The 285,262-nt window shown below is 39.1% G+C and overlaps 18 protein-coding genes, 1 non-coding gene and 3 pseudogenes across 47 annotated transcripts in view; 13 read left to right on the forward strand and 9 right to left on the reverse strand.

Moving 5' to 3' along the window:
• The first annotated feature begins 5,010 nt into the window (after nt 1-5,010).
• LOC110069074 (PHD finger protein 10-like) lies at nt 5,011-18,168 on the forward strand. The gene is made up of 16 exons (XM_020776527.2): nt 5,011-5,129; nt 6,417-6,711; nt 7,322-7,399; nt 7,847-7,914; nt 8,522-8,587; nt 9,014-9,142; nt 9,546-9,655; nt 10,368-10,500; nt 10,898-10,984; nt 12,124-12,232; nt 12,801-12,913; nt 13,468-13,543; nt 14,423-14,511; nt 15,682-15,746; nt 16,166-16,275; nt 16,725-18,168. The coding sequence occupies exons 1-16, from the start codon at nt 5,118-5,120 to the stop codon at nt 16,859-16,861; spliced, it is 1,677 nt and encodes a 558-aa protein (XP_020632186.2). The 5' UTR covers nt 5,011-5,117; the 3' UTR covers nt 16,862-18,168.
• Nucleotides 18,169-19,031: 863 nt separating this feature from the next.
• LOC110069076 (uncharacterized) lies at nt 19,032-50,463 on the reverse strand. 5 transcript variants are annotated; one of them, XM_020776532.2, is made up of 5 exons: nt 38,898-38,995; nt 38,600-38,719; nt 31,355-31,498; nt 26,156-26,307; nt 19,032-20,590 (listed from the first exon to the last, which is right to left on the reverse strand). In XM_020776532.2, the coding sequence occupies exons 3-5, from the start codon at nt 31,473-31,475 to the stop codon at nt 20,186-20,188; spliced, it is 678 nt and encodes a 225-aa protein (XP_020632191.1). In that variant the 5' UTR covers nt 31,476-31,498; nt 38,600-38,719; nt 38,898-38,995; the 3' UTR covers nt 19,032-20,185. The 5 variants fall into 5 exon arrangements, with proteins under 5 accessions (XP_020632191.1, XP_020632193.1, XP_089143904.1 ...); XM_020776534.2 differs by lacking the exon at nt 38,898-38,995 and adding an exon at nt 38,803-38,839; XM_089287778.1 differs by lacking the exons at nt 38,600-38,719; nt 38,898-38,995 and adding an exon at nt 49,886-50,463.
• LOC110069077 (homeobox protein otx5-B-like) lies at nt 46,841-61,298 on the forward strand. 2 transcript variants are annotated; one of them, XM_020776537.2, is made up of 5 exons: nt 46,841-47,015; nt 49,219-49,341; nt 55,280-55,427; nt 56,766-56,917; nt 59,100-61,298. In XM_020776537.2, the coding sequence occupies exons 3-5, from the start codon at nt 55,325-55,327 to the stop codon at nt 59,448-59,450; spliced, it is 606 nt and encodes a 201-aa protein (XP_020632196.1). In that variant the 5' UTR covers nt 46,841-47,015; nt 49,219-49,341; nt 55,280-55,324; the 3' UTR covers nt 59,451-61,298. The 2 variants fall into 2 exon arrangements, with proteins under 2 accessions (XP_020632196.1, XP_089143903.1); XM_089287777.1 differs by lacking the exons at nt 46,841-47,015; nt 49,219-49,341 and adding an exon at nt 52,920-53,045.
• An 8,992-nt stretch (nt 61,299-70,290) lies between these two features.
• On the forward strand, nt 70,291-85,023 carry LOC110069040 (homeobox protein OTX2-like). Of its 5 annotated transcripts, none has more exons than XM_020776484.2 (4): nt 70,291-70,552; nt 80,072-80,206; nt 82,300-82,451; nt 83,858-85,023. In XM_020776484.2, the coding sequence occupies exons 2-4, from the start codon at nt 80,101-80,103 to the stop codon at nt 84,293-84,295; spliced, it is 696 nt and encodes a 231-aa protein (XP_020632143.1). In that variant the 5' UTR covers nt 70,291-70,552; nt 80,072-80,100; the 3' UTR covers nt 84,296-85,023. The 5 variants fall into 5 exon arrangements, with proteins under 5 accessions (XP_020632143.1, XP_020632145.1, XP_020632140.1 ...); XM_020776486.2 differs by lacking the exon at nt 70,291-70,552 and adding an exon at nt 71,301-71,498; XM_020776481.2 differs by lacking the exon at nt 70,291-70,552 and adding an exon at nt 74,364-74,703.
• Nucleotides 85,024-90,801: 5,778 nt separating this feature from the next.
• On the forward strand, nt 90,802-97,068 carry LOC110069022 (homeobox protein otx5-B-like). 3 transcript variants are annotated; one of them, XM_020776453.2, is made up of 4 exons: nt 90,802-90,954; nt 92,007-92,129; nt 93,710-93,861; nt 95,988-97,068. In XM_020776453.2, the coding sequence occupies exons 2-4, from the start codon at nt 92,036-92,038 to the stop codon at nt 96,399-96,401; spliced, it is 660 nt and encodes a 219-aa protein (XP_020632112.1). In that variant the 5' UTR covers nt 90,802-90,954; nt 92,007-92,035; the 3' UTR covers nt 96,402-97,068. The 3 variants fall into 3 exon arrangements, with proteins under 3 accessions (XP_020632112.1, XP_020632111.1, XP_020632113.1); XM_020776452.2 differs by lacking the exon at nt 90,802-90,954 and having other exon boundaries at nt 91,945-92,129; XM_020776454.2 differs by lacking the exons at nt 90,802-90,954; nt 92,007-92,129 and adding an exon at nt 92,641-93,107.
• Nucleotides 97,069-99,551: 2,483 nt separating this feature from the next.
• Nucleotides 99,552-108,705, forward strand: LOC110069023 (uncharacterized). 6 transcript variants are annotated; one of them, XM_020776457.2, is made up of 4 exons: nt 99,552-99,659; nt 102,541-102,679; nt 106,100-106,251; nt 107,115-108,705. In XM_020776457.2, exons 2-4 carry the CDS (start codon nt 102,577-102,579, stop codon nt 107,571-107,573), a joined length of 714 nt encoding a protein of 237 aa, XP_020632116.2. In that variant the 5' UTR covers nt 99,552-99,659; nt 102,541-102,576; the 3' UTR covers nt 107,574-108,705. The 6 variants fall into 6 exon arrangements, with proteins under 6 accessions (XP_020632116.2, XP_020632115.2, XP_020632114.2 ...); XM_020776456.2 differs by having other exon boundaries at nt 99,555-99,737; XM_020776455.2 differs by having other exon boundaries at nt 99,556-99,741.
• Nucleotides 108,706-114,815: 6,110 nt separating this feature from the next.
• On the reverse strand, nt 114,816-125,118 carry LOC149113056 (uncharacterized; annotated as a pseudogene).
• On the reverse strand, nt 124,435-144,627 carry LOC149113057 (uncharacterized). Of its 7 annotated transcripts, none has more exons than XM_089287780.1 (10): nt 144,540-144,627; nt 144,371-144,428; nt 138,904-139,025; nt 136,923-137,047; nt 136,718-136,782; nt 134,257-134,337; nt 133,073-133,184; nt 132,019-132,090; nt 125,105-125,202; nt 124,435-124,545 (listed from the first exon to the last, which is right to left on the reverse strand). In XM_089287780.1, exons 4-7 carry the CDS (start codon nt 137,007-137,009, stop codon nt 133,118-133,120), a joined length of 300 nt encoding a protein of 99 aa, XP_089143906.1. In that variant the 5' UTR covers nt 137,010-137,047; nt 138,904-139,025; nt 144,371-144,428; nt 144,540-144,627; the 3' UTR covers nt 124,435-124,545; nt 125,105-125,202; nt 132,019-132,090; nt 133,073-133,117. The 7 variants fall into 7 exon arrangements, with proteins under 7 accessions (XP_089143906.1, XP_089143907.1, XP_089143912.1 ...); XM_089287781.1 differs by having other exon boundaries at nt 144,371-144,425; nt 144,540-144,617; XM_089287786.1 differs by lacking the exon at nt 132,019-132,090.
• A 2,584-nt stretch (nt 144,628-147,211) lies between these two features.
• On the forward strand, nt 147,212-147,284 carry Trnas-aga (transfer RNA serine (anticodon AGA)). The gene has a single exon. It is a non-coding gene; the product is annotated as a tRNA-Ser (tRNA).
• A 1,249-nt stretch (nt 147,285-148,533) lies between these two features.
• Nucleotides 148,534-149,704, reverse strand: LOC149113059 (uncharacterized). The gene has a single exon (XM_089287787.1). It carries the CDS (start codon nt 149,679-149,681, stop codon nt 148,989-148,991), a length of 693 nt encoding a protein of 230 aa, XP_089143913.1. The 5' UTR covers nt 149,682-149,704; the 3' UTR covers nt 148,534-148,988.
• An 87-nt stretch (nt 149,705-149,791) lies between these two features.
• Nucleotides 149,792-150,642, reverse strand: LOC149113060 (uncharacterized). Its single transcript, XM_089288482.1, has 2 exons — nt 149,906-150,642; nt 149,792-149,798 (listed from the first exon to the last, which is right to left on the reverse strand). Exons 1-2 carry the CDS (start codon nt 150,640-150,642, stop codon nt 149,792-149,794), a joined length of 744 nt encoding a protein of 247 aa, XP_089144608.1.
• A 1,054-nt stretch (nt 150,643-151,696) lies between these two features.
• On the forward strand, nt 151,697-153,172 carry LOC110068975 (carbohydrate sulfotransferase 3-like). The gene has a single exon (XM_020776387.2). The coding sequence runs from the start codon at nt 151,767-151,769 to the stop codon at nt 152,889-152,891; it is 1,125 nt and encodes a 374-aa protein (XP_020632046.2). The 5' UTR covers nt 151,697-151,766; the 3' UTR covers nt 152,892-153,172.
• Nucleotides 153,173-153,542: 370 nt separating this feature from the next.
• Nucleotides 153,543-169,479, forward strand: LOC110068974 (outer dynein arm-docking complex subunit 2-like). The gene is made up of 25 exons (XM_089287788.1): nt 153,543-153,724; nt 155,071-155,122; nt 156,007-156,075; nt 156,896-156,964; nt 157,151-157,213; nt 157,566-157,654; nt 158,023-158,142; nt 158,582-158,647; nt 159,719-159,836; nt 160,559-160,618; nt 160,711-160,857; nt 161,703-161,778; nt 162,007-162,143; nt 162,522-162,673; nt 162,902-163,013; nt 163,707-163,817; nt 164,819-164,973; nt 165,199-165,277; nt 165,761-165,942; nt 166,168-166,235; nt 166,353-166,399; nt 167,320-167,397; nt 167,633-167,743; nt 168,753-168,974; nt 169,197-169,479. Exons 2-25 carry the CDS (start codon nt 155,084-155,086, stop codon nt 169,344-169,346), a joined length of 2,520 nt encoding a protein of 839 aa, XP_089143914.1. The 5' UTR covers nt 153,543-153,724; nt 155,071-155,083; the 3' UTR covers nt 169,347-169,479.
• Nucleotides 169,480-175,515: 6,036 nt separating this feature from the next.
• LOC110069139 (uncharacterized) lies at nt 175,516-189,618 on the forward strand. Its single transcript, XM_089287789.1, has 5 exons — nt 175,516-176,146; nt 180,534-180,648; nt 181,165-181,488; nt 183,458-183,718; nt 184,073-189,618. Exons 2-5 carry the CDS (start codon nt 180,540-180,542, stop codon nt 188,239-188,241), a joined length of 4,863 nt encoding a protein of 1,620 aa, XP_089143915.1. The 5' UTR covers nt 175,516-176,146; nt 180,534-180,539; the 3' UTR covers nt 188,242-189,618.
• LOC110069141 (uncharacterized) lies at nt 183,018-194,882 on the reverse strand. The gene is made up of 3 exons (XM_020776610.2): nt 194,089-194,882; nt 192,404-193,605; nt 183,018-190,154 (listed from the first exon to the last, which is right to left on the reverse strand). Exons 1-3 carry the CDS (start codon nt 194,851-194,853, stop codon nt 190,070-190,072), a joined length of 2,052 nt encoding a protein of 683 aa, XP_020632269.2. The 5' UTR covers nt 194,854-194,882; the 3' UTR covers nt 183,018-190,069.
• LOC149113061 (uncharacterized) lies at nt 188,250-189,618 on the forward strand (annotated as a pseudogene).
• Nucleotides 194,883-195,050: 168 nt separating the features above from the next.
• LOC110069106 (uncharacterized) lies at nt 195,051-202,394 on the forward strand. Its single transcript, XM_089287792.1, has 5 exons — nt 195,051-195,132; nt 195,844-196,632; nt 196,987-197,076; nt 198,380-198,463; nt 198,958-202,394. Exons 1-5 carry the CDS (start codon nt 195,095-195,097, stop codon nt 200,285-200,287), a joined length of 2,331 nt encoding a protein of 776 aa, XP_089143918.1. The 5' UTR covers nt 195,051-195,094; the 3' UTR covers nt 200,288-202,394.
• Nucleotides 202,395-204,189: 1,795 nt separating this feature from the next.
• LOC110069055 (cap-specific mRNA (nucleoside-2'-O-)-methyltransferase 1-like) lies at nt 204,190-224,051 on the reverse strand. Of its 2 annotated transcripts, none has more exons than XM_089287791.1 (27): nt 224,034-224,051; nt 219,900-220,007; nt 219,151-219,257; nt 218,416-218,586; nt 217,629-217,784; nt 217,285-217,377; nt 216,836-216,907; nt 216,378-216,472; nt 216,215-216,287; nt 215,545-215,671; nt 215,386-215,451; nt 213,845-213,954; nt 213,211-213,307; nt 212,944-213,076; nt 211,849-211,963; nt 211,267-211,334; nt 210,909-210,965; nt 210,411-210,471; nt 210,067-210,135; nt 209,549-209,683; nt 208,865-209,002; nt 208,501-208,592; nt 208,103-208,171; nt 207,349-207,402; nt 206,766-206,878; nt 205,885-205,993; nt 204,190-205,279 (listed from the first exon to the last, which is right to left on the reverse strand). In XM_089287791.1, the coding sequence occupies exons 2-27, from the start codon at nt 219,964-219,966 to the stop codon at nt 205,135-205,137; spliced, it is 2,592 nt and encodes an 863-aa protein (XP_089143917.1). In that variant the 5' UTR covers nt 219,967-220,007; nt 224,034-224,051; the 3' UTR covers nt 204,190-205,134. The 2 variants fall into 2 exon arrangements, with proteins under 2 accessions (XP_089143917.1, XP_020632170.2); XM_020776511.2 differs by lacking the exon at nt 224,034-224,051 and adding an exon at nt 220,174-220,308.
• LOC110069056 (uncharacterized) lies at nt 220,358-223,608 on the forward strand. 2 transcript variants are annotated; one of them, XM_020776512.2, is made up of 4 exons: nt 220,363-220,543; nt 220,795-221,073; nt 221,553-221,621; nt 222,855-223,608. In XM_020776512.2, the coding sequence occupies exons 1-4, from the start codon at nt 220,448-220,450 to the stop codon at nt 222,879-222,881; spliced, it is 471 nt and encodes a 156-aa protein (XP_020632171.2). In that variant the 5' UTR covers nt 220,363-220,447; the 3' UTR covers nt 222,882-223,608. The 2 variants fall into 2 exon arrangements, with proteins under 2 accessions (XP_089143919.1, XP_020632171.2); XM_089287793.1 differs by having other exon boundaries at nt 220,358-220,543; nt 221,553-223,608.
• Nucleotides 224,052-226,468: 2,417 nt separating the features above from the next.
• LOC110069143 (tensin-3-like) lies at nt 226,469-237,967 on the forward strand. 2 transcript variants are annotated; one of them, XM_020776614.2, is made up of 12 exons: nt 226,469-226,676; nt 227,960-228,127; nt 228,217-228,419; nt 228,634-228,729; nt 228,889-229,026; nt 229,505-229,603; nt 229,958-230,035; nt 231,306-231,362; nt 231,628-231,796; nt 235,466-235,534; nt 236,466-236,504; nt 236,858-237,967. In XM_020776614.2, exons 1-12 carry the CDS (start codon nt 226,654-226,656, stop codon nt 236,988-236,990), a joined length of 1,272 nt encoding a protein of 423 aa, XP_020632273.1. In that variant the 5' UTR covers nt 226,469-226,653; the 3' UTR covers nt 236,991-237,967. The 2 variants fall into 2 exon arrangements, with proteins under 2 accessions (XP_020632273.1, XP_020632271.2); XM_020776612.2 differs by having other exon boundaries at nt 226,471-226,676; nt 228,649-228,729.
• Nucleotides 237,968-249,157: 11,190 nt separating this feature from the next.
• The window catches only part of LOC110069105 (tensin-3-like), a 56,259-nt gene continuing 20,154 nt past the window's right edge, over nt 249,158-285,262 (reverse strand). For 3 of the 4 annotated variants that reach the window (XM_089287794.1, XM_089287797.1, XM_089287796.1), the window contains exons 21-35: nt 266,224-266,289; nt 260,797-262,107; nt 259,748-259,874; nt 258,930-259,217; nt 256,318-256,479; nt 256,025-256,227; nt 255,689-255,784; nt 255,394-255,531; nt 254,864-254,962; nt 254,417-254,494; nt 254,197-254,265; nt 253,744-253,912; nt 253,559-253,627; nt 253,156-253,194; nt 249,158-250,984 (exon numbers count right to left, since the gene is read on the reverse strand). In XM_089287794.1, coding sequence (XP_089143920.1) covers nt 250,852-250,984; nt 253,156-253,194; nt 253,559-253,627; nt 253,744-253,912; nt 254,197-254,265; nt 254,417-254,494; nt 254,864-254,962; nt 255,394-255,531; nt 255,689-255,784; nt 256,025-256,227; nt 256,318-256,479; nt 258,930-259,217; nt 259,748-259,874; nt 260,797-262,107; nt 266,224-266,289 — 3,047 coding nt within the window. In that variant the 3' untranslated portion in view covers nt 249,158-250,851. The remainder of the gene's footprint in view (nt 250,985-253,155; nt 253,195-253,558; nt 253,628-253,743; nt 253,913-254,196; nt 254,266-254,416; nt 254,495-254,863; nt 254,963-255,393; nt 255,532-255,688; nt 255,785-256,024; nt 256,228-256,317; nt 256,480-258,929; nt 259,218-259,747; nt 259,875-260,796; nt 262,108-266,223; nt 266,290-285,262) is intronic. The other variant, XM_089287795.1, reaches the window with a different exon arrangement.
• On the reverse strand, nt 251,521-252,817 carry LOC149113062 (uncharacterized; annotated as a pseudogene).

Raw genomic sequence — 285,262 nt, forward strand, 5'->3', positions numbered from 1 at the left:
AACTGTACGTTCCGAAAATCAACTTTTTCCTAACATCCAAATGTTGTTATTGAAAAATCTATGCAAACTTTAATTAGAGACTTCATGAAACAAAATTACCTTACCATTGAGGCGTAGAAGTTTCCTTGTTAGTAAATGACGGCTTTTTATTAAAATCTAAAAGTTCTGTTGTACTTCAACGTGGGGGAACTCAAATGCGTTGTGTTAGTTTAATAACGTTGTTTTGTGTTTCTAATTTCTTGACTCTTTAAGGGGGTATGTTTGCTTGGACCTGTTTACCTGGAGTTAATGAACATTGTTTTTGGGCTTTGTTGGTTTACTCTATTTCCTAATCTTTAATTTGTTTTCCGATCCTTTCGATTCTGTGCTGAGACCTGCTAGCCTTTTCTATTTTTCAATTTTTCCACGTTTCGTGTTAACAATTTTTTTCTACTAAATTTTTCGAGTAACAACGTTGTAATCGTTTTATTTCAGTGCAGTTCCAAGCGGCTTACAGCACGCGTTTGCCCCGCCAGACATTCACCTTTGGAGCAGTAATCCGGTAGGGCAGAACAGCTCTAGTTATGGAAATATGGCGAAAAACTGGTATGAGATAAATTTTTTCTTTCTTCGGCGTCTTTTCTCAGTTCATTCCCAATTCAAGTTAGTCTTGTCGAGTTGTGACGAGAGTTCTTATTTCCATAATATGAGTCAACGAAGGTGAACTGAACTGTTCACCTGAAAATAGGTTTTCGCTTTTGGTGAGCTTGCCATTCGTAAGAAATTGCTGACTCTTTCTTCACGTAGTTTGCATCGTTTTAAATGGTGTTTTTTTCTGTGAAAATAATAACAAAAGCTCTCGTGGGATGACACTTAAATCAGTAAGGAACCGTATATTGGAAGAGTCGCCAGTTTAGTGAGCGAATCGTGCAAGAACCTGCAGCAAATCAAACCGTCTTTCCGTCGTTAAACCGCATAAAATGTCTGATCTTATCTATCTATAAACTCTCGCCAAGCTAGACTCATGTACCCTTTTTCTTCTTTTTACTTTTTTCAATCTGCTTCCGATATATTTAAACAACGCAGAACACTACATATAACGTTACGATCTATAGAGTCGAACTTGTCACAGCACGATGAAAGACATCCGAGAAAATATGCGTTCCGCTTATTAAATTTTTTTGGTTAACACCTTTCTGTGGTTATCGTCAGGTGTCACTAAAACACTGTGGTCTTGATCGAAAAGGACTAACAAAAGAAAGATTACGTGCGGCTATAATATTTTATTTCTGGGTTAGAACTATTAGAACAAGAGATAAAGCACCTTAGTTTTGTAGTCTGGCAGCCTGCAAGTGAAAAACCACAAAGTATAGCGGAAAGAAAACTGTAGCACCCCTGTGAGCGGCTTCACACTGTTCTTTTAAGTGGTGTCGTACGAATGTGTGTACATGTAAATGCATGTATACTTAGGTACATTGTAAAAATATATGTACCTATGGTTTACATTGCCTTGACTCAGTCAATTTGATGGAGTTCCAACCTGCAGAATGACAAAATAGGAAGGTTCAAAGGTAAAACTAAAGCAGACAGAACAAAAGATCCTGTGCTGATCAGTCACAAGACAATATAATGTCATATAGCTTATGACACTCCTTGCCATTTCGCGTTGCCGTGTTGAAGATCCAACTACATGATCTCGCCATTAAGGAAGATCCTCGATCGGGTTGTTATTTTTGATGATCCATTCGACTTTAGATCCAAGCCTCTGTTATTTTAGCTTTGTATTCCGCAAACACTGATCTGCTCAATAATAAATCAACGATATCTACATGCGCATCAGACAGCGATGGTTCATCAGCCAGTCTTGTTTATCAGTCCTAGACAATGAGAGACTGCAGAGGCATTTTAACTAGTAGCAGTGTTATTTCTTAAAGATATGATCCAAATAGCTTGAGAAAAGTGGAAAATGGGAAATGCTGATTTCTACTACAGTCTGTGCTTTGTTCGCTAAATTGCCATTATAATTTTGTCAGCTTGACTAAACGCAATGTAGCCGGCGTAATCTAAAGAAGATCCGAGAAGATCATTCTGCAAAAAGCAGCCGTCCTACACGCCATACAACAAAGCTAGCTTTACTTTCATGCCTTCATAATCGAGATAGAACTTCACTAAGTCAAAGACCTGGTACTTAAACAAGCTTTAAAGTAAGCTTAAACCCTCAGGAAGAGAAGTATTTTACAAGATTTTGCCATAAAGTGTTTCCTTGTCAAGAGAGTTCAAACAAGTTGTGAAACTCTTTGAAACCTCCGCGGCCTCCCACTACCTCTCGCGTGCGATCGGTGTTAACCCCATGAGCGGTAGATAACAGATTAGTAATCGTGTTATAACAGGCTGGGAGGGCAGTGACAGGTTATCTGCGAATGGCGACAAAAGTTATTTTCAAATCAGTACAAGAAAACAACCCTTTCATTTAAACGCGGAAGCTTTGGTGCCTTGGGTGTGAACAGGAGCCATAATCGGGGACGAGACCGAAGCAATAATTCTATAGTAAAGTTAGAAAAGGTTACACTGATCTATTTTTGAACATGCTTTCGTTCAAAGTCTTCTTAGGTTTGTTTAAAACAAAAATTTATGGCCAACCTGCATTTTTAACCTAATTGCCCAAAACGAGCTTTTAATAAAGAGAGAAATTCTGGTCACAAATTCTTATCAATAGGAAACAAATTCTATTGACCAGCAACCTCTGGGCTTTCTTTATAAACTGCTTATAGGAGAAATTTCCGCTAAGAAGTGAGCTTTCTTACTTCCATCCGGGTTGGTGTTGATATTTTGGGGCATACTGGTTTAGCGTTAAAAGTTGTTTCTGTTGCTTTTCAATCAGTACACACCAAAGGAGCTGCAACTATAGAGGAAATACTAAACAATATCATAATTATAAAGTCATCAACTCTACCCCAGCGGAAAAACTGACACTTGTGTAAGGCGTGGTGTCTGTGAGCTTTTAGGACTCGTGCGGGAGGTGAAAACACTGTGTAAAATCACATGGTCTCCTTATGTTATGAAAATGATCATATTCAAGTGCAATCGTTGGTTCTGCATGTCTCAATTAGCTATAGGTGCTAACTTATTGATTTGCAGGTCAAACTTGCGCAATTCTGCATTGAAAACCCTTCATTTTTCGAGTTGAAATCTAACGCTGTGCCTATTTATAATCAAATTAAGACTTCGGGCTTCATAGTGTGATCAAGATTTAATATCCTCTTACAGTGCCAATGCATTGTCTTGCCTTCCGGTAAAGAGAATAACGATAACCATCAACTGGGAGTTACTGCATTTCTCAGAGGTACCACTAAATTCTCATAAATGATATTGAACGACACTGATGAGGGATCATGAACTTTTCAAGCTTGGCCAAGAGTCGGTCAAAACATTGTCTCTCTCTCGTCTACCGAAATATAATAAAAGGAAACAATAATCCAACAGCTTTCTTTGGACGTATAAATGGTAAAGACCAGAACGGACAACAAAAGAGCAGAGAGCGACGGAGCTGGAAAAACGTCGCGTGGGTAAAAATTAAGGGCGCTCCGGGAGTTTTTAGAATTGATTGCTTATGTTTGTTGGCCCAGAATAGCTGGACACTGAGACGAAATCTAGAATGCTTTAGCTCTTGGCAAACAGAATTTTTTTCTGGATAAACAAACTGCTTATTGCTTGTTTATTATAATTAGTTTCGATGATTTGTAAGAGGTAATCTTTCCGTATTTGTTGGGCTCACATTGCAGCATTTACTTTGTTTTCTTTCTACGAGCGACAAAGTGATTGTTTGTAATGTTTGCTTGAAGAGTTAAGAGATTATTTCTCTCGAGGAGGTCATTTGATTCAAGCTGTTGTGGGGGGTCGACGACTGTTCACCATAGAAATTGTGATTTTAGTTATTCATGAAACCATTTTATGCAGTTATACAAATGTAAAACGCCGTAAAAAGTGAGGTTCCTTTAGACAGTCATGTCTTGGTTCAACTCAAACTATTTTCAGATGAATTCAGACGTATACAGCTGAATTCAGAAGGGGTGGTGAATGGTAAATGCGAGACTTTGCGAGATGGCGAGACCAGCGCTTTTCTTTGCGAGTCCGAGACATATTGACTTTTTAGATTGCGAGACCGAAACTTCAAAGTGTTTTGAGTACGAGCGCGAGGGGCTCAGACTCTTAAAATTCGAGCCCCAGATTTAGTTGAGAGCTATAAGAACATGATGAGCGAGAATGAGCTTGTACAGAAGTCTTACAAAGGAGCCTTTTGTCGTAAATACTTGTGCCTTTACACAATCCCTCAATGGACAACAGATAAGTTCATCGACTTCGTGGGTTTCATCATGAGCTACCGTGGGTTACGTGTGGCTTCTTAATTCCCCTTTTAGCCTTTTAGCCAGCCTTTGCGAACAAGCTGGAACTGGAAATTCGACTATAACACACTACGCCGAGGATATCCTAGAACAAAATAATTGTTTTTGGTGCCAAACTGACGTCGCGGTAAGGTTTGTAGCTTTCTGTGGAATTCAGACAATTTGGCAGAAGTTAGGATTAACTTTTTCTCGGAAATTTGAAAGTTGCTTTATTGAAATTCAATATCAGGTGACCAGAGGACGTCATTTATTCTAACAAACAAACGAATCGGAACTTCGAAACCCTTAACCTTGCAAAAAGTCGAGACTCCGAGAGAGCTTCGTATAAAAATCGAAACTGCGAGACGCACATAACCGAAAAAACGAGACTGCGAGACCCGTGAAATTCGACTAAAATTTTGCGAGACCCAGAGCTTTTGAAGGACCATTCGCCACCCCTTTCAGAGTTCACCTCAGTTCCCGGAGTACGACTGAGAATGTATTTTCTAAATTGACCTCTAGTTTAAGTATTTCCTTGATACACGACTGCTCTCCGTAACTCCCTTTAAGGAAAACAACGGAATGGCACTAAAACATGATTCCAATTTGGCAATCTTTTGTACGAATGCCCGTCCTTTCGGCCTCGTTGCAGAGAATACGAGGGAAACTGGTACAGTCTGAATTGGTCACCGCGCCTGCAAATGGCCGCTTTGTCGTGCTGCTTGTTCAAAACGTGGAAGATATTTTCGCTTCAGGATGCCACGAAAGGTTTGTTTTAGCCTTAAAATAGTATCGTAGCTCAGCAAATTTAATTTAACTTGTATTTGTGGATATTTTTCAATCACAAAGTGTGAACAAACGAGCGCTTAGCATGAGTGAATCAATTACCGCGAAGTACCTAGACCGCTCAAAGCAGAGAAATCTCAAAAGTTCTTCAGACTTTTTTATCGTCGTGGAGTCGGTGGTGGTTGCCAAAAAAATCTTAAATCGATCAAATACAGGTCTCAGTTACACTCCACTTCATATTTGACCGAAACACACTTTGAAAAAAAGGAAAAAAAAAACTCATACTGTGCTCACAAAGTTAGTCTCAAGACGAGAAAAATATTGGTGCACAATTTTAGTTTCTTGTATGTATGGATGTCGCGTTCTGCGATCTGCAGTAGAGGAAACCTGTCTAAAAATGTGGTTGGAAGCATACAGTCTTGATCAAATTTTCTAGATTCAAAAATTTTTTTTTCCAACATTTTATTATTATCACAACATTACTTACATCACTTTCACTGCAAAACGTAAGGTTAAAAAAATTACATTACAAGAAGTAAGATTACAACTAACACTTAATACATAATATATCCAGTCTTGCTTTGAAGTTTATCATATATTAAATTATTACCATTTACAGTAAAAATTTTGCCTTTTGGCCTTTAGAATAGAACAAAGCTTGGGGGTTTAAATTCGATCTTTTGTAGGAAGATGTGTCTCTTGCCAAGAAGGATATAATAATTAAAGATATGCATTTTAGGAAAGATAGATATATTCAAAATTATACACGTACTGTGTCTATCAAAACCATCCATAATCTTTCATAATCCTGTCACCTGTTGTCATTTAAGAAATAGAAAACATGTACAGTGTTTCTATCGAGTTATAGAAATATGAGTGGAAGTTTGGGAGAACGAGAAATGCTGTGGGAACACAAGCCACAGGCGAGTGTTTCCACAGCTTTTTCTAGTTCTCCCAAACTTTCATGAGTGTTTCTATAACTCAATAGAAACACGGAAAACATGTTTTCTATTTGTTTTGGAAAACACCGTGACGAAAAAAGGAAAAAAACTTGTTTACTTTGATCATCAAAATGTAAATTCTCTTTGCACGCACGTCAACAGCTCATGCTAATTCTGCGTTTCCATCGAGTTATACAAACATGATTCTTAACCAATCAGTGGGTGTATTTTCTTAGGGCTGTTTTCTAATATAGCATACTGATACATGCACTTGTAGGGAGCGATATAATTGTTCATTTACTCATCAGTCATTTCATTAATTTTGTAGAGAAAGTCAGCAGTATCAAAAGAACCAAAAGCCTCTACAGAAAATGAAACACAAGAGGAAGAGCAAAAGGAGAATTTAACAAATGATCAAAATACATGTAATGCCAAACTCACGAGTGAAACAGTGGACAAACAAGCTCCCCAACCCTCTACCGCAGAAACCGGTCCAGAGTCCTTTTCAGCTGAGAGAATGCTTGAATACCAATGGCCCCCTGACCGAACGGGAGAGTTTTATGTACTCCGACATCAAGTTTGTCAGTTCTTAGAAATTGAAAGTCTTGAAGAGAAATATCCAGGCAAGTGCTCAGTGGTCTTCATTTGCAATGTCCTTGTCCCAACTCTTTCAAGTATTTCATGGGTTTAATTTGAATGCACACACCAGGGGGGGGGGGGGGGGGGGGGAGGGGGAGGGGGTACTAAATAGATATGGGTGGCCCCAAACAGTATGGTTTTTAGCCATTTTGGTCATAAACTAGGGTATGGTTTTTGCACTTAAGTCTTGAATTAAGTATGTTTTTTAGAAGAAGCTACTTTTTCATCATTATTAATGAGACCATCAACAAAAGCCATTCATAAATTATGTTTAGGGCAACTGTGCCATCCACAACAGCCATTCACAGGGTATCAAATTTTTGGTCTGGTCATAAGCAGGGTAGGGGAAATCGCAGATTTTGGTCATAAAATTAATAGGGTAAGGGTTTCTGGAAACAGGCGGGACACTCCCACCCAATTTTTCTGGGAGTACCTCCCCTCCCCTGGGATGCACAAATTGCGCCTTGCTGTACATGTAGAAGAAGGAATGAGAAGCTATGTACAGAATGTTGTGTGTGATTTTTTTAAAATAAGATAATATTATTGTTCCCTGTGACATGGCTCTCGTGAAGTCATTGATATTTTTATGTTCAGATCTGGAAAAGCATATCATAGCAGAAGACGAGAAACTATATGTCAAAGAAAAAGGGATTATCACAGATGAAATTCAAGGTACAATATACAAATAATTCTCGTAAACTATTTGGAATCCTCTTCTTCTGTGTATATGTAGATTGTGCATATTGTGAAACTACTGATATTAAAAACATGGGAAAACCCATGCATTACGTACAATGTACTTTTGCACTAACGCAGAGTTCTCCATAAGTACCAGGGACTAGTTTTAAATCCCTGTCACTACATGCTGTCCTGAGATATGATGTAACAGAACAGTGCCACCAATAAAAATTATTAGCTGGGACGTGCCTTTAGCCTATCAGAATTGAGACAGTGACATCAACATATTTGTACAAAATGATCTTCCAGTTATAATTTTCAATTGAACCCTGCCCTGCCCAATATAGACAAATGTGACCCAAATTTGTTCTCCTTTAAGTTTCATGAACTCAGAGAAGGTGGCTAGTGTTAATATTATTATCATTTGCCTCTTACACATAGAATTAGTGGCATACAAGACAGAGGATATCTGTCAACTTCTGATCGATGGCTTTCCAAAAAAATATCAGGTGAGATATAAAGTGACAATTCCATTAATTTTATTTCTTGTTTGTTTGTTGTTGTTGATATAATAATAATAATAATAATAATAATAATAATAATAATAATAATAATTTTTATTAAGAGGAGTGTTTATTGTGACAAAAACTAGAGCTAAGCTTTACAAAATAATAATAATAATAATAATAATAATAATAATAATAATAAATAATAATAAACAAAAAATAAAAAAATCCTGAAAAGCAATATTGATTAACAGGCAAACAAATAAATATTTAAGTATGTGTGTACAAAACAGCCGTAACAGAAAGTTGTAATTACTGTACATCACCAACTATAGATGAATTGTATTTTGAAACTTGTTTATACATTTCGTTTGTTGTAATGAAACTTTGAAGAAGCAATAGAGACTGCAAAATTACATTTTAGAATACTAATATAAACTATTGTTGTCATGACTAAATCAAAGACAGGAGAGATTGGGAATATTTCCACATGTGAGTTGTTTTCTTGTTACTGTACTTTTATTTGCAGTGCAATAATGAATAATAGAAAGAAAATTGCCAGTACAGTGTAACCACATTTTACATGTAAGTTTATCTCATTTTTTTAAAGGAGTACATTAGAGTTGCTCATATCAGAGAACGTCAAAGGCTCATTCGAAAAGCAGAAGAAGAGAAGGTACTGACAGTGTAAAGAGCTACTAATGTCCTTTTTCTTTGTCTAGACTGTCACATGTTCATGGACATAATAATTTACCATAACAATATTATGATGGTAAATGATGCAGCTCCCTCACAGTTTTCATCCTGATATAGAAAAGCTTGATGTAATTAAATTCATAAATGTTGCACAGAAGCATTTCTATAATTTGGAAACTCAGACTCTCCACCTTTAGACCTGTGTAATGCTGTACATTTATGTACGGTACGTCATTAGCTTAGTATGAAAAATTCCATGTCATTGTATCTCATGAATATGCCTCTATACCACTGTAGATTAGTAATAACCTGCATGATGAGAGGTTGTTGTTTTCTTATACCAACCTACATGTAAGTTTACATTGAGTATAGAACTCAAACTATTTATTTTCATCTTCCATTTTAGAAAGCACTGGAGACGAGGAAAGTGGCAAACTACATTAAGCGAGCCATCAAAGATGCAGCTGAGTTTAATGCACAACTGGCCCAGCAGAGAAGAGAAGAGAGGTGTTCATACTTTGATATGCAGACACAAGTAAGATAAACCTTCTGTAAATCCCTAGAAACCTAGACTTCACAGTTACATTTAAGTATTGCTCATCTATTGCTTTGTTTTTGCTTCATTACAGAGTGTACCATTCAACTACATGTATGTATTTCCTTGCCTTTGTATTAGTTGCCACCCTTCATATAAGTGCCTCCTGTGAACCAGATATTTAAAATATCATTATTGCCACCTTCTTTTTCACATTCAAGTTATCTCTATCCTCACACTCTTATTAACTTGCTCTTGCATACTCTTACATGCAAGTTTGAACATGGCCAAGTTTATTATAATTATTTACTTAAGGTTGTACGTATGTAGACTAGGTGAAACTAGTCTAGTAATTCCCTGAACATCTACATGTATATAAGCGTGAACATTTTTGTCATTGTAGATAATTCATGTCCCATCCAATAAGACGACAAGATTACCAAAGCAATGCACCAAACCAAGTCTATATCCTGTTTCTCTTCTACCAGGACAATTCCAGGAATACTTCAAAAGGTAATTTCTCTCTGCAACTGACTATACATAAATCTGTTTAGCATTAAGGCTGGCCATTGATTTAAAAGTGTCTGCTTCCCTAGGAACATACAATAAAGGTGTGGCAGATCAGTGTAGATTGTTAGAACATGAAGTGTGAAATTCTAGTTGTAAATGCTTCAGACAGCCCTTGTCTTACAATACTTTTTGATGCATTTTCAGTAAGTTCAATTCTGAAATGTGTATAGATAACTAGTTTAGTTTGTTCATTCACCCAAGCCAATTTAAAGGCTGTTTTATTTTTCTTTTTTGCTTTATGTGTACATGTGTAAAAACCAACTCGTTCTGTAAAATCTGTGGTACTTAACAGAGTTTTAAAAATTGTGCTGATTTTTATCCACACTCTCAATTTTTCATCCATTATGGGGAAAATCAAGCCAGCAAGTCATAGCCTGTGAGTTAACCTTTAGTCTGGCAAATTTGCTAAGGGTATTCCAGTCAGGTAAAGGGAAAATAATATTATGAAGCACTTCATGCTATGAAAACTGTAGGTACATGTCAGCATCTGTGTCAATCTGCTTCTCTAATCTACAGGATCAGATTAAGTTTTATCAAATGAATTATCACTCAATGATTCTCAGCATACAAGATATTTTTCATTTCTATTTGTTTTCAACATTTTGAAAGGAAGGCAGAAGAAGATGTTGATTTTTTTTTTCTGTTGATAATACAGGTACAGCCCAGAGGAACTGAACAACTTTCCACTGGGCACTGTGATGGAAATGCCAAAACCACCACTGCCTCCTGCCCCATATGTACCCCCAGAACAAGAAGAATCTGAGGAATCTGATGACATATCTCTGCCAGTAGGTTGAGCTTAACTTTCTCTTTAGTGTAAAGGCTAATCTGAAAAGGTCCAAATCTGTGATTGCAACTCCAAATGGTCCTCTATGGCTTGAGTTAATATCATGCAATTGTTTATACATGTAGCTTAGGAAATATTGCAGACCATATGCTCATACTTACATGTTTATAAATCATTACATTTGTTGCTGATCTATGTATGCAAACTCACTATAATTATGGCATCCACTGCTTCCAGTGTACTGCCAATGTATATTGCTTCATACCTCAGGTAACAGAGCATTCTGTTGAAGCTTACTACGGAAATGCAGTGATCATTTCTTCTCTCCCACTCATTTTAAGAGTAAGAGAACACTTATCTTATGATGTTTTATAATTTCACATTATATTATGAATCAGGAGTCAACAGAAGACGAGGTGAGTGGAAGCAGCTCAGAGGAAGAACCTGAAGAACCTCCAGCAAAGAAAACTCCTGGAAAATATAAAGTAAGTTTATTGACACAAGTGCAAATACAGGGGTACTGCATGTTATAGATGCACATCACACTATTCACTTGACATCACATCAGTTACCAACAACAATTCTTTTATAGAACTACAGGTAGCTCCACCCAGACAATCATACAAGATGAACTAGATGCATACCAGTGTGTTTCCCGCAGATGTTTGTCTTCTTCTGGAGGGGGGGGGGGGGGGGGGGGAACCATATAAAAAGGACAGGGGTGCTTGTTGTACCTTTAAGGGCTTGAAAAAGTAATTTTGGTACCTCTTAGTGTGTTGAGCCTCAAAAGCTCCACAGGGAAAGCTTTTGCGGTACCTTATAGGGTATTTTGCCAAAAAATTATAGCAGGAAATAATGTACTGTTTTAGAATTGGTACCTCTTTAGGGTGAAAAAAAAATGCCACACCCAGAAAACAGGATCTTGGTACCTGTTAGGGGTTCTTTTCAAAATTTCCGATGAGCACCCCCCTCCTTTTTATATTGGAGTCCCCCCCCCCCCCCCCCACCTCTGGGGTCTTCTCACTTAACATCAATTCCTCTCCCTACAGTGTAATTTGTTTGTCTTTGGTCATTGTGCAATCATAATGATACAATGTATGTGCAACATAAATGCTATCAGATGTTTCTGTCTTTGGGTTAGCCCGAGAGAAGCAATGCTTGTATACGAAAAGAGTAAGCTTCTCCTTAGGTGCTGACTGCATAGTGCTGAAATTTTTGTCCAAACCATGGCAGTCCTGATCTAAGCGTTTGTGAGGATTGTTATCTGTCCAAGACAGTCAAGCTATGTTTGAAGCCTTGTCAGCATCCTCAAGTTGAAGTCTTGGGTATACATGTAGCATGTGCAGAGACTCTTAACACACACAATAAAAACAACATTGACATTGCAATTTGTCCATGTGTTATCAAGTAACTTTAGACAGTTTTGTTTCCATCCAGAGAGGAGGATTTGCAGTCCTCAGCAGTATTTTTAAGTACAAGATGGATTTGGTCCATTTTATCGAAACATTTGTAAATGAAAGATTCTAGTAGCCCACAAACTGATGTTCTTTGAAGATAATTAGGTTCCAGTAATAAGTGTGTTTATACAATGTTAATGTATTACTATTTACATGTATCTCCACAGCCACCAAAACGCCCTGATGCTGTTTGTGGTATATGCTTGAAAGGCCCTGATACAAACAAGAAAGGATTGCAGGAGGATCTTATACACTGCTCACAATGCGAAAACAGTGGTATGTCCAATTTTGTACCTAAAATGTCATAGGCACTGTGCCATCATGTGCATATTACGTTATATTTGTCGGTTAGGAGGTTTGTATGGTGAAAAACTGTGCATTTTCAAGTCTGAGGTCACAGTTTTTCACAAAACAGACCAACCCTAAGACAGTAAATAACCAATTCATTTTTTCCTCTCTCTCTCAAATCACTTTTATAATTGTTGACCTTTTCCACACACACATCGTATGCGGCTTACGTGACTGTGGTCAGAGATTGGACTTGAAAATCTGGACCACGCTAACAACCAATCAGATTGCAGGATTTGTTACCGTGCCCTCTTGGAAAACAATAAATGTACTTATGTACATGTAGATGATGGTATTGTGCATGTCCATCTGTGTAGTGTAATGTAATCCTAATGTTCACAAGCACACGTAATAGTCAATAAATAGATCTGCACTTTGCCTCTTGTGGTGTTGTTTATAACTGTTACATTTTTTTCCGTTTTGAAATTTTAAGCTGTGTAAAAACCAACTATACGCTGGCTAGAAACCAAGGTCATTTACTTGTATGTTTGCACAGGTCACCCATCATGTCTGGACATGAACACCCAGCTGGTTGCTGTGATCCAAACTTATCCCTGGCAGTGCATGGAGTGCAAGACTTGCATCATCTGTAGAGATCCATTTGATGAGGTAATTATTATTGTCCTCAAAATATTAATTGAGGAATAAAACCATAGTTGCTACGTACAGTTCCACCCCCATTAAACGGCCACCCTTGGAGAAATGGATAGTGGCCGCTTAAAAGGGGCTGGCGGCCGCTTAATAGAGGTAAAAACAATAGAAAAACCTCATCGGGACTTTGATTACTGGCCGCCTAAAAGGGGTGGCCGTTTAATAGGTGGCTGCTTTATAGGGTTCGACTGTAGTTTGTAATCTGATACAGGGAACTCGAGACACACACATGTACGTAGTTTTCATTTGTTGTTTATTATGTAATTGATTCGGGTATTCGGGTAACCAATGCAGCATCTATGCAAGTCCTTTTTTGCTATACCCCGTCCCTCCCTGGTGTCCCTTCCCCACCCTCCCACGAGCCACTGATGAATCTGTAAAAGATCTCTTTTGTATGAAATCTCCCCTCTGTTTAGTCTGTCCTGACTGTGGGTAGTATACAGTAATCGCAAAGCTGTAATTATCACAGAATTCATTCGTTTGTACTCAAATGAAGAGTTGTTTGTTTACAGGATAAGATGTTATTTTGTGACGAGTGTGATCGTGGATACCACAGTTTCTGTGTAGGATTAAAGCAAATACCTGTAGGTGAGTATCAGTGACATGGTGCACTTGTAAAAATACCTATACTCTTGGATTTGATCTTCTTTGCTTTCTTCTGCAAGGCCACTGAGAAGTAAATAACCTAGCAAGCGTTCCCATACCGGAAGAGCTTTTCCGCGGCATTCTGGCCGCGCGTAAATTGGAGCGAGAGCAAAAACTTCGACGAAGCAGGGGGTGACGTTCCCTCGCTCGCCCCACCACCCCCTCCCTTGTCGATTTTTTTTCTCTAGCTCCAATTTGCGCGCGGCCAGAATGCGGAAAAATCCCTTCGTACCTGAACGCTTGCTATGCAGGCTAAGAAGTAATTCTCTCTCCAGTGTGTTGAAGGTATTGTAATAAATTTCATTTAATTCACTGAATGCAAAAGGTTACAAACTTACATGTAACAATGTTACGAAAACGTCTTTCCTGTTCTGAGAAACTGTTGCGACTTCTGCAAAACAAAATTGGTTTCTAGGACTTTGCTCAGTATCATTCTAACACTTGGGGCAAAATATTCGACGAAAAACTTACCGACTTTTCATACGGTTGAAGTGTGAAATTTCTTTCACCCTATAAGCGAATTAGTACTTTATTCTTCTCTTTAATTTGCTGGTAAATTTTTAATGTTATTGTAAACAAATGAATCGTCGACATTTTGCTTATGTGCACAATCTTTTGACCATGGGAATGAGATACATATAGGCAAAACCATTCACTTCACTCCGAGGTCGATTTCTCAAAAAAATAATACCTTGTGCTTCAATATTGCTCATCAAACGGTTACTTTTGATGGGTATCACTTGTTTGTGAATGATAATTATGTTGTTGTTGTTTTTGTGTGTTGTTTTCTAAATAAAGAGTTTGTGATTTTTCTTGTACCAGGTCGCTGGACCTGTGACATGTGTGGTATGTGCGCCTCGTGCTTAAGAAGATCGCCAGGTGAAGGAAACACTTCCAGATGGAAACACGAGGTTTGTTCATCAACATTAATTTTCTCCTTACACTATCAATACATTATCAACCAGCAGGGTGATGAGAATAAGGAAATGAATCTTCTAGAAAATAACGTTTTCATTTACATTGTGCATCTTAAAGAGCTGTAATTTCAATTTGCTGGATAACAAACAAAGATGATGAGAACTAATTAGAAATTGGCATAGGTGTCCTCCCTACTCAACTTTAAGATTGGTGATCTGTGTTGTCGTGAACCATCATCACCCTTAATTCGGACAACAATTTTGGATCCTTTGCTGCTGCGGAAACATAGCGAAAGTAAATTTACGCCTACAAAACACGAGTTAGACTGAAACAACGTCTGTGAAAATGATAGATTTTTTTAGTGCACCCTCAAGGTTTTACAGATACACCGAAGAGAAAATAACACAAATTCTATTAAGTCGTTACGTATGTCAAGCAATAGGGAGTTTCAGAAAGCCATGACGGCAACGGCAACGGCAACGTTGCTAAACAAAAGGTTTAATGAGCGGAACAATGGCTGTGCGCGTACGTTATAATTCTTGGTACATTTCATTGCCGTCCTCTGCAAAACAGCAAAATGAAATGACCAAATTATGCGCTGTCTGGAGAACGTGAACCACGATGGCTAATTTCAGGAACTTTTATTTCGAATTTATCGATGTGTCCGAGATTCAGTTTCGTGATGGCTTTGACAGTGATAAACAAAGTAAATGACTTTTGGGTACCGCGAGATTCGTAGATAAAATATAAAGTCATTTTTTTAATCGACGTTATCCTCGGCGTCGCCGTCGTGGTTTCTTAAAAAAAGTGTCACAACTGAGAGTTCTCTCCATAAAGTCCGGTATAAAGGAAACTAAGAGCTTTGGAGCTATTTCGAAGTTTTATACTCTACTGTACTGTAAATTTTTCGGACGGTTTTATTTTCGGACACTTTTTTTGTCCGAATGTGAAATCGTCCGAAATTTTTTTTGCAAGTAATGTTCCTTTTGACATTGTCGCATACGCTTTTACGCTTTTGTAGGACAATCTTTCTTGAAACAGCCGTTTGTGTAAGGGAGTGGTTTGTTGCACTCCTTCAAAGCCGTTATCTGGGCCGACCTGCATTGCTTCCTTCTCCCTGACTGCCGTTCCCTTTCTAATTGACTTTACTCTCCCCTCCACAGTACACCAAGCCGCGTGACGGATCCGAGGTGCAGTTTTTACAAACCCTGTGCACTGCGTGTTCAAGGTAAAGCAGAAACAGTTAGAATGCAACTGTTTACAGTATACTATCTGGACTGTGATTATCTGACTGTGCAAGTATTTTCTTAAAAGTCAAACACAGGACCTGGATAGTAAAAAGCACTTGCTCGATGTTTTTTTCTTAATGGCTCCCCTTTCACGATTTATTTCTTCAGCAGTTTTTGCTATGCAGGAATTATTTTTTTTGGAAATTGCCTACTCCTCTCCCCCCCCCCCCCCCCCCCCCGCCCTCTCCTCCAAAAATAATGGTCCGTCCCTCATAGCTCACGTGGATGGAACTTGTCAAGCATTATCACTCACTTGCATGCAGTATTATTTATTATACTGTAGAAAAAGAGTTTAAGCCCTTTTGAGTATATTTGCGAGTAACTGTGAAACTAGATATTTTACACTTTGGTCTCACAGGTTATTCAGAGCTGGGAATTTCTGCCCAGTTTGTTTGAAAGTCTACCGAAACGACGAATCTGACTTGCCTATGGTGTGCTGTGACATGTGTGATCGCTGGGTCCACACAGGTTTGGATAAGTTACCTTTACACAGCTTTTTTAATGACACTGGCTCGTGAAGATCTCCTTTTTACTTCATCTTTTCATATTGCATGTGAACGATTGTTTTTCGTGGCATCTTCCATCGAAGTTGTATGGGTAGAAGACTTATTACTGAACAAAAAATACAACACTGACCAGGTACAAACGCGATGTCTGTCTCGTCCGTCAGCCTTAATAGGGACGTCTTCACCTTCTACAGCCTCATGGTAGGAAGTTTTTCAAAAAAGATGTACTTACGTATTGAACCGTTTTTCCCCTTCGTTAGATGTGTCTACCAGGCCTAACTTGGAATTTCGGCGTTGAATCTTCACACAAAATTGACGATAAATCTGAAAATCGGTCACAAGAAAGTCGCAGCTTTCTTTCCCCAAATCAACTTACTGGTTTCACTCATGCAAACAATTTTACATTTACAGATTGTGATGGCATCGACGAGAAAGCCTATGCACAACTGGCCAGGACTAAGAGCAAGTACAGCTGTGTGCTGTGCCGCGGAGAGAAACAGGAGAGAATGGATTCCTTTCACAGAAAGAACAGAAACAAGACCACCTAAAATTACACATCACTATTTATTACTTGGTGTATCTAACTTTTATCGGTATTCTATTGTTAATAGTCTCATAAATAATCTTGTGCTCGCTTTGGTAAAGTTCAAAGCCTGCTACCGTACTCGTGTCACTTGGTTTTAGCCCGCTCATTTAGAGAAGTATTCCGTTACTGTTTTCATCGCGGTCGTTGATGCTCACTTCAGGTGAAACGCGCGCAAAACCGTCCAAACGTGCCTCTTTTACAAATTGGGGCAAATTTCGCAAACGTGCTGGAGCACCATCGTAATTCAGCCGAGCTGGTAAATTCGGTGTTGAGAAATCTCGAAACGAACACGGCCAAAATGATCATGAAAGAACCATGCCCAGAATTTAAAGATAGAACTAACCATTTTTCATTCCAGATTAGATGGTACACTATTCAAATATTGCAATACTGTGTACTCGGACAGCTTGTATATGTTAATTCCAGAATTGGTCAATATCTAATAGTTCAAGAGCACAACATTCGACTGAAGAGCGTCATGTGCCATTTGTAGGCAGTCACTGTGGGATCCGATAAGAAAACATCGTGTTGCTGGATCTGGTAACCTTTTTGCGCTTCTTGCGGCTTCCGGCTCCTGCGGCGTAATTTTCAACTTCTTGCGTTTCGACAGCTCTTGCGGGTAAACCTCAAAACACGTCAGTTTCACTTTTTTGCTGGCTTGCGTCTTTTTGCGACCAAAGAAGTTCTTGCGCCACTTATTGCGCGTGCATTGTGGGCCTTTTCTGAGAAAAAGGACAGACCTTTGTTGCGTTCCTATTTAGATGGGTCTCTTCTCGAACAAGGAGAACAGCGGAATACTTTTGATGGTTGTCTAGGCACAAGAAAAGAGGGCAATTGTTGTAGTCTTGATCAGATGGACGTCTGGTCAGAAACGCGTACATTATGGCTTATAGTTGAGTCTAATCTGAGATGGGTCTCTGCTTATGACCGAGAAGTACGAGTCTGCCTAGACACAATAAAAGGGGCCTTATATTGTAGTCTAAATTAGATGGGTGTCTACTCTGGGAGACATGAAATATAGCGTATACTGCAGTCTCACCTAGATGGGTTTCTACTCGTACAAACGAAGTGACGGGAAAAAAATCATTTTATTTTAAACCAGATGGTTGTCCGCTCCGAGGGACAATGAAATAAGGCTTATTTGGTTGGCTGTCTAACTTGGGTAAAGGGCCTATTTTGCGGTTTTAATTAGATGGGAGTATCCAAACACAGAGAAAAAAGTAGGGCCTGCGATACACCGCAGATTCCTGACAAAAAAAAAAAAACAAAGTTCTCTAGGTAACAAATTGTTAAATTTGTACCCAGATCTCCCTGCGTTTGACGCTGGGTTCGAGATTAACAAATTGTGACAACGTGGATGGTTGTGGAGGTGGGGTTCGGGCCAAAAAGAAGCTAGTGTTTTTTTTTTAAGATCAAGAGCACTGTTGAAGGGAAGGAGCGAAATCGGATAGTTATTGCAATCTTAAAAGTTTTTTTTTTCAAAATGTTAATTTTACTGCAAAGTTCTGATCAAAATTGGAATCTTAAAATTAGCTTCAGAACAACAACAAACGTATTTCAGTGAATGATGGCCTTCATCGTGTAAATAACTAATATCAGTGAGATATCCGATCCGTCTAGTGACTTCCGTCAGTTATACCTTGACTTTACAATGTGATGTAAGTGCAAAAGCTCTTTGACAATGCCTGACTCTCATTCCGATAGCTGGCGCAATTTCAGTCAGCAGTGATTCCTACGGAGTAACTGGTAAGCAGATGGTGATCATGAGCAATCTTAAAACGCATGCGCTCTAATCAGTAGTTACCAGGCGTCTGATTCATTTAGATTTAAACCGATGGCCTTATTCGCATTTGATTTCTCGGCTTTCACGGGGTAGAGAGTATTTTAATATAATCCCTGTTTAACATGGCGACTTCAACCTATTTTCCCTTACCTACCCAAGCTCCGAGTATAATGGGCCGGGTTAGCGAAACATGTCTTGTTGTTGTAAACGACTGTCATACTACAGCAGGATAGTGAATTTGAGAGGGTGGAAGGGGAGGGTTGGGAATACCTAAAATGGGGAAGGTATACTCTTTTCAGCAATGCTATTGAAAAAACGGGTTGCTACAACGGGCAAAACCAATCCAAAATGTGTTAATAACTGTGTTCCCTCTAATTTGCCAAAATTACAATTCAAAGTCAGGAATGTCGACACAAGAATAACGCTAAGCAATCAAATTCTTCCAACTAGTTACATAACAAAGCGTAGCAAATGCATGCCTACCGGTCAGAAGAAATTGTACGTTGAACAGTGATAAGTGATGAAAATCCGCGTATCCCTTCATTCTAATTTATTACTGGTTCGTTGAGTTCATTATGTGTTAAGGAAATTCGAGAACAAGTTACTATGCGTTGATATGTGTTTATGTGCTTTGATTTATGCAAATGTACTAGCGTCTCTAACTGCATTGGAGGAAAGCCTCCATTTATATAAACATAAGTGAACAAGGATGCACGTGAAAAATTAAGAAAAAAATATATGTCTTGCTGGTCACTTTTGAAACGAGAAGGGTTTGGGAAGGAATCAAAACTTAAAGGGTTGCGTTATAGTTTGCCAGTTGCCATTTCATGTGCCATATCCACCTTCCCGAATCTCAGTTATCTTCCTTTTTTTCCTGCTGTTTCATCGTCACTTTTTCGTGTTTGGTGTAAACAAAGTATTTGGCTAGAAAACAATTTGCCCATTGTATGACAAAGCATTTCTCAGCGTTAGTGACTTTTGAGAGTTTGAACGTGTTTAGATGAAAAGACAACCATTAGAAAAGTCTACTCGTATTTAGGACAATGCTTCCCTGCTAACTTTCTAGCAACCCGTTTCTTGTTACATTTCTTATCACATTCCTCCACTCGCATTCGACGCAACTCTTCAGCCGTTGAGATGCTCTATGACAGATACGCAGCTCCTCGTTTCATAAATGACCAATCTTGCTTTCTTTAGCAATAAAACTCTGTATTAATGAACTCTAACAGCGATCGTTGTTGTTCTAATCTCACGTCTAGTGAGACAGCTGTGCGCTTAAAATCTTATTTACAATACTCCATCTTAAAGTTAGCATGAACTGCCCGTTTGGGAGTTTTGCCGAATCCAAACGTTCGATGTGCTTGTCTAGCGTACTCCTTGTCACGTTCGGACATCTTCGGCAATCTTCGTGAGAAACTCGGTTCTTACTCTTCCCTTCGGCGAAGACGACTCTTGTGCACGACTTCTTAGCAAGATACACAGACGTTTGTTCCTAAACAGTCGTTACATATGTGTTGGGGGGTAAGCCTGCTCGCCAGGCCTGTTCATATGCATGTAAGGTGACGACATGTAAGAACAGTCCGAGTTTGGTCGATAATACGGCGGAGGTGCAGGCGCAGGGGGAGGGTGTGGGGGAGGCATGAACACCGGACCAGAATTGTTTGTCAGCACGGGAGGAGTTGGGAAATTTTGACTGTGTGTTAGTGGCGTCGATGCTGGGCCGTTCTGCCACATGTTATTCATGTTCGCACTGCAGCTTGGCAGCTGGTAAGGCGAAGGACTTGATTTCTTTTGCTCGATTTTTGAAGGAGGAACTGTTCCAGGCGAGGATTTCTTCTCGAGTTTTCGTTTATTTTCGGCGGCTTTGTCCAGTTGACGGCACTTGGCTCTTCTGTTCTTAAACCACACCTAAAACGGTAAAAATACAACAAAAGTCAGTCATGTTGATTGCTGGGATAAGCTTCGAAGGATCTCCGCTAGCGAAGCATAAACTAATTTCACCGTAACCAATCTTTGATTGCTTTATCGATATTATCTTACTGTGCTTAAAATATGACAATTGCTACTTACACAAAGAAATTGCATTTTATTTTAACTGCACTGATAAACGTGTACTTTTAATATTCAACGGTAGACTTCAAAAAAATTGAAGATTCACTTTGTTTTAGTTGTCGTTTTAACAAATTCAATCCAAACCTCAGTTATACAACAAACCGAAAACTGCCTTGAGATAGTCATCTCTATATTGCACCTGTCAACGTAACTTGTCAGTCTCGCGTGAGATATTTCATCAGATCTTGATCGGATTTACTCTGGAATATGTCTTCGTTCCTCTATGGATAATCCTTCTAACAGCCTTCTTTGTTCAGACCGGTGATACAGGATTTATCCCACTGCTTGTATCAACCGTCCGACTGGGATTAAAAGTTTTAAAATTGTTTTTGTCTGGCCATGGGAATGACGATTTACGCAATCTTCTACCGCAATTTATTCGCATTTTTTAAATCATTACACCACCGCGAGCTTGATGTAACAAAGAAGCAGAGAAAAAAAAAACTATAGCGATTTTTATCTTAATCTTCTTTACGTTTTATTTCAAAGTAAAATGGGCAAGATAAGAGATAGGTTTAGCTACTCCTGTTTTGTATACATTAAGTGACGGGTTTTGCGTGGAATACTGGTACATATAAAAGTGAAAAACTAGTCACAGTCGACAATGATTCAAATTATTAACAGAAGTTTTAATAACTAACGGCAAAGGGAAGTGCTGTTCAACGAGTTTTCATTCGTCCACACACGTAAGAGTTAGAACCACCTTGTACAACATGACAAACGGTATCACATGAAAGTGCTGCTCAATAGCTTTCATTTGAATGGTAACACACTAGGGTTTCAACCACAGACTTAGAAGAAAAGATAGAATTACCTTGTACAACATAATAAACAGTACCACATGAAAGTACTGCTCAATAGCTTTCATTTGAATGGTCACATACTAGGGTTTCATCCACAGACTTACAAAAGAAAGATAGAGCCACCTTGCACAGCATAATAAACAGTACCACATGAAAGTACTGCTCAATAGCTTTCATTTGAATGGTCACATACTAGGGTTTCATCCACAGACTTAAAGGTAGAGCTTGTATAACATTTTTATGAAAGTCTGATCAATAGCTTTTACTTGGTCCGTCATGTCACTAACAAGGTAACCTCTATGCACAATTAAGCACAAAAGCCGACTTTTAATACATAAGAAAACGTTAATTTCATAGTGATTTAAATGTAAAGTAGAACATACTCCGGTTTACAACATGAAAATGTCTGCCTCCATTTCAACAGGAAGTTCTTTTTAAAGTAACTTCTCCTTATAGAGTACCCTAAGTGATAAAAAAATAAGAGATTTGGTGTAAAAACAAATCATAATGCTTCTTGCTTCTCTCTCACATTCGCGCGATGAAAAAGATGCGACTTTTATAATTCTGTGCATGTTTTGAGCATGAGAAATATTTCGCAATTTTTACTGAGAATCGAGTTGCAACTTGAACACAAGTTCGTGACTTTGAATTTCCGTGACTGAGAAGACCAGACAGTTTTTATCGCCAAAGTCTTTTGTTGAAACTAATCCACACCAGTCGATCCCTTGATAAAGTTGTCCTTGTTTCTTTTAAGCTTATTTAATGGGGCATAGATCGAGTTCCATTCCTAAATGTCATGAAAATTTCCTGAAACATTCTCTTTGTTTGCACAATATTTAACACTGCCAGACTTTTCGATAACCTGTAATCAACTGATAAATACTTTTAACATTCCGTGTTACATTTTCTAGCAGTTACGTTGTCAGCTCTTTCTGGCATCGTAAGTTGACATTCCACAAAATATAACTTTTATTTCACAAAAACCAGTACAGGGCGATGGTTTCTTTCTCACTTGAAACACTGGACAAATTAAGACCACAAACGACCTATTTTAAGTAAGGTAGCTAAAAATACCGTGGATGAATCGAGCCGCTATAATTTGACATGTTTCTGTGATGGAACTGAGAACATAGATATTGCATCGGCAAGGCGTCGCTCGATGTAATCTCGACTCTTTCAGAGGGCGTGGCAGTTAATCACGTGATGAAAGTTATCTTCAGCGGTCTTTCGGTGATAAGGAATAACTTCGATAAAGTCGTAGATGTCACTGGCAACTGTTAAGTAAATTAAAGATGATCTTAAAAACCATAAGTTATCTGCATGAACGGACATTGTACCCTCTATACACCCATGATTTCGTGGAGTCTGAATAGCAACACTTGAGTTTTCGCTTTGACTTTGCAAATCCTTTCGGTAAACTAGAAAAATACGTATCTTAAAACATCGCTCTTCTTACCCTCTCATTTTCCAAAGTGTTTAGGAATGTCTTCTTAAAACGCTGCAACGTTTTACTCCAGACATGTTAGTTTTAGTTGAATCGGTTCGGAATCTTTATTACTTACTAAAACATCTGAAAACGTTTTAAGTAATGTGTCTTTTGTCGTGAAGCCTAAAATGAAGTAATCAAACAAACAGGAAAAGTAAAAATGTACTCAAGAACCTTTTATCAGACTAGGATTTAAAGAGATTTTTCTCCACCCTTACCCTATAACATTTCAAGAACACGCAAAAACCTAATGATGATTTTACATAAATTCGATCTTTTTTGTTTCTTCCACTTTTCTCTAACTAGTTCGGAGATATATATACTTTAATTTTTTCAGCATTTTCCAGTAATTCCTGCCTCGACAAAGCCTCTGCCTCCTGTAGTAAACATAACTCCAACTTGAAAATGTTTTCGTACAAGAACCGCAACGATATGTTTCGGGTTTTTTTTCCTTTTGTTTTTCCTTCGACCATTCCATAGTGCCTTGAGAAAGGATGCCATAGTTTCTTTATTGTATTGATGAGGTTTTCATAATTTTAGAGTACAAGATATAAAACGCCTTGTCTGCATTAAACGTCGAGAGTTTAATTAAGCCACACTCAGAACATTCTCTGTTGTAGTTGTAACCCGAAGTATTTCGATAGTGTGACTACTATCTGAGGCTTCTTTCACTGTCAAAATGATGCTAGGCTTGTCTCGTTAGGCTATCTGTATTCCATCTCCATTAGCCTTCGCTATTTGTCAGTAAAGACCTTGTAACGCTGATCTTTGAATGATTAATAAGCAAAATGAATTGTTTAAAAACACGAGGATCAGGACAGTTGTGTGCGCAACTTAAGTAGTTGTGAAAATATAGCTTGAATTTTTTCAGACGCAATGTTGATCTTTGCAACTTCCCAAGTCACGTACATACATAACTGCGATTATCTCTCATGTCTTCAAATCTTTCATCCGCAGTTCAAATTTGTGATGTTTCATTTACTCCCTTACTTGGAATGAATTGCATTATTGCAGAACAGAAGTGACTCTGGTCGCCCGAAAATAACCTACTAAAACATACTGTTTACGTTACTTCGCATACTTAAATCAAAAGGCAGAGGTGGACAATGATAGCCGTAAACGACAGAAGAACCGACACTTGAATAGCAACATTTTTCCGACTCTCCTCTGCCGATTGAAAGAAAACTTAATTTTTAGAGAAGAATCGAAATGAATTCACAGATGAACTAAATGGTACTCAAAATGAGAGAGAAACATATTGATCTCTAGGCAAATCAGTTAAAAATAATTGGAGGTAATATCAGAAAAATACGTAGCTAAAAACAGAGAAAATGAAGTAAAAGATGATCTTGTAGTCCGGATGATCCGCAAAGATAATATGCCAGAAACTGAAAACTTATATTTGACTACAGTTCTGCATTTCAACTAATATCAGAAACGAAACGCTTGTATTCGAAGAGGAAGAGTTTACTTAAGAAAACGTAGGGTAGAGAAAAACATTCTCTCGGCTTAAAAGACGATCCAAATTAGTACTTCTTTGACAGTAAGAGATTTTTCTAGATTCACAATCTGTCAACGAAACTTGGCGAAATAGCTAACATGAAAACCTTAAGATAGAACAATTGAATGTTATGTAAGAGGAACAGAAATGTGGTACATCCAATATTCCAAATGTGACCTTTTAACTACCATGTTTCGATTTCAAAGCACGCAATATATAAAAAAAAAACATGGATTGAATTAAAAGAATGATCGTAAGAGTAAAAAGAAAATGCAGCTTATCGGGGAACAAAGATAACACAACAGTACATTGGCAATCTACATTTCAAACTTTGAACGATTCACATCACTGTACTTGTTTTACTAGTGTATATAGTCATTATCTTATAGCGAAGTGTAAATGATAAATTGTAGATGAAATGATTTAGGGGTTTATCAGTCAACGGCTTCCACAAAATCATGATACAATTACGACATGGATATCCCTCGACTGTGGATGTTCTTCTTCAGCTAACTATTTACGTTGTCTGAGTGAAAGGTAAACAAATTCAGATTTTGGACTTCCATTTGAAGTGTTCGACAATCTTTGCTATCGAACTGCTGTCCTCCCATGACTTCACGAATGGAATTTGTGTTTATTTCCAACCATGATAAAACATAAATCATGACCGAGAGGTACCGAAGAAATCTCCTTGTGAATTATCATCTTAGTATCCAAAACATAAAACGTCGTTTAACAGAAATTACAGTGAATAAACTAGGGGAAGTGTTAACAACTAAAACAGGTCGCGATTTCCAATACTCTCTCTCGTTGAGAAGTTTAAGCTCTCACACGCTCACGGTTAACGGAGAAGCAAAACATTATGCTAAGACAATGGTTCCAAAGCAGGAAACCCCATTTATTGAGTCTTTTTTCTTTCCACAAATGTAGCTAGTGTTTGGTTATTACTCTAGAGGAATAAAAGTAAAATTGCGAATTGTTTCTCTCATCTTTACCACACCTGTCTATTTCGAGTAGTGGCATTTTTCAACCTCATCATCTATTGTTTTGAGGTTATCGCTTGTCTGAAGATAATTTTGTGTACAGCAACATGAAATGATGTCTTGCACTTGATTTCTTGCACTTTACATTTCTCCGATATTTCAATGAAAAAACAACGGGAAATAACTTGCAACAACATCTATAGTTTAACGATCTTGTCTAAGGGTGATAATGTAAATCGGGTCCAACAATTACCTTCGATTTATCGAGGCGTCACCTGGAACAACCTCTTGACATCATGTCACATTTTAAAGTCTAGCAGCCTATGCTTGAGAGTCAAAGCCTTATGCCATGTCGTGCTTGTCTTTGCGCGCGAGTCGCGACAACCGCGCGCGTTTGTTGATACTATTCCGCACGTTGTTTATCATAGGTCGGCAACGCGTGCTGAGAACAATATGCAAATCTCGCGCAGCTGGAAGAGTTAAAATGGAGCTCAAATTGTTTTTCTCTCTAATTGCTACATCCCTCTACAGGTTTTCGTTTATCATGACAATTTGAAAGTATCATTAACAGCAGAACGAAATATTTACCTGCACTCTGCTTTCTGGAAGACTGATTTTCATGGCGACCTCCTCTCTCATGAAGATGTCAGGATATTTTGTTTTGGTGAAAAGCTCTTCAAGAATTTCAAGCTGAGCTTTAGTGAAAGTCGTTCGTTCTCGGCGCTGTTTTCGTGGATGAGCTGTGTTGGGAGAAAACAGAAAACACATCTTTAATTCAACTCCCTCATAAGTATTCAGGAAACCATAAACTAGAGAATAGTCTTCAGTGATATGCTATTAAATTCTTAGAACTAGTATATTTAAAACCAAATGTAAGCAAGTACTTAGGAGAATTTATGAAGTGATCTTTGGAGTGCATAAGAGTAGGATAGACTAAGCCTTTGAGAATTAACACCTGATCAGCGTCTTATCAATACAAAGTCAAGCAGTCATGTCATGAGAAGATAAAAAGTGATCGTGAAAGCATAATTGTTCTACCCAATGTGATAGGTAATCAACTTTTTCTGTCTTGTACAGCTCTACAAAAACTAATAATATTTTACGACAAGAGTACATTTTAAGCTGTTTGTTTTAACTGGACATGCTTACTTTAATTTACAGCTCTAAAATGCATCAAAAGTCAGAAAACAGAAAACTGGATTGAAAGAAGCTCTTAGGTATCGTTGTGTAATTTTCCAAGACAGTTAACACTGTAAACAACTGCTATACGCAAAACGAGTTAAGACCAAATATATCTAAGCAGCTAAACAACTGGTTATGCTTTGTAAAACGAGAAACAATTTGCCTTTAAATGGAGACTAACCGCTAGGGCAGTGTCTTTGAGGACCTAAGTGAGATAAAGTCATTTGTCATATAAGTTTGAAATTAGTTATACGTACACATTCTGTGTCATCATATATAAAGACTCCTTTTACACAGCGTGTTGTTGCCGAGCTGTTTTAGGTAGATGAGAAAAAAAAATAATGAAACCGTCCAGCTATGTTTTAATCATCTGTTTACAATGAGTTTGGACTGGAAATGACTCTACGGCCATGATACATCTTCGAGAGAAGACATATTTCCTTGGTATATGAACTTGCGATAGATTAGTATCCATGTAGAGCGGTAAAGATTCTTAGACGCTTAACCATATGGCTTAACCCAAAACCACAAGAAACGTTAAACTCATGGTAACATTGACGACCAGCTGGGATTTGCCTCGAACTTTGCCTCGCCTACCAATTATACCAAAACAGAAAATTTATCAAAAGAATTGGAGAAGACTGCACTGAATTCCTGGTTCAGTTGGAGAAATAGAATTATAAAACGATAGAATGACTTTTCAATTTCATATTTCCTTGGGATTGGTTCCTTGGCTGGACATTTTCAGGGTTATATACTTCAGTGTAATCCTTATTCCCTGCTTCAACTTTATGTTATTTTTCACGTCTGAAATAACGCCATGAATAATTCAATACAAACAGACTGTATTGTGTTTGAGAACTTGTTACCTACTGAGATTTTGTGTTACACTCCCCGTGTTACACTTCACGCATCACGCGATTATACGCCCTATTTCAAACATGCGTAGTAATACATACTTGTTGACTTTCACTGGTAGGCTTGGTTTCTACCGCGCATGCTTGAGCCGCTGGTTAAGTAGAACGAAGTATCTACACGAAGCCAGGCATTATTTACAAACATCTTTCACCCTGGCCAAGGAACACAGGCTAATTGATTATAAAAGTCACCAATTCTGTACCTCTAGGCGTAATTTATTCTACACGCAGTGATCTATAATTTTGTCGATCTGGTTCTTCGTATCAAGTGGACAATCACACACAAAAAAGTTGACGGACTGTTTGGCAATATTCCATCTTCTGTGAGTGTCTGAGAAAATTGCGTCAAAACACACCGTTTGTTAACTCTTCGCCCGCAGGTTTTGCATTTTATTCAAGAAGCGTTCATGGAGCAATAATAATGTTTACGAAAACTAGGGTAGGCTGAAAAGACTTCATGCTAAGTTAAAAAACAGAGAATGTTTTGATAACCACAGAAAAGAGGAAATGATATGATCTTAGTCAATGGTGAAGGGGGGTTTGATAAACTCCGCTAACAATCATAACACGTAATGAACTTGTCTGAAGTCAATTGAGTCACGATAACTTGGGTATATTTACAGTGTGACTTACTGAATTACCAGAAACGAAATCTTTTTCAGTCTGTAAAGCGAGAAATAGAAACTGTCTTTATCTAAGTTAACTCTTGAAATGCTTAGTTTAGCTGAAAACAATCCAGTCGAGTATCACTTTGAAGTAAAATAACGTATCTGAAACATCTTACAGTATGTCACAATAACTTGCAATTGAGATTTGTAAGTCCCCTTTATTTCTGAATTTACTTTGTAATTCCGAGGTGAAAGTGTAAGACTTGTTTTGAAATTTCAGCCCTTCAAATGTAGCTCTAACTTCCGTCAGCTTTATTCAGTAATGCATAACTATTTCTTTAATCTTTGCGTGCATGCTCGTTAAATTCGTGTAACTGTTAGTTCATAAGCTCTTCAAGGAAATAAGGAAATATCATAACAACATATGCCTAATTCCTGCGTAAATGTCGCCAGGTAGACAAGAGCACCAAACAAAACGAAATATCATTGGCGTGGAGGAGTAGAGGAAGTGTCTCTCGTTGCCTTAAAGAGATTAAAACGAAAAAATGTTCTCCTGTAATAAAACAAACCCAAAGTATGCTTTTGAGACCCGTAAACAATGTTAGCAGCAGCCAAATACGTTGACCTCGCCCCTCTTGCCATTCATTCCTTCCGTAAACTCCAACGCCAGATATGTGGTTATTACCCACAACGTCTGATACTTAGCCAAGCAGGACTATATCGCCGAGCTTCCGGACCCTAACGTCCGTTTCCTAGCAGTTTAAACTTTCACAACACTGAAAAATGTATGGATTAGTTAATTCCATACCGAATTTTGTTTAGCACTGAGTTGCTCACATTGCCTTCACCCAAACGAACAGAGACTGTTCTTTGCAACTTTTAAATTTTGAGGAGAGATTTTGGAAATGTAGTTTATAAGCGGCTTCGGAGGCCAAATACTGTCTGTATTCGTTATTATTCCAAGCCAACATTACGGACATAGTTGGACAATGCTACTGAACAAGCAACAAATGTCTTTAATTCTTTTATATAACATACGCTACAGACTACACATCTCCTTGCTGCTAAGAGCGACAGCTGGACCCAAAATACTTACACTTAAACATAAATTGTTAGACGAATTCACGAGGGGCCCAAATTTAGGCATTGTACAGATTTTAGACAATATCACATACGTCCACATGTAACAGTGAGAAATATTTCCACTGGATTAGAACGATCGATCTCTTAGTTGATGTTATTGCCATTAAAGAGTTTAATGGATTAAGGAATTTCTTCATTTTCATACACCGTTAAGTTAGGTTTCTGTTCTAGATTTCTATCCACTGACCGACTTTCACAATTTCGATTGAATTTGTCCAAATCATCAGCAGCTTTCATTTCATAATTTTTACACTGCAGAAGGTAACTTAACAGATTCAAAAGTTACAAGCACATTTAACAAACAACAAACAAAAACAGAACAAACACGAGAACATAGTTGACGACAGCCTTCACCGCATAGTCGTAACTTAGATTTCTTTTTTCGTGGCAAACCAACCAGCCACTACACACAGAGAGCAAAGAAAAACATGCAGAAGACAGAACCACGAGAATTCTCTACGAGCAATTAGATTGAATCGTCATACTTCAGGTTTTTGTCCAAGCAGCATCTACAAGTTTTTGTCCAAATTGTTTTCCCTGTAACTCTCTTGCACCTACATGTACAATACTATTTGAGATGAAAATTATTGCTGCTGTTAAACGTTTTCTGAGACCTTGTACTGCATGGACACCATCCCAGGCTACCAACCCAACAACATCTTGCTCCCATGCAGGGAGAAGTTACGTCCACCATATTGCCACCGCATGGGCGTCTGAACATTTGAAAAGTAAACACATTCGATTTTATGACATGTGAGAGCTTTCACAGAAATAGAGAGGCATCAGAAGTGCATTGCATATGCTGTAACGACTTGTAAAGAAAAAAAAATGTGAGATTTTGTTTGCCCGCATACGATCTCTGAAGTAACCACAAGACTCTAATTAAAGACGGATGTCGCGCCATAACTGGAATGAAGTGTTTTGACAAGGTAATCATTAGAACATAAAGTTTATTCTCGTGTTTAACCGAATAGTTGTTAGAATCGTTATTAAAATGGCTCATTAACGATCCACACATGACCTAAAATGCTGAAGGAAACTACACTTGGCAGTATGATTGAACGAAGGGCAAGAAACTTCGACAGTGTGGTGTCAAAACATCAAAAGTGGATCCTGACGCATGTGGACGTTTGTTTTATCAACAGACCAGACATAATTGCACCCAACGTCATAAATTAGTGGAGCCTTCTTCGACAAATTAGACAAGTGTGTAGACAAAACTAAAACTATTACCGCGTAACTCCTTCTGGTTCAATTCTGTCATCTAGTGTCGTCCATTGCAATTTTATTCACATTACCGCAAACGGAATGATGATTTATTAAGCCTCTAACGATGTGTAATTATATAGCAAACAAGAACTGTTTAAACAATGCTTTTATGTGAAAATCCGTACATGTAAATCGTTGTTTCTATTAGCAAATTGAATTGCTTTTCTTAGGTTACCAAAAGGTTAAAAAGCCTTCAAAATAAGCATGCTACAACGTGCCCCAACGAATGTCGCTGCGCTATTCCCAAGGTTGCGGATTACCTCGAAAACCGCAACCCAGCCCGTCGGACTTCTACAATTTTTGCATGGTCGGTAAATAAGTTTACGTGAATAAGGAATCAAAAAGATCTCAGGGCGCATCTTTTCATGAAATTTGCGCCTCATCTGCAAGGACGTTTTCGATCCCATGACCTTCACGCTTCGGGAACTGGGAATTCTTAATTTGCAAAGCTAAGTTTTCTTACTAACTCTGAATTATTTCAGCAGTTTCAGTGAGCCTAGAAAGATGGAATGTAATATGTCCACTAATATACCGTCCTAGGCGTAGCAAAGTTGCCCGAAGCAACAGTAGACGGCTGTAACTGAAGCAACGGCAACCTCATCATGCCCTCCATTTACCAAACTATAAAGCTCGTAATTGGCTTTAATGTCTACTACAAAACAACTTACCGCATGGTGGAGGTGCCATTTGGCTGAAGAAATCGATATTTGGAGCAGGATGACTCAATCCATGGCCACCTACTGAATAAGGAGGCACATGTCCTCCGACATGACCAAAATAGCCCGCCATTTTGTCGCAGTCAACCGAGTCCGCTGAGAAGAGAGAGAAACAGACAGCGCTTGTGATTATAAAATTACTCCCATTCAGTCTCTGGTCTATAACACTGATACCACCAACAGAGAGACGAGCTGTCAGTTTTCAGCGTACAAAGGAATGCATTCAATTACGTTTTCCCTGTTTCTATTCAAAGTATATATAGCCTTGAATTACTGTGAGTCAAATAATCAACACGCCCATGTGATACCAGGGTCCGATAGCATCAAAATAAATTTAGCTCTGGTTCCGTTCTTGTAAGTGATCACTCAGGTATGGATGATTCGATTAATGTGATTTTTTTGTGTTCGCTGGGACAATACTTTTCTTTGTAAAGATGTGTTGTATTCGCAAGTTATTGTTTTGGCTATGTGTGTGGTAAAGGTGTATTTCTATCTGTTGTAAATCGGCGTCGACGTTTATGAGCAATGATTTAACATACATGTTTCTTATCATGTGGGCAGGTGACAGTGATTTATGTGCTAAAAGCAAATATCTGGTTTTCTCTATCTCTGCATTCTGGGGTGTTTAAGTGGCGCCAAAGTCACATGGTGATAAAAGATACGCTTTAAACCCAAGGTGTCAACGCAATTTCTCATTTCAAAGTTGTTTTGTTCCCTAAAGTTAACCTCCAATTGCCTGATCCAAATGATTATAGGACTTCTACGGTGACAGACATGAAATAATGGCCTGCGAGGCGCCGAGACAACCAGTGTAATGTATATCACCAGAGTCGTGTTTTCAATCAACTAATTGGGGGGGCGGGTTTCATTTCATTTAGAGCAATAAGCGAATTATGATTGTCATCAAGCCTAGCTGTCATGCCTAGTTTGTGGTTTAAAATATTCCACATTTGTACCACATTTCCTCTAAAATAGCTTTTTGTGTTTCTTCAAAGAAACGTACAAGCTTTAGATCCAGATCTAATTAGTATTTTTCTGCGGCTTATCACATCCTTCGTGACGTTCCAAGCAAGTATTGCGTAATGGACGTGTTGGGGCTTTCTTTGCGGTCAGAGAAAATCGGACGTGAATGCTTTCATTCTCTGTGTTTTGAAAGAAATGACACAACCATTACGGCCCAACCATTACCTATTGTTAAGTGTCATTCGTCCACCTCAGGGCCGAAGCGTCGTAGACTTAAATCAGTGAATTTAAGAACTGTACGTAGGTGACTTATTCAAGCCAGACATTGCTACAAGACGATGGAGTTCTATCATATTTGCGATGTTTTTGTAAGATTTTTTTAGAGCTAGAAAAGAGTAAGGATTGTTACATTGACCGTCAGTGATGTATTTTCCCAAGTTAATCTTGATTCGCGGTTTTTCATACGTGGTTGTTTTTGCATTTACTTTGAAGGATTAGTACGCTACTCTGATTACTATTATATTTCTTCTGAATGTCTACATGTGTATTCATACCAAAATCTTCTATCCAGAGGATAATGTTAATGAACTCCATTAAAATAAAACGTTATCTCAATACGTCAATTTCCGCTATGTAGGGATTTTCGATTTTGTAAGTTTTCCGAAAGGTTTCCATTGTTCTGATCAATTGTAAAGTTTTCTCCATCCCTTTAGTTTACCTCTTCAATGATATCACGACTTTGTTATCTAATTCCGGTACTGTCTAAATGGTTTCTGAGGGAATAAGACGAATCTACCCGGCTCTGAGCGAAAATTCGCCAGGGAACATTGATAGCCTGATCTTTTCACTGTGATTTAACAATCGGGTGCACAGAACAGAAGCTATTGCAAGGAATTCTTGATTGAAATGTTTCGTTACTTACCTGTGCTGATCGACTTAGCTGTAAAACTGTTTAAACGAGAAATCTGAAACAGATTTGCTCAGATAAGAATGTCTCACTTTCAAGGTACGCTGTAGATGGGCCCTGGTTGTAAACGTTCCAAAGCATTCTAACGCAACACGATATTTCACGTCTCTTAACCCTTTTAAAGTCGTGTCCTTACTTCAAAAGCACGCAAACTGCTTCCTGATACGCAATTACCTTACTGGTATTTTCTTGTTTAATTTTTCACTAGTAATATTGCACCTTTAACGAAACCCATCCAGAGAAAAGAAATAATAAAAGACAAGACTTGCTTTCCTGCACGATACAATTCACAAATGCTGTTGACTCCCATTTGAAAAGACCCAATGATGAAGTTGCCTAATCAGCAATTCATGGGCAGTAAAGATTCAGTAAAAAGCTTGTTTCTCGTCCATTTCATGATGGAATGGAATAAGGGCGGCAACTAAAACACTTTGAACATCCAAACAACACAGTATAGTATTGTGAGCCAATATCAGCGCACCTAACCCATGTTTACGACATCATATGATTCAAGCTAAATATCAAAAAGGTGCCAGCTATACTGCGACATGACTATGAATTCGAAAACAAAGTTGTTTTTCCTCGCAAGTCTAAGTTAAGTATGGTATATATTCTGACTATAAAATTGCTTTCCGTGATAAATTAGTCATGTTAACTGTTTGCACCCATTTGGCTTCAGTGGAACATTGAGCTTTCACATCAATTCAATGGCCTATCACTATTTTGATCAAAAATACATATGCCCTATTGTATTCATATTTGAACCCCAAATGGAACCTTTTCGGAATAAAAGCTGATATGTAATTCATTCCTACTTTGCTAGAGGTTCACACGGCTCACATTCAGGCCATTTTCGAATTACAATCAGTCTGGTTCAGTGGAACTGTAGGGAATTGGCAAAGATAGATAGACGAGTTACAGCAAATGAGGTACATTAGGTAATTAACTAATGCTGAAATCGCGGATTCGTTGCTTTTGTTTAGTCCAAAAAGCGATCGTCTTCAAAAAGAAAAAACGATATTTATAAAGCTTGAATTGGGTAGCCATGCCTCAAAACGCTTAAAAGATGCTTCTTTACTGATTCATTACGTTTCGTTGAAAACTGCAGGATATTTTGACCAATTCCGACGGTGCATAATACATGAATACTCAATTTCTGTTCAAATACGAGAAAAACTATCCCAAGGGGAAAACATGAGAAGAAAGCAGCTACTCTACTTACTCAATTTTCTCATGATGTCTTTTACCTTTAAAAGTATGTGAATGCTTTGTTTCAAAAGCAGATCTTATAAAGATAAGGCATGTTTGTTCACTTGCGTGGTGTGCTTAACAAAGCATGCCTGTAAAGGTCACCAGAACCGTCGTATCTGGTTGAAAAGACAAAATTAGCTCCCTTTATGTCTGCGGTTTATAGGCTATCGATTTTAGTTATAAAGGGAAATGTGGGGAGGACTTATTTTAACTTTCCACAAAACCATAAATAACTCGACCCTGCAATGTGTTTAAACTTCAGACGCATGCATAGCGTGCTAGCAGAGATGAAAGCAATTTTATTTGACAAGCTGAATTACAACCTTGAAATACAAGTTAACGTTTAATTAAGTTTGGGAAAAAAAAAAAAAGCCGCACACAGCTTTGGTTAAATGTTTTTTTTTTTTTCCATTTATCACCTGTTGAATGAAACATTTACAGCTCCCTAAATAGATTTCAGTCAAGAAATTCATCAAAGGCATGTTTCAAGCTAAGCAGTCCTTGGGGTCTCCATAGCATTGCCAAATGACTGTGTCGTTTTATTTCTAATTTGTGGATTCGGATAAATCATGTTAACCAACTATGGTATTTTTAAAGCAATTTAAATTGTTCTAAAAGACAATTGGTCAGCTCAGTGAGTCTCTATGTCCTAAGAGCTGGGCGTCACCGAAACCACATTCTCTCTTCTGCAGCCGTTTAACTTCTTCGTCAAGGAAGTCTTACAAGCTACTTCAACTGATTTAATCCTTTTTATGTGGTTTCCTGAAGCTACATTAACGTAAATGTGGTTATTGCTTTATATCGAATACGAAGTCACGAAGTCTTGATATCTCAATCTCCAAACATCCACATTTACGAAAAAGTTGATAAGACACCAAGCTTCTTAAACTAATGACCTCGATGCGTGAGAGAGTTTTTCTTACCTATGATTTGCTCGGTAGCTTCATGTTCACGAGCATTAGAGCAGTCTCATTAGTCTAGTAAATCATCGGAGATCCATCTATTTCACAGTATAATTTGATCAAAAATCAGCCAACCTTGAGCTGGTTTGCCAAAATTACATTCGAATGGGTGGGATTGTGAAAATTCACGCAAATACAGCTCCTGCTGGAATTCTTTTTCTTCTCGTTTCCTTTAATAGGAAAACAGAGGACATACAAACTCACAATATCTAAAAATTAAACCAAGGGAAAATATGCTCATCTTTGAACTTATATTTGCAAGAACACGCTTTTATGGAATTGGAACGTTTACAGTCAGTTTTCTTGAATTCATTGTTTCGCAGTTTGACGAGGTGACTGCATGTGGAAATATCATGCCAATGACTTTACGCCGAAGCCAAGTATCGGCTAAAATCAGGGTATTTAATTCTCGGCTTTATTTACCTCCTAATCGTTGCCAAGAAGAATTTATTTTACAGACAAGATTCTCATTCGCCACTGAAAAACGAAGAAGCTCCTGAAACAGCATTCAATTACCTTCCTTTCTATTATGTTGAAAGCCAAAGGCTTTATCGCACTCGATTAATGACCAGTTCAGTTCTTAAAACTCAACGCATGATATCACTAATGTCTCAAAGATCAACAGGCAGCCGAAAACGAGCTTAGATTTCCCAAAATGTCTTTGAAATAGCACTTAGAGGATCTACATTTTAAGCTGTAAGATTCAGCTTTTTTGTCACGACAGAACTGTACTCCAAGTTGTGTATCCGCATGACGAAGTTCCACTGTAGTTTGATTACCCGATTTCCTATACATTCAGTAAAAAGCTGTACTCGATCACAAATTGGCCTTATACACATCGGCTCACAATAATTCAAGAAGGAAGTAATAACCAAAACCGTCACAAAGTTATATTTGGTGCACATTTTCCAAGGGAATTGTCATAGGTCATTTTGGCATACCTTCAGAGGCCCTTCAGTCTACCGAAGGACTGCGACAGTATCGTAGCGAAATTCTCTACAATACACTTTTTGGGCCTGAATCTTATTTCGAGATACGAAACAGTTCAAAAACCCTCACATACCTGTTCTAAAGGAAAAAATAATACAGGCCAGTAAGTTCCGTGTCAGGCTAAAATTTGTCCAAAGGGCTCTTATGTTTGATCCAGGTGATACTGTGCAGCCGAACAACAAGTAGATATGTTGTCAGTGCAGTGAAAGACAATTTACCGTCTGATTGTATCTGCCTTAAACCGCCGGTAGGAAACGACTCAGGAAAAGTAACAGAAGCTTCTGTTAGTTCTTACATGATGGAATGTGATAGCGTTTTTCCACACAGACAATGTTGAGATTTTCTAGTGGCTGTGTCTGAAACGACAAGTTGAACGAAGACATTTGCCATCTGAAGTTCTGGAAGGGTGCCTCAGTGAGAGGATGAATAAAATCAGTCAGTCTCTGACCTAGTCATTCTGCCTAGCAAAGTACACAAGGAACCAAATTTTGTATTTGGATTCTAGAGATTTTAATAGAGCTTCACACGAAAATAGAAACAAATGATAAGATAGCATAGGAAGTAGAATTGATTTTTGCACTAATTATCTGAAACTCTCAAGGTGCTTGTTCTCTGAAATGCCAACAAAGAAAAATACTCGGCACACACATGACACAAATACCACAAAAAATCAATCTGAAGGGGCAACGGAAAGAGTGGTTTGGACTCCTGCCCGTGTGTTGTTTCAAGGAAAACACGCATGGCCTGAATTGCGTTGTCCCGGTGTACCACAGATGAACACAACAACATCCTCCCCAAGAGAGCGTTCCATCACTATCTACACCGCGTCACCAAAACAACGTCGTGCTTTGGAACCGGTCGTTCGACCGTTGATATTCGTCAGCTGCGTCCAATTCTGTGGCTAGGACGTTTTCTGTTCGTTTTAGGTGAGGAAAAGGACGGAGGTTGCTATGAAAGTGCGTCATGTTTTGAAAATGTGGCTCGGTTGAGACAGCAGCATGGAAGTTTCCGGCTTCCTGTCCTCCTGGAAGTCGATTCAAAAGAATAGAGTGATCCAGTAGTCGAGTCGACGGGAGAGGAGAGAAAAAAAATATTTCCACATTCTTCCTTGGGTGTCTAATCACGAAATCGTCTGAGCAATGCCTAGAAGACTCGCTCAACCTCTTCAACCAAGCAGAAACTTTAATGATCGAAAGCCTGTGTTGCCGGATGGAACGACTCTGAAGAACTCGCCGGGGACGAATTTGTGTTGTTGTAGTATGTGGGCGATGTGACCACGAGTTTTTTGTCGGGTGAATCGTATATCTACTGAACCCGTTGTAGATCCTATTATCGGTTTCAAAGCATTAAAGTGTTGGATTTTGTTCTCAAAAGCGTTGCTTTGAATGCAATCCAGTGAAGCTTATCAAAATATCGATTCAGTAGAGCGATTGATTTGACAAGTTAACAGCAGCACGACTCGCTAGTCAACCCAAGAGCGTTATTTTTCTGGAGAATACGAAAATGACTTGGCGCAGTTGGAGTTAGTTTGGAGTTGTGGACTCGATTATTGTGTACTGTTCTTGTACAAACACGAGCCCTGCTAAATTTGAAGCCTTCTAAATACTGGATTTAGCCCTGACATTTACTATCAATTAATTGAATAGCAGTTAAGTCTCGGTAAATAAGCAATTATCCGCACAGACTCGGTGCTGCCAGTTTGACACATACTCGCATGTTGCGAACTCAACATCGCACTTCCAACTGTAAATTTCTATCTCAATTTTTACCCCGAGTCTAATATCAATGTATATGTGCTCTTGAGCAATAATTAAAAAGCTCCTTATAAGTAATATTAGAAGCAATATATGCTATCTCAACACCGTTTAAACGACGAACCAGTGCTCCTAGCCAAGCTAAACAACAATCTTAATAACATTGCGTTAGAGTCGTCCGTAGCATAAATTTATCATAATTATTCATTGTTGTTGGTTAAGACACGCCATTCATTTTCTCGCCAGAACTTTTAATTCCTATTTACCTGAAAGAACGTTTAAAAAACTATTCAAGCGTGTTGAACCATACCTTATCGTCCTAGAATGACTGAGTTGAATTTCGTCTCGACGAACCCGCACCAGCAAAGCCTTTAACAACGGAATTCTCTCACAACCAGCAAAACCTATTTGCCCGAGATGCCACCGCGAGCTGAAAAAATTCAATAATAGAAAACGCTGTCAAAATTCAAAGTGAGTCCGTGGCGTTTGAAACGCAACTCGTGGTAAGTTTACCGCGGTCAGCAAATCCTGTTTGATGACTTAGCCGGTTGCGTGCAGTAAAGTGTCAATTGACTGACAAGTCAAAGAGGCCTGAAACACGCTTTTACCTTATATGTAAAGTAAGCACAGTAGGGTCATTTTACTGTGGCGCGCGAGAAAGAGAGTATTGCCTTTCGGCTCACGCCTCCAAGATACTGAGAGCTTTGTGGACCGTCATTATAGGGAACAATGGAAAACTTCAAATGCAATTGTTCAAGGTGCGAGGCACAACTCTCAACAGCTGCCCTGTGCGCTTGCTCGCTTAATTGAGTTAATTTCGATTCCGCGTAGTTCATTTTGAATATATGGGCAGTGGAAAATATTCATTGCTCGCCTTTTGTTCCTAAATGTCGGCTCGGCCTCATTTCGGCCGTCTGTGAAGCGACAAGAAAAGAACAAATTAGATCACTGATTAGTTTATTGCATAATTTGCATCAGAAAGCATTTCGCTTCTTCTGACTCGCTCTAATATCTCTCGTATCCTTTTCCGGTTAATGCGGCCCTTTTTCAGTGACGTATTTTGACTGTTCTTTGCGAGTCCGCGGTATGTCATCGAGTTAAAAACTTTGAACATTTTACCACCAAACCTACAGTGTTTTCCCGTCTGTTTTCATGGTGAGAAACTCGTGATAATCTTCAATACAGTTCTTGCGTTACGCCTGCGTCACACGGCCAAACTGAAAGAAGTCGACACGGTTAATTCACTTGGGCCCAATGTAAATTTCCCCAATACACACGGTTTCCAACAAAGCGAACCGCCAAGATTGCTGCAAGGATATTAACAATTATTACTGAAACAATATCCTTTCAATCTAAATACTGTACACGGTTGTTGAGTACTTAGAGGCAAAATTAAGCGATCGCTTTTATTTTTTCATGCCACTAATTAAATTAAAACTTTAATAAAATTGTTTCTATTGACACCAAGAAGATATAATTGCGGATTTGATTACCTCAATAAAAGCGAAATTATGGCGGCAAATGAGTTTTCCGTAACAATAAAAAGCTTGCCGAAGGTATCTGAATGTTTTGCCATCTGTACAAGTGCCTCGATTATGAGTTTTGCTCGGAAATTGAGGGTTCTTTTACTTTCTCCATGAAAAATTAACTTCTTAGTTAAATTGCCTTTTTTTCATTTAACAGAAAGATCAAACTGAATTATTTCTAATCCCTTTGAACAAGGCTTGAGGCCTAAAGAAACCTGCTCTTTGCTGGTATAATGGTTTAACTAAACATTTTCAAAGGAAAACAGACATTTCCCGGCCGGAGGAATGACTCATTGGGCGTCATTTTAAACAATTCAAGTTTCGCCGTGTTGATTTGCGGCTCTTTCAAACGCATCAGTCAATGTTCCCCTTGTTTAAACCGATCACTGTTTTCACACGGGAGATAAAAACGGATCACTTAATTACTTTAACTCATTTTTAAACTTCTTTGCGCGAGCGATTTCCCTAAATTTCAGGCGCTGTTGAAGCTACCTTTTTCCAGCGAGTGTCCATGCCCCTTCGTTTTATTTTACCTCGATCATGACTCTAAATTTCCCTTCAGATATCTTACGGAGAGGCAAAGCCATAACTTCGTGAAAAGTTAGAGCGCTCTCCGCTTTGTGGGCACCCACAGACATTGTTTTTATAACAAAATATAACGTTTACCGAGTTAAACTCTTGCGAATTCTTACGTACTTCTCAGCTGAAAATCCGATTTCCTTTAAATTTGCTATCAATATAGAGTACACGCTATTTTGACGGTATAAGCAAAATATTTCATCGCTTTTAGTTTTCGAAAAACTCCACAGCTTATTGCTTTAGAAATTTGTTTACTTGATATATTTCCTTGACCGTTAAAAAAGAAAATAAAATTAAATAGCACACAGTGATCTTCATTTCTACCAACGTTTTACTAAAAGGGTTATTTCTCATTAAATAGCGAGAGTCCTCCACAGCGACTTCGTTGTTTTTAAAAAGTCATCTCTTCTTAAAAGCAAAAGCAAAATAATTTATAATCCCACCAAGCAATCCTCTTTTCTGTTTATCTTAAAAGCGTTGCCATTTAGCGGTTCGAATTTATGGTGCACGATTTTTTTTTTTTTTTTTCTGAAAAAGATCAAATGTGTATTCCGTTTCAAAAACAACCTAACGGTGTAGTTTGTTGGAATGTTCAACTCAAAGTTTGCACAACTGCCGTTTAAATGTTTACCTAAAGGCAACAAAACAACACGAATCCACTTCTGTAATCCTGCCGAGTGAGCATTGATATCTAAGCGCTTTACTGCGTCTTAGACACTTCGTAAAATAAACACACCCTTGCTTGATGCAGACCCTACTTAAATTCTAGTCTAACCGCTTCGTTGAAAGTAATTTCCGTCTTCTTTCGCGCGAGTAAGAAGACACGATATTAAATTCGCTTGTTCGAAGGTTTGGATCTCAAACAGCATGTTGAAGAATGCCATGGCCGTTGTGATTCGTTGGTGTGTGGAATCGGAGGTATTGTTTTCACAGGTGTATTCTATTTGATGCTTACAGGCTTGGTAATGAGATTATACGCCCTCGAGCCGACAATTATAAAGCACAGTTTAGGCAGGAGCACGCGAAGGATAAACCCTGTATATTCCTGCCTTGAATGGCCCGACCAATATGTATACCGTCTCATAAGGTCACGCCAAATTGACAGAAATTTAATTAAAAAGTTTCATCCCTCCATAAGAGACACAAGTGAGCTGAAAATGCATGTTTTATACCAATTCTGGCCAGTTTTCTTTGTATAAATTGTAATTATTCTTCAAATAAGAGACTAGAAGGTAGTGAAAGACAAAATATTTAATAATTAAGGCCAAACCATGCAAACACTGGGTTCGCGGGACATTTTTTAACCCAGTACGGTATAATTAGTGAGTCATGCTGCAAAATCGGTTGCAGCTTTGTACACAACAACTGCAGCGAGTAAACAACAGGGTTTTAAAGTTCTCTGGGCCGATATGATATTTATATTTTCAACTGGTCCGTCTGCAGGTCAATATATATACGAAGTCAAAGTAGCAATGATTGAAAGTTCATTGAAGGAAACAAGCCGAGATCATACAGATACATTTATTGCATGGCCTTGAATTATACGCCAGGAATTGAGAAACTGTCGCTGAAACTTGGACAAAACACGTATCTAAGGGAATGGTGACTGATTTCGACGAATATCTCTTTTGTGTCTGACCTAACTGAGAAGGAATAGAGACAAACTGAATTTATTCTCTCCGCCGTAACTTATTCAAAGCAATTTAATTTATTTTTCGATGTTATGGCGGTTTTATCTTGCAATTCAAAGCCGCCCCGTTTGCCGCGTTACAAACCTTGGTCTGCATGATGAAAAATTCATTATCTCAGGCTTGCGGCAAGCTTTTCCAAATTGGCCAAAGCATCTGAAGAATCGGCCTAATTTTCATTTCAAAGAATATTTCAAAGTTCCGACAAGGTTCACTGGTCCACTCATCCAAAGACTAATTGTCGGTGAGCTTTGACAATCGCCATCCTCGGTATATTTTCGCAAGCCTCGACCTACTTTCAAAAACTTTTACTAAACAGTTATCTTTGGCGAACGTTCTCTACTAAGGTCTCTATATTTTCTTGCTGTTTTTCGCTTGCCAACGTAGAATGGGACTGTGCGTCAATCTGCGCGCGAAATATAAAACGAAACGTTAAACAAACAAGATATACGCCTTTTCTAAGAATATTCCGAGATGCAATCGAAGCGCGGAGAAATTTTCGAGGTTAAACAAGTAGGCTCTTGTCTCTGCCTTTATAATGCAAATTTACAGTCAGCGTTTGGACAAGACTCCCTGTACAGAAACGTCAGGTTTTTAGTACAAAGGCGATCTTTAACTAAACAGGGCATTATTCAAATAATTTTTAAATTTAATTAATCGATTCAAGGAGGTAAATTTTCTTCCTTTTTTTTCTTTTTCTTTTCGCGTTTTTTTAAGTGAAAACAACGATGCATTTTGCTTCACAAGAAGATGTACAACAGGGGTTCATAGTTTATTCAAATGTCTTGCCTTTGACTTCTATGCTGTGTGTGAAGTAAACATTTTGGAAGAGATTTAAACACATTCGTGGTTATTTAAAATATCGTTTACAAGGCTGAGATAGCGAAATGTTTGCCTTAGAGTATTCCTTCGCTTTTTTGTGAAACGTGTTACTTCTAGGAAATACCAAAAGCTACCATTTTTATCATATACATCAAAAGGAATATATTTTATTCTTCCTTTTCGTCTAAAACCCCCTTTGCCCCATGGATCAGCAGTTTCATTCAATAATCCATAATCCAAGAGAAGGATTGAATAAAACTCTCTTCACTGACTCTGCAAAATCATCTTTCCGAATAATATCGAAGTTTTATGTTGTTTTTTCATCTAAAAGAAAAATCGTTGTTTTTGGCACGTACTCGATTCACAAAGGATGATAACGTTTTACACATTTGTTTTCCTTCTTTTCCTCTATAAACTCACTTTACACTGACAAATTACCCGAAACAAAAGATTACTATAGAATGATGAGTTATTCCTGTCGTCTTTTTTGTCAAAAGCAGCATGGCCCGAAACCATTAGCCGTCCTCTGTTTAATAATCTTACGACTTTATGGCCGAACAGATTGTCTTTGAAGCTCCGTGCGGCCTCCAGGGCTAATTTATGACAAATATTTCACGGCTTTCCGATAAGGAAGTGCTAAAAAACTCGTCGCATAAATTTACAAAACGAGCCGTTTAGTCAGTTGTTGACTGATAAATTGAAGTCAAAACACTTAATTATCAGAAGAAGTTTAAAACTCGCTCAGTTGAATTCAAAGGCCAAAGAGATTCGGAGAAGCAAGGTACTCAATTTTTGTATTCAACATTAAGTTAACAAAGCGTTATTTGTATTTTATTCATACCATACATGGGATGGGACGCGTCTCTTGACGCGATATATTTTCATGGCATTATATAAAGCCCACAGGCAATGCGAAATTCGAATCTACCAGGCTTAGACGTATTTCACTGAAATCAAGATTTAAAGCAAGTCAGTCACCTAGTCGATTGTGATTAAATTCGCTAGTTAGATCATAGCTTTGTAAATCTAAATAAAGTTAAGTCTCGAGAACTCTTCAGAGACGACGCTTTAGTAAGAAAAAAAAAATGACTGATTCCCAACTACGAGGGTCTAAATGCTGATTAATTTTGTTGATTTATGTTTAGTTCGTTTCCTCGGATAGCAGGTAATAACTGATGCTTGGTGAAACCGTTGAATGACTCCGGTTATAATATTTAGTGAAAGTTATAAATCACTTAACCATTGAAACAATACGGAATTTTCTTCCTGTCTAGAGTCGATAACACGTGTGGTCATTGAAAAGCGATTGAATTTTGACATTGGGTTTTTTTCAGTCGTTGAGCGGATAACCGTCTCTTTCTTTAGAGAATGTCAACTTCTTAACAGAGTGGATAACGGTTGCATTGAATCCAAAGGTGTTCTGCTGATTATTTGCTTATAATCATGATATACCATGTTGTCTAAGAATAAAACACTGGAAAAACTTCTCAAACGTTTTCGTCGGTAGTTGGGGATAGAAACCTGAGAACCCGCACCAAGTCAGGTGCGGCAATGGAAAACTGTACAAGCTTTGCCAGTCTCGCAAATAGAAAATCTTTCCGCACCAACTTTAATTCCATCACCAGTCGACTACATAGACTCTAAAGCCAGCTCTTGTAATTTAAATGTACAAATTACCAAACTGCAAATACATTGAACAAGTATACTCGTATTCAAAGTTGATATTCTCGTCTGCACGTGTTACTTAGAGGTCCTGTTCTTCGCTCAGAAACGAGCACTTGTCGTACTCTGGGCACGTTTTTCTCTTTCATTTTTCTAATGAGCACTCTGTGTAGGTTTATAAAATAGATTTTTGCGTGCCCCGCGTGTGCATTAAATGTGTTTGAAGTGTGCGGTCGAGATTTCCCACAATTAAAACATGTGCACGAAGGATAGAAGGTTCATCGAACGAGAGACCACTTTCTCCTCACTCAATGGTCTTCCAGTCTATCTTGTGGAAAAATCTCAAGTGAGTATCTAAAAGACTTTGAAATCTTTTACCATTTCAGCTTAACCCACGTGTCAGTTATAGCAACAAAGAGATGCTCGACCTCCTAATACTATTTTGTTTGCCTGCATGGAATCAAGCTCTTGGATTCGAGAGCGTACAATACCAGACGGACCACAGTCTGTAGTGATTAAATTCTGGAATGCTTGAAACACGCAAACTTACTCTCCTGAAATAGATAGTTTACTCACGAAACGACCTGATTACTTTAAAAAACATAAGTCTTTCACTCGGTCGAATTTCGACTTGATATGCATGTATTTTTAACTCTATCTTTTCCAAGAAATGTGTAAATGCTTATTTTTATTAATGTTTATAATGCGGCATTTTTCCAACCCAGCAGTAAGCCCAAAATTATCAAACCTGTTTCCTCTTGACCGCCGATAACAAGAATGGCTTACTAAAAAAAGCGCTAAGCCAGGAAATGGCACTAGAAGTGGGTAAAACAATTTTTTCTATCGTGCTGTCGCAGAAAGTTTAACACATCTAAGGGTTTATTTGTAAACAGTGATTGCACGTATGTAGCAGTGTTTCCATTTCACGTTATATCTACAGAAATTGAAGGCTTAACATTTCCCGTCCAGAGCCAAAATGACACCCTCAATCACATCAGAATGTGGACTAAGTTTTGAGTCCCGCGATTAAATTTGTTAGGAAGTATGAACATTCAAATGAAAGCTGTAGAACAGTGCTTTTATGTGGTGTTTGTTTTCAGTTTTAACCAAATGGAAATTTTACACAATTTGGCCAATTTCTACTGATCTCCTGCTGTACTCTTAGGAGTTCAATGGTTGAGACTAAACATCGAGGAAATTAAAACATGGTGCAAAGAACTTTTATCAGGTCTATATTAAGTAACACATTTCGTCCTGTTAACAAGCCTTATGATGAAGCATGTATTTTTTTAAACTTTATGCGACAGGGCTGCTTCAAAATGTTATTTACCTTTGCTGCAAAAAGGTGAGGGAAGAATCGGCGACGATTTGAGTTAAATAGTCTCACTGTAGCCGGCTAATCTAGTTTCTTATGTCCTATAAGGCTCAAAAAAGCTTCTTGCAAACACGCAATGATGCTACTCATAGTGCGAGAATTATGTCGAAAGCTGGTTTAGCGCGTCTGTAAGCTCAACTAATCCGTATATACTTAAGGGTGGAATACGCATTGTGTGCAGCTGATGAGACGCGTTTGACATGACGTTTCTTTCAAAACACATGATGTTCTGAAACTTGCGGCCCTTCAAAGTTTAGGAGCATTGTTACAAACTCCAAAATTAGAAAATTTAAGCTTTTCAGGGCTGGATCCATTCGTCTCAAGTGAAGTTTTTAAAACGACCCCTCCTGTACGTGTGTTTTCGACCTGGCCGTCAACTGATGATTTACATAAGTTTTGTAAGCGTTGAACTGAGGCGATAGTACCAGCGAAAACCAGTGCATCAGACTCCATGACGTGTCTTGGTTACATGCTCTTGCTCTAGTTAGCTCTGCTGGTTTGCGTCGCTCACAATTTTGAGCCTTGTCAGATTTTAGAGCAATGATGCGAGGCGTTTAAATGCCAAACGCGTAATTCTACTCTCAAAAATGCCTTAATCTTTCACCCCCTAAGCCGGAACTTTGTGGAAAATAACTCTCCCTGAATATACGTTTGTGTCACGGCTTTTATCGCCAAACCACCGTCTTTTCAACTTCTCTGAGTTGGAAAAAATCCAAAATCTCAAAGTAAGTCCTCTTTTGTATACTGTTGTTAAATTGAGGTTAAATCTGTCTGGCGAAATGAGCATTTTCCAGAAATGCCCTTGCGTGTCCCAAGTAAAAATATGCCTATTGACAGAGTACTGGTGTGGTAGTCGTATTGACCTTTAAGTCCATAAGGGCTGGAATATAAATCACGTACATATCACGAGAGCAAGGAAGATATTCGAGGTACTTTTATTTGGTTGACAACTCCGGTTGATATTGACTGCTGTGCACATTACGGTTGTATTCAACGCTGGTTTGTTTAAAATTTCCTGTGTTTGTGTCAGTAAATAACGGTCAACAGAAACCTACACAGAGTTTGAATATAAAGGTAAGCCTACAATTTTAGGAGTCGCGGTAGAGTCCTGTGTATATTTTAATTAATGAAGTTATTTTCGTGCACGCTAGGTTTTTTTGCAAGAAAAATTTCGAGGGAATTTCATTTTCAGGTTGTTTATAAGAGTTGCAAAGTACGCGTGTAAGAACTAATAAAGACCTTACTAATTTTATTTCGTCTTCCGAAAAGCGGTCGCTGCTTTACTCTTCAAAATACCACTGCAATTATCACGGGCGAAGGTTTAAGACGTTGATCCGTTTATGAAAATTTACCGCGATGACAGAACATCGCCAAAATTAGCGAGGGTTAATTGATATGTAGAAGTTTCCATTTCTGTCAATGGTCGATCTTGGTTGGATTGCAATTTATATACGACTCGGCCTTCTTTCCGGTGAGAGGCGCTGTCTTTCACTGACTTGTAGGAAGGGATTTCCGAAAAGATTCTTCTCGAGTACAGCTTTAATATCTAGACAAACCAATAGCTAACCGTTACACGACAATAGAAACTGAGATCGCTCCGCACAAAGGCAGATATGGTAAAAACTGTTTTTTGCTTTTATCAGAATGATCATGTTTATAAAAACAAAATTTATTGGATTCGCAAACGATATGAATTGTCATGACTTTGTTTTAGTTATATAGTCGGTATGTCGATAATTAGTGTGAGCATCTTGTATTCGATGTCTATGGCTGTTGCCTTTACATTACGAATTGTGTTAACTAGTTCTTAGGTTGCTCTAGTAAAAGAACCAAGCGAGCAAACGAAGCGAGGAACTAATAAAATTCGGATTTGATTTAATTTCCGGCGAGACCCTTAGTGGTACAATTCGCGAGGACAGCAAGGTTTAATCCCTCCGATTTCACTTCAGATTTTATGAACCTCCTGTCAATTTTTATTGCAAGAAATTTCAAAACAGTGTCATCTCAAAAGAGTTGGGCGCCAAAAATTAATATACACAACACACTGAGCTGTGTTTATCTTCTTCAAAGAAAAGGCGTCGAAGAAAAAAGTACGCGAAAGATCGAACGCTTTTAACGGTCAACAGAAGTAAAATATTGAAAATTATCAACCCCAGAAGAAACAAAGGAAAAGCTGAAGTGAAATATTGAAAATTATCTGCCTAAGAAAAGAAATTTTCAATTATCAAATTTAAACAAAAATTTCAGAGATCAGAAGTCAATTGCGTCGATTGTGAGAGTCGGAGCCAATGTTTAACTATAATGGAGTAGCAAATATAAATATTGAAATTTATTATTGATAGCAGAGTCATGACCTGTGGTAGAACAAACGTTTTAGTTAATGTTTCCTTTCAACCAGTGAAATCGATCTTGTTAATTACAACTAATTACTTCTCTTCCACCGAGAGTCGGAATCTTGAAAGGCCGAATGACGAACTTCGAGTGATGTAAGCTTTTGTTTTACGGTGATCAATACAATTCAGAATTGCTCTCAAGAGCAGGAAAATAGTCGATTTCGTTGAATATTGGCACAATTGAAACGAATGCTATTGTATCAGTGTGAGTTAATGTGGCTCTAAGATCGTTATTTAGTTCAAGGGGTTTTGGTTTTGGTTCAAGTTCTTTGAAGGGCGCCCAAAGCGCCAGCTATGTTCCCTTTTGAATGCAAATAGACCTGAATGAGATAATTGCCAAAACATTCCCTTTTTACTTTATTACTTTGCTAAAGTGCTGCAAATTAGAATTGATGAGATCCTTCGCAAAATGTTGTGGAAATAAACACTATGGACAATTTGGATTTATTGAACGCGATTTTAATAACAGTTGCCTTTTGAAGAGGTTTAGAACATTGCCGCAAAATATTCGCGCCGCAGCATCTGGAAATGTACCCCGCCTCTCGTGATTAAAATAACAAAACTCTATCTTGTCATGCCCTTCCAAGTTTAATATACAAGGATAAAAACAATTATAAGAGGCAAAGGGTAATGGAAGCTACAAGACAATCACTTTAGAACTGATTGAGGGAAGACAGAAAAGGGGATTGTACTTTATTTTGACTCATCACAGCTTTGAGAGGTAAAAGTTACTCCAGAAGTCACAACGTTGGGCATAGCGCAGGAAATCTCTTGCCGAGGATCTCTAACGATGTTAATGTTATATTAACCTTTTTCTGCGGGGAGCCTCGCACATGATGGTAACACACTCATCGCTGCTCATTCCGTTTTTGTTTTCATTCCAGCACTGACCGAAAGGATTTCTACACAGTCTTCAGTTAGAGCTAAGAGCACAAGTTCTGGTTTGCTCTGTGAGTATACCTCTCGGCCAGTTCAAGAAACGAAATTACTAGTGCGAATCGCAACTGGTAAGTGACAATCGCATCTTCATCTGCCCCCGCCATGTTTTATTCTACCGTGGTAGAGTAATCTTGACTTCTCAATTTAATCCATGCTCCATCTATACGCCATTCTTGTTTTCAGAACATCTTTAAATATTTTTCATTACTGTATTAAACAGGGTTAAAAAATAAGCTACTAAAGCTATTAAAAGCCAGTGAAACAGCAACATTGCAAAACGAAAGCGCAGCAGACAGTCATACTAATCAGAGCATCTCGACTGATTTCGTTCCGCCATTTGACAAGCAGCTCCCGTTAGTCTTTATTAAATCCGTGCTTGGATTACACAGCTCTGTTTCTGGTTTAGATATGTGTTACTTAGAAGGCAGAATAATTTTAACCTTTAAGTCAACGCGACTAAATTGTAGGCAGAGGTTGTCAGAGCCGTAGTTAATGACCCGACCATTGATGCCCGGAAAGTCGAGCGAAATCACTTCCTTACGAAAAACGTGCTAAGTACTTCTCGACCGAGATTTAGCACTGAGCGTATTTTCTAGCTAAGTCGAATTTTACCTGCCTGTTTATCAGCTTGTGGGAGGGACAAGTTCTTCAGCTAGACGAGCACGGAATCCAGGACAATTTACAGAGGCTTATGACCGTGTCGTATTCATCAACACAACAACATGCTGTGTTAAACACCGCCCCAAGGATTGCGAAGAAAAAGCCAACAATAAACTCTTTGTTCCCGATGATTTTAGTTACTGTAGCTTGATAGGAAAATTGCATTGCACACCAATAAGGCGACATTGCCTTTATAAGTTGTCGTATTTGGAAACAGCTATTCCTTTAGGCCCTTTAATAATAGGATAGAAAAGAAATAATCCTTCGAGGTGAAAGAAAGATCACCAAACGCTTTCAAAAACCAATTATTCCGATAATAAGAATCCACGAAATCCCGCAAAGCGCTTGTATCGATATATCTGCCTTCACGTTGTAGTCATTACAGCACTTGTCAAACGGTTCTCGTTGTGTTTTCACTCAGAAATATTTCCCACTTGTCAACCGCAGAGTCTGAGAACTCACACAAGAGGTGAGTTTCCCACACAGATGGTCAACTGTTTCGCGGTTAATAGACAGACAACCTTTTAAGATTAGTATTAAAAGAGACAGGACGACCTACAACAGACATGTGCTATGGGGCTTACCTGTCTTGATCTCTGCTATGACCCGAGAAATTACAAAAAAGCAACAAGCTTTGTACGAATTTAACGACCTTCCTGGATCAATATTTACGTCGATGTTTTTACAGTTCCCTGTTAGATTGAGCGTTTCGTGTTAAAGTTTGTGTTTGCTTGCACTTCATATCGACTTCGAGATCAGCATGTTATAAAGGACAGTTAAAAGTATCTTTATCTCTGAAAGAACTCGGTGCAATCAGTATTTCGAAGTGTCGATCTGTACGTTGTGTGGAGATAATTGCGTAAAAATTGTCTTAGGCCATTTGAACAACGCAAAGGGTGTTTGAGATCGCTTATCGGGTGACCGATCCCTTAGTCATTGAGACCAAAGGAAACACAGTTTGGAGTACTGTTTATATAAGACTGTTTATAGATCACGAACGTAAATTAGATACTTACTAATGGCGCAACTGTTTTCTTGTTCATGTAGGTCTTCACTGACTGAACACAAAAATGCGTGAACAGACAAACATTTGGACTAAGATGAAACTGGGATTCCACTCAAAAGAACAAAATAATGTTCTGCTGACGCGCAGCGGGAGGGTTTTCTAAATAAATGTTTGAATTCCAAGCGGGAGTCCTGGAGTACCCCTCACCATGTGGTTTCTAACGGAAGCCAATGAAATAAGAAATTGTTTTCTTTTTGTCAACGTTTGCATTGAGCTACTCCATGATCGTGTCGCCTTGCTCTCACTTAGTTCCACGTTGTGTGCCTGAAATTGATCGAAAAACCACAGCGTAAATCCTAATCCGGAAACTTGGCGAACAAAGCAAATGTTCGTGCATGAATTCGTCACTCACGAGGGTACAAAAAGAAGATTCGAGTGTTCAATTTTGCAATGCGCAAAAAATGTCCGTGTTCGGGGGAAAAGCAAATTGAATTTTAGGATTTAAAAATTGATTGAAGTAGTGCCAATAAAATGTCACTGAGTATTCGGTTTTATTCCAATCTAATACTCTTTTGCCAAGAAACTTTAGAGTACAATCTCAAAATCTCAGCTTAGCGAAAGCCTTTTTTTTTTTAATTTTTTCAAGGTTGACTGAATCACTCTCTTGTGCTTGAGTATAATAACACTTTATTCTGTAGAATATCAGCCTTTCATTTGAGAAAAGCCACAACAGGCGACTTAATTTGAATTTTGCTTTACTACGAATTTTTCAATAAAACGCATCCTTTTTTGTTGAAAATGAAAGTAAATTTTTTGATTAAAGATTCAGTGTTATATCTTACTTTGTCTTTTAGCATTACGTTTGTTATAAAATGAAACAGGCGAATTAAATTAGGGTTTAAAATTTTTGGCCACAACTTTGGCCAACCTTTTGCCCCATCCGTGATGAATGGTTTAAGTTCTTTCACGATCTTTGAGAAAAACGTTTCAATATCTTGATTACAAACAACTGACCTAAATAATAGGCTCTAACGGCACATTTGGCGCAGAACCTTTTTCTTAATTGGTTAACAAAGGAACTGGGGGTTGAGAGGGGGTGTTCAAAAAAGAATGGCTTTATTGTCAGCTTTGTCTGATCTGTAGAAACAATTTATACGATTGAATAAAACCGAGCAACCCACCCACTCATGAAAAGTCGAGAAGCTTCACTCGAACCCACCAAGATAAGCATTTAAAAGACAGCAGATCTAGATGTTATGTCTGGGAAGCGATATAAAAGGAAGAAGCTGACATTTTCTTGTTTTAAAATTCCAGACCCACTAACTAAAAGATCTTTGCCTCCGTGACATGTCGTTAAATTCAGAAAAAAGAGACAACTGTTTCAAGTAAAACAAAACTTTGACTTGGTGCCGAGAGTTTGAGTGTTAAACCGATGAGGCAGTCGTTCTCTTTGTTTACCAAGGGTGGCGTGTTACAGACTGCCCGCTTTTTCCAATAGCCTGAGCTTATAAGCAAGGCCCAAAAACCTAACAGTCTTAAAATTAAATCGCTAATTAGTTCACCTTTGGTTCTAATTGAAAATCTTTTGAATTCGGGATAGATACGAATCCATCCATCTTGAGTGACATAATAAAAGTTGACTTTTGCCGGCCGTTGTGTGGTGGCGCAAATACAACTATGGAATAAAAGGATCACTACGTTTTTCGTGTCTTTGAGAATTAAGCTTTTCGCTAGGCGGCCCCATTCTTGTGTCATTTCATGCAATACTTTCGTTAAACAAAATGATTAAAGCCTTCAGTAAACTGAAGTTGTCACTGGATTAGTGCGCGCGAATCCATGGAACATCCGTCCTATTCTTTGAAAAATTAAATTAAAGGAGGTTATTCTTTCAACTTAACGGCCATAAGGAGTCACTAGCAATGTCTCGAATCAGGAAGCCATTGGCTTTATTGCATGACGAGCAAGTTGTGACAAAGGACATCAAAGAAAGAAGCAATGTCCTTTTCTGTGTATGAGACACAAGACGGATGCCTGCCCATCCCGAGTTCTTACTTTTCCAAATGTGTTCTCAATTCTTTCCTCAAGGAAACGCGAGCTGTTCAATTAGTGAGTACTCAGTGTTTTTCAGTGCACTCACCCTTCTGTTTAGTCATTAGCTACAACTCACTCGTCGTGAAACAAGGCTATCAATCGCAATCTTTCAATATCTACGACTCTGCGGTTTCCTTTCGTAAATTAACGACAAAAGTAAGTACCAGGTCTGTTTTATTATCTTCTCGCGGATCAGAACGCGACAACATATCCGCAGTGCTTACACTTTTTCAACTCGCTCTTACAACGAGTTTGGTGATTAATTAATCTTGTAAACTGATTCTCCACACGTGTTTTAAGCGAGATTTTGAATTACGACCTTTCATTTCCAATTATTACTTCCATCCAACGACTTCTTCATCACGAAACACTCGCATGCACCAAAGAATTGATTCCTCATCCTGATCGTCTGGTCTTTATTGACCTGTATTTCCTATTTACTAGCAGAAAAATAGCTAGTGAAATTAAGTTAATCCTCAGCCAAAAGAAATGTCTTCACAGAAAGTTTGGACCCGAGTTCAGTAATTGTAAGGTTCCCGGCTTTTACTGTAATATCGGGGACTGCAGTAGCTCAGTCAAGTTTTTGTGGGTGGGATAGGGTCGATCTGAAGTTTCACCTGGGTCGGCTTAATCGCCATATCAGATCATTGAATTAAGAAAATACTATATGACTCCTCTATGTCTCTTTACCTTTTTTCTTAGGGTAAAACAAACACGAAAGCCTATAAATCTTGTGACCTTCTGTCGGACAAAATCATTGATGTGCATGATTTTTTGTTTGTTCGTAACACGATTTTCAGGATTGTTTGACTTGCAATCGGTTGGGTATCTTTTCAAAGCTATGAAAAAAAAAATCTCTGTCTCATATTCTACTTGAATAAATTCCAAGCCAAAAAGAAAAAAAAGTAACTGCTGATTAACTTTTTGTCATCGTTTGGACGGAAAGAGCTCTTTAACGTATTAACTACTTTCAACCACTTTGATGTTCTGAAGTTCTGAGGTTTTTCTTAGCTCAAAAAGGTTGAAAAGTTCGTGGACAATGAAATGAAATTATTCTATAGATCTCTGCTCAGATCGGCGTCAACAGAATTCCTTCACAATACGACTGATGACGTGTTTTCCAATTAACTAACGTCAGCGGTGCGTTAACTAGATGCTAAACGACAGAACGAAAGCGTGATAGCGCAATTGGCTTTTTCGTTTCTTAAACAATACGACTTCTTTTAAACTGGATATATCAGAACGGTTTTAAAACTTAATAGATTGTGTGCGAGTGAGTTCTAAGCAGTCTTTCTAGGTGATTCGCTGCGACAATTGTTAACAATCATTATACTTTTGTTCTCGCTTATTTCAATGACTTCATTGGAGCAAAAATCATACTTATTAATTAACTCAATGGCTCCTATTGGTTCTCGTAATTAATAACAAAAACTAGACCGTGTCAGTTTTATTATGTCTCCTTGCAGATTTTGTTATTTTCTTTTCAAGTGCTATAGATTTGCGGAATCCTCTTCAACAAATGTCACTAATTTCGTAACCCATCATCACGGAATGGACTTCCGCAATGAAAATTAACGGCATTTTTCCGCAGTTAAACTTGAATTTTTCCCTTTTTACGATGGGATTTTATCACGAGAGCCGTCGAACCTTTTGTAGTTATTTTAACGCTAGCTGTTAATGGAAGGGAAATGTTCCAGGATAGATAAGTGTTTGAATGTTTCCGTTTGAGAATATTCACGAAGAGGGTTCTAGCGCGAAAACGTGCATGGTTTCAATTCTCGTGACATCGTGACAGTCTTAATCCAATGTGAATTTTTCATTTTGGAGCAATGCGGCTTCCTTTTTGGCTACCATTGCAAATTGTTCGACCTCCCACATAGCCTTAAATTAGAAAAAGAGCAATGAATATTCTTGTTTTGATGTACGACAAATAAAAACGCTAGCCTCGTTCACTGGCGTGGAACGGCGGGCTGCAAAATTCGCTAAGGTTTGGTCACCTAATCGCACGCATAGTTTCCTTGACCTGGATCCAAATAATCTGGCAAGTTGGGTGTAGCTTTCAGGGGCTTGTTTTTATTATGTTGAATTTCAGGAAGGTCCTTTAACAAGCGGATTTTCTGTCCCGTCTTTTGTATTAATACCTTGACAGGTATGATCTGCAGGGGGGGCCTTCAGGGGCCAAGCCGGTAAAGAAGGTCGCGCGACTAAGCCGCGAGCTCATCATTTCGTGTTTTCATTTGATTCCATAGCACGCGGCCTACAACTCACTCTCTAGTTTACACCAAGAATCCAAAATGGCGGGCTTTCTGAACCATTATCCACCGTACCCGGTCAATGGACTTAACATGCCTCCAAGAACCGCCGACATGTTTTCCCCAATGGTTGCTCCACCTTATGGTAAGAGTCAAGATTTCAACTTTATTTTTAGACATGAAAGAACACATGCATAATGCCTCGTCAGAGTCGGCATTGTACTAACACATTATGGTTATGACAATTCGAATGAGTTCGCGGTGACCAGAAGAATAGTCTTTTCAGAAGAAGGAAGTTTTTTCCTATTTTCGGGCTGTGTTAGATACTTCGAGAGGTCTTTGAAACCACCATTGGTTAGCTCGATTCTTGTCTATTTAGTGCGTTTTCTAGTTAAGCGAGACCTCCCAGATGCGTGGATTTAGAATTCGTGAAAGGCATTTCGATGAGTGCAAGCTTCGACAAAGCCTATTTAAGAGCCCTCACCGGGGACAAAACGCGAGATAAATTAGTACTTTTTCCCAAATATTGGCAATCACACTAGATTCGTTAACATCTGTTTCGTATTTGTCTCAACGGATTTTTGCCTATTGCACATAAATATAATCATCAAGTTTGATTCTTGTTAAGTTGGTCACAAATCGTTCAAATCTGCTGCAGCGTGGAACGTGCCTGATTTTCATCTAGGATTTGTGGGCGCGAAAACTATTTAAGTTAGGCCGATTTTCAAACGACTACGTATTTTTAGACAAGCGTCCATTAAGGGGCATAGATACATTCTTCCTGTTGAAATATCCTAACTACTCGTTTGCGGCTAGGAAAGCCGCTGCTGTGAAGCCTGACATTAATGATAACATTATTACTGAAAATATACATTTGGCCGCTTCTGTGGTTAATGACTGTAGCTTTGATTTGACGGCATTTACAGTTATCTTTCCAATGACAACGGAAATATCGTCAGTGTTCTTCTTAGTGAGATCAGTAAAACAATAAAAAACATGATAAAGAGACCGCAATTTAAACAGTGCAATGTTATTTCCAGTTTATTATTGGCATTGCAAATGATAAATGGGCGCCTGCTGAAGAAACAGATCAACTCAAATATTTATTCTTTCAATTTTACCAAACTGAATACCTCTGAAAATATCGCACCTGGTCTCTTTAAAGATCACAGCCGAGCATACCATTGTTTGAAATTCAGAAAGCACCAAAGTAAATATTTTTATACAATGTTTAACATATCAAGACTTCACTGATTGTTGTATTTAAGTTTAGGAGAAAGGACATTTAGAGAAAGAAAATTTAGAGAATTGTCCACGATTCCTATAACTCAAATTTAATTGGTTTGGTGAAGGTTCCACTGCTTGCAGTAGGATAACGAAATGCCGATGTTCTAAGGCTGAGATATTGCTGTATGAGGTATCCAACCAATGCAGAAGAAGTTTCAAAGAATTTTCTCGTGATTCCATGCAACTATATTTTCAGGCTACCCAAGAAAACAAAGACGTGAGAGGACAACTTTCACCAAAGCACAACTAGAAATATTGGAGGAGCTATTCTCCAAGACAAAGTATCCTGATATCTTTATGAGAGAAGAAGTTGCCATGAAAATCAATCTACCAGAATCCAGGGTTCAGGTAAAAAAGATCTCAGTTTTTTCTGAGTTAATGAATACTCTTATTCTCTAGACGTGCAACATTGCAGTGAAGGCGGAGAGCTAGAGGATGGCGACAACGGTGTCAAGTGAGTCCCTAATCGGGGGGCATGCGACAAGTTATAAAATATGCCCATCGGAATGCCTGAAGCTTGCCTACTGGCAATTATTGTAAAACCTGTCTTTTCTATAACTCGATTTTGACTGTAAAAAGACAACTGAGAACGTTAGGAAACTTTGTATTTCAAAAGAGTCGAAGGTAGCGAGGTGGGGCCGGGAATGTTGGCACTGCTTAACTCCAAACGTTTGATATGAATACACTAGGTATTTTCACAAAGATCAGAGAGTTTGTTCTCTTTTCTCTCTTCTTCTTCTCTCTTTTTCCCAGTCGAGTCACTCAGGTGGAATTACAACTCCCTAAATACAAAGTTAAAGATTTTGCACGCCATTCCTCTCTGTTTCCTTGAATTCCACAAATTGATGGAGTTACAACAAGCTAAGCATCTTCAAATTCTTTTCTCGCAAATTTGTCAATATGTCTTTGTTTTGGTTCTTGAACTGATGTTTGGCCCCAAATGTAAACGTGTGTTAAGCATGCAAAACTTTTTCCTGTTACATCGGGGTTACTCTATAGCATAGTTTCACGTTTTGTTGGTGGCTTCAGAACAATAAACCTGTGTCAATTCTTGGCAAAATCCTGCTGGAACTACTCTGAACTCAGTTAGGACAGAGATAATCGGTTGTCTTTTTGGCCTCCAGCAAACACATTTTCTATACGTGCTTTGGACCAAACTTGACAACATTTAAAGAAGACAAGACGGTTTTTTGTTAACCGCAAATTGGCTGCGCAATGAAGAAAAGTTTTCCCATTTTTTCCGGCACGTTTACATGATTTGCCAATTTTGGGGTCAATTCTTCAACGTCTCCCAATTCATTTGGTTCGTGTGTTAAGAGATGATTCCTTCTCGTCAAAAGTATCAAATATGGAGGAAGACAAAGGGAATAACCTGTCCATATTAACAAGAAAACTACGTAGAAGCCGTGATAGTGAAAAACGGTCAACATAATCCCAACTTAAGAATTGTACAACTGAAACTCACAGTCGTAGTCGGTCGTTTGTGGAAAATTGTTCCATTTAGTTCGTGTTTTAAACAATAAAATGTGATAAATCTTAATACTTGAGCACCCATTTTTTTTACTAAATGATGAATTTACCCTAAAATGACCAGGTTAAGGTACTTTCAAACAGGACACATCCAAACTGAAAAACATGTTATTGAGTCTTCATACGTCATTCCTACAGGACGTTTTGTTGTCGAGAATTTAACTGAATGAAAATTGAGTGGGATGCAAAACAGTAAAGCATCATTTTAATTTTTCAGTTTTAATTGCCAATTTCAGATAGAAAAAATTCGTATGCAGTTTGGCCCCAGCCTAGCCCCAAGTCAGGTGTAATTCAGTTAATTAAATTAAAATATTTCAACTTCCGAGCATTTAGCCTTTTAAGGGTGCCTGTGTTGTGTACGTACACACAATTGTAGTGTCAAACATTTCACGCCCTCAGACAACCCATCTGTTCTCACGTAATGTCTTTAAGGTTAATTTTTCTTTCATTCGAACCTTTTAGGCTAATAAAGAACCTATATTTCGCGATATTATCAAACAAATTTGATTTTACTCCAAGAAGAATGTCTCTTTATGTTATACATGCGCGTGTTTTATGATCGCGTGTGCAGGCTTGTCTCGACAGTGAGCTTGACCTCCGTTTTGCGTGCGTTGTTATATTACGTGTCTAGCTCTATATTGTATTTATTTCAAAATGAAACTTTCCAGAAAAAACTACTTAAGGCCTTTCCCAAAAGTCACGCTCACTTAAACCGGCGAAAAGTTGTATAAAACCGCGATAAAAAACATCACTGTAACCTTCCTAACTTGTTAACTGAGTTTTATTGAGTTGTTAGATCAACTTTTCCTGGTAAAGCTTCTAATCAAGCTTTCGTTAGTTTTTCCCGTCTTATCTGTTCAAACCGCTATTACTACTCAGTATAAACCGCCACTAGATACAAAATAAACAAACCACTAGACAACAATTGAATTCCACTTGTTTCGCAGGCGCCATTTGCAATTAAACGGAGTATTTTTTGTTTATTTTGATCATACAACAGGTGTGGTTCAAAAATCGACGCGCCAAAGTACGGCAACAGAGTAAGGGAGAGCCCAAACCCAAACCCAAGCCAAAGACACCCGCCGCCAACAAGGACACCAGTCAAGCAGGACCTTCTCCCTGCAGATACGCCAGCTGCAGCGCCAATATCTGGAGCCCCGCTCACGATTCAGTTCGGCCTATGCCCACATATCCATCACACGCCGTTATCAACAACAGTATGGCTATGTCCAGTGCAAATCCTTCATTTATGCCACCACCACCTCCCCCTCCGTATTACTGCTCAAGTCCAAACGGTGGATCTTATATGCCTTTAGAGCATGCGCACATGCATCCGATGGCACCCAGATAAATTGTGTGTTGTCATGGAGATTCTAAAAAGAGACAAAAAGCCCTTTTAAAAATGTAAGAAAACTATGTTAATATATGCGGGGTTTTTCACAAAACCAGTTAGTTTAGTAAATAGCTTATTCTGCAAATACAGTTCTTTGACAGTAATCCTTATATAGTCTACAAGCCAGCTGAAGAAACCTTGTTTAGTGTCTAATACGATAGAAGTATCGCTTCCTCCGAAACGCATTTAAGGGATCAACGTTCTAGACTTATTCTTAGAATCCTCTAAAACGTGACTTTCAAGAAACAAAACCTGTTTTTCTTTGGCATTAGCGGGCAAAACCTTTTAGAGTTTTATCAATATCTTTCTGTGAGGTAAGGTCGACTTTGGAATAACGCGTCCGTTCGTTGGGGACCACAAGAATGCAGACTCCTGGCTCTCTCGGCACGAAAGCTGGGAAATCAGATGCGTTGTAACTTGATGTGGGTAAATAAGGTATATTGACTCCTTGTTGGATTATGAACGAGTAAATGTTAGCGTGGATGACTGCTTTTCTTAGTTGTTTAGTTTGCAAGTGTTGGTGTCCTCTTACATGCGTTTTTGAATAGACCCGACCGTTCGACGCTGGCAACTTCCGGATTTAGCATGAAGCTATTAAGTGTTATTGTGTCCTTTTATCACTCAGGAGAAGAATTGGTTTGGTTTTTTAGCCCTTGATTTCCAGGATTGGACCAATTAACTCTTCCTCGCAGATCACCATGCATATCTTGTACTGCTAGCTGTTGCCAGCTGTGATTTTTCGTAATATTTTCCACCTGCCCGCTTCAAAAAGTATTCAAATTGTTCCAAGAAATAACAAGAGGAATTACCTTTTAGCTCCTACATGTGCAAAGGTACAAACTTGACAATTCAGTGGAGCAATCACTTAGGAAAGTAAATTACTTAACAGTATCAACGAGAAGTATTTCTCATTAGCTCTCATATGAATGGTCACACTTTAGGATTTCATCCACAAGGTAGAATCTTCTTTCATGACCCAGACAAATGGAAAGGGGGCGTTTGATCTGTATCCATAGCGATCTTTCAACTGCAGCGTGCACTGTGTTTGAAGCGCTTTTTTTGTTTGTTCTGCTGCCCATCAAGTTAATGTAGCTTCCACTTGTTTCTAATGTCAACAACATGCATATATTTAGTTGAAAGCTACCTGATCGATATTTTAAAAAATGTTACAAATTCAGTATACTAAAATACTTTTCCATGAAGAATGAAAGTATTATCGTATAATTTTGTCTTATATTTTTGCCATTAGCTCTTACTGGCTTACGTTTCGATAGGTTAAACGAAGCCCCTATCAATTATAGCATATGTGCCATCACATCATACGACATACTGTCATAGTAAACTAACTGTTGTTTGATTCGACGGAGCCAACCTGTATAATGTAAATAAGGAGAAGGAGAAAGGTTTTAGACATATAGTGTTATAAATAGGTATATAAACGGGCCGATGGGCCAACCATTTAATGAAATGATCATATGCTTAAATATAATTATATATTTTTGTTAATGAAGCTAAATGGACATACTCTTTCAGTTCTGATACCAAAAAGCAAGCTATCTTTGCTGGTCTTCTTGCAGTTCATATGATCAGTAATTTTGATTTTGCATGGATCTGCAAGGATGACCAATGAATCAAAGGGCTGAATGGGTTCATGAAGGAAAGTGTTTCTTTATATTATTTTGAATTGGTTTAATATACGAAATGATTGCATAAGTTAAGCTTCATTGTAAAAAATGTTAAACAGCCATAAATCGAATTTACGCAAAAAAAAATTATACATGGAATAAAATACGTCAAAAAATTTGATTTGTCGTTTGTATGACAATGATGTGCATATATAACAGGGCAATGTTTTTTCCTCTTGTTGACGGCAGCGCGGTCGACAGGTCCCGGTATATTTGCGAAAATTTCTTGCAAGGGCTTGAAACCTGCACTCTATACATTCTAAGCTTTTGGGGAGCAGAGTTGGCGCAGTGGTGAGAGCGCTCGCCTCGATTCCTGCCCCGTGCTGTATGTGGCTTGAGTTTGTTGTTGGTACACGCCTTGATTGGAGGGTTTTTCTTCGTGTTCTTCGGTTTTCCTCCGTCTACAAGAACCAACATTTCCAAATTCGAATTCGACCACGATAGAGGGCCCGCATGAAAATCACTGAGCTAAAGCTGATGTAACTTCCTCTCTAAATATTTTAATTGATTTATTTAGCAAGGGTTGTAACTTAATGATCCTAAGTTCAAAGCTCTTCTTAGTTGAGATTCTTAACATGACCATTGCCAGTTTGCTATACGCCCTTTATATTTTTCTCCGTTATTTATCATGATTTATGTGTATGCATCATTCATATGCATACACATTTCGAGGAACAGTTGGACCCCGTTAATTCGAACTCCGTTAGTTTCGAACTCCCCGTTATTTCGAACTCAAAACAATTGTCCTTGGATACAATTGCCCTTCAGTCATTTACTATCGGTTATTTCCAATTCCCGCTATTTCGAATTAGTTTTCGTTTCCTCTGTGGTTCAGCTGTATTCATAAACCTTTCTTTTCGCGTCATCGATGCACGGGTAGCGTTATAAGGGCTTTGCTCGAGGTCAACCAATCCACTCACAAAAGGACTGTAGGGTAAAAAATATATGATAAACGTATTTTAAAGCAAACGTCTTTATCAAAATTTCTATCCCTTTATTTGTTGATAGCTATCCAAAAATGTTCCATGCCCTCTGGGTAATTCGTTGCATTCCATATCGAAACGATTTCAGATAATTGTTTTCTTTCGAAAGAACAACTTCAATTGAAACTTCAACTGGGTTTATCAGCTGCTAATTTATTGATGTAGTTTCTATCTGCGTGGAAAACGAAAAAGTTAAAAAAAAAGTCAGAGATATAATGGGATGATACAATGGACAGTTTATTTGCCCTTCGGCGCAATACAATTTAAAATGATTTGTCATAAATACACTTATTTAAAAAGGAACGCTGTTTTATTTCTAACACAGATATGCACGTTCCGCTGCTCAATGTCAGCAGAAAAATTCCAAGCTCTCCTCAGAGTTTCTACAGACACCCTGAAGGATCACTAGGGAGAATCTGTTCAAACATCAAGTCAGATTTCATTATACTGTTTTAAATTCTCCTTACCAATTTTCTTAAGATGCAGGCGATTTGTACAAGGCGAAAATAGAGTTTAATCACCCTTGTGTAAGCGTCAAATGCTACTTTCATGGAACCCTAGTAATGGTCTACATTGTTTGTTGTTGCATAACTACCATAGATTTTGAAACTTATTCTGGCGAAAGATTTTCAAGAGATGGGAATAGAGGAGAATCGGTGAATCTTTAAGGCCTAAAGGAGACAATTGAACGTTTTAATGAGATTTCAGATTAATTTGACTGAAATGCTGAGTTAATTCTCAATTAGACGCGATTTAAAACTAGCAGAGTATAAACACAGTGGAGGCTCTCCCAAAGTGATAAGAGACGAGTTGTTCTCACGTACTAACAGTGAGTGGTTTAGATAAAATAACTTATTTTTATTTGGTCTGAGACCGTAAAGAAGTTGGAAGTTAGAGCCGAAAAGATTAAGCTGTTGTTTTTTAAAGTAATAAGATCTATGCAGAAATCTGAGATATTTATGAAAATAAGTTTAGTCTTCATTTTGGTCACCTCTGTACACATTGCTAATAATTTAAATTTGTGGAATATTGTTTAATAAGGGCAAGTGGCGAGTATTAAATATTATATTCGACAAGTCTGTTAACATACGTCTGTTAACATAAGTCTGTTACCTTTGTTACTGAGGAGTAGAGTTTTTTTAAACATCGTTAATTACCTACAGATAAGTTGCATTTGTCGCTATATATGCCTGCTGTGATTTGAGTTTTCTCACAGCAAAGAGAAGTGTTCAGAAGTGTGCGCGAGGAAAGATTTGACACTGTTAAGTTCAATACCGGTAAATAAATAAAAAAATCCTATTGAATTGTCAAACTGAGAAGCCGTTTCCCACTAAATAAGGGTACGTTAAAACGAAATCAAACCAAAATCATAAATCTTAGGCTTATTGTCCTCCGGTCCCCTCCTAGGACTAAACTGAACTCAATGTAAAAATATATATTTACTGTGGCTCTCTCTCTTTCTCGGAGTTCTCACGATGTTACCAGAAGAGACAGGACTAAATTGTAAACAGATATTTTTGTAGATCATCTATAGATCAGGATCAGCCTTTGTGTAACAAGCAAACTCTTAAAACAAAGGCTTGTCAAATGTCTGAAAAGTATAAGTGAGGATGGAAAACACGGCATGTAGTGAACCTGAATTTTCGTTTTCTTCTGGAATAAGTATGTACATTAATTAAGGAATGTAAATTTGAAATGGTAGAACCAGGAGCCCGGTAATGGGCTCCTGGTAGAACCCAAAGAGCAAACCGCCGTCTCTTACTCTTTCTGGACTTGATAAGCAAGTGAGACGCTACAATTGTCTAAGAAATAAATTATTATTAATTATTAGTCGTGATCGTCATCATCGTCATCATCATCATCATCATCCACGTGATCATAGTCGTCATCGTCATCAGTTTTATTTTTCGGGCCACTGGATACATGATATACCAACTTACTAACTTTGACATTAATTCTGCACACTGATTGTCAGACGTTTGGTCTGAAGTTTATTTTGATCTTTGAAAGCTTGTTCGCACAGAAAACTAGCATACTCAAGTTGACGAATTTCTTCGCTTTCGTGACTTGTCTGGACGTCTGCTTGGCAACATACTGATACTGAGAATAAAAAGGAGAATAAAATAAAAAGGAAAATTATCCGACTAACAAAGTATAAGCTGCCGCACTGTTTTTGTAGACAGCTCAGGGGAAGATTTTAGCTTAACCTGACAAAGAATCGTTTCTCTATAATCAGGTTATCTAAACATTTAAAAAACCGTGTTGTTTATCGTCCCGAAGTCGGAAAAGTCTTCCCACGTTTCTTATAATGTTCGGTATTTACAGACTCGTGCTTTCTCACCGTGATAACTATATATGCTGAAAATGCGCAGATCCGCGCTGATTGGAAAGTTAGAAAGACCGCAAATAACTGACAGATGAGTAAAAGATTAGACTGGATAAAGCTCGCTGGAGTCTTAACGTTATTTATTTTGCCTGATTAATGAGAAAAAACACTGAAAGGCGGCTAAATTTACAGGCTAGTTGATTATCGACAGATTTGTAAACTTTCAAGCGTTTTTTAAAGAAGAAGTGAGAAGACAGAATCTGTTATTATTTTTGTCTCAAAACAGATCTAGAGATCAAAGCTGAAAAGAATATGCCTCTAGAGCGGCGAATCAGTATAGTATATGAAAACTGGCCGACTCTCGAATAGTCATAACATCTCGCGGTTACCACATCCCGATTTATCACAGTTTTGGAACACCAGCACGTGCTAAACCTTATGGGACGGCTTTAACAATACCTTAGTATCGTCTGTGAATAGACGGATCAGAACTAGTACAGATCAATGTTTGCATTTTTCAATTAGAAATCCAACCGATTATTTCATAAATAAGCTAATTAGAAAAAAGCGTGGGAAATTTTCATTAATATTATACCACGTTTGTAGAGTTATAGAAACTTGTCAAATCTGAGAACTTCGATGTCTATGAATTTCAAAATTCTGCAGTTCACTGGAAATGTGGAATTCGCACAGTATTCATCTTCTCCACACACTCTCCACGGTTTCTGAATGTGTCTGCTCATCTCTCTCTCTGCCGATTTTCAGACTGTGTGTGTTAGCTGGCTGAATTAACTTTTTGCGGCTTATGAGGAAATCACATCAATTCAGTTGAAAGATTATAACTAAAGACTATAAGTGATATCTTGTTTGCGATTGTTTTCATTTGAGGTGCTTCTCAATTAACTATCCGGATTATGCAGAGACAGGCCTAACAGAGGACAATCTTGCCTACAGGTCGCTGTTTGAGCTGATAAACAGACAAAAAAATCGCTATGATTATATTAGTGGGATAATCTACCCTTTACTCTCTTATAAGAATTCATTTAAAAGCAAAGAAATACCCATTTCTTATGACACTTAACTAAACCCAGTTTATCTCGAAGGCAAAGAAGCTTAACTTTTTTCTTTAAACCATAAGTCAGAGTAACGTTGTGTTTTTCATTAATGGCCTTTTGAGCTCAATCAACACGTTTTTCACAACTGACTTTTACTTTGGAGTCAATTATTGTGCTAAAATATTGATTGTGGACCTTACCAGCGAACATGTTAACGGAGTGACTGTTAAATAAGAAATGGAAACTAATGTCTTCTTTTGTGATCGATCTGTAGCGTTTTGTTGTACGACTAATATAATGCTAAACAGAAATTTTATAAGACCAAAGAAAATTCGCAACTGCATGAGAGATCAGATTTAAACCGTGGGGTGTCAAAGAGAACAGCTGAGCACTCCAATAAGCCTCTTGTGTATTCCAATAAGCAACTTGTGAAGTAGCAGTGTATTTCAACAATATCCAACATACTCTAGGTGATTTTTCATTTCAATGTATTGATCAGGTGCAGGCCCCAAACAATTCTTCTGAGATCGATAAGTTTTTAATTACAAGAGGCTTATTGGAGTGCTCAGCTGTTCTCTTTGGCATCCCACGGTTTAAATAAAAGAAGGGAATTTGATTCAAAAAACAGAATTTGTTTTAATTAATTTCCGCTCCCATAGCTTACGTTCCTGATTAATCGTTGAAATACCCTTTTCTTGTATTTTGACAGCCTTTTAGGTGTTAGGTGGTTTCAAAAGCCCTGCCCAGGGAACTTATTATGCATGATTAATATTGTTTAAGGGCCCCTCCAGGGATTTTGTTGTTTATCAGCCCTTTCAGGCTCCAAAGGCCTTGTTTTGGGATTTTGGTTCGGTTGATGTTTACGTTAAGTGAGGGTGAGTTCACCTGTTTCTAGTACTTGCCGCTTGTTTCTTCAGTCATCCTATTCGTTTTAGCCGGTTTGGTTTTTAATTTTTTTTTTTTTTTTCATTTTTGGGTTTTATCTCTCATCTTTTGTTAATTATTTTCAGAGTAGCTTTTTGTCGCCTTATTCAGTATTTTTTGCTTCGTTGATTTTGTTTTGTTTTGTTTTGTTTTTTGTCGTCAATTAATTAGCACCACTTTCTGTTCTTTTATGTAATCTTGTACCTTATTTGATAGTTGTCACTTATTACATAATCACTAGCATTTCAATCTTAATTACGTAATCACTAGCACTTTAATCTCATTTAAAGCTCGTTTTTATTCAAAAGTTGTAGTAACCGAAGGTCTCTGACCGAAACGTTTTTATTAAATGTTTTGACCCTTTTTACCGTCAGTAGTTGTCCGTCCTCCCTTTCCTTTAACAGTTTTTATGTAACAATGGTTTATGTAAAAGGGCAAAAAGTTCAAAAAAGAAGAAAAGAGATTCATTCCCAAAAGAGAAAGCGCGAGGGTACCCATTCGAGGTGCTTCCCAGAATGTTATAGATATAATAAGATTAGCTATTTACAAGGTATACAACAATAATAATGGTAGTAATAATAATAATAATAATAATAATAATAGTAATAATAATCATGATAATAATAATAATAATTATAATAATAATAATAGCTTTTTACAAGAACGTTTAAGCTATAAGAAAAATGCAAAATACTGACACTTGAAAGGAATAAATAACAAAAAAGAATTTTAAAAAAGAGAAAAAAAAATAGTTTCCATGACAACCGAGAACAGTCTTTAACCGACGACTAGGTACAGGGAGAGTCTTTATCAAAGGTAGAACTTAACAACTCAGGTAACAACCACGCCCGATTGAATTGTTTCCTTGTGCCTTAAGTTTCTCCTTATCTTGAAATATCTGGGGGGTTTTTGTTGTTGTTGTTTTTTTAAAGCAAACTTGGAAACGTTTCCTTTTTACCTACTATAAATATATTGTTCTCTTCCTTCTACACCTCCGGTCAATCCGTATGCTTCTCATTCCATTCTCACCCACCGCGTTGTTTTTATTAATGAGTTGTCACATTACTTTCCTTGTCTTCAGCCCTCGTCGTACTGTCTAAGTTCCTTAAAACTCAGTAACAATAATCTGTTATTATATAAATTGTTCTCAGTTCACGTCTCATATAAATCAAGTGTCTTTCCTTCCACCTTTGTCTCAATCTTGTTAATTTATCATTTTTCAGGAAAGGCCTCCGTCGCGACTTTTAACAATCTTGAGTGCAAGTTAGCAAATGTGACAATTACAACGTTTCAATCAATTAAAGATAATTTAAATCTGAAGAATTGCCAGACCGATTTCCTTGATAGGGTTAAATGCTCTACGATTTTGAGGTGAGGATTTGAGCTGGACCTATTTCATTTCGCTGTGATCGTGAGCAAGACCAAGAGACTATGGTCTTAGCAGGACACCCTGATGAAAATGCCGAATGTCTCTCTCGCCCAGGGCCAAGTTATTCAAAGCAAGGATTTTTTCTTTAATTTCATTCGTTTTTTTCCTTTACGTTAACTTAGCTCAAGGCTAAAATCGAAAATTAGGAGATAAATGGACACTTTTCAAACAAGGGGAAATAAGCCAGAGCACCCAGATTAGCAAAAATTGGATTTCGATCAACCCAGAGTTTTGTGTAAATGGGTGTCGGCGAATTTCAAGTAGCGAAAGTCGCCCCTCTGATTTATGCCATTTATGTCGCAGAATTTAGATTGATAAAGACAATGCTTCAGTGGCAATCTCACTTACACGTTGTCAATAAAATTAAATGCAGCAAGACATCAGGATTGCTGTGAATGTTTTGAAAACGGCATGAAGTACCAAAAGGTACTAACTTATTATTAAGCGAAGGCTGAACTTGTAAAATCAGGTATGTCTTGGTGAAATAAATTCTAATATCTAAGTCTGTTCTGGCGAAGTAAGTTGGAATTGACAAAAGTCAGTTTTGTTACGGATTCAAATTATTGATTTTTTTCATACTTTCTTTGAAGAGTGAGCCCTAAACCTTTCTGGCCAAGGGTTGGAAACGCATTCTTTACTACATTATTTTCAAAACTTTCCTACGATTTTAATTTCGGACAAAAAAAAAGTGTCTGCCATACATCCGTCCGAAAGTTTTAAGCGTCCGAAATATTTACAGTAAAGTATACAACTTAAAGTAGCTCCAAAGCACTTCGTTTCCTTTATGCTGGGCTTAATGGAGGGAACTCTAGTTGAGACACTACTTAACATATGTAACGGCTTGCTAGGATTTGTGTTATTTTCTCGTCGTTGTATTCGTAAAACCCTCAGGTTGAAGTAAAACTACCATTTCGTGATGTTGTTTCAGCCTAATTCGGGTTTTTTTAGCTAGATAAATTTACTTTACAAGTTGTGTTTCAGCAAAGCGTCCGAAATTGTTGTCCGAAATTTGTTCGAAATGAGATAAAAAGTGTTCGTCCAAAAATAGAACGTCCGAAATTTTTCGCAAATAATGTACGTTTTGTTGTTGGTTTCTTTTTGAAATGTTACCTCTATGGAAGTCAGTGGTACAACAAAAAGATATCACAACCTGATGATATTCTTTATTCTCAACTCTGGTCTACTTCAAAATCAGTGGCGGATCCGGGGTGCTGCTCCCCTTATTTTGGGTAAAAAAGGAAAAACCGGCAGGACAAGCAAAAAAAACCGCCCCACCCCCCTTAGCTCAAGGTCTGGATCCGCCACTGAAAATGAATTGATATTGTTAGGAGAATTCAGATGTTGATCAGTCTTGGAAATAGAGATCGTTTCAAGCATAGGTTTCAGTTAAAAAGCCGCGTTTCAGTCATTCTAAGAAATTGTTACAACAGTTACCAGGTTTTCTCGACTTTTATTCTGTGGGAAATCTAACACTGACTGCACGCATCGATAAACCCTATTTTTAAAAGTTGATCCGCTTTCAGCCTACTCTCAATTTTCTGTTCATCTAAAGTTTCCATTCCTTGACCTACATGCCTGAGAAATTTCAAAACTCCGCTGGCTCAATTTGTCATTTAGACCGCTGTTAGTTCCTAGCTCGTACATTGCATTCCTAAATAAGTCTGTTGAGCAATTCTTCTTCCCTCCGACCGATAAGAAAAGGTGTTCTAAGACTGCCGTGAGCCTATAAAAAGAGAATTATCCGAGTCCAGATAATTACACTTGAGTAAATCCTGCCTATTATAAATTTCTGCTAATCCCCTGCATTGAAAAATGCCTGTTAATTTGTTGTTTTGTGAACTGTTGTCAAAATATTACGTAGGGGTAGAGATTCCTTCCCTCCCTAGCTAATTAATTCCCTGCTAATTATAAATCTGATCTGGGAATAAAGGTTTTTCCCAAACGAAAAATGTAAAGGTGGACAAGGAAATTCAAAAACAAAAACAAAAAACATTTTTTATTTATTTAATGTATTCAACGGAAATGAATTTTAGACAGCCCTTTCTATTGTCTGCCAAAAGTGCCAAATGCCGAAATTGTCCAAGTCATGCAAAACCAGAGCTGACAAAGGAAGAAATTAAAAATCCTTAACAAAGGTTGGAGGAGTGTAATTGCTTTAGAGTTGAAACACGTACATCCTAGATCTTTGTACTCTAAAATTCTAGAAACAATTCTAGAAAAAATGGCAATTTGAGCAAGGAAACAGAAAGAAATGTCTAGACTCTGGCGCCTTTGATATTTTACTAGTGTCCATTACGATACAAAGACAACACCTTCGCTAATAAGCCAATACCTCAACCACCAGGGGTCATACGGGTCTTCACCGAGCCACGCCAGCTAAATTTGGAGGCATTATATTTTGACACAGAGCAGAAATTCTTTAGACCCTGTTCTATCTCAAGACACCCCGTATGTGTAGCAGAGCTTTCAGTTAGAGCTCCAAAGTGCCAGACAGCCCCGGAAAAGATTTGGAAGCAACGACACTGGATTAGAAAGGAGATAAATTAGCCCCAAGCAAGAGTTTTTGGCCCTTATCAATTAATTTTAGGAAATTACAGCGTTGTGATACCTATAACACAATTTCAGTGAAGTAGGCTAAAGAAATCTTGGGAACTTTAGGTAAGTCTGGCTATAGAACAATGGCTTAATATATCGTAAATGTGCTTTAATTTATAACATCTTGAGTCCTATATCCTCTTGCCTTCGAGAACACAAGTTCGTTTACTTCAATGTCGTCCGGTCTTTCGACGAAAGTCGGCGTCAGTGTTTTGTTGCAGTGTAGGTCACTAAACCGTGGCGAAATACCGAGCTATGCATGCAGTCATAACATACACCGTGTTGTGAAGCAAATATGCATAAACGTAAATTCTCGTCTCGCCTTCTCCACTCCTCCTCCTCCTCTGTTACACCGCAGTTGATTTCTACCCGGGATTTCTACCACATATTACAATGGGAAGCACAAGGAGCTCAAACGATAAGAAGTGTTTAATATATAATAACGCTGGGTACAGCACAAAATTGACATCCTTTGCTTTTCTTTCGCGTGCGGCACACGTGCCTGTGTCGATTTCTTGCGCGTCTTACAACCTAAATGCTCTAAAAGGCCTTTGCAAATGAACAATGTACTGCGCGCTATGAACAATTCGGATACATACTCTAGCAGAGCCTACGCGACCGGACATTTTTTGGCGAGTGATTGCTAGCTGGGTGTTGTGTTCTGCTAATGAACTGTACTAGTTGCAGTGTTAACCACAAAGCGGACAGTGTATCTAATCTTCAATTCTTCGACTATACACCATGGTCGAATTGTGATTTCATCTGCTAGCGGAAACATGTCCAGTCCACACTTTGTAAGAGAAATCCAAAATTTTAACACATTGTCCTGGTAACTGTCAAAGCAAAATCCAATTTGATAACGCCAAATACAACGAGCATACTGTTCATCTTTCAATACTCTGCTCTGAAAAACATGCTCATATTGTCTCCCGCGTTCTAACTGAAAGCATGTAGTGCACTTCATTTGCAAGACACTTACGATTAGGCTCAATTCTCTCATAGGAAAAAGGTTAGTGATCTAAATCCAAGCGTGCAGATACAATGTTTTGTTATCCTCGGGGAAGTGACGGGAAAGTACAAATCGCTTGCTATCATATCAGTTGTTTGAAGAAATGATATGTTAGCGCTAGCTAGAAATTGAGATAAAGTTTGTATATTAATCAGTGCGGTGAACAGTTGCAGAGTTAGTGTTTCAACGCAGGTCGCAAATGAAAAAAAAAATTGCTCATCTCGAATGTTTAAGTGATTGGCAAAGTCCAATGCATACAACCGTTTTGTGCGAAATTAAGTGTAAATGAGGGGGCGTTGCTGTAATCAATATTTGACAAACCCACAGCGTCAAACCAATTTGACAATTTCCTGTTCTTGGAGAAAGGAAAAGTGTGCTTTTACGTGCATACGAAAGCAACCAACAACTAACGCAGTAGTTTCCCACTCGCCTACAAATCCCAGCTCTTTGTCTGTCAAAGTGCCAATGCCGAGACAACAATGGTGACACAGAAACACCTTTCAGCGAAAATATAATTGCAATTACTTAAACGTTGATGGGGAATGTCGTTTTATACGTTGATAATGGGATAATGCTAATCCGTGATAAACAGTATTTCGTGTGTGCGAAAAAAGGTTTGTGATTTTTGGTCGGAATTAATTCAAATTAACGTCCAACTTTCCTCCTGTGGCTTGAAAATTAACAATAGAGATGATTTATTGCTGTCTCCGGTAGAAAAACAGGTCACTGTCTATTTCATTCATCAAGAAACGGATGTTACACAATCAGTGGCGTTCCGCGCGTGACATTTCCCGCCAAGTTCACATCTGTGGGGGACGTGTTTTATTGACACGCGGATAAGAAACATAACCACGAAACACGCAATGTCAACTAAAACGCTTCGATTTGTTTTTTCTATGGACATTGAAATATGTTTATATGGGGAAAATGTTTGCCAAGGATGCGTCAAAACGGCGTTTAAATAAACTGCCACAATTTTCCTCGAAAGTTTATTTTCGCGTTTTTTTCCAAAGTAAACCGGCTCGTTAATGTTGTCAAACATATGACTCATGTTATATTTACCGTTTTCAGTAGCGTTTTCTGATAATGAACATGTGTATTGGTAAGAACGGGGGAAAATGGGAAAATCAGCTCCTTTATTTGCTTAAATCGACGCGTTGTAAAAGCTATTGGACAAGTTGAAATCAATTGAAGAAATTCCTCGAAGATTTCCATCCTTTGCAAAATTCAGCTTACACGAGAAATTTCATTTTCATTTGACGTCTCAGCTAAGGGTTCCCTCACATTTCGTTGAGCGCTTCGGAATTAAACGTGTTGTTAATATTTCCATTCTTCTTGATGAAATGAAAACATGATTCAATTTCTGCTTATTTTCGTGACAGATATTCATTCGAACTGACAATTTGAAAGGGTCACGAAAGAAATAATCATTGAAAGAATAAAAGCAAATGGATTTTATCTTCGTGGTCGCTTACACGTTTTGGTGTTGACCACAACAAAGGACAGAAAACGTACATGTACTAGTTGCTACTGAACAAACAAAGCATATGAAGTCCATATGGGACTATTGACGTAAAAGGATAATCTTCTTGATTCATAAAATACGTTTCATACGGTGCGAATTCTAAGGTACAAGTGTTTTGGTCCGAAGTTCAGGTTTTGAGTCAAAACGTTACACAATGGATGGAACCACATGTCGTATTTTTGGTCCAAAACGTTGGCTCATAAAGCAGAAAAAAACAATCGTTCATTTAAATAAAAGAGCTATGAGAAGTGTCTGTTTCCTTGGATAACATTGTAAGTTCCTGTCGAGTGAATATCAAAGTTTAACTAATTGCGTTTCTTTACATCTGACTGAAAGAACTGCAATCTCAGGATCTTAGACCAAGAGAAAATAAGGAGACTGTCCCCCAGTCATTTTCTCTTCTCTCCAATCTATACAACTACTGGCTAAATCAATTTGGACACCAGAATTTTTACCCTCGTAAACCACAGTTATAAAGATATATGGTGAGGTACATATAGTTAACTCCTTGTAGCCATTCAGGAATGCTTTGGCTGGTTTTTTTTTTCTTTCTTTTTTCTTAAGGAGATTCTTTTAGGATCTTTAAGTGTTCTCCTCTAAAGCAAGCATGGTTTGCAAAACCACATGTTTTACCAAATAGCTAACTTAAACCGTCGTGTACTATAAAGTGAATCTTGCATGCATCGCCAAATTTGACCCTACAGCACACGGATCCCAGCACACTACTTAGACAGCATTAACCCTGGTCTTAATAGACTCAAGCCTTTAGTTGTGTGCTTTTTATTTTGTGTATGAAATTCTTGAATGTAACCATTGAAGTGCTAAAAGCTACTAAGCATTTTGATGTGGTACTGCCGTGTCAACATCAATGCTCTATAACATGGCTCTAACTTTTAATTTTGTGGAGAAACCCTAGCTTGCTGGTGTGTGACTGCAACTAAAAAGTGTTTAGCACTGAGTAATATTCTTTCACGTGGAATTGCGAGGCCTTACAAGGTGGTTGATTTTTGTGGACAAAATTCGATTCTAGTGAGTATTTTGCTGCTTAATTTGTTTCTCAATAAATTGATCAAATTGATTCTATGGGTTTACTATACACAGATCTCTGTCAAACTGTTTTCCCAAAACTTGACTGTGCACGTCCATAAATACATAGACGTGACTCCGTGAGTGTCTTATTATATTAGAAAGGACTTTGATCGATCACAATTAGGCAAACTACATGCCCTGAAATACGACAAAAAATAGCAAAATTCCAGGCCATCACATACGCATGCTAGATTGTCTTATTTGTCGATGAAATAAAGATATTTCAGTTAAGTGGGACGTGTAATTCCAGTTTCGGATTTTCTATCCACTCTTTTCGTATTTCGTGTTTCTGGCCTTGGCAAAAAGCACAAGAACTTGTCAAATACTCTTCACAAGATGAGATCTGTAGGACAGCAAAGACATTATATAACTCCAATATTTTCACCATCAACACGATAACTATGTTAAGACTTTCTTCCTCCTTTCATGCCACTTGAAGTGTCTCCAAGTCAATCTTACTGCACGGAAGGGAAATATGCCAACTATTCTAAAATCTACAGGCTATGTTATTGTTCTATGGGAAAGTAAACTTCGCTTTGAAGACTTGTAAAACGCCGCATAGAGACGAAACAGGAAAGATAAACGACAAAGGTAAAGTAAATTTAGAATAAAGCGTCTTATTTTTCGGTCTGTATTGTCCAGAATCTTGGCAGCTCATTTGTAAAAATTGCTCATTGAAGAAACAACGTCAGTTGTTCCATCCCCAATCTGCAACGTTTATGGATATGTTTTTCGTCTCAGCTTGTTTGCCTATATGGACCTCAGATTGTCGTCGTATTGTAAAATACATGTAGTTGTACATGTGAAGGAACCCTTCGCTGTTGAGATTAATTCGATTTAAACTTACCTTAGCTAAGCTTTGTTTAAACGTATTAATATTATACACAGTAGCGACCAAACTAGATCTTGATCTAGCAGCACAACTGCGTTTAACATTGTTTATTTCTTTGTTTACTCTGTACTTTCGAAATAAATAAATAATTATATAATGGGTCCATCTTAGAACAATTTGAAGTGAAATCAGCCTTTGTTTACATCAAACCAAATTAAGGAGCTGTCGTGAGGATTCAACCGGCCAATGGGCAGATTGACACCATGTTAGCCAATCAGAGCTTGTCCTTTGTTTACAGCAGGGTGTGTTTTGAACGACGACATTTCTGCCCGGGAGGGGGGGGGGGACTCCTATATGGAATGCACGGGGACGCTCGTCGTCTCGCTTAGGGGTGTAAATTTCGGATTTTGGTCTCGCTTAGGGTGTTCTGGGCAAAATGTCATTATTTTTAGCCGTCAAGGTCTCGTTAAGGGTTGCACGCGAAGAAATAACAAAACAGAAAGAATTTTGATTCTTTATATTTACTCAATTCATATAAACAAATTCGCCATCATTTAAAGTCACTGTACTTTTTATTTGTCTGTTTTATAAACTGGTCTCTTTTAGGGGTCTGCATAAGCTTCGGCCACGCCCAGATTGGTCTCTTTTAGGGGTTAAATTCAAAATTTCCGACGAGCATCCCCGTCCGCTCCATATAGGAGTCCTCCCTCCCCCCGGGCATTTCTGCTGCAGAATTTCTTTTTCAATCCAGATTTTCGCACACAGGTATAATCGAGCAAGTGTAAAATTGATGCTTACCGATTGCTTTATAATATATTAAGCTTGTACAATGATCTGTTTTCCATACTTAGCAATAAGATTGAAACCTAGATTTTAACTACGCTGATGATAATGATATTACTTCTACCAGGAACTTTACGTGAATTCGCTTTAAATTGCTATAAACTAATTGTACACGATGGAGTTAAAAAGATCACGAAAACCTCCGAGATTCTCTGATGTTTTGACCCAGTGAATACTTAAAAGAGGAAATGTTGTGGACCAGAAACAAGCTTTCGTGGTTGCATGAAGTAAGGTATGAGCGGATTAGCCTCTACAAACCGATGAAGCTTTCCTTTCATTGCTAAAATATCGTCTTATTCTTTGTCAGCGGGTGTTAATCAAGACCACACAGTAATATACAATGTTTATTACATACATACATACATACGTATACATACAACCTTTATTTATACAAAACTTAAGGTAAAGATAAGGTAAATTAAACTAAATTAAGGTAAAGATATTTCTTAGGTCATCCATTTGGACCTCGAGAGAATTGATCTTTCATGATTGAGGTCTCCCCGGACATCTTTCTTTAGTTTGGTGGTTCTCAAGCATCTACTAAAAACGATGGGCTAGTTTATAAAAACTGTTCGTGGAAGAAGTGCTGCTCAGAGAGTGTTTCTTTACAGTAACGATAGCAGTGTTCTAAACTCACAGCTAGATTTTAATTGGGGTGACTGTAAGGTTGCATTGACAATCATGGGACAAGCCATTTGCTTGTGACAGGTTTGCTCGCGAAATTAAAACCATTTAGCTAGACCCCTGCCGCTTAACCTTGGCAATGGCCCTCAGTCCTCAGATGGTTTCGTTTTAATCCATTTGTCGCTTCTTTCCGTTGACAAAGAGTGTTTCCTCGATTATGTTTAAAACTCTGAGTCAAACCGCGAGTCGGTATTTAAGTGTTCTGACGTTTCTTCTAACAGTAAACCGCAGGTGTGTGACCATTCAAGTAAAGCTATTGAGCAGTATTTTAATGAAGAATTCATAAGCCAACGCCTATAGTTGGAAGAAGGAAGTAATAAGGATTTCGATAAATGAGGTTATAATCATTGAGATCAAGATAATAAACTTTGCCTGGCAATCTGTCACATACGACTTGCTTTGTGTTTACAACCGGCCGGCACGGGTCATGAGAAGCACTCCTATACCGCGTGATTTCGGTTCAAAAATGTGATAAACGCCTGGAAAACGTTTTTGACTAAGCACTGTCAAAGGAAAATAATTTGCAAGAATGAAGGTCATTTTAATGGTGAAAACAACTTGAATTAATTCCAGCAACCTCGACTGGAATTTATGGTCATGTCGTCAGTTGTAGAGTTGCGCTAAAACTTCCTGAGTTTTCTGACGTAGTGCAGTAAGTTCGAAGTGGGTGCTAAATATAGCCTTGATTCACACCTTAAATGCTGAACACGCGGTTTACCTGTAAGCACGAATACTCATTATTGAAACCCATCGGCAAAGAAAACAAAGAAACGCCATAGCTATAACCTGAGCAGATATAAAACTACCAAAGTCTCGTCTTTAAGGCTTCAGGCAGAGACTGATTCAAGAGCCCGTTTGAGAAGGCAAAGGATTGCTTTAGGTAGGTCAAGCTAAGGCTTAATTTGAACACTGATCCTTACATAAACGCCAATTAGCATGTTGAGAGGCAGCCCTATTCTGGTGTACTAGGAGTGTTCTTTAAGTGTTTCACTTTAAATAATATCCAAGAGTGTGTGATGTTATTTAACAAATATTAAACATGATAGAGACACGAGTAGAAGTTTGCGAGAACGAAAGCACGAGCCGAAAGAGAGTGTTACAAAACTTTTTCGAGTTCTCCCAAACCTCATGAGCGTTAATGTTTCCAAGACTCGATGGAAATAGGGAGGAATGGTTTTCTTTTACTTCTTAAAAACACCTCGAGAAAAACGATGGAAATCAGTCCGGCACTAATATGATTGTAAATTCTTCAATTTTCTTTGCCATTGCTAGGTCATTTGGCTCTGCGTTTAATTTGTATAAAATTATATCACAGTAACCATTTTAACAAGCTCCAACTTTTAGGGTGTTTTTTTCAGTTTTATTAGGAATAGATACGTGTTTTTACCACAGCTTACAGCCAACAAGACACTTCCTTCAGGAAAATGACCATGATAATGGGTACCGTGAGACAATTCATTTGTGATCTACTTTTACTACTAAGATTATCCTAAATAATAAACATGACAGAAACATAGGTAGACGTTTGGGAAAACAAGAAATAGCATGGGAACACGAGCCACAGCCTTTTTCGAGTGCTCCCAAACTTTCACGGGAGTTAATGTTTCGCAGACCAGAAAAGCTTACAGTCAAGACATTTTTCTTCAAGAAAATGAACAGACAATTACGTAAAGAAAATTCATTTGTGAACTACATTTACTACTAAGATGACCCTCAGTCAAATTCTCATAATCTCTGAGTTGCTGACCATGTCAAAACTATTTTGGTAACGATTTTTTTTCAATATGTAAAAAAAAACATTAAGGAGGAATATTTGCAATGCGGAATGCACCGTCATTCCGCATACCGCTGTACGTGATGTGCAATGTAGAACAGGATATTTTATGACGTACAAGTAGACGTCAAGTTAGTTCGTGTATGTGTCTACACTGGCACCTCTCCAACCTTGAAGACTCGAGAATTTCGTTGTTTTATTTCTGTTACTATTTGTTTTGACGCTCAGCTTAAGGGAGTGTTCACCCCGCCTTACTGAAGCACTTTCCAATAGATAAATTGACGTTAGCAATTTCGTGAAATTTGTTGACAGATCAGAAACTAGTTTGTTCACAACTCTTTCCGCTTTTATATACTTTTGATCATGATGTATTCAGAATGTAAAGTTCACACATATGATGTTGACCCAGTTTATCGTAGCCAGATCATTTCATTAAACAATACTTTGCAATGAAGAGTGCCCCAGTTATCATGAAAATATCAAAGTGTCACCGCCTTCCGGGCATTCCTTTACAAAACATTAATTAGGACAAAGGTGAGGAAAAGTGACAAGAATTGTCAAGTAAAACGTGTACTTTTACGATTTCCTAAGCATTTTAAAAAACATCTACGTGGTCATTGTCATCTCAGTGTCGGCATTGCGCGATAAATCTAGATTTGGTCAGAATTATCCGGAAGGGGTGTTAATGCGCTATAAATAACCAGTCAGAATAAAAATATGCTCTTCGCCCACATCTAAATTTGCCGGTGAATTTTCAACAACACATTCATATTGATAAGATTGTTAAATAAAAGGTCTGTTGCAAGTGAAACAGATTAACACTTCACTGACCGCGATTTAAATTTAGTGAACGTCTGTTTCAAGATTTAACCAACGTGAAGCAACTACGACACATCAAAAATTGGTTGTGCAATCAATGGCTCTTTCCTCGGGTTATGTCCCAACTTCCCTGAGGGCATCTATTGTTTTCTCTCAATTATCTGATGACCAGCAACTGTCGGAAACCCTGAAAGTGACTCTCAAGCAGATTACAACAACTGCTTGGCGTTTTACCAAAAGGCGACTCCAGAAAGAACGTGAAGCTCAATTCTTTGTCAAAATAATTTTTTATTCGTAATTATTACATAAAGAATTCACTGCGTCTCAAACGATTGGTTGAAAACCGTTTTACCATAACTCTAGATCTATGGGAGGCAATACTTTTCGTGTTTGTGTTATCAAAGATTGAGGAAATTGTGTTTTCTTGTTTCCACGGCGTAGAGCTAGAGTTAGGGAGGCGCTTATGACCATTCGAGACAGCTGTAGAAACGCAATCTAACAGCTGGCGATTTCACGGTTTTTCACTGAAAACACCAAAAAGCGTAAAATAAGTTTATTTATTTTTTAAGCAAACAAATAAATTGTGATTTATTTACAGAGGGAAGCCAGTTCTTTCCGCTGTTAGTTTTCTTATGCATGTCCGCGTGGAATTTAGAACCTTTTGTTATGTCAAAGGTGCGTTACCACGTGCAGCGGTAGTCACATGCTATATCAGGTGTCGCGCAAGAGACAAGGCAGAAACTTTACCGTGTTCAGTTTTGCGTGATCTCTATGAAATTATCTCTCTTCAGCAGACCGATTAAGCGTATTTATCTCTTCTTAGCGAAAGATAACGCCGTTATTTAAATGTCCAAATTGAACGGGAAATGGAATGTCAGCTTTCAAAGCTGTCACTTGATCACGGTGACAGTTCTGAAGCATCGAACCTGCGTGCAGGTCACATGCGAATCTGATGTCTGGGTCAAATGTTTCACGCTAACAGTCTGTATCCCATGCTAACTTGTTAGACACTGCCGGACAAGACAAGCAAGCAGAAATGAATGGTATTTTCGGACGCCTGCCACCTTGTGCAATGAATGGGTACAACTATGGACCTCCACCTGGCATGGATTTCTACGATCCTGCTGAAGCCTCGATGTATGGTAAGAAGTAAAACACAAGTGTTTGCGTGCTCAGACATCATTAGTTCTGCCTGAATCTCGATAATCTTTCCTATATGGCTAAGTGGTTTTAGAGTTAGTCGTTCTTACCTTTTTCCTGTGTAAGGATTGTTTAGTCTTTGTTTAAAATGCTAAGTCACTGGGACAAAACCTCTAACAACATTGCTTCGTCCGGTCTTAACTTTGGGATTAATCACTGAATAATTCCAATATTTTATACTCAAATGTATGGCTCAATTAACGTTTACTTATTTTAAGTATTTTGAGACATTTCCAGTTTCTTTCCATCTGCTAGGGAATCAGTGCAAAATTGATGATACACTGTAAATTCAAACTGAAAAGCTGCAAAATCAAAAACCTGCAAATCTTTCCATTCTGTGTTTCGTTTTCGTTATGCGTCAACCATGCGGATTATTTTCCTCATTAATGTCATCGTAAAATGCTTTAGAATATAATTTTTTGATTCGTTTCCTGTTCACGACTCTAATCTGACAGCGCCCAGTTAAACCAAGAGATAATCTGAAGCAATGCCAAGCAAATCTGTTCCGATTTGGGAAGAAGTACAGTACCCAGTGCTTAATTCAGTCAGGAGTTCAACTTAGCTTCCTATAAGCATGTCCTTGGCCTTTGGATTTTCACTTAGGTGTAGCTGTTATACTTCTATAAATCTCTGTTGATAAAAAGAATGTCTCTCCCAGCTAACCGTTACATTTCTTTAACCGCTGCTGTACTCATTTAATTACAGTTGCACCCCGCCAATTCGAACTCGGTTATTTCGAAATCCTCGTTATTTCGAACTCAAAATCATTTCCCTTAGATTTGCCCTTCAGTCATTTACCATCGGTTATTTCGAGCTCCCGCTATTTCGAACTATTTTTCGTTTCCCCTTAGAGTTCGAAAAAGCGGGGTTCAATTGTACTTAGGGGTTTCGGGAAGGTCTTGCATTTTACTGAAAATTTAGGGTTCTTTGGTATGACGATTTTTCCCTTCACGCATTATAATCCTTACAGCTGGGTGAGTCTGACACAAAACCCCCGGATAATCCGTCTTATTTGACAATTTCCTTATAAGAGATGGTTTACTAGTTTCTTAATTGATATGAAGATTAATGCTGAAAAAGCGATATATAGAGCCGCATATCCAAACCCGGCACTCAATTTGTGTTTTTCTCGGTATAAGAGGACGAATTGTGGAAAGAAATTTTGAGAATAAGCTCGACTTAAATGGGCTCACATGCGATGGAGTTCGCTTGGTCCGGCTATTTACCATGCTTGGGCTGCCCTCAGTGTCTAACGTCAAGATTTTTGGAAGGTAAACATTTTCCCATCGGTTTTATCAGTTAGTTTGCTTGAAATGTTTGCCTAATGTCATCGTGGTTTACTTGAAAAGAGAGCAGTATTCACAGAAGGCCACAAACATAAAGTCAGCCCTTTCACTCGGTTATCAGGACCGGATAAAGGGTAAATAATCTCCCCTAATGAATCGTCAGAATGGGAATATCCCGATTTGTAATTATGCCCCTGGTAAAATCACAAAGAAACTAAATGCTTGATAACCATTGCCGAGGATTTTGAGTTTAGTCGAGATAGATGAAAAGCTCAAAAGGTCGAGCTGCTGTCTTTCTGGGGTTTATCTTCATAAAAATCCACCTTCTGAACTCAGAAGCCAAACAAAGGAATTCACTTTAGTTTTCAGTGCAAAACTCAGTTGACTTTAACTGGTCTAAACTGAGCCATCAAATTTATATAGAGGCTACAAATAGCAGGAACCTGCTAATCGCTAAAAATTGAACTGTTTCCTCTATGGTACCTTAGAGGATTTCAACTGACTAGAAATTTGAGACAAGCCGGGCAAGATACAAAGATGTACATGCGAACAAATTCACATCCCTGTGCTTTCGTCAATAAATAAATGTCGTATTTCAATTCAGGCTAACATTACTTCATTAATAGTTACACCAGTCTTTATTTTTGATGTAATTCACCTCCTTGTGCTCTGGTTAACAAATGTCGTATTTCAATTCAGGCAAGCATTTCTTCATTAATAGTTATACCATTCTTTCTTAATTTGCCAAGGTCCTCCAAGAAAACAGCGCCGAGAGCGAACAACATACACCAAAGCTCAGCTTGAAATTTTGGACGAGCTCTTCACCAAGACAAAATATCCTGACATCTTCATGAGAGAGGAGGTTGCCATGAAAATCAATCTACCAGAAAGCAGAGTGCAGGTGAGAGCGATTACTTCTTTGAGGTCAATAGTATTTTAACGTCTTCCAACTCTAATGGAGCATAATTCTCAGTTGATCTGACCCGCGCAAATCTTTATTTTCTGAGGCACTGGTCTCAGGCAACATGCCATGCAGAAAATATGCGCTGTATTTATCACAGTTTCATCACCTGAGTGCCTCATCTGGTTCATTTTTGTGTAGTCCTAAAATGTTCGGTATGTCTTCTATAAAAAGCGATCTGCCTGTACGCAGATGTCAGAAGAAATACTAGTATCAATGAGCGAATTAACCATATTTTATTGACATGCTGATTGCCAAAAAGTATCGGCGTTGCCCAAAGCTCACTTAGAGGAAGTGATGAACTTACAATTTAATTCGCCGCTGATGTGTTTTGTAATCGAACGGGGATCGTCGCCGCCCAGCAATTGAAATTATCTTTCAAAATATTTCGAGCTATTCTTGGGGCATTCTTGTCATTGCATGGCCCACGGAAACAATTATCGTTTAATAAAGATGATAGATATGTCCAAAATCGTCTTGATTTTGTTGCGTTTAAAAGGGGGCGTAACTCAGGTGATAGCGGATTATAGGTACTTAATTACCCACAAATTACTCTGCTATCAGTGTTATTATATTTAACTCCTTTGTTTACAAAGAACTGTTATCTTATAACAGAACGCCCGCGACGGCGACAGATAAGGCGAACTTTGAACACGTGTTGAAAATGCGCACGAAATCTCTTCCAGCGCTTAACTTCGGCCTGAGTTTTTAAAGTCACCCGGAACTAAGCAAATTGGTTGAGAATAATTAAATTAAGGCCATAATTTACTACTTGGCTTAAAAAAGTGGAGGAAAACAGGCTGAAACCGTAATATTTGTTAGCGTGAGCTGTCTCATTTTTTTCTGATTGTCTGTTTTTGAATTTCGTGCCCTTTCAAGTGTTGGGTAACAGTAATCACACTCTATACTCACGCGATGTCTTGCCATCAAAACGCTTTTGCTAAAAATATTCCTTTCTATTTGTCATCTTATCTAATGTTCTTCTATCTCGGTAATCAATTTGCTCAGGAACTTGCAACGAAATAAAACGCTGAAGCTTGAGAAAAAGCGAAAGAGAAGTTTTAAATTCAAATCCACAGAGGCCCCACTCATTATAAACCAGGCACTGTGATTGTTAGACACCAGGTTAAATTTTTGACATTTTATTGAAATTGTCCTGTTCAGTTTGCAGTTATTTTCTTTGTGACTGATTTACATTAATTTGTGTTTTGGAACTGGACTTTTATTCAGTTTACTTTTGAAACATATTCAAAACGTTTTGCTTGCCTTTATAGTTTATCAGTTCTCGTTTGCAGTCAAGTCTTTACCTAAGATTTATTAACATGATTTCTCCTTTAATTGCCTAGGTGTGGTTTAAAAACAGAAGAGCGAAGTTTCGACAGCAGAACAAGCAACAACAAGGCACTCAAAGCAAGCCCAAGCCAGCAGTAGCCAAGAGAAAATCGCCAGCACCGGCCATACAACAGGCACAAGAACCTGCAGCTAAGAGTACTGTCCAAGTTCCTCCGCAACAATTCAGCAACTTCAGCTTGAATGGAACCACTTGGCCGCCAAATAAACACAACATTCAAGAAATGGCAAACTTCCACAGACAAGCCAACTACCAGAAGTTTATCAATAACGGTATAAATGGATTTTCGTCGAATAACTTTAACACAACGTCTTCGCAGCCTCACTTTCACCCCAGTCATGAACAATATTTTTCTTACATGGCAAACAATGGTCCGGTAACAAACGAGTTGTCGAGGAACAGAATAGTCGACTCATCCGTTATGATGTGTTAAAGATACGTTCAGATGAACTTACCGATACATCTGTAACTATAGAAATCTTTTACAAAGTTGAGGATAAGTCTACGAAGTATTAACTGTATATATGACATAGTTACAAACTGAAAAAGAATAGCATCGCTTTTAATGTATTTTTAACCGGCTAGAAAAACAGGTTCCACTTTTGCCAAAATTTGTCAAAGAAACCAGACAGGTTTTCCATTTCGCTTTTGACCAGTTAAGAAGTACATATAAATAGAGGTAAATATTTTTGACGAAAACCGTAACTTTCATCAATTATCGAACAGGTTTTTATATTAATCGAACAAAAGCTCTTGTTTACGCTACAATTCGCGCTAGTATTGCATGTGGTTGCAGACAGCTTTAGAGGACTGATTCCAAGTACGGTAATTCATCATATGAACTCTCTCATCGTGAATTAAACTGACTCTTTCGGGATTGACAGTATTATTCGGGACATTGACTCCTGTATGAGATTGGCGTTATATCTAGTCGTAGCTATAAGTGAAGGAACAATTTAAGCCATTAGCTTGTCCAGTGTAAACACTTTCTACCTTTTCACGATCGACGTCACATACTGTAAATAGCTCACTTCATAATTAACAGCAAAAACGTATGTAAAGAACAAACTTAGACCATCACTGGACTATATGTTTTATTGAGGATAGGTATTTGATATTATTTGAGGCTTGGAAAACAAATAAAGGGTTGTGTTTTTCCTACCACGTGCACATACTTGAGTCAGTGGCCACGGTGTCAGACAGGGGACTAAAGCTGATTTAAGGGAGACTTGTAGGCTCTACTTGAGAAAAAAAAACGCCAATGTAATCTGTCATTTTCATGATTTAGAGAAGCCGATAGACTACTCTCCTGGATCACAGGATTCAATTTTTAGACATGTTCTCGACAATTTCTAGGAATCCATGATTAACTGTCTGGAAGTAGCTCGTAACTGTCTGGGAGTAACTGTCGGCTCGTGTTCCCACAGCATTTCTCGTTCTCCCAAACTTCCACTCGTGTTTCTATTTAACAATTAGATTATGAGCTCGAGATTTCTATCGCGTGATAGTTGACGAGGGCGCAGTCCGAGTCAACTATCACGCATAGAAATCGAGAGTGAACAATCTAATTGTTTTAGTGTAAAACTCTAGTTCAAAACTTTATCTAAACCCTCTTCACGGACACTTCGAAAACGCCAAGAAGCGGCCGTCATTTTGTTAACAAGGGTACACTGCAACGCTATTCACTATTTACAGCATAATAGATAGTGAGTAGCGTAGCCAATCAGAGAACGGCTTTCGTGGTAGAACGCTAGTTGATTTATACTAAAACTCGATAGAAACAGCGCGGCACATGTTTTCTATTTCTTAAATAAAGATTGACATTCCTTTAATCATGATAATTTTTCATTCCATTTTTTTCTACAGTCAGTTATTCTCAGAATTAACCCCAAGTATGGTGTAGTAAAGAGATTAAATAAAAATGTAACATTTTGAGAAGTGGTTACCCTGGCCCAAGTCTGAAACAGCTCGACGATAACAGAGCAGTTCACATCTACTGTAAATAACTTAAAAGGCAGATAATTTAACTTGTCTCCGCTTCACCAGGTCCTGATAAAGGCGTTGTCTGGTTTCCTGCTTTCAGTACCACTCTCCTCTCACGCTGGACAGAAGGGAATTAAAGGGTAAATATGCAATGCATAGCACAAGAAGCGTCAACCCTCATATTTTCCCATGGCAACTTATTTACTATATGAACAAGTTCAGGTATTTCCCGTAAGTTAGTCACTGTGAATGCCTGTACTCAAATTTGATGATAAATCTATCATTTATCCAGCTGAAATTTCCGTTTTCTGCTGTTAGAAAGGTCAGGGCAAACGTTATTTTAGTAAAATTAAAGAAAGAAAGAATGAAGGGAACGAAACGAATAGTGAATCAGAAGGGAAAGAACAGAAAAAGAAAGGGAGAAAAAAATGAAAGAAAAATGAAGAAGCCAGGCAAAGTGAAGATTTGGGCAATGGAAAATTTCAATGCCGAGGGGGGACTCCAATATGATAGGACGTGGGTGCTCCTCGTACCTTTTTATATTGGAGTCTGCCTCCCGCGGGTACAATGTCGCAATTCTGATTGGCATCGTCAAACATAAAAAGCACCCACCCACCCCTCCCCTCTCTCCACCAAGCCTTATTCGTAAGTTAGTAAGCGTAATTCATTGGTTTCCTTGCAAAATCATTGTTTAATTAACTCCCTGCAGGGTGTGTCTGTTCAAGGTATTTATGTGACAAATATGTACATCTCTGTACAACTGGAATGTACATGTTTTTGCGTGAAAATTAGAACTGTTTGTTTGTTGTTATCGTTTCGAAAATCTGACTTTGAATAGGTCATTAGCGAGTCATCTTGTGCCTCTGTTTCAAAACGAGGCCTCGTGCAAAACTTTTCATATGAAAGTGAGTTTGATCTGCATGAAAATGAACATGTAGGGGGAACACATTTTCATATGAATGGTTTTTGCATGCATGAAGACTCGTTTTAACACAGAGGCGAGAGGCAACTCGGGAATGGCCTATTGAAAATTGAACAACATATTAGATAGGGCAGAATATATTATAGGTCGTGTTATTCATTTTAAAGACGTGGATAAACAAACGTAACAAAGATTAGGAACTCTTCAGCAGTCTGAGCAGTGGAGAAACTAAATTAAGCACAAGGAAAGTCAAGAGGTAAGTGAAGGGAAGAAACCGTAGTAAACTCGGAGAGTTCAAAAATACACTGAGGCATTTTTGCACTTCACTTGTTATTAATTTATCTAAATGACTGGCCTTCCAATATTTCCATTGTCTGATATGAAAATATTGAAGAGTCAATCAAACGGCTCTTAAACAAAACTGGATACAATAGCCGAAGATCCTTGCTTGTCAAAAATATGTTAGCATGTTTGCAGGCTGCAGTTGTGAAATTTGTAATTTTGTGACGGAAGTATTACAAATTTTGCAATTTGCAGTCGGAAATATATAAATAAAGCAGTATAGCATGCTTCAATATCAAAGTTATTGCAGTGAAGAGCTTGCAATAATTGTAGTGTAGTGTGCGTATTGAATTCAATGTCAAAAATACATCAAAGAGAGCACGGAAAACTTGTAATCTGTACTACAGAGTTCGGCTGCAAAATTAAATTATTCATACATTGTAAACTGTATTGCACGGGATGAAATGAAAGTTGAGCAGAAGTATACAGGCTGTAATACAAAAAAAAATATTGCACCACGCCTACTGGCTGTAACATAATTGGTTCAGAGGGGAACTAATAATTGGTCTCACGGCGGGGGGACAAGAAAGTATGTTAATTTGTTAAATAGCTCATCAAAAGCTATCAAAGACATGAGTTGATTGAAAACAACAATAACGCTGACCTTATTGCTGTCTTTTAACAAATATTTGTAAACGCAATGAAAAAGGATGGGAACTACATGGTAAAACTTTACCAGACAAAAAAATAACTTGAGGGTGAAAGAGCGCGCTAAATTTAATGTAATAAAGCGTCAAAAATTACGAAAAAGAAAAAAAGAGGGAAAGGCACAGTTCACTTTTACTCGCTGACGTCACAGACTTTTTGACGTCATAGACTCTACAATACTGTACACGCTCAGAAACTTTTGGCGGGAAACAGTTTCATTGTAATATGTCCCGAGACCTCGAAGAAGCCAATCAGAGAGCGCGTTGAACATTGTGGTAAGAAAACCAGCTATAACAAATTACATATTATCATCACTGTTGCAGTGTGGGGACTTAATTAAATTATGAAAAATAATATTAAAAAAGTTCAAGCCCTACAATATTACTCATGTTACAATATGGAGGTTGTACTCTTACACTTTTGAAGATATTGCAGTAGCAGACCGACTTAAAGGTCAATTTGCAGTACGTGTACAAATGGAAGCTATTGTGTTTAAAACTATTGCAGTCATTTTAAGAGATTTTAATATCATCAGTTTTGCTGTAGTAGGTTTTTCAACCGGCTTTCACTGCTTGCTTGCCATTAGACTCACGCAACGTGGAGTACTGTCGAGAACGAGTTTCCCTGCCGCAAAAATGACTGCACCCATATTGTTACAAGCTTGACCGGCTTGTTAATACAAAGATAGAATATTAGAATTTGACGAGCCACTTTTTACATAACATTAAAGAGCGAAAAAACTATGCGCCACAAATCCACTTGAACAACAAAGTAACTTAAAACCACACCGATCCTTAAACTTGCTTTCGATTTTCTAGTCTTTGACGTAAAATACATAGCCCTGTTCGCCGACTCGCGCCCACTCCGTTCCACGTCGGTCATGAACACTGCACACACAAGTTACTGAATGTATCTTTCTGCTGGACTTATTAAAAGGAGCTAAGCCATGAGTAAACTTGTCTTACAAACCTCCATTTTGTATCAGTGCGTGCCTATAGCGTGTTTTTCATAGTAAGGCAATCGTACTGAAAGCAGGTGGAAAACACTGCGCGGAGCAAGCCATCTGTCGTATACAGTCAGGTTAACAGTGGTTTTCCAGTTTTTTTGTGAAAATAAAAAAAAAATGAAAAAAATGCAGTGCCACCATCATTTATATGTCCTTCTGCAAACTTTACGTACTGTACTAAGTTCTAACTTGGTGCAAGAAATTCGTATGAGATTGTGCTCAAGTGCTTTTAAGCTGTTGTGTCATCAGCTTTTTTTATTCTTCCCAATTTTTTGTTTTATTTTTCTTTCTAAGTAAAAAATGTACCAAGCCGACCACACGGACGTGACATAGCCGATGATTTTAAAGCAGATGTTAGACATAGTTTTCATAATGCGACGTATTTTTTCCGGCCCCAAGTATACGTCCGTGGGGCAGAAGTGTTTCAATATGTTGACAGACAACGTTCTTTCGAACATGCAATTGTAAAGGCAAAAAAAAATGTTTCTTGAACCATCTGTTTACAGTTTAATTATTCGTTTTGAAAAATATCTGGCGTTTAAAGTTGTGAATTATTTCAACTGTCGGTAAGAATTCAAGAAAAATTGGATTATTTCCCCTTTTTTATTTCAGGACTTAATTAGCTGCTTTTTAACACTCGGCTTCCTTTCAAACGACCAGAAATCAACCGTATTTTGATTCTTGTGGTTAACATTAAAACCATGATTATCCGAACAATATCACGCAGCATAAAGATAAACAGGAAAGAAACATCCTCTCCTACAAAGTTTTATGAGGCTGATTTATTCGAGAAATGTTGAAAACAAAACAAAAGGCAGAAGTTTATTATTTATATTTACATTTTAAGTTTGACATTTCGCAGTGATCCCACTTTTTGAAACTCGCTGGGTAAATTGTCAAAAAGGGAATCTGAACAACTTAAAATTTATAGATGAGTTTGTTAATTTTGATTTTTAGTCTTATTTAATCTCATCATGTAAGCAGCAAGGAGATTTGTGTTATCCTATTGTTTCAACTGGAAAAACAGAAAGATATTTGCGGTATTAGTTCATTTCTCTTTTCGATTGAGGACTGGTGTAATTGCGGTTAATTAATTTAATTAACGGCTTGATATTTTTCCTTCCTGGCCTGATATCGTTATTTATGCCATCAATGTTGTTTTTTGGCCAAATAAAGGCTTTGTGACACTAGCGCTCCTCTTGCAACAGCTATCTTTGTAGCATAGCATCTAAAAGATCCAGCTTTTATTTTTCTTTGTTTCAACGAGATTATTTTGCGACGAAAACAGCAACTGACTCTGGTTCAGTAATTCGTTGTTATGCAAACACATCGTGCATCTGAATTTTCTTGCCTTGCCTTCCTGAAAACACCCCTTTTCCATGACCTCTGCTCTTGCGTGATGAAGGCCTAGAGACAGACAATTTGCTCAATAGCACGGAGAGCAGGGGTTGGCCACTGACTGATATGCCAGTCATAAAATGGCGAGGACCTTGTCTCGTTCAACCCCGGTTTCCCCCTAGGATCCTATTTTCCTTCCTCTACAAAACCCAACATTTCGAAACCTGATTGTATTCTCAGATTTTTCCCTTGCGTGATAGTTCTCGACAGGGAAACTGCTTTTAGAAATTAAAACATAATAGTAATCTGTTGGAGTGTCTCAGTGCAAACACCTCATCTACTTGCCTTTTGTGTTCATGTAGTTGGTGATCACCAAAAATAATATATTTTCTCTTGCCCGCGATCATCTTAAATTTGATCTTTCTAGGCTTCAGTTCGGGTACGTCTTTCATCGTTATTTTAATTAAATATTTCAACGATGAATGACTATAAAGACATAAAAACTAAATAAAATAAAATTACGTAATTACATCACTGTGAAACTGTCAGAACGACTGAAAAAGACGGACGTGACTATAAATATGACATAGGGGCTTTCATTTGTTCACAACTCATCACAAAGTTCCTGAGGGTCGTCTTAATTAGTGATGTTGCTGTGGCTTTTCAAAGTTCCACAAAGTTTTGTGATTGTTCTAGAATTTCCAACAAAAGAATCCATGTTCGACTCGAGAGGGTGGCAAACCGCACGACATGAAAATCGTGATGCTTGTAGAGTAGAAGGAACATTCCGAAGTGATTTTCAAAGACAGGAGGACAAGAACTGAAAGCTAGAGGGGAGAGAAGTGTTTATCTGGTACGTAAAATATTTATTTTTTGAAATTTTTAAGTTCATTCCGTTGCTTTTTTAAGTAGAAAATAAGCCAGATTTCAAGTTTTATTGGCCTCAACCTTTGTGCTGCAATGAAAGCTAAATCAGTAAAAAAAAAAACAAGCAAAGAGAACAAACGACCTAACCTGCAATGTGAAAGCGCGCGAAGCATTAGTTATCATCGATTTCAATGCTCGATTTTTTATATGTTCAGAGTTCAGTTAAACTGACTCTGATACTCAGCTGCACAAAGCCAACGAAGTTGCCGTCTTCCATCGATTTTGATTATGGTCTAAAAGCCTAGAGTTGTTATTCTGCTATTGATTGTATTATTGCATGAATATTGCGTTTTTAGTGACAGCAACGTAACCCAAGGCGACGTCGCAGAAGATTTTCCTTTTAGAGATAGTTTAGAGTACAATTCATGTGTTTGATATATCAGTTATGGGCCGGGTGACATGTCGATTGGCAGATTGGCAGAGCTATGTTACAGAATGTTCCGGAAAGGTTTTACGAAACCCAGAAGCGGATCCTTGTAAGAAGTCGCCTTTCTTTAGTCAAGTTAGCTATGAATTGCTTTCACACATAAAATTTTTGTATTTTAAAATAGTTCCAGCGTGAAAAAATTTTTACTTTCCATCCCTCCCTAAGCAGCTTGCTACTCGTTTCCATTCTCTCTCCACTACATGTCCAATAAACAGCAAATGAGAACAAAAGCCTATAAGTGATGAGGACGATGATGGCTGTCAATCAAACAGTTTACAGAAAGCATAGTGATGCAGCTTTTTTTGCGTGATCTCAAATGAAATAATCATTCATCGGAAGAAACCGATGTATAGAGCTGATTAGCCACAACTTAAAAGATAATGACGTGACCTTTTAAGATGGCCAAGACAAAAATGGAATCTTGGGTTTGTTATTGATAGCGTTTTCGTGATTTCTCGCAAGACAACCCTAGCCACAAGATCTTGCACGTGTGAAGGGCTTCCCTTGCAGGTCAAAGTTTATGATAACACTTTTCATGGCTTGCACGCTAGGTCCTGAAAGACAAAAGAAAAGAGCAATAATGGACACTCGCCTACCATCTTGTGCAATGAGTAGCTTTAACTTCGAGGCTCCCAACACAGAGTTCTTCTACCCGGACTTGGTCCCAATGTACGGTAAGGCTTTCGATTCAGCTTAATTGGGGTGGTCTACTTAGCTTGCATGTCTGGATGTCGTTTGTAACCATTTAATATCTTTGATATTTCTCAACCGGGATAATCTTTCCTCGGTAATGCCTAAAGCGCTAAGTGGGTTTTGGGATTAGCCAATTTTTCTTAGTTCCTGTCAGGAGGCAGTTCTATTAATATTTAGACTGTGTGCTCACAAATGTAGCTATAGCTGTAAACATGCGTGGAAACATAATAGCATTCGTCCTTCGGTTTCACGATATTCATTTGTCTGTTTTAATGTACAATGCATTTAAAAGGCCATAATTTCCTTTAGTTAATCTGAGTGACCGTCCATTAAGTTGCAAGTTGTACTAGCACTGCTTGGGGGACCTAAAATATCTTTATTTGATCGAAGGGTTTGACATTATTTAGTCTAATTGACTTCCTTTCCTTCCCCTCGGTCCGGACAGTTTATATGAGGTGATATAGCCTGTGCCAAAACCTGTTATTTTTCTGTTGTTATCTCTGGCCTGGCGTAGTATTAATTTTCCAGTGAATGGAGTTCTGCCTAGTCGTTTTAACGCACGTTAAGCACAGCTGTTACCATTCAGCAGTTATAAAAGCTTGTAATCCACGCCTGGTGCGTAGATACGACTTTTTTAAAACTTGTTATTATCTTCAACTTGCAAAATATGTCACGGAATATCGATATTTAAAGACTGGCTTAATTCTTGTCGGCTTAGCATTATCCTCCCAGCTAAGCCACAAATAGTGGTATAATCCGTTATCAAAGGCTGGGGCAAGGTTTATGATTGTTAACCAAACTGTTCACATCATCGTATCAACCGATCATAAACGTTTTGCCTGGGAAAGAGGAAGGAACCTTTTGATACGTCTTTCTGATATTCATGGAGTTCTTTTGGCCAGGATATTCACTACCCTGTGTAGGGTGTTCCCAGTGTTTAATGTCAAGGTTTTTTGAAGGTAAATTAGCTTTCAAACTTGAGATCCCATTCTGAATTTTTATTTCTTAACCAAACATTCACATTACTCCCTGAGGGCTAAATTGTTTGAACCTCGTTGGCCGAGAAGGCATGTCTTCGCTCATCTTTATCCAAAACTTTATTAAAGTAAGGAAGGTTACTGTAGTTATACCATTCCAGCATATACTGAACTTTTAGCAGTGTTCACATCTTCCGCTGAGCTGTCTTGGATTTATCCAGACGAGAGATCTAAACAGATATGAATTTCCGCCCTAGAGAAATGAAGATCATGGCACGGAAAAATTGCTAAAGCGGAAACCACAGTTCTTTTTCCTTCTTTTTCATTTTTTGGAGAGCAGAACTGAATTTAACACAAAAGAAGAAATTTGCCAGGTCAGCAAGAGCTCGGGCAAATTATGTTTTAATTTGTTGGTGATTCGTGGCATAAAAATGCAATGCGTGGTGGAAGACTAAAGAATGTCCTATCTAATTTGTCCCTTAAAATGGGAAACAAGATCTGCTCGCCTGATAGCAACTGATTGAATTAATTTCTAAAAGAATTTTCAATGATATCTAGTTAATGTTGTAACGTCTCCTTCAAAGGTCCTCCAAGAAAACAGCGGCGAGAACGAACCACCTTTACCAAATCTCAGCTGGAAATACTGGATGAGCTCTTCGCCAAAACAAAATATCCTGACATCTTCATGAGAGAGGAAGTGGCCATGAAAATAAACCTGCCTGAAAGCAGAGTACAGGTGAATATCACTAAATATCTACCTAGAATAACGTACGTAGCGTAATTATGATTAATAGCAGGTAATAACTCTTGATTTTTCGCGAGTCAGGGATTTCACCAGGCCTTGTAATACTGGCGGACAACAGTACAGCTGAGATAAAAAGTGGGAATCGGACTTCATGGAGTCTGTGAACAATGACCTTTTCTAATCAGCGCAAGGTAGCAGAGATTCAGGAGATGAATTTTTTTATATCACTTCAATCCCAAGCTAAAAATTTCAATTCTCCCAACCAAATGCACCGCTTTTTTATTTTATTTTATTTTTTTCCAATGATCGCTTTGAGAGTTTGGAGACACATCAAGACAACGAGCTCAGCTCTATGTGAGTTTTTGCCATTCACCGTCAGGTCATCTGTCTGTTTTCATTGACAAAAAAAAATTGATATAAAAAAGATGAGTCTACGAAATGGCAGAGACCTGCTTTATTTCTTCTTGAACGTCATCAGGATTCTTTGAAAAACTATCTAAACAACTCATACCCTTACAATGGTAAATGAAACTTGTGACCACTTAGATTTTTATTTGTGGAGGGTCTTTAACAACTTTGTTGTAGAAGAACAAACCTATGGCCATCCCCATGTTCCACCTACGCAGTTTTTGGATGAAGGGGAAAAAAATGTTTTTATATTCATTGAATGCTTCTATATTTCTGGCATTTCCAAGTTTAATACGCATCATTTACATCTGCATCAAGTAAGTCTGGCATCTAAATCAGTGAGCCCTCACAGAGACTTCTTCGGACACCTTCTAGAGTTTTACAACTTTTAAGAGTTCAAAAACCTAAAAAGCTTCTAGTGGCTTCCACGCAATATGCCGGCAGTCTACACGTAAATACAGTCAGATTTGTCCATATTTCTTTTGTATTTTGTTTATTATCCGAGCGACCAACTCACCTCACCGAGTGACAGCGACTGCAAACGATTGGATTAATTCATCATCAAAGCCGTTGTAATTCTTGTCCTAAAACGGTAGTTTTCTTACGGCGGTTTATTTCTGGCGTGGCTTAATGTCTGTTATCAACCATTTACAGTACGTTTTAAAATAGCACTGGTTATTTTGGAAAAAATTTGAAAATCGACTGGCATGGATGGAACTGTATATCCCTTTAGGGAGGGCTGCCATACAGAATTCCCTGCCCTGTTTCACATCTAAAAAAACATCCAGAGTTAATTTTATAAATTTAAAGTACAAGATAGGGTAAATATGGAATGTGAAACGTTTCTGACTGCACCAAACTGGACGTTCCAAAACCACAGCAAAATCTACCGCACGTACTTATCAACCTTTATGTACAAATAACCTTCCCTCGTCCCCCATCCCATGCAGCATGTTACTCACAGCTAAGAACCATTCTCGCGTGTGAAGTTGACAAATCCGACCGCAAATCCCCATGACTTGTTTTCAAAGGCGTCCCTTGGTGGACAAAACAAACCAGATTAGAGTCAAATTAGTGCGATTGGCAATGTTTAAGCGTTCAATTAATTACCCGCAAATTTATCAAAGCTTAACCCCTGGCAAGCCATTGTTATTTCCTTCTTGAGTAACAATGTGATCTCGTCAATGAAATGTTAGCGGCGTCGACAGATATGCACCACCTCTTGGAGTAATGTGCGCGATTCGCACGAAACATGTGTTACTGGAAGAAAAAAAAAAGGAAACCATTCGTTGTGATGCGCATCTCGATAGACAGTACACAGACTTTGGTAATCACGTTGGGCAATTTGACATCTGCAATGCAAAGGATTAAGAAATAGAATAACGTATGGCAATTTGGTTAGCGTGATCTTCTTTGTTAGTCAATTTGCACTTTGATAAGTTGAATGATGAGAAATGCACGCACGCGATGTATGGGTCCGGCACCAACGTTAAAATTGCTAGCTGCATTTTTTGTTTCTGCTTTGTCCGAGTTTGTGTGCGTTTTATATTTGAAAAAAAAATGTTCTCGTTGAACAAGATCTACTAAATAGCCTGAAAACAGACGGAGAGTTTAACGTTTATCTCGTGAAAAATCGAGATACGAGACCAAATCTATAAGTGGTTTTTTCTTACGTTCACACTCATCCAGATTAATGCCTCTTCTCACAGGTTTGGTTTAAAAACAAACGCGCAAAATGTCGGCAGCAAGACAAACAGACGGGAACCCAAAACAAGACGTACCCGGCGAAGAGAAAAAACTCATCACCGCTCGCACAAGATCCAGGGAAGCCAGCAAAGAGGAGCATACAGATATCTACAGCAAAGCCAGTCAGCAAGTTCAATTATAACACAGCAGCTTCATGGCCACAGCAAAGCACAAATACCCTGGAACAGAATATGCAAGCACTGGTAAATATCCAGAGAAACACAGGATATCAGCCCTCAAATGCGGTCAATAACACCATGATGGGCCCGTCCATCCACAAGCAAGATTTCCCTTATGCCAAAAACATACCAATGAATAACTGGATGTCAATCAATCACAACGTACAACCAAGTTATTTTACACCCTCCTTTATATGATATGCAGTAAATAACCTAAATACCAGTGTAACAAAAATATTTAAATCTAAATGCAGAACTTTCATGTGCCATATGTAACCAGCACTTTTAAATTTCGGTTAGTTGTTTTGAACTGTACATTTAGTAGCCAAAACCACGTGAAAAACATTAATTGTTATCTACAGTAGAATGCATTTTGTAGACCCCATGTTTCAAAAACATCGTGCATGTTTTCTTGGTCTAGCCTTATGCTATTGTGTTGCTGTTGTTAGTGTTTGAATTAGACTCCAAACCAGCCTCTCGTTTGCACCCAGCCACTGCCATTGTTTTGTTCCCTTCCCTTCACTAAGGTGTGTAAAAAATTAATAGTACTTATGTTGTCTTATGGTTAGGATCGGCTAACGTTTTACTTCACGATAAATTTTGATGCTGATTTTACCAGCTTGTTCATGTACTTGCCTATGGAAACTGCAGTCAGATGAGAAATCAAGAGCGCAAAATTTCGCTTTACACTGTTATACTGTAGTCACAAGTTATTGCTATACAGTAAACACACCCAAAATTAATTTTAAAAACTCTAATAGACCGTATGAGAACACAATGTACTTTTTACGCGCGTAACCAAGTTAACAGAAAACAAACTGTTACCTACGAGGAATGAAAAGAAATAAAATTAAAGTTAACCAAACTGAGGGGTAGTATGAAGAGTTGTTTATAGCAGATCATTACAGCTAGTGGTAACGTCTTCGCTCAGAATCAGCTGTTAGTTTCAAAACAAACTGCTCTCTTGTATTGGTTCAGAAACTGACGGAAATGTTTAACAAGTGGCCAGTGAGTCATTAAACAGATCCCAGAAAATATTGTTTTTTGTACGCTGAGTAAATCTATCCTTTTCGGAGGTATAGGTCAAAATGAAATGCCCAGGCAATCTCCTTTTAAATTCCCGCACCAAAATAGGAATTTTTTTCCATATCTTCTGAAGGAGAACACGTGTAGTTGCTTTTGCCATGCCTTTCTTCTTTAATTTTCACTCGTAACTTCCTGGCATTTTTGTCCTTGTTCTAATTGCTCCTTTATTCTTCTTCTCAAACACGAAAACATTTTGGACGTTAAACCTGGATGAATGATAATCGAATGAGCTAGACATCATTTGTTCATCCGGTACCTGATACTGTGACGTGAATACGAAGACGTCAAAAAGGCTACCAAAGACGTACATTGTACCTCGGGGTGAAAGGGTCGGAATATCTTTTTAAGCTTTAGCTTGATGTGGACTTCTCTGTTGTTTGGCCTCAGGCATCACAGCTAGTGTCAAAATCATGGGAAGAAGAAGAAAAAAAATCATGGCTTTATTTGAAAGACATGTTGTTTCGTTTCTCTCGAGCAGCATTAGAGTAAAGAACAGGGGATGAACAATGCTATGTTTTTGCCTCAGGGCGGCGTAAAGTACAGGGATATAAATTAACTGCTGGAGTTTGACCAGTGTTTTAAGAAACACCGAAGAAGTGGAAAGTTGGAGACATCACTGGTCTTTTAATTAATTTAATTCTCCTTCCAAGCTATCTCTCGTGATTTTTTAAATGTAAAGCCAGCGTTTTTAGAGGAGTTTTTGTCGCTGAAATTGCCGCAAGTTCCGGTTATGACAAATACCGTCATCTGTATTAAGCATTTAATGATGTGGGATTAATTACAATAACACATTGAGGGAATAAAAGTGCGCTTATTCAAACAAATCATAATGATAATAAAAATTACAGTGAATATCAGATATGATCAACTTGTAGAAAGTGTTTCGAAGTCGTAGACGTTATTACGTGAGAGATTGCAAGTTCCCGTTGGTCGACTTCATTTCCGAGTGAGACGAATACGGATATAAACCTAACCAGTAAAGCACGTTCGTACAATTCTTAAGTTTCGTTTGTATTCAAACGGTGCCACAAGCTACTTAATTAGATGTAAACAGTTTCTGGGTGTATCAGAATTGCCTCAAACAGTTTTGAAGTGGTGATTGTTTTAAATAATAGAGGCTCTTAGTGTTTCTTCTCGTTGCCTAGAGACAAGGGCATGGACAGGAAAAAACAAGAACACGCTATAATGAAACAACGTCTAGCTTTAATGAATGCCTATCTTCGGCGTCGTTTATCATCAAAGAGGAGTATTGTATAAAGGCGAAATATACCATGACCTTAACCTCGTTACTAGATAAACCGAAATGCAGGCGGTGAAAACATACTTCAGGTATTGCGCACTTCCTTAATTTTTCGGACATGTCCAAGCCAGCTATTCAATAAAATGTATCCAGTTAATTAATGACTTCAACAACTATAAACCTACAAGCTCTTGGCTAGAAGTTGAAAAATAATCAGCTCTTGTATTGTGCCAAAAGTTTCATTTCTATCCTGACAAGCAGAGGACTAGACAGTTTGAGGACAAGAAATGCAGTTTAAAAAGCCTCGTTAATAAATCAATCCATTTATATATATTTTTTTAATTTTTTTTTTTTAACTATCGACTTTATTGATCAGATCAAACAGAATTGTCACTTTTTTGAGACTTGATCAAAACACGCGGAATCGATTCATGTAACTTAAGACAAGCAAGCAAGGCACGTGTTTGAAACTTTTTTTCTTTTTACTATAAACGGAAGTCAAAACAGACGACAGTTTCGATTGTCCCTTAAGTTTTCTTGACCAAAGCTGAGGGAATTATTAATTAAATCCAGTTTAAGGGAGAGGAATTGTGATCAATCCAAAAAAAATATGCCCAATTTTAAAAAAAGTGAGGTTAGCATTGAACAGTTTCTCGGCATAATATTCTTCGTAGGTAGCAAAACAAAAAAAAAAAAAAAACGCAGTCATTCGACAGTGCAAGGTTACCTGATCATCAAAAATAGTAAAGGGTAAATCTAGCCTGGAGCAAAACGGCACAATTGCTAATCCACGGCTTTCATCAAGTGTACTGCAATCCCAACCCCGCTATCGTCAAAACGCGTTAAACAGCTTTGTAAGCTTTTAAAACTCTGTTAATCATGAAAAACTGCCTAGTCATCTATAAGAAATGGACATGTGTCTAACGGTTTCCTGAAAAGTCTCCGGTCTGAGCAGAGGTGGGGGAGCCTGTGGCTTTTCAAAAGTTCCTCTTCCTGTTCTCCTGTTACATTAAGGTCATGCCTGTGCGTGTCCGTTGAAAGGAATATTTGTAAAGCCAAATTAGGAATCTTGTGTTTATATCGAGAGACGGTTAGATCAGAAAACTGCTAGACGAGGAAATACCAAAACGGCAAGTCATTTTTTTTTAAATATTAGTAAGAAACTCGGCTCGTCGAAGGATAAACAGGTTACTCCACGATAAAAACACGTAGGTGAGGCAATTGTTTATAAATAAGAAAGTAAGAAGCTATATTAGTTTTAACTAGACAAAATATTTGTTCCGAAAGCTCTCATTTTCCGTTAAAAGGTCGCGGTTATATCCTTCTTTAAAGGTTTTAAAAGATCAAAATGATTTCGCTTCGGCTGTTTCCAGTGATCACGGACACTCCATAATCAAACTTGATTGATTACATAGAAGACCGTATACTTTGTTAGCGAAAAATAGGCATAGGTAAACTAATTATAACGATGCGAATAATGATTTGAAATTCATTTAGAATTTCTAACTGAATATGCATTGCTTATTGCCACGGAAAATAAGTGGTGGTGACTTGACATAAAAAAAGCTAAACGGATTTTCATAGCTGTCGTGTAAGCTTAGCGAACTAACAACGCCTCTGACATGTTCAATATTGAAACTTACACATATTAAACTGAAAGCCTAAATTGTGCACAGTATGTTAATTAAATTAAAACCCCAACTTCTCAATTCAGATCAAAAAGCGATCGCGTTTGTTTAAGTTTCGGTGTAAATGCTAGTAATCATTTCAAACGTGGTTTCCAGCTTGGTCTACGAAGATTTCAACGGTTGGATCAAGTTTCGTTCATCAGAAAGCTAAGCCTTGCGGACAAAAAAACGTTATTTCGCCCCGTTGTTGTTAATCTCTCATTGTAATCGCCAATTGGCTTCCTTTCATTTCAATTTACAGCATTCCACATAATTCGATTCCATATGTGAATCGCTCATGTATGCATAGCGGACCTATTTTGGTTCAAAGCCCAGCACGGGCCTACAGTTAAGCATTACGTCAGTTCTGTTCTCGATTTTCTGTACTGCGCTAATGACCTTGCCGAATCACGCGATGCTTAGGAACTTTTCCACTGCCGCATCCACTAGTAGGCAGACACCAAAAAGTATCCTTTACGGGAATGATCTTTGTAACTTCCCATTCGCAGTGTAAGCTATGGGTGGCCGCTTTATTTGCACTGAAAAATCATTCTGGAAGGCAGAGGTGCGAAGTTCATCCATTAAAATCCGATGGAGGCTAATATGATTTTTTGCTCGGAATGTTCCCTTACGCTTGGGGAGCCAAGAAAGGTAAAGAAAAGTCTTGGAAAGGTATTTATTTGAGCTCAAGGGGGATTTTCTAAAGCCAGCCCTAAGTATTAAAGCTGTCCGCTGAGAGCGTCCGTTAAGAAAGCTTGGACTATAATCGTTTCAATCTCCTTGGCTGAACAATTCTCCCTAACTGTGAAAATTCCTCTTATGGCATACATCTTTCTGTACTATATGACGAGCCGTTTAGAGAGTCTGAGCTCTCTAGAATTCCGAGATAAATAGAAAAAAACGTTTTATTGCAAGAGAACAAGAATGAATCACATTAGATCGAGGTTGATCCTAACTCAGATGATTTGGTTGTTCGATGTGTGTGGTGGGTGAAATATCAAATATCAAAACATTGCCCACAAGAAAGACATGTGGCTTGGGCTGCCCTGACTTGTATTCAGTACATCGATTTCTCTGAGTAAAGATCAGGTTTTGTTTGTTATTGTACGGTGTATTGTAAACAGCAAACAATTACAAACTAAATACAATGAAACAGACTACAAGGCTAAAAGCATCGTTATCATGGTCTGATGGTTGTTACGTCTGAGTCCAACAACACTTATCACGAATCTTGAAAACAGCAGGAGTCATTAGTACTAGCGGTATATAACATTTTTTTATGGTAAATTTAACCCTTTCATGGATATTATATTCCACAAAAAAAATACCCCAGTTATATACAAACAGTAGACAGACTTTCATCGCCCTCAGTTTTTATAATTCTGAATTGAGCAATGCCCTTAAGACTACTTAGATGTCTCAGTTAGATGCGTTTGTTTGAAAGGGCCTTTTGATTGCCTAAACGACAGTTTCCCGTTCCCTTTGTTATACTTCGACTCGTAAAATACGTACTGTCTCATATCTCTCCAGCTTGGTTGGGTTGGCTGGAGAACGTTAAACCTTTGGAGCCTCCCAACATAGTCAGAAGTGCTTCCCCACCCCTTCTGAGTTCCCAGCCTCCCCCCCCACCACCATCCTCCACCATCCCTCCTCCGACAATTTTTTTCCTTGGAATAATTAAGAACTAACTAAATTATAAGGAAAATTACTGTAAATCAGAACTTTTTGAACTTTAGTATCGTTTACCAAAACACTGTGTGTAATGAGAAACTGGCTGTCGATTGACAGATCAAGGTTATAGTGACACCCTTTATCGAAAAGGTCAGTGGGTTTTTAGACTAATCATACTTATGTTTTGTTAAGAAATGGACAAGGAAATTAAAACTTCGGGTGTGACTTGCTTGTGACTGCAAAAACAAACTGATAACCGGATGTATGACATGATTTTATCTGTTTCGTGGACCGAGCGGAGCTAATTTAGGGCGCTACAATAATAAAGAGATAGAGCAATTGCTTGTAAAAATAATAAGAGGAATAAGCTACGTGAAGACTTTGCCAACAGACTGAAAACTCAGCTAACAGAGGAATCGGTGGAATACCACTTCTTTTTTATCTAAAGATTGTATATAGAGCCGAGATATAAGATATATTCGATCGTGTTTCAGTCAAAATAAGCAAACTTGAGCCAACTACTCGCCAAGGGTAACTCTTTCAGTTGATATCAGGTTAACTTAGGCAGCTCTCCGTGATCATTGATTATTTTCAACTTAAGCGCAAACACACGCTAACAGGTCTTAGGCCAACTAAGGCGCCGTAAAGGCTGACATTCTCCCTGAAACTACAGGTTCTGCCAAGCTGAAGATAAAAGAAAGCGGAAGAAATGGATGGTGTGTTTGGAAGTCTTTCCCCTTCTTCAGTGAACTATATCAACCTCAATTCGTTCAATATGGACTATATCAGCCCCGATGTGCTTCAATATGGAGGTATGTCTCATTGTATTTAATCTTACACGGAAATATTCTCAAGTGAACTTCCTTTCACGGACATCTCTCGTGTTAATACACGCTATATGAATCACGCACAAAATATCACTTTAACTCAGGGCTTATGTTGTTTAGTGAATGTTATTTTCCACCCAGATGTGTGCGTTTATAGGTGGTGAATCACTGTTTCAACGTTAAAAGTTAAACTTTATGCTTTCGTGTTAGATTACTGTATTCAAGTGTGAATTGTAGACTTAGCCTTAACAAGGAAACAGCTTATCGTTTAATACGGAACAAAGTCATCAGAAAAATGCCAATGTCGCACAAGTTGATTTACGCAATGTCCGTGTTAACTACAGTGCCTGGTGGCGAAGCAAACGTTTATCCCTTCTTCTTTTAAGTGATCCCTTCCGAAATCCAGATGAACACTTAAAATTTGACGAGTGTTCAGTTCCTTTCCGTTAACATTTTCTCCCTTTTAGCAGGTTGTTTCCATAGTTACACTTTTCATTTTGCGTTTCCGGCAGTATAACAAAACAGTCCGTTGGTGACAAGCAACCAATTTTTAAACTACACTGCTTAATTTTTCCGAGAGATTGCTACAATAATCGAGTTAAAGTCGAGGAGCTTTGGCGTCCTCTCGACTGTACCATTGTCTCATCCAACCAAATTAGTATAAGCTACTATAAGCTGGTTAATCTATATCAACGATGTGTGAGAGCTGTGTCACGAGATGTAGAGACAGGTCACGCACTCAGGTGGGTATTCATCTGTACATTTTAGTAACAAATCGCACAAAAGCATTTGTCGCTAGTTCGGTCAACCAAAGATCTCTAGCTTCCTAGCTTTTTTGAGCTTGGAGTAATGGCGTTCAATTGGACAGTATATTCACCCTACTGGAGTTGTCTGCAATGTTTAGCGCCAAGCCCATTTATGGAAGGTAAATACTGATTTTCAATCTCTTGTGATTTTCAATCTCTTGTTCACTTGTGACTCTCTCCTTTCGCAACACTTGATCGATCAGGGTGAACAGGAAGCAAATTAGAATTTCAAGAGTTATTCGCTTGCAATGGGAAAGAGAAGAACGGCTAACACTCTAAGTCTATGCAGCAAATTCGTCACGGCGCCAGTAAATTAACGATATATACCTGAAGCTTCTAACTGGGGATTTATTGTTTTAGCTGATGTTGAACCATTATTGTTCAATTTAATGCTAGTTTTGTTCAATGGCCTCTCGAAATACCAGTTTAGGCTTGGATGTGAGAATTGAGAAGGCACAAATAATGATGATTTGTATTAGCAGCAATTCACTTGCCATCGATGCAGGCCGTTTTAGGAAGAACAGAAAGAATTGCCAAGCACGAGGAGCTAGCGATGAAATTAAATTATATCAATTCAATTGACTAATTATTTCACGTGCCATTGATAAAGGGTTTTGAAAATTAGCTACTGAAAACAGTACTATGGAGCAAAAGGCACTGATTTACCACTGGTATTTTGGCAAGGAGGAAAGGATTAACAGGGACGACGGACAGGTGATGAAATTGGGTCACAATTAGGGGTAATTTTGTGTTAACTAAGCCGGCTTATATTCAGTTTTCAAAACCTCGACTCGGTTTCTCAACGACAAAATAGCAAGAAAGTAGATGAAGAAAGAGAGGGTGAGTAGAAAAGGTATAAGCACAATTAAAAGTGCCTTCCAGCCTAAATATGCAGATAAAACTTATCTTGTTGGCCTGAAAAGTGAGCAGGGCTTAGAAAGGCACACGACTGGCACACGACTGGCACACGACTGGCACACGACTGGCACGCGACCAGCACGCTACACACCCCTGGCCCAAAGAAAAGCACATCGGTAACTCCCCGACAATAGTGTTGGCCTGTTAAAGGGGCGCTGTCGAGGGTTTACTTATAACTGCACAATGCAACACACAGGAAAGTTTCCCTCCCTTCACTTCAGCAAAGACCTTGTTGCAGCATGTAGTTTTACTAAGATTTAGTTAAGGAAGAAATCTGTAATTTAAATGTCAAAACAAAAGAACACTTTTTTTCCCCAGCCAACTTACGGTTCTCCCGTTGACGCATCAATAACACTGAGTGACAGAGATCACCGATATCTTCGCTATACATTTTTTTTAAACGACTACCGTATGATATATAATTAACACGGTTAAATTTACAACTAGAATTGTTTAATTTCAAAGGAATTTGAAAAACTTCGATAAGCCTTCATATGCATGTCTCTATTTTTTTTTTCTTTCGAAAATTATTTGGTGAATCTATTTCCATGCTTGCCAGTGTTAGTGATCCCCGCCTTTTTTATGTGATCATGTCGTTTGTCCTTACTTTTCTACCAAATTAAATCGTTATCGCTGAGTTGGGGAATTAATAAGTCATGCTGAAATGCATCACATGCTTCCTAAATCGTTGCATTTGTCACTGTTTAAATAAAGTGTGATATCAAGTTTCTCGAGCTTTCAATGGTTCGAGAGAATGAGAGGTAGAGATATCAGGTGGAAAAGTACAGTAAAATAAATCTGACTGAACTACTTTTGCTTTCAGTAATCGAGAGGTTCGAGAAGTCCAGATTCCGCAATGTTATTTTATCCTTACATATTTGTATTAATTATTTTCTTTCTAGATAGACTAGAGACGTAAATGATAAAGTTAATCAGGGACGGATCCAGGAATTCCTGAAATGGGACGGGGGGGGGGGTGTTTGTACACCTTACTTTTCAACGCTACTGCGTGGATGGTGAGCACTACAGACTAGAGCTTCTAGTATAGGGGGTCCGGGGCCATGCGCCCGAAAGATATTTCCGATTTTACCCTCTAAACACTCTGACACTTGAAAAACGTTTGTGAAGGCATGATATAAAATCTGGAGTTTCCTTTTTATCAAGCAGGAAATCAAGAATAATAATGCAATTGCCAAATGTGCATTATTTTAAAATGCTACTCAAAGAGGGGGGGGGGGGGTGCATCCCCCTAAACCCTTCCCTAGAACCGCGTCTGTTAATACGTTTAAGACAGCGTTCACACTACGCTGGAGAAATTTGAAAAAGCACCTTCATTTCTCCGGTTAGGCCAGGAGTTAGGCCTGGGTTAGACCTTCCGTCGACACTAGTCCGTCACGAAAACGTAGCCAAAACGGTTTTCAAACCGGAGGAATTTGAAAACGCCGGTTTTTCGTTTTCGTGCGGACGGAAACATTTTGCAAACGGAGCTTTTCGAAAACGATGACGTCACGATAATCACGTGATTTCCCTGACCGAGTTTTCCTCAAACACAAATCCAAAATGACCGGTGATTGTTGCGTTTTTAAATTCCTCCGGCGTAGTGTGGACGAGGTCTCAAGTGTCAATACGCAAAAAAGGATTTGAAAGCGTCTAAATGCAGAATAATTTATCTCTTTTTCAGTTCCTCCACGGAAACAGCGCCGAGAGCGAACAACGTTCACGAAATCTCAGCTTGAAATTCTGGAAGAGCTCTTCGCAAAAACAAAATATCCTGACGTGTTCATGAGGGAAGAAGTCGCAAATAAAATCAATCTTCCTGAGAGCCGAGTGCAGGTATAAATATCAAATATATCCATGGTATTGCCTAAATTTTATTTGTTTCTTGGCAGGTCAGCTCACTCCATCCTAACTCTCCCGAGATTTTAGCGCATCTGTTACAGGGGGGTGGGGTGGGGTTGTTTTGATACTTTATATGTTAGATATAGTTGAAAATTCTAATTTGGCTCCGAGGCTTGAGGGAATAAAACAATTCATCCCTAAACGAACCTTGATATAATTAATTTTGCCTTATTTCTCTTATCCTTAACTTGAAGCTCATGTCATTTCTACATTGTTAGATATTAATTACACGTCACGACTTGAGACACGAGAATGGAACACATCAATCAATTTAACATCAATCAATCAATTTATTAATGTCATTCGTGGGAAGAGGTTGCCGTCGGTGTCCGAGCCAGGGGTTCATGTTCAAAACACATGACAGAGATAACAATAAAATGAGGGGAAAAAATAGTTAAATATCGCTCATATAGAAAAAATTATTTTTTGAGAAAAAAAAACTAATTGAATATCACTCAAATAGATAAAATTATATAAAAGTATAACAGTAAAATATAAAACATGAAATAACATAAGACTAATAAAACAATAATAATTTTTTTAAAAAATCAATTTAAGATTGACTGTAGTCTCATTCACAACTAGCCCTCAATTTTAGAAGATTAACATTCTCAAAGTTCTTGTGAGTTTCGTTTAAATCAGGTGACTGTTGATGACATTGATCACTTTGGAAGCTCGGAGCTTAGATTTCATGTACATGTGAAATCATTTTTAAACTTCAAACAGATTGTTTATAAGGTCGCGTATTATATTTTATTATATCTAACTACATTCTATTCTTATTTCTCTTTCGCCAGGTTTGGTTTAAAAATAAACGAGCTAAATATCGACAGCAGAAAAAACAGCAACATCCAATACAAAATAAACCAGAGCCAGAAAAAGGAAAGACGTCCCCACACCCACCCCCACCCCCACCGGATCACGCCAGAGCCGAAGAGAAAATAACCAATGCCCTCGATTTTAGAGGAGTCACATTACCGCAGGCGGATGTGGCAGAGCTGCTAAAGCAAAACTATCAAACTCTAACAAACATCCAGAGGCAAGGAAGTTATCAGCCTTCCCGGTCAGTCAATAACAACTTTGAGAGCCTTCTGGCGGACCTAACTTCCGCTGCAATGCAACCAGCCCAACTTCATTCAAGCAAAGTGCAAGGGTTCCCAAATGCTGCTAACCTTGGTGCGCCGATCTCGAGCAATATGGCAATTAACCCAGGTATACAAGCCAATTATTTCACGTCGGTTACCATGCGACACTAATTTGACTGACGAAATATTATATAAAGGTCAAGAAATGACCGCATTCAGAACGATGGAAACTGAAAATAACAATTTACTCGCATAGAAAAATGCCAGAGAGGTTATTACGCATTATACAAATGACAAATGACAAATGACATCCCGGTCGCTCATATCCCAGAATATAGCAAAGAATAGTCTTTTCCCGCATTCAACTTCGGAGCGAACGTCCAATAGCACCAGAGCAAGGCTGGGGTGGACATTTTCATAAATTTGCTGCATTTTTGTCCACCATAACCTCGATTCGGTGCCATTGTTTGTTAGAATGTGAGAAAGGTCTATAGTCCTCTCGAGATTCAACCAAGTTGCCGCTACATAAAAAAGCCCAAGAAAGGATCTGTACAGTGTTAGTCTCCATCTCAATATTAGCAAATACAAGTGAGAATGAAACTATCGAAGACTATGTTCATTGTTTCATCTTACTTTCCTGAACTTTTCTGCTAGCATGTGTGATGTATTTTCACATTGAGTTTAACACTGTACTAATGAGCCTTGGGTTTTCTTATTCAGCGGTCCCTGTTAAGCCGAAACAGGGCAGTTTTAAATTCACTTGATGAGCTAAATATCGACAGCAAAAAAAAAAAAAAAAGAAAAAAGAAAAAAGAAAAAAACAGTAACATCCAATACAAAATAAACCAGACGCAGAAAAAAGAAGGACATCCCCACCCCCAGCAGATCAAGCCAGAGCCACCAAAAAAATAACCACCACCCTCGATTTTAGAGGAGTCACATTACCGCAGGCGGATGTGACAGAGCTAAAGCAAAACTGTCAAACTCTAGCAAACATCTAGGGGCAAGGAAGTTATCAACCTTCCCGATCAGTCAGTGACATCTTTGAAAGCCCTCTGCCAGACTTTACTTCCGCCGCAATCCATCCCACCCAACTTCATTCAGTTTCATTCAGGTTTATATTGTTTAACAATATTATTTACACTTTTAGTACTGAGTACTTAGATATAACATGTACTTCTAACCAATTCGGTGATCTGTCTATATATGACGTCCTGGACTCTTCTATGTTATGATTATTTTGTGTTTACATGTCAGTAATTATTTTTAGTGCCATGAATTGTAATAAAGTAAAGTAACGCTCGCCCTTCTATTTGGTTTCGATACGTTGACGATACCTTCACCTTGTTCGACAGTAAAAACACAGCAACTTAGTTTCTACACTGCATTACCTTACCTCCGTAACTGTCACGTAAATATCAAAATTACCGTTGAATTCGAAGAGAACAACACAATCCCTTTCCTGGACATTCTCATCGAACGCCACAGTGATACTTTCTCAACGTCTATTTACCCGAAAGAAGACCTTTACTACCCTGTCCACAAAATGGAACTTCTTCACACCTAGGAAATACAAAATAAACCTCATCCGCACGCACACTTTTCGTTGTTTACGCAAGTTTTCGACACCTTCTCTTTTGCGCTCTTCTTTGAACGAACTGAGGAAGTTGTTGTTACGAAATAGTTACCCGAAAGTAAACTAAAGAGAAGTAAAGAGCGCTCATTTTCCCGCCACCGGTCCCGGGACCAAATAATCTGTTAAAAGCCTCCTTTGAGCGGGGCATGTTTCAGAACCAACTGAAAAGAACACAATTCAGTCGAGGTTTGTTTGGCTCCGAGTAGTTGAAATATGCTATGAGGACGGAATAAATATCGTCTGCCATGCCTGTTATCAATAATTTAAATAAGTACAAGAAGCCCTTCAGACCTGGACTTAAAAATTTAACACGACAACCAAACAATCAAAAGGTGCTCTAAAGAGTAATAAGGTCTTTAATCTTCTTTAATTTTGCTCTCCTCGAGCTAGTTTTTCATTGTAAATTTCTTTCTTTGCTTTGGTTCGAACCCAGTGGCTTGATTGCTACTTATCAGGTCAAAAGTGGGTAAAAATAAAAGTCGCTCGAGGTGTATGCATGTTAGCCAGGCGCAAAAAAACGGCGAGCGAAAACATAGGGGAGAAGCGCGGCGACAGAAAGCGAGAAAGAGAAAGCTCTCGGCACACCATTTTTCTCCATTTTTCGCACTGCTTCCCAACCTAACTATGCCCCAACTGAACGCCTGGAAAAGGCCACATGAAGGTGAATAAAGGTCGAATGAAGTCGTAGGAAAGATAATAATGGTGTATGAAGGCACTGAGATCAGATGTATATTGAGTCAAGGGAAGAAATCTGCCCAACATCATAAACGTGAACAAAACACGGGAATCTTGCCATTCGTCTTACAATATATCGCGCATCAGTGCTAACCTATAAATGCTCAATTGGCATTTAATTTAGCAACAATCAGAATGTTCAAAAGGTCCCACCATCGTCTCGCACTAAAGGGACAGATCATTAACAGGAGCTCAAATGGTATTTTTCGAGTGGGGAGAATTCGCTGAGCGATGTAAATGCAGGCGCAGGGTGGCACCTGCGGAACCAAGATGGCCGCCATTTGGGGGAGAAAGTCTTCGTTTTCAACTCACTTCCTAGACTTTCTAAAAGTCGTTTCCAATAATTCTTCCCTGGCTCGACGAATAAATGAAGGATTATTATAGCAAAGTGCGACTTGGAGCAAGTCTACTCATGGCCGTGCAGCGCAGAGTTCTACGCGAAGTCAAATAAACCCACGGCTGTTTACTCTTCGAGACGTCTTTACCACCAAAACGGCGCTCTCTGCGAGATCCACCATGCGATAAAGAATTAAGATGGAGCACGGATTCCCCAAAAGAGTAAGCGGAATTTTCTTTTATTCTCCCAGAGTTAAAAGGTTGCTCTCGCAGAAATGTGTTTTGAAATGGGCCATTCTATTTATTATCCCCACCCCCACCCCAACCCCCCCCCCCCCTGTTGAGGAGCTTTCAATTTTACCTCCTCAGAAAAGTAAACTTTTTATCCCCCAAGAAAGGAAGTTCAAAGTGCCGACACACTTCTCCCTTCAAAATTTATTAAAAGATCAAAGGTGCCACCACAGCTACCCCCTCAGGAACGGCCTTTACAGACACCCCTTCCCCTTCAGATTTCCTAGGTCCTCGATAGGGGAAGGGGTGGGGGGTTGGGGAAGGCGCGGATAAAAAATGGAATGGCCCAATGAAAGCAAACAATGCATAATGTACAGGTACTGTAAGTCCTTCAAATGGGACAGTCCATTTTTTAATTAAGGATTCTGGTCTCACTTAGGCTGTTTGTGACAAAATGCCTTTATTTTTAGCTATCTTTAAGGGTGCGTTCTACGAAACAATAGCAAAACAAACCCTCTTATTTCCGTTTGTAGGCTCAATTTCCACCAGTCTCTCAAGTTCAGTCTACTAGCACAGGCTCCTTTCCTGAACAGCAGCTGGTAGTCAAGCCTGTTCCGTCAAATTTTCTGACAACCATCCCCGCCCTTGTCATTTGGGAGTCTCCCCAGCAAAGGACATACACAATCATCAATGCCGTCTTTGTCTATTTGCCACCATCTTACATACATACATATACATACATATATATACATTAGCACTTTATTTAGACACAGTAGAAGCATCATTTACAAGATTGAGATATATTTTTTTAAAAACAAAACTGATTTACATGTTTGCCGTGTAGGAGTACCAGGAGGACAGTTGGCGATTTTATCTCATATCTAAAGTTAATAAAAGATCTAATGGCTCTGACGTAAGATGGAAGGCTATTCAAATGTGCCCCACTGTAGCACAAACTACGTTTCAAAAAATAGGCATGGGGCTTAGACAGAGCCAATTTGTTTTCACAATTTCTAAGTCCATAGTCCGTGCTGAATGGTTTAAAGAGGCCTTTCAGGTGCTCTGGAGACTGATTATTCAAAGTTTTAAACATCAATTTCCATTTTTCCTTTTTCTTCTGTGCTGTGTTGCAGCTGATGAGCCTCCCCACCTCTTTTTCATCACGCTTGTTCCACTTCTACCTAGCGAGTCTCAGAGGGGATACTGACACTGCAGAGGGTTCAGACTTGTCAGATCTGCCACTGCATAGCTGAACAAGTAACCTCAGTGAGTAACTACTGTAAACTTCCGAAAATAATGACCCCCAAAAGTAATGTCACACAATTGTGACCACTAAAAAATCCCAAAATATAACATTTTTTGGTCCCTAAAAGTAACAACTGCTCAAGGTAACAAGTCCCAAAGGCTGCTAATTCTGAGAGTACCAAGGGTTGTCTACATTCCAAAGTCTACGATACTGTGACAGCAGTTTTAGATTGTAAATAAAAAATGTCATAACTCCTGATATTGAAATTTAATTCTCTCTTTTTTGCATTTTTAAGGAGCTGAAGGGTTGGGTCAGGGACTAAGCTGTCCCTTACATGCTCGAACTGGTATGGTTTTTGCAACAAGAAAGTTCATGGAGGCAAAATCGTGGTTTAGTGAACTGGTAAGCTTTTTGGTGAACGTTATGCCAGATATATGAATCACAAGGAACTACCAGCCTGCTTGAAAATGCGAAGGTGTAGGAAATGTACAAAGAAGCTACAAAAAGTGGACCCAGCGAGCCTCTCTAGATAACACAGTTTCAGCGAATGTGGAAAAGTAGTTTTCCTGTAGTAATAATTCCTAAGGTTAGAATGTTACATGTATACATCACAATTACTAGCATTTTATCTTATCTTAAGGGAGTAAATTCCTAGATAAGAAGAACGTTTTATTTTGAGAGAACACGTTGTGGTAAATTACATCAGTAAGTGAGCCTACCCCCCCCCCCCCCCCCTCCCCCAACATTTTGCTACTTTTATTGTTGGAAACAGAGAAATTGTTACACCAAATGCGGTGCTTGTCTGCTTATCAATGAGCATATCAGAGCTATGCAAAACAAGGAGAAACGACTAACTTAGACAGACAGAAAACAACTCCATATGGAATATTCCATTTGTTAAAGATGTATCATATTACTAAATGAGCACATAAATAACAGATGGTCCTGATTGGATCACAGGCGAATATTTCCTGAAACACTATAATCACATTTCCAAGTACAAATTTAAATGGAGAACTATTATTTTCTTCTCCAGACTCAGGCTAGGGCTGTCCATCACCAACATTAAGAAAACAGAAAACACAAGGATAACCTAATATAGACGTAATTACGCTTTTGCAGTGGTTAAAACAGAAGAAATTATGTTTAGAAACACCTTTTGTCCTGTTAAGCGTGTGTGCTTTTTAGTGGGAAAATCTCATCCTACGTTGCAGCTGCAAGGTTCACTGTGAGATACTGGGTACCCTATTTGCTATGATTTGCCACTATTTGCTATTGTTTGCCACTATTCGAGACTGTTTGCCATTATTCGCACTATTTGAGACTATTCGCACTATTCGTACTATTCGCTATTTGCTATTCGGGACTATTCGCTGTTCACTATTCGCAACTGTTCGCAATTCGCTATTAGGATTTTCCAGACAACCCTGCTTCAGGCAACAACCGGGTGACAACTTGATGACTCTGGTGACACTACTGTCTGTTAGAGCTTAATAATGACTTTGTGTCATAGAATCAATTTTTTCCAATTAATTTTTTTTCATATTTTTTTCATAAGGTCTCAATGTGGTCAATCTGAAAGTTAGGAGAAATCTTGTTCTTTAAAATTGCCAATTTAACCCTTTGATACCAAACTTTTGCCAAAAATACCATGTTTTAACCACTTAGTCAGGTTTTTTGGCTGCCATGACGCTAAATAAAGCTAGTAAGTTTTGCTAAGAAAGCTTTTTTTTTTACCAAAAGGAGAGATTTTTTGAGGATTACAGACAAAATTGAGCAATATTTCAATTCCGGGCATGTGCATAAGCCAAAATTTGGACTTTTTTTTTTGCCATCAACCGTTCTCAATTTTGTTTGTTGCCCTTTTCCTTTCTTTTTTTCGCAGCCCTTTTACTCTGGCTACCTTTTGTGTTGCATGTTCTTTCTGGCTGCTGTGAAAAGTTGGATGTTAATTGTGGGCGAAGCCTAGAAATGGACCTTGATCAATCATAGACGTAGTGAACCATTTTACCACCGTTTTTGCACCAAAACTGATAAGTGAAACGTTGTTTTTCGATTAGCAACGTCAGAATGTCGTTGATATCTAAACTTGACCATTGTACGGAAAGGCCTAACCTTGGCTAGTCTACTATCTGTTTATCAAGAATATCTGATGACATTTAAACTGATGATGTCACAAGTGATACAAAGAACACGACCATTAATTAGGCATATATGGGTAATTGGGGCTCAAAGGGTTAACAAATGGATTCCATGTTGCTGTGCATCTGTTCAGCAGTAGATTGCAGATGAGGTCAAAATGCGGTAAAAAATACACGGTGCATGAGACAATAGTTGAGTGTGTCACTGATGTTCTTACCACATTTTGATGTCTTCTGTGATCTTTTACTGAACAAGCACATGGCAACATGGAATCAGTTTTAACCAGTGGAGAAGCCAAGAAATGTTTTAATAGGTCCATTCGATCAAAAGTAAGAACTAATAAAAGTGTGAGCATAATTTGACTTACATAATTTAGGTTATATGGACACTTGAAGCAAAACTGTCAATAGTTAAAGTTCTATTGGTTCTAAAGTTAAAAATAGATCAGTCAGGGGGTTATGAGACAATACTAAAACAAACATTGAGTTCCCAGGGTAATAATATTATAATTGTTAAATGGGAATTGGCTGAACCAGATAGCTATGTTTTTTTAGGTCCAAACTTGTGTGCTTCAATTTAACTTGATAGATTAGGCAGATGAATCAGTTTGACCTTTAAAATTAATGTTGTTTTTTGTTTGATCAAGGGATCTGTAACACTGGGAAGATAAGAGGAGAGGGATTGGGACTTACATGAAGACCTCTTACAATTTTTGGAGACTCAAATTAAGCATCGTATCTTAACGATCACTGAGCTGGACTATCAGACAGCCGTATGGTAAGTGCACATATTGGCCTGTGATCACAGAGGTTACTGGGAACATTTCAGTTCTAGATGTACAATATGACAAAAAAAAATTAGTCTAACATCAGAATCACACTAACAAGATATTATCTAAGAAACTTGTTTAGGAACTTGGATGTTTTGTTTGTACCAAATGGACCTTTTGAACAAGAAATATGTGTATAATGAAAGAACTGGCCCAGATTGGGATTGGATCTACCCAGCAAATTCTCTCTCTGAATTTTTTGATTGGTGAAGCAAAGAATTGGTCTCACACACACACGCACACACACAAAAAAACAAGTTACAAGACTCCTTTTTTGGAGCCTGGACTGTCTGCATGTGCTGAATGGATCTTGTGCTTTGTACAAGAGATGAGGTTAAGAACTGACCTGTAAAAGGGTGGTTCTACCCAGCAAATTCTTTTCCTCAGTTTCTTGGACTGTGAGGCAGAGACTTAGTCCCACAAAAAGGTGAAAAATTAGGGCTTGTTTTGGAACCTGGAGTGTCTTCATAGGCTGAATGGATCTTGAGCTTTGAACAAGAGATGGGTGTAAGAACCGACTTGTAAAAGGGTTGGTTCCACCTAGCAAATTCTCTTGGACCTCACTTTGTTGATCTGTGACGTAGAGACTTGGTCCCACAAAACAGGTGAAAAATGAGAACTTGTTTCGGAACCTGGACTGTCTGCATGTGCTGAATGGATCAGTTGAGCTTTGTACAAGAGATATCTTGAATAAAAGAACTGACCTGTAAAAGGGTTGGTTCCACCCAGCAAATTCTCTTCCTGAGTTTCATGATCTGTTAGGCCCAGACTTGGTCCGATAAGAAACAGGTGAAAAATAAGAACTTGTATTGGAGCCTGGACTGTCTTCATGCGCTGAATGGATCTTGAGCTTTGTACAGGAAATGGGTGTAAAGACTGACCTGTAAAAGGGTTGGTTCCACCCAGCAAATTCTCTTCCTGAGTTTCTTGATCTGTGATGCAAAGACTTGGTCCCACAAGAAAGATACCAAATAAGGACTTGTTTTGGAATCTGGACTATCGAATGGATTTGGGCTTTTTTACAAGAGATGGGTTTAAGAACTGACTTGTAAAAGGGTTGCTTCCACCCAGCAAATTCAGATTCTGTGAAGAGCCCAAAGATCATCTACGTAGGAGGTTAGAACAGAAATGTAGTTACCCATTTATACTCCTAGGCTGAGACAGCCGCCGTCTGAGAGTAAAGTGTCTTAACAGAGTACACTGGCCAGGTTCCTTGGGTTAGGAACCAGTTAGCACACCATGCCAGCCATAGATCCTTTGCGTAAATGGCGCCTAAATTTGAATGACAATAGTTGATACATCCTTAGCCTCGTACTCATGTTTCAAGACAAAGGATTTTTCTTTACATGAATGTGAGGCTAATGATGTGTAAGTATTGTCATTTAAATGTAGGCGCCATTTATGCAAAGGGTCTATTAATCATTTGATCTTAATCTTTGTGATCTTTCTCTTTTTCAGGTGGAGACAAATCAGGACAAAGCAAGAAGAGGATGAACATATTCACCATCATTCAAGATGGATGATTTTATCGCAGTCCAGGACCCAGGTAAACACGTGTTCTTATGCACAAAACGTAAGCTGGCTTAGATTCTCAATTATCCTCCTGAAGCTGAATCTGAGCGCACTCTTGACAACTGGCACAGCTTTCTAAATTCCATACTATTTTTAGATTAATCTACATTGAAAGGAGCTCTATTGGGTCTGTTTAATTATCTTTAGTTGTTTCACTGTGATTTCCTTCGTTTCGACATGCTCCGAGTAAAATATAATAGCCGAACGCTCGCATGTGAACAAAAACAAAGGTGTGTCTGACTAGGGCCCTCTAAGTAGAATTTTCTGTCGTTCGCTGATTCTTTTCGGGAGGGTGGAGTAAATAACTATAGTAATTTTTCAGCGGATTAGCTGCGATTGAATCTCGTTTTCATTCACTTTTCTTATGATAACATAACTCAGGAGAAAATGCGTGAAATACTATTCAAAATATAGAAACAATCCCCTTGTTTTTTCGAGTTACGGGAACGCGAGGCGCAAGCGAATGTTTCAACGTCTTTTTCGTGTTCGTCAAACTTTCACAAGTGTTTCTGTAATTTGATAGAAACACGGAGAAAGTGTTCGATATTTCGTTGCGAAAATGTTGCGAGAGTAAGAGAGGAAAATTATTCGTTTGTTTCGGTTGATCAAAATGTGAATTTTCTTTGCTCGTGCCTTCATTGTTCTATAGGGCCTTGGTCACTTGTGGTCATGTGACAAAGCAGACGCGATTGCCGTTTGAGAATGTTACAAACGTTTTGAAATAATTTAAGAACTATGGCTCCTACTGTGAACACCAAAAAAATATTAATCGTCCCACGTGGATATTTTGGTAACCTTGCTTAGCTGCTGTCAAATAATTATAAATTTAATCCGGTGGACCTTCATCTCAATGCTGATTTACCGCCCTGACTGAGTTGAATTGTAGTCAGTCCAAGAAATTACTAGTCAACCACGGACAGTTCCTCTTTGGTTGTTTATTTTTGATTTTTTTTTTTTTAATTCTATCTCAATTTTGAAAGGGGTACAAACAGTAAACGAGCGCGTCCATCGGAAAAAAAAAAAGATATAAAAAGGAAAGAAAAAGGAAAAATAAAGACCCGAGCTGTATTTGAACCTGTGACGGTTTTGAATCCCGGATTGAATAGCGACAGTGATCTCCAGTACACCACGCAGTATACATCTGATTGTCTACACAAACAATAGACCTTTTTCGCTTGGGCAGTTTGTTGTCCCATTACAGACCACGTGATATTCTCTAGAGAATTGTTCTTTTATCCATCTAAAAATTATTTATTCATATGCACGCAACTATTTGAAAATTTGAAAGGAAGAATTCTCAAGAGTATCATCACATGGTCTGAAATGGGCAGGGGCGTAGCCAGCCTTTTTGAATAGAGGGGTTGCTAATGTATACTGCTTGCCCGATTGACAATCGAGCGCCGGAGGCGCTCTTTACTAGGGGGGGGCCGGGGGCATGTTCCCCCGGAAAATGTTTGAATTTTGGGTCTTCAGAAATGGCGTTTCCTTAATTCCGAGCACAAATTTCCACAATCGACATCTTTGCAAGGACTTTGCAAAAATGTCGATTGTTGCACCGATGCCAATTTGCCTACCATAATGGATGTTCATTAGCGCAAGTCCAGACTCTCGCTCACTGGTCATGGTCGCCCTCAGATGAGTTTTCAATCGCTGCAATGTGCTGAACGATCGCTCACATTCTTCAGAGGTAATTGGCCACCTACATAAGATGCGCAGCAATTTATGTACGTTTGGAAAGAATTCATGGTTGCATTCTTCTAATGCCTGATCTGCACTGCTGGGTAGGTCTTGATCCGCATTTAGCCACTTGCGCCACCAACGGAAAAGTTCCACATTGCAGGCTCCTATATACAGGAAGCTCGTATGACCCGTCCAACTTATGCACCCTTATAATATTGTAACCTGCGATATAGCATGTGATGCCTTTTTAAATTGATTTTCGAAAATCTCGTCGCGCGGTATTTCGAAAGGGGGGTTCCGATACTTTTTTTCCTCTTGAAATAATATCCATTTTCATAACCCAAAAGGGGGGTTCCAGAACCCCTGAAAACCCTCCCCTGGCTACGCCCCTGATGGGGCAACAAACCGCCCAGTCGAAAAAGGTCTGTTCATCAAATATCACAGCTTCTGCCTATTTAGCATTTGAATGCTGCAAGATTTTTTGTGAATATGTCGTTGATATCTTGAAAGTTTTAAATTCAGAACCAAGGATAAATTTTGACCTAAATTATGCGTTTGCAATTTAACAAAATTTTGCGGCTTTCAAAAAAGTACGATTGGAAATGGTTCCTGGTCGTCGCCTTTCGTGACACTTCCGATCGTTTATCGACATGAAGGTGACTGTGTTATATACACGTAAGCGCATGAGAGATTCGGTGCACCCGACAGTGTAAACGACAGAATCAAACTATTGTCAGTACGTGGTGGGGAACTTTTCTTTAAAGAAGAGACTTTTCTTCGGGAGCGTTTCAGCTACTTTTGGTGGGGGCGGGGGGTATGGGGGAATGGGGGAGCATCCTTTCTCAGAGGATTTGTGTAAAGTGCCCCTATGATCAAATTCTCCTTATCCATTTTTTTTTTTTTTTTACATTTTTTAACACAATAGGTCTTTTCTAGATATGTTGCGATATTTCAATCTATTACGAACATTAGAACTCACGTCTTTTTGGACCTTCATTTCCGAGAATTTACGGCCGCCATTAATTTTCCTTGTTGCAAGTCTTGGTCGAGAATTTGAGTCAATGATGTCATTTACTCAAAAATACCACACGGGTTAAAATTATAATAACAAGTATTAGAATTCTACTAGTATACTAATGCAAATGCTGCAATGTGATTGGCTAAGCTACTCGTATACTATCAGCCATTAGAGTGCAGTAGCTGTCGATTGTCCACGAAATGCGACTTTTTTTATCGTTTTTCCGAAGTTTTGGAAGGAAATTTAGATGTAAATAGATAATTAAATTCCTGAGACGACTGGAAAAAAAAGGAAATGGACGGTTTCTTGACTTTAAAAACTTGAAATTATTGAAAAACCGGGTGCGCGCGCGTAAACAACTGCAAATTACCAATGACAATTCAATACGTGCGATTTTGTTAAAGCCTGTAGTTCAATAATTCGGAGAAAAATAATTGGAAACCGTTATTTGCGTTAATTTCAGTTAGGACTCTACTAAAACAATTAGATTATTCGCTCTCGATTTCTATGAGGTGATAGTTGATGAGGCCGAAGGCCGAATCAACTATCACCTCGTAAAAATCCCGAGCTCATAATCTAATCTAATTAGTGTAGAAAAACTGCACGAATATAAGAGCCAAAGTTTTTGTTATTCTTTATGGGAATTGCTGTACTAATCGTTATTATAATTTCAATCCGTGCAGTATTTTTGAGAAAATGACTTCATTTACGCCAATTCTCAACCAAAACTTTGAACAAGGAAAGTTAATTCCGGCCGCAAATTCTCGGAAGTAAAGGTCCAAGAAACGTGAGTTCTGATGTTCGTAATAGATTGAAATTTGGCAACATAATTAGGAAAGACCTGTTGCGTGCGAAAATGAATGTCGAGAATTTGATCATAGGGGCACTTTAATCTGCTGTGTGTATTTCAACATTCGTGAAACATGTATTTCACTGAGAGCCTAGGGACCCTTTTTTGTAGTCACGTGACAGTCTAGACATGATTGGTACCACTGCGTCGTCTTGCAAAACTTATCTTCACTGTTAGTCTTGCTGCTGGTTCATTTTACCTTAGTGAAAGAATTAAAGGTCTATTCAATGTGTCTTGACGAGAATATTTATACTTGGAAGTTAGGTGTAGAAATTTATTAGTTAAACAAGAACGTGCTATTTTAGGCTTTACTTACATCTTTTCCCGTTCTTTAAAAGTTTTAAACGGTCAAAACAGTGAACAGGCGCATCCAAAAACAAAACAAGGCAAAAAAGAAAAGTTTCGAGCCGTAACCGAACCTGTGTTCTTCTAGACTGTGGAGCGGGAATGATCTCCACAAAACTGAATCAAATAGCGTTTGTTTGTTTTCCATTTCGTTTCGTTTAGCTTTGTTTTGGTTCCTTTTATTACTGCAAGGTAGTTTTCATAATGTTGCTTAGGTATGAGGAAACCGTAAAAATTGTGCTCAGAATTTAAAATCATTGACAAATTTTGCCTTGATTGCTGCGTGTGCGTTAACAAAATTTTGCGCCTATTCAAAAGGTACGATCAGAAAAAAATTCGTCCTAGCTTTTCATGAAGCGTTCGATTCACATATCTTGAAAATTATAAACGCTAGACAAATCAAACGAACGTGGTGTTTAGTTCATATCCCGTGGCAGTTATCAAGTCGTATCTAGCCAAAATGACATCATACATCTTCGATCCGCCATCTTGGATTACTGGTATTTTTGAGAAAAAAAGGAATGAAAATCTAAGGACGTGAAGTCACGTTATGTTCCCCAATAACTTTGAAAAGTCACGACATTTGGCCACTTTTGCTGTTGAACTCACACTTTGTTCGCCCCGCCCCCTTCCAGGTCAATATGAAATGGGCATTTTTTTTCTGGCTTCAAAATGAAAAGGAAAGCCAACATTAGCTACGAGACTTTCTGTCGAAAGTTCCTCCGGCCGGTTATGGATCTTAAGCTTGACAAAAATATAAGAGATTAAAGGCCGCCGCACACTTGCCGATTTTTTGTCGGCCGACAAAAAATCTTCACTTGTCGGCTAGTGTGCAGTGAATTCAGACAAGTCTGCGACATGATCGGGGCTTGTCGGGCGATATCGGACGGTGCTAGATCTCAAAACGTCTTGTCGGGCCTTGTCAGCTAGTGTGCGGTGGACCAAGACAATTTGTGGGAGCTCGCGCGCTCCTCAACCAATTAGGAAATGTCACGAGAGTCACGTCAGTGAAATAAGCGCCATCTTGATTTTAGATGACTCGGCCCTAAGCCTCAACGCAGTTAGTAGCGACAAAAAATCGGCTAGTGTGCGGCAGCCTTAAGTTACTAGTTTTTTATGTTGTTGTTGTTGTTTTTTTTTTGTTAACAAAATTATACACAACAAGCAAGCATGGCCCGGTACTTTAGTCTTTGGTTATTATTCATTCTTCGGCACACAGCTTCCACACTTCCCCTCGGAACGAGCCACTTAAGACATGATTCTTAAGACAATAGATCACTAACAAGTCACAAGTATACAATCAGCCTTAAAATAAGAGAGGAAGCGGGTACAGCGATTACATCGGCCCAATGAAAATAGAGGTTTCAGAAATATAACATCTTACTGTGGTGTCTTGAGCTTCGTCTAACGAGCTCTCGTGTGTGTGCTACCCTTTATGTTAAGCTATTACTCCTTTTAAATACCGTAAATCTTCGAATTAGCGCCCGGGGCGCTTATTTCAAATTTAGGAGAAGACGGGGGGCGCTTATTCGAGTGGGGGAGGCGCTTATTTAATTTTTCCTAAATCGTAGCCTGACATGATCATTTTTTTAATATATCATCTGCGCGTAAACACTAATATAAGCTGTTTATTGACATAAAAAGCTGATCCTAAAGCTTAAATCGCGGCACCGTTAGTACTTAACGTGTTCACTAAACGTATTCACAAACTGAAACAATGTACAAATCTAATACTACATGACGAAAACTATACACCCTTTGTCTCATTACTGGTCCACAAAATGGGGGGAGGCGGGGCGCTTATTCGAGGGGAGCGCTTATTTTAAATTTCGGCCGATAGGAGGGACGCTTATTCGAAGGCGGCGCTTATTCGAGGAGGCGCTAATTCGAGGATTTACGGTATTTAATGGATTTTTAAGATTAAGAAGTATTTACCGAATGGTGCTTAAAGGAGCTGTGTCACGAATCTAAGCCAAAGTTTGACATTCGAAAAATGGCCGCCAAATTGAGTGAAATATAAAAACAACCATTTAAAAACAGTGAAGAAGTGATGTAGCAACATTACTTTATAAGAATGCTGTTTTGAAGGCCTATGGAATTGTGCCTTCGAAAGAAAATTTCTCAAGTTTTCAAAAACCTATATTGAAACGGATTGCGATATGGGTTTTTGAAAAACTGTTAGACATGAACAGTTTTTAAACTTAATCTCCTTTGTTTGTCACCTTTAATTATAACGCCCAGGAATTTGTTTGTAATGAAGCTATGGTTTTGCCAGTTAGATCTATAGTGTTTAGATCTCTAGTGTTTCATAGCGAGTATTTGGCTAAACGAAATAATATAGACCAAACTCAACTGTGACACGGTCCCTTTTACGTGTCATCATTTGTTTGTTCGTAGTGAAACGACAAATTATTCGTAAAATAGTGATAGACAATATTGCTGTAACTGAATTCTGAAAAATTGTTTTTATATATTCCAGGTAGGACGCTTTTTCAGTCACGAAGAGCAGCCGAGGCCTGGATAGACTGTTAATAACCTCAAGATGAACTGATCATACACCACGGTGATGCCTGAGAGTGACTAGCCGATAGGTTTTATATGTCTAACGAGTAGTGTATGTACCGGTGACAGGTTAGATATCTCTTACTTCTAAGAAATAGTTTTTGGAATCGGACTGTGTGGCAAACAATATTTTAGTGGAGTCATGACACTATAGTCGAATTACCTACCAAAGGAAGGAAACTTGAAAACCGTAAGGGGAAAAACCCGGCTGGCTACCTCAAAGAAAAAAAATAGGCTTTCATTTTAGCCTGGTGAAAATTCGCAGGCTAAAATTAGTGTCGGGTATTTTTTTCAAGTTTCAATAGCTCCTTGTGAAAGAAAAAGGAAAATTTCAATTTTATTTACTTCACTATTTCCAATCGAGTAGGGACAAAAATTGCTCCTGTGCCGATGAATTTATTTGGTTTGTAAGCCGCGGCAATGAAAAGGATGACGCATTTTCTCACCAAAAGTTAATGTTTACGATCTGGAATATCCGCGAAGTTCATAGTCATTCAAATTGTTTATTTCAAAAACAATGCAAATGGTAATTTTATCGAATGTCATTCTGTGATCATTATAATTTACATGTTACTGTTGTTGTTTGCGTACAGCGCGGCTAGCTTAAAACCCTTCAATCTTTCGTACTTACTTTTTGCAGCAAATCGCGAATAGAAGTTTCTAAGTTTATTTAGACTTAGTGGCAGTTATATGTTGAAAGAATTTTTAAATCTTCTTCAAGTCTATTAATTATTCGTAAACTTTGTAGTTGCCGATGGAAAACAGCGGCGGTATGTAATTGTTTTATTTTTCTCAAAGGTTTAGTAATATAACTCTGTCGCGGGTCATTAGTTCATAATCTAGTTCCACATATTGTGATTATCGCGGAAGAAAGTTTTAGCTATTAGAGGAAAATAACACAGGGTTCGTAAATGAAGGTTTTATTATGATCATAACATCTTCAGAATATGGCGGAGGTAAGAAGACGAAGAGTTCGGGACTTAGCGTGTACGTGTACACTGTTGTTTATTGAACACGAAAGATTTGTACTGTAATATTAATCTTTATTGGTTTTTGTCTGCTGTAGTATTACAAAATAAATTGACTTAATCATGTTACAAACTTGTGTCAGTTTACTGAAAACCATGCTTACAAGGCTCTTTTGCAGATGCCGTACAAATGACGAGTACCAGACAAGAAAATTTTCAATCTTGGAAGGAAGGCAAAAATTGATGTGGAACACCGCCACCTCCCCACCACCACCACTAACTAGCATTTTTTTTTATACTAATAGCAAGAGTTTGGTCCACCCATCCTTGTGGTACAGTAGCCTTTAATACGCATGCGTACTAAATGAGTGCCCCGGCAGTTACAAGAAACCTAATGTACTGTGCGTCGTGACTGTAAGTAACTGAAAACTTCGTGTCGGTTTAAAACGAAGTTCAAACTTCGGGTTTCCCGACACGGAGGTATCAGTTACTTGTAAGTCGTGACTGTAGGTAACTAATAACTTCGTGTCGGGTAACCCGAAAAAACGTCGGATTCTCCAACACGAAGTTATCGGTTACTTACAGTCAGTACATTCGGTTTGTTGTAACTGGGACACTCACCTAGTACGCATGCGTATTGGAGGCTACTGTACCACAAGGATGGGTGGACCAAACTCTTGCTATTAGTATAAAAGAAATGCTAGTTAGTGGTGGTGGCGGGGAGGTGGCGGTGTTCCACATCAATTTTTGCCTTCCTTCCAAGGTTGACAATTTTTCTTTGGCCACTTCTTAAAATGCGTGCATGCAAAGTTGTACCCCAAGGACGAGAGCTCAAAACTCTCGCTGTAAGTATAAACGAAATGCTAGTTATTGGTGTGGCTGTTTTTCTTCCAAGGTTGAGAATTTTCCTGTCTGGTACTCATTTTTTTCAGGGCATTCGCAAGATTGTCTTTCGTCTCTCGACTTTCCCCACATTTGTCATTTCAAAGGCATCTGAAAAAGAAGAGAATATGTGACTTAGAACATACAAATATTTCCCACCAATTAAGAGACTTAGAATATTATTCCAAAAGAACGTGATCGTGACAACTTAGTTAGAAGCTACTTAGACTTACGCAATACCTTCGATGACTTAAACTTAAACAATATCTCCGAATTTTACATGCACTTGTACTTGATGTATCAAAACCGGCACAATCAAAATCAACTATAGCGAGACACGTTTTTTCACTTGAACTTCCATACTCTCATTACGCGATTTCTCACAAAGAATATTTTCTTTCACTTTTAAATCTGCATGTAGCTGTCCCTGAACCGGCACGATTCAAAATCGATCGTAGCGAAATTTGCTTTGATCTTCACGTTTGAAAAAGTACTGTTGACATCTAATCAAGTTAACGGCCAAATATGCAACTAAAGGTTTCAACCCTTTAAAATCTGTCTAGTTCTGTACCTAAAATTCCTTACACACTCGTAAACTTGGGTTTGTTGAATGCCTTGATATGAACGAGATAAGATTACCTATAGCAAATACATAAACAATACGACTTACCCGAGTTTGCCCATCGCGTTCAGAGGATTCATTCGATAGCGTGCATGATGTCCTTGAAAGCCATCTTCTCAAACTTTGAAGCTGCTCGCTGTTGAAGCCTAAGGGAAACAAAAAGTAATAAAAAGAAGTTAATCTTATCCGACTGTCACTGTTAACTTTCCGTATAAATTAAAATATAAGGTAAGAATAAACGCAAATAAGATGCAAATTGTGCCGTTCTTCCGTTCTGCGATAAACACGTCACGCTTTTTTTCACAACGCAATAAGCTATTTTTTAAAATATATATATATACATATATTTTCCAATTCGCAAATAATCAGCTCCCTTTAACCTTTCTTACGACCAGTAGTGATTATTAAAGTTAGATTTCATTATCTCAGAACGCTGCGATAACTGTAAACATGACAAATTTATAATTATTTGCTTGTTCAACGTTTTAATACTTTCAAAGCTGAGGATCAAAAATTTTACGTTTGTATCTTTAGCGAGATAAAATTTCCTCCCAAAGCAAAACAAAAACAATTAAGCACCAAAGTATTACATTGTGCGCTGTTTAGGTACGTCACGCTGACCATTAGTATGCTTATGTAGTCAAGTTTTCCGAAAGAAGTTATATCAAGTCGAGCTGGCGCAGTGGTTTGGTGCGCGCCTCTCGCTCCGGGACTAGACAGAGTCGCGAGTTCGAATCCCCGCCCTGGCGTACAGAAGCACTCTTTTTTCCTTTTTAAACCAGAAATCAATTGACCGAACCTTCCACGTGTACCAATTTTTAAAAAAATCAATTTTACAATGCAAAATCCGATCGCTTACATTGAAGGAAAAAGAGCAAATAATTTATCGCAAAATGTAATTTGCGTTCAACCATTAAAAAACCGTTATTTTTTACACGGATGGAAAAGGACGCCAATATGACTTCTCCTGGCCAAACGAACTTGCTACATGGTTCCAAAACTTTTATAGCTCGATGTATTCGATATTCTTATACTAAATACGCAGCAAATGTCGCAATGTTTGTCTAATTAGCGGTTTCGTTATTCTCAGTAGTGAAATTTCTCTGACGTTTTGCAACTTGAATTATGTAGCGGTAAAGTTAAATAAAAAAACTCAAAAAAGCTTTCAAGGTTGGTTCACGCTTCCTACAAAATCAATAACATAGGCACGCAAGGCGTGCAAGAGGTATTTTTTTGTGTGAAGTGTCGGAGATAGGAGCATTCATGGTACAGTAATGATTTGATTAATTTAACAAGTTTTTTTTGGTTGCGATGTTACATCGGTCATGGTAAGATAGCTAAATAGTTAGCCATAAAATGTTTGACTGAACAAACTACAGTAATCTGACACGTCTCCAGAATAATGTAGATACCATCTTATTTTTTCTAACAGGCAATTTGATTCGTTCTTTGATACAACCCGCACCGTGATTGGTGTGACACGTGTACATGCATAACTCCCTCATTCACCGATCACATAACCCTTCCAACCCCCAAGAGGAATTTTTGCTCAAAAATACTCATGATCAAGTTAATTGAGAGACTTTTTCGCATTTTAGACGAGCCGTAAGTTTACCTTTTTGCACAACACAACACAACTTCACCGAAAATAGAAAGAAAGAGAAAACCTCTGACACGTTGAAAGTCTGATTTAATTAAATTGCACTCTGACTTGATGCCGCGCAGTCTTCAAAGAACATTTGAACAGTTTTCATACTTTTTACCTTTAAAAATATCGGACTGAAATGAATGTCATCAAATAAAACTATTAAACTGCTACTGCAGAGACGTAAAAACCGTGCAGAAATGAAAGCTTCTTTTTTGTTTAATGTCCTGGAAACAATAGCCGATAACTTGTCAGCTCTAATTGAATTTACTCCCATATAAAAAACCAAAGTGTTAAGTTACCATTTGTTACTAAAGATAGCAAACATCTCGTGGGAAAGAGTGGTGACGATTTGTCCGCTCTAATTGAATTTACTCCCTTGTGAAAAACAAGAGTGTCAAGTTACACTTTGTAACTAAAAAACAAAAATATCTTGTTATATTTGCATGCAACAAAAACAAAACAATCGTTACCCGCACTTACTATTGCAAACGTTAGAACTGTTTCAAAGTCTCGTCCCCTCGAAAACATGTCCTAAGAACTATCTAGACGCGACGATTAGTGACCTAATTAAATTTACTCCTTGTGAAAAACAAAAGTATCAAGTTACCTTTGTAACTAAAAATAAAAATATGTCGTTGCATTTGGATACCACTAACCCACGAACTGTTTCAAACCTCAAGGCTCATCTCGTTCATTTAAAGTGCCCCTGAAACGAAATTTTTGTATGAGAGATTTTTGCTCAGTAATAAAGTTTCAACCTTACTTGGAAACACTGCAAACTTTTTTTTCGCATACGGTAAGCGGAAACTGCTTTTTCAGCCGTTCGAAGTTGGCTGGTTAAGCCCAAAATTGGCGGCCATTTTGGCGCGGCCAAAACAGCCTAGTGACGTCACTGGTTGTATTACTCTCATGCCGCGCTGAAAATTTAGAGTGATTATGGGAGAAGAGATTACTGTTCGGAGCCCCCCAAAAAACATCTTAAGGACATCTCACAGCTGTAAAGCAGATAATAACAGTAGCCATAGACATGAAGAGGTCGAGAGTCGATCCTGGGGCTTTCCAGTCTATTTAATTGGATATTTGCAGGATATTTTATGTAAGCAAGCAAACGAGTGGGAGTTCTTAGATCGTTAAATGATCGGGACTCTTGGTGAAATGGCCAGCACTCAGTTAAACAATATCTACACTCATAAAGTAAAAAAGACATGAAAACGAGAGAAAGCAGCTTTTGAAAATATTATCCGGACTGCTGCTGTACGAATCGCAGCAACAATGCTTCGAGTTTTCGAGTCGTTTCGCTTCGACGAAACCGGACGCTTTGTGAGTTTCACAGCGGACGAGATTGTGCCACAGTGACCTTTAGTCCAGTTGTATCCGCTACATCCTACAAGTTATCACAACAGTAACAATTTAAGAAACCCTCTTCTTTTATATGAGGGAGCGAATTTAAACTATAAAGGTAAACTAAGCTGCCATGACCCTACAGGTATGTTTTTAGGAAACGAGAGAAAGCGTGACAATGTCGGCGGCGAAAGGTCATATATGCAAATTAGTTCAAATTCTGGTTAATAAAAAGGAGTGTAAACTAGTGACGTTTTAACGAATTGTTTTGAACTTGGATACTATTAAATGAAGATCATAGACATAAGTATGTGCTAAAGAACTCAAAGTAATCCATCGGCCGTGAAATTAAAAATGCAGATATTTGACCGTCCGTCGTCAAATTTCAATTTACGGGTTAGACATATATTTTAGCACGCGCCACATGTCTTGAGCTATATTAAGTTGAAATAGACACAGAGCTGATAATTTCGAAATGTTCTAACCTTATTTGCTGTAAAAGGCAGGTCCAAACGCCGATTTGACGTGTTTCCGTCACCATTCGTCGCACATAAAGCAGAAGTTTGCTTTTGTTTACACAACGTCCGATGTACATCGTTAACTGTCAACTTATTTAATGGTCGAACACCATGAATCTATGACCCTCTTTCGACACATATGATCACCACTGCATCTAAGTCAAAAACGGCTAAGTGATTTGTAGATAGTTGCTTGCTTTGCACTCCACCAAAACATTACGTTTGATCATCGTTTGATCTATTGCTGCTTGAATCCTTGCTTGCTTGCAGCGGTTCGTTGTTTGTTCGTCACGCAATGCTGTCATCCCATTTTAGGGGGTAGGGGTAGGACAATTTCTAACCTAATACGTAAGGCTCAGTAAGGCTTGGAACCACAGGGAGCACACAATCTTGTTGAGTAGGAAGAGATTAAATTAAGCAATGAAAAGAATGAATAGTTAACCATTGCCCGTGTTGTCATCTTTTACTAGACAACCGCTACCTACACGCCTTGCGTAAATACTGTAACGCTAAACTCGTACCTAGGTCTTTTCGCGCTGTGCAATTATTTTTGGTTTACATATAATACAGTGGGCTACCCTCGGGGAAATCGGAGGCGGCCGCTTAATAGGGGTTGGCAGCTTAATAGAGGTTTGTGTACCTTGAATACTTTTTCACTATCGGGTTATAAATTTAGCTAAATTTCTTAGTATAGTAAACATGGAGTCGATTCAAGACAATCATGATAGACGTCATTCTCGGAGACTCTGGGGCAGTTAGTGGGGGCGGGGAAAAAGTCTAAAAGGGTCTTCGCCCGGACTTTTTTCTCACCCGTTTAGACTTTTCCCCGCTCCCAATAACTGCCCCAGAGTCTCCGAGAATGACGTCTATAATGATTGTCTTCAATTGACTCCATGTTCAGTAAGAAATTTATAACCCGATGGTGAAAAAGTATTCAAGGTACACCAACCTCTATTAAGTGGCCAGCCCCTATTAAGTGGTCACCTCCCATTTCCCAGAGGCTAGGGTAGCCAAAAATAATTGCACAGCGCGAAAAGACCTAGGTACGAGTTTAGCTTTACAGTACTTACGCAAGGCGTGTAGGTAGCGGTTGTCTAGTAAAAGATGACAACACGGGCAATGGTTAACTATTCATTCTTTTCATTGCTTAATTTGATCTCTTCCTACTCAACAAGATTGTGTGCTCCCTGCGGTTCCAAGCCTTTCGGACCCTTACCTTTTAGGATAGAAATTGTCCTACCCCTACCCCCTAAAATGGAATGACAGCATTGCGTGACGAACAAACAACGAACCGCTGCATGCAAGCAAGGATTCAAGCAGCAATAGATCAAACGATGATCAAACGTAATGTTTTGGTGGAGTGCAAAGCAAGCAACTATCTACAAATCACTTAGCCGTTTTTGACTTAGATGCAGTGGTGATCATATGTGTCGAAAGAGGGTCATAGATTCATGGTGTTCGACCATTAAATAAGTTGACAGTTAACGATGTACATCGGACGTTGTGTAAACAAAAGCAAACTTCTGCTTTATGTGCGACGAATGGTGACGGAAACACGTCAAATCGGCGTTTGGACCTGCCTTTTACAGCAAATAAGGTTAGAACATTTCGAAATTATCAGCTCTGTGTCTATTTCAACTTAATATAGCTCAAGACATGTGGCGCGTGCTAAAATATATGTCTAACCCGTAAATTGAAATTTGACGACGGACGGTCAAATATCTGCATTTTTAACGTACTTTGAAAAGCTCTCGCGTCGCTCACAATCATTTGCCCAAAGAAATTTTTACAGGAATCTGTAGACCATCCTTCTGCGATTCAACCACCAGAAACTTAATCCATTTGAAGGTTTCGCACATGGTGAAAATCAGTTATTCTTACGAAGTACTTTTAAGTGAATGAAATACATGTCTTCGAAATTTAATTATTTTGCACCCAACAAAAACCGTAACATTCCCTAAAATCAACCCAGTACACAATTAAACATTGCACTAAAATATCTGAGTGTTTTAAAGACGGAAGAGTGATGTGGTTTTGCATGCGAAGCTCTCAAACTTGTTTAATAAAATGGTGCGTCAAATGACGATTTTAACGGAATTAGGTAATTTGCATATTTCTTTAAAATAAAAGGATATTTTGCCAAAAAAACTATCCAGTAGTTTTTGTCATACCCTAGCCTATCTACCATAGGAATATGAGCGAAATCGAATTTTCGACCATTGCCGCGAAATTAAAAATTTGTCTGATTTTTACAGGCAGGCACTCTTAATGCAGTAAAGTTACTGAGGATATATTCGAATCTTGTTAATAGACCTTAGATAAACGTGAGAATCCAAATTTCAGAACCAGGCTGAAAACAGACGACGAAATATCGTGTTTAGGCTTCAGGACGTGATATAAAAGTTACCACACTCGTCTTCGAAATCTCCAATCGAGTACTCAAGATGTTCGACAAGTATACTGAGCTGTTCTAATCTGTAGCATTTATTTTGGTGAATCTACACTCTCTGGCGCCCTCCAACGTTTATGATGTGTATTTCCTGTCAAGGTTGGACAGAAATTACAAGGTAGAAAACTAGTAGGTATCGACAATATGAAGAATAAACTTGAATAAATCAAGTGAAAACAAGAGAGAATCTATAGCGCCTCTTGCGTGAATACAACCAGTGAAGTCACAAGGTCCTTAAACTCGGTTCCAGAGCCCGGACACAGTTTTGCTCCAAAAAGTCGATTTCAACAGCTAAAAAAAGCACTTTTCGTTAGGATTTGACAGAAATAAAGTTCACCATTACTTTAAGCACGTTGGAAACTATAGATTGGGATAATAAAAGAGAGTACGAAAATTTCGTTTCAGTGGCACTTTAACTAAAATCCTCAGCCTAACCCACAGAAAATGTCGAAGTAAACCCAACATATGAATACTCCCTCCTCTTTTATAGAAGAATAAATATGGCCGTTCTGAACTCTATCGGGATCAAATCTTCTCACATACCATTTACCTTTACAACAGAAAATTTGATTGGCTGTTTATAGTAGATCCAATCTGATTGGTGTGACATACATACATCTCTCACTCACTCACTCATCCATTGACCCGTCCATAACATACCCGACGCGCCGACTAAGAGGTATTTTTTTTTACAAAAAAATAACTCAAAAATGGCGGTTCCGCCCGCCAAAAATCACTCGCGCGCGAATCCCGCCAGCCACACATGTTACACGTGGTTCTTAGGTTGTAAAACAGAGCATTGTACTCCGGTCCACACAGTAGCACTGATATGTTATTTTGAAAATTCTCAAACTAAATTGCAATTTCAACCAACACTGATCATGACCAAATCGGATCCCTATCGCTGTTGCAACCAAACCAAACGCCGTTGAAGTATAATGAACGTAGTACCACATGTACGCATATTGGACCTATTCGTAGCCATTTATATCTAAGGGGGGCTCACCTGTATTGTAGCGAAACCAATTATTATCACGTTTAACATCTTTGTTAACTTGAACAACTTTGGTTTTTAAAGCTGTGGAGGGTAAGAACATTATTTGAACAGTGTTTCCTTTTCATTTAGCGGGTTGGTACTAACGCTAGCTCAATAGCTGTTATTGCAGTTATCAGCGGCTTGACACACAAACGAAGCGAAAGGGTCAATTCTGCATTGTATTGACCCTTTCGCCTCGTTTGCATGCCTTTTAAAACAAAATAATATTTGACCGCAGACTCAACTCCAAAAACAGCTGTTCAATCAATTTGTATCATGCTGATGCAGATAGTTTAACTTCAAAACCAGGCAAGTTTCTATTTTGAACTGTTTTGATGTGAAAACCACGCTATGTTAAAGACACAGAGACACAGGGGTCGGAAAAAAAATATACTTGGAGAACCCAACTCCTTTGCAGGTCAGTTCTCACACCCATCGCTCTGCATTTCTCTCTAACAAAATTTCTCGCCAACAAAAATATCATTCTAACAGCACAAGATTTGTAACAAGACAATTTACAGCATCTTGGGATAATGCAAAGACGCCAACCAACCAAACAATTTTCTTACAACCATTGTGCAAGTACTTTAATGTAATATTTTCTTTTAGATCTGCGTGCAGTTTCGATCATAAAACCTACAGGTAACAACCCGTTCCTGGCATAGGGTTAGGCTTATAAGGGAGAGACCCCTGGGTTTGCCAGCCAGCACAACTTTGGCTGAGTGACCCATCTTTCAAGGAGCAGGTCTCTTGCTACCCTGATGTGACATCATATCTCGAAATCTGACTCAAACCTGCATTGATAATTAGTCTGAAATCTCACTTAATTATTTACCGAGATTTTTTTCATTAAAACAGCCAGCAGGTAACTGTTTTCGTCCCATTAACTGATTCTGGCTACAGAATTTTGTCACAGATTTTAAATCTGGTAAACCTGGGTAAGTCAAACGCGCTGATTGAGGTAACATTCAGCATAGCTGATCAAATAATCAAATCCACAGTAAATGTTAGCAATATGACTTACTTGAGTTTGTCTCTCTTGTTAACGAAAAATGTGAGAGGAACTTTTTCAACAGTGTATATGATGCTTTGGAAAGTCACCTTCTTGAACATTTGAAACCAGCCACCGTTGATACCTGAAAGAACAAGATAAGAACCTTTATTTAAGTGTCAAAAACAAAAATGTTTTACCTTTATTCCACCTCCCTATCAAATTTCGCACTAGGTGTCGTCTTATAATAAAAGACGAAGAATAAACACAAATAAGATGCAAATTGTTTAACGTGAACACATCTACTATAATTGTTTGTGTTACACTACAGCAATTTAACTGACTACAATAAAATGATTTTAAACAAACAGTTCTGAAGCGCGAACTAATAATCAATGCCACGTTGACTTTTCCATGACCGTCACTAATAAAATTTGCCTTAAATTCAGAACTACATTACAAATATATAATTGTCTTTGCCATGATTTACATACATGTACTTCACAGCTGGGTTCATAAATTTATCATCCCAACATAGACTTCCGCAAAAAGAAAAATATACAACATTTGAAATATACAGTATGATGTGTGCTGTGATCGAATAGCTGTATTTTTCAGTTATCTGAGTCGATGATTGGCTGTCAGGTATACAATGCGTTCTGATTGAATACTGTAGCCAAATGTTTTGCAGATACCCCAACTGATTTCTTGTTTTTTGTAATGCCTTTTACGAACATAGTACAATTTCTTGCAGAGTTGCATCCAAAACAGAACATTGTGTGTAGATCCACAGGACAGATTACACTTTCAATGAATGGTAACACCAAATTTGGATCTCTAATTACCCTTCACTTCTTTTCTCATTCTTCTCCCACTTTTTCTTTTTCATTCTATTCACTTTTCCCTAACTTTCTATTTTCCTATTTTTTTAACAACAACAACAATAATAATAATAATAATAACAATAATAATAATAATAATAATAATAATAATAATAATAAAAAGCATTTGTAACTATTGGTAGACTGGCCCACCTAGACTAGAGCTAGCTATCCATGGGCCAGTCCAACTGTAAAATGTACATTAAGGAATAAAAAATGATTGATTGAATTATAACCAAACTGAACGTGGGTAAAGGGTAAGTAATTAAGGCTAGTTCCATATGTGCGCCTAGCGGACCTATTTCAAGACAATCTGAAGTTTCCAAATGAGACTACCTGTATTCTGGTGAAATGGATGAAAGATTGTCATGTTCAACATCCTTGGTCGTAAGGTTGAATACCTTTGGTCTTAAAATCCTGTGGAGGTTAAACATTTTATTTGAAGAATATTAATTAATCAGTAAATTATTAATATTAATGATAATAAATTATCATAAATTCTAATCATTATTTAATTAGTAATTTTCTCCTCAGTTTGCAGGTCAGCACCCGCCATTTATTTGCCAGAAAATAAATAATATTAAGTAATCAAAACAGTGAATAAAATTGATTTAATACTTGGCAAAATCCTACTCAAAATAGTACATATAGTGAGTGAGCTGAGCAGTCACATAAATTTTCAAATTTTATCTGGGTTGTAAAACTGAAGTCAGAAAAAATAAATAAATAGGTAAGTTAATTAAATTCTAAGAAAAGAGAAAACTAAAACTTTCTCAAGATCAGTTTCAATAATGCAAAAAGTTGAGATTCAAATCAGAGCAACAATCTATTAGGCTGCTGACCATGTTCTTTTGTAGTATCAGTTTCTTTTACACACAGGGAAACAAAGGCACCAGACAAAGGCAATATGAAATCAACTCCTACACAGGTCAGTTCTTACACCAATCTCGTGTGGAGTTCAAGATCAATTTTGTCTTGTATTCGCAATTTGAATATAAGACCAGTCTATGCTTCACAGATCAAGAAACTCAGAAAGATATTTTTTGGTGGAACCAGCTACCTTGTGGGCTAGTTCTTACACCCATCTCCTGTACAAAGCTCAAGATCCATTCAGCGCATGCAGAAAGTTCAATTGTTCCTAAACATTTTTTTTTTTTTATCTTGCACTAGCAATTTGGATATGGGACCACTCTATGCTTCAGAAATCAAGAAACTCAGACAGAGATTTTTGGTGGAACCAGCTCCCTTGTGGGCCAGTTCTTACACCCATCTCCTGTACAAAGCTCAAGATCCATTCAGCACATCCAGACAGTCCAATTGTCCCTAAACAATTTTTTTTTTAATCTTGTGCTGGCAATTTGGATGTGGGACCAGTCTATGCTTCACAGATCAAGAAACTCAGGAAGAGATTTTTGGTGGAACCAGCTCCCTTGTGGGCAGTTCTTGCACCCATCTCCTGTACAAAGTTCAAGATCCATTCCATGTATGAAGACAATCCAGTTGTTCCTAAACAAGTTTTTTTTTTTCTCTTGTGCTGGCAATTTGGAATGTGGGACCAGTCAATGCTTCACAGATCAAGAGACTCGGGAAGAGATTTTTTGGTGGAACCAGCTCCCTTGTTGGCCAGTTCTTACACCCATCTCCTGTACAAAGCTCAAGATCAATTCAGTCATGAAGAGAGTGCTGGTTCTGACACAAGTTCTTATTTTTCACCTTCTTTGTGGGACCAAGTCTATGCTTCACAGATCAAGAAACTCAGGAAGAGATTTTTGGTGGAACCAGCTCCCTTGTGGGCCAGTTCTTACACCCATCTCCTGTACAAAGCTCAAGATCCATTCAGTGCATCCAGACAGTCCAATTGTTCCTAAACAAGTGTTTTTTTTTTTTACCTTGTGCTGGCAATTTGGATGTGGGACCAGTCTATGCTTCACAGATCAAGAAACTCAGAAGAGATTTTAGGTGGAACCAGCTCCCTTGTGGGCCAGTTCTTGCACCCATCTCCTGTACAAAGTTCAAGATCCATTCTGCATATGAAGACAGTCCAATTGTTCCTAAACAAGTGTTTTTCTCTTGTGCTGCCAATTTGGATGAGGGACCAGTTTATGCTTCACAGATCAAAAAACTCAGGAAAAGATTTTTGGTGGAACCAGCTCCCTTGTGGTCCAGTTCTTACACCCATCTCCTGTACAAAGCTCACGATCCATTCAGAGCATGAACACAGTCCAATTGTTCCCTAAACAAGGGTTTTTTTTAATCTTGTGCTGGGAATTTGGATGAGAGACCTGTTGATGCTTCAAAGATCAAGAAACTCAGGAAGAGATTTTTGGTGGAACCAGCTCCCTTGTGGGCCAAAGCTCAAGATCCACTCAGCACTTGCAGACAGCCTAATTGTTCCTGAACAGGTTTTCTTAAAATCTTGCACTGGCAATTTGGGTGAGGGACCAGTCTATGCCTCACAGATCAAGAAACTGTGGTAGAGTTTTTGGTGGAACTGACCATATCCATATTTGTGTGACCTTACACTCTTTTATAAAAATAATTGTCTTGGATTGATGGATAAATCAAATTTTCCTTGCCCCCTAATTTATTAATTAACTTGAAATAGCAAACAATAATTTATTGAAATAGTCTCTGTCAGAAAAATTGGAATGAAATTTTCTCAGTCAGTTAAAACAAATTGTCACAGGACCAGGCCATATTTATTCTGGGTTTGACATCTTCACAATAATTTACACATAAAGGCTGCAGCAGTGTAGCGTTTTGTGATATACAGGATGAAGTTGGGCAAATACTTAACTGAATGCAATTCTGTGTTTCTTGGTATCTAGTCACAGAGAACATTATCACTTGAGCTCTTTTCTCCTGATGAGGAAAACAAGTGAAAGATATTTATAAACTACATGTAAATAATATTTAATTAATCCAAAGGAATACAGTCGTAATTGTATACAGCACATGCCTTACAGGCTTAACATGCTTAACCCACCAACTGTTAAACTCACCACGAATTCATGAGCTTGGGAAAGGTCCCTTAGGAAAGGTGGAGCCAAGCAAGATATGAGCCTCAAGCAGCCCATGCAGGTATCCATGGCAACACTGTTAGCGGCAACCACCAGGCACTGTAATACTGAGAGAATCAGTGGAGATACTTATTACCCACACATGTATATTTACTGTCAGCTGTGAAAGGAAGGGAAGCAGGGTGAAAAAGCATGCTACAAACATGAATGGCACACAAAGCAAACTGCAAGTTCTTCCACAGCTAGCAAGCAACACTCTTAAGTCCTGCAAAATCCTGTATGAGACCCCACAGAGCATGCCTCCCCCCTGAAAGGCTGCTGACCAGCACTAGCTCAAGTCAAACGTTGCCTAAATTACAGTTATTCACATAGTGTATCACTTGACCAATATATTTACAATAAATTATGAAAATATCCTCAAGGGAACTGTGTTTAGTTTAAAAACATTACATGTAACTACTCAAGTGAAGTCTTAATTCAGAAACAAGTGGTGATGTATACCTTCTACATTCAAAGTAAGAGCCTTTAACAATGTGTATGAATGCAAGAGAAGTGATTTCACCTGAATTGAAACATTTTAAGACATCCCAATTTCTACTGGCTACAAGAGCTTTGTGAGTCTAGGGGAAGAAGTGGTCAATATACTAAATACATGTGGCCAGTAAATCCATGTGATCTAACTCAACAGTATGGGCTCAGGAAAAAAAACAAATTGAATTCCAGCTTCTCTTTGGGACAAGTAGCACTCAAATTTTGCTTGCCCTGGGCAAGTACTTGTCCTGTAAGATCAGACAGCACTTTTTGGGAGCCCTGAAGAGTGCAAGTGTACAACCAAGACTCACTGTGTGTAAAATAATGTTATCACCAATAAGCAGAATTTTGCCACTAATTTTAAGCAAGAAAAATCCTTGTTTATAATACAAAAATGGTGAATAATACCAAAAGGCCTTCGAAAACTTTCAATTACTATGAATTTCCTAGCCCCAAAACGGATTTAAAAACACTGAAAATATGGATTAAAAAGTACTTTGATTTAATTTTGCTTTAATTTTAAATTTAAAATTGCTCATTTGCACTCCATCCCTGTCACCAAGGGTTCATAATATAAGGCTTTCGTGCAAAAAGGTCGTTCATAGCTTTTTGGGCCGATTTTTATTTTTTGCAGGATTGAGCTAATTTTTGGCAGACTTACTTGTTTTGACATGAAAAGCATCGTTGCATTATTGTTTTTGTTGATTTGTGCTTCGTTTTTGAGAAATAACATATGCAAAAAAAACTCAGTTTTCCAAGCGGCATCTTTTGGAGCAGATCCTTCAAGGTGGATTCTGACATGACATGAACTTAAGGTAATAAATTCACAGAAATTCTGTTGCTTATTTAGATAATTAATGTAGGATATTAGATCTAAAGCAGTGACTATTGACGACTATTCGTCACTTTTCGCTACTGTTCGCCACTATTCATACTATTCGAGACTACTCGCACTATTCAGGACTATTCGCTATTTGCTATTTGCGATTATTCGCTATTCGCAATTCAGGTTTTCCAGGCACCCCCTGAAGCAGTGACAAGGACACAAGCACAAAGTGTTTGTTGTTGAGATATTTTTAGTTTTTGTATTGGATCTTCTGCCTGCAGTTTGAGTAGCTGTGCATTTGGAAAGTTTGAGCTAATATTTTTCATGCCATCAAAGTGTACTTCCAGGGCTGTGCTCTAGAAGTGCCCAGGTGCCACAGGTGACTAACTTCTGCCTTTGGGCGACTGGAAAAACTTACTTTTTTCATATAAGCTGAAGTGCTGGGCACCTTTAGGCTCCTAGTAATTTTTCTTGGACTGACTTTTAAAATAAATCCATATAGAATTGGGGTTAAGCTTATTCCTATTGCTAAAATTAAAACATCTACTAAAGTTTATTTGTATCATAGTAAACTTAATCAAGGTGCTTAATGATCAGAGAACTTACGACTTCTTCACTAAAAGTCTGCTTTCCTAGCTGGTTCTGCAACTACAAGTAAGCCAAGCTTGTGTTTTATTGCTTCAGGAGAAAATGGCATTTCGATGTTTAGACAAACAAAGTCCTTAAACCTAAGGAGGGAGATAACACATACAAGGGTGAAGTTACTGAAAACAAGAAGCTTTTGGCTCCTGCCATTTTGAATTCTTCCACAGTTTAGAGTAGTCTACATGTAGCTGTACCAACCCTTGTAGGGTAATTTTGATCGAACGTTTATCACTGATATCCTTCGACACTCAGTGTATGACATCTGCAGATTGCAGACTGTAGACAGCAGACTGCAGACTGGAGATTTTTAACCCAATATTGTACTTCCATTTCTGTTACAGAAAGCTAACTTTAAACAAGCTAACCTGGGCACTATTCAGGCTAAACTGAGCGCTATTTAGGCCTAAGTGTAGTCTGCAACTGGGGTCTGCAAATATAATACACTGGTTGACACTCTACTGTGGGTGCCTTTGGTACACACGATCATGGTGTATGACATTTGCAGACTGCAGACTGCAGAATTTTTAACTAATGCAGCTATCAGTGTTATGCCTGAGGGGGGGACCAAGGGAAGAGGTGGGCACTTTGAACGTCTGTGCACACCCCACATGGGGAATTTTAGCAAACTTTGAACATAAATGTTGGCCCGGGGATCGGGAAGTTTGAACAATGTTAAAAAAATGCTGGCCCCAGGGTCGCGAAGTTTGAACAATGTTAAAACGATGAAAGCGACCAGGGTTTTGAATGCAGGGAGCTCTGATACGAGTGTTCCACCATCTTGAAAGTACCCAGAATTCCCAGGAGTTCGAGCATGTTTTCCACGCTTTCCAGTTGCAATAAACTGGAGGAATGAAAGGTAAGATAAATCTTTTTAAATTCATTGAAGAATACTGCACTTTGTTGAAACTACAGCAAGAGGGCCAATAATGACTTGAAGAAAGAACCAAGATAAACTTTAACGTTCATAACTGAAATTTTTAGACTCTATGAAAAACTAGAATGACTGTACATGTAGATGGTCCCACACAAAAAAGTCCCAAGCATCTCGGGTGCAAACAGACGATCCCATAGTTCTCGGGATAAGAGGAAGAATTAGAAAACACATACTCCTAAAAACTCTACACAGATCCCTTGATCATTCATACTTTGAGACAAGAGAATACTTTCCCACTAATTTTCAAAACACGGAAAAATTCAGTTCCTCAGGCTTCACATTAACAGCGCAGTTTCTCCCTGCTTTTAGCGATATCTCCAGAGGTTACATTGACTGTCCTTTCCCGTTCCAATGCTCTAACGCATTTCTTTCCAAGTTTGGTCATGAAATTCAACTTGTATCGTCTTACCACAATTTTCTTTAGTCTCTGTGTTCATTAACTTGAGAGTTCCTGGTTGTGTTCCTCCCCCAATCCCGTTTTCCGTATTCCTTATTTTGGCGCCACTCCCAGAGCTTTAAATTTTTTTCAATATGCTACTCCTAGTAAATTTGATCATCCGTTTAATTTGATTATCTTTTGCCTCTTTTCACGTCTCCCCTTGTCCATTAGCTCGCAAGTTTCCCAGTGTGTGTCAGCCCCTCCACCCCCCCCCCCACCCCTCCCCGCTTCCAGCACATTACGCATTCGCCATTTTCATGCTTTTTCCAGAGGATCCATTGTATCAAACCAGAAGCATATAACCTAGTATAGGTGATATGCTTATGATCAAACTTTCTTTTCATGCACGTTTCCGTGCAAATCTGGTTATAAATTCAAAGTGCTTCGCTCTTTTGCATCCTGTGTTGATTATCTGTGCCTGTTTTATGCATATTCTTATCCAGTAATTGAGATTTTCCCGTTGCGCATTCCTCACTTACATTACGCGACCTCTGTTTTGCGCTTTTTCCAGCGCCTCCAATGTATCTCAGTGCCCTCTTGCGATTTGCGGTTTTTCCAGAGGTTATTTTGTATCTATCTTTCTTTTATTCCCACACACGTTTCCTCGCAACTTTTGTTATGAAATTAAGTTTTGCCGTCTTGTACTACGTGGATTTTCTGTAGCATTTTGAATGCTCCCCTTTAGCTTGTCAATTGTTAATTTCCCAATATTTGTAGCGAATTACAATGTATATGCACTTCCCTTTTAGCGCACTACAATTGTTCAGGAAAACCTCTTTTAATGAGATTTTACTGTCACGTCAGTAAAATATAGTTAATGGAGCGTGACGTATGTTCCGAATGAGCCGTTCATGGCGGCATCACTTTCTATAGAGCTATTGAGCAGCTATATTCCAAAGGTCAACAAACTGTAAGCGTTATTGTAGCTAAACCTAAAACATTGTAGCTTTGTTATCTTCTGAACGTTATAACGTACCATAGCATTGGTGCAAAGCATTAAAGCACTATTCATGTTTAAGATGTTACACGTGTTAGGGTAAGCTGTTCGGTAGTACAGCCTTTTCTACTGGCTTACAAGCAGACGAACGTCTCCATATAAAAGCTCGGAAAACTGTTCAGAGTCCATTCTGAGTTCGTCTAAGCAACGTAGCTATTACTTATTGTAAATCTATCGTTTAATTTTCCCTCCCTCCCTCCCTTTGGAGACGAGGTTGGTCATGTATTCCTGCATAACAAACAAGGGGTCACTCCTGTGTGGTGCGGTTAAGTCTGCGCAGCGACTTCCCCCAAGCTTGTTGTTTTTTCATCGCCTTTGAACATCGCTTGCTAACCGATACTCTTGTCCGATCCAGCATGTGCTATCTGTCATTCAGCTCATTGTGCTGGGGAGATAAGTCAGGTTGTTTTGTCACGCTATCGCCGGAAGTCGCATGGGCTAACCAAACGCAAGGCAGTGTTCCCCCATTAACGCCATCACGAGTTGTTTGTATTTGAGTAATAGCTCTGGTTCAATCGCAAGTCGCCACGGTTAACTTACTTTCACTAGAAACAACGACATTAACTCAGATAAATTAAAACACAATATTAAAACATTAGAAACTGGTCATTGGGTCAATGAGCTTCAGAGAGCCCAATCTCATCATTTTGGAGCTGGACCCATTTTGTCTTGATACTCACAAATTCAAACAGCGATATATTTGCTAATCATAATGAGCTGTAGCTTTGATGCTTTCACCGATTTTGACCTCAAAAGCGTTGGTCCCGGAAAAAAAAAAAATCCAGAAAATCATTTTCCAAACTGAGCAACTAAACACATTTTTTGCCTCACAAATACAGCAATGAAATGAGGTATTAAACACAAAGACATACTATAAACGGGATTAAAAAACAACAACGACTGGATAATTTAATGCAACTTTAAATTGTGATGGTAAATTTCCAACTAATTTTAAGAATTTTGCAACATTTCAAGACAATTTCATAAAATGTGAATTAACGATTGAAATAGTATCCAACTTTGGAGACGGCTACATCCTCAAGGAAATTAAATGCATGTTTTTAACTTTCTTTGTAATTGTAAATTTTAAAATAATTATAAGAAGTTTCAAGTGTTTCAAGGAAATCTTTTAACATGAATTACAAATTAAATTGTATCCAAGTTTAGAGATGGCTAAATTCTCAAGAAAATTAAGTGCCTTTTTATTTTTGTTCCTGCAAGTGTAAATTTATAATAAAGAATTTTGCAATATTTCAAGAGAATCTGTAAATATGACTTCGAGATTATATTGTATGGAAATGTAGAGACAGCTATATCCTCAAGTAGTGCGTATTTGTGGTTCTGAGAGCTTTATAACGTACATTGCATTTCAGCAGCGATTTCCTTGTACATGTACCCTCACATCACTAACTTTACAATGGCCCATAATGTTTTGTCAAGAAAAACACAACCCAAATGGGGGGTAATTATTTTCATGGATTCTCCGTGAGTTCTGGACCGTAAAACAACCAAGACTTTGTAGCCTAATTTCAAAGGGATTAATAAACAGAACAGGTAATTGACATTCATTTTGTACTTATCACTTCAGCAAAAGTTCAAACAAAGTTATGAGAGTTTAGTTTTAAAAAGAAATAAAATATCCAAATCACATAGTGAAATCCCAATTTTGATTTCTAAATTCATCAATAATGCATTGTAATAAATCTGCATAGTCAAAGTAATGAGAGTTTGGCAGAAATGAAAATTGAATATTTTTGAAAACTCACAATGTTTTTGAACTCCATAAAAAAACCAACGATAAAACCACTGAATGGCAAATTGTAATCACCATTTTCACTTTCTACTGATCAATAATTCAATAAAGCCTAATTGTCAAAGTAATTGGAATTCAGTAGAAATCGAAACTAAGTCTCTTTGATTGTGGTGATACACAATTGACATTTTGGAACTTGAAAACACTCATCCCCCTGCCCTGTAGAACTTTTGAATACCAAAGTGCAGTTATTATTATTTTTTTATTTCATCAACAATTCATTTTAGCATCTGCACATTGCACTTAACTGGTGATTAACAGATTGAACAAAACAAAACATTTCAAACTTTTTCACTGCCAGTCGTCATAAATTATTTTCAAAGTATTTTGCAGATTTGGGTAACTTGCAAAATGTATTGTTTTTCAGACAATGCCCACAACAAAATATCAGATAATAAATCAGCATCGAGAAAAATCTTAGAGAAAACTAGTAGAATACATGCGGTAGTTGGCAAAATTTCTTACTTAAATTTAACCTATCTTGATAAAAAATTGGCTGAAATGGCAACATCCCTTGCAAGCTTTACGCTGTGTGTACAAAACACTCTTAAATGTCGCCAAGTCTGAAACAGCTAGGGTATCGATGAAAGGGTCAGTACTTAAATAGGGTATCAAATTTTTGGTCAGAGCATTAACAGGATAGGAAAAATCATAGCAAAAATAAAAAAAAATTGTTTGCTCTTAAATAGGGTGAGGGTTTTCGGAAGTGCCCCCACCCAATATTTCTGGGAGTACCCCCTCCCTCGTGGGCATAGGGAGGGGATGTGGTGGTATCAAATTGACTGATACAAATACATGTATGTACAATACAAGTAAAAAAGCATTTCCAAGAAATTAATTTCCATAACATATAACAGTCTACACATAAACTTAATTGCCATGTGTTGTCTCATTCCAGATAAATTACTCTAAAAAATCTCGTTATGATTAAACAGAGACCAATAATTTATCTGAGATAAAATTATACATCTTCAAAGGCAGAAATAGCCATTCTATTTATTTGATCTTGTCTGCCGTGTGTGTGTGTGGGGGGGGGGGGGGGGCAACACTCGCGAGAATACTGAAGATACCGCCGGTGGGGGGCAACACTCATACACATATGGCCGGGGGGGAACATACATGATGATGTTTCATGCAGAACGAAGCTAACTTAGAAGCAAGCTGGAACCCAATCAAAAGGGGAAGAAATGCATATTACTACAATGTAAATAAATCAAATATATCTTGTTTGTCCAAAAAGCTTACCTGTAATCCGAGTTCAATCGCTCGCCAACAAAGCTCCCCAGCTCCAAGCGAAGTTCTTCTTTGAATATACAACAGGTACACTGATAAGGAGAAAGTCCTCCATACGAACAAAGCATGAAAGCACTACAAGGAAAGGTACTAAATACACAACGAATAAGAACAAATTAACCTGTTAATTAGTCTGCCTTTTTCTCAGCCTCGTTCAACAACATGGACGAACTGTTGTTGCAAAGAATGCTGGGGTAGCTTGGAGCGTTCACTGCTCTCACGCGTTACCCGCGCGAGTTGGTGTCGTGACAATATTCGCGCGTAATCCATACTTTGCCCGGGTGTGTGTGTGGGGAGGGGCAAGCGGGTGGAAGGAGGGGAAGGTTACTCCCAGAAAAATTGAATATTTTGTGCGGCCCGCTTCCCAAAACCCTTACTCTATTTATGGCCAAAATCTACGATTTTCCCTACCCTATTTCTGACCTGACCAAAAATAAATTCGAACGCTCTTAATATTTATAATCTGCCCCTGACCCTTATATCAGAACACTGTTTCAGCCCTGCCTTGTCGACTCCCGATAACTCAAACCTTCAAGGGAAATTAAAAAAGGTCGAAAAAGGTTCGAATTATCGGAGTTCAAGTTATCGGGAATTGAAAATAGTCGGTTTTGTATGTCGCTGAAAACAGTCGGTTTTGTATGTACTGCGGACTATTGTGTTTATATCAAGCTAAAGAACGCTTTAATTTATTGAGACAAAGCTTCGTAAGAAGATAAATGGGTTTTGAGCAGAATTGTGGATGATTTCACTTGCGTCAGTTTTACGCTTTCAGTGTTTCGGATACCCAAAACACTAGGGATTTGTAACAGCGTTCGGGGTAGTTCGGGGGAAGGGACGGGGAATTTTGTTGAATGACGATATTTTGAATGTCCGGGAACATTGAAAACCTTTGTCATAAAAGAAGGTATGTTATTAAATCACTATGCATGATAGAAGTTGAATTATTATTGTTGTTGAATAAAAATGATTGTGGTTGAAGTTGAACAAATATTGTCGAATGAAAATGATTTTGGTAGAAGCCGAATAATTATTTTTGTTGAATGAAAATCATTTGGGTTGAATTCGAAGTTGAACAAATATTTTTGTTGAATGAAAAGAATTTTGGTTGAAGTTGAAAGAAAATGCGTATTGTTGAATATAAATATATGTTGTTGAACATAAATATAAGTTGTCGAATATGAAGGGGCAAGTTGTTGAATTTTGCAACATTTGGCTAACCATAAGCGGGAGGTTCGAGTTATCGAGAGTTCGAAGTTACTGACGGTAAAATTACACTAAAACACGCCATATTTTTCAGTACCACGTGCCTTCGCGAGAGCTGTAAAGCGTTATTTCCCGTGGCCTGTGTAGGAAGCCGGAGCAAACTACGGGCGTAAATCGTCCGAACGCCTTACGTTTAGGAACGTTGGAGTGGACCCTGGATGCAGCGAACTGGGAATCGATCTTTAACCTGTCTACATGTCAAAAGTGATATCTGAAGAAAAACCGTAGTTCCAAATTAAAAGAGAAAAGCTCTACGAACAAGGTCGAGGAGAAGGTGAAGGGTTAACAAAAGAAAGGCTGACTTCAAATCTTGAATCAGCTAGCACCCTTAAAAATCAAAGCAAGAGATTGTTCAATGTTTTTTCTCTTCAGTATATATCTGGAAAAAAAAAGTTGACCTTTTTCGTCTAAAATTGCTTCTAGCAAGGTGACGAGCGAGTGTCAAAACGGAATTGATGTTTTATACCTTTCGTTCAACTGCGCGCGATCTCAAAAAAGATGTGAATCATTTTTCGAAGAAAAAGTGATAGGAATTTTTCTCTCAACACAATCTGTCCTGCTTTTAAAAAGCGTCAATCTTCTTCTTAACCGCTTGTTAATTCCTTCCTTTTTTTCACGCTGATCCACGCGCGTTAACGTGTGTCACACACGTCTATGTTTCAGACTTAAGTAACATTTCCATGCCTTTCTTTCGATTTTTGCATTTTCACGCGTGTTTCACGCCTGTTCTACACGTATTAGTCTTGAAAAGCATTTTCGTGCTTTCTTGTGAATTCCATGAGCCTTTTTTTTTCGTGCTGATCCACGCGCTTTAACGTGCGACACACGTTTATTTTCTCACAAGGGTGTTTAAGAATTTATTTAACGAAATTTTAATTAGTGAGAACGTAACAGGAGCCATATGGCTCCTGGTGAGAACTGACAATTTTTACCAGGGATCTCCGTTCCCTTGGCATCGTAGTACCTGGGGCTCGTACGTAGTCGTCTCGACACACTGTAAATCAAGCAGATGCTAGATTGTGAGAGAACATCATACAACCAATACAACTGATCATGGCAAGCCACACGCCTTCGAGTCTACGGTAAAATACTAGGTTTATCGAAGTGTGTTTTTTTTACTCGCGTTGTGCTGGGTCGGTAAATTAGGTTAACTAATTCCACTCGAATCTCCATTTTGAAACGTATTTAGAGTTGCTCTACCAATGAAATATAACCATAAAATTTGCAATATTATAAAGAAAATTTTCAAGGTAGAAATTTTTCAAGGTAGAAACATCAACTCAGATGGGATCCCATCTGGAACTCGGAATTTTTTTCCGAGTTGATGTTTCTACCTTGAAAAATTTCTACCTTGAAAATTTTCCTTATAATACCCACTTTGGAGGGTGGTTGGTTGCATCTTTGATATACCTTAATGTGACTGCGCGATGCAGTTAGTGAGTTCATATGCGCCAAGACATCATTTGGCTGTATGACTGCGCGATGCGGTTCCAGTCAAAGACCCACATTTCACCCTTGCTCACCATAGAGGCTCCAGTAGCTCAGTGGTTAGAGCATCCGACTAGATCACGGAGGGTCGTGGGTTCAAATCCCATCTGGAACTAGGAATTTTTTTCCGAGTTGATGTTTCTACCCTGAAAAATTTGGAATCGTAATTAAATTATAAAATAGAACGCAGTTAAAGTTTAAAATTGCAATTTTCGTTGAGCTTGAAATAAAAATAAAAGACTTTATTTAACCTGAAAGGCCAATCAGTGATCACTGGATCACTGGTATTAACTGGCGATCAGCATTTACATATAAAATACAGCTATTCATAAAATTGTACTTTAAATACTAAACATTTCCACTAAAAATTACAACCATTCTGGAGATTATGTAAAAACAAGCATTTAAAAAGAAGAGCGACAACAACAAACAAACTAACAAGCTTATGACAGATTATATTGATTTTACTTTTAAACTGTCATTACGCTCTTAGTGAAGGAAGTTGTTTTATTTTTAATAGTCTAATTACGCATATTCTCCGCTGAAAAAAGAAAGCTGAAGAGCATCAGTTCTAAAAAAGAAACGTTTCGCTGTTTATCTTTTCCTAAACAGAATTTTACGACAATTTTACTAGTACAAGGACGAATGAGAAATATATTAACATAAGTGACACTTAAAGGAAGCGAGAAAAATACATACAGGCGTAAAGAAAGACATGAAAACAAAAGTATTGAACAAAATATTTCGTGCAAAAAATGTTGGTCTGCGCGTTTGGCCTCGATTTAACCTTGAACACTTCAAAAATTTAAAACACTTAGAATACCTAATAACGGCCGTTTCGTAAAGATGTTAAAATCTCATGATTTTAAATGATACGTCGTCCGCACGTTGATGAAAATGGCGGCAAATGTAAACCGATATGTTTACATTGCAAAACTAATCACACGAATATACTCAATTATTTTTGAACAAAGACGTAAAATGAAATTGCCACGCTTTCATGGCCACTCAGGCTCTGTATGGGGTGATTAAGGATTTTAAATTGGGAGGCATTACAATACAAAGCTGCGATCTGATTAGTATTTCTGAAAGGAACGTTGCATTATCCGATTTCAAGTCCGTGAACGGGAGACATGGAAGCAATAGAAGTTACTAAATCACAAAAGAGTCGCCATCACGCTGGCACAAAAAAGAAAAAAACAATGAAAGAGTCAAATAAACCTGCCGGTTTATCGTAACTACGAGTTAGGGAAGACATTGCCAGTTGCATATTCATGCGAATTTACATTATTTGTAAAATTTTGAGTTTTTAAAATTTTATATTTGTCTGTTTGTACATTTGACAATAATTATCGTGCAAGCCGTTTCGCTATTCAGATTCTATATTTTGCGGCTGGATCGAAAACTACTAAGACCACCCACCGATCAAGCAGTAAAATACAACTCAACGTGGACAAAGAGCGATGGGGACATTAATTCACCGTGTTAACAGGTTGCCTAACAATAGCTCTAAGATGGATAGCCTGGACCCTAAATGGCCCCACGAGCGTTCATGGGACACTATACCGGTGTAGCACTTGTCGAGAGCAGGCCGGTCAAAGAACTTCAAGAAAACAGCACTGAAAACGAAAGGGAGAAACAACTACTTTGGGGGTAAAAAAAAACTAAGAACTGTCACATTTCAAAATAAAAATGAGCGATAGAAATTTTACACAACGTTTCGATGTCGTCATGACATCATTGTCAAGTGACAAGAAAATAACGGTTCAACAGTGTTATATATGCGGGGAGAGGTGTGATTGTTCATTAACATATTTGTTTAAACAAATAGTTTCGCACGGATGGAATCCGATTGCGTGTTCAGGCTAGGTTTCTTCTTTCTAATAAATGGCATTTCGTAAATCAAACAATCCAGTTTTCCGTTGTATTTCTTTAGGACGGAAAAATTATTGGCAAGGTCGTCGATGTTATAAAGGCCGTGATCGTTCTTTAAATGCTTTCCGATTGCGGAGAACCTGTGTTCATCAATACGTTGGTGCAAATGCCGGCTGGTATACCCGACATACTCTGCATCGCACAGATCACATTGGTAATCGTACACTACGCATTGTTGATTAATTAGAGATGGTTTTGGTTCACGCATCTTGAGATCTTCACAGATTTTGCGACTCTTGAATACTGGTTGAAGAGTGTGATCGATTTTCTTGCTCAGGTCAGATAGTTGTTTTTTCACTGCATCGGCCGACGTTTGATCTTTAAATGGCAATACCACTCGGTGAACAGTATCTTCGTTGACGGGTAGTTGAGGTGGCACGAGAGGATCTTTGGTCATCATTGAGGTGACAAAGTGAGAAATGATGGAGTTAATTAGGCTTTCAGGGTACTTGAGGTTCGTAAACATCAGCTTCAGGCGATCACATTCAGTCACGAAAGACTCCCATGTGGATGACAGGTGAAAAGCACGGTTTTCCGTGGTTTTAATGAGCGATTTCTTTGTTCCTTTTGTCCACATGGCTTTGGTGATGGAGTAGTAGGCCGGTATTCGTTGGTTTCCGGTAAACACTGGTTTCCAGTTTGTGACCTTTCTTAAGTATTTCCATACCAAGAAATGGCAGCTTGTTGTCAGAAGCTAGTTCCATTGTGAAATTTATGGATGGGTGACAGTTGTTAAGTGTTGTTAAAAAGGCTTCTGCTGCTGGCACATCCTTCATCGTGGCAAGCGTGTCATCGACGCACCGCCTATAAAACTCTGGGAGCTTGTTGTCATGTTCTAATTTCTCTTCGATGGAGGAGAGAAATGCGTTTGCCATAAGGGGTCCCAAAGGTGAGCCCATTGCCACTCCGTCAGTCTGTTCATAAAGCTTGCCATCGAACTGGAACAATTGGTTCTTAGCTGCTACTTCTAGAAGTTGAATCAGGTCAGGCTGAGTGATGTTTAACTTGTGTGTTTCGTTAAACCAGTTGTTTACGAACGCTTTTTCGGCGATCATTTCGATAGTTTCCTTAAGTGATACATTAGTAAACAAAGACGTGACATCATAGGATACCAAAATGTCATTTTCGTCGACTTTTAGGTTTTGAATCTCTTCCGCAAAAGCGAACGTATCAGAAATCGTGTAGCGATTAACTGACAGCGGCTTCAGTTTTTCATCAAGCCACTTGGCGAGCGCACTGTTGTAGGTGCCCGTGGCAGACAAGATTGGTCTCATTGATAACTTATCTTTGCGTGTCTTTGGAAGACCATAACGGTGGGCAAGGCGTGAGCCTTTCTGACAAGCGGAATTGGCAATCTCCTTTGGCAAAATCTTACGAACCACAGAATCGAGGTGCTTCTCCTTCTGCAACAGGGGGTGGTAATGTTTCAATGGCCGGCCTTTCATTTTTGGTCTCTGCAAGCTGACAGGAGCGAATATAGATGTATCGTTTATAGATGCCTGACCCAGAAGGCTATAAACATAATCAGATTTGTTCATAACGACTACACCGGTACCTTTATCTGGCTTCGTTACGACGATGTTATCTAGTTGTTTCAGCTGCTTTATGGCCCTTTGCAGTGTTTTCGGTGGCTTCGGTAATTTGCTCTCGATGTAATTAAGTGCAATCGATCGGAGGGTGGCTGCGATTAACTCTTTCTTGTCATCGGATAGAGTGCGCTCCAGTTTCCAGTACAATTTCTCGAAACTAGCTTGTACATTAATGGCGGATATTCGTTGTGGCAAGGAAAACTTTAAACCTCGGCAAAGAACTGTTGAACCGCCAGACTGTTGAACCGTTATTTTCTTGTCTTTTGATAATGATGTCATGACGACATCGAAACGTTGTGTAAAATTTCTATCGCTCATTTTTATTTCGAAATGTTCATTGAAATTTAATCTCATTCAAAAATTGTCACATTATCAGAAAGAGAATTTAACAGTTTTTCAACCAGCGTGCGTTGGATATGAGTTGGCTATAATGATTTCATATCCAACAAGCGCGAGTAGAATAACTGTTTTATTAAAACCGCCCCCAAAATATAGCAAACTAGACTAATATAAAGATAAAAGCGCCCCAAAAATATCGCGCGTACGCTTACCATATTTGTAGATGATGGTATAATGGTTCATAACACGTGTTGGCTAAGCCAATTAAAACTCTTGAACTCATTATCCAATGATCTACATCTTAATAATCGGTATTGTAAAATAAAACATCCGATAGCTTTTTCTTACTCAGCAATTTTTGTATTAAAGCGTTATGTTAAAGCATAATGGAAATCAGTACACCAGATCTCTAGAGCCATTGTACAAGACCCAGTTATGTTCCCCAATTTTTGTCCCGGCTGTAAACGAAAATGGGGGTTGGCGGGGGGGGGGGGGGGTGCTAAAAATGGACAGGGGGCTTGATTCTTGCTCCAAAAAGGAGGGGTAATTAATTAGAGTGACGGCTTGTTTGAGAAGAGAGGAGGCTTAAAAGAGATTTGAGGTAAAATGGATTTGACGTGACTGAATTCTACTGTTATTGTTGTTGTTGTTGCAGTTGTCCTGGTAATCGTGGAAAAATCTTCGCCTTGTTTGTTTCTTGTATTGCGGCCATTGTTGTCTTGGTTGTTTCAGTTATGACGCAGGAGTCACAAGATTTCCAGCCTGAACCTGTTATCGATGAACTAGGAACCTCCCCTTCAATTAAACCATCTACTGCAACTAGAGACACCAAAAGATGGAATGTCATCATTTTAACACATATGAGTTCTGGTTCAACATTTGCTGGGAACATATTTAACCTGCATCCTGATGTATTCTATCTGTATGAGCCCCTGCACCACTTAAGGAGAGCTGTTTATGGGAACGAGTGGAATCCGTTTGATAACGCAACTAATGATGAGTACAAATCTGATTTTTCAACTCTGTTTAGGGACGTTTTTGACTGCGGATTTCGAGAGGACGTTACTTTGGAAAGGGTAATTCCTCCGTTCGTGAGGAGATTAAAGAGATTTACTTATTGGCGGTTTTCAAGTCCAGAATTCACCAAAGAGGCAGTAGGTAATGCTTGCAAAGCTAAGAAATTAACCGTGGCGAAAGTCATGCAAACACGACTGCCACGAAATATTGGAATCCAAGAACTCCAGAGGGTCTGCACTGCGGACCCAGCTAGATTTGACTGTTTGATTATACATCTTGTGAGGGATCCACGTGCTGTGGTGTCATCTTTGCTGGGCCGTAAATTCTTCATCATGGGAGGACCAAAGAGAAAACTGCTTACTTCAAGTTCTTTAACCACGGAAGGAAGGGAACTAGTGAAGCAGCACGCTGAGTTAATGTGCTCGCAAGTTTCCAACAATATAAACTATGCAAAGGAAAACTGGTTAAACTGGTTTAAAGGCCGATACAAGGTAATCCGTTATGAAGATATTGTAGGAAATGCTCTCAGCACGGCAGACGAGTTGTACAACTTTGTTGGTCTCTCCATGGTTGAGTCGATATATAAGTGGATTGTGGAAGGTGAAAAGCCTGTGGGAACCGGAGTATCAACTTTTAAGGTGTCGGAAAATGATGTTAAGAGGATAGGTCATTGGAGATTCGACCGAGACTCCTCGCTAGTTTCCTTGTTTGAGGAGGCCTGTGCGCCACTGATGAAACTAACCGGGTACATTTTTGCCAATGGCTCTGAACATCTTCAGCACGACCTTAGCGAGCCGCTTCTAACTAAGGAGATACCGTTCTTAAAAGACCTTCCATTGTAAACATAAAGAAAACAACGAAATTTATCTAGGTTATTCATGTTATTTTGACTTTGAAGATAGGCGTCGTCAAAAGTGTTTACAAAGTTCAGGTTGCAATTTCCAGCCGTAAATATCAAGACATTACAAAGTGAATTCTGGTGGCAAAATTGAAATTACTCCACCATGCATTTAAGTATCTGGTAAACTTGTTAAAGGAGCTCAGTCACGGTGTTTTGTCTTTTTTGGGGCACGTACAAAATCTCCTTTAAATGGAAGGAAACCTGAAAATAATAGTTTACTAAGATAGAAAAACATCAGAGAGATAATAATAAACCATAAAGGAACAAGGATGGTCAAGAATGGCGAAGATTGACACGGATTGCAAACGACGAATTTGAAAAATTTAGGCTAAACTTTTCAAAATGTGCAAACCGTGACTGGGTTCCTTTAACTTTGCAACTTTCTTCAGACATATACCTTTGTCTTTTTTGGTTCTATAAGTAAGAATTCAAACAGATATTCAACTGATGTTGAATATTAAACATATCTGAACAAAGGGGTGTCAATTTTCCGCGTATAATTGGTCCAAGCACCTGCTAACTGCATGGCATAAGTTGCTATGGAAACCCAATCATATCCTAAGTGTACTATTGTTTACCTTCATGTTCCTTCATCACAGTCTTCATTTTAATTTGGTTTTCGAAATTTTAAAGTCAAAAATGGTCGTGTTTATTGGCAGGATCTGCATTTAAATAAAAACGCGGAGGGGTGGTTTAGGCTTTTTTTTTTTTTCTGAAGTGGAAACAGATGGTTTGAAATCGTATTCTGTTATCGCCGGAGATCATTATTTTAAGGTAAGTGGTGCAAGTTATCTGTCTATGTTTCTTAAGTTTAGTGAAGTAACATCGCATAATTAAACGTCCATGAATGAATTTAATGTATGGGGTTACGGAAGTTTCCAAAACAGTAACGGAACGTTATCGGTTAAATCTTAGCAGTAGAATTCGTTGACTTCATGTATACAAGAAAAGGGGATATATTACAAGTCTCTTAGGGATTCAATGAAGTGATTTAAGGGCAGATTTAGGCCAGGTATCCGAAAAGATATGGGCCCAAACACATTACATCAAGTCTAGTTTTATCTTCTGCAATTTTGCAAACCGTTTTAGAGAAATTTGCAGCGAGTTTGTATTACATTTTTGTTCACTGTTTAATGTATTTCAAACATAAAAAGCAAACTGTAATATTTCTTCTTTATTAAACGTGGCAAGAGAGCTAAATTCTTGTTAATTTCTGGGAAATCTATGATCAAATATCGAAATATTGCTTTTCACATGTCAGTATAGTCTGAGAAAATTGATTCTCCCACGAGGTAAGCATATTTTTCTAAATTGACAACAGCTAAACTAAACTCTTTTTTTCATTTCGCATGTAAATTGTGAATTTGTCAGGGTACTCAAAAGTAGCTATTTTGTGAGACAACATTACCCGGTATTTTCGCTTCCTTGGCTAATACTTAAAGCCGGGTTTCTGTCTGAAGTTTTTTTTCGACTTCATGGCGCTTTAATTCGGCGTTCGATAAAACATGCAAATATTCGATGTTTTACAATTTGGACATGTGGAGTAAAGTGCGTTGTTTTTAATATTTCATGTGTTGATTGGCTTACAATTCAAATTGAGAAAATTAACATGGAGTAAACAGCAACAGAGCTCTTGTCGGATGAGCTGAATTGAAAACTAGTCAATTTCCGCAAGGTCCTGCATCAAAGCAAGGCATTTGCAGCCGAATATTCCACATTTTACAAAATGCGATAGCAGGCAAGTTTTGAAGTAATAATAACAAACCGAAAATAAATAGAGATCGTTACAGCATGAAAAAAGTAGGTGGCTTTGCGATTTACAAACCTGTATAGAATAGTGTCTGTAGTAGTAGTAGTGGTATAAGTAGCTGTAGCTGTCGTCGTCGTCTCGTCGTCGTGTGCTCGTCGTCAGCGTCGTCGTCTGGTCGTCAGCGTCATCGTCGTCGCCTCGTCCTCGTCCTCTCCTCGAGCTCGTCCTCGTCTCGTCGTCGTCCTTATCATCGCCCCCGTCTTTAACCTCGTCCTTGTTCTACTCGTAGTAGTAGCCAGCCTATCGCTAGTTTCACATTAGCATCAGGTAGGGTAAATTACGTACGGTTTAATATTTTTGCATCTTGCAGGTCAAAACACGCAATGTCGGATATTGACAATGAAATGGATACACGGCTTGAGGTCGGTTTCCTTTTATAGTCGTAGATTAGTATAAAGATAGACGTGGTCCAAAAATAACTGTACGCCGGGAGGTTTTTATAAAGCCACGTGTCGCTATCCGGGGGGGAGGGGAGACTCCCATATAAAAAGGGAGGGGGTGCTTGACCGAAATTTTGAAAAGAACCCCTAAGACGTACCAAGATGCTGTTTTGTGGGCGTGACTTGAAGTTCCCCCCCCCCCCCTGAGAGGTACCAGTTCTAAAACAACACATTATCTCTCATTATCATTATCTATTTTTTTCGGCTCAATACCTTAAAAAGTACCTCAAACGTTCCCGCTGTGGACATCTTGAGGCTGAACACTCGAAGAGGTATCAAAACCACTCTTTTAACCCCTAAAAGGTAGGACGAGCACCCTGGTCCGTTTTCCTCAGGAGGGTCGCTATATCATTTCTTCACCCTCTAAGACTGACGAGTGCGGTCTCTAGGTTTGTTCTAGTTATATTTTTACGTTATTTGATGAAGAATTGGCAGAAAGTGTTAAGAACTAACAATCAAGCCTGGGTCTCAAATGAATTTGCCAAAACATGAAGACAATCAAGGCGAAATGATTGCGGTAAAAATTCTGCAGCGTTCTTTAACGACTTTTTATTAAAGGGCATTTGCAAGGTGGAGTCTCATTTCATAATTGGCAGGTGATTAGAAAATACGATAGCAATGTCTCAGGTTATCTCTCCTTTTATTGGGCCGTGTGGAATTATCCACAGTTTTTTTTTATATATATATAACCTTAGCATAAAGGGGAAAATTTTTTGAAGGCAACAGCATGAAGCTGTTTTTCTCTCTCCGAGCCGATAGTTTAAATCTTTGTTTCAAACTAATGGAAATTGGTATTGAGCTTACAGACGGCAGGTGAAGAGATTCCAGTGAAAGAGAAGACACCGATCGAAAATACAACCACAAATGAAATTCTCGTAAGTATTCATCTTGTATTGCATTTATAAGACACTTCACTCTCCCTGTACATGAAAGAAAATTTAACAAACTTTCGGATCGATCGATAGAAAGTAACAGATATGAAGTTAGGCACGCGGCTCCTAAGCTCACCATTTACAGAGTCTGCTTTTGGTAAATATATAAACAATAGCCTCCATTTGGCGCGAAAATATGTTCGGATATTTGTCCGCAGACATTATCTGTTCCGAGAAGCGAACAGTTTTCCGAGAGCGAAGCTCGAAGAAAACTATGAGCTTCGAGTAACAGATAATGTCCAAGGGCAAATATCCGAGCATGTTTTCAAAGTCAAATGGAGGCTATTGTGTTTATTATCCTTCAAATATTTTTCGCAACACGCGCAGTTTCGAAAATTAACTAAACGAGCGCGAGGGTCGTACTGGGGAACATTGGCCCGAGGTCGTGGCATTACGGACCGAGCGCAGCGAGGTCCGTACAAAAACGACCGAGGGCCAACATTCCCCAGTACGGCTCGAGCTAGCTAGGTTAGTAAGTAGTTTATTAGTGGCACTCGGGCCATGCTTGTTTTGAATTTGCCGGATTTCGAGAACAAAAAATACACAGCTTATGACCGTTTCTATGGAAACGGTCCGTATGGCGAAATCCCGACTAAGAAAGAACCAATCAGAACGCTCGGATTTACCTCAAGACTACCTTGCCGTATAATAATCTCGGATATTCCCAAGTTTTAGCTGGGGAACATTCGGTCACGTGACGCGTGTAGACCAATCGCTCGCGAGCAAAAATATTTGATGGATTATAACATTTCTTTATTGGCAGGAAAACACAGAAAGTCGCGATACGAATGACAGCCATGCTCCGAACGAATCAAGCAACATCAAAGATGAGGTAAGTGCAATGTAATAACAGTTTTGATCAGCATGGAAAAGAGTGTGCTTTCGCGTTTCTTTTGTACATTGCCATGGTCATGGTTACTTTTTAATGCATATGATAAATATAACTGCGTGTAGAGCATGCCTTGATCGTGAAGGGCCTACGCGGCACATACTGATAATAGACATATTTATTTTACAGGCACGAGTGGACAAGTCGATTGAAGAAACTCCAAGTCAACAGGAGGACAAGTTGGAAAGGAAAGTAAGTAGAAAAAAAAAACGACTTGTCATGACATATATGTAAAATTTCTAATAAACTTTGCACTGAAAAGGGAACCACAATTGCAATATATATACGAGCTTATACACACAACGGTTTGGTAACAAATTAGCTCCTCGGCCATAATGGTCATAATGTATGGGTTTCCCTCAGGCTCAATGTCGTTTCAAACATGGCAAATCAAAGCTATAAAATAGACAAGTCAATGCAAATTGTACTTCAACGATGAGTCAAATCAAGCTGGCAATTTGTTATTGCCAGCACGGGGAAGGGAACTCCCTTCAAAAATTAACACATCTTTTTGACTGAGATTTCTATGGTATTTTCCTCGTAGAACTCCTTCCTGGATAAATATTTGAGTGAGAGCGAGCCAGAGGATGGGAAGTCAGAAGATGAAAAGCAAAAAGAAAAGCAAGTTGAAAGGTGTGAAACCCTAAATAAAGATATTAACTTGAAAACAACAATCTGTTTTCTTACCAACACTGGGATTCCCTTTCATGTTACCTATCAGAAAGTGTCACGTATTCAGCTTTAAATGTTTGGTATATGTGAAATTTAGTTGTCTAACTTGTATAAAATCTATAATTTCGTGTGTTGTCTTCAGTTTTTTTGCCAACAAGCTTCTTGCTACCGTAAATTAATGAAGTTGCTTCACTCCTTTTTCCAAGAATATAAGACACACATTATGCAAGCAGGCAATTATAAGTAGCAGACTCCTAAAGAATTGAATCTGTATTTCACATGAAAAATCGTTACGTCATCCTTAATTCATTTGATTCCTATCTCTACAGAAAGCCGGTTAAAAAGAAAGTTCAAAAGAAAACAAACAAAACTAGCAACGAAAAAAACCTTAATCATCGACAGCGCTCCATGAGATGGAAAGACATAAGACTTGTTGCTGGAGATGACAGGTAAAAAGGGACTGTTAGTCGCTTCAAGCTAGCAGATAACTGTAGGAAAGGTAGGCACGCAAGGCGTGCTAGTGCTAGTTTCCCATTGATGCCGTCTCGCACCGTGTTTGGATTGTCTGTTGGGAAAAGTACTACAAATACAGTTTCCTTTTCTTGTTTTACAGTTAACTCCGACTTCTAGAAAAGTTGCTCAATAATGTACAGGACCGCTCAACATTGTTACGTGTAATTTTAATTAAAAATGAATCTTGATCTTAGTTGTAAACGGGCCATTAAATAACAACTTCGTAACAGTCCGGTCCATAAACTTATCAAAAATGAAAATCGAGCAATAACAGTATTTCGTCAATGAGGATAAAAACAAGCTATACCTTGATGTCAAGCATCTGTATTTGCAATTTATCGCTAGTTTATGTATTTTTTTTATCCATTGTCACAGTGATGAAGAAGCGAAGGAAGTTATAAAGCCGCCACAACCCAAAGTGAAACAAACTCGCAAAGAAAGGTACACATGAAGTAAACTAATTAACCTTCTCAATCCCAATAAATTGCTCCTCCAATTAGTTAACGAAACTTCTCCACCGAAAATGAATGCAATGTCTTTCGCTTTTTATTTTCTTTCCTTAAAAGAAAGTCTTGGGATTTGCACTAACTCTAAATATTACTATGTGATTGTAACCGTAAGCTGAGCTATAGTTTGTTGTGACTACTTTTTGTATTTTGTAATATTTGTCTCATCAGCATAATCGATTCAGTTTCTCAGTGATCAAGCTACAGAAATATCAGCTCTTAATGTTGAAGGGTGTATAATAAAACTTTTTTTGCGACGAGTTTTAAAAACTCAAGATTTTACATAGAATGTATGAGCTCATTAGTGCCTTTGCCACCCAGAAATTTGACCACCAATTTCACCAATTACTATGTTTCACAAGCACTCAGCAACGATAGCTGTATAAATGCAGATAACACAGTTAGCCAATTGCCACCATGCAACTAGTATCTGTTAAAACTGGCAAAACGTGCTCTACCGTGCATCTCTCTCTGAAATACAAACGTTGATCACGTTGGTCCAGAATCAGAATGTGCCTTACAGTATTTGCGGTACTTTTGCTCTGGTATTTTATCACAATTAAGACGAAAACCGATAGGAAATCGAGCAGTTTCAGTTTTTAGTGGACAAAAATCTGGTACCAGAATAATTTTAAGTATTTTACAGTCCTTTATACATTTTCTCAAAGCTAAAGATATAAATAGTTGCCTGAAATAACACCGAAAACAATTTCCCATGGGAACGAGAGAAAATAAATTTCAAAAATCAGAGAAATTGTGCAAACGCAGGTAAAATCTCATCCTCCGTTTCATTTCACCTGTACTTTCAAGTATTTCGTACAAAGTTCAACATTTGTTTTCGACATTCGGTGTTGCTAGAAATGATTTTTCGAGAAGATATTTATAACAGTCGTACAGAAGTTTGCAATGCGATGTAAATAATCTTAGTACTAGGTTTTTGTCCACTTAATTGTTACTCGAATTTCTGGTGGATTCCGTCTTAATTTTTATCATTCTATGTAACAAGCCGAAACAACAAGCAAAACGTCCATAGGCGGTCAACGGTTCCCAGAATTCCAACAGAGCAGGCGGAGAGTTCAACAGAGAGCGAAGAGGAAGATGACAGAGTGTTGGACGGCAAAGTGGTGAGCCCGCTATACGGTCGGCAGTGGTAGCTGAAATAACTGTTGTATTGTGATAATAAATACACGTAAATAAAACAACTAATAACAACAAATGATAGATGAATTAATCATCACTTTACATAGATATCGGCTAAAGTCCACTGATTCTGTTTAAATTTTCTGAAATAACGCATCAATGGAAAAAGCAAATTTAAAAAAATGAAGAATTGACAGACGCGATAAAGCCAGAGGGCGCAACGCATGCCACGCAAGCCTTGGCCAAGTAGGAGTTTTCTTTGCCGAAAAGGGGTGATCATATAACTAGACAACCAGTTGTGGACAAAATTAAAAAATAGTAAAGGGTCGCTTGCGATCCATCGATGAGAGAAAAAAAGCTTCATTTTTCTACCCATCTTCCCTGTCTACATCTTTGTTGTCATGTTTATCATAGTTAATAGAGGGGAAAGGTTATGAAGCCCGGAAAACATCAAAGGAGCAAAGAAAGATGGCAAGGGTTATGTCGAAAGGTCGACGACTGTGCACAATCTTAATTTTTACGCTCATACACTAGGCATGAATCACTTAACCGAAACATTTCTATTGATTAGTTCCTAAAGTCAGAAGTAAACAACTGTTGTGTTTAAGACACAGTCGAGGCCAAAAACGAGCACAAAAGCACACAACAAAGAACTTTGTAGGGTTTTAATAACCATTCTCTTCTATCAACTGTCTTTATCTTACAGAGCGTGGCTGATCTTCCCTCCGAGTATTGGCAAATACAAAGGCTTGTCAAGTTTTTAAAGGTAAGAACAGGTACTTTTCACTAATCGGTCCTGTATTGACGTCACTGAACGGTTCCTCTAAATCCAGCTTGACTTGAAATTCCTGTTTTCAGATTGGTAACCAGGTCGCCACGGTTATCACGCTGTGCGGCCTGACGGACTTCAACTTAACACAGGAGATGACTCAGATGGCCATCAGAGATGTCAATGGATTAACAATCCTTGTCAATATTCTCAGAACCGACCACGTGACCTGTCAGGTATAAACAGATGTAATTTCTGAAGATTGAGGGACGAATTAGTCAGAAATTATTATCCTGACGTCACGATGGATAGGCTCGCGGGGTGTCATGGGACGTTAAGGGACTATTAGGCATTTGGCGGGAGATTTAGGTCATTCTAGGTTTGTCAGTTTTCGTGATTCACTTGTTTATTAAACTTTTGCTATAACAGTTTGTATGTGTAATTGAAAGTGTTCTAGCTTATTGATTTTGTACCCTTTCTTCGGGGTCTTGTGCTGCTACATTAGCTGAGGAAACCTTTCCGCATATTTTTTGGCACATCTTATTAGTGGTGTATCGAGTCTGGCGTAGCACAGGTTCTAATTGTTAGAACCAATAGTTGAAATTTGCAAGGGTAAAGTTTATCTCATAGGACGGAATACATCTGCATCAGAAGACTGACTGACGCATCCTCAATGAACTATTTGCACTTAATGTTTCGCGTTAGTGTAGTCAGAATAAAGATTTGGGTCGTGCTCACAACATTCTCACATTCTCAAAGAGCAAGTTACAACTCGAACAACTTCTCGACGTCTTTACATCGGTTTCCCCAACTTTTCAGCCAATGAAAGAGCAAGTGACTGCACGTGCAACGTTTTGACATCTTAATGCCGTTTTCCCTAATTTCTCAGCCAATCAAATAGCAAGCAACTGCTCATGCACCATTATGTGCATTTTTGTTGGGGTCCTAAAGTTCTCAACCAATTAAACAAGAAAGAAAGGCGTCTTTGCCCCTGGACGAAATCGTGTCTTGATTTTCAATCATTAGTTATTTGTTATTTATTGCTTTTGCTAAATACAGATTTAATTTATCCACTTTTTAGGTTGGTGCCTTAAAGGTTCTTCAACAGTTGACATTAAATAGTAAATACAACAGGCGAGCAGTTATCAACATGGGAGGTTAGTGATGTACATACAACATCTCCTTACAAAACACATGATCAATCAAACAGACCAGAAGAATTTAGGAACACTATCAAGAAAAATAGGTTCGCAATGCGTACAGAGGGCTAAGTGTTATTGATCTTGGGGAGTTGTCTTGATACTTAGATCAATTCTTCTAACTATTACTATGATAATACATGGAGATCAAAAGGAGAATTTGGGTGTTCATTTTATGCTCCTTAGGGGTTCAGATCCTTGTGAACCTCATCACCGATTGTCCACAGGAAGTACAAAGCTTAGCAGCAGCTAACCTGGCAAACATGGCGAAATCCAGTCTAGGGAGAAATATTCTGAAAAGACATGGAGGGCTACAAAAACTGGTGAGACTCCATATAAAGTTCAAGGTTGCTGAAGGAGGAGAGGGTTTGACATCCGACTCGTTCTTCCCTGAGTCGTGCCTTTCCATTGATATGTTTCGTGTTATGCTCTTGGGTATCCAAGAGAGGTTTCTCACAGTGCCTTTTGCCATCAAGGTGTACAAATGGGTATCACCAAACGTTTGCCAAACCCCAACAACGTTCTTCGCAATAACGAGCGATTGACTAAACTCCTACCCAGGGAAACATATAATTATAATTTCTTCAGAATTTTATTCAAGCACAATTTGAGCACCACACCTTTACTTTTCCAAGGAGAGCTTTGTTCGTGGAGGCTCTTATGCACTTAATCAATTCTAAGAATTTTTTCTCCTTTGTTAGGTTGGTCTTCTAGACTATGAAGACGGACGAACGCGAAGTACTGGAAGAAGGAGCTCTGATAACCAATCCCCAGGCCACCACGGATCAGATCTGGAAGTTGCACGAAATGCAGCGCTTGCGCTGTGGAGTTGCAGCAAGAGCACGCGCAGTAGGTTTGTTCTGTCACGCGATTTTCACGTAGTAGCCAACTAGCAAAGATGCATATGAACAGCATACAGGGGATGCATGTAATGGCACCTCTTTAGGTCGAACTCTCGCTTGTAAGCAGACCGAGCCTGTGATTCTTCCAGAAGGCTTGCACTTGACAAAACCTCTTCAAATGAAAATGTTTTGAATTTTAATTACACTTCAGATTGTTTGACCTACACCTGTACTTGTAGGTCAGCAATCTTCAAGGCTGGTAGTGTCCCGTTACTTGCCAAACTCATCCGGCTGGACAAAGAAGAGGTCCTCGTCCCTATTGTAGGACTTGCTCAAGAGTGTGCAGTGGAGGTAATAAATAAATACACTTATATAGCAGTATCAGACTGCGTTGCCAGATTTATTTTAACGTAATCAAGCCACGAGAAGACTATGAAGGACACAAAATTCTTTTGTTGACTTTAGTCTCAACCCCACTTCCTCGTGTTATTTTTTTTGTCCCAAGAATAAGTCTAAGCCTGGCCACGTAAGTTATTTAAGGATTTAGAATCTGCAGTTTCTTGGATCGAAGCAGCAGTAAAGCAAAGTAGGTTTTACATTATAGAGTAGTTTTGAAGGCAGAGGTGACGCAGAATGAAGGTGAGAGCGCTCACCTTCAATCAGAGTGGCCGGGGTTGAATCCAGGACCCAGCATCACAAGTATGTTGAGATTGTGATTGGTTTCGTCCTTGCGTCGAAGGTTCTTCTCCGAAATTCTCCGGGTTTCCTCCTCATACAAAAACGAACAATTCTTTATTCCAATTCGCTCTTGACAAAGCCTTCAAGACGGCCACAGAGCTCTTTCCAAACAAGAGTACATGTTTTTGCAAGCAGATCACGAGAAAAGACCGTTACGTCTTGCAGCCCTCGACTTAAACAGTTATTCGCATGCAGTTAATTTAGGCGATATTGAGACCTTTTCTAGTACTAAACTTAGGGGTTCTAGCAACCTTATCATGATTCTAAATTGTTTTTTTGCGACAAATATTTTCATTTGTGTTTCAGAGTCGTTTTAGAGAAGCTTTCTATAAGGAAAGTATGATAGCGGCAATCGTGCAGCGCTTGGTAACAGATAATGAGGAGCTTCAGGGTTACTGTGCCAACGCGATATTCAAGGTAAAATAACTTTTTTAAACCAATTGATTGGTTTAATTGGTAAGTTTATTTTCTAATTGGCTTTCGTTAAATTAAAATCACTCCTAGCATACACAAGAATTAAGACAATGGGCCAATCAAAAGTCCCATAAAAAAGAGTGTAACCAGTATCCCGAGCCAAGCGCAGGATAACATGTAATTCGCGAAAAGCGCGGGAAAGCTCGAATAAGCCATTTGGGGTTTGAAAGTAAGCGTAGCTCATTTATGGATACAGCTGCCTACAACATGTGGTTGAGTGGGAACTAGAATTTAAAACGCAACAAGAAACAAAAACACGAACAGTCGTGCCTGCTGTCAGAAACGACTAGGACCAGAAAACAGAGCAAATTAGCAGAAATATCCGCTAATTAGAGGCCACAAATGCAGTGCTTGTTTGTGGTATCTCCGTTAAAGGAGGTGTGCGATTTTAATGCGAACCGCACCTTCGTTTACAGAAATTTTTTAAAGTAAAACCAGTGAGCAGCACGTCTGCGAACTACTTGAGTTGTAAAACTTTTTTATTTTCTCCTACGCGTTTCGTGTGACTAGCGCACACTTCTTCAGGGAGTTTAACAATACAATCAAGTATACCTGTATATATACCTGATACAATTCTGCATTTCGCAGAAAACGACACCTACGGATTTGCGTATACAAACCGCTCGGTAATAGTTATGTCACACTTAAAATATGTCACACCTTAATAATATTTTTACGCCTGTTTCCTAGACGCATTACCGAGCGGTTTGTATACGCAAATCCGTAGGTGTCGTTATCTGCGAAATGCAGAATTGTATCCAGGTATATATACAGGTATACTTGATTGTATTGTTAAACTCCCTGAAGAAGTGTGCGCTAGTCACACGAAACGCGTAGGAGAAAATAAAAAAGTTTTATAACTCAAGTAGTTCGCAGACGTGCTGCTCACTGGTTTTACTTTAAAAAATTTATGATTTTTTTTTTTCTTACCAATTACTTGGCAGTGTGCCGTGGACGAACAGACAAGAAAAGCTGTATATGACTGCGGGGGCCTGGACACACTCGTCTCACTTCTTTCCCGCCAAGATAACAAGAAGCTGTTGGCGGCTGTGACCGGTGCTATATGGAAATGTGCAATCAGCGAATACAATGTTAGAAGGCGAGTGTGCATGCACTTCAGTGGTCTAGACTGTGATAAGCATGGTCGAAGGAAGTTATTGAAGGCCCACGTCAAGAAAGTATTTTTTAAGTAATAAAAGTAACAGAAACCAGATAGCACGTACGTGTTGAATCGGACTCACAGCCATCTCCAGTACCTATGTCTAAAGCATTTGTTTATTTTTACTTTAATTGTTGTTTTTACTTTTTGTTGATATTTTACCAGACTAATGGAAGTCAAGGCTTTGGAGACCCTCATCTGGCTTCTCCAGGGAGACGAGGGCGGAGACGAACTTCCTGAGCAAGTTAGTATTGAAAGGACTTCCGGATGAATGCGATTTGGACCCACTATATATGATTTGTTTGTTACAACAAAAAGCGATTTCGAAAAAAAATGTAAGCAATAAAATTAGCGAAAGTAAAGCAACGACTTCGTGTTATCATTGTCAAATGAATAAATCAAAATAACTCAAGGCATATTTATAGAAATTGCGATGTGAGGAAATAAATAATTAGCAAAGGTGACATGAAGGAATAAATGTAAAACGTTTCGCGGATTCATTCGCGCGAAATATTCAGTTGAATTGGATGCGTGCAGTCAGTGTATATGGAAATGGCTGCTGTTGTTCACACAGCTTTATCCGTTATAAAACGTGGTTGAACTTTCCCCGAGGCTTTAACGCATTTTGCCAACACTGTTGAGTACCCAAAAATAGACTGAGATGTGATCATGGAAGGAAACTAAATGATCTTTGATTTTAATTTTCTGATTTTGATGTTCAACCAAGGTTCAACTCCATATTGTTGGAGCCATTGGAGAAATTGCCAAAGATCCTAAAGGTCCATTGGAAGTATTACGGTGCAAAGGCTGTAAGACACTTGTGGACATCTTAAACATTCCAAATGAAGAGCTCACTGGAACAGCGGCAAGAGCCATTGCAGCATGCGCTGTGAATAGTAGCTGTCGAGCGTAAGTAGTTGGAAAGTTAATGGAAAGTTGTAAGTAGTTGGAAAGTTGATGGAACGTTGCATAATAAAATGGGGGAGAGGGGAGGGTTTATGCAAACAGTTATCATGTGTGAGGAGCATTTTAACTGTCTAGGGTACTCCTGGCGCATGGTAAAGTCACTGTTTTAATCCAAGCCCTGGACGGACGCCTTACAATTGCAGTTATTGCTTTATTCATGGTTTCCAGAGTTTTCAACAGGCTTGAAGGACTAAGACTACTATGGTCGCTTATGAAGTCAAGAAACAACAAGGCAAGTCGAAGTTTTGCTAATAGTTCAGCCTGTCAGTCAAAACAAGATGTGCAATTTACAGTCAAGGCTGAGTGTACAACTGATGTGAATAACACGACGTATTTTTCTAATTTACAGGTAGTTGCTGGGGCAGCCTGGGCCGTTTACAGACTAATGCAAGACACACCGGTATGAAATAACTTCTATGTTACCTAACTGTTGTGTTCTTTGGGTACTCTAGGTGAATAATTTAATTATAATTTCTGAGGTGGACATAAATTTAACTACTTTGTTGCAGATGACCTTTACTTAAGGTCATTCCACTGAAATTATTGAACTTGCACAGAGATTTTTGTATAACTTTGCCTACTGATTGTTTATATTGTAGGAACTTAAATTTTGAGATAAAAATGAGGGGTCCCCATGTTCGTTTAGGAGTAACAGCACCTTTTTTATACCCAATAAATCCTTATAATAGCACGATTGCTTGTTAAATTCACGTTTCCGACGATTGTTTTTTGCTCTACACTGAGAATTGGTCCACATTTATTTTACACAGAGAAATTTATTACTCAGTTTAAAAAAAAAAAAAAAACAGAAAAAAATGATAGGTCACCATACTCGTTTGCGAGAGAATGACGATTTGCCTCTATGGCGAGGTCCAGCCTTAAAGAAAAATGGGCCATTTTTTAATGCGCGCGCGCTAATCACGCGTGAAATTATGCGTAGTAGGGATGCGCAATGCAATACTGGGGAATGACCTTAAGGACGTGTAGAAGAGCGGCCGTGGCTTACGATCACTTAGACTACGAGTAGTCCCCCTTTCGCCTAGTCCGTCGCGCATAACGCGACTTCCCGCAAGAAAAAAAAAAAATGGCCGCGGGAGATCCTGAGAGCGAGAAGCGTTCGTGAGGCCATTTTTTCCTCGCGGTTTATTTACGGTCTCGCTCGACGGACCAAGCGAAAAAGGGAATACTCGTAGTCCTACAAAAGATTGCTGTTCGAGTTGAATGCGCAGTATGATATCATCAAGATATCGAAAAACGTACATTAACACGTTTTTGTCACACAATGCTATTAATTTACCTTACAAGAGGTTTTGCTTGTAGGAAGCCTGGGAAACCGCCCGATCCTTTGTAGGGGGCCTGGATCTGACTGTTCGCTTGCTCAAATCTGATGATTTGGAAGTAAGTACACTTGTATGCCGCTTGATATTTTATACATTATTGTTGATATCAAAACATCAATAAGCATATTTAATTCCAGGATGAAATCACACCAGGAACATTAAGGCAAGAGTTTTATTGACCATCCTGACTGTCCTTATTCCTAAAATGAAATACTTTCATTATTTGTTACACACACAAACAAAAAAGCTAACCTAACGCACTCTTCACTAACACACATTTACAAATATTTCAGGTTCTGACCAGCGCTTGTGCAGTGATATCAATAGTGGCGTGTGATCCAGAGAATTTAGGAGTGATCACAGATTACGAAGTTGTTCGTTACTTGGCGCACCTCACACATAAGGTAAGAACATCAGCTGCGTCAGTTACATTGCATCGCAGCAACAATACGTTGGCGAGGCGCTTGTCAATCAGGCCTACTGGTGACAATAACAGGAATTATAGATCAGAAATGGGCTGAAATTTTATCTTATAGCTGAGCTCTCATCAGCTTCACAGCTTCACAGACCCGTTATACTGCGACTGTTAAATCTACTTCTATTAACTTCAAGTTTTGTTTTGTCTTTTAGTAGTTTTTAGGGAAAAAAGAGAAGAAAAACAGCAGCATTAAAAATTCTTACAAACTTCTTAATAAGAAGCAAAAGAATGCAAATATATAACATAATCGAGCAAATGATAATTCACTATCACTCTCAAACACACACACAATTCAAGGCGCGACTACAGCAGAATAATACAATATTAAGGGGTTACGATTACCGAAGACAAAAGAATAAAGTTACGGTATGACTAATTAGAAAAAAAGCATTAAAAAAGCATGAATAAGCTTTAAGTTGGGAAGTATCTTGTCTCTTTTCCTAGCGATGTCAGTGGAGCTTAAATATATATATATATATATATGCGTCCTGCTGTGGCAATAAAACCACGAAAAGAAGGCAATCAACTCATACACTTCCTAGAAGAATTATAATATTTGCCTAGAAACAAGATGAAATTGATCAAGATATAATTCTCGTCGGTTAACGTCAAATTTTCCAAAAATCAGATCTGTTTCGGTCAAAGTTCCAACATAGATATTCTTGTCTCGTACCCAGGACAGGGCCTGTTTCCAAAACTCGGCAGATCTCGTGCAGAAGAAAAGTAAATGCCCGATGGATTCATCTTCATCATGACAGAAAGCGAAGTTTGATGAATCAACTCTACCAAGACGATATAATTTTTCATTTGTGAACACGATACGATTTAAAATTTTGTATCAACTTCAAGTTGATAAATGGCGAAGTGTTCCACTTTCCCGCCGATGCAGTCAGTATTTTTTTCAGGAATTAACAGCTTTCTATTTCCATGTTCAGACTGATATAGTTCTAAGGCGTCATCTTGCTGAAGCCATCGCCATGTGCAGTAAATGGGGCAACAACGCCAAAAGATTCTCTGAGGAAGGCGCAGTGAAGCCCATGGTAGAGTACCTGGCGTCACATGACATTATAGTACAGCGGTCTGCAATGCGGGCTCTTGAGCAGCTTGGGAAAAACCCTGACAGTTGTATCACAATGCACCGCAGCGGAGTTGTCAAGGTAACGCTTCCAAGCTCGAGATATCAACTCTCCTTACCAATCGCCATACGTATCTTTTAATGTAGTTGTGAGAATTTGTTGTTATATCGTGTATACTGATATTATAGTGGACTGATTCAACAATCAACCAATAAACAAATCAATCAATCAATCGATAATCAACCACGCAGTCAATCGACTGATGATCAGTTTATCAGCCCCTTATCTATTTTACCTTTTCAGTTGTTGCTGGAGATGGTTGGCTCAGAAGATGCTGGCTTACAAGAGGCTGCTGCAGGGTGTCTGTTGAACATGAGACAACTGGCAATGGCGAACGAACGCGCGAAATACGAGAAGGAATCCAACACTCACTTGGAAAATGAGTCTGATTGAGATTCTGTATAAAGAGCCCAATATCCCACGATATGTAAATCACACTGAGCACGAAGTTCGAGCTCAATAATTACTGTCTTCAATGTAGTTGTGGTTTTATTAAAAACGAGTCGTAATTATTTGAAAAAAAAAAGGCTTCAGCGTTTTTATTGTAACCGTCATTAGAGGCCACTTAATTTAGCTTATCATCTTTCGACTGTATTCAACGACTGTTTAATTCCCTTCATTCTTCAACATATTTAATTCACCTTTATTTCCAATGGAAGCTATGACAATGGGGTTGTCCCTGCATGCTCTGAAACGTTTGGAGGCTGGGTTCCCTTAGCTTAGGGAAAACATAATCTTAGTTCAATCTGGCTTCGTAGTGCTCCTTTCTCTTTTTCTTGTCGCTTTAACCCAATATTTAGAGGCGTAATTCCACCAGTGAAGTACTCAAGTGAAAAAGCATAAATTGAAACCTTGCGTGACAGAAACTCCTAAACTTAGCGTGACAGAAACTCTTAAACTTAGCGTGACAGAAACTCCTAAAAAACAGCATTATAAAAATACAGACAAAATACAGCTGCCGAAAATAAACTTTTAATTTAGGTTAACGCAGGTCTTTTTAAAGCAACATAAGGGACCGTTCATTTTTTATAAGGTAGGGGGGGCTGGTGGGATTTGGGGGGGGGCCATGCGAAAAAAAATGGCTTTCGAGGGGGGGCCACCCCAAAAAAATAAGGGAAAAAGGGGGGGTCACGTGAAATATTTTAGTAAAACTTTAAAATGGCATAATGTTTGAATATCAAAAAAATTGCTATAGAATAAACATAGAAGGCAGGATACAAATTTATTACAAACTTTCCTTCTGCTTTAAAAAAACGTTCGGCGACAAAAAGCATTTGTAGCTACTGAAAATTTAAGACTGTTATTTTCGAATGCAACTTTCACTGGCACTCATCTTCATCTCCGCTGTCGTCGAGTTCTTCGTCGCCGCTTGTGCTGCTATGGGAGTCTCTTTCACCGATGCTGCAAGAAGCAGCAATGCTTTCCGTCAGAGTGTACTCTTCAGGGTACATGAAGGTGTAAACATAATCTCTGACTTCCCGCTCAAGGTTGGTGGTGATTCTGCTTCTTGCAGCATTGGTGAAATAATTCCCTTCCAAGAGCTGTGCGATGTATGGCCCATCTCTTCTAAATATCGACGTGGCAACATCCTCAACTTTAAGACACTCTACCGGGACGGCCGTTCTAGGAGGGTACACAAGGCATTGTGGAAGATCATTTCCTAGCGGGTTTCCAACACAGATTCCATAAACTCGTTGGACGTTGTTTTCAGTCCGCTTCCTCTTTCTTTCATTCGACTTTCTGCGGTTTTCTTTTTTCCTTCTCCTTTTGTTGATGTGCTGTTTGAGTATGCCTTTGAATATGCTGTTATAATTGCTCTTCTTATTTTCTAGTGCTTCCATGTCCTGCGTGACCTTCGTCAACTTAGCTTCTGTACATTTGATCTGTTTTACATTAAAACTGTGGGCAAATTCTTCGCCCTGCTTTAAAGCAAGCCCATTGGACTGAAAGAGTGTGGAATCGTGTTCCTTTACATCTTTCAATATGACATTCAACTTTTCCACCATTGCTCTGTGCTCTTTGATGGAGAAGTTCAGTTTTCTTCCATCACTGGGCTTCAACTGGTACCCTTGCATGGAAAACTCACTCGCCCTTCTGAACAGCCATCCGCACCTAGAAAAATTGCTTCTTTTGCTTGTAAGATGTCAAACTGCCTGGATCGTTCAGCTGTAAACCTTTTCTTAAACGACTCGTCGCTTTCGCCATTATTGCGCATTTTGGAATGAGCCTCTTTCATGATGCTCATGTAGTAATGCGCTCTTTCCCCGATTGGATTAACAATATAAAGAAGAAAGAGCATGGAAGTGGCAGGCTGGTTTTATCTGACCCAGAGAGCGTTGCTCTATTTGCAGATAAGTTTATTGTCAAATCGAAGTTTGTGGTGGATTATCTTCAGCATCTTGAAGTGCTGGAATTTAAAAGGAAAAAGAGAGCAGAAGAAAAGGCAAAGTTAAGTAGGGAGGAGGATTATCCTTGGACTGAGTTGTGCCAAGATCTAACCAAGCTTAAAAAGCTACGTGTTCCAGAACTAAACAAGTACTCAAACCACCACGGGCTGAAGCAGCATTTGAAAAGCAGCAAGAGTGAGAAAGTAAAGGCAATTGTAAGACATTCATGCTTGCAGCAGAAGAGTCCTCTCAGAGCTGGCCAACCAACACTGAGAAATGCCAGGACATTGACACAAAATGACAACAGGGCAAGTGCTGACAGCAGTGAAACGGATGAAAGTGACACTGATGAGTATGACAGTGATGCCATTGACTCTGGGGGAGAAGATGACTCAAGTGACGTCATTCTTGCATTCATCAATTCAGATGAGGAAGATGCCAATTAGAGGCCAAATGCCACACGCTCAGCGCGAGCCATAACTAGGAGACCCGAAATTGACTTCTCTTTCTTTTGATTTGTGTTTTAAACAACAGCTCTCTGTCGTATAGAGATTGTAAATATTGTCTTCATAGTGAGCACAATAACGTGAAGTAGGGGGATAAAAGAGAAATATTAGAAAAGTTGAAATCTAAATATTGTTTGTTCAATTTTTTGTTTGGGGGGGGGGGTCATCCCAAAAAATGTCCGCTATAAGGGGGGGCCATGTGAAAAAATTGGTAAGCTGAGGGGGGGTCATGCGATTTTTAAATGGTGCTTCCCAAATCCCACCAGCCCCCCCTCCCTCATAAAAAATGAACGGTCCCTAAGCCTCTCAGTATTTAACAGTTTTTTCCGGAAGATAAGTATGTTCCGTGAAAAGAGAAATATTCTGTTAAAAGAGAGACTTCACTGAAATATTAAATGACAAACGACCCCACCTTTGTCAGCCAAATAGTACGTGCACTTCGCATGTTTGCCTAGTTCCTGTGCAGCTTTCTCCCAGGCCTTCGCACTTTTTGCTCCGGATCACGTGACCCGGAACGATTGACAGCGGCGAAATATTGAGGCGTAGGAACTAGGCAAAATACATGTAATGTACGTTCATTAATCTTTCAGAGAATCACCGCGTCATGAAGATTGAATCTATTATCACTTTTTAGATGTTTGCAACGAACGATAAAAACTCAAAAATGTGCTAGGTGGTAATTCCCTTTTCCTGGAAAGAGAGGAAGGGTTCGTCAGAAAAACAAGAAATTTTGGGAGCTGGGTCTGGTTGACGAGGAACGTTGAACGGTGGAATGTCAAGTGTCTTACGTGGTCAAAGGCGTCTGCACAGATATCACAAAATAAGATTTTTTCACATTAAAAAATTAAGAAAAGACCAATTACGGTTATTAATTACATACGGTTAATCAGAAATTATCTTTATTTCGATTTTGTGCCGGTCATGTGGATTTGAAGACAAGAGGAAACAGAAATAGAGGACTCCTCAGGTTCACGCAGAATCGGTGTGAAATGTCGGCACGGCTTTACTTTTTCAAATTTTACTTTGATTTTGTTTTTTCAGCCCTTTCATAAACATTCAATTGTGAAACTTGTCAAAGCAATCCAAATTTTGTGTTTCCGTAGCTATATTCCTCCGTCTATTTCAGCCGTCACTCCATGCCAGTTCCTCCCTTTCCATTTTTCCGGGAATTTTATTTTCCGGGAATACACCGATTCCAGAAAAAACCGGAAGTCGCACCGAAACGAGGCTCAATAGCCCTCGCGGTAAATATTCAAAGCAACGTGGCGAACGAAGAAGAGATGTCAATCTCTATTCTGATGACATTCCCGGCGTCAGCGTGAGCGAAGAACAGATTGAAAAATTGACACTTAGGCAATTGAAATTCTGGCTTAAAAGTCGCCGTATAAATTAAAGTGGCAAAATAAAGGAACTTTTGGAAAGATATGTTTGCCATCCTTTGATTGTCTCGATCTCTAATATGCGAAAAAACCTCACCATTTTTATTGCCGAAAAGAACTTTATTCGTGATCAGTTTAGGAAAAAGAATCTGAATGAAATGAAAATTTTAAAAATCTACGACCCTGACCCGAACAATAGCTTTACGAAAGCTAAAGTAGTAAAACTGATGAAGCAAGAGCTCGAAAGAACATAGGGAAGTAAATTTTAAAATTGTTCCGGATATCGGGAATATTGCAACACAACATCCAAACGTAAACAAATTTCCTACGGCTGATTCATTTTTCGCTGACGACTTCAGTCAGAACATCCGATCTCTCTTCACGAATTAACAATCGGTGCGAGAGAATAAGACAAATCCTTGAGTTCAAAAGATGCTAATCAGAGTATCAAACAAGACTACGATCTACTCGCCAAGAATGGTGCAAACAAGGATTCGGTACAGTGACAGCATCAATGCGTTACAGGGTAGGACGCAATCACAAAGCTGATTCATTGGTGAAATCACGAATAAAATTATCAAAGAAGTGTGACAAAGACTATCAGCCACATGCCATGAAAGGTGGCCTTGAATATTAGCAACTAGTAATGGACAAGTACATTGAAATAATGCATCAGCAGGGATAGACGAAGGTGCAAGTAACAAAATGCTTTTTTTGTACAAGAGAAAAGGGAAATTTTGGGGGCTCCCCAGCTGAGCTGGTTACAGACTCAAGTAAGAGCAATCTCCATGAAATCATTGAAGCCAAGAATGTCATTGTTATGGATGGTGAGACCCTGGAAGATTGCCTTATAAAATCAATATGCAAAATGTTTGATACTGGTTTAAAAGTAAAAAAGAGTCATATTTACTTCAGTCTATGAAGTGCAATGTACAACAACTACTCTTTGTTGTGAACAGACTTGGAATGTCCTGGCTATAAATTGGAAGTAACTGAGAATTTTTAATGAGCAAATTGCCTTGGACATAGAATGGTGGAAGGAGATGCTAAAGAATATTGAACAATTTATGACACATATATCATAATTATATGAACTGGCTTACCTAATGCTTAGAGATGGCCTTACAAGATGTGATTATTGCTAAAGCCAGAATAAATAATGTATATCAAAGTTCCAATAAGTTTGTCCAGCATTTAATATGAGAGAATTCGCTTACTTCTAGTTTTTCTCTGATAATGTTTAGTGAATATTTCAAAATAGTTCAAACCATTTGGGAAACTATAAGATCATACAATGTAGGAAATTCTCAATGAGGTCAAATTCAATTGTACTTTTATGTTATTAGCAAATTATACACCAGACCATGTGTCCTTCTATGTTACACCCTGTGCCAGAAAATAGAACATGAAGCCACATAATGCACAATTTCAGTATGGTGGAAATCACCAAATATTTAATTGCCACTAATGAACAATATCATGTACTCTGTTTACATTCACTACCAAATGACAAATTAAACATTAGGTGTCAGGAATTATTAGATAACTTATTTTTCTGCCAGTTTACAAGCAAATAGCTCACTATCCAGGGTTGATTAACAACTCTACACAACCTTAGTGAAGTTATACCATCAATTATGTGCCATCCATTTATTCTCCTAACAGCCATTTCAGCTTGTATTCTTACATTTGCAGTTCTGGTTCATGGTTGAAAAACAGTCTTCCTTAGAAAATTAGTAAAATTATCGTCAGCTCTGTTTTACTCGGTCACATAGAAGGAATGAAGATTATAACCTTCTTGCTTGCCAGTAAATGCTGTCTATCAAATCCCTGACATTAGGGAAATTCCTTCAAGGCCTTAAAATGTGTTGTCAGACTTTTAGTAGTTCACTCGGCTTCTCCAAGTCTTGGGTATCTGACCTTTTATCTCCCTGCAGTCTATTCTGCACTTTATGTTTTCAACTTCAGCCTAAAAACTTCAGGTAAATAAATAATGGGCAGGCTTCCCAACATCAAATACAGGAAATTGGCCCATGCAATAATTTATCTGACACTACTAATTCTGAAATATTAAATCTAAAAGCCAGATCTTGCGGAAATATTAAGCGAGTAAAAAGGATTCAAAATTCATCAATGGCTGTATTTAAATCACTAATGTCCTTCCACATTCAACATTGTTTTTGAGAAACTTTTTTTGTTTACCTCAGAGGCATGAAAACTGATTAATTCCTACGTTGATTGAAGCTGATGGGTATTCACATCTGTATGCACTTCTAGCTTCTTTGCCAGACTCTGATGCCTCGCATCTTTTCGCTCTACACAGAGATTCCTCCTCAACTTTTGTGCAGGGGAAAACCGAGGGTACGGCTCCCAGTTTCAATAACTGTACTCAGTTTAAAATCACTTGGCAAGAAGTGCTCGGAAAAACAGAAAATATTTCCTACCGAAGTAAAATAGGCATCTCTCCTTTTCATAAGTATTTCCCACTTTTTCGTTCTTTCTTTATCTGGCTTGTCCGAAGGAAACTCAGTCGTGGAAATGATAAATTAGGTCGGTTTTTTCTTCGATTATTAGAGTTTGCAGCCGTACAACACTTGTGTCCAGCTCTTTTCCTTTTCCTTACCACATTTGTTCCTGACAAGTTGCTCTAACCTACATACATTCGAATTTTTTCGTTCTTCCCCGACATTTCGACCGCCATTTTGAAAGCTCGAGGGCTATTAAGCCTCGCTTGCATGTAACTTCCGGTTTTTTTCTGGAATCGGTGTATTGTTTTTCCGGGGGGATCAACATTAGTGAGATTCGTCTTTCATTTTGTGTTACTTTTGAAAACTGTTTTCTCGGCGATTTACTGGTGAAAATCGCAGTTACCAACTGATCGAGTCATCCTTTACTGTTAAGCGTGACATTTTAAAAGAGAGGTAAGTTTTTCATTTGTAGCAACGTAACTGGAGAACGACTGTTATTTAGTAAGCTTAAATATAAGCTAAATTGGACTAAAAGATAACGAGATGCACGATTTTTCGGTCACATAAAAGTGTACTTCGTATACTTAGATTCTGATCCACTACTTTTTTCTCGAGTGAAGTTAAGCGAACGTTTTCACAGTCTTTCGGGTTATATAATTTAACCATTTTTAAACATGAATACCGTAAGCAGTCAAATGGCGGAATTAATCCACGGAAACCAACGCTTTAAACAGAATCAATCTACAAAAGTTGAAGTGAACAAAACAAAAAAAATAGTGAAATAAAAGCAAAAGCCAGAATTTTTCTTTTCATCCTTACAATTTTGGCAATATTCAAGTCATTAGAACCTTTATGAAGCATTTGATTGTTCGAATTTCCTTGAGAGACAAGTACGTGTCTGAATCGAATATCATGTGACGTCATCAAACCTACTGGCAATGTTTGTTCATAGGTGGAATAACATATCACTATCCACTAGGTAGCATAGTATCCTCTGTCTACTCTTATCCACAGTTAGTAGCAATATTTTTAATCCTAGTTCGAGTTTTAAACCTTAATTTTCATCTCACGTTTTTGTAGCTTCTATTACTTCTGTATTTTAGAAATTTATTGTATATTTTAGACTTTTTTTATTGTTCAGTTCCAGGAAATATCCATACTCCCCCCACAGAAGGGATTGGAATTTCCTGGGGGGTGGGTGGTTCTGTAAGACCTAAAAATTTAAAGAAATGTATGAAGCTCAATCAGAATTTCCAGACCTCCCTTCCGTGGTGGAGGTATTGATATTTTCTGGAACTACACATTATTATTATTATTATTATTATTATTATTATTATTATTATTATTATTATTATTATTATTTTTTTTTTTTTTTTTTTTATTTTTTTTTTTTAAAGAAAAAGGAGATACGGAAACATGTTTTACAGGTTTAACAGACATCAAATTAAGTAAATATTATAGCATTTTGTAAAGCTTAGCTCTAGTTTTTGTCACAATAAACACTCCTTTTTCATTATTATTATTATTATTACTATTACTATTACTATTACTATTGCTCTTGCTCTTGCTCTTGCTCTTGCTATTCCTAGTACTAGTACTACTACTACTACTACTACTGCTACTGCTACTGCTGCTGCTGCTACTGCTACTGCTGCTACTACTGCTAGTATTACCACTGCTAGTACTACTACTACTACTACTACGATGACGACGACGACAACGATGACGACGATGACGACCACGACCACGACTACGACTACGACTACGACTACTATGACGGGATTTCAATTCTTACATGACCTCATGTATGGGTTATTGACCAAGTGTGAGGTCAAGATGGCTGGATATTGGCCAAGTTCTTTTTTTGCGTGTTTATGGACCGAGACAGAGTCGAGGTCCATAACCTCGCAAAAATAGAACAAGGCCAATATCCAGCGATCTTGACCAAACAAGCGTGGTCAATAAAGGATTTATTATATGGCTTTTGGGGAAATTTTTTTGTGGGACACGGCAGGTAGTCCCGAGCAGGCAAGATAGCTCCATCTTGCCCGCTCGGGTAGCTAATCACAGTGCAGTATTTGATTCATCTTGCCCACTCACAGAGCTAGCCATATCATAAAAATTGTTATTGACCAGCACAAAAACCACAAGCTGGCAGAAACGTGCATATAGCTGTGTCAGGTTTCAAGTAATGAATAGCAACAGCTCTGCACCCTGTCAGGTTCTGTCAAACGTATCCATTATCGCTTGACTACGTTAGTACCATGAGACTGTATGAGGTCTTTGAGTCCTATTTCTACTGATTCCAATCATTTGTGTTGACCTCTGACATCAATGACATCCAGGGCGCTTATTGTCCATTTCCGACATTTTCGACGCTTACGTCTGTAATCTTGGCCCCCGATCCTTTCTAGTTTTTCAACCTTTTCCAGAGCGCTTGGTTTGTTTTGGCCAGGATGACCACACTGGATGGCAGTGATAGTGATTTACCGTACGAAGTATCAGAATTACGAATTGCGTCGCCATATTTTACGAAAAGGATGTGTGAGCAGGAATGCCTTCTTTTGAAAAGAAAAGTTCTGAGCCCAGATCTCAAGGAAAGTGAAGACGCTAAAAGGCTTTGAAAGAAACTGTCAAGTGTATTTACGGGCCATCTCTCAAATATGGGAATGAACAATCTTTTTCTTTCACTGAAACGTGGACAAAAGAAAACAAAACAGTTAACCGTTTATTGAAAGAAACTGCTACCCATTGAATTCTTTTGTAATCTTTTATACGATTTTCATTTTTAAAAAGTTTCTGTGTTAATAAGTAAATTAATTATTAATTTAACAAATTATTAATTAACGCAGAAACGTCTTTAAAAAGTGGGCAGGATTGGGATTTCCTGGCAGAAAAGGCGGGATGGCAGGATGAACAGGGAAAAATGGGCGAGAGAGCGGGAATTGAGAACCCTATTGTGGACCCTCCTATTACTGTTACTGTTACTGTTACTGTTACTGCTACTGCTACTGCTACTGCTACTGCTACTGCTACTGCTACTGCTACTGCTACTGCTACTGCTACTGCTACTGCTACTGCTACTGCTACTGCTACTGCTACTGCTACTGCTACTGCTACTGTTACTGTTACTGTTACTGTTACTATTCCTATTATTATTATTTATCTGTTTCTGGCAGTTGTTCAATGATCAGGCTGACAAATTCTCTTGTTAACTATGAGGAAATATATCTTGATATAAAACATATATGAACAATTGTGCTACAGTCGAACCCCTATTAAGTGGCCCCCTATAAAATGGTCACCCTATTAGGTGGCCAGTAATCAGAATCCCTATGAAGGCTTAATTTTCTATTGTTTCTACTGCCCCCTTGTAAGGTCATTCCTCGCATTTGCATTGCGGATCCTTACTGTGCATAATTTATGGTGTCATTAGCACGCGCTTGTGCACGCGCATATTGAAAACATGACGGATTTGCCTTGATATTGAGCTCTGTCAGTTGAAAAATGGCTCTAGCTCACCAACGAGCTTGGGCACCCCAATTGTTTTTCCAGTTGTTGTAATCAACTAATCATAAGCTTTGCGTGAGAAAAGACTGATCTGATTTCTATTGCTGAAAATTGAATAAATAAGAAAAATAGCAGATACACTGTGGTCTTTTCTATTTTGCAGTCAGTAACCACGTCAAGAAATTTGGTTCAAATTTTTAATCAAGGATTTAGCTTTCTGTCTGAATCAAACTTAAACGTTTATTCGTGTCCGACACAATGTATTGACTGTAGTTTAATGCGTGTTCTTATGAGTCCGGGCTTACAAAGATGTTACAATTACTGGGAATGCATTCTTATAATAAGCATTGAATAATGCCAAAATAGGGCATTTTCAATGCCTCACTGCTCCTTAATGAGCATGGGCACCCCCTTTTTTATTTCAAAATTGAAGTTATCATATGACAAATATTCAGTGGACAAAGTTTGAACAAAAATCTATTGTCACTTTTATTTCAGAGGAATTACCTTAAGCGGCTGCTATCCATTTCCCCAAGAGTGGCCGTTTAATAGGGGTTGATTAGTGTGACTCAAAAATTTTACTTCTAAAGCTTTGGGAGTTCCAAACAAGAGAAAGAATCAACATAATTTTTCGTTTGGGTCCACATAAGAAAAATGCACGATTGAAATCATAATTTCTGAATTTTTATCTCTGAAAACCTTTGGCTCTCAGAACTAAAAGCTATAGATTCATTTCTCAGTTTTAAGCACTCTGTGAGAACACTAGGATATTTATGGCTTTAAACTTTAATTTATGTTATTATTTTAATTATCCAACCCCTGCCAAAGAGGCAAAACTTTTTCTAGGCGTGTTTAAAAGACAGGAAAAACTGTGATATATAATATCACAGATATTAAAGCCGTGGAAATAATTGCTCTTCTAAATATACATGCAGATGAGTATCAGAAAGCCCTTTAAATGTAGAAAGGGAGAGCCGATATCCCCCTAGAGGGAGGGGGTTCAACTGGAATACACTTATTGCATGTTAGAGGAAAGATCATGGCCAGCTACAACTGATGGGCAAATAAGTAGGCCTAGGGGAGATTGGTAACCTGAAGTTAGTTGTAAAGGTGTATTAACCAGCCTCCTTCATCTTTTTCCATGTGCTCTAGCTAGCTGACAATTCAAAGTACCGGTAAGCTTAAAAGAGCACCTTCATTGACTCACATTTAACAATGATGGACAGTGTACTCTGCGCACTAGCTGCTAGCTGTAGCTAGATAGAGGGCTCCATTCTTAGAGTTTATGTCTAGTGAGTGATGTTTTTCTAAAGACAGATACTCTTTTTAGGGTGGCATGGCAACAGGCGGGGGCCACAGAACAATCTCATTTATGCCACCAACACTTCCAGGGCCTTCTGCAGCTCCCACAATTCTATCGGCACCGTCAGCTGCAGCAGGTCCAGGTGAGTACTTAAATAGCTAGATTGAAGTGACATTTGAGGCTCACATGTATATAGAGTCTCGGAATAGGCCATATTTGTATTCTCGGTATTGGACTGGACCTAGCTTGCATTGGAGGCTCATGTGGGGAAATAAATCATTAAAAAGAGATTAATGTAATTTACATTTGAAAAGACTCCCCACATTAGCCTCAATTGCAAGCTAGTTCTGGTCCAATACGGAGAAATTATATGGAAATGGTCTGTTGTATTCTGGTTGAACATGATTTTTGCAACATTAGCCATCTTGATCCAAATTTATTTTGTTTAGTTTTTCCTATGTATATTGTGTTTGTAAATTAATTTTTAAAAAAACACTCTTGATCCAAAGGGTCATATTTTACCACATGATTGATGCTTGAATACCTTGGTAAATCAACAGCCACTGCTAGGATTGACTGATTGATAAGACTTATATTTCCTGATGATCCCACCCTTGCATGTCTAATCTTTTTGTTGTTTTTAAATTTATTTTTGCAGTCAGCAGCTTCGACCTTGGAGACAAGCAGAAGAGATGGGTTGTGATCGGCATTTGCCTGAACAGGCTTCTTCTACCAGTTCTCCGCGATTTTACTGGTCAAGAAATTTCCAAACACTATACATCACTAAAGGGCTCTAAAACAATTGACACTCAAGTCTTTGGTTCCCAGTTAACTCACGATGGATCTTTTAAGTTGAATTACAGTAGCATCAACAACAACTGGGGAAGGTTCAAGAGGAAGGAACGTTCATATGATTACAAAGTTACCACAGATGTAGATCTGGCTAAACTGTACCTTGAACCACACATGGCTAAGTTCACAGGTGAGACAATATGCTGCCTGGGGGAATCTCCCATATAGAAAGAACAGGGTTGCTAATCCGAAATTTTGTTACCAAGGTACCACACACCTGTTTTGTGGGAGTAGCGTAAAATTTTTTCACCCCCAAGAGGTACTAATTCTAAAACAACACATTAACTCACACTTTCATAATTTTCATAAATAATAGTGATAAAAACAATTGTTTTGAATACCTTCTCGTAAAGTTTTTGAAAGCATTGTCTTAAATCTCTATCAATTTAAAAAGATACCGCAAAAGCACCCGCGGTGGACCTTTTGAGGCTGACCACCCTAAGAGATAGCAAAACCACTTTTTTGAACTCTAAAAGATACGACAAGCATGCACCCCGTCCTCTTTGTATGGGAGTCCCCCACCACCCCCCAGGCATGTTGCTATCTTGTAGATAATCACAGACTGGTGGAATCGAGCGCTGACTGGTGATTCTTGTTCCTTGTAAACAACTGTGTTGCTGGCAAAATTTTTGATTTTCACCACCAACCAACTGATATTTTCTGCCCATGACCAATTATGTCTCTTCTAGAGAAGAATTATTTGAAATTAATTCTTGTTCCCCTGAAATCGATCAATAAGGAGCTCCACACATTGAACCAGAAGAAGTCCACGTCCTCCAGATCCGGAAATCGTTGGTCCTCAGATTCAAACGTGCAGTTTTGCTTGCTGCATGGACTTATATAATTATTTCATACAACACCAGTTCATGTTCTTTTCGGATTTAGCAATGCCTGATGTTGCCATAATGATTGTTTCTGAGTAAAGGGGATCAAGTGACGTTTGAGTTGCTACGTTGGATGCGACATTTATACTTTTACAGGCGAGTTAGGGTAACCCGAAAACACTGACCCCCGGTCCGCGGACCCCCACTACGGACCGGGTCCGCGGACTACCTATGGACCGGTCCACGGACTACCCCTACGGACCCCTCTACGGACCACCCCCAAAAATATAATAGAAATTAGAAATAAATACTTTACTCGTGGGTTGTCTAATAGATTACTCGTCTCGGCGAATTTTCGAGTATTACACTGTGCAAATGGCAGTTGACACCCTTCTTCCCCCCACCCCCCCCCCCCCCGAAAAAAAAAGCCTATAAGCTTTATTCAGCGTAAAGAGATGCTGATGGCAAAAAGAAGGGAAATTGTTACATTGCATTCGTGGCTCAATCTGACTATGGGAGATGAGCTTTTAGGTCGTTCAAGCTTGTTTGTATCTGTAACTGCGCTGAGCAAATTGTGAAGCCTGGAACGAGTTCACGAATCCACGTGAGAATGGGCTGATCAAAATGCGAGAGGAAAGAGCACAAATTCAGAGGCTTCCCGGAGGCTTCCCGGAGGCTTCCTGGAGACATATACAGTATGGCCACAGCAAAGGAAATGGCAATGTGTAATGATACAACTTGCGCCCGAGCTTGAACCCCACGAACGTTGAATTTGCAAAATGTAAAGTTTGAAATTTCGCCGACACGATCTATTAGACAACCCATAACTGAAATATTTCTTTTTTTTTTTTTTTTTTTTTTTTCAATCTAATTTGGGGGGTGGTCCGTAGAGGGGTCAGTAGGGGTAGTCCGTGGACCGGTCCATAGGTGGTCCGCGGACCCGGTCCGTAGTGGGGGTCCGCGGACCGGGGGTCAGTGTTTTCGGGTTACCCGGCGAGTTAGTTAGTTGCCGGATTCGCTGAGAAATTTGAAATTTTATTAGTATTTTTGGATGAGGGCTATGTTCGTTCGTGTTAGTGATCGATATTTAGGCTAACCTGAGTGCTATTTAGGCTAACCGTGGTGCCATTTCATCATTTTGCCATTTCGTGTTTTAAATACGCCCAAATTCTGTTCCATACCAACCCCTTTAAAATGGATGCCCTACTGTGTATGGGTTACACTCTTCTGCGAAGTGCTTACCCATACAATAATAATTTTAGTGTCTCTTTACAGGGTTTGATAACACGTGCGACCTGTCAGCGGTGCTAGGGATTCTGTCGCATGCATCTGTTTTTCATGCTCGCATTCAAACCAATGCAAAGGATGTACGCGCCAAAGTGAGAAATGAGTGGGGCCATTGCAACTTTGACCACTGGACCGAGCCAGAATTCCAAAACTGTTTTCAGCTCATTGAAACACTGATTCGTTCACTGGGGCTTCCAAAAGCTGATGAAGATAAAGAGCTTGATGATCTTCGTGACTGGGAAACAAAGGGTTAGTAATTTGAATGAGTTTTGCCCATCTTCTAGTGATCCTGAGAACATCTCACTGCCCCTTTCGTTGTTCTTTATTGGGAATAACCTATCCTGAAGGCAACCTGCATACCGATTTCGACTAGCGTTTTTTTAATTTATTTATTTATTTTTTTACTTTGTGATACACGTCTACTAGATTTATGGAACAAACTTGTGTTCAATCAATTCAGTCAATCAATTTGTCTGTGTCAAAACGTGAAATGAGGTTACCCTCCATATCCGAGCCTGTGGCGTGCTAAATAGTCGGGTCATTTTTTGCTTGTCAACAGTAAATGGTACGTGTATCTGAGATATTTATTTATTTCCGTGGTAGGCATGATATTGTGCATGGGATGTCCAGTGGATAAGGATTTAATGAACCTCGTAAGTGTCGAGATTACTACCCTAAACCAGGACCTCGAAGCCATCAAAAAATCAAGTGCTGATGAAGCCAAGAAGATAAGTACAGCATTTCAGGCCGTCGGAGATGAAATAAGTAAATTTGATGAGCGTATAACCGACATTGAAAGCCGAATGGAGGCAGAGCGAAAGGAGCAATTGGAAAAAAATGAAACCTTGTCAAGTGCAATTGGAGATATTTCTAACAGCTTAACAAACATTGAAAAACGCCAAGATACAAATGAAGGGAACATTGCCCGGTTAGACGAAAGGCAGAGCGACCTGAAGACAGCTGTCACGTCTTTGAAAGAGGGACAAGATAGTCTAACCTCGAAGGTTGAGGGCCTAGAAATCGGGCAGAGTCAGTTAGAATCTCGGCTTAAAGCTCTAGAAGAGAGTAATATAAATGCAACAGCCGACGTTGAATTTTTTCAAGTAGCCAGTCGCAATCCTTGCTTTTGTGGTCGCGAAACCGAGCTAGAGGCAATAGCAAAGCAGCTGAAAAACATCAAGAGTGGTTGCGCTGAAATAGCGATTTGCGGTCTCGGAGGTGTAGGAAAAACATCTCTTGCTGTCGAGTTCCTCTGGCGTCAAAATGAGAAGGAGGAATATCCAGGCGGTATTTTTTGGATTTCAGGCGAGAACAACGATCTTTTTCAAATATCCCTCAGCGAGATGGCGCGCCAAATTGGAACTCTTGAAAAAGATTTTTCTAATTCCTTGTCAGGAACACTTGATTGGCTGAGAAGGCGCGAAAAGTTGTGGTGTTTGGTTGTTGACAATCTTGACGAGCTTAAAATGTCTGCGAACATGCGAAAGTTGCTCACTGGCCACTGGAAACAAGCAGCGCATGGCCATATTATCATAACCACAAGGAGAGAAGCAGCGGAAATTGGAGAAGAAACGGGTATCGAAGAAAACGTTTGCATCGAGTTAAAATGCTTGACAGATGAAGAAGGGATTCAGTTTCTGCGAATGCGAACGGGAACAGCTGGAGAGAACGACAGTGAGATTTGTGAGTTGGTACGAGAGCTTGGTGGGCTTCCTTTAGCTCTTGATCAAGCTGCAGCTTATATAAGATGTCTTCGTCAACCCATAAAAGAGTACATGAAGAAATATAGGGAGCAGAAGCTACTTCTCTTGAAAAAGAAGAAGGCCCGGAATCTGGTAGAAAACACTTCACCTGAACGCCTGGCTATCCACACTACATGGTTGCTGAATTTTGACCACATCAGCCAAATCTCAAAAGAGAAGGAACTTGGAGAAATCCCGACTCTTGTGATGAAAGTGTCCGCCTTTCTTGGTCCCGACGATATTCCTTATGAAGTGATCAATGAAGGCCTCAACAAAGTAGATGATGCTGAAGCCATTGGCGATTTGTGTGACCAGGCCGAGATAGTGTCTCTTCTTACTAAGTTCTCCCTTTTCCAAAGATATGGGACACATTCCATCAGTGTACATCGTCTGGTGCAAGAAGTAATCCGAAGTGATATGGAGAAAGAACAAACTGAGTTTAGCGTTCTAACATGTGCAGTACGTGTCCTTCACCACGCATTAGCCAACACACGTTCACCGGCAGAAGTGTGCGAAAGTTTTGTTGAGGATGCCGTTTTTAGTGTGGAGAATCCTCCTTCGTTACAGCTGTGGGGAAAGTTGGCCTCGCATGCCACCTATTTGCAGGAACATTTGCGCAGCTTCTCGACCAAACATCAAGAATCAGTCCCCACCTTGCTATACACAGAAGAAACTATGCGCATCTTTAATGAGGCAGCGATATTTTTCAGTGTCTCTCAAGAGAAAGTCAAGGCTCAGGCAATGCAAGAAATGAAACTGCAGTTCCTAGTCAACCTTGAAAGGTCATCCTCAGGGGAAGATCCCAATTTGCCACCTTATTTCATCGATGTGCCCCTCAAAGACAGGGACTACAAGCTGATATCTTGTTGTATGAGACAGCCTCTTCCTAGATACGACGACATGGCTGAAGCAGATGTCCCTCAAAATGAGAAGGAAGAGGAAGCCGACGAGCTAAGAGAAAAAGGAAACCTTGCAGTAAAAAGTAACAGGTTTAAAGAGGCATTAGATCTTTACTCCAGCGCCATTGCTTTGTCGTCGGGCGGCTATCAACTGTTCTGGAACAGGGCCCTTTGCCATTTGAAGCTTGGCCAGCCACAGAATGCTCTTGATGACTGTCAACAGTGTCTTTCTTTGAAGCCATGCTACGACAAGGCGCTGCTACGCAAGGCTTGGGCTCTCCGAGAACTAGTTAAAAGTGGATCTACTCAACTAAAAGGGCAGGCACGAGCAGCATTAGCAGTGGCTGTACATTTTGATTCCAGTCTCCGCCGTGACAAAAAGGTTTGCAAGACGTTTCCAGAACTATCAGATGTTCGCTCTAGAGAAATTAGGAATGAAACACAACTTGCATTTGCATTGATGACGGCGCAAGAAAACGAAACTATGCTATTGCACGAAGGAGAGTATAACTTAACCTGCTTTGTTGCCTTCACTGACTTCCAGATTGTAGGCCTAAAACCCAGAACTATTATGTCTTGTACACAAGTCTGTGACGTCTCGGATGCCAGCGTTTATTTTGAGAATATCGTTTTCCCCAAAGGGAACAGTGCTCTGCTCTGCAAAGGAAAGGAAGGAGCTATTCACGCCAACCACTGTGACTTTTCTGGTGGAGTGACGAGTTGTGAGGATTTTCCAGAATGTAACGGAGGTCCTGGATGTAAAGCAGCCGCTTTAGGTAAGCCCATCTGCGATCGAACTCACAAGTTTGGAGAGCCATCAGTTTCTGGTTTTCCTGGTTGTGCTGGAATCCAGATCATGAATGGAAGCTGTGCATTGATGGAGAACTGTTCTATTCATGACTGTGGAGGTGGAGGCGTTCTAGTAGTTGACGAAGGTTCTCGATTATTGATCAGAATGTGTGAAGTGTACAGGAACCATCAGGCTGGTTTAGAAGCAAGAGAAGGCGGGAACCTTGTTGCGTCTGAAAACAGGATATTTGACAGTGGTTATCACGGAATCTTGATTGGCCCAGATGCAGGAAAATGCGTTATTGATGGAAACAAGATCTTCGAAAATGCCCGTGAAGGCATGCTTGCCTTCCACACTACGAACAAAATAGAGATATGCAACAACGATATTCACCATAACAGACCTTTCGGTCTTTCTCTGGATGGCAATTCTCAAATGACGATTCGTAACAACAGGATATTCGAGAATGGATTCTGGGGGATACTTGTTAAGTCACGAACATCGGCACACATAGAAGGAAATGTAATCACTGCCAACAAATGTGGTGGCATCTTCATTGGTATCAATTACTCTGGAAGAGTTCATTTGGAATCAAACATCGTTCGAGACCATAGTGGTCCATGGCTTGAGTATCAAAACAAAGCCAATAATCTCCGCTTTCATCGCAGCTCAATAGATATCAAAGTTGCTGCTCTTCTAGGTTTTCCATCGGGAGAGAACGACTGTTACTCCATTCCTCCATTTCTTAGCAGAAACGAGGAAGTTAATAACGAAGAAGGCATGCATCATCCCAGGGAGGTTGTTGAACAACGTTGCAGTGGATGCACGTATTGTCGCCGCTCAAAGGAAGAAGTAGAACGCGTTATTAAATGCCCGAATTGCCACATTGCATCTTACTGCTGCAAGGAATGTCAACGTAGACACAGACCAAAACACAAGACTTTATGTGTCGCCCTCAGAAGTCGCTTTTCTGTAACAGTGGATATGATCCCTTTGGTCGAGCCAGGAAATGTATCGCATCGAACATTTGGTACTCATTTAAAAGGTATTGGAGAGGGTCCTAAACCCGAACGAAACAGTCGTAAGACGTTTATCGTGAAGTTTCAAACCGCCGGTCTCAATAGCCATCCACTACAACTGCTGACCACGTACGACCAAAGCCTCACCATAGATTGTCGCGTCCAAAGTCCAGAGATTTTCAACTTGATAATGGAATGTGGTGTTCTTGGAGCTTTACACAAATTGACAAGCAAGAAAGTTTTCCTCTTGGCCATGTTTGCCGAGAGAGGGAAGAAGCTGACAGTTTTCCTTGACCGCTTGGCTCCTTATCAAGAGTGGTAAAGGTTGCTATGTACGACGAAAGGGTTGTACTACATACAGGTTTAGTCAATACACATTCGCCAAGATAGAAGTTGGTGTTATCAGTACGCAAAAAGAACGCAGTTCTAGGTGCATACCAGACGCCGAGTGTGTTTCAATTTTGACTTGTCAGTCCACTCCATCCCTTCGATCATGTAGTATAAAAGAAACAACATGGAAGTTATCCCTCCAGATAGAATCTTTATGGCGGTTTACGTATTCAAAAATCCTACTTGTTACTCCGGGGTTGTAACTGCTATACACCGCCGGCCATTCAACGACTGCGACCCGCTTCTTTAACTACACTCTATACAGACAGAAGCATATCACCTTTCGAGGCGATATGCTTCTGATACAGATCACTCTTTAAATGCGCTAGGATCATTGACACTGCTGGAGATCAAGATCTGTTCCAACAGGATCTGGGCAACCTCCAACAGTGGTGTGTTCTCTATTCCATGAATTTTAATGTTAAAAAGATTTTAAAGATTTGGAAATTATCTCCAATCACTACTTATCATGGAATTCTCATGTCGATAATATTGTTTTAAAAGCAGATTGAATATAAGAACTTGTAGAGGTCTAGCCGGCGCGAAGACTTTTGCAAAGTCTTTACTGCTCACTGGTTCGTTTGAACTTGAAATATTGCTCTGAAGTGTGGTCTCCTTATACTAAACGAAATAATGAAAGGTTGGAAAAGGTACAGAGAAGAGCTACCAAATTCATCCTAAAGAATGATGACCGTTACGAGATTCGCCTAAAAAAGCTAACTCTTATGTCCTTGGAGAAGAGAAGATTGTTGGCTGATATAACATTCATATTTAAGACACTCAAAGGGAAAGTCAATATTGTGTCCCTTCCTATAATTTATTGAGTTTTATTCTGAGGGGGACCGTTCCTCCCTTAGGCATACGGACAACTTAACTTTGGAAAAGAAATATGCCACGACAAATGTATTGAAATACAATTTTTTCCACAGAATCTCGGATACTTGGAATCTTCTTCCAATAGAAACTCGTAGTGCTACGAATGAAAATATGTTTACGGCTAGAACTGAGGTTTTTCATGGAGTTATGAGTACTCTAACTCCAGTTCTATATAGTTATACTTTTTACACTATTAGTATTACTTAGATATAATATGTACTTCTAACCAATTCGGTGATCTGTTTTTATATGGGGTCCTAGACTTTGTTACAGATTATCTCATGGCCTTTTTTCTTTCTTTTTTTTTCCTGAGAATTTATAATTTTGTGTTTACATGTGATTACTTAAGCACCACCTATTCTACTATAAACTGAGACTACCCAATTGGAAACAATGCTTTCTTGTAAGAGCAATTAATTAAACTGTATTTGTATTTGTATTGTATTTCTTATATCCAACTAAAATTAAGATTCTTACAAAAATTAGTTCAGTATTTTTTTTTTTTTTTCATCCCGGAATGGTCTAAAGTCATCTGATTTACAGCTCTGGAAATGAGGTTTCAACTTTTAAAACAAACAAAACTACGTTTCGTGATTTTTGTTTACCGAAATGGGAAGAAATTAAAAACAAATAGATACATGTAATAACCTTGATATCTTTATCTAAAGAAAGATATGCTGGCGAATATTATAGTCCTGATTTTTACAAATTCTGATCTGATTCACGTATCAAACACCCATTACCACGCAATACCTCGTGGGTGTGGCATGTTCCATCTTCCTGGAACGTACAGCTAGTAAGCTCTCCTGGTAACTAATTGAAGACCAAGGGAGTGCAGTTCTACAAGCAGGAGTCGGTTAACTCAAATTTTCGATAATTTGGTTTTAGGCACATCCATTCTTTGCCTTGGGTCCTTTGGAATCGGTGCATGAAGCTTTGTGATTCTTCCAGTCTGCTTTTTGGCAGTCTCTAACGAAATAGCGAAAAAGTACAAGTGTAAGCCAAACTAACTGAGGCTCCTACACTATGGACACTCAAACCATGAACATTTGACATTCTTAGTGCAGTTTTTTTTTTAATGAAAAATCCAACTCGTGAGGAACACAATAAACGAAGAAGACGCGGTAGCACACTGGACTCTGATCAAGCAGTTCAGGCTCAAGCATTGGCCTGGGTCATTTCGTCGTGTTCTTTGGAAAGACACTTTACTCTCACAGAGCCTCTCTTCACCAGTGTGCATGGGCAAGTTAAATGCTGGGGTTAACCCCGTGATGGACTAGGCTCCCATCCAGGAGGGGTAGAAATACTCCTTAGTCACTTCATGCTATAGCGACTGGACATAAGCGTAGACCTAAATTGGCCACTAGCCTGAAACGCAGACTTAACCTAAGTTTTCATACCAAAGAATTGGGGTTTAATAATAATAATAATAACAATAATAATAATAATAATAATAATAATAATGATGATGATGATGATAATAATAATAATAAAGTTTTGTGGGCGCATTTAAAAACTCAATGCGCTTACATTACTATAAAAAATAAATTAGTTAAATCAGTCTGTCAAAGTGTTCATGGACCTTCATGATTCAAATGTCCTCATTGTACCAGTAATCATTCTTTTTTACCCTTGATTCTTCCCCCTGTACTACAGAGTACACTCATGGAATTGAATTTTAGTATGGAACTTAAAACCTGCAGCAAGGTGAGATCAAACAACACCACAACTTTAAAGTTTCCATGTTTTCTCTGTATGACTTGTAATTTATTCAGAGATCTGTATGAATTAAAATTCAAACAGATCTGTACGAGGTTCACACCAACTGAAGGCTAACCTTTCAGTGTAAATATTATTACACTGCAAAATGTTGTCAAAGTGAGAAAAATTCAATTTCTCTTCACATGTTCTCTAAAAGCTATATACAGCAGTAGTTGCTGGCTATTTAGGCCATGTACTGACTACAAAAGCCATATTTCAAAGGAAAATAATGTCCAGAGATAAAGCAAAGAAAGTAATAACTGTTATAAATATTAGCTTCCTTTTCATGGATGGCTTTTCTTCTTTCCTTTTTCACCTTTCTCTCAAGGGAGTAGCTACAGTAGGGGGGGTCCTGGGGTGCCCATGACTCCCCCTTTTGTAAGCCTTTTTCAAGCAAACAACCTACAACAGGTGGCCAAAAATGCCATGACAATATCTTGGCCATTGTAGAAAAGCCCACTTTTTTAAAATCTGTTTTGTATCAAAGGAGGTCAACATAACAATCTGGTGAGTACCCTCACTTTGACACAGTGTGAATCGACCCCCCCCCCTATGAAAATTCCTGGCTATGCCCCTGTATCTCTGTAAAATAGCTCTTGTTTAAAGTGCCTATGAAGTAAAAAATAATTGCTGCTGATTTGAAAGGCTTTTCAAAGTAAAGAAGAATGGCATTTTCCTTTTTGGAATATCTTTTTTGGTTTTAGAGATATTCACGTTTTGTATTAAAAGTGACGACGTCATAGGTGGTTCCACTAAAACAGTTCAACACTCAATCAAGAATATCTCTAGAAATAATAGAGCAGTGTTCTTTGAACTTGGCACCAGAAATGTACATCACAAAAGAAAAAAAATGACACCCGTCGTGCCGTCGCCATGGCAACAGTTACGCTGCTGGTCCTGTTTTAATTAAAACTAACACTACCAGATTTTATCTTTCACAAGGATCATCCACTCCCAACAATCTAATGGGGAGAGTTTAGACAATATGGGAATCATGTGTGTTCCGAGCAAGACCTTCTGTCCCTTTTCGAAAGGTTGCAAATTGGCACATTTGGTTTTTCACAGAAAGAGAGTGGAGCCAAAAGTGTTGCCATGGCAACAACACAGAAGGTGTCATTCTGTTTCTTTAGTGGTGCACATTTGTGGTGCCAAGTTTGAAGAACACTGCTCCAATATTTCTAGAGATATTCTTGATTCAGTGTTTTACTTTTCAAGTGGAACCACCTATGACGTCATCACTTTCCTCATTTGCATAATACAAAAACATAAATATCTCTAGAACGAAAAAAGATATTCCAAAAAGGGAAACGCCATTCTTCTTTACTTTGAAAAGCCTTTCAAATAAGCAGCAATTATTTTCTACTTCATAGGCACTTTAAGACTAAATGTACATCATGAAATATACATCACATTATTAAAGCCAAGCTTTCCAGTGTAAAAAGTGGTTCTCTACTTACTTGCTGCAGTATTTTTGGTCCCGACAGCGGCTGCAGGATTTCAAGTCAGTCTCCTTAACTTTCTTGATGCAAGCCATGTTGCCACACCTTACAGGCTGCCGTACATTGGAAAATAGGTGGTAGTGTGCAGTCATCAAGTCTTTCAGTGGGTGATTGAACGGACCAAAGAAAGGAAGTCTCTTTTCTTCTGCATCTTGGCCAAGTTCATAGTACTTTTTGAACTCAGTCATGTCGGTAGCAAGCTTTGCAAGATAATAACAAGCATTTGGGTAGTTTTTACTACACTTTGGAGCCTCTTCCAGATACTCCTGCAACACTTTCACTGCAGAATCTCTCAATTTGTCGGTAGTCCAAGAAGCATATTTTGACTTTTCTCTGTCATTTGGTCTTTTTTTATTAGGAGGCAATTCCTCTTCTACACCTTGACGGCATTTCACGGTTTTAGAGGTGTAAAGATCCATTAAGTTATACCCAAGTCCCCTTTTGGAATCGCAATAAGATGGGCAGCATTTAATGGAATTCTCAAAAGCTTCAGCAGCTTCTTCAGTAGCTTCTTCAATGGTGTAAATTGCTGCCATGTGGTAATACAAAACATGAAGCCAGCTGCTGTAATTCTTATCAAACTCAAAGGGATCAACTGAAGGAGGGCTATCAGGTTCAGCCTTTTGAATAAAGCGAATTAAGTTCATCACGCATGCAAGTGCTTTTCTATCATTTTTGAAACTTTTCATGGAAACCTTTCCTCCTGATTCATAATGACGCAAAGCAAGAGACAAAAGAAGTCCTTCAAAAAAACAATAATTTTTGCACAAATTTTCCTCACAAAGCTTCAGAATGTGAGGTGACAGTGAACCTTTAATATCAGGAAATGCTTGTAGTATAGAATTTTCAGTCAAGTATCCATGAGCTATAAAAGAGACTCCTCTTTCATCAGTAAAGTTACTTTTGCAAAGAACTTCAAGGCCTTGCTTCACAAGTTTATAAGCTTGAAGGTAAATTTTTGCTGTTGGGGACCACTCATACTGTCTTAGCATTTCTTCTGAAAAAGTCACAGGTTGAGAAATCACAAATGGGTGTTTATTTTCCTCTGCTCTCCGACTCGATTTCTCGTTCATGATTTCAATTGATTGCACAAGGGCCTCCTTGCTGACTTCTGAAGCATCATGCTGCTTATCATCACACTGTTTGCACTGCTGAAGAAGCTGGGAAAAAAAATGCACTGAACTGAATAATGTGCAAAGGTCACATTTCAGGATTCAACAGGATCCAGCAGTTTGAAGGTTGGTCTGTGTCTGTGCCGCTTTCCATTCATAACATAAATACATAAATAGGTTCCCCCAGACTGTCTGCATGGTAAACTGACAAAATTGCTGTGGAAGTGGTGGGCAAGGAGGAAGGGAGGGGCCCGTCCTTATCCCGGTTTATGCAGGAGAAAGTGACTAGGAGTATTTCTACTCCCCAATGGATGGGATGCTAGTCCATCGCAGGGTTACCCCCAGCATTACGGGTGGAGAGAGGCACTGTGAGAGTAAAGTGTCTTGCCCAAGAACACAACACATTATGTCCCTGGCCAGAGCTTGAACCCGAACAGCTTGATTTGGAGCTGACCACAATAACCAAGAGGCCACCGTGCCTCCACGCTGACCTTCTATAGTTCACTATAAAAAACATTATGCACTGCTCACCTGTTTCGCCATGACATCACCACTAGCAGCAGCTTTTCCCAACCATCGCTTTGCCTTTTTAACATCTTTGATTTGCTCACAACTTCCAGTCAAATATATTTGTCCCAGCTTCAATTGGGCCTCAGTATCGCCCAATTCAGCCGCTCTGGTCAAATAATGAACAGCTTTGGTCGGTTGTGGTCGGCCCTCTGGGCAATCCCCATTAAGATAGTACTTTTGCAAAAGTCTCAAAGCATCCAGTCTTGTCTCACCGGGTCCGTTTCCCACTCTTTTCATTGTTCCAACAATATATCGATCAATTCCTCCATAACCCGTGGTTGCCTCAGATTCACTCTCATCAGCGGCTTTTTTGTACCATTCAAATGCTTCTTTGATGTCTTCGTTTACAACGCCTTCGACGCCACATCGATACATTTCTGCTAAATTGAGCTGTGATTCGGCGCATCCTAAGTTTGCAGCCCTTTGATACATCTCGTACGCTTTTCGCTGGTACTGTGGCGTTCCTGTTAGATCCAGTAATTCACCAAGTCTTGTAAAGATCAAAGGATGAACACAACCATTTTCCACAGCGGAGTTTAACCATCCAGTTGCCTTCTCCATGTCCTTCTCGACAAAATTCCGAATTCCTTGAGAGTAAGCCATGCCAAGGTCGCTTTGGGCAGTAACATTACCATTCTTGGACAAAGAAATCAAATTTTCGATTGTGCCATACGAATCTTTGTAATATTTTTCCACATTAACACCAGCTTTAGGAGAAAAATCCATGACCGTTTACACCGAAATGAACGTTTACTGAAATTAAATGAAAATGGCATTCGAAGTTTGTTATCCGCTGATAGGTACGGTGGGCTCGTATAGTTAAAACTCCCCTCCCTGCCCCACAAAAAACTGCATGTAGTTTCATCGTGCGTGCGAGTTGACTCGAACCGCGCGCCTGGACGCGACGTGCGCGGTTTGCGTGAACTAGGCTGAAAAGAACTCTGGGACAGGATTGTCTGAAAGGAAAATGGCGGCCAGTGATCCGGGCGTTTTATCCCAAAGAGGGTAAGTTGCTTTATTTAGACTGTGAATCTCTGGTTTCTATCACCTGCAGCAAAGCTGAAACGCTTCAGTTTTCTCTTCTTCCGAAACTGGTCGCTATTAGAGAAACGGGAGAGAAAGGAAGGACGATTCGTTCTACGAGTGAGATTAAATTCAACTTGATCAGTTCAAGCGATACATGTAATTTGTAAAACTGAGCTTACTCGCTTCAGCTTCCTAATGCTGCCTTTTAGTTCGCAGTATGTTAGAACCAGTTGATATCATGTAGTCCAGATCATCAGCAGTAAGATCGGTTTTAATGTTATTTACTTGTTCGTTTTTTCTTCCTTCACCGATCTATGTGCATATTTTCTTAGTTCTGAAAAATAAACTTATGGTTTACATAGCAATTAACAGTCTTAGGAGAATTAAGTTTATAGCCCTTTAGTATCCTGTAGACTGTAAGGCTGACTATAGAGAAGTTGAATTTGCTTAGGCGATTTAATTGGATTCGACAAAGCTCTCAAAACTATGTATTTTTTAGCACACACCCTGTACATGTAATTGCAAGAAATGTTTTGTGATCATGGCAGTCTATAGCAGCACAGGAACACTGCTATTAGTACATGTAATTGCTTCATTCTCCAGCTTTACATGCTTGTTATTTCAGTCAGTAGGATGCAAAAACGTCTCTTTTATTCATTGTTTTGTTTTGTCTCTTTGTTTGTCCTTTAGGAATGAAGTAATCTTAGATCTACAAAAGTTTCAAATTCAGCCCATGGATACAGTCAATCCTGACCAGCTGCAGCTGTTAATTTTGTCAGCTAGCTCTGACACCAGCATTGAAAGGACACCCTGTGAATCTGAAAATGTGTCAGCAATTGAAGTTGAGACCGTGATGATGGCTGAAGATGCGGGCATACTTGTTCCAGGTGATAGCACACCCTTGTTAAAGACTGTTCATGACAACAGTTCATCCAAGAAAGACTCCGCAGGTGACAAGCAGTTTAAATGTCTCCAGTGCAACAAATCCTTTTCAGGGCCATCAAGTCTTAGTCGGCATATTAAAACCCACAGCAACGAGAAGCCTTTTGAGTGTGTTCAATGCAAAAAAGTGTTTTCCCGACTGTCGAGTTTAAAGAGGCATGAAAGTTCTCATTCAGATGAAAAACCATTTAAATGCCAAGTATGTGGCTGGAGTTTTATACAGAACTCAGATCTGAAAATCCACGAAAGAACTCACACAGGTGAAAAACCATTTCCGTGTGATCGCTGTGAACGAGCATTTGGATGCAAGAAGCGGCTAAGGGCTCACTACAGGATGCACACAGGAGAGAAGCCATACAAATGTCCACAGTGTGAAAAGTGCTTTTCAATGAGAAAAAATGTCATCCAGCACATTCGAATACACACTGGTGAAAGACCATTCATGTGTGAAGTGTGCAAGAAGACATACCGTCATCAGCACACGCTTAAGAAGCACATGCGACTTCACACAGCTAGACCAGATTTTACCTCATCAAGGTTAGTATAGTAAGCTTGTTCAGGTTTACACTGTAACATTTGTGTTAGACAACCTTTTGTATATTTTGTTTGGCCTTTCTAGGGTTTTGTTAAGGGCTAGGAACAAAGGGAAATTTGACTAACTTTGAACCTCTCTTTGCCTGGTGACTTTCAACAAAGATATTGACCAAGATTTTTTTTAGTTTTATTATCTTTTACCCAGGTGCACCATTTTTGTGGTCCTCTGCAAAAACTGTTGAAAAAACCTCGTCTTTCAACCCTTTCAACCCTAATCTTTTAGAGTATTTAGGAAGGGAATTCAGTTAGTTATAATTAAATGGATGGCATATTTTTAATTATTGCCTTTGCTTTTAGTGACAAGGCGCTCAGTGACCAGTCAAGTGCCTGGCCTCGCAAGAAAAACAAAACGAAAGTGACGCAAAGGAAGTCTGTTTCCTCAAGCAGGTACAGTTCAAAATTTGTTCCAGACACGAGACTGTCCAATTCTTGATTTGACTCTATTGTGGAATTCTAAGTTGGAGTTCACTGTGATTGGCCACATCCTTTGTTGGTAAATGAGTACAGTGTAGCTGAAAGGAGCAGAAATTGATAGCAAAGCATATATTATAATGCAGTAAATGCAATTTAACAGAAGTTAACAACAAGGAGCGCAATTCTTGCCTTTGCGGTCAGCGGCATTTATATCTGTGCATGAGCCAGGACTCCATGTGTTCTTGGGCCACAAGGCATTGTAGTTTTGCATTGAGTCAGGGTTTTCCATGAGCATTACAGTTTCAAGCATGGGGATTCTTCTCAGAGGTTGTTTCCCCTCCCCTGTCCCTCCCTTCTCTTTCCACTGTCTTTATCAGTGTTATGGGTGCCTGCTTTTCTCCCTTCTGCATGGGGGCTCATGGCTGGGTTGCCAGTCATGGGTGCAGTCTTCATCTACATGTAGGAGCTGGCTGCCAATAGTGGAAGCTCCTGGATACCCCAGGCACCCAACCTCCACTTTGCAAGGCAGTAACTCAGTGTTGTTAATGCATTGATAAGACAAATTACCATCCCAATTTGTTTCTCTGGGCATATAAAAATATAACATTGGTTACCGGTACATACATCCCTAACAAGGATAGAAGTTAATGCTTGCCCACCCCCACCAGAGCTGTAATTAAGGGCTGTAACCTGTAACACTTGTTACATCTAAGTATGTGTGATACTAAGGCACTTGACGTTACAGGTGAAATTGCTTTTGTTGATACAATTCGCCCACTAAGTAACAGTTTTGTTACTGGTGTGCAGATCAAGGCAACAGGTGACTGAAAACCTATTGACAGCCTTGCCCACTGTGACTGTGTTTGAGGCTAAGATCATTAGCTTTAACCTAATTATTTGCATGCTGGACTAGGGTCATTGTATTGCGTGACCCTTGGGCAAAGCACTTTACTCTCACAGTGCACCTCCATCCAGGTGTATTTCTGGGTGGGATCTGGATAATTGAATGCTGGGGTTTAACCCTCCCCTATCGAATTAAAGGTAGAGATACTTGATACTTAATGCTATGGAACCAGGACGCTCTATGCTCTAGCAGTATGGGGTCACTTGGACCAACTTTCCAGGTTTACTACAAAAATACAAAAATTATACTTTTTTTTACTTGTGACGTGAAACTACCTCAGCTTATAGTGTACATTCTGAGGGTTTTTGTTTGGTTAAATACAAATGCTCTAACCTTTGAGAGTGTTTAGAGTTCTTTTTCTCTGGCCAGCAGAAAGGAAGACAGTGAAAGATTAGTTGCAACACCTGATGAGCAAAATCAAACTTCGGCAGATGATAATTCAGATGTCCACTGCAGGTACATAACAAATACGTTAAATAGCAAGAGCAGTGATCAGTCTAGACAAATAGCTTGTTTTGTTTCAAATCTAACTGATTCTCTTATTTATCCCTTTAAACTTTATTTAAAGTACAGCTTTGATCTTTTGGGTTCACTTTGGATATTGGTAGGAAAATGTATGTAGCTGGTAAAGTCTGCATACAAGCTAAGTGGCCAGTTGAAGCAACTAGGAACTCTTATTTCTATTCCCTCTCGATGGGATGCTAGTCCATCACAGGGTTACCCCCAGCATTAAGTTTGCTGGTACCCATTCATACATCTGGGTGGAGAGAGGAACTGTGAGAGTAAAGTGTCGTACCCAAGAATACAACACAATGCTCACAGCCAGGACTCACACCCAGACCGCTTGATCCAGGGACAAGTGCACTAACCATGAGGCCACTGCATCTCCCCCTTTTGGATATTGGAACTACAATTTAATGTTTAAAGGTGTGTTTATAAATCTTTTTCAGCAATGAAGATGTTCTTGCATGCCAAACAATTCAAGTAGCCTTGAGTAGTGAGCATTTTTTGCTTGTGACATCACACCATACAGATGGCAATGGCATTATTGATGCGGGGGAAGACATTTTGCCTGCCCTTAATGGTGGTACAGCTGTGGCCAGCATGACTGAGGCAGACAATAATGTTGAAGATCTCACGACACCGTTGGAAAACTTGGGTCAGGACAAAGAAGAAGGAACTCTGGTACCTGGAAATAAATTCAAATGTCCTCATTGTGAAAAGTGTCTCTCAGGGCCTTCAAGTCTCAGCCGGCACATCAGAACACACAATAATGAAAAACCTTACAGGTGTGTTCCATGTGATAAAGTGTTCTCGCGGCTGTCAAGTTTGAAGAGGCATCAAAACTCTCATGCTGAGGAGAAACCATTCAAATGCCAAGTGTGTGGCTGGAGTTTTATACAAAACTCAGATCTGAAAATCCATGAAAGAACTCACACAGGTGAAAAACCATTTCCGTGTGATCGCTGTGAAAGAGCGTTTGGATGCAAGAAGCGGCTAAGAGCACACTACAGGATGCACACAGGAGAGAAGCCGTACAAATGTCCGCAGTGTGAGAAGTGCTTTTCAATGAAGAAAAATGTTATTCAGCATATTCGAATACACACTGGAGAGAGACCCTATACTTGTTGGGTATGCAAGAAAACCTACCGTCACCAGCATTCCCTTAAAAAGCATATTCGACTCCACGCAGATAAAAATGAGAATCTCGATCATTGCATCAAGAAAATTAAGGGCAAGGGGTCAAAAGCAAGGAAAGGTACCAAAAAGGGGGAAGATGCTGAGCAGTCTGAACCAACAGAGGAAATGGAAACAGTTCAGTCTGACAAGAGTCCACAGAAAGAAAGTCCTCAACATGGTGAACAATGTGCGCAAAAAGAAAGAAGTGAAAATGATGAGCAAGTGGAAAGTGCTGAAAATTTTGAACAAAGCAAAGAAGAGGAAACAACTGAACATTGTGGACAAAATGAGCAAACAGAAAATACTGAGCATTGTGAGCAAAGTGAACCAATGGAAACAACTGGAAGTTGTGAACAAAGTAAAGAAGAGGAAGCAACTGAACATTGTGGACATAATGAGCAAACAGAAAATACTGGACATTGTGAGCAAAGCAAATCAATGCAAACAACTGAAGATTGTGAACAACATAAGACGATGGAAAATGCTGACAATGATGGTAAAAGCAAGCAAATGGGAAATGCTGAACAGGGTGAAGTGATAAAATGTTCCGAGCCTAGTGATCAAGCTGAACAAGCAGAAAATGCTGGCCACATTGAATAAATGGAAGATGATAACCATAGGGAACTACATGTACATGTACATGAACATGTGAGCAAACAAAAGATGCTGAGCTAAGTGAACATGTTGAACATTCCAAGCTTAAAAATCAAACTGAACAATCAGATATTAATAGAATGAGTGAACAGCTGGAATGTGAACTGAGTAATCAAACTGAAATTTTAGAACACATCAGAGAGAATCAGTACACAGAGGATCCTGAGTTGAGTGGAGACATCAAAGCATGGAGCATAGTAACCAAACAGAACAGTCAGAAAATGCAGGACAGAGTACATGTACGGTTTAAGGCACTGAATCTTAATGGTTTCGTCAAGTACTAATTAATGTGCTTATAAGCTGGCATACGCAGACACAGTAAGATGCTGATAATTGTTTGGGAAATTTCCAACAAAAGGCGCTAATTATCAGCATTTTACTGCATCTGCTTATGTTTTTTGCGCATGCGCTAGTGAAAACCACCCTTGAATGATATCTGATGTCTTTGAAAGGGGTGGCTTTCAGATGTATGCTACTTGCCATACTTGTATCTGTCATTTCACTGCGCACGTCATGACATGTCACTGGCCGTAAGGCCAATTCTCTTAGGGTTAGGGAGAAATTAGATTTTTGTCACTCCAGGAAACTCAAGGGCTTATGTGATACATAATGGTATTATGTAGTTCTTTGTATAAATGGCAACTGAATTTGAATATCAATACTTTGTACATCCTTAGCCTTGTACTGATGTTTCCAGACAAAGGATTTTTCACATGAGTGTGAGGCTTAGGATGTATAAGTATATGTTATTCAAATATTGGCACCATTTATGCAAAGGGTCTATGTACAATGTAAGAACCAGTTGCTCCAAATCTGAGGCTCGAAGAGACCTTGTTATCACTGTAGTAGAGCCAATTTAGAGCAAACAGGATGATATGGCCTTAAAGTGTTTCTCAGTAGTTCGATCATGAATTCATCAATTGACTAATTAAGTTCTGCATATTGGCCAGGCGGGGCATAAAATCTACTAAGGCGGACAAAAATAATTCTTTACCCACAGGCTACTGAAGAAGACTTCCTTACATCCCTACTGAACTTGAAATTGGGTCCCTGAGAGCTCAACATTTAACTTCTGATTTCCGTGATAACTTATAAATACATGTAATTAGCTATGTAACAAGAAAAACGTTTCAAAGTATCCAGCATGTAAGGCTTGGATTTAATAGGGTATGACTTTAAATTACAAACTTTTATGGACTTTTAATTAAACTTTGTAAAGGTTTTTTTTTTTTTTGGGGGGGGGGGGGGTTTCCTACCTAATTATTTTTTCAGGTAATCAGAGTGTATGCACAACTCTATGTTCTGGTTATAATTGTTGATGATAAACAGGCAGGCGGGATGTGTTTATAAATGAGATAGCAAGGGGATACATATAAATGTACTTAACTGCTGCAAAAGAGTTTTTTATAATACACTACATGTACTTAGCCCCTTCTAGGTGTTTGGTTAGTTGGTGAGCAATGTAAAAAACAGCAAGGGAAAAAGTTAGCTAGGAGTGTGGTACCCGAAGCCCCTCTCTCCTTTTTACGCTTGTCATTTTTCAAGTTGCACCCTTACTAACTGAATACACGAAGAGACTACATGTAAAAGACTGCAAAAGCAAATACATATGTACACAGAACAATAAAGGTAAGGAAACTGTTCTGTGAACTAAAAAAGAACTTTATACATGTACAAAAACTACAGGGTTCTCAGCGTTTGTACTCTGAATCACTTTTTGGTATAATATGTAGTTATCCTTATAACGTTCAAAAATTTGTTTTGGAGGAAAAATCATGTGGGTGATACATAATTATGTAATGTTATTGTTCAAACATAATTTGGGATTTAGTGAGTAATGGTAACAGGTTTTAGCAGAATCCAATTCACTCCAAAATCATACCAGTGATGATCCAAATTGGACGACCATGTGTCTGGAGTCCAATTTGGTTCATCACAAGTTTGATATAACAAACAGAAGTGGCAGACATGCAAAATATTATTGTTCTTTGTCGTTCTTTCATCATGTTGTGTTTAGAATTTAAGAAGTGGTTAATAAAGGTACTAAAATAAATATGTTGCTTGTAATTCTGTACTTATTTGGAAGACATTACAAGAGAATTATAAGGGGTGCTCCCAAAGGCTTGCCATGCAGTCTTTCCACCCTAGAGAGGAGTGCGTGACAACCATTAGAATGTACAAATGTGAAGTCAACTTGGCAAATTAAAAAGAAATTAGCCAGACTTCATACAGTGTTAAAAAAAGGTTTTCATATAAATATATTGGCAAGGCAACCATTGACCATTCTTAATTCAAATAGAGGATCTCAGATTTCCTTGTGCATAGCATAGAGGCTAGTCCCCAGCCTCCCCAAAAGATGACCTTGTGATTTTAAGTACTTTTCAAAGAAGTGTCCCAATTCACAAGACAAAGCAGTGTCAGTAGACACAAAGCAAACGGCACCAAAGATATTTTGCACGAGTTTAGAGTTTTGAAAACTCGTGGAAGGCCCATCAGAATAAACCTTTGGTCAATGAGCAGGTGGACTCGCCCAGGTGGGCACAATTTGGACCAGGGCAGGTGTCCACTTCCAAGAGCTCTCCCCTCATGAGAGTTTAAAATGTTTAGTAGTGACCCTGGTAAGTGTCTGCTTATCAGAGGCACAGTACTATTTAAAAAAAAAAGATCGTTATCCATAGTTATCTTTTTAGAGACAGCAACGCTGTTTACAGTCTGTGACCAGTCTCTAATTGGAGGAACAAACACAACTGAGTGACTTATGATTGACAACTGATTAACTAAATGCAGGCCGTTTTTATACTTCTCTCTGTGGATCCACAATCTTTTCTTTCCAGTGCAATAATTTATTTTTAACACGGGATGAAGTTGCATTTTAAAGTATGGCGAAGTAACCATAGGAATAAATCAGTTAATCAAAATAGTTCTAATCAACAATGATTTAGATAAACATATACAGGCAAAAACTAACGATAGATAAATCCGACGTTTCGGCGACATCTTGGCGCCATTGTCAAGGGAAACTAATTAAATATGCGATTTCAAGGGTAACTAAGAGGTCAGAGTTTCTAATTTGCATAAGTTAGACAAAGACTTTAGCGCGAACTGAGTCTGATTGTACATTTAAACATGGTCGTAATTGTTTAATGAGTAACATCTCATTAATGAGACAATCAAACTTGTTGTGGCATTTTTTCAACACGCTAAAACAATTGCGAAGGTCATCCGGAATCCTGCCTGCGTGTCTACTATCATAGTGATTGCGTACTGACGAGGTCTTGCTTCTATGTCCATCAACGCGTACGAACAGATGGCCACGGGTGTAACCGACATAACCAGCATCGCACTGGTCACACTTGAAGTTATACACAACGCATTGTTGATCAATGAGCTGAGGCTTAGGTTCGCTTGTCGGGAACTCCTGGGCAATCTTGCGGCTCGTAAACACCGGTTGAACACTGGTCTGCAGCTTCACACTGAGATCTTTCAACTGTGTCTTCACGATATTAGCAGACTCCTGGTCTTTAAAGGGTATGACAACCCGAGTAGTGTTTTCTGTCGTAGATCTGGACCGTAATGAGGGCTGGTCAGCGACCTTTAAATTTAGGAAGGTTTTGACAGTGGAGTCAACAAGGTGCTTAGTTACCCTTGAAATCGCATATTTAATTAGTTTCCCTTGACAATGGCGCCAAGATGTCGCCGAAACGTCGGATTTATCTATCGTTAGTTTTTGCCTGTATATGTTAATCAAAATAGTGCGCCTGTAAATTTTCAGTTTGCAGCAATCTGGCGACATCTTTCCTTGTCCAGCATGGCATTTGTTATTGTATGACAACCAAGACCAACCAACGTTTTCTCGAACATGTCTTTTATTGGCTTTTATTTTCAGTGTCTCACAGGCTGATGTAGCTTCTTTCTTAAAATAAACCTTAAATTATAAATAGCCTTTAAATGCAGTTACACAGCAAGTGAGTACTGAAATCAGACGCTAAAATTTACCTAAGATTTACTAAAATGCAACACAAGAATTTAAGGTTTCATGTTGTCAGTTTAAAATTCGGCATTTTCTGTGGAAATGTGAAAATGTCCGCAAAAAAACAGCATAGAATCATGGTGTTAGTCATGTCAGTTTTGGTGAAACTTATGGCCTTTTATAACCTAAAAACAACAACCATACTGTATACAATTACACGGAACACAACCGAAATTACACTATCTTACAAAATTACACAAGTCATACAAAACGCAATTCCCATTTTTTTCCCAATTTGATTGGATGTGACTTACAAACATAGAAATTACACTCAATAACGTAAACTATGAAAATGCGTTATTACAGGTATACTTTTGGATGAGTATCTTTTCATCTTATCCACCCTACAACAAACGAAAATGCTGAACCTTTTTCAATGAAGATGCATAGGATTAAAAGCTGTGTGAAAACTGGGGGCAATTTAAAGAGCATTTCGAAAACGAATTGGTTTGGACGGCGAAAAAGGGAGACTTTGGAAAACACCAGTTTGGATGCAAGCGTTTTGCGGTGAAAGCGAAGCGGTTCGAAAATGCATCAATGTGGGCGGCGCCAAGGGGGGAAATTTTAAATAGCTCTTTGCTGAACTTGGCTTGCTTTCCAAGGCTGAATTGTAGCGCCAGCCTATCGCGTATGTCCAATAAATAACAGATATGTGACTGATGGTCAAACATCCCTCTGCAAAAAAAGTGTTCTTTTCTTGGCTTGAAGATGAGAAGTACCTTTCTGCTGAGGACCGGCCGTTACTAAACTAACAATCGCGCTGTCATTTTCTTGCTGGACCTTGTAAAAAGTCGTTTTGTACCGAAGTAAAGAAATCATTAAGATTTGTCCGATCCACTCTGGTCTCGTCATCTTGACTCATTTCCGTATCATCCCATGGCCAGTAATAACGTGTACCGAGAGATGATCTGTGTCAGGAGCAAACAGCAAAACAAAGAATTATATGCACATCTGAATTTCTTTTCAAAATATTTATCTATACGATTTGAAAAACAGCCGGTTGAAAAATCTCGCCGTTGATGTACTACCGTATTCTCCGAACTGAGAACAAGTGAAACTTAAGTCAATTAGTACAAGAGAGTTTCCTTAAAGAGAAAATTTCCTGATTTTTCCCTTACTTTCCAGAAAACAGTTTTTACTAATGATACTGTAAATAGACTGGTCTAATGAAAAGACGCGAACTTTAAAGTTGCAAATTTCATTTGCAGAAAACAATTTTCTAATTGCCATAGTAATATGGATAATTTGAAGAACATCTTTTACCAAAACCTTTAAGTGCAAAGTTGCTGAATTTCACAAGAAATCGAAAATGTCTCTGACCAGATACAAAATTCTGCGACTTTTCCCTGAACTGAAGATTCCCCCCCCCCCCCCCTTGCCTTTGTCCAGACCTATGGCAACCCTCGCAGCTATAAACGAGATTCTGCTATTCAAGGTAAATCTATAAAATCAAAGATGTTCGTGTTTCATTACATGATAGAATTATGAGGACACCCTTAGCAAGAAAACTCACTTGAAGGACGCCACTGAATCTCGTGGACTCTCAAACGTCGACTCGTTAGTATCTTTATTGTAGAAATACAACCTTTTAGCTGATCGACTGTGAGCATAGGTCCACGGCTCTGTGTGGAGGCAGATTTAATAAAAAGAAAAACCTGTCAATTTATAGCGGAGTCTTTGCCTCCTCAGCATAAGCGATTCGGTTTTTGGTCGAGCTACAAAAGTATCACTTCTGGGTATTGAAAGAGCATAGCAAGATAAATTGTACCAAGAAATTTGAGACCGATTTATGCAGGTTTAAAATCTCAAAATTTTACAAAGAATGTATCATTAGCACTTTTACCACCTAGAATTTTTGCAGTTTTTTAAAGCCAATTTAACCTTGAATATTACACCCAAAGAGCCAAGAGCTTTTCTCTTCTTAAAATGTGGACAAAATTGCTAACTCTCGCTGCTCCCAAAGGCAATGTAATGGAGATCTAGAGTGCAATGATTTCTGTCTGGGAACGCCGAAGCGTTGTATCTTGGATTCTATCCTCATTGGGGTTTCATTCAGCATTAAGCCGTTTAATGGAGGGAGGCAGAATGTGCAGGAGAGGGAGGGGAGCGTGGGGTTCTACTGAGTGTCTAGGAGAAGCTAAATTATTTCAGTAAAGACCTTGCAGTGTTCAGGTAAATGATGGTAAATTCCACAACTGGCGTCCAGGCAATTACTGTAGAGAAAGCTATGTTTTTTCATTGTTAGGGTTTGGGGCTGCAACGCGTTCTTCATTCATTCACATGACAAATTGAAAGCAAGCAAAAGATGGAACGTACGTGGTTATTTTGTTACGAAAAAATAAAACAGTGGTGATCTTGCTGACCAGTTGTAATAGGAAAATGTTCATAGCATACCTTGAATACGTTTAATAAAGAAAATTCCTTTGGGAAGAAGATGGCTGCCGTCCTCCAGCACAAAACACTCTCGAGGTACTCGGCCCATTCCTTTGACAACTTTCATCTCGATTCTGAAATTAGTTGTAAACACTATTAGCTATTTTAGAAAGGTTTTATAATGAGTGTCGAAAAGTAATTGGTTTTACATCTCTAAGCTACAGGGTTGGCTTAAAAAATTCGCGCCACTTTTTCATCCAATCAGAAGTAAAACTAAAACCACTCGTAACTCGTTCGCCCTCGTTTTCTCGCGCTTTGCGTCAGCTACATGTGATTACTTCAAGTTTTGATTGGTTCACTGCATTGTCTGTGCCCTTTATGATTGGCTAGAGTGGTTGCTATGGTTTTGGATTTACGATACTCAATTGAACCCGCTCTACCTACTTAGACACTAGTAATACACTAGTATTATAACTTCTGCAATGTCTTTAACCTTTTAAGCCTTCGATGGACTAGTATTCCATCCAGGCTGACAAAGACGCTTCCCAAAGAGTCGAAAAGATTGAACTGAACAGGCCTTAATCCAACAGTAAAACCGGTTTACCTCGAGAAAATATCTTTAAGTGAACTGCTATCCAGACGGAAAACTTGTTTGAGCCTGAAATGCAAAATTATATTAGTCTTCATTCTTAAAAGACATCCACACAGGAAAATCCGTTACTCACTACCTACTTCTGAGATAAGGTTCTAAAATACGTTGGAATATGGTTCACATTTTCACTAGGCAGAAAATCTTGCAGCACATCAGTCAAAATCTTTTAAGACACGAAGGAAATCATTCTGCAATGAGGTCTCTCTCGTCTCTTATCTATACATACAAATTATCTTAACTGGCTGCCTGGCTCCTCTGGCCTGTATGGTCACACCGTGCGACCAGTATAACAATATTTAATAAAATTTTCTCAGTTTTTCTCCAAAAAGTAACTTTTTTTAAAAGAGCTACGTCACGGTTTGCGCATCTTGAAAAGTTTCGCCTAAAGTTTTCAAGTTCATCGTTTGTAATCCGTGTTAATCTTCTCCATCCTTCACCACCCTTGTTTCTTTATGGTTTATTATTATCTCTTAGGTGTTTTTCTATCTTAGTAAACTACTATTTTCAGGTTTCATTCAATTAAAGGTAATTTTGTACCTGGCCAAAGTAACTCAAACTACTGTGGTTATTGTCTTCAATCCCACGTTAAGAACCGACCCACTTCGAGAACCTGACGTCTTTCTACTTATGCCTGTTAGTCAGATATTTGACTAATGTCCTAAGTTCCCCAGAGCTCTTTCTGAAGTTCTGAAACATCGATACATACCTTAATGGCACCATCTCTGGACGTGTTGGTTTGTTGACAGCCTTAACTAGTAATCCAGCCATGGCCATTCTATAAGCCAAGCCAAAAACACAAGTGAACAAAAAGTTCAGCTGTGGTACTACAGTAAATTATCTAGTGTGATGGTTCGGGAGAGATCCCTGAAAGGACTGGTGTAGGTGATGGACGTGTTGAAAACCTGAGCAGAAGTCACCTTCAGAGTCGAATGAAAAAGTCACTGTTTGTCAGTCGATAGTGTTAAGTTTGCTGTAAAAACGTTTCTAAAGTGGAGAATATGAGAGGATTTAGCAACATTCCTGTTCATTTCAAGCTGCAATTTAACGAAACCAAGGTCAAGTAAGCGCTTTCTGAGAGAGACAAATGTGGACACTTCGTGTTACCTTTCATGATAGTGCTTACTCCTCACATCTTTGCCTCCGAGAATTACCGCATCAACGATATGAACAGCTGCAGCCCTCCTCTGGCCTTTGCCCTTTTTTAAGAGAAAAGCGCAAAGCAAGATGAATACAAGTAATGTATTTCAACTTTTTCTTGCAAGAATTCAATCATACACAAGTTGTCACCTCTTTATGTCACGTAATCTCCTTCCCGAGTTTACTCGGGTAGTCACGATACTTTTGTGGAGAGGAGCGATCCGTGACAATCCAAATGACAACTCGAGATGATCAAAACATTTGTACTCATTACCTGCTTTCTTTGATTTGTTATAAAAAGAGAAGGAGAAGTTGTCGGTTTATCACTTACCTCTCCCCGTAGCTCTTGCACTATTTCCACTTCAATCAGAGTGTCGCGAGGAAGTTCCAAGTTAAAATTTTCCAGCTTATGCCATCTTATTGAGCTGCGGAAGTTTGGTTTGCCATCCCACTTGTAGACGTTACTGCGCTAAAACCAAACACAACCATGATGGCAGAGCAGTTTTAAATTGAGTGTCGTAAAACCAAAACGATAGTAATCACTCTAGCCAATCACAAAGGACACAAACAATCCAACGATCCAATCACGACTTAAATACATGTAGCGGAACGCGTACGCAAAGCGCGGGAAAAAATGTGTGAGAAAGTCAGGATCGGTTCTGATTGGATGAAAAAGTGGCGCGAGCCAATCACGTAGCGTAGTAATGTGTCTCTGTTTCAAAACGAGTCTTCGTGCAAAACTTTTTGAATGAAAATGAGTTTGATTTGCAAGAAAATGAACATGTAGGCGGAACACACTTCCATATGAATGGTTTCGAATGCAGACTCGTTATGACACAGAGGCGAAAGGCAACTCGGAAGTGGTCTATTACTATTCGGAAATGAGGAAAACAAGAAATTATAATTAAACAGTGTCTCGCCTGTGGAAGGGTGACCGCAATAGACCATGTGATGCACTAAGTGCGTGACGAACTATTTCGTGACGTACGTGCGCGACATAAACGGTTACACTTACCCCAAGACCCATGATAAAAAATCTTTCTCCTCCAGATACAAAGCACTTGTAATTGTACAGACATTTAAGGTTCTGAATGTTCTTGGATGTCACCATCGTAGCTTCGGCATCAAAACAATGATCGTCATCAATACCCTTGAAGAAAGAAACAGCCATGATTATAAAGGCAAGGAGATGAAATTCTCATCAAATGGAATTGAAATTTGATTTTGGTTTTGGTAATGAAGATGATGAGGTGCAATGCAAAAAAACACAATTTACGCTCTCACGTTTCTCATGTCGCTTTTGTGAACATTTAACTAAAATTGTCCTCCAAACATGATGGTAAAAGATTTCTACTTAACGAAAAACTGTTCATTTGTGCAATGAATTAAAAAGCAACTCACCAAGATTAATTCGTGAGCACTCCATCTGAGCGGTCCGTTTAGCAAAATTCGGACCGCTAAGAGAACCAATCAGAAGTCCCCTTTCCATCGCGGACCAGTTCAGCAATATAATAATCTAATTTAATAACTTACCTTCCAAAGTTCATCAAACTTGACGTCAGGATCTGCTGCTCTATGAGCTGCACGTGCCTGCTCTGGAATCTGACATTAATCAGAATTTACAATAATTTATTATAAAAATTATTAAATGTCTTCAGGTCATGTGTTTGAGAGAGCTACATGCAAGTTGAACAGAATAGTCAATTTCTCTCGGCTAGAAATCTTGACCTTACCAACCTCAAACAGCTTAGAGAGATAATACATTGTATCTTCCTGGAGGAGGTGGTAACATTACGTAAAGTTCAGTTACGAAAAGTGCCTGCCTATTAAAAAAATTTCTAGAGCTTCTTCGACGAAAAAGGAGATGATATCCTCACCTTCCACTTTTCTAGACATTTCTTCTTGACCTCTCCCTGATCGTAATGCCCCATTAACGTTCTAACAAAACAAAATTGGAAAATAACAGCAATATTTAAAATAAAACATAAGTAGTATTACCAAAGACCTGAGTTACTAGTTTTGCATTACTACACTACACGATTGGCTTAAAAACCTCGTGCTACTTTTTCATCCAACCAGAAAGTAAAACCAAAACCAATCATAACTCGTTCACACGCGTTTTCCCGCGCCTCGCATCAGCGACAAGTATTTACTTCGAGTGTTGATTGGTTCGTTGGATTGTCTATGTCCTTTGCGATTGGCTAGAGTAATTACTTTCAATTGGCTCACTTGAAAACTGCTCTACCATCAAGCACTGTATTTAAATTACCAGCCATTATAACAACTAAAACGATAACTATGTTAACAAAATGGCACAGCAATGAATGAGATTTACTAAGAGGCAATTAGTCAAGATAACACAGTATAAAACTTACGTGTCTTGGACATAAGCTCTTAATTTCTTCAGTGAGTTGGCTTGTATCCTTCCTATTCTGAAACAAGTAGGATTGCACAAGTTTGACTGAAAGTTCTAAAGGCTTTTTATACACAGTCATGACTAGTGGTTAAAGCTTGTACACCAGGTACCCAAGTAAAGATAGTACATGTATGTATTCATTAATCAAAGGATAGTAATATTTAAATAACTATACTCTGTAAGTTGTTGACTCAGAGAAATTTTTTACAGAGCAGAATATACATATTTTTTTTACGTTTTCTGTTTAGTGAATAGATTAAATTTATCATAAACAAATCATTGTCCATCCAATAGATATTAATATTGAATTTACATACTTGTCATTTGACTCAGCCATATATGAGGAGAATTCTTCATCTTCCATCAAAATATGCAATGGGACAATCTAGGAAATAAATGATATAATTATTATTATAATATTACCTTATTTTGGCTTTTTTTTAACTTAAAAAATCTACATGTGAAGATAGGCAACTAAGGTAATCTGTATTTCCAACCTTGTGGTCCAACACGCCTCCACTTATCTCTGCCTTCTTTAACATGAAACGACTAGGAGTTAATTTACCCCACCCTGGATGGGATGTTAGTCCCTCGCAGGGTTACCACCAGCATTTATCTGAACAGTACTAGTTTTTGACCTGACAGAGAGAGGCACTGTAAGAGTAAAGTCTTCTGTCAATAATAGAAGATCCACCTAGTACCATAGGCCAGCAATGCGTCCAAAGAGCTAACAGCTACATAACTCTCTTAGCACATGAGACACCATTCAAACGCTAGCTTAATATTACACCACATTAAGGGCACCTGTCCAAATGGACACTTATAATAGACAGCATAATTAATAACATGGACATCTCTTACACAAATACAAGTTTAATTAAACTGTTAGTACCACTAACCTCATTTCCATCCTCTATACCCTCAACCTTTAATCTATTGATTCTAACATTCACATTAAACATGTGCTCATGAACAGCTTGACTGTTGCCACGAAGACCTTTGCACACTATGTACCTGAATTAAGAAAAGACACTGATAATAACCACTTATTAACCAAGAGTGAGGTCTTTATGGGAAAACCTCAGACCGGGATCTTGCCATATTGATCGAGCGATAGCGAGGCTAATACAGCAAGGTGGAGGTTTGCGATTTTCCTGAAAAGACCGAACGTTTGAGGTTGATAAGTTGTTTATTATGACTTTTTGCTTTGTTTTTGCAAGCCCGTAATTGGCCTGTGGGCATTACTGGAGAATAATGTCCTACTATACAATTAGCCAATCAGAGCGTGCGTTATATTAGCTACAAGAACAAGCCATATGATAAGTTCAGTTAAAATACTTATCATTTGAGCTACAATGATCAAAATAAGACTGACTACAAGCCTTAAACTAAAAAGAAAAAAATCCACCACAGGCTACTCCCAAACATTTTCAACAGGTTGCTGCACTGACAATTTGCCACTACCCGTTTACATGTGTGTTTGCGTCTATGTTTGTTTGTTTTGTGTCCCTGACCTAAACATGTAAAATATTGGCTGCCTGGCATTTTTAACTCTTAATAGGTTATTTCAGGTATGGGCTAGCACCCCTATATATTTTTTTTGTTTCTAACTGAAATTCTGGGGTAAAATAAAGTTGTTGTTGTTGTTGCTGTTGAGTGGAGCTGAGAAGCACTGTAAGATTAATTATTTTCTTGATCAAAGAGCACTAACATTGAAAATGTTGGCTGTCAGCACATGAATTCTGACAACTCAATCAGACCTGAGATTAATGCACTAACTATTATTTACCAGTAGATTGCCACACCTCTAAGTCTTACGATTCATATTTCTGAACACTATTAGTTAATATATTTGAGTTACTGCTAGTTCTGAGCATTTTATGGTCCACACATTGCACAAAGACAATACATTTATATTGTAGTCAATGATATTTTTAAGTCTACTTGATCAAAAAAAAAAAAAAAACAGTTTTGTATTGGAATATTTGCTTTACCTCTCAGAATTAGCCGGTCTGCTGGTCACAGGTTTGAAGACATACAACTCATCAAAGACACAGTACATCAGGTATACCAGACCAACACTAAATGGCGTGAAGAGATCAAACACCTTGCATACAAAGTGGCCACCTGAAGGACAAAATACCGACTTATATATTTTCTATTTACCAAAATAGAAAAAAGCAGATATATACAGCTGTAAACTAAAGGTAACTAAACAGGTATAATTTATATATACATGTATTGTTTCAAACATCGAATACCTTGTCTTAGAATGGAGAGTGCACAAAGAAACTGACACAGATATAACTGTTTGCTAAGAATTTCTTGGATGTTCTCCTGTCCTGCAACTGAGAATCCCTGTAATCAAAAATGAAAAAAGGAGTTGCCTCCTGATCATGCAAAATTGCTTGTAATGCATGCAAACATTTGTGTACTTTCTAACACTCCAAATTATTGTAATATCAACTTCCAACTACAGTTTAACAACTGCATCAAGTAGTATGGAAAATGGATACCCAGGATGTTAAGGGGCCTCCTACCCAGCCACGAGTCCCAACATACGGTCATCCAGGCACCCATTGCACTGAAATAACAGTAGAAAAAGGATGAGGAGGCAGGGGCAGAACAAGAAAAAGCAGGAGCCCCACCAAAAAACCACAGGACTATGCCACACTAAAACATGCCACTATGATGGGGCATAATGCACCTGTGCTAACATCCAGGAACTGCTGATAAACTGATGTCAGTGCCAGCTTCTCTTTATTGTTAATTTAGTTAAAATGCATTTAACTGTAAATGATACTAAGTAAACATTATTTTACAATACGTCACTAAGATGAGTACCTAACAGTTTTGGCCAAACACATGACGTTAAGACCTGCTATTTTTACTTACCCCATCTGCCATCACAAAATGAACTCCTTTATTATCAGTTGCCTCCATCACAAATCTTCTAAACTCCACCAAGTTCTCCTCATTGAAGATATCTCCATCATCATGAACACCTAGACGGTACAAAATATGCCTGTCAGTCATCATCATCAGTTCTGCTTCTCTGTATGGAGAGTGGGGCCAGATGACTGTTAGTACTGTTCCATAAATTACCCACCCTACCCCTGCCACAAAAAAGTTTTGCTTTAAAGCCCTTGGACCTCTGTAAATTACTGAATAGCTTATTAGCTTCATATGTGTGAACTTTCCTCAAAAACCAAAGTTTGGCTTTTGAAATTAGCCCCTCCCCTCAGACCTTCCATGGGGTAAAAGAAGTAAAGTCTGCATCAGGCTAGAGGCCCATAGAGCCAGAACTTATCCTCGTCTCTGTAGCTTGAAGAAACCAGGAGTATTTTTACTTCTCCCTCAATGGGAAACTACGTGTAGTTCATCACAGGCTTACCCCAATCAGCATTAATTTTGAAGGCACCCATTTAAGGTCATTCCCCAGTATTGCATTGCACGTCCTTACGGCGCATAATTTCACACATGATTAGCGAGTGCGCATTAAAAAATGGCGGATTTTTGTTTACAGCTGGACCTCGCCATAGCGGTAAATCATCATTTTCTCGCAAATGAGTTGGGGACCTATCATTTTGTTCTGTTGTTTTGAATTAGTAATAAATTTCTCTGTGTAAAATAAATATGGACCAATTCTCAGTGTAGAACAAAAAGCAATCGTCGGAAACGTGAATTTAGCAAGCAATCGTGACTACAATCATGGTGCTATTATGAGGATTTATATGGTTATAAACAAGGTGCTGTTGCTCCTAAATAAACATGGGGACCCCTCATTTTTATCTCAGAATTTAAGTTCCTATAATATAAACAATCAATAGGCAAAGTTTCACAAAAATCTCAGTGCAGGTTCTATTTCAGTGGAATGACCTTAAACACTTGGGTGAAGAGAGGCAAAAAGAGGATAAAGTGCCTTGCACAAGAACACAACACAGTGACCCTGTCCAGGGCTTGAACCTAGACTGCTCAATCCAAAGTCTAGAACAATAACTGTTGAGCCACTGTGCCGCAACCTCTTCCTTCTGTCAGGTGGGTAACGTAATGGATCATGTTACCCAACTTTACAAGTATTACATGTAGAACTACTTAGTAATAATAATTATAATAACTTTATTTACGTGTCAACAAGATTTACCATTGCCGCTAATTGGGGACACCTAAAACGAGTTACATTATCAGGACTATGTAAAAGCCCAAACAATGTGTAAAATAAGATCAGAGTATGATGCACATCTAGCTTCAAAGACGTAACTACTAACAGCAGATGCTCTCCTAGTGGGTTTATTTTCAAGTGGACAGGAATTATTTTCATGGAGAACTTAATGATCAAACACAAAATTTGTTTCTAATTAAAAATGACTGGTCTTCAGGCAAAAACTAAGTTATTGCTGTAGCATTTGCACAGACCTTTTTTCATTAACTCTTACCATAATGTGGCTCAAATGTTTCTGGTGTCCCTGCTAAGAACTCTTCAAGCTTAAAGTCGTTGTCACCTTTGAAAAAGGAATTAAAAATTCAACGATTTGAATTTTTGTAAGTTCTGATTTGTAACACATAATGTATGGACAATGCACAAAGTCATGAACCTTTCAAGGTGAAGCCAAATCCTTTGGCTTGCCAACCTTTACGCCACAGCACATATTCTGAAAACCCACCAGGTCCTGCACACACATCAGCAAAGTACAACAGCTCATTGGGTCCAACCACTTCTCTCTAGAACCAATTGATAACAGAAAAAAGTGCTATTATATTTGTAGTGCCTGTTTGTAAAAGGGAAAATCTACTGTCTTTTTGCAGATCAACTGTAGATCATGAGACAGAGCTCTGCTCAGGAAAGGAACAAAATAATTTTCCTCACAGGCAAATAACTTAGCAGGCAAGTAAGTTTTATTCTCACTTGCCCAATAGGCAAGGACCCAGGCAATCGGCAACCGTCTGCCAACTTTCTATTTAAAATAGTAAACTTGGACTTGCCCAGGGCAATCAAAATTTGAGAGCTGCTTGTCCAAAGTGTGGGCTGGAATTCAAGTTTTTATCAAGCCCTGTTATTGTACTTTATTTACAGTTAATTATAGAACCAAAGAGGTGGAAGATTTATAGCCTGAGATCTTGAGGTGCCAGTGAGGAAGGAAATGTTGACTTTGGAGAAGTGTGAACAACAGCGAAATCAATTTTATGCAAACATCCCCCGCAGAGTTGTTTATTTCCAAGAGCATGTGGAGCAAGTGCATATCATTTTACACAACATTTACTTACCCCTCTGTCATTTTTGGGGTTGGTGAACATGAAGTCAAAAGCAGAATCCATGTTGGCCATTTTCATAGCTGCCCTGTGGATGAATACATTTCATAAATAAGTTTAATTAAATTAGAAAAAAGGATAATAACTCGATCAACAGAATCAATTTAGTTTTTTTAACCTGTTTTGAAAGATGGCTCCTCTGATAAACTCATATGGATTGGCTCGAGTCCTTGCTTTCAGAAACTCATCACCAACAAGAGCATCAAATACAGTCTGATGACAAAAAAGGGATAAAAAATAATATTGGTAACTTACAATGCTTTGATTTCAACAATTGCACTGTTAGTACCAATATTAACCAGCTCGATTTCTACCCATTAACAGTCAGTGGTTTCCACAGCCACATTAATCAAACAGTAGGTACATGTACAAGTCTTGTATAAGACCCACCTGGATGACAATGGGCTAGTATCCTATCCAGGGGGAGTAGTCACTCTTCTATTCAATTTGCACTTTACAAACCATCAAGTTGCAATATAACTCCACTGGTTTCTTCATTCCTGATCTTTATCTTAAAGTTCTCTGTTTCATCAAGAATACAGTTATTAATTACAATTATAGTTGGTTAAGCCTTACCTTGCTCTTGAGAATCTCCAGCAGAACATCCTCACTGCAGAATTGAATTTCATTATCAATTGTTGTTTTTTTCTGTAAGTTAAAAACACATAAATCTTAATTAATTCATTTGTGAATGATGCATTAAGTTAATAAATAAAATTATCAAGTAAACATATTATTTTAATTTGATGTTCATTTGAAGTAACATTATCTTACAAGATCAGTGCCTCTATGAATAGAAGGTATTTTCCATATTGACTTCATGATGATGGTGGAACATTAATTTTGAGTTTTCATCCTGACCGTGATATTACTCATCCATACATTTCACTCTTATTGATACCTCCGTACAACTACAGTATTTCTCAGAAATAGTTATTTAATTCTGCCTCTTAAGATATCACAATAGAGAGGTGCGCAAGAACTTTCAGTGCTGTGCTTGCATGTACAAAATTGTGCCACCAAACCTTGCTAACTGTGATCCAGTCCTCCATCTCCTCTCTTGTTGGTGGGGGTCTGGTACAAGATGGAATGCAAGCTTTAGGCTCCTCTATCACCACCTGGGAAAAAAAATCACAAGACTCCCTACAATAAAATTCTATTAAACGCAGATGGAGAAAGGGGTCAAAACCATAATTACATTATATCTGGATGTTATACTTTCTATTCATGATGAACAAAATAGTACATTCTCATTGTTATTCACAGAAAGTCGAGAAAACTCACCTATACATCTCATTAATGTTTATTTCAATCGCCTTATCTAGAGTAAAAATGAAGAAAATAGAATACAATGGAATAACTGATGTACCTCTTCTTCCTCTTCCCATGTAAAATCTTTGTCATCAAAACCTTCAACTCTAAAGCCCAGACCACGCCTTCCTCGTTGTTGTGATGCCTCAATAATATCAGCTCTTCCTTGACCATATCTCCCAAGACCTCTTCCAGGTTCAAAGCCCATGTTTTCCTTGGGAAGACAAAGATGAGCAGGAATAAAACCGAATCAGTATACAAGAGTGACACAAGTGATGGAGACGGATAATTCATGTTCCCAGGGACAGATTAACGGGAGGGGGGGGTGGATTGTGTGGCTAGCCTCCCCTCCCTTCCCCCCTTTGGAGAAGCAAAACATAAAAAAATTTGAAAAAGGTTGTGAATATTATGGCAGAAATAAAGGAAAACTCTCTGGACAGGTACCTCATTGTAATTTATACTTTGTGGCATTGCTGGTATTTCTAGTGAAACAGTTTTCAATTCAGTTCCAATTCTCAAGCTACAACAATTAGGGACCATTGACTCTGCAAGCCCAGGGTACCAGCCAACCTCCTTGATAAATCCTAGATCCGCCCCCGTGTTCCACACAGGACACTAAGCCAACACCCACAGGTGATGGTGACTTCTACCTGGGCACCAAGTGGGAAAAGGAAATGAGAACAGCCAAGGGAAACATGGAGGAGAACAGTGGAAAGAGAATGCACTGAGATGGAATTAAAAGGAACTAAAAGATAACAGCACTTTACATATCCACCCCATTTCCTTATGATGCCAATCAGAAGAAAATGACAACTACGAGCAATGCTTGGGTATATGGACTATACCATTTGTCTTTGAGCAAAGTCACTGTAGCTTGATTCTGGCTGAGAGGCATTTTCCTGTACAGCAGGCTTTTCATCTTTAAGGCTATGTTCTTTTTTGAAGTGATCTAGAAGTTTTGATTGCCCCTGAGTTGACTTTCCAAGAACTGTTCCTTCCTTGTAACCCATTCTTTCCTGAAAACAATAATGAAAAATCCAGATGATTCAGAGATTAAACATGGCCTAAGAAGAACTGGTTGGAAACAGAACTTAATGGTAATAAAGTATGAGAAATATATATGTATAATTATTCGTAATTATTACAGTTGTGTCGTATGGATCAAAGAGCCAGGTGAATGCATATGAACTGTATAAGAAATGAGGAAAAGGCAGGTGGGACCAAATAAACAATCTGACACCAGTATCAGGGTCAGCCATAGGGGAGGGAGGGCGAGATAGTGGTATAAAAATATACCTGAAAAGAAAAACCCACTGTACCTAAAATTGCTCCTTAAATTCATGTAAAATACCAACATTTGGAAAAACAATGTATACTTTGTACCATAAAAGGCCCAATTTTGGCATCAAAATACTGTATAGTTGTGTATACCGACCCTGCAGTATAATATTAATGTAAGAAAATGTGAGGTGTAACACAATGGTCAATATAAATAAAAAGAAATATTTACTGGATTTAATTAATTATTTGATGACAAAGATTATGCTTGTGCTAATCCAGACACAATACATAACACTCACCATTTGTTTCTTGACAACATCACTGTAAACTGGTTTTTGATCAAAGTGAAGGAAGCTTGCATAGGAAGGAGAGGAGAGTTCTTCCTCAGACTCACTGCTTGAAAGATCTGGAATACAAAACATGATTAATAATTTTAATGCTAAATATGACTTGTGTGGTTCAAGAAAGTTATCTATATCCACCCTATGGAAGCATTGGAAGGTCAGTGGAAACTCTGCAGGGTTGGAGGTCTCAAAAACCAAAATGTAGACTATCAGAGAAAAGTATGATGCTAAATCAAAACTGGGCAGCAGGAGAGAGCTGTGATCATTCAAACCAAAAAGAATTCAGTGAGGGTATGGATATTCTCTGAAACAACACAAGACACTGACAAGTAAAAACCCTTACAAATGAATATAAATTATGATAATTCTATTCTTCATCTAATAATTATAACTTTGCAGACTGTAAGTCTTTGTTTTTCCAAAGGAACCAATTGCAGCATAGTTTGAGACCAAGATGTTTTTGAAATTTTGCAGCTTCTCACTTGCTGTATCTCCATAAAGCTGCATTTACCTCATTACTATGGTTTTCTTTTTTAGGTGAAGTCTACCATTAAATATTTTTCTCTTTTAGTGGAGGAAAAAAACGTTGAGCACAACAAGAGCTATGTTGGGGAGATTTCCTCTTGTTAGAGCTAATCTTTTAAACATTCAAAACAATGAACGATAATAATCAACCGCCACGCTTCTGTTAATATAAAACTCACTTCTTTCCTTTTTGAAAATCTTGATCCCATCAGCTGGTGTCGGATCCTCAAGTTTACGTTTAGACATCGTCCACTCTGACTTTGGTCATTCAACACTCCGTGATTATACTTGCAGGACAAGATAAAACTACGTAAGCTTAATTTTAGTCAATTACAGGACAGGAAGCCGGAAGTAGTTTCCACACTTTCAGCTGGGTTAAACTAACGTTTTTAGTGAAAAGAAGCTTATTTGATACAAAAGAAAGTTACAGGGCATCATCTGCAAAAATAGCACCTTTTCCTCTGTATTTCTGATTAAACGGTTCACGCAAACTAATAGAAAACTTTTCGACATTTTCGGAATCGATCAAGAACCGCCATTTTGATGACAAAGTGCTCGCCGTAGACTGGAGAGAAGAATATTCATTCCCTACTTCGTATATGATACAGTAATTGATACCGTTAAGGACCAAAGGGCATCATGGGTTACATTGTTTGACAAAAAGAAAAACGGTTTGTAAACTAGTTGCAAACCAACATACTTTCTGTTTTTGCAAGCATCTCTGAAGATGGAAGTCGAACTTTCTTTAGATCTAGTTAACTCCTGCAATTTTGCGAGAAAGCGACAGGCAGCCATGGAAAGTTATACAGAAATACAATCGAAGGTAAATTATTTGAGCTTTTATGCTACACAATAACACGTGTTGATTATAATTTTGTTTCGGAAAAAAGGGTTCGCTAGACCCCGTGAGTTGTTTTGCTGCTTCAGTACAGTACAAAGATACTGCGGTTTTTGATACATACATCGTATTTTCGGATCAGTGGTAGGTGTGTTCGTGATCGCTCGATCGTCGAAGCCGGAAATACTGTACATTTTGAATTTTTGTACTTCAAATTTGTTCCAATTAACTTTCAGAAACGACCTTGTCTACAAGATTCCTCTTGGCACACAGAAAATACATCTAATCTGGAGACAGAGAACAGATTATTGAGTTGTACACAGCCTACGATCTTAGAAAATCGAGTACATGATTATAACCAGCCGTTGTCAGATCGTAATGCCGCCGAACATAACGGCCACTTGGACATCAATTGTAACATTGTGTATCGGGCAAACAATTGTCAAGAAATGGACATTTCATATGATTCAGCAATGACAAGAAGTCAAGCAGGAGTACAACGACAGAGCCTTTTAGTGAGTGAATATTTTTTTGGATGCATTTGACCAACACTTTTAATTCCTAATGGGGAGGTCTGGTGGCCTTATGGTAAGTAGTGTTGTGGACAGGCTAGTCTGCTGGCAGCCTTTTTTGGGGGTCCAAACTCTGGCCAGGGTATCTGCATTGTGTTGTTGGCCTTCACTTCACACCCACAATGTACGCCCATCTCCACCCAGGCACACAAATGGATGGCGGAGAATTTAATGCTTGGTATCCATGCAATGGACTTGCACCCCATTAAGTGGGGGAAGTAGAAAATACTCATAGTCACTTCATGCTATGAAAACTGTCCAGTTTTCGGAGATAACCACCACCCTGATGGGCCACAAGGCTTGAATGCAGACTTTGCCTTGTCTTATACTTACTAGCAATATTGATAGCAACATCAAAAGAATTAGTACTTTCATTGAGATTTATAACAAGAAAGGTATTAAAGGTATGATAATCTTTGTAGACTCCCACACTGCTAGCAGAACATCATTTATCTTCACCCTCCTGCTCTCGCTGTTTGAGAGGTGAACCGGTAAGTTTGGTCAGAACCCAGAACTTTATTATGGGTATATTGAGGTAAAATGTAATCCTAGGAGCCTATTGATCATTGAATCTCTCTACAGTATTGTCTACATTGTAAAAGGGCCTCGTGTATTTCACTATTTTTTGTCATAGATTTTCCACTTAGATGCAAGAGCTCCTCAACATTCAATTATGCAATCTCAGCAATACAAATAACACTACCTATCATACTGTTGCAAGGTCCTGCGCATACATTGCATGCCTATAATGCTAAGGAAATAGGCCAATTTTCTGACTTGGCTCTGAGGTTTGGGGGAATAACACAAAACAAATTGCACTGAAGATAAGGGACAAATAATTTGTTTCCTTTGTTTTATTCCCCTAAGCCTCAGAGATAGAATTATAATATATCAAAATTGGCCTGTTATTGTGCTCATAACAGACAGTAGAGATTTAAGAAATTTGAGCAAACTGTGCATCTAAAATAAAGTAAAATAAAGTTTCGAGGTAACTGTGTTCAGGGACTTCCATGGCAATCTCTTGAAGAGAGTAAAATTCTAACATGCATAATGCATGAAAGCAGTAGCGTGAAGGCCAATAAAATGACAACAAATGACATGACTTCCAAAAGGGATGTGAGAAACTCCCAAAATTGTGACATTACAAGGTTTGAAATTCACACAGTTGATCCCCTTACAGGGTTTCCTTGTAAAAATTTATGATAGCAATCAGTGGCAGAAAATGTAAGATAGTTCTAAACAAACAGGCATGAAAAGTACAGCCAAAGATAAGAAATTTCAATACTGGAGTTAATATTTGAGGACATGCATCTCTTTGCAAGGAATCATTGTATTTATTTTTAGAACTATAAAATTTTGTCTGATTCCTATTGCTTTTGCAGATCGTAAAAAAAAAGAAGAATCATAGAGTGGTTTTCATTTGAGTGTCGAAAAGTAATTGGTTTCGCATCAACTGCGCTACACGATTGGCATAAAAAATCCATGCCTCTTTTTCATTCAATCAGTTACATGTAATTACTTTGAGCTTGATTGGTTTACTACATTGTCTGAGTCCTTTATGATTGGCTAGAGTGATTACGTTGGTTTTGGTTTTTCGACACTCAATTCAAAACCGCTCTAATGTACAAAACCCATCACAAAAGCGTTTTGTGCAATGTAGTCACTGTTTTTCTATTGTGACATTTCTTACTTTATCATTAAAAACTGTTCTTCTTTATCCACAGGGACATATCAGCCATCTCACAAGTTGATGCAGGACATCTTTCCACTTGTCTTTGTCATACACATAACGTGCTCCTCATTTTCGTGCTGGAAAAACTTTCTGTTTATATCATGTACATAGACTTCCTTTCAAGCATTTGAACGTCAATTTATAAGTCATCCAGTTTTTTTCTTTTTAAAAAAATAACACTTGTGGTATTTTACATGATATTTTATTGACTTATGTCTTTTTGGTGTGTCATAGAAGATATAAATAGGTCTGTGGATCCATCCACATTACGCCGGAAAAATTTGAAAACGCAGCTTTATTTCTACGGTTAGGCCTATCCTCCACACTAATCCGTCACCAAAACCGAACTTTTCAAAAAACGCTCTTCAAACAGGAGAAATTTGAGAACGCCGGCTTTGCGTTCCAGTGTGGACGGAAAACACTTTGAAAACGGAGTTTTACGAAAACGATGCCGTCACGATAATAATGTGATTTCCCTGACCTAGCTTTCCTCCAAAATGGCCGGTGATTGTTGCATTTTCACGGTTTCTCCCGCGTAGTGTGGACGGAAAACATTTGGTGCGTTTACAGAGTGAAACCTCCGTTTGCAAATTTATCTGGCGTAGTGTGGATGGGATCTGTGTGAACGAGTTTACGCATGGCGTGTACCAGTTCCAACTGGCAGTATCTTCCACTTAATACGACTGTTAGGAAGACCATGTAAATATGATACGAGTTTGTGTTTGAATAAATATTGACTTGACTGACTTGACTTGACAACAGTTAGAATTAATATTATTTATCAGTAGGTACCTTCCAGCAGGAACTTTTTGCGTTCACAATTTTGGAAATTCAATGATAGACACGTGGACGACGCTGTCACATGGTACAAAATGAGCAATCAGCTGTCCCCAGTTGTTCAAAATGTGGATAACGCTATCCACCTATAAAAAAATCACTGTCAATAATCACTGTGATTATGCCCCATTGTTTAAATGCTTAGTCATTTAAAATGCTCGACATCCAGCAGTTTCATCCGTGAAATGGTTTATGCGTGAAACACGAATGATTTGGGTGAATGAGCGCGTGATTGCACGAAACATCAGTGCCAGTGGCTGCCATGACTGGTGTGTGCGTTTCATGTTGAAGAGTTCCAAAGGAAAAGCATAGTAATAAAGCAATGATTACTTACCAATACGAAAGCAAATATGCGTTTAACCAGTATGGTTGCCATGGCTGCATCGTTGATTTCTTCGTGGTAGCGCGTATTAAAATGACTCATTTAGGGTCCTCTATGTGTGAACATTTCGATTTCTCGATCCAAGTTGCAAATTTTAGGTTCCGTCTACAATAAGCCGGAGGAATACACTCTTAAAACGCATCAAATGTTTTCCGCCGGAGGAAGTTGAAAACGCAACAATAACCGGTTCTTTTTAGATTTGTGGTTGAGGAAAACTCAGACGGGGAAACATCATGTGTACCGCAACGTTATCGCTTCCGAAAAGCTTCGCTTTTAAAATGTTTTCCGTCCACACTAGAGCGCAAAGCCGGCGTTTTCAAATTCCTCCGGTTTGAAGAGCGTTTTCGAAAAGCTCTGTTTTCGTGACGGATTACTGTGGATGGTAGGTCTAACCGCAGAAATAAAACTGCGTTTTCAAATTTCTCCAGCGTAGTGTGAACAGGGCTTTAGAAGTTCAGAAACTGTGATTTGCGCATGCTCAGAGTCAAGTCTGATAAATCGGTTGATAAATCTGATTGGCTGAGAGTACGAAACGAATCCTCTGCGCATGCTCAGAAAATCGGACCCGGCCAGAAATGGTGATTCTTGATGTTGACCAAAAAGGAACGCCGCCTCTTGGGACGAGAATGCATAGAGATTTATTTTGATTTGTACTTGGGGGAGAAGGGTAGTATGTACTTCCGTTCGCGGCCTGCAACTTCCGTCCACGCTCTACAGCTTCCGTTTAAGGTCTACAACTTCCGTTCACGGTCTACAACTTCCGTCCACGCTCTACAACTTCCGTTCACGGTCTACAATTTCTGCCTTCTCCATTCCGTTCCGCCCATGAATGAGTTAAAAAGGAAAACGACAGTATCAACTAAAGCAGTGTCCACACTACGCCGGAGAAATTTGAAAACGCAGCTTTATCTCTACGGTTAGGCCTACCGTCCACACTAATCCGTCACAAAAAGGGCGTTTTTTGGAAACGCTCTTCAAACTGGTTTTTGCGTGGTCGAAAAACATCTAGACAACGCACCTCCAGGTTCGACAACTATGTAGCCACGATATTAATGCGACTTCCCTGACCGCGGTTTCCTCCAACACAAATCTAAACTGACCGGTGATTGTTGTGTTTTTAAATTCCTTAGGTGTAGTGTGGACGAGGCCTAAATATTCATCAAATGGTTCAGTTGTTATCGCTCCTTATTTATGGTTGATCACAAGAGTAATGAACCGAATCAAAACAGACTAATATTAAACCCTGGCCGATAAATTAGATCTTTTGAACACACAAAAAATTGTCAATCCGCGATTTTAACCTCGAGAAAAAATTTAATACCACACAGAGGTAGGCTCACGATATCTTGACCAGAATCCATTACGTCTAACCATTGTATACCAGGTGTAATCAATCAATAAGCCGATAATCGATAACAATCGATAACAATCAATCGTTGACCAATGGCAATTGATGAAAATCGATGAAGAAAAAAAAGTTGTGAGCTCGACTGTTATCGATTATTATGGGAAAAAATGTTTGTCCTTGTACAAGTTACACTGATAAAATGTTGCACAAAATTTGTCTGTAATGTTTTTTTTTTTGAGTCATTTTATCTTCATGGCCTGCGTATCTTTTACAATCATCAGCAAAATAACAAGAACAAAAATAACTAACCGAAACAATTGGGCTTTACACCTTCCTTTGCTAGGTTACTTTGAATCTTAAAATCGAGTCGTGTTGTTTCAGGCTTCAAGTATTGTTTTACATAATAACAACACCATCTTTGAATAGTCCGGAAAAATTGACATATTGTTCAAAGGTTAATGTTGGTTTTTTTTAATCGATAACAATCGATATTCCTGAAGACAGGAATAATCGACTGCTAACGATTTTTGTCAATCGATGGCAATCGATTAAAAAACTTTCTGTGAGTTTAGCCTGCAGAACAGGTGGATTAGCGGACTATCGCGCTAGAGCCCGCTAATCCGCCTGTACTGCAGGCTACTGTGAGTTTGACTGTTATCAATTGATATATCAATCGATAGCAATCGGTGATCGAAATCTATTAAATCGATTGATTTTCGATATTCGAAGGATGGATAACGCTATCCACAGGACAAATCGCTACCAGTGGATGAGTGCTAACAAAACAAACCGCGCTAGACACTGGATAGTGATTTATCCGGTGGATAGCGTTATCCACCTTTCCAACAACCCGTAATCTCACTGTCGCAAATCTGCTTTATCATTGCCAGACGAGACGAATCTACGCAATAGGCACTAGCTTGTACCTTCGAGGGAGTTCTTATCTGATTGTAAGAATAATTCACAAAACAAATCACCCATGCGTTCTAATAATTAGCGTGTGGAGCCTGATGGAAACACTTGATAAAACTTTTCAAAGCTTGCGCAATACCGCTTCTAAGACAATCATATATTGCGCCTCGTTCTAGACAATGTTCCTGTGTTTTGCAGTATTTTGTTTTTGTTCAAGAACTGGAGTTTTTCCGACCCCGTGCGGAAGTCGATTTATGCGTTATATTTCCCATTTCCCCCTTCTCTAATCCACATTGAGCATTGCGTCTGACCATGAAGTCGTTTCTCTTTAACTGGTAAGTCGCCGAACTTTTTCATAATCATGATTCGAATTGCATCAATGTCACGCCAGTTTAGCAACATACTAAAAGTCTTTTGACTTAAATAACTGCGATTATCACAGTTCTGACCGGTCGTTTCCAGCCAAATACTACAAGAAGAGATATCGATAAATGTTCCCTTTACTTTTCCTGTGGTACATGATAGACGAGGATACGATAGATGACAATTATATCGATAGTTTTGCCACTTTGTGATTCTAAACTGCAGTGGAACTTTGAACGTTAAAAACCTTTATTGACCAAGCAGCTATGGTTTACACACAATATAACAAAGAGAACGTGGCGGTGAATAAACCGAGAAGGTTCAGCAGGCGAAAGCCACCTTCTCACGTAAGGTAATTACAACCACATGGAGGAAAAAGATGGGAAAGGACAAAGCTACCAATACAGGGAGGGAGGGAGGGAGGGGAAGCGGAGAACGGCCTAGCTTGAATACTAGCTTACAACTGGGACAGGGTCAGAAAACAATGGGATTTTACTAACTGGGGATTGAAGGAGTTGGGAGGGGTATAGCACGCTGAAATTACATGAGAGCAAGGTGGAAAATCACTGGGAGCTTTGTCGTATGATTTCCTATATGGTAAAACGATTGCGTTGCATTGGACATTGTCCTAAGGCTATTGCACAATGGCTAATAGGGAGAAGATAACAGAACTGGTGACAACCTTAGATGACAGCTATGATGTAGACTACAGAGCTCATTAACCACAGTTTAAATGCTTAAACTTCTAACCTACTGAACTGATAAGAAATTATCAAAGTTAAGAAAACATAGGATACCATAACAGTGACGGTGTTGTGAACATATGATCTTAAGTAGTATAGATATTCTAGAATTCTGTTCCTCCGATTCTCCTAACTTTTAGCTTTGTTTGAAACGCTATAAACAATCTGACACAATGTCTAATCAAATTTCCAAACGCGCCTCAAGGTTCTGTCAAAATACTTCGCTGTGTGTCGTAATTTGAACTTTCTTCTTGGTACTTGGAATAGTATTGAAAAGTTGGCTCTGGCGACTGATGTACCATAAACTGCTAAATGCCGTTCTTTTGTGGTTTGTCTTTATATCAACAATTTTAAGGACTTTGCTGACTAAAAAGGGTAGAATTCGCTGCCTGGTGTTAGTCCTGATAGTTTCTAATGTTCTCATGTCTGATTTGCCTGACACTGTGTTTACAGTGTTTGGGGAAATTAGATTTACCTATTACACTTACAATGTTGCTTGTTTACCTTCGTAGTCCCGGAAATGGCGTCTCAACTGAGGCTCACACCACCCTAGAGAGGATTAGCCCGGTAGATACCCCGAGGGCGGAGGGCGGCGTGGAGCAGATCCAGGCTAAGACGCCAACAGATGACGTTGATTGGGAGGCTATCAAGGACATTCTTTCGGAGATCGCTGATTTTAGGTAAACAGTTATTGCAATATCATTGTATTGATAGATTTTACATCGGTCACTCTTACACGACTTCTGTTGTTTATTTTTCACAACGCCAGCGTCCCACAGCCAGCCCAACTCAGTCGCTTCAGTACTCCTCATAGTTTCAAGAGTGGAGGCCTGGACAGTAGTTACAGGAGTTCTGTGTTGTCGGAGAGATCTGGTACCTTTGAAAATACGACACGGAGAAAGAAATCTCATTCTCAATCGGACAAAGGATACGGGTCTACAAATAGCGTATTGTCTGACTTGTCGGGCGACAGTAAGTAGTATCTTCTATCCGTGCAGACTTCCTTAGTCTCGGGCAATCCACGCATGTCCGAGGACATGCTGCTGACACGCGCGAGAACGCTTTTGAACACGCATGTATACCCTAATGCCCTCTTATTTTACCAAGCAGTTACATTGTAAGGGTAAATAACTAGAGTCACCCCTGAATTAATATTTGATTTTTATTTGATTTCTTTTTTTTTTAGTCGTTTCTTATCCAGACAGTCCAAAGATTCCAGGACTGAAATTCGACCGGGACACGTCTTCATTTTGGTATAAACCCACCATTACAAGAAATGAGGGTATGCCTTCCTCTTCACTTGCTGTCTTTCGCGTTACTTGCTCAGAAACTGAGTGGCTTGAGTTCAACAAAAGTTTCCTGTATTTTAACAATCTATTCATGCATTCAGGCAGAGTATGTGGTTGAGGAAGTCTTTTTTTTCTTTCGTTTCTGCTTGCAGCTAACGATATTCTTAAAGACTCGGAACCAGGCTCTTTCATCATCCGGGATAGTCAGTTCTTCCCAGGAGCCTTTGGTTTGGCTCTCAAGGTAGCGGTGCCTCCTGCGCATGTGCTTCAGGGACTACAAGACAATCGAAGTAAGTTGAACATTTCTTGAAACTACTTCCTCTCTTCTTGGATATGTGCATTTCCCTGTGAGTGTTCACCCTAATTGTGTGCCTCACTGGCTCCTCTCTTGTGGACCTCCATTGGTCACTTAATTGTCACTTCTCTTAGCTCTATAAATGTGTAGCTAAATTGATTCCTTACTCGTATAGCTCAATATTGACCCCTCAAGTTTGTACCTCTAACGGTTCTTTTAGTAGGTTACTTCCTGTTGGCTCCTTATTCGTGTAGCTCAATTTGCCCCTTAATTTTGTCCCTCTACTGGCTCTCTCAGTAGATTTCTGCCTCTTGGCTTCTTATTCATGTAGCTTAATTAGCCCCTCAATTTTGTAACTCTACTGGTTCACTTAGTTGGTTACTTGCTGTTTTAATGGTGATACCGGAAAGTAAAAAGCAACCAAAGTCTGAAGACAACCACGGTTAAATTCAGCGTCTTGTTTTCTTTTGCAGCTAAAGTTGATCTTATCAATGAACTTGTGCGGCATTTCCTGATCGAGACGACTAAGAAGGGCGTCCGACTGAAAGGATACAACGATGAACCCGTGTTTGGTAAGTTCTGGTCGAACACAGCTCACTCGTTTGATGGAATTTTTGCGGCAAACTGTTCGCTTTTAACGTACAAACGAACATACGAAGGACGAAGTATCTTGCGGGCAAGGAAACCGGAAAAATGATAACGCTGGAAAGGACTTCTAGAATACTCACGGAAAGTTAAAACAACTGGTCTAAGGTCGCTTTTTGTTTGTTCTTGTGTGATGTACTTTTAACTGGGATTTCACGGTTGAAAACCTGATTAAGATCAAACTTCTTCGCCGAGATCGTTTACAACTTTCAATGATATAAATGTCATTCTCTTTGTTTGTTTGTTTGTTTGTTTGTTTGTTTGTTTGTTTGTTTGTTTAGGGAGTTTGGCTGCTTTCGTTTATCAACATACCATCACGCCTTTGGCGTTACCAATCAAACTGACCATGCCTTCTCAAGGTATGTTGATTTTCGCGATCAAATATCAAATTCGCATAAGCCACGCGCTCGACTTTGCATTGATTTGTTAAAGAGGAATTTAATTGTTGATCAAATAATCTTCGGGCTCGTTTCCATCTTGTTTAACATGAATTATCCCTGCAGTGTTGTATCTAAAGATCGTTGTCTACATTACAAAATCTTCTAAAACAGCTTGACTTATGGAATGGGGTGAATAGGTTTTCGGATCGACGGATTTGGCCTTAAAAAGCGCATGGATTATGGAGTTTTGCGGTAAATCGCGGATTTTGAAAACACAGTGGATCGTGGATTAGCTGTAAATTATGGCGCGGATTCCGGATTGTGCCTGTCTTGATGTTCGGATCTTGGGTCCTAAGCGAAATTTGGATCATGGATCTTTCTTCAGTCTTGGTCGGTATGTTAACGCTTTGAATACCAAACTTTCGCCAAAAAAGACGTCGGAATGTCGTCAATATCTAAACCTGACCATTGTACGGAAAGGCCTAGCCTAGTACTACTATCCGCTTATCAAGAATATCTTATGATATATGAATTGATGACGTCACAAGTGGTAAAAAGAGCACGACCATTAATTACGCATATCTGCGTAATTGGGGCTCAAAGGGTTAATGGGTTCATCCAAATTTTTTTTTCCGAACAAAACTTATTTAAACTCAGGTGTGAGACTGTTATTAGACTTGTACTATGTTATAGCCATCAAGTATGCTGCTTTCTTTACTATTTTTGCGAAATTAACAATGGTATTCACATTTACCACTTTACTTTTGAACTTTTATACTTCTGTTTCCGGATTGTGGTTTCGGATTTGAACAAAAATATTGGCGGATCGACGGATTAGGCGGGAAAAAGGCACGGATTGGCGGATTTGTGTGGCCCTATTTACCCCCTCCTTATGATGTATGAAACACTGTCAGAATACTGTTCTTTTAACCTTATCTCCCTCCCCTCCCACCCTTTTTATGCTATCCTCCCTTTCCTACTTAGGCCCAGTCTCCAGCCGTAGTTGTTTCAGTGAGACCGCGTTAGAGAGGATCACAGGCGCACTGAATCACCCACAGCTGGAGACTGAGTATATTTCTTACTCTTCTTTTTATATATGTTGGTTTTTTTTTTGGTGTCATTATGTTAATGATTTAGGCGCTATTTCAAGATAATATCCCCAATTTGACAATCTTCTGGACTGTTCTTACTTGGCTACAAATGCCGACCTGGGAATTTCTTTTTTCTTTTTCTTCACACCTCCTGTCAGAGGACAAGGATCAGTCTACCAATAAAGAAGACAGGCAATCCTGGCCTGAGGACGCAGGTAATACCAACTATTTTTTTATTCGTTTGTCTCGGGGAACATCCTGAGGAATCTGTTCTGCAACCACTGTGTTATATAATCTCCGGAAACATTCCGATCTCTTACCGAACATTTCCCAAGAAGTCGCCGAAAAGTGTGAACATACTCCGATAAGCTACGAGGATTTCCGAGTGCTTCCGAAGATAACCAAAGAATAACGAAAACTCACAATAACGACTGTTTGTTTGAAATAAGACTTACTGGTGTCTTTTTTTCTGTCTTTTAGTTGGTTCACTCATGTATCTCGGCCGCTGTGAGGTTGAAATGCTTACTGGACCAAGCGCGATACAGCGAACTGTGGAACAACTATCAACTGAAGAGGCGGCGAAGAAATTCACTACTGTCAGCTTCAAGGTCACGCCACAAGGAATGACTCTGACTGATAACGAACGAAAGTAAGACTCGCTAGAATTTATCACCATTGCATAACATGAAGGGATGTAAAGTCCAGCTCCACGTCCCCGTCATGCACCCTGGGCAACGTTCTAAAGTAGGGGATCGCCAATCAGGGTGAAGTACGGTGGGGAAGCTTTATTCCTCAGGGCCGCTACGGTAACTGTGAAGACCTGACTGGAACTCTGAAACGGGGCAGCAAACGGAGCTCTGGTGCAGCTGCGAAGGCTAACCCCCTACGTGGTGGATTCATCGGGTTACTGAAACCGAAACTATGCGAAACTTTGCCGGGTCTCTATTACAAGTAGAGATCGAGCAGGGATCATTAAAACCGAATTATGACCATAAGATTAGGACGAGAATGAAACGGCCAACAAGAATATCACTTGGATAAAGGCAGAGAGAACTGCCAAATATAGAGTCAGGTGGAGGTCCATCAGTGGTTGACGCCCTATGCTCCCCGTCAGGACCAAAGATGGCCTAATGCATAATGTATAACATGAAGACGTATAGTCACATTTCATTTCGTTTACCTCTGAAATGACAAAAATTAAGAATGGCTGACTGTTAGGATCGAGAAACGCCGGTCAACGTCCCATTTGACAAATCGCTCATACTTTGCCCTTAGGTGACCTAATTCTAAAAATCATATTTAAAGGTTCCAGCGAATTTTTATTTTTCAGAAATTCGCGAAAATTTGAAAGCGCGGTCAAAGTGCGGTTTTTCGTGTAATAAAATGACCGAAATAAGGTGCGAAGACGAAGCACTGCTTAAGTTTTAAACTCAGTCACTGGAGAGCTATTCCCTTATGGACTTAGCCAAAATGTGCTACAAACCTTGCTTGGAGCAGGCGTTTGCGCTTAACTCAAAACCACAATAGGTCACCAGGAAGCCCTCGTTGCTTTAAAAAAGGTTTGGGCTCTCAGGGCAGTCAGTGACAAGCAGCAATCGTATCTTATGGCAAACTTCCGCGTTGGTCAAACAGGCCGAAAGGTTGACGCCGAACTGGTGGCGCGGTAATGCGCAGTTCGTCTTTTTCGGGTGCTGGTTTTCCTCTCACCTAAGTGCCGCAATGCGCCAAAGTGATCCTGATGAGATGCGTGTTCAGGCATCTAAAGAGGAGAGAAATTTTAGTCAGGCCAAGGAAGTTGTAGAAATACTCCAGCTCCAGCATCCTTTGGTACACGACCAGCAAGACTCCCGTGCCTTGGCGATGGAGGGTGACCTAAAGAACCTGAAACTGTCTATTCTACCGTGCGGTTGCGAAGAAATGGGACTAGATATACCTCTCCCATTCGTGCGCGGAAAAGCTCCAAACGCGGCGCTTCTGAAGTATTTTACTAACAACTGCACTTGGCGGAAGTATTCTTAGGAACTGTCGGTGTTTGGCTTCTTCGGTATTTAGCAGACACCTCTTCGGGGGGGGGGGGGAGGGGGGAGGATCGTTAAATTTTTGTAGAGAAGGGGAGGAAGTAGAGGAGGAAGACACTTTAGAGGAAAAACTAACGGCCGAATCGTCTCAACCTCGTTCCCAGGGTCTCTCATCTCACCGCCCCCCTGGAGCGAGCTCAGCATCAGTTCATTAGAATAACACAGAGGCCTATTAGGGTAAAGCGTAGGGACAATCTGCAGTCCTTTCACTAGTGGCTCACTATCACTCTTCTCGGTTAAGCATGGCAAATTGACTGACTTGACTCGTGGCTCCCGGCCACGCCCATCTAGTAGTATGTCACCCCATTATGTGTCGAAAGAAAACTTGAGATTCTCTCAAATACGATTAACATTAAGACCAGACCGACTGCGTGTTGGACAACGCTAAATTACAATGTGCAACAGGCTTTTCCGGTTTAACTGTTTTTCCACCTGTCCACGGTCAATGCAATATGCGCGCCAACGGTTAATTGACTCAGCGGAGCTACACTCAAAATTATTTAGCTTAGTGACCCCTGTGATACTTCGAGAATCATCTAGTGTTTCAGTGTTGGCGTTAAGAGCTGGAGACCACTTAATATTCCACGGCATACAGATATCCGAAATTTACGGGAATACCATCTCCCCCCCTCCCCGACTGTAGCTACAACTAAGAGCCATTCGAAAACAAGAAATAATTGTTCCTCGATAGGACAGCTTTAAAAAGCGCATTTCAATCTACTGTCACTACTTTAAACTTGTAGTCGGTTTATGTAAATTGCGAAATGTTGAACATTTGCGCAAGAGCAGCGAAAGCGTGACTAGGCTGCTCGTACGGTTGTGTGACAACTTTTACTGAGTCTCGAATATCAGCCACGCAGCATGGTTGCCGATATAATAAATACAGATTCATGAGGCCCCTGATTCTTCCAGCAGAAAGCTTGGGCTCTTTAAGGCAATGCGGAGTGGTATCGAGGGGAATCGACGGCTTTTAGGTATGTTTTCTGTAACATTTTCGGGTTAAATTAGTCGTATTAATATTTTGTTTATTTGTTTCGGGTCAGACCGTTTCACATCTTGTTTCCAATTTATATAGGCGAAATTTATTTGGAACTTGCCACTACACTTTTAAACTTACACTTTTGATGACCTCGGTTTGATTTTGTTGTTGTACCGGTAATACATTGCCGGATTAACCTCTCGACTTCTTGAACTTGAACGGAGATCGGCTGTTTACCAAATTAGAATAAGGGTGCGATTTTGATTTGCTTCAAGGTATTTCAACTCGATTAATTTACAGTCCTTTAACGTCCTTGATGCTAAACAGCATTCCAAGTTGACCCATTATTGTGTCTTAACGAACTTAAAGCGTTTTGGTGAATCGAAAACATTAAGTTTCCAGGAAATCTCTTGCGTTTGTTATGGCAACCATTCACGTGTTGTTGACATTGAGGAAATACACGCGATGACAAACTAGACATGACGGTGGACACGAAATTAAACAAAGTTAACGCGCGATGGTTCGAAAACGTCTAAAAACAGTTTTTATGCAGTGGACATTATGTTTCTACTGATAGCAGTGAATTGACGGGATTCTAATTAATGATAGCCTTTTACTTTCGCCATTGAAATTGATTTGTCTCTGGTTCGTGCATAATTATTGTGTTATTTGCGCCCAACACATTGACATAGATTTTCGTTTTTCACAAAGGGAAATACTGCGAGTTCGAGAATGAAACTTGGCATGGTATATCTTTAATAATGATATTTTAAGGCTGTAAAGTAAAATAATCGGAAAGTGAGGTACCAGATGCATTTTTATGCTGTTAAACATGAGCTATATTTTGCCGTTATTTTTCACACGCTTCATAGCTGTTTTTAAAATGGTTCGGAAAACCACTATATCAACATATCTGAGATTACTTCAAAGCGAGGAGTAAATTAGAGTGGTTGTTTCACATTTGTGTGAAGTTTGAAGTCAACTGAGTTTATTTTAAAACTTAAGCAGTGCTTCGTCTTCGCACCTTATTTCGGTCATTTTATTACGCGAAAAACCGCACTTTGACCGCGCTTTCAAATTTTCGCGAATTTCTGAAAAATAAAAATTCGCTGGAACCTTTAAATATGATTTTTAGAATTAGGTCATCTAAGGGTATCTTTGGGCAAAATAAGAGCGATTTGTCAAATGGGACGTTGACCGGCGTTTCTCGATCCTAACAGTCAGCCATTCTTAATAACGTTACCTGTATTTTCCTTTGCAGAGTATTCTTCAGACAACATTTCCACATGAAGTCGATACTCTATTGTGGGATAGATCCCAGTGATAAAAGGTATGACTAAGACCAGAGAATTGTATTCATTGCCCGATTCGTCACGTAAACGTTTATCAATCTGTCACGCAGACTAGATCAATCTGTGACGCAAAAAAAAAAAAACAATCTCTAAAGCAATAAAACAAAAGTGACAAATAGGGTGACAAACATAACCTCCTTCCTAGGGCCTTTTCCCTGGCTTGGGGGCGGGGCGGGGTGGGAAAACGCCCTGGGATCGGCCGGTCAAATGATCTCAGATTACCCAAATATCCTGGGTGTACTAAGTTATCGTGTGTTAAACGAAACTGTCAAGATGGCGGTCTCTTCGAGCGAACCAGATTTTTTGTCAGTGCTTCGTCGAGTCGGATGTTCTTTAAATAACGGTAATATTCCATCTTTAAATTTAAAACCTCTTCAAATGAAGTGTTTCGAATATATGCTGAAGGGTCAGTGTAGTTTTGAAGAGACGACCTTTACTCGACGAGTCCATTTATTCAACAAACGGATAAAATGCTACATACCCATGTTATGAAACTGATTTGCATTACTCACACACATTCCACGCCCATTCCACACGCATGCATTCACACGCTTGTTCCACAGTCAGGATGTTTTTGAAGTCCTACCTACTGGATTTGACAAGTCAATGCTCCTCAACGCCCCGCCCCCAAGCCAGGAAAAGGCCTGGGAACGAGGTTGTGACAAACAGCGTTTTTGTCCGCACCGGCGAAAACGTGAATGACTGGTCTCTGTAGAATTATTGAGACGAGTATGATTCGCTTTAGTTTCTTTAGTATCGATGGATTTTGGTGAGAGTACTGATAAAAACAACTTAAAAACTTTCTCTAGATATTTGTGAAGTATTTAAGACAATTATAGCCAACTGTAAAATCTCTACAGTTCAATCCATCCGAGTTAACTCCTCTGTTGTCTGTTTAATTTATTACAGATGGGATCTGAAGACGTCGACATACAGTGGCAAGTCAAAGTAAGTCACGCGTACAAACATTAAAAATAGCAGGAACCCAGCAAAAGGAATATACTGATAGAAGGGTGGTTGATAGCTAATTAAGGTTAACCAGTCAGTGGGGGTATCTTCAAGGGAAGGGGGGTGAGTTATAGTGGAACTTTGTCCCCGAAGGGGGAAGGGGAGAGGCTGAGTATAAAGGACTATCTACCTGAGTCTAAAAATGTGTATGGCGAATTGGAGGAATCGGTCTGAGTAACAGAGCTTACAGGAGGACGGAGGGGTGGGTGGGTGGGGGTAACAGGAGTGGGGGATTCTTGGATTTTGCGCGTTTCTGTGTTGTGTTTGATAATTCTGTTGTTGTTGTTCGTCAGGTCATTTGGTCTTGTGCTACGACAAACTGGCGGAGTACACAATGAGTGCCACTTATTCGGAGAAATCTCTAAGGACTGGCCATCAAGCATCCTAGTTATCATACTCAACAGATCCATGACTTCATCCACGTAACGTAACGTAACGTAACGCATCGTAACGCAATATAGTTCAGTACACAAGCAAGCCACATTACAAGAGTTATAGATTTGGTATCGACATCTTGGGATTGTAAATGTCGCGTAATCAGCTCATATACACACAAGCCTCGTGTCATGCATGGGGAGTATTATCGTAGAACACGAAGGCAGCAGAGTAACAAGCAACGAGATTCTCCACGGAACGTCCACACTCAATGACGTTCGCGAATCAAGAACATATTTCAACCTTCTTGCACCTGAAAAATTGTTGAAATGCAAAGGTCGCTGGAGTTGTTACGTGCACGAACATAACGCAGACTAAACGAGCTTTACATCTGACTGCCATTATGGCGAGAGTGTCCGCTACTTTGGGCCAAAATTTCCCGAGTATAGAAATATAACGTGTTGTTAAAAACTAATAGACCTTATAGAGCAAAGAAGTTTTCCTACAACTAGCAGATAGTATCGGTGTCCACAACTTTTGACTGAAATCCTCATGTACAAACATGTCATGCCAGTTAGGCTGGGTTGTCCACTATTTTGGACCAATACCCCAAAGACAAGCATATTATGCCAGTTAGGCTGGGTTGTCTATTACTTTGGACTAGAAAACCCAAAATACAAATATATCGTATCATTTACGCTAGTGCACTAAAGAAATTGCAAGTAAAGAACGCTAATACAAAAAAAAAAAATAATACCGGAGCTGAGCAAGCGCTTACAATAGAGTGCGATTAGAACGAAGGCCAGTAAAACTTGGGAAAAAATCCTTGGGAAAAAAAAAACAACAAAAAACAAAAAACAGAACCATGGCTCATGCTCCGACGATTGGTAGCCTTCCTACGGAGAATTTACAAAGGTAAGACTGTCGATAGTGAAGTAAAAATTTAATATGGCGATTGCCTGATGTATACTTTATATCTAGTTTTTAACAGAGGAAATATTAAAGCAAGTACTCATTTTTGCAAGTTTGTTTGATTTTAATCGCAACTTAGTTGTTAGAAGTATTTTCAAGAAGTGAACGCTTACTATTATTTCAGGAACTTCACCAAAAAAAAAAATCGACGTTAAAACCACTTTCAAAAGTTTACCAGCTCAAGGTTCCGTCAGCCAGGCCAGGCCCTCGGTTGACTAGGGAATAGCAAAAGACAAAACAAATCTTTTCCCCCTCCCTAGCAGGATTTTCGCTCGCCCCTAAACCAAGAGCCAGGGTGGCCAATCATGTTGCGCGCCTTCCTGATAGTCGGTCAGTAAGTTATACAAAAAAAAACAATAGTATCAATTTGGCGCGAAAATATGCTTGGGTCTTTGTCCGAGGACATATCCGTCCGTTCGCGGACATTTGCGCCAAATTAAGGTTCCCAGTTTTGTTCCATCACTCGCGTGGCGTGTTCAGACCAATTGATCGGGAGGAGAATATTTACTGCATGATATCTGGTGATATTCCGCGCGAATTCGTAGAGTTTTCGTTACGGAAGATCATTAATTTAGCTTGGAGAATATCCCATTTCGATATGTTGACAATCAAGGCTCGGGGAATAGAACCGAAGAAAACAGATCGAGGTCGAATGAAAATTATTTCTATTGTTTTATGACTTTCGGGTCATTACCCTGATTCCAGAGGTTTCTCTTTCCTTTCGGCAATCGATCAAATGTGAGCCACGAAGAGGTGAAAACGAGTCGCCACGACCTTACCAACAGAACGAAGAAAGAAAACCAACGGGACCAGAGTACCGGACCAAGTGTCGTGTCGCGATCCCTAAATCCCTTAATTTTTCCAAGTCGCTGCACGCAATCCGTCCTATCCTTAACCAGGTAATTTTTAGTGATTCTGACTCCATTAGCTTGTTGCAGTTAACCTTCGGTTGAAGGTAATTTTGAACGTTGTGTATAATAAAATATATCGTAGTAATTACTCAAGATTCGTTGTGTATTACAGATAAGGCCAAACAGACTTACTGAAGGAATTTCTTACATGTGTTCGTGCAAGAAATTGAAAATACGTAGATCAAAAAACAAAATGAAACACGACAATCCAGAATTAGTAAAAATGAGAGAGCTTATAATTGATAATATTTATCCGGGTTTCAAAACAGTGACGCTTTTTAAAACAATGCACAACGGTCACAGAGAACCGGTGATTGGCCTGGAAACTGGGTTAAAAATTGGGAAATGGTTAGGAAGGCCGGTAAACATCAAAGAAGCGAACAAACAGGCTGGCATCATGACAGGACGCACGGAGCTTTTACTGTAAGTACCGCAGAGAAATGGTAGGAAATTTTCCTAGCACTCCTTACATACTCTCATTAGGGTTCTTTGTCTTGCGGCCAGGGAAGGCGTCATAATCTGTTTCAGTGACAGAACGGGCCGATGGAACATAACAGAAGCTTTTAAAATGGTCACGATATTAATAGTGCTTTAAAAGCCATTTCCGATGCTTTCAAATGATGGCGGACTCCACCGACGCCAATAATCTGGAACAAAACAAGGTCATTATATATCGGATCACGTCTAAACACACGTGAAGAAAGACTTGGGCAGGAAAAAAACGTGAGCGGACAAAACCGGGGAATGCCGATAAATCAAGTAATCTCGCAATGATGAACGAATTACACAACATGAACCTTCCTCTGCTTCTCCCCCTGAACCAAGTTCAGATCTAAGAACTGAACTTAAAGATACCAAAGTGCCTACGAATGGATGTTGAGCGCGGCGAGCAGACGTAAATGTCTTGTTTACCCAATGAAAGCCATCACAACAAACTCTGAGGAGCGTTTGATTAAGGCGGGACTTAACCTAAAATTCTGAAAGAAATTCGAAGTTTTGTTTTTTAAGGAACTCGAATCTTAAGGTATTGAAGTTTTATTTTGACAAGCACTGTTACTGTAAGTTTAAAGCTCGTTTTCTCAAAACGAGTTATTTTCGCCTTCTAGAAAAGATATCTTGAGAAGGATTTATTCAATTGAGCTCAAATTTTCAGGATTTGTTGTTTTTGGTACGTTCTGTGGGATACGCATAGACCTTTTCCATCCAGTGCATTCTGTCAAAGTTATGTATTGACACGTATGCTAGAGTTTCTGTATCAGATTTAACTGGTCATCATTTCACGTGCTTTTAACTTTTCAAAAATCTCTATGCTTATCCCAGCAAGCTGTTTGTCTTCTTTTGTAAAATGTAAAAATCATTCCTTTTGATCAGTTCTAGTAGGAGTTATCTTTTCTCAAGTAAGCCCTGGCATTCCCCAGCAGGCGGCAGATTTAATCAGCCGGTGTCAGGTTACAATACAGTTATAGGGTACACAAATATTAATTTTTTTCATAATCTTTGCTCTTTGAGCTTTTTAAGAATGTATACTTTGCCATGGTTTGGAGTTAACTCTTAGCCACGAAAAAATGTTTGAAACATGGTGTGTTTTTAAGTGTTTTTAGGTTAAGTCCCACCTTAATCAATCTAAAACAGATCTTAGGAATAAAAACCCAGATGATCTGGAATACTTGTCTGAGTATGTCGTTGGCAGTGGGAGCCACGTGCAGTATTATCATGCTCGGCAATTGAAGTTATTGTGTAGAAAATATCGCACAATTACACAGCCGAGGGCAAAAAAAAAAAAAAACATAGGCACGCAAGGCGTCCAAGAATTATTTTTTTGTGTGAAGTGTCGGAGATAGGAGCATTCATGGAGCCGTTTACAGTAACGATTTGGTTAATTTGACAAGTTTTTTTGGTTGTGATGTACAGCAAGAAACAAACTGGGAATTTATGATGTAAATGCGATGTTACATCGGTCATGGTAAGATAGCTAAATAGTAAGCCATAAAATGTTTGACTGAACAAACTACAGTAATCTGACACGCCTCCAGATTAATGTAGATACCATCTTATTTTCTAACAGGCAATTTGATTCGTTCTTTGATACAACCCGCACTGTGATTGGTGTGACACGCGCACATGCATAACTCCCTCACTCACCGATCACATAACCCTTCCAACTCCCAAGAGGAATTTTTGCTCAAAAATACTCAAGTTAATTTAGAGACTTTTTCGCATTTTATACGAGTCGTAGGTTTACCCTTTTTACACAACACAACACAACACAACTTCGCAGTATATTTTCCAATTTAAGCAATTGGAAAGAAGAAGCCTGAAAAAAGTTAGGGCTTCAACGGGATTCGAACCCGTGACCTCCGCGATACCGGTGCGATGTTCTACCAACTGAGCTATGAAGCCACACATTGGGGGCGAGGCCACTTAATTGAGTTCATATCTTCCCGTGAGGAGTGAAATGATGTGAAGTTTATATGAAATAATTCATATATGAACTGCGGTTGTAGATGAAAGTGAAGAATGATCATCGCAGTATATTTTCCAGAAGTGCGGTGATCTTAACCAATGCTTACTCAGCTTTTTAAAGATGCTACTTTTAGCCCTCCCCCAAATCTACACACGTGTATTTCACATGTGAAAGTCTATCGATTTGGACAGTGTTTGGGTGAGATATTCTCGCCCCTATCAACTTTCTTTTCTGTTGTAAGTTCTCGCGCGTTTAGAGATGCGCTACACTCGCGTTTTAGGTGCGGGGATCTTAAACAATGCTTACTTAACTTTTTAAAGATGCTACTTTTAGCCCTTTTACAAATCTACACACGTTTATTTCAATTGTGGAAGTCTGTCGCTTTGGACAATGCTTGGGTTAAAGATTTTCAGCCATTTATATTCCTTCACTCGCGTGTTTTCGCGCGTTTAGCGATGCGGCACACTCGCGTTTTTTGTGTGGGGATCCTAAACTATGCTTACGGGGCTATTTAAAAATACTTGTTTTGGCCCTCCCCCAAATCTACACAAGTGTATTTCACTTGTTGAAGTCTATCGATTTGGACAGTGTTTGGGTTAGATATTCTTTCCCATGTCAATTTTCTTTTCTCCCGCGTGTTTTCGCACGTTAAGCGAGGCCGCATACTCGCGTTTTAGATGTGGGGATCCCAAACTTTGCCCTTTCCCAAATCTACACACATATATTTCACTTCTGGAAGTCTGCCACTTTGGACAATGCTTGGGATGGAGATTCTCGCTCATTTATATTTTTTTCTCTCGCGTGTTTTCGCGCGTTTAGAGATGCGCCACACTCGCGATTTTGGTGTCGTGATCTTAAACTATGCTTACCGGACTTTTTAAAGATGTTACATTTGGCCCTTTCCCAAACCTAAACATGTGTATTTCACTTGTGGACGTCTGTCGCTTTACACAATGCCTGGGTTAAAGATTCTCGCCCATTGATAACTTTTTTTTCACTCGCGTGTTTTCGCGTGTTTACCGATGCGCCAAACTCACGTTTTTGGTGTAGGGATCCCAGACTATGCTTAGAGGGCTCTTTAAAAATGCTAGTTTTGGCCCTCCACCAATTCTACACAAACGTATTTCACTTGTGGAAGTCTATCGATTTGGACAGTGCTTAGGTTGGAGATTCTCGCCCATATCAACTTTCGTTTCTCTCGTACGGTTCTCACGCGTTTAGAGATGCGCCACACTCGCGTTTTAGGTGCGGGGATCCGAACCAGTGCTTACCTAACTTTTAAAAGATGACACTTTTAGCCCTCCACCAAATCTACACACGTGTATTTAACTTGTGGAAGTCTATTGATTTGGAGAGTGCTTACAGTCGTGGAGAACGGGCTACGCACAGCGTGATTTTGGCCAACTTTAGGTCGATTTCCAGGAAATTGGGCGATATTTCCGTGTCTCAGGGACTCTAAACTAATTCGAAAAAATCACGCGACTAAACCACGCAAGAGAAAAATATAAATGGGCGAGAATCTCCAACCCAGGCATTGTCCAAAGCGACAGACTACCATAAGTAAACTACACGTGTGTAGATTTGAGAAAGGGCCAAATCTAGCATCTTTAAAAGGTCCAGTAAACATAGTTTGAGATCCTCACACCGAAACCACGAGTGGGGCGCATCTCTAAACGCGCGAGAACTTACTAGAGGAAAGAAAGTTGATATGGGCGAGAATTTCTCACCGAAGCACTGTCCAAATCGATAGACTTCCACAAGTAAAATACACGTGTGTAGATTTGGGAAAGGGCCGAAAGTAGCATCTTAAAAAAGTTAAGTGAACATTAATTGGGATTCCTGCACCGAAAACACGGGTGTGGCGCATCTGTATACGCACAAGAACTTACGAGAAAAAAAAAAAGTTGATACGGGCGAGAATCTCCAACCCAAACACTGTCCAAATTGATAGACTTCCACAAGTGAAATACAGATGGGTAGATTTGGGGAGGCTTAAAAGTAGCATCTTTAAAAAGTTAAGTAAGCATTGTTTGGGATCCCTGCACCTAAAACGCCAGTATGGCGCATCTCTAAACGCGCGAGAACTTACGAGAGAAAAAAAAGTTGATATGGGCGAGAACCTCCAACCCAAGCACTGTCCAAATTGGTAGACTTCCACAAGTGAAATACACGTGTGGAGATTTAGGGAAGGGCTAAGTCTAGCATCTTTAAAAAGTTAGGTAAGCATTGTTTGGCGTTCCCGTACCTAGAACGTGAGTGTGGCGCATCTCCAAACGCACGAAAACTTACAACAGAAAAAAAAATTGATAGGGGCAACAATCTCTCCCCCAAGCACTGTCCAAATCGATAGACTTCCACAAGTGAAATACACATGTGTAGATTTCGGGGAGGCCTAAATCTAGCATGCTTAAAAACTTAGCTAAGCATTGGTTGGGATCCCCGCCCATAAAACAGGAGTGTGGCGCATGTCTAAACGCACGAGAACTTACGAGAGAAAAGAACGTTGATAGGGGCGAGAATCTGTCATCCAAGCACTGTCTAAATCGAGAGACTTCAACAAATGAAATACACGTGTCTAGATTTGGGGGAGGGCTAAAAGTAGCATGTTTAAAAAGTTAGGTAAGCATTGACTGGGATCCCTGCACCTAAAACACGTGTGTGGCGCATCTCTAAGCGCGCGAGAACTTAAGAAAGAAAAAGACATTGAGAGAAGCGAGAATCTCTCACCCAAGCACTGTCTAAATCGAGAGACTTCCACAAATAAAATACACGTGTCTAGATTTGGGAGAGGGCTAAAAGTAGCATCTTTAAAAAGTTAGGTAAGCATTGGTTAGGATCCTTGCATATTAAACGCCAGTGTGGCGCATCTCTAAACGCGCGAGAACTTACATGAGTAAAGAAAGTTAATATGAGTGAGAATTTCCACCCCAAACCCTGTGCAAATGGACAGTTTTCCACAAGTGAAATACACCTGTGTAGATTTGGGGGAGGGCTAAATCTAGCATCTTTAAAAAGTTAGGTAAGCATTGGTTGGGATATCCTGCACCTAAAACGCGACTGTGGCCCATCTCTAAACGCGCGAGAACTTACGAGAGAAAAGAAAGTTGATAGGGGCGAGAATCTCTCACCCAAGCACTGTCGAAATCGAGAGACTTCCACAAATGAAATACACGTGTGTAGATTTGGGGGAGGGCTAAAAGTAGCATCTTTAAAAAGTTAGGTAAGCATTGCTTGGGATCCCTGCGCTGCACCTAAAACGCCAGTGTGGCGCATCTCTCAACGCGCGAGAACTTACGAGAGAAAAGAAAGTTGATACGGGAGAGAATCTCCAACCCAAACACAATCCACATCGATAGACTTACACTAGTGAAATACTCGTGTGTAGATTTGGGGGAGGGCTGAAAGTGGCTTCTTAAAAATGTTAGGTGAGCATTGGTTGATATTCCCGCAATCAAAACGCGAGTGTGGCGCAGCTCTAAACGCGCGAGAACTTACGAGAGTAAAAAAAGTTCATACGGGCGAGAATCTCCAACCCGAACACTGCCCAAATCGATAGACTTCCACCAGTGAAATACACGTGTGTAGATTTGGGGGAGGACTACATCTAGCATCTTTAAAAAGTTAGGTAAGAATTGGTAGGGATCCCGACACCTAGAACGCGATTGTGGCGCCTCTCTAAACGCGCAAGAACGTACCACAGAAAAGAAAGTTGATGGGGGCGAGAATCTGTCACCAAAGTACTGTCCAAATAGATAGACTTCCACAAGTGAAATACACTTGTGTAGATTTGGGGGAGGGCTAAATCTATCATCTTTAAAAAAGTTAGGTAAGCATTGGTAGGGATCCCCGCACCTAAAACGCGAGTTTGGCGCATCTCTAAACGCGCGAGAACTTACGAGAGAAAAGAAAGTTGATAGGGGCGAGAATCTCTCACCCAACCACTGTCTAAATAGACAGACTTCTACAAGTGAAATACATGTGTGTTGATTTGGGGGAGGGCTAAATCTAGCATCTTTAAAAAGTTAGGTAACCATTGTTTAAGATCCCCACGCCTAAAATGCGAGTGTGACGCATCTCTAAACGCGCCAGAACTTACGAGAGTAAAGAAAGTTGATATGGGTGAGAATCTCCACCCCAAACCCTGTGCAAATGGACAGTTTTCCACAAGTGAGATACACAAGTGTAGATTTGGTGGAGGGCTGAAACTAGCATCTTTAAAAAGTTAGGTAATCGTTGGTTGGGATTCCCGCACCTAGAACTCGAGTGTGGCGGATCTCTAAATGCGCGAGAACTTACAAGAGAAAAGAACGTTGATAGGGGCGAGAATCTGTCACCCAAGCACTGTGTAAATCGAGAGACTTCCACATATGAAATACACGTGTGTAGATTTGGGGGAGGGCTAAAAGTAGTATCTTTAAAAAGTTAAGTAAGCATTTGTTGGGATCGCCGCACCTAAAGCGCGAGTGTGGCGCATCTTTAAACGCGCGAGAACTTACGATGACAATTTGAAGAAAAGGCGCTGTTAGTACCTTCTTGTTACTTGATGAAAATTTTGCAGGGTTGGTTTTACCAGGGCGCTTCATGACGCCTCCTGGAATAAGCTATACCTTCCCTAGTTGAATCGTCATCAGTTTATCGTACGTTATTCAGGTTATTGATTGAAAAAACAATTATACTTTTGAACCTTAGTTCCTCCACTTTTCAGGGGATGGGAGTTGGGCTCACTTCTTTCGGAGGTTGCTACTTACGGACTTTCACGATTCGTTGTGTGTACGAGCCATTGGCCAAGCGATTGGCCAAGCCATTGGTAGCCGTGCATGGTCACCTAAAGCACCGACAATATATCTTAGCTCCATGTACTAAGTTTCTCCTCGCGCTTTTTTAATTGCCGAGCATGATAATACTGCACGTGGCTTCCACTGCCAACGACATACTTAGACAAGTATTCCAGATCATCTGGGTTTTTATTCCTAAGATCTGTTTTAGATTGATTAACTTGAATCAAACGCTCCTTTACGCCCGGACAGGCATCTCGATGCAAGCTCACAGTTTCTTGTGATGGCTTTCATTGGGTAAGCAAGACATTTACGTCTGCTCGCCGCGCTCAACATCCATTCGTAGGCACTTTGGTATCGTTAAGTTCAGTTCTTAGATCTGAACTTGGTTCAGGGGGAGAAGGAAAGGAAGGTTCATGTTGTGTAATTCGTTCATCATTGCGGGATTACTTGATTTATCGGCATTCCCGGTTTTGTCCGCTCACGTTTTTTTCCTGCCCAAGTCTTTCTTCACGTGTGTTTAGACGTGATCCCATATATAATGACCTTGTTTTGTTCCGGATTATTGGCGTCGGTGGAGTCCGCCATCATTTGAAAGCATCGGAAATGGCTCGAACGCACTATTTACTTTTAAAGCACTGTTAATATCGTGACTTCATTTTTTAAAAAGCTTGTCTCATATTCCATCGGCCCTTTCTGGTTTATTTTTTTATTTAATATCATCGACATGTCACTGAAACAGATTATGACGCCTTCTCGGGCCGCAAGACGAAGAACGCTAGTGAGAGTATGTAAGGAATGCTAGGAAATTTCCTACCATTTCTCTGCGGTACTTAGAGTAGAAGCCCCGTGCATTCCGTCATGTAATGTTGGAAGGTCTTTGACCCCGCACATCTTTTGTTTTATTCTCATACACTCTGCATGAATTACATAATCGCAATGCTGCTATTGGTTAGTTGTATGAGCGCACATAACCACCTTTTGTGTTCCGGATTTTGTGCCGGGTCAACCCCCAAAATAACCAACAAAAACATACAACAGAGAACTTTTGCAGGTTTCCTAACCATTTTCTTCTATTAACTATGGCTAGACTTATTAGCGAAGCTCTGGCAGCCCGAAGGCCCCCAAGCGGAGCACCATACCCATATAGGAAAGGAATGTAAACCCACAAATTGATTTTCTCATGGTTATCATGGCTAGGGGTATTGCTCGTGGGCGCGCACGCACGACGAGGACGACGTTGCGCAACATGGCGGTCATACTCCAATTGACCGAGACATGCAGCCTTGGTTTACGGCGTACATCTTTGATATTGGACATCCATGTTATGGTCAATTGACACCTGTCAAAATAAGGTATCCGTTGACCAGTATCACGTGACCATATTGAGAGCTCAAGCTTAGAGCTCATCGAGGTCACGTGTTTTTTAAAGTTGACCGCTGACAAAGTACTGGTTTTTCGATTGACAGCAAACCTCACCGCAAGGTCACAAAACTCAAATCAAAATTCTCGCTTATCCTGGGTTAGCTTATTCGGGCTTTCAAAAATCCGGCCCAGAAAACTCAAAGCACAAGATCACAAAACTCAAAGCAAAATTCTCGCTTATCCTGGGTTAAAGCGGTTAGCTTATTCGGGATTTAAACAATATGGCCCAGAAGCTCCGCTTTTAGGCTTGGTTGAATCTCTATACTAGGGTATCTAAAAGATAGTGATGCTGCGGCACATTCTGTTTTATGTCCAAACACAGTTCAGATCACTACGTGCTTTTGTCCCGATCCTTTGTCACACCTCGACATCGATGCGTCATCATGCATGAGATAGTGATCTGAACTATATTTAGACATACCAAGGGGGCGAGACTGCCATAAGAAATGACATGCTAAGTTTAAAATTGAGATGTCACAATTTATCGTCCAGAACTACAAACTATCAAATACTGCTTTAAAAACAAAAGCAGGAGTTGTAAAAGTCAAGCACGATCTCCTTCACATCGTTTTACAGGTAAATCAGAGCAAAACACAACCACTAACATTTCCTTCATTTAGTCAGTGTGACGTTATCTGTAGTAAATTACTACGACATATTTACACAGCGTTCAAAATTACCTTCAACAGAAGCTATTAAACCGGCAACGAGCTAAGGGAGTCAGAATCACTAAAATAGAAACTAGGTAAGGATAAGACCGATTGCGAGCAGCGAAACATTAAGAAACTCGGGTATCACGACACATCGCTTGGCCCGGCACCTTTGTCACGAGGTTTTATGGGGAGCAGGGATGGCGCAGTGATGAAAGCGCTCGCTTCCCACCGATGTGTCCCGGGTTCAATTCTGGCCGGGTGCCATATGATGGTTGAATTTGTTGTTGGTTCACGCCTTACTCCGAGGGTTTTTCTCCAAGTACTTCCGTATTCCTCCCTCCACAAAAACCAACACTTAAAATTTCAATTCGACCAGGATAGAGGACCTGCGATTGGTTTGAACACGTCACGTGATGTAACCGATACTGGGAAATCTCAATTTGGAGCGAAAACGCCGGCGGACCTGTTTGAAAAGCGAACAGTTCGACTGTCGGGACAGTGGCAAAGATCCAAGCATATTCCCGCGTCAAATTGATGCTGTTGTCTATTGTCAGGCGCGCCATCTGATTGGCTACCCTGGCTCCTGGGTGGGGGTAAGCGAAAAGCGCGGGAAAAAGATAATATATTTTTCTTTCGCTGTTCTCCAATCAACCGAGAGATTGGCTTGCGGAATCTTAAGCTTGTCAATCATTTAAAAGTGCTTTTTGTGAAGTTTCTGAAATAATATTACAGGAGCTACGTCATGGTTTGGCATCTTGAAAAGTTTAGCCTAAATTTTTCAAGTCCGTCGTTTGTAATCCGTGTCAATCTTCTCCATCCTTAACCACCCTTGTCTCTTTTTGGTTCATTATCTATTAAGTGCTTTCCTATCTTAGTAATTTGTTTAAGGTTTCCCTTAATTTAAAGGTAATTTTGTACATGGCCAAAGTAACTCAAAATACTGCGGCAGAGCTCCTTTACGCGCTTTTTTGCTTGAAAGCACATCTAATAACTAAGCTGCGATTAAAAGTAAACGAGCTTTCAAGAATAAGTACCTGTTTTAATATTTCGTCTGTTGAAGACTAGATATAAAGTGTACATACAATCGCCACATTCAAACTACCTTGGCGATTATTATAAATTCTTTACAAAACAACACAATTATTAATTTGTTTCTAATATACGAGTTTCGTGATTAACCCACATTATTGATCCAAACAAATAAAAAGCCAAACCATGTAGAAACATCGTTGTCTATCAATCTACTTGTTAGCATAAACTGCTCGTACACACTTTTCTATGCAAAGTTCAAGATTTTATCCGAGCCATTTTTTCCACACTCGAGGATCTAAGTCAAAATACAATCAAACAACGCTCGAACTAAAATGTTAAATTTGGCGACTTAGCGGAGAACACGAGAAAAGAGCCGACAAACACCCAGCGGTCAAACGTAAGGCACGTGCGCAGTTGCCGCCAAAATCGCCGCTTCCAAAATGCCACTCAAGTAATGAATTCTCGACTTCCAGGCTTCAAGACCGTTAATTAAAACGCAATCTGTGGATACGATTGCTTTGGCATTGTGTATTTAGTAGTAACTTACAAAATTTAAGTCATTAAAAATCTTAAATATTTTCTTCGCTTGACCGCCGTGTTTGTTGGAACTCAATTACCAGTCACGCTGACCAAACTGAGCCTGCATTCCGACGAACATAATAGTGGCCTTCCAAAGAATGCTCGCCTAAGAAGCGCAGTATTTCTAACAGTATAACACATGATTTTGGCTTTTTTACATGCTTTGCGATATAAATTTACAAACGCGCGACTTTCCTCGTTTTATGCTCCGCTAAAACAGTTCTAAGCCAACCAAAACGCATGTAATATTCGATCTGCATTATCAAAATGAAACTATTCCAAGGCTTTTTTATTGTTCTATTTTCGCTTTGGACAAAAAAAAAAAACAAAAAAACAAAAAAAAACACGACACTACAACTCACCTGCACGTTTTACCAAAACAGTGTTGGGTTTGAAGAGATAAACCATAAATACTGTGTCCTACAATTTCTTTTTTTGGGGCCAAAGCTAATATAAACTATATTGTAACCACGGGATGTACTTGTTGTCTATTTCGAGCGGTCCTGGGACCAACCGTGTCCCCATCGAGGAGATTACACGTACTACAGGGCCAATATGGCGATTATTCATATACGTATATATATAAAATTCTATCAATTTTCTGTAATTTCAAATTACCATTATCAAAAATTTACCTTTTCATAATTTTTAAGTACAACGTAACTTAGTCTCATTAAACGTTTGATCACTATCGACCGAAGCATTAAATTCCACGAAAGAACGAAGATTGTCCGGATGGACCGAAGTGTTCCCGAAGAGTTCCGAAGAGCTCTGATGATGATCCGAATCTGGTTGTTTGACAAATCCAGCGACCTTTGCATTTGAACAATTTTTCAGGTTCTAGAAAGTTGAAATATCTTCCTGATTTGCGACGCTCGTTGATTGTGGACATTCCGTTGCTTGTTACTTCATTATCCTGTGTGACTCTTTCAATGTTGCCTTCGTGTAGCTGTTCTATGATAATATTCCTCGTGACACATGACTTGTGTATATATGAGCTGATTACGTGACATTTACATTCCCAAGATGCTGTTTCCAAATCTTGTCATGTGGCTTGCTTGTGTAACTCCATTGCGTTACGATGCGTTACGTTACGTTACGTTACGTGGATGAAGTCATAGATCTGTTGAGTATGTTAACTAGAATGCTTGATGGCCAGTCCTTAGAGATTTCTCCGAATAAGTGGCACTCATTGTGTACTCCTCCAGTTTGTCGTAGTACAAGACCAAATGACCTGACGAACAACAACAACAGAATTATCAAACACAACACAAAACAGCAAACTCCAGGGGGGGGGGGTATCCCACTCCTGCTAACACCCCTCCTCCTCCTCTTAACACCCCCTTCCCACTTCCCGCTTTCCTTCCTCCCCCCTTACCCCTCTCCGCGCTCCTGTCAACTCAGTTTCTAAAACCGATTCCCCCAAATCGCCATACTTTTTTATATTCATGTAGATAGTCCTTCGTACTCAACCTCTTCTTTTCCCTCTCTCGGGTATAAGGGACCGGTCATTATTTATCGCCTAAGGGGGGGGGGGGGGGGCGCGGAGGATTTTGGGGGGATCACATGGTTTTCTGAGAAACGGAAGGGGGGGATCAGGCGTAATTGACAGGCACAAAGGGGGGGACCAGAATAGAAAAATGGAATTTCTGGTGGCGGTGGGATCTCCATGAATATTTAACATATAAAACCATGTCAAATGATCGCCTCCTTTTTACGAAAATATGCTATTTAATTATACAATAAAATAATCAATTGTTGTGCCTGTAGTATCAGTGACAATGGATTGAAACTGTTTAATTTTTAATATTTCAAATATCAAAGTTCCATGTTTCAAATTCTTTTATAGAGAATCGAACAGAGTCAATGGAAAAGAGTCAATAGAAAAGTTCGTTGAACGCGGCCGAACGACGCGGAATTATTAAAAACAACAACAGCAACAAGAAAAAATATACATATATCATAAAATGTGTTTTTTGTGTGTGACTGTTTCACCATCCTGTTCCCATTACGCTTCCATGGCAGACTCAGCCCCCTCATCCAACTCTTGGACTGCTTCTTCGTCAGTTTCTTCGGGAGAATCTTCGCCCGAGCTTAACCCTTTACCACTTTCCTTGAGACTGGTCACTACCATCTCCACATTATGGGCTAAGTCTTTGTCAAAAACGTCATTTTCCAGGAGCCATAAAAGTGGGTCCAGATGGAGACGCCTAACTAATTTCCCGGTGAACTCTGCATTAATTGCTGTGACGCTTGTAAAATTCTTGTTGTTTTTGAGCGAATCAAAGACCTCTTCAGTTACCTCTCTTGAGGTAAGTTTTTCTAGAAGCATATATGCCCTCTGCTGTAATCTCTTCTCCTTTGTTTTTTTTACCTTTCTTTTGTTTTCTTTTTTTCTTCGCGATTGCTTATCTCTTCCGAAGCGAGAGGGAAACTTCCTCTTCAGGTTTATATGAGTAGTCGTCAGCATATTGGAGGCTTTCTGGAGTTCTTCGTACAGCACCTTCACTCGCTCTTGAGCTTCTTGAAAATATTTAAGCTCGTAGCTTGCAAACGTCTTCGGGGTATGGTCCTCATGAAAGAGCCCCTTTCACTTGCTGTCAATAAATGATAATAGGTCGGCCGCGGAATTAAAGGCTTCATTTACTGTGACCAAGCAGGACTCGCACTTCGCTACATCATCACTGCTTTTACAGCCATCCGATCCTGCCATAAACTTTTTGATGTTTTGACAGACTCCCCACCTCTCATTTCTCAGCAGGTTGTTTTCTTTATCTGACAGGGCTTGTATCTTTGTATTCAACTGCCAACGCATTTGTTGTTGGTCAAGCAGATACTGCTTGAAACCGGCTTGTTTACGAGCAAAGGAAGATTCATAAATCTGTTTAACAACGCTGTTATAAAACTTCAGCCTATCTGTATGTGGGTTGGGAAGAAGATATTTTTCCCACGGCTCCTTTTCTGGTGATGCTGTGTTCGTCAGGACTTGTAACTGCCCAGAGCGTTCAAATGACAAAATCGCCTGCTTGCGCTTCTTAGGAGCACTGGCGGACGTTACACGTATCAATCACATTAGAAATGTTTGCTATAAGACATTGGGGGGGGGGGGGGGGGATCACGACATCTGTCAACAGTGTTGAGGGGGGATCACTTCGGTGATATAACATTTAAAGGGGGGATCGGCTAAATTTCGCCGTGTTCAGCCCAAAATACTCCGCCCCCCCCCCCCCCCAGGCGATAAATAATGACCGGTCCCTAAAGTTCCTCTATAATTCACCACCCCCTTGTAAAGATACCCCACCACCTGTCTAGCTACCATCCGCGGGTTTTTTTTACCGACCCTTCTCTCCGTAGATTCCCTGTCCTGGGTTTCTACTATTTTTAATGTTTATACACGTGACTTACTTTGATTTTCCACTGTATGTAGGCGTCTTCAAATCCCATCTGAAATAATACACAAAGACATCTAAATACCTCATAGATATCTAGACAAAGTTTATAAGTTGTCTTTCTTCGCAACATAGTTTATACAGATTGACTTGAGAGCGCACAAGTATTTTACAAGTATTCTCACCGAAATCTACTGATACTAGAGAAACTAAGGCGAATCTTGCTTCTCTCAACAACACTGAAGAGACGAGTCATTCCAAAAGGCTGTTTGTCAACCTATTTGTTACTTTTTTTTGCGTGCGTGACAGACTAAGTTGTTGCGTGACGGATCGATTTAGTCTGCGCGACAGATTGATAAACGTTTTAGGTTTGCGTGACGAATCGGACAATGAATACAATTCTCTGGTCTTAGTCATACCTTTTGTCACTGGGATCTATTCCACAATAGAGTATCGACTTCATGTGGAAATGCTGTCTGAAGAATACCCTGCAAACGAAGTACACGCAACATTATTAATTTTTGTCATTTCTGAGGCAAACGATATAGTATGTGACTAAACGTCTTCATGTCACGCAATGATGATGTATTCTAGCAAGTCTTACTTTCGTTCGTTATCAGTCACAGTCATTCCTTGTGGTGTGACCTTAAAGCTGACAGTAGTGAATTTCTTCGCCGCCTCTTCAGTTGATAGTTGTTCCACAGTTCGCTGTATTGCGCTTGGTCCAGTGAGCATTTCAACCTCACAGCGGCCGAGATACATGAGTGAACCAACTACAAGACAGAAAAAAGTCCCCAGTAAGTACAATTTCAAGCATGCAATAGTTATTCTGGGTTTAGCATACGATCTTACAACTTTGGTCATCTTCAGAAGTACGCGAAAATCGTCGTAGCTAATTGGAATATCTTGGTACTTGGGAAATGTTCGGAAAGAAATCGGACCGTTTCCGGAGACGATATAACGCAGAGCTTGCAGAACAGATTTCTCAGAATGTTCCACGAGACAAACGGATATTGAAGGATTCTATTGCCTTTGTAAAAAAAATAATTGGTATTACCTGCGCCCTTAGGCCAGGACTGACCGTCTTCTTTATCAGTAGACTGATCCTTGTCCTCTGACAGGAGGTCTGAAAAAAAGAAGAAAAAAAAGAATTTCCAAGATTGACACGAGCCTGAAGATTATTTGAACAACAACTAAATTCCTTTTCAAAGAATAAATAGAAATTCGAGCGCGTAGCTCTTGAGAATATGATATTTGATCACTGAAAATCAACTTACCGTGAGAAGGCATGGCCAGTCTGATTGGTAATGCCAAAGGCGTGATAGAATGCTGATAAACGAAAGCAGCCAAACTCCCTAAACAAACAAACAAAGAGAATATTATTAACATCAAAGAAAGTTATGTGCGCTCTAACGCGAGGAATTTCAGTCTTAATCAGATTTTTAACCCTTCAAATACTATGAAATCGCAGTTCAAGTCCATCACAAGAACAAACAATACGGCATTAAGTGTCTCTAAAAGCGAACTTATACGAGTTCCTTTAACTTTCCGCGAGTATTCCAAAAGTCCTTTCCAACATTACTATTTTTCCGGTTTCCTCGCCCGCAAGATACTTCATTCTTCGCAGGCTCGCTAGAAGAGCGACGTGCGCTCGTTTATTAGAAGCAAGCATTTGGCGGCCAAAATTCCATCAAACAAGTGAGTTGTGTTGAATCAGAACTTACCAAACACGGGTTCATCGTTGTAACCTTTCAGTCGGACGCCCTTCTTAGTCGTCTCGATCAGGAAATGTCGCACAAGTTCATTATCAAGATCAACTTTAGCTGCAAAAGAAAACAACACGCTGAGGTTAACCCTGGTTGTCTAAGACTTTGGCTGCTTTCTACTTTCCTGTATGATCATGGAAACAGAAAGTAATCAATGAAGAGACCCAGTGGAAGTGCAAAATTAACGGGCTAATTGAGCTATACGTATAAGGAACCAAGAGGGAGTAGTCAACTAAGAGAACCAGTCGAGGTACAGAATTAAAGGCCTAATTGAGCTACACGAATAGGGAACCAACAGGAAGTAGTCAACTAAGAGAACCAGAAGAGGTACAAAATTAAGGGACTAATTGAGCTACACGAATAAGGAGCCAGTTGAGGTACACATTGAAAGGGCCAAAACAAGTGACAACAGAGGTCCACAAGAGAGGGGCCAGTGAGGCACACAATTAAGGGAAACACTCTCAGGGCAACGAAAATGTAGAACTTACTCAGATCGCCTTGTAGTCCCTGTAGCACATGCGCAGGCGGCACCGCTACCTTGACAGCCAAACCAAAGGCTCCTGGGAACGATTGACTATCCCGGATGATAAAAGAGCCTGGTTCCGAGTCTTTAAGAATATCGTTAGCTGCAAGCAAAAGAGGAAGACCACAACTTTGTTAACCACATACTCTGCCTTGAATGAACGGATAGCTTGTTGAAATGTTGGAAACGTTTGTTAAACTCAAGTCACTCAGCTTCTGAGCAAGTAACGCGAAAGACAACAAGTGAAGAGGAAGTCGTACCGTCATTTCTTGTAATGGTGGGTTTATACCAAAATGAAGACGTGTCTCGGTCGAATTTCAGTCCTGGAATCTTTGGGCTGTCAGGAAGAAAAACATCTGAAAAATAAACATAAAAGACAATATTAATTCAGCGGCGGCCCTTACAATATAAATATACGGTAAAATAAGACGGCCAAAGGCGTACAGGCGTGTTTAAATGCGATCTCGCGCGTGTTAGCAGCATGTCCGCAAACATGCGTGGATTGCGCGATCTCGCGTTCGTTGACAGCATTGTTGCGAACAGGCGTGGATTGGTCAAGTCTAAGTACGCGTGCACGGGTAGACGATACTACTTACTGTCGCCCGACGAGCCAGAGGATACGCTAGTTGTAGACCCGTATCCTTTATCCGAGTGAGGATGAGATTTCTTTCTTTGAGTCGCATTTTCAAAGGTACCAGATCCCTCCGACAATACAGGACTCCTGTAACTACTATCCAGTCCTGCGCTCTTGAAACTCTGCGGAGTACTGGAGCGACTGAGCTGGGCTGGCTGTGGGACGCTGGCGTTGTGAAAAGTAAACAAAAGAAGTCGTGTGAGAGTGACCGCTCTTAAAATCTATGAATACAAAGACATTTTAATATCTGTTTACCTAATATCAGTGATCTCCGATAGAATGTCCTTGATGGCCTCCACGTCATCTGCTGATGTCTTAGCCTGGATCTGCTCCACGCTGCCCTCCACCCTCGGGGTGTCAATCGGGCTAATCCTCTCTAGGGTAGTATGAGTCTCAGTTGAGACGCCACTTGCAGGACTATGAAGTAAACAAGCAACATTGTAAATGTAACAGATAAAGAAAATTCCCCCTAACACTGTAAACACAATGTCAAGCAAATAAGACATGAGAATATTAGAAATTAGCAGGACTGACATAGGAAATAAATAAGTAGAAAATATATACATATAAAAATAACTTTTTTATATGTTAAATTTATTAAGCACTGTTGTGCTAAATGGGGACAATGTAAATAAATAATATAAATAAGTATTTCAAATAGAACATAGTCTGTTTTAAACAATCCCAACTGGTGGAAGGCTGACCAGTTGGCTATTTACACAACGCAGTCGAGGAGTTGAACTCGGGACTACCGAGAGGGAATACTGCCCTTTTTAGTTTGCAAAATGGTCGATACAAGGATAAAACACATAAGCCAACGTTTCATCACTTTTCCACACAAGGAGAAGAAAGTTTAACATCACAACACGCAGCAAGATTTTAACGGAAATTTGAGATGTTTTGAAATGCGATAAAACACTCGTCACACGCAAGGACAAAACGGAGAAATAAGATGGTAAAAATCTATGCTATTTAAGATCATACACACCACTGTTATGTGCAGTTATGGTATCCTTTGTTTCAGTGTTGATAATTTGTAATCAGTTTGGGAAGTAGAAAACATTTTCTATGGGTAGATAAGCTTGCACTTCAGTTTAGAATCATAACGTGGCAAAACTATCGGTATAATTCTGCTGTATCGCAACCTCGTCAGTTATGTACCTCAGAAAAAGTAAACGAAGTTTTCTCCGATATCTCTTCTTAGTATTTGGCCGAAAACGAGCGGTCAAAACGCATAATCGCACTCGTTCAAGTTAAAAGGTTTCTAATATTGTTGTTAAAGTGGCGTGACATTGGTACAAATCGAATCATGATTATGAAAGAGTTGTACGACTTACCAGATTAAGAGAAATGACTTCATGGTCGGACGCAATGTTCAGTGAAATCAGAGATGGAGAAATGAGAAGTAAAAAGCATAAAACAACTTCCGTACGGGGGCGAAACAATATCAGGTTTTGAAACAAAAACAAAATACTGCAAAACACGGGAAAATTTTCTAGAGTGGGGCGCAATACATGACATTCTTAAGAGGAAGCGGAAGTGCGTAAGATCTGAAAAATTTTTTCAAGTGTTTCCATCAGGCTCCACCCGCTAGTTAGCACGCGTGGACAATTGCGGTGTTTTGTGAATTATTCCTACATTCAAATAAGACCTTCCTCGAGGGTGCAAGCTATTGCTAGTTGCGTCGATTCTTCTGGTAATGCTACGGCAGTTTTGTGACCGTGAGATTGCGCAAGACTGCTGGTGCGCGGTCTATGATTAGCGTAGAAGACATTCCTGCTATGTAAAGGGCTGTAGCCGTTTAAACAGTGGTTAGACGTAGCGGATTCTGGTCAAGATATCACGCGCCTACATCAGTGCGGCATTAAATTTTTGCGGGAGGTTATAAAGTTCGCGGATTAAAGCGATGTGGAGAAACTGGGTTTTTTTTGTCGCTATCCAGGGTTTAATAATAGTCTGTTTTGATTCGGTTCATTACTCTTGTGATCAACCATAAATAAGGAGCGATAACAACTGAACCGTTTGATGAATATTTAGATCATAACATCCTTGTCTGTTTTATTGGAGTTATTACTGTCGTTTTCCTTTCTGTAGCAGTAGTCTTGATGTATCTTAAGAGTGGAGCTAATTTTCGCGGCATTTCTTTGCGGGAACGTTTTTTGCGGGTAATACCTTGGGTGTCAGAGGGGTTTTTTTCGTGGCGAGACCGCTATCAGTGAGCGGCGAAGCAGCGACAGGGTATGCGGTTTATGAAGAAAACGCAAAAATTGCCCAAATTAGAACCCGCAAAATTCTTTTTATGCTAATAACAACTGAATTACATAAATTACTATTAAAATAACACGTTAATTTGAACTTCTCTTCGTCTTTATAGCAACAAGAATATTTTGATTTTTCTCAAAGGACTTTCCCTGAGTAATGACGTGTGTAAGAACGTGTTTCAAGACCATTTCCTTAACCCATGGAGCTTTCCATTGGCCATATACCGAGAGCCTCAGACCGGAATAAGAATATATTGCGAATTATTCCCGAACCGTTCCAACCGCAACTCAATATTCTATTCCAAGAAAAGCCCAAGTCCCGGATTCAACGCCAGCAGCCGCAATTTCCATTTGTTGTTTTGCAAAAAGGCGCGACACAACGAGGAAGTGACGTCATTATTCTGGAGTTTTCCCAGCATTCGGCTCCCGAGTGGAATGCGGAAGTCGATTTGATAGCGACTCCATCGAGCAAAGATTGGATTATTCCGTTTACTGTTAGCCCGCAATATAATCAATTGAACGCACTCCCATTCAAAAGTAGAGAGATCAACCAAACTGCATGGTTGCCATAGCGACGCAAAGCATGCACAGACACCAAAACAATACCTGGGCTTCTCCTTTGACTCTTGAGCGGACCGGATGTCTTCCAACCTCGCATAACCCGCTTCTTCGTCTTCCCGAGCTTCCTGTGCATTCACTGGAGTACTTTCAAGAAGATTGCTGGAGCTTGATTGCTGGCTCACGAAGTCATTCCCAGCCTCAGCGTCGTGGCTTACTGTCGTGCTTGACATCGGGTTAAACCGGTTTGACGAGAGGCCACCTACAGGCGTGGAGACTGATGACGAGCTGACGATGGACTCGCCAAATGCAGAGTCCGTGTGGCCATCACTGCTGCTGGAGTCAGAGACTAACGTTAGCAGGTAGGAGGGTATGGAACGACAAGAGCAGAAAGAAGTAACATGGGGTGATGAAAAAGTATGCGGGAAGGAGGACGGCATAGAGGGTAGGAAGAGACGATCCAATGGAGCGTAGAGAAGTCGCATGAAGGAGCAGTATCGAGTAGGGCGTAGTAAGGAGGAAGAGCGGAATGGCATGGGGGAGGACCTAGTGCAAAGTTGGGAGACAAAGAAAATAGAATGGAATCAAGTGAGAAAGGGTACGGTTGCGACGGGTGGTAGTTTGTCGTAATGACAAAATTTAAGACAATTCATTGAACGCGAAAATCGTATTTATGAGACACGACTCGCATCTCTAATGAGTGGTTATGCATCATGTACCATGGAACTTGCAACCGAATCTTACTACTCTCTCCCGTGCGGGGAAGGAAAAGGAAACCGCAACGAAAAATGTCCACTCTCTTAAACCAGATACCTGGCTAAATTACGTTAAACTGAACAAAAACTAATCTGTAAAAGTGAACATACGCCGATGGTGATATCCCCAGGTTCGTAGGTTCATCTATCGAACCTTTGGACTCCACTCCTTCATCCAGACTGTTGCCGTCAATGCTGCTGGGGGGAGACTTGTCAATCAGGTGCTGATCAGCGAAGTCTATTTAAAAGAAAAACACATTTAAGGTATGACCGCTCAACAAGCCTTGAACTCTGTTAAACAAACGTGGCAGTTCTACAGCAAAGGTCCAATAAGGGGGGTCGTCCCCTGGGACACCCTTCCACCCGTTGGAACACCTCTTGACACTACGCAATGGTTTTTTGACCCAGTAAAATACACGTCGGATCTAGTATCTGGGGCTGAGGGGATTCTCGAAGTCACCACCCCTCTTTTGTGCGCCCTACCTAACACCATGCATGTCAACAGTTTAACGGCTCCATACTGCTAAACCACAGAAATACATGTTGCTTTTTTCTTGCTTTGTTCCCAAACTACAAGATAAGGGGTGCTCCTTAGAAAATCTGCTAGATAGTGTTTAGAAGCTATTGTTAGCAGTGTTACAGGCAGTATAAGAAATCACAGGAAATATTTATGAAGCTATCTCATTCTAGTTGTGACAGAAAGAACAGTGCTATCGTGTACATATATGTTGTTAGACGAAACGTCGGCTTGTTAACACTCCAAATACGTCATTTCTTGAAGGCAGTGATGTAGTAAAAGCCAGAGAAAAAGATCGTCGCTTTCTTTTCTGTGACGCAAAGTTACGCGGTTAACAAAGGGTATTATTATTATTAGACTCAGGTGGCATACGTCCCAAAGATGAATGTTGAACAAATGTTATCGAAGCGCTTCGATAGCGAGACAAGGACGTGATAAATGGTATTGTGTGATTGACACGGGGTGGATAGAATCAAGGGAAGTTAAAATGTTGCATGAATTGATATGAATTTTGCAAATGACGTTTGGTTAAAACAGACAGTAAGAAAGTGCAAATAAGGTTTGGAGATTGCAGCACTAGAATGTGACAGTGAGATTGTGTGACAAACAATAAATGGCGTGACAATGAAAAACGTGTATGTACCTGTTTTATGAACAAGATATTCATGAGCGAGAGGTTCGTGTGACTCTCCACTAATATCGAACACTTTGGGCGCTGTCCTCTCCACAATCCTCTTGGGAGGGGCTGCACTGGTGTATAGAGTTCCCGAAGAGTGGCTCAGTTCTCCTGGGGCCAGTGACTTGGCGTTGTAATTCGCTATCTCTTTATACACTTCCGTCGGCGACACACCAGCAAGACCCGGCATGGGGACCAAGTGCCCTTTAACGTGTTGGTGAGGTGGCGGCCGCACCTTGTCTGGTTGGAACATGTCAGTGAGTAGCGCTACTTTGGAGCGGACATTGCCTTTCTCTGGAAGCGTCTCCGAGTCTTCAATAGTTTTGCGCCCGTCCAAGTCGAACAGGTCTACATCGTTCGCTGATTTATTGTTATTGAAATCATACGTAACAGGCCCTCCTCTAAGCTTACCAGAAGTCGTTGTGGTCCATTCGTCAGCGACTGCTAACAATCCGTTCGTGCCATTATGTGGCGCAGAGTTGTAACCCACGGTTGTGTGAGTGACCGTGGTAGCTTTTAAAGTCCTGGGCATCATTTGAGTAGCATAAAATTTCGGCGATAGTGGCGACACTGGCGGGGATGTTTGTGACAAAGGTGCTTCGTGTAACACAAACAAAGGTGTCTCACCTACAGATAAACCGTTAGACATCTGTTCCGTTCTTGGATTGCCATTCCATGAGCTGTTTTGTGAATAAGGTGGTGGTACCACTGGGCTCCGAGAGGGTGTGCCTTGAGCCCGTCTTGAGGCACTTATCCTATTTTCAAGGGGTGCCTCTCTCCTATTATACCGTACCCCTGCTTCAAAGCTCGCCTTCTGTCGCACCGGAGGTCCCGGTGGGGTGGCAGTTCCATTTGAGGATATTGGTCCACCTTTGGGGACGCGGAAATTGTGCGATTCCACGCCTCGTGTGACGGGACGAGCTTGCTGCAGCGTTGAATCCAGGAGTTCTGAGCACTCTCCAAGCTCTTGTAAAAGCTTTTCAATCGATTTAACTTCACTATTCAACCCATCCCCACCATCTTGCTCCATTTTTCCGTTGGTGTAATGAAGATCGGGTTTGTTCAACCTACAATCCGCACTGTCCTTGTTTGTAAATCCATAAGCATTTCTCCGATTCAAAGTGTTTGCCCTGTTTTCAAAGAAGTTAAGATGGTCTCCGCCTCTCGATCGTGCTCCACTATCAAGGCTCATAGAACGTACTTTCTTCTTGAATGCCTTGTCCACTTGAGCGTAGAGGTGTCCATTCACTGGACCAGCCACGTACTCTGGGGGAGGACCTAAACAAAACAGAGATATTTCAGTATAGACTAACTAGACCAACCACGTACTCTGGGGGAGAAGCTAAATCACAACAAACATACTTTAGGTATTTTACAACTTACTACTACATCGTAACATTGTAGTCACAGACTCGGGTTCACTCCACAGACAAGCTACAACAATCTTGTTCGCCACAACAAACTGAACCATATGAAAGTACTGCGCAATAGCTTTCATTTGAATGGCCACACACTAGGGTTTTATACACAGACTTAAAAAGTTAGAACCACCTTGTACAGCATAATAAACAGTACCACATTAACATATTGCTAAATAGCTTTCATTTGAATGGTCACACACTAGGGTTTCATCCACAGACTTAAAAGTTAGAACCACCTTGTACAGCATAATAAACAGTACCACATGAAAGTACTGCTCAACAGCTTTCATTTGAATGGTCACACACTAGGGTTTCATCCACAGACTTAAAAGTTAGAACCACCTTGTACAGCATAATAAACAGTACCACATGAAAGTACTGCTCAACAGCTTTCATTTGAATGGTCACACACTAGGGTTTCATCCACAGACTTAAAAGTTAGAACCACCTTGTACAGCATAATAAACAGTACCACATGAAAGTACTGCTCAATAGCTTTCATTTGAATGGTCACACAGTAGGGTTTTATCCACAGACTTAAACCACCTTGTACAGCGTTCTAAACAGCACCACATTAAAGTACTGCTCAATAGCTTTCATTTAATTAAACAGTCAACCTTTCAATTCAAGAAAACAGTATTAGTAGCAAAAGGAAGATAAGGCTTGAAATCAAATTATCAATTTTATGACCTCTTTGACATAACGATTGTCCCTAGATATCTGTCTGTAATTCGCTTTTGATCCTTCGCAGAAAAATCCCACACTCTTATGTGTCTTTTAAACCTCTGGATGTCAAAACGGCCACACCTTACCTCGCATAGAGTGCTTCACCGTCCTGTAGCCATACGCAGTTTTACGCTGCATGAAACAGTTAGATATTCAGGCCTTTACCACCTACTACGTGCTCTCCGTACGTGCTAAGACACACGAGGACGGCGTTAAAACAGACGCGAAATTGATACCAGACAGGTTGTTCAGACGGAAGACAATGCAGTGATCGACATTAAAGCAAACTAACAAAATAAGCGAGTTTATTACCCTTAAAACGATGACAAGATGTACAATTAATTATGTCTGGTTTGCCACGAGTGGCTTTAAAAAGTGCACAAAAATAAACGAACGAGGGGAAATGCTATCGGCTTTCTGTGAACTGCTCTGGCTCCTGCAATCGTTACTTACTGTAAAATATTAGGCACACTAAAATCATTGCAAGACATCAATTTTTTCCCTCTGGTGCACGTAGAAACCCCACGAAAGCGCTGCTTTGGAGCGTGGAAATACAATACGAGTGCGGAAATCTTTTTCGGTTCAAGGTTAATTGGAACCATTTTGGATTGATATCAACAATGAGTGATAAGCAATATGAAATTCGAATGGAAAAGCACGATAAGGCAAAATCAGATAGAGACCTGATATTCAACAATAGCAACTGGCGTCTTTTTTCAAAACAGCCAATTGAAAGATCATCGAATATTCTTTGCACTGTAAGACATATGTCTGAAGAGTTCCAAGAAATAAGAAAAAAAATCAATGTGCTCGCAATTCAAAACAGATCTTGGACCTGACTACATATGTTAACGAATAATCCGTCTTTCTCCGGAAATCGCCTTAAGTTTTCTTCAGGGTCGCTTGGCCAATGGCAAAAACAAGACTGCCATGCGCCGAGCGGTTTAGCTTTTCTGGCTCGGATTAAAGTTCGTTTAAACGTCCTTAATTCCATCAGCCGGCGCCAGGCTCCAGTTCAAAAAATAATTCTCCTTTTTCCCGTCGATACAACTCCTAAGGAGAGAAGAGATGTCCATCTGAGAGAACCTGAAGTCGTTTAGGAACTGCAATGAAATTTTCCATGGTTGTTTTTGCTCCGAGTTCTGTCGGACTTGTAGGCCCTCTACGTAGGTGTAGTGTCCCACTTTCAAGTGGACGTTCGAAATCTAAAATCTCCTCACGGCTTTTATACAATTCTTTTTAGCTGAGTGCTGAGAATATGATGGTAAATAAAGAAAATACCACCTGGTTGAATTTCGCTTTTCTCATCACCTGCTTGGTTCAAAATGCATTGGCATTATGAGGAGAAATTAGCTGTGAATCAATTTTAGAGCGGAAAGGCTGGGTCAAACCACACAGACATTAACAGATGTATTGTGGATTATCATGTTAGACACAAGAAAAACAAAACTCTCAAAGCCTTCGGAGGTCACTGAACTGTCGTACCTGATAACTGCAAACGTGTTTCTTGCTATAACAATACTGGGAAATTATCTCGACTTTTGGAATGTTGTTGATAGATGTTTAACAAGACGGCGGAAGATGGCGATGGCAAAAATTAATCCCGTCACGAAGCATTTTTGTTCAGGAAAAATTGGAAGGTTTGGTGCTCGGTCGTAATGCAACAACAACTCTCGTTATCCAAGGCATTTTAAGTTTCCTGCAGGGGGTAATAAACACTTCAGGCTACATGACGGAACGCAAAACAGGTTGGACGGAAAAATAACGCTCTGAATGAACGCACAGAGAAGACAAGAACAGGGTATTAGTCTACAAACATAGCTGACTGTATGACCAGAGAATTTCAAATTTTTCAAACGGAGGAAGATTGGATTTCAACAAAACGAAAGCAATTCTGACAATTTTGGTGAGACAAATTGAAGATGTGATGTCTATTGCTTGCATATGTTGAGATGTTTTTCAGATCCAGACGAGCGCCAGAGGTCAAACCACTTTTTGTGTAATTATTGTTTATTGAGAAAACAACTGCGGAACAATAAATCATGGACGGATGCCGGCGATGATTTCAGGCAAAGCAGTGGAATCACGTACTTGCGGTGGAAGAATTTTGCAAAGGACACACTAAAAGGAGCTCAGTCACGGTATTTTGGGTTATTTTGGCCACGTACAAAATTACCTTTAAATTGAAGGAAACCTGAAAATAATAGTTTGCTAACATAGAAAAATATCAAAGAGATAATAAGTAACCATACAGGAACAAGGATGGTTGAGGATGGAGAAGATTGACACGGATTAAAAACGACGAACTTGAAAATGTTTGGCTTAACTTTTCAAGATGCGCGAACCGTGTAGTAGCTTCTTTAAGTGCTTCACTACTAGCTCAAGGTAGAAATTCTCTCAACTGAGAGTCATATATTTCACTGTTGATTAAATTTGAGAATTTGGTATTACATCAAGAATACGTCTCGTAATTGATGATTTTCTCTGTTCTCAATACCTGTCTACTAGACAACGAACTAATTTCAGAAAGAGAATTTTGATTTTAATCCCAAACCACTAAAATACTATGGCACGTTTAGAAGCATCAAGGGATGACAGCATTAGCTGAAATAAAATTACCACAATTTCAGCGCTTTTGCATGTTCTTTCTTGTCGTTTGGGTAAAACACTTTTTTCAAATACTTGTTCAGTAAAAACGTGTACAACTTAGAGACAATGACCTTTCGAAAATGCCATAAATAAAACAAATTCTTGTGGTACAAGCTTGTATGCATTGTGGAACTAGTTAGTACTAAGATTCGAGTTTTTAAACGAAACTCAAATAAAAATTAAAATGAAAGTTAATCATGGGATAAATTTTGTGGTGTTGTTCATAATTGCGCTAAGTGATTGTATTGAAAAATTATGTCCATTAAAACATTCCTGCGGTGAAGTTTATTATGTTGTACAAGGCTGTTCTAGTGTTTTTGTTTGTACACAAAACCCAGAAAGTGCGACCATTCAGATGAAAGCTATTGAGCAGTTCTTTCATGTGGTACTGTTTATTAAGCTGTACAAGGTTGTTCTCACTTCTATATCTATGGTCAAATACATTTTTGTGGTGGTAGCCCAAACTATCAGTAAAAGTTATTTAGTCATAACTGAGCCCACGTATGTGTGATTCGCCTGAAATACTCCCTCATAAATTCCCTCCTTATAGTACACACAATCAACAAAGGTCAAAGATAAAAGGGAGAAAGACACTTACGTTTCACAATGTCACTGCTTCCTTTTGGAGCACTGTCTTGGCTCGTGTAATCTGTTTTCTTGTAATCTGAAGAGAAGAGGATTGAGGGATTTCAGTATAAGTGAATGATATACGCTTGTGGTATAAGACACAATCAGAAATAAACTTGCACTATCATACACGAAAAAGCAGTCTTCCCACACGGAATTTTGGCGTACAACCCAACGAAAGCTTGCGGGCAAATATTAAAAACATTTTTGACTAATTGAGTTAATCCACCACACCAAATTTTGTTTTGCAGAGCGTTAGGCGAGATTCTGTAACTGCCAACCTCTCCAGTGAAAACAGAACTCTAAAGTTCAGTCAAGAACAGAGTCAAAAGCCAGCGAGAACGATAGCAATCTTTTACGTAGTCGCTACTCGAGATCGCCGCGGTCGAGCAGCTTTATTTTAGTGAAGATGAAGATAAATACACGGCATTCTTTTTCAACGTTATCTCACGCGCAATTCGTATTGACCGCGGAGTGAAATAAAACAAGTTAACAACTGACAAGTCAACTTACAGTACGGTGGATGACCAAGCACACCGTTTCGTTCGAAATTTATGGGGGCAAGCACCGCCATACGAGGACAATAATAAACTCACCACCGACAACAAAACTTTGCTGTGTTCAGCTCGAAACGAATACCTTCTTGGCGGTAACGTAACCCGATCTTACAAACCATTCGGAGAATTTCTGAGTTGCAGATCACGAAGACACCAGATAAAAGCGCGTGGATTAATTAACCACTGCGCGAGTTTCAACAAAATGTTGCCATAAAAAGATTGACGTACACGGGTCAGGATTCACGTGCCCATTGCTTCCTCTTTGAATTTCCGATCCAATTGTGAGATCTACGCCATTCGACACCCTCACTACCGTATCAGCACACTGGTAACTGATTCCCGTTTGGGACGGCCGGGTCACTGTTATGCGCACATTCCCACGGCAAAATCATTACCGTTCTTACACTAATAAACTTAATACCGCCGACATTATGAAATAATCTAAGACGGCCACCAAACAACTATATTGATGAAACCGGGTACATTAACCTTGACAGATAGAACCCGTCGCTCGATCGCGTCCGTGTCATCAAGTTCATAGAGAAGCAATAGAAACAACGTTACATCGATCGATTGCGCGACGGGCAACGCGTAAATCGATCACAAAAACGTTCACGCCGTTCGTGATCGGTTTTAAGAACGTCTTTTTCTGCACAGCATAACATGACCGCGTCTTATTCATTACCAAACAAAAACAGACACAAATATTTTCCAAGATCTAGCTACGCGACCTGCTAACAGCAAATCCAGGCTGGTTCGCCTTGTTTTCCTGGGATCCAGCGTCGCGATTTCGGCAATGTCACCCGCCTTGATGTCTCCCAAGCGCTAAGCTTCGCCTCCAAAGCAGCTCAGTTAAAAACCAACAGAAACAAGTCGACTGCAATCGCTACAGCAGATAATCCTTCCGTGTGCGTAAAATCGGCGCGCGAAGATCGAGGGCATATCACAATGAACCGATTGATGCTTATGAAATTCAACGCCAGAGCAACTGAACGCCAATAAAATAAAAGACAAGCAAAATTACGCGGGGGCGACTATCAGCAGGTCACGCGAGAGCGTAAACCAAACGAAGCATGGATACGAACCGAACCGCTCAAAGTGAAATGAAATCGAGAATCCACAAAGGCAATCGTTTGTGCCTATTGCGGCAGTTATACAATCAAAATCGTACATGACAGAAGGAAATATCTGCTTTTATCAATGGTTTTTGACAGACACGCGCAGCAACTGATGGTTTCAGTCAAAAACTTAACAAACCGCACGCTACAGTTATCTAAGATATGCCGATGAAAAACAGTGATTTTGCGGGAGATAAGGGGTTTAAACGCTACATGTGCAAACTGACCGCTATTGCCTGAGAGAAAATAATATGTCTGTGGCTAGACTCGACGAGTTCTTCCTGAGAAACAATTCGCGAATTTCAAACATGAAGCTCTGTTACCTAGAGCAATGATACCCGAGAGAAAATTTTCACCAAAATTACAAGGATATCCGCATGTGCGACAACAGAGAATTGACGCCATGTAACATGATGGAAAACAGAAGAGTAGAAGCCGGGAGATATAAAAGGAAACAAGAGCACACAATGTCACAAAATTAACTCCACACCACGAAGATATTCAATCCTAGAGGCGTATGTACCCATTACAAACATTTCCTGTCGTTAATGATGACAAAATTCTGCAAATATTTTTTCCATGAACTGTTTAGTTTTACAAGACTTCAGCGAACAAACAAACAAACAAACTAAAGTGGAGGAATACACCACACGGGGATGGTATATTTTAGGAAATTTTAAGTTTTCTTTTCTAATTTAAGGTTTTCTTGAAGTATAGGGGGCGGATTGGGTTAATTGTGAGCTACAGATCCAGAGGTGAAGAGTGTATCGGATTGCGAAATAAGAGAAAGATACGGTAAATTCGCCACCGTCGAACCTTCGATAAACCTTCTAGTCGACAAACCTGCTGTTTAATGATCTTGAGATTTTTTTATTGTAATTATGCCTTTTTGAAAGTGTCTAAAAGTTACTATTTTCTTCCCTGAAAGGTAACTGAAATAAAGCAAAGGCAAGGAACTCCATCCGAAACATTCAAGGGACACAAAAAAGAGACAAAAACAAAAAAAGGTATTCAGAAAAGTCTTTAATAAGACAGGTAGACACAAATTGAGAGTCCTTCTGTTTCCTCAGTCCTTGAATATTCTAATACACACTACAGGAAACCCTGGTGCATAGTTAGCTGTCTCGTTGAAAAAGAAAAAGAAGAGATCATTGAAAACGTCATTAGAATTTGTATCCAGTGACCATGATGAGCTGTTGTTTACACAGCCTGATTGTCGATGACTTAAAAGTAAGCAAATTACTGCGAGTTTTGACTGTGAATTACAAAGGAGACAGGAAGACTTGAGAACGCGAAATAGTTGTTGTTCTTTACGCTCATGTTCGGATAAGTGTATTCGTTTGAAAGAAGCCACGACACGGTTTGCACATGTTGAAACGTTTAGCGTAAATTTTTCTAGGTAGTCGTTTGCAATCCGTGTCAGTCTTCTCCATTCTTAACTATCCTTGTCCCTTGATGGTTTATTGTTATCTCTTTGTTGTTTTTCTATCTTTGTAAACTATTATTTTTAGGTCTCTCCCAGAGAATTTAAAGATGATTTTGTCCATGGTCAAACTAACTTAAAAATACCTTGACTGAGCTTCTTTAAGCATTATCAGGTAGGATGTTATCCAGACAACGTGACGGTCGCACAAATCCCTCTTTCATGCAGAACACGAGATAAAAAGACTCGTTCATAACTACAAAAGGTTGATAACGAGCCTACACAACAGCCAGGAAACACAAAAACAGTCAGGTAGCTTACAACAATAAGTGACGTATGCAGTTCAAAGACCAGGGGAGTAGAGAATAAGAATAGAGGTGGGTCACCTTCATCTCCCATATCCCCCACTATCGGCTCAATCAAACCAGGGTTATCGCCCGGGGGGGGGGGTACTCCCACAAAAGTTGGGTGGGGGTGTGCAGCCCACTTCCCAAAATCCTTGCCCTATTTATGACCAAAATCTGCGATTTTTGCTACCCTATTTATGACCTGGCCAAAAATTCGATACCCTATTTATGACCATTGCGGCTGACACAGTTGCCCGAAACATAAGTTATGAAGGGCTTTTGTTGACGGTCTTATTGATAATGACGAAAAAGTAGCTTCTTCCAAGAAACATACTCAATTCAAGATTTAAGTGTTAAAACCATACCCTATTTAAGACCAAAATGGCTAAAATCGATACCCTGTTTATGACCAAAACGGCTGAAAAACCCTACCCGTTGGGGCCGCACATACCTATATAGCCCATATAAGGGAGTACCCCCCCCCCGGGGATTATCGTAAGCGAGAATCTTGAAACCCAAAACTCGCGCAAGCAAACGATATATTGTCACTATCTTTGGCCAAAACGTCCTTGCAACTTACAACTTACATACACCAGTCAAACAAGCAAAATGTATTGTTCACTCGTTTAAAAAAAAAATGCATTAGTAGGTTCAAGAATCCACGATACAGGTTTTATACCACATGAAAGTTGATGAGAAGGCGTCGGAGAGCACGCGCGATAAGAGTCAGTTCTGTACTCAAATAACATCGCCGGTTGTCGCTACATTCAAGCTCAACAATGTCCCTTTTAGTATTAACGGAAAAGGCGAAACTAATCTAAAGGATTTAGAAGTGTCAAAGTCGCATGAGCGGAAGACAGCTAAGCCCTTGCTAAAACGTTTTGTTGGTTTAAGAATCTTACGCAAAATCTGACACAGTAACACTGAGTTTCATTGGCTAAGAACTGTTATCATAAATTATCATAAATCCATCGAGCTTGGCAAACACCCAGTAAGATAAATACGAAATAAAACATATACCACTACTTCCACTACAAAATTTTAAAAATACTCCAAATTAAATTCTCGAAACTTACCTCTGCGGACTTTTTTCTGCCTCGTTTGACGATCCAGAATCGAATATGAGCATATATCAAGCTCACTGTCGCCTTTACAATGTGACAGGAAATTAGTTGGACCACGCCCAGAGCCAGCAGGAGTTTTCTGTTTTTTTCTTTTTTTTTTTATGATTGAGTCATTTGAGTGCACAAAGAAACTTTAGACGCCAAAAAAGGTTAAATTTACAGTCTGAAAAAGTATATCTTTTCGGTACAAACTTATAATCAGTTCCTAAAATAACTCATCGACAGAAATCCGGCTCTCAATATAATCGCGAAAGGAAATACTTATAAGTTATACTTGTCTGGTATGAACGGAAAAGGCTAGCCTGCGAACAGGCTCCCGATGAGCCGCCCCGATCGCGTCGCTCTCCGAATTCTTCTGTTTTGCGCTTGCCGAAATTTTTTTTTCTGTCCTCGCCGGGAGCCTGTTCGCAGGCTAGGAAAAGGCGAGTAAACATTTAGAAAGCCGTTATCTGGTTTTCAAGAATTGGCGAAACAAAGCCGCTTTGAATTCCCTACTTCCTACTTTCATTCTGGGAACTTCCTGGTAAAGCGACCTGTGGAATGTTGTTTGCTACAAGAAGTGATTATGTTCTACATCTCTTTGTCTCGCTATCAGAAATTGAATTATTTGGCGCAAGAGAATTTATCATCGGATCAGCTGGTCTCCTCCGCGAGGAATTCCTCTTCAAATTGACGGTAAGTACATTGCATAACATGTGTAGTCGTAAACCTTAGGAATGAATACCGGCTTGTTAAAGGAGCTACGCCACGGTTCGAGCATGTTGAAAAGCTAGCCAAACTTTTTCAAGTTCGTCGTTCATAATCCGTGTCAATCTTCTCCATCCTTGATCATTCACGGTTTATTATTCTCTTTGATGTTTCTCTGTCTTAGTAAACTACTATTTTCAATTTAAAAGTAACTTTGTACGTGACCAAAATAATTCAAAATACCCTGACTGAGCTCCTTTATCCAACCAACCAATGCTTTTTTCTCGGTTTCAAATGCATCAACTGCAGTTTGAAATGTCCAGTCTTAAGACCAACTGTCCTTGAAAGAGATTTATAAAATTTGAAAGACGTAAATGGTTCTAGAAGTATGCTGTCGTCTTTTTGGTTGTCCATTCATCAAGTTTTTCTGCGAATTTTATCACAGACTTACCTGTTACAGGGTAAAGCAGACTGACAAAGCGACCGGCAGACTTAGCAGCGTACATGAAGTTTAATACAAACGCTTTCTTTCGGTCATGTTTGCATCCTTTCAAACTGACAGGAAAAAAAACCTGGCTCCATACAAAAGTTAACAATATGCACAGGAAAACAACGGGCCAAATTACATTGACGTTAATCGGATCGGTGAGTCCGAAGGCAACGATCCGATTAACATCTCTAAATATCGATTCCGTATTAGTTGGTTAATACCAATATCACTCAAGCGACCTAATTAATTTTCTCTGCTGTTTTCGCTAATTATTTCCACCTTTTCTTACTTTGCTATCAACACAACTCTGAAAGACACCAGATGTCGGCGACCATTCCATACATTTCTTGTTCTACGTAAAGACGATCAGTAAATAGTTACTGTAGCTTCACAGATTAAGGGATAAATGAACACAGTGGACCCCCGCCATACGGACACCCACTTGATACGGAAACCCACTTATGCGGACAGTTTTGTTTGTCCCATCAAAAAGCTCATATAGTTTCTCGTACATTAGCCCGCTTAATACGGGCACCGGTTAATACGGACAACAGAGGTTTCTCCGCCCGGGGGGGGGGTACTCCCTTATATGGGCTATATAGGTATGTGCGGCCCCAAATGGTATGGCTTTTCAGCCGTTTTGGTCATGAATAGAGTATCGATTTTAGCTAATTTTGGCCATTTGGGTCATAAATAGGGTATGGTTTTTGCACTCTAGCCTTGACATGGGTATGTTTTTAAGAAGAAGCCACTTTTTCATCATTATCGAAAAGAAAATCAACAAAAGCCCTTCACAAATTGTGTTTACAGTAATTTAACATTGGTCTGAACTAGCGAACTAATTATAACGCAGGTCTGAAACAGGGTTTTGATTAAGGGTTAGGTCATAAATAGGGTTTCGAATTTTTGGTCAGGTCATAAATAGGGTGGGAATATCGCAGATTTTGGTCATAAATAGGGTAAGGGTTTTGAGAAGCGGGCCGCACAACCCACCCGATTTTTCTGGGAGTACCCCACCCCCCGGATTTTTCCGTGACCCGAATGACACGCTCACACACAAAATTAAACCTCGCTTTACGGACGCTGCTTATCAGCGCGCTGTTCATTTTCATTTGTTACGATTACGTTCCGGGTGAACTCTGTGAGTAAATGAAAGCTTTGTAAAGGTTAATGCGACTTTATTTAAGGAGACTCTCCTGATTAAATAATTACGTTCTCGTATTTGGAACTGACATGAGAACTTTGCTTTGGACATTTCAACATCTGATTGAGCATAAGGTATTTTTAGTTTGAACTCAGATTACAGTCAGTACATGGCACATAATTCGGCTGTTTTCAAATCGTATGCTTTAGTCTCTGTGCCAAGAAAACATTTGCGTGACGTTTCTCCTGGGAGCCCGCTTAAAACGGACACCCAGGTATGCTTCTTTAGGGTCCGTTAAAGGAGCTCAGTCAAGGTATTTTGATTCACTTTGGCCACGTACAAAATTACCTTTAAATTGTAGAACCCTGAAAATAATAGTTTACTACGAAAGAAAAGCACTTAAGAGATGATAATAAACCATAAAGGACCAAGGATGGTTAAGGATGGAGAAGATTGACACGGATTATAAACAACGAACTTGAAAAATTTAGGCTAAACTTTTGAAGATGCCCCAGCCGTGACGTAGCTCTTTTAACCGGGTCGACCGATCTACTCCTTTCGTTTACTTTCCTAGGCCTCGGAGTCAAGTAAGAATAGAGGCCTATATCACCACGTGGTTTACAAACTAAGACCAAAACTAGACTAGTAAAGTTATACGTCGCATTTTTAAAAAGACATAATTCATACACAGAAACGAAGCCCCCTACTGCTGTTGTTTTTCATAAACGGCTTAGAGAAGAAGCCGGAAACTATAAAAATTCACCTCCTGCAGTTGGCATGTCTGACGTCAAAAGTAGAGTTACCTGTTTAACCAGTTTGTTAGGAACAGTTTCCACTCAAAAATTGAATGACGGGTCACTATTAAAAGAAATTGACTAACGGTTTTTCAACTGGAAAGCAGCTCAAGTCTACCTGAGAAATTGTCATCTTTTAAAAGCTCGTGCTTTCCAACACTGTCACTGTTAAATGAAGAAAACATTTACCTTTGGCAGACTTCGAGTTATCTTGGCGGCTTACAACTACTTCCTTTGAACACAAGATGGAATATTTTAGCTCTTTTATAGCTCGAAGCAAAAGTGATCCTCAGGGCATGACAAAGTGCGACCCCTGTGCATAGCAATGCATGGCTACAAGCTTACGTAATGGACTATTTCTATGCCTGCCTTTATAATCATATTGTGTTCAGGCACATGAATAAGTATGGAGCTGAGTCATGCGATAACTGAGGTACTGCACGACGTTTAAATATACTATGTTACTACCTCTGGTAAAATCTGAAAAGTCTACATCAGTAGGAGATCACAAATTACTGCCTTTTCTGTACTAAAAACTTTCGAAACAGTTTTTAATCAACGAGGCTGGATAACTTTGGCGCCGAAGAAAAATCCGAACCATTTCTACAAAGTCACACCTTTGAGGTTTGGCTTTTGTGAAAAATTTTTAAATAAGTAGAATTTCACAGATCTTAACTTTCCTCGAAGGCCAAAATTTCGGATAGCTGACATATTTCCTCAACTTTAACCCTTTTCTAGAATATTTCAAAAAACGGAATAACAACAAATTTAGTCTAAAACGACAACGAACAATAGAGATTAAACTCGGCAATCGACAATAATAGGCATTGAGATTAAAAGCTGCAAAGTTTGGTAAACAAACGATCTACAAAATAAATTACTTGTCAGTGCGTGAGTCATAAAAAACAGCTCTGAACCAAATCATGAGAGCAGATGAATAAAAAAACCATTCTAAAGGAAAATTTCTCGATTTCGTCCCTACTTCAGTTTAATGATGTTAAAAATCACAAGTTAGTGAATACTCTAAATTAAGATTTTCTGTAAATGTCAACATAGATCATTTTATTTGGTAGAAAAAAAAAGAAAAACTTGCTTCATAGACTAAATCTTTTCGTTCCAAGCCGCCTTTGATGAGGGTATATTCCTTTTGAATATGTCACACAATATTTTTGCAGCGCATAATTTGGTTACCTGATTCCAGGTTTCCATAGCATAAATCTGGGCTCGAGGATACCGACAAGTGAAACACACAAAATTCTTAACAACAAACTAAAACAAAGACAATCTTTGTACAGTTGAACAATACTGAAAGAAAGTGCTAATGTAGTAGTCGAGAAGCTTTCAGTTCAATGCACACACACACACACACTAGGGTTTTATCCACAGACATATTTAGACAGTGTCACAAACATCAAGCTTGTGAACGTAACCTTCAATCAACATTGAGTAATTTAAAAATCAACTTGTAAAACACAAATAAACTCAACACAACACTGAATTAGAATAATGGCTGGGTTCAAGATATCAAAAGAACAAAAATCTCATCAAACATACAGCAGTCATTCAAATCACAGTTACGCTTGCTATTGTAAATATATTATGTCCCATGAATTTGAACTTGGCCATGAAGTACAAGTAAAGTAAATTTAAGCTGTGATAATCGAGACAAAACCAAGTTGTACAATTTACAACACAATAAAAAGTACCTCAAGAATGCACAATGTATGTTCCAAATGAATAGACACGCTCTAAAGTCGTTTCTAAGTCATCAAACACTCACTCAACAGGACACCAGACCGGCATGTACCACAGCAAAACTTCCTAAAACACAGCAAGATCCCAAAAAGATCCCAAAATTTGCATGCTACAAATGCTTCCTTTGGGTCACGAGGAAACGACAATTAAGTTCTTAGAATTGATTAGGGTTATCTGTGACATCAAGTTTGTCCTCGCCAATTGCGCGGGTGATTGCAAAATTTTCGACAATTAAAAACGCGATTTTTATTAATCGATAAAATAAGGGCGCATTACAGCTTACCGAACGCTTACGAAGCGACAAGATCACTCTTCGTAACATCCTTCGCCAAAGTTCGCTTACAAACAACTTATTGCCTATGTTTACAACTAGAAGTTATTTTACAGAAGTGAACAAGTAAACCGCAAAGCTAAGACACACTTAACCGCAATCATGTTGCGCTTACAAAAGAGAACCCTTCACTGTATTAGAAAGTTGAAAGAGATCTAGGAAAGACAGAGCCTTACCAGAAAGATGAATTCCTTAGCCCAAGAGACAAGCTCTGTCGCATAAACTCCGAGCAGTCTGTTCGCTGTAATTCTGATGTTGTAAACTTCACCTCGACAAATGTACAAGATAATCCACGATTGACTTTGTGAATAAAGCACCGGTTTTTAACTGGCGGTGTTTAACTAGTATTAGCGATATTTTCCCCGTAGGATGTGCTATAAACAAGCCAAGATCGTGTCTACTGCGAAATTAAACGCATGCAATGAATGCAAAAAAGCGAACAGCTAATTAAATAACAATGCACAAGTATGTGATAACTGCAGATATCGTCCCTGGAGGGTCATTAACATAAGTAATCAAAAATACCGTCCACCTCACTTTAGCGGTAAACAAATGACGTTCTGACTGCAGGGGCAATATCTAAAATTAACACCTGCTTGGTGCTAGCAGTAAATAACTCAGCGAGATATAGGTATTATTTTAGTACACAGTGAAGTTTATCATGCACAACGCAGTCCAATATCGCACGCTGCTTAATAAAATAAGTGACGATATCAACTTCAAACGAACTTATTAGAGTGTTATTAACAACTAAATGACAAAATAACAGGTCACGAATTACTTATCTGTGATTTTTAACACCTTACAGTTGGCTTTTGAGACGAACAAGTACAAGACAGGCTACATTTTGAAAACATTTTCTCTTAAAAGTTTACTGAAGCTTGGACTACTGAATCAAACGCATGCATAACGACAAGATAAAGACGAGGCCTGTAATTATCCCGAGGCTAGAGGAAACTAATCCATCAATTTTCAATTACACCTCTTCAAACCGAAGTTTAACCCTTCAAACCACAAAGTCAATATACAAACTCTCTTTACGGGCTTCGTTATATTTGCTTACGCACGCGCTGGGAGATTTTATTAAAATATTAAGACAAATTTAAGCGATCAACTACTTAATTCATGTCACCTGTGTCTTTATTCATGCACTGATAACAGAGGAGAAATTGGATGCCGATCGGTGTATACGATATGATTTATCATAAATGATCTGGGCTCTCTGGCGAACCATGTAAATAAGAAAATTTCCTTATCTTCAAAACATTGTCAAATAATGATTAAATACGGTAGTTATCTACACAAGTCAAGGGTTATTGTATTTCTGTTTTCCGACAGCTATCATGTACAAATCAGTTATTTATTACCGGACCGTTTATGTTGTCAGTTTTTGGCAAGATTTACTGACTTACGTTCTGTAAGACTTGATAAAAGAGAGTCCCTAAAAACCATATCTTAATGCTTTTGTTTACAAAAAGGCCGCTTATGTTTTATTTAGTGCATTGCGTAAAAGTGTTTCCTTTTGAAAAACGTGTTTTTAAAGTACAATTGAAAACGTACACAAACCGAACTTCTAATTAACAAAGGCTCAACTACAACATAAAAACATCTTTTGTGTAAAAACTGCTCATTTCCACTAGATATGCATGACTATCGCACAAAATACATGGGATAAAAAGTTGAGCAAGAGAACAGAAAGTTCTACAGCAAGGAATGAACAGCCGGGGAGATGGGAATTAAGATGCCACGATAAAAGAGTCCATTCATCGTTTTGTTTCAAGCAGAGAACGCTTAATAAAAGCTAACAAAAGAAACTAATGGATCAGTTAGATCTCTCAGTGGTCAGCAAAAACCTAACATGGACTGAAACCCACACAATTGATTCCATTTAAAGGTCTCAGTGACGCTGGCTTCGGGCGAACAACTTTCCAATACAACTCACAAATTTTAATTGGAATGCTGTCTTCACGAAGGATACTTGAAATAACAGCATCGTTTATTCCAGCCGCTGACTCCAACCCTTGGCGTTTGCTTTTCCTTGAAAATGATCTAACCAATCAGCCATGGCCTTGTAATGGCTTCACCGGCAATTAATTTGTGGAGTAAACATACATTCAGTAGAAAGCCGGAGTGCAGTAAGTGCTCACTTTGAAGATCAACAAAAAATGTTCAACTGGGTATCAATGTCCTTGCCTCAACATTTTTTGTCTAAGAAATCATGCCCGTATCCAAAGTGGTATTTCCACGGTTTGCCACAATTTAAAAAACAGAACGTTTTTCATCCAGCTGTGTTAAGTTTTCGGACGCCTACAAAATTTCAGACGCTTACATTTTCTAGCTTGTGTACATCCGCCCCCTCCCCTCATACTTTCCTATGGTACTGTTTATTGTGCTGCACAAGGTCGCTCCAACTTTAAAGTCTGTGGATGAAACCCTAGTGTGTGACCATTCAAATGAAAGCTATTGAGCAGTTCTTTCATGTGGTACTATTTATTATGCTGTACAAGGTGCTTCTAACTTTTAAGTCTGTGGATGAAACCCTAGTGTGTGACCATTCAAATGAAGGCCACCGAGCAGTACTTTCATGTGGTACTGTTTATTATGCTGTACAAGGTGGTTCTAACTTTTAAGTCTGTGGATGAAACCCTAGTGTGTGACCATTCAAATGAAAGCTATTGAGCAGTTCTTTCATGTGGCACTGTTTATTATGCTGTACAAGGTGGTTCTAACTTTTAAGTCTGTGGATGAAACCCTAGTGTGTGACCATTCAAATGAAAGCTATTGAGCAGTTCTTTCATGTGGTACTGTTTATTATGTTGTACAAGGTGGTTCTAACTTTTAAGTCTGTGGATGAAACCCTAGTATGTGACCATTCAAATGACGGCCAACAAGCAGTACATTCTTATGGTTCAGTCCATTATAGTGTACAAGATAATCAAGCACTTGACTTTTAAAATAAACAAAATTCATCGTGAGGATCTCAATCACACTGGAAGTACTAGGCATGATTGATACTTCTCTTCTAAAGCAAACTTAATGAAAAAGTACAAAAATAAACTAAAATATATGCATTGCATTCCACAGGATTGTAAAGAGGTGTATCGCTTCTTGTGAGATAAATACAAGAACCAAGAGAATGACAGCCACATTTCTGGCTATTAATGTTACAAATCTGAAACAAACGAAACTATATCTTCTTGTGTCACAGGCGACCCAGACGTTGAATACGATTAATACGTGACATTATGCTGTTGGCAATTGCGTTACAATTTTAGCCATTTATAAGATAATGTATGAGAATGCTTCGAAAATTACTCTAAATGCTGCGTGTAGAAAATAATTTGAGTAAAATGGCTTACCTTGTGTTTGCATTGCGTTATTTTGATGTCTCTGTGTTCCTGGAGGTGGTTTAGAGCCATTTAGGCGAGTTTTACTTTCTGGCGGTTTGCTTCCCCTAAAGAGAAACGAAAGGCTGGCGACTCACTGGCCCGACGGCACGCACTCAAAGCTCCGTAAATCCCACAAAAATGGTCTAATGTCGTCAAAATTGCCTCATGGCAGCCGTCGATAACTCTTCTCCCCATTCGCTTTCTCCCAAGGTTCCAAAGTTTATCTTGATCGCCCGAGAATCGCTGGTTTTCCAGCTCTTGCTTTCCATTTCTGCTCCATCTCGATCCGTAACCGATTATCTTGGGCACAGGATTTGAAATTCCAGCTTAACGACCGCGCCATCGTGACAAAGTTGCCTCCAACCGTCGAGAGGCACGAGGAATTGGTCAGTTACTCGTTGCCATCTCTCGCTGCAGTTAACAGTGCTTTTAGGCGCTAAATTCAGCTGAACATTGTTTGCTTCTTGTATTTTTGCGGGTAACAGTGCTTTTAGGCGCTAATTTCAGTTAACACTGCGGCACGGTGCAATTTGCATGATCAAAAAATGCCCCGTGCCTCTCGACGGTTGGAGGCGACTTTGTCACGATGGCGTGGTCGTTAAGCTAGAAATTCAAATCCTGTGCCCAAGATAATCGGTTACGGATCGAGATGGAGCAGAAATGGAAAGCAAGAGCTGGAAAACCAGCGATTCTCGGGCGATTAAGGTAAACTTTGGAACCTTGGGAGAAAGCGAATGGGGAGAAGAGTTATCGACGGCTGCCATGAGGCAATTTTGACGACATTAGACCATTTTTGTGGGATTTACGAAGCTTTGAGTGCGTGCCGTCGGGCCAGTGAGTCGCCAGCCTTTCGTTTCTCTTTAGGGGAAGCAAACCGCCAGAAAGTAAAACTCGCCTAAATGGCTCTAAACCACCTCCAGGAACACAGAGACATCAAAATAACGCAATGCAAACACAAGGTAAGCCATTTTACTCAAATTATTTTCTACACGCAGCATTTAGAGTAATTTTCGAAGCATTCTCATACATTATCTTATAAACGGCTAAAATTGTAACGCAATTGCCAACAGCATAATGTCACGTATTAATCGCATTCAACGTCTGGGTCGCCTGTGCTTGTGTCGGACTATTTGTTCAATAAACTCACAACTGATAGAAGATACTTATCTACAGTTGATACTTAATTAAATAGATAAAGAAATCAAAATATTTCCAAAAATATCTTAGGAGGAATTTGGCATCAAGTGGGGCAAATTTTTTTTAAATTAAAACAATTTTAAATTTTAAACACAAACACAAATATCTCTAACTGCTACATCGTGAACTAAACTCACGATAGACAGAGATTTGACTATAACCGTGAATTTAAACGATTCCTTTGCCATCGTCGAAGCTATAAAATCATTGCCCAGTCAAGAACAGCTATCGCTTCAAAAACCTTTCATCTTAACTGCAACATGCGACTTGCTAGTAAAACGAAAACAAGCTGGTATTTACAGACGTGCCGATGGAACACGAAGTTTCTAATGAAACACTACTATTGATCATGTTTATAAAAAACATTTCCTGATTCTATTAGTGATAAGCTTACACAAAACGGAATGTGTCAAATTGACTTTGAGGTCCAACAGATTGACGCATTGTACATCTATGTAAAACGATCTTCCACAAATCCCATAACGTCCCCTTGATCTCAAATAGCCATAAAAACTGCGAAAACTCCCCATCAGCGTACAAACTAAGCCTAATCTTTTTGGCAACAAACATTCGAAGAACTTGCATTCATTACTTTAAAAGCAACAGTGCAGAAATGATCAACTCTGCCGTGGAAATTCGCAACACTGCGCTCAAACTTGGCAAAACACCACCAGATTCACCATTACCTCTCTCCAGGGTGTCTCCAGAGCAGATACTGCCACTTGTAACTTCTCTTGACCACTGCATGCATAAACACACGCTGGGAAACTTCAAGGGTTGCTCTTTGTAAAAACGACTACGTACAAACATAAATTATTCAAGCTTTTTGTTGTAAAATGGACGCATGGATGGCTTCCGCCCTCACAATTCTCAGCTCTAAATACTAATTCTCCCAACCAAGTGCCGAACATTTCTTTTAATCTGTTGTGAGAATTTGGTAAGGCATCACGGCAATATCATAAGTTAATTTTCTATTTTATTGTTACTGTAATGAGATGTTACATTTTGCCGCTCATTTTTGGAATGGGAGGGTTGAGCGAGCAGCACACTTGGGAACAGGTTGACAGGGAAATAGAGCGGGGGGTATACAAACCGATACCCCAGGGATTGGGCCACCAATGTCCGGTCATGTATCGAAAAAACACATATACACAGAATTGTTTTTTTTTTTTCCTTATGTTTCACCGCTGGCAACAAAGGCATGATGTTATAATTTGCAAAACAAACGCTATTTTTTAAAAAAACGTGAATATTTATTTAAACAAAGTTGTTCATGTCTGATCTGTTCACAGATCAACAGTGACTTGTAAACGCCCCTTTCAAACCGCAGAATTTAAGTTCATAACGAAGAATGTTAATTAGTTCGGCCAAAGACAACTGAGGTTATGATTTACAAAACAAATGCTATTTAAGAAACTAAATTCTTTATTCAATCGCATTCCTGTGTCTGACCCGTTCATAGAGCGGTTTTCATTTGAGTGTCGAAGAGTAATTGGTGTTACATCTCTAAGCCACACGATTGGCTTAAAAAACTCGCGACACTTTTTCATCCAATCACTCGTTTTCCCGCGCTTCGCGTCAGCTGCATGTAATTACTTCGAGCTTTGATTGGTTCACTGTATTGTCTGTGTCCTTTGTGATTGGCTAGAGTGATTACTTTGGTTTTGGTTTAACGACACTCAATTGAAAGCCGCTCTAAGTCAGTCTTCCATTTGATTACTTGTCGATAGACTCTTCGGCAAAATTAAAGGCCATCATCTCTGACTACGTTTATTTGTTGTAACTTTATTCCATTTAATTTGAGCTTTCCCTATTTATTTTCGTATTTAAATTTTGTTTATTTCATCTTGCACTCATGTCACTAGGTGACTTTGCAAGAAACCAAACATAAATGTAAATGTTAAACGTATCCGTTTTCTTCAGTTATTACGCGAAAAACACGTTATTTTCAAACAATTATTAACATAATATGATTAATAATGAGTTTGAACATCAGTTTAGTCATAGTTAACAACAACAACACGCATCTCACATTTGTCAACTTCAGTATTTTCTTTATTTTGATCTTCAAAGCTGTTAAAACTCAATTCTCCGTCCAGTTACCGCGCTGCATTACACAAGGCGTTCAACATCGATCAATGCAAGTGAGGTTTTTAAACAAGTTCTATATTGATGACTGACAAGGGAAGGGAAGACTGGGCACTAATGGTTTTTGTGTGACGTCATCAAAATGATAAAACATAAAACCATTCATTGAACAAAGCTTTTCTTTAGCACAATTCAGACATCAATAAGCAATTTTTTTCGTTGATACGGATCATCATTTTAGAGATAATTAAGCAATTTTGAAAGTTCGTGATACCGTACCAGAACTTCTGGCAACCCAAATATTTGCTACATTTGTCACTGAAAACAATCTCGTTGCATTCTACTAATTGAGAAGTATTGTCTAAGTCGAACAAGAGAAAACGCTAATATTTTAGATGGCAAAATGTCCCTATTTTATGACTGTGTAATTTTAGGGCACCCCGTTTCCTTTGAAGAAAAGCAACATGGCGGACAAATACTCATTACTGTAATTTTTCGAATATCACTATTCTAATAATAATTTCGTTCAGTAGGCCACTATACAGACTGAACTAGAAGGTTTGTTGAATTCTACCCACTCTCTCTATCGTTTCTATGTCATTTCACATGTTCTCTATACAAGAAAACTAATCTTGTTAACAGTGATTTAAAAAACATCACCAGGTATCGTAGAATGAAGACTTAATGTTGGCCACAAAGTTTCAAAGACATATTAAAAACGTTATGGACTTTTAACTACCTAATGAATATAGAACTTGCGTAAAAATCTCACTTGCAGCTCTGTTTCACAGAAGTCCATTCAAATTCAAGATTCCTACGCAGAAAAGAGGTTAACATGCTACGACCTATACTACTACGCGTTTCTAACACGTTTGGCTGCGTTTCTTCGAATTGTCTTATACTGGAGTGGACAGGATACCGTCAACTGTAAAATAAGCGTGATAACTGGAAAGAGAAGCCTTAAACCAACATTAACATGTTACAATAAATGTACAATAATATTTTTAAAATATTGCGATATCAAGCGTTGAGATTTTAAGGGTTTATTTGTCAGAGCCATTCATCACAGGATCTTTGTTTCGCATTCTCAAGCCTTAGCGAAAAGTAAAGTCTTGATTAATGTAGAAAATACCGTAAAATCCCGCAAATAACCAATGCAACTTCTCCCCGAGGGGTGTTAGGGGGGGGGGGGGGGGGAGAGGGAGGTTATCCAGGAATAGAAAGGGTCATATATCAAACAATAGCAATGTTTCCAGAAACTGAAAATTACTCTCACTCAACTCATGCACTTCAAACCGTTATAAACAGAGGGATTTTACGGTACATTTTGGGATTAGTGAAATAACTTGCTCAAAATAAAAATGGTGTAAAAACTGAATAGGCATTTCATATGGGTAAAAAATTTATATGCAATCGTATTAAACACGGTTTTCCCTTGTTTATTTATTTCTTTATATCAATGAGGCTAAACTTGGTTGCTAAGGTATCAATTAAAGGAGCTACGTCATGGTTTGGCATCTTGAAAAGTTTAGCCTAAATTTTTCAAGTTCGTCGTTTGTAATCCGTGTTAATCTTCTCCATCCTTCACCATACTTGTTCCTTTATGGTTTATTATTACCGCTTTGGTGTTTTTCTATCTGAGTAAACTACTATTTTCAGGTTTTAAGGTAATTTTGTTCGTGAACCAAAATAACTCGTAATGCTGTGACTGAGCTCCTTTTATCCGGTTAAAGATTTTACAGTTTAGTTAGCGATACTTCAAGTTACCAGCTACGAGACCCGAGTTCTCAGTTACTTTAAAGTTACCCAGGTAATGCCATTCAGAGACTTTCAATAAAGTAATCAAATCATTACAAATAAAAATAATCGCAATGAAAAATAAACTCGGGGGTTATAGTGACATGCACTAAGCTTTGTACTTTTGTATCAAAATGGTTCTTTTTCAAGCTCGAATCCCAGACAGGAAATTCAAAACAAAATTGATTTCAACAAAAAATAACAATTTTTTTTCACGTATAAACGAGTAAACAGATTCGAAATGAAAAGATGGCAACAACCAATAATAAGTAAAAACATATTTTTGTTAACAAAAAAAAGGTTACTTAGTTAAAAACACGTGACACATGATAACCTTTCTAGAAAAATGAATAGTTAATGGTTGCAGATCATGGTTGGTTGTTCGCTGAGCAAAGCTGATGAAGCAAGCTGTTACTTTACCAGATTAATAATTAATTAATAGCCGTGAACATTTGAGCATTCGAGTGATAAACAGTGAACACAAATGAATGCAAAAGTGTGCGGGCAAATTACACCAAGAAATTGCACGAAAAGGTTAAGTAAAGTTTGATCTTTCAAACTGCCACTTTACCCTCTAACCAGATCAAGCTAAGCTAATGTTTTGTCGCGCTTTTCGCCTCCATCAACGTAAAAACCGCCACCTGTGATAAAGGGCCAACGATCAAAACGTCCGATGCTTTAACTCAAAATGCCGCTTAAGTTTACAATGCCATGTTAGTAACACACAATGCATTAACAACTACAAATCTAACCCAAGCAAAGCTGGCGG

This window comes from Orbicella faveolata, unplaced genomic scaffold (genome assembly GCF_042242905.1).
Source record: "Orbicella faveolata isolate gen_17 unplaced genomic scaffold, um_ofav_v1 contig_15, whole genome shotgun sequence".
Classification (NCBI taxonomy): Eukaryota; Metazoa; Cnidaria; class Anthozoa; order Scleractinia; family Merulinidae; genus Orbicella; species Orbicella faveolata.

What these genes read in the sequence shown, in the direction of transcription:
- LOC110069074 (XM_020776527.2), top strand. An exon ending in TATCACAGATGAAATTCAAG is followed by an intron (nt 7,400 to 7,846) that starts GTACAATATACA and finishes TCTTACACATAG; the next exon opens with AATTAGTGGCATACAAGACA. An exon ending in ATTAAAGCAAATACCTGTAG is followed by an intron (nt 13,544 to 14,422) that starts GTGAGTATCAGT and finishes TTCTTGTACCAG; the next exon opens with GTCGCTGGACCTGTGACATG.
- LOC110069076 (XM_089287778.1), bottom strand. Translation starts at nt 31,475, where the DNA reads ATGGCGGGCTATTTTGGTCATGTCGGAGGACATGTGCCTCCTTATTCA. An exon ending in AATGGCACCTCCACCATGCG is followed by an intron (nt 26,308 to 31,354) that starts GTAAGTTGTTTT and finishes CTCCCAACACAG; the next exon opens with CTCATCCACGAAAACAGCGC. An exon ending in TTCCAGAAAGCAGAGTGCAG is followed by an intron (nt 20,591 to 26,155) that starts GTAAATATTTCG and finishes TTACCGTTTTAG; the next exon opens with GTGTGGTTTAAGAACAGAAG.
- LOC110069077 (XM_089287777.1), top strand. Translation starts at nt 52,935, where the DNA reads ATGTCCTTTTCTGTGTATGAGACACAAGACGGATGCCTGCCCATCCCG. An exon ending in AAACGCGAGCTGTTCAATTA is followed by an intron (nt 53,046 to 55,279) that starts GTGAGTACTCAG and finishes TTGATTCCATAG; the next exon opens with CACGCGGCCTACAACTCACT. An exon ending in TACCAGAATCCAGGGTTCAG is followed by an intron (nt 56,918 to 59,099) that starts GTAAAAAAGATC and finishes ATCATACAACAG; the next exon opens with GTGTGGTTCAAAAATCGACG.
- LOC110069040 (XM_020776481.2), top strand. Translation starts at nt 74,616, where the DNA reads ATGTTATTGTTCTATGGGAAAGTAAACTTCGCTTTGAAGACTTGTAAA. An exon ending in TGCTGAAGCCTCGATGTATG is followed by an intron (nt 80,207 to 82,299) that starts GTAAGAAGTAAA and finishes TAATTTGCCAAG; the next exon opens with GTCCTCCAAGAAAACAGCGC. An exon ending in TACCAGAAAGCAGAGTGCAG is followed by an intron (nt 82,452 to 83,857) that starts GTGAGAGCGATT and finishes TTAATTGCCTAG; the next exon opens with GTGTGGTTTAAAAACAGAAG.
- LOC110069022 (XM_020776452.2), top strand. Translation starts at nt 91,976, where the DNA reads ATGATAACACTTTTCATGGCTTGCACGCTAGGTCCTGAAAGACAAAAG. An exon ending in GGACTTGGTCCCAATGTACG is followed by an intron (nt 92,130 to 93,709) that starts GTAAGGCTTTCG and finishes TCTCCTTCAAAG; the next exon opens with GTCCTCCAAGAAAACAGCGG. An exon ending in TGCCTGAAAGCAGAGTACAG is followed by an intron (nt 93,862 to 95,987) that starts GTGAATATCACT and finishes CTCTTCTCACAG; the next exon opens with GTTTGGTTTAAAAACAAACG.
- LOC110069023 (XM_020776457.2), top strand. Translation starts at nt 102,577, where the DNA reads ATGGATGGTGTGTTTGGAAGTCTTTCCCCTTCTTCAGTGAACTATATC. An exon ending in CGATGTGCTTCAATATGGAG is followed by an intron (nt 102,680 to 106,099) that starts GTATGTCTCATT and finishes TCTCTTTTTCAG; the next exon opens with TTCCTCCACGGAAACAGCGC. An exon ending in TTCCTGAGAGCCGAGTGCAG is followed by an intron (nt 106,252 to 107,114) that starts GTATAAATATCA and finishes CTCTTTCGCCAG; the next exon opens with GTTTGGTTTAAAAATAAACG.
- LOC149113057 (XM_089287786.1), bottom strand. Translation starts at nt 137,009, where the DNA reads ATGGATACCTGCATGGGCTGCTTGAGGCTCATATCTTGCTTGGCTCCA. An exon ending in GAAACACAGAATTGCATTCA is followed by an intron (nt 134,338 to 136,717) that starts GTTAAGTATTTG and finishes TAACCTCCACAG; the next exon opens with GATTTTAAGACCAAAGGTAT. An exon ending in TCCATTTCACCAGAATACAG is followed by an intron (nt 133,185 to 134,256) that starts GTAGTCTCATTT and finishes TTGTTCTTTCAG; the next exon opens with GTATCAACGGTGGCTGGTTT.
- LOC149113059 (XM_089287787.1), bottom strand. Translation starts at nt 149,681, where the DNA reads ATGTGGACAAAAGGAACAAAGAAATCGCTCATTAAAACCACGGAAAAC.
- LOC149113060 (XM_089288482.1), bottom strand. Translation starts at nt 150,642, where the DNA reads ATGAACAAATCTGATTATGTTTATAGCCTTCTGGGTCAGGCATCTATA.
- LOC110068975 (XM_020776387.2), top strand. Translation starts at nt 151,767, where the DNA reads ATGACGCAGGAGTCACAAGATTTCCAGCCTGAACCTGTTATCGATGAA.
- LOC110068974 (XM_089287788.1), top strand. Translation starts at nt 155,084, where the DNA reads ATGTCGGATATTGACAATGAAATGGATACACGGCTTGAG. An exon ending in ATGGAGGGCTACAAAAACTG is followed by an intron (nt 162,144 to 162,521) that starts GTGAGACTCCAT and finishes CTCCTTTGTTAG; the next exon opens with GTTGGTCTTCTAGACTATGA. An exon ending in TCAAATCTGATGATTTGGAA is followed by an intron (nt 167,398 to 167,632) that starts GTAAGTACACTT and finishes CAAATATTTCAG; the next exon opens with GTTCTGACCAGCGCTTGTGC.
- LOC110069139 (XM_089287789.1), top strand. Translation starts at nt 180,540, where the DNA reads ATGGCAACAGGCGGGGGCCACAGAACAATCTCATTTATGCCACCAACA. An exon ending in GTCAGCTGCAGCAGGTCCAG is followed by an intron (nt 180,649 to 181,164) that starts GTGAGTACTTAA and finishes TTATTTTTGCAG; the next exon opens with TCAGCAGCTTCGACCTTGGA. An exon ending in ACACATGGCTAAGTTCACAG is followed by an intron (nt 181,489 to 183,457) that starts GTGAGACAATAT and finishes GTCTCTTTACAG; the next exon opens with GGTTTGATAACACGTGCGAC.
- LOC110069141 (XM_020776610.2), bottom strand. Translation starts at nt 194,853, where the DNA reads ATGGATTTTTCTCCTAAAGCTGGTGTTAATGTGGAAAAATATTACAAA. An exon ending in GTGATGTCATGGCGAAACAG is followed by an intron (nt 193,606 to 194,088) that starts GTGAGCAGTGCA and finishes TTTTTTTCCCAG; the next exon opens with CTTCTTCAGCAGTGCAAACA. An exon ending in GACCAAAAATACTGCAGCAA is followed by an intron (nt 190,155 to 192,403) that starts GTAAGTAGAGAA and finishes CTATTTCGTTAG; the next exon opens with AGACTGCCAAAAAGCAGACT.
- LOC110069106 (XM_089287792.1), top strand. Translation starts at nt 195,095, where the DNA reads ATGGCGGCCAGTGATCCGGGCGTTTTATCCCAAAGAGG. An exon ending in GGCGTTTTATCCCAAAGAGG is followed by an intron (nt 195,133 to 195,843) that starts GTAAGTTGCTTT and finishes TTTGTCCTTTAG; the next exon opens with GAATGAAGTAATCTTAGATC. An exon ending in AATTCAGATGTCCACTGCAG is followed by an intron (nt 198,464 to 198,957) that starts GTACATAACAAA and finishes AATCTTTTTCAG; the next exon opens with CAATGAAGATGTTCTTGCAT.
- LOC110069055 (XM_089287791.1), bottom strand. Translation starts at nt 219,966, where the DNA reads ATGTCTAAACGTAAACTTGAGGATCCGACACCAGCTGATGGGATCAAG. An exon ending in CATGGGAAGAGGAAGAAGAG is followed by an intron (nt 217,378 to 217,628) that starts GTACATCAGTTA and finishes TTTTTTTCCCAG; the next exon opens with GTGGTGATAGAGGAGCCTAA. An exon ending in ATTTTGTGATGGCAGATGGG is followed by an intron (nt 213,308 to 213,844) that starts GTAAGTAAAAAT and finishes TTTTGATTACAG; the next exon opens with GGATTCTCAGTTGCAGGACA.
- LOC110069056 (XM_089287793.1), top strand. Translation starts at nt 220,448, where the DNA reads ATGGAAGTCGAACTTTCTTTAGATCTAGTTAACTCCTGCAATTTTGCG. An exon ending in ATACAGAAATACAATCGAAG is followed by an intron (nt 220,544 to 220,794) that starts GTAAATTATTTG and finishes ATTAACTTTCAG; the next exon opens with AAACGACCTTGTCTACAAGA. An exon ending in TACAACGACAGAGCCTTTTA is followed by an intron (nt 221,074 to 221,552) that starts GTGAGTGAATAT and finishes TAATCTTTGTAG; the next exon opens with ACTCCCACACTGCTAGCAGA.
- LOC110069143 (XM_020776614.2), top strand. Translation starts at nt 226,654, where the DNA reads ATGAAGTCGTTTCTCTTTAACTG. An exon ending in AAGTCGTTTCTCTTTAACTG is followed by an intron (nt 226,677 to 227,959) that starts GTAAGTCGCCGA and finishes TTACCTTCGTAG; the next exon opens with TCCCGGAAATGGCGTCTCAA. An exon ending in ATCCTGGCCTGAGGACGCAG is followed by an intron (nt 231,363 to 231,627) that starts GTAATACCAACT and finishes TCTGTCTTTTAG; the next exon opens with TTGGTTCACTCATGTATCTC.